This window comes from Oryctolagus cuniculus, chromosome 9 (assembly GCF_964237555.1).
Source record: "Oryctolagus cuniculus chromosome 9, mOryCun1.1, whole genome shotgun sequence".
Classification (NCBI taxonomy): domain Eukaryota; kingdom Metazoa; phylum Chordata; class Mammalia; order Lagomorpha; family Leporidae; genus Oryctolagus; species Oryctolagus cuniculus.
This window is the reverse complement of record NC_091440.1, coordinates 9,728,889-9,977,973: the sequence shown is the minus strand read 5'-3', so window position 1 is coordinate 9,977,973 and position 249,085 is coordinate 9,728,889. Positions and strand designations below refer to the sequence as shown.

Below are 249,085 nucleotides of genomic sequence, written 5' to 3'. Positions count from 1 at the left end.
ACTAGCAAGCAAGCGAGGAGAACATCTGTCCATGAGCAGGGATGCGGTCAGAGGCCTCAGTCACGCACAGGGTGGCTAGGAGCTGCATCAGGAACAGGACATCCGAAAGACTTGCAAGAGAAAAGTAAACCATCACATTTATTGAAAGGGAAAAAAAGGAAATGCACACACTCATTTTTGAAGGTTGGAAACCCCTAGAAGAGAATACAGACCATGAAAAGTAACAGAAAGGGTAGCGATTTAACTTGAGTAGAAAGAAGAACCTGTTTCTGTTTCTTTACTCAACCTTGGTACTCATTTCTCTGCTGACGCTGCTTTTTGTTCTTAACACCAATTTCTTTAGACTTGAGGTTTTTCTCTGGCCCTGTTACAAGGTCATAACTCTTAGGTCTTGTTTTCCATGCCTTATGTGATGGGAGGTGCCCTGGCGCTTTTCCAACTCCATCATCATAATGCTACCTTCCTCCCAGATGGATCCCACTCTAGACTTGCATCTGCATTTCTGTCACTTATTTCCAGCAGGTGTCATCTCCCCTATAAGAAATAGTAAAGGGGTGGGCCCTGCAGGCAGCAGGTAAAGGCACCACCTGTAACCCCGGCATCCCCTACCCTGGCTGCTCCACTTCCAATCCAGCTCCCTGCAAATGTGCCTGGGAAAGCAGCAGAGTATGATTCAAATGCTTGGGCTCCTGCACGCACCTGGGAGACCCACAAGTAGCTCCTGGCTCCTGGTTTCGAATCAGCCCAGCTCTGGCTGTTGTGGCCATTTGGGGAGTGGACCAGCAGACAGAAGATTTCTATCTCGCTGTCTCCTGCTCTTTCTCTATATATAATTCTACCTTTCTTTTCTTTTTTTAGAAGATTTTATTTATTTGAAAGGCAGAGTTACAGAAGCAGAGAGTTCTTCCATCCACTGGTTCACTCCTCAAATGGCCACAATGGCTGGAACTGGGATGATCTGAAGCCAGCAGCCAGGAGGTTCTTCCAGGTCTACCATGTGAGTGCGGGGGTCCAAGGACTTGGGCCATCTTCCACTGCTTTCCCAGGCCGTAGCAGTGAGCTGGATTGGAAGTGGAGCAGCCGGGACTTGAACCGGCGCTCATATGGGAGGCTGGCATTGCTGCAGGCAGTGGCTTTACCCGCTGTGCCACAGCACTGGCCCCAATATACTCTGCCTTTCAAACGAATAAAGAAATCTTAACAACAGCAACAACAAAGAAATCGTAAAAATATCATTGCAATTTGATTTTTAATACCTTGAAAAAACTGTAATGTACATGAATGTGTGTATGTATATATGTGTATGCACAGACATTTCATTCCACAAGGTCTGCAATAAATACAAGGACAAGGAAAAAACGCATTTAAATCTCCCTTTAGCTTATTATTATCTGCAGAAATAAGCCATCCTGTAAATAGCTGCCTTAACAACTAAAGCCGAGCTCTATTGTCCAGAGCTGGGATGAGCTGGATCCAAAGTCCCTAAGGACTGGACTGCAGGCTACATCAGAATTCCCTGGAAGCTCTGAGTACTTAGCCCCTAGGCCTGTCCCTGGAAGTTCTTGTTCTCAGGTTGGAGAAGGGGCCTAGAAGTTGAATTCCCCATCCAAGAATTGTTCCCTGACCCACTGCAGCCCCTGGCACGTCCCGGCAGGGGTTGCCGTCTCTGAGTAGGAGCCTGCGCGTGCCCGGACTCCAGCAGGCCCTGGGAGGGGTTGTGGGGAGGGGACAGGGCAGGGCACATGCGTTGTTTTCAAATAGTTGAAGTGCCAGCCCGGGAAGGGGGATTAGGCCTTCCACAAGGCTCTGGAGGGCATGCTGATGAAGTCAGGCACTGGGAGGCAGGTTTGCCCTCAATAGGAAAGAACTTTCTAACAAGCAGAGCAGTGGAACAATTGATCCCAGGAAGAACAGCATAATGGAAAGTGGGCCATAGCTGGAGGCAGAAGAACAGGGTGGATCAAGGCTAATGCAGGCTCAGTAAATGGGCTGTGTGGTGTGGCCACCCTGCCTCTCTCCATTGTGTAGACCCCAACACTTCCCTGAGCTTTACCTGACTGACCTGGCTGTCTTAGCCACAGCACTCATGGGGCAAGGGGCGGGGGGAGGGTGTTCTCCCTGTCCCCTGGGAGACATGCAGTGAATTGTGGAGGCCTGGTCGGTGGTCACAATGGAGTGGAGTGTTTGGAGGCCAGGAGAGCTGTAAGACACACAACAGTCCCACATCAAAAAATAATTTGGCCCCAAAAGTCCACAGTGCAGGCATTGGGTCAGAGGCGCTGTGCCAGGTACATGCTGATTGCCATCCCATACACACTGTCTGCCAGCTGGTGAGCCTTGGTACATTCCCGGCCTCCTCCCTGTCTCAGGGCCCTCCTCTGAGTTTGGAGGTGGATTAGCATTTATGGAATGATGGACATGTGACCACATCTGAGCACAACTTCCCAGCATGGCGGCAGCTTGCTTATTGAGTCTGGTGTCTCCAAGAAGCAGGCACGAAGACAAGGACTTGAACGACAGTATTTTACTTTGGAAGGATGAGTAACACAGTGAGGAGGACGAGGAAGAAGGGGAGGAAGAAGAGGAGGAGGAAACTTACATAGCAGGTGGCAGCCAGCTGAGAGAGAGCTGTGAAGACAGCCACTGCACTGGGCCATCGAAGACTAAACCCAAGGGGAAGCTGGGAAATGAGGTGAAACACACTCTGCAGGGGCCAACGCTGCGGTGCAGTGGGTTAATGCCCTGGCCTGAAGCACCTGCATCCCATATGGGCGCCGGTTCGAGACCTGGCTGCTCCGCTTCTGATCCAGCTCTCTGCTACGGCCTGGGAAAGCAGTGGAAGATGGCCCAAGTGCTTAGGCTCCTGCATCCATGTGGCAGACCCGGAAGAAGCTCCTGGCTCCTGGCTTCAGATCAACACAGCTCCGGCCATTGCAGCCATCTGGGGAGTGAACCATCGGATGGAAGACCTCTCTCTCTCTCTCTCTCTCTCTCTCTCTCTGCCTTTCCTCTCTCTGTGTAACTCCGACTTTCAAATAAATAAATAAATCTTTAAAAAAAAAGCCACACTCTTCAGGCTCATTCCACTCCAGTTCCAGAGTGCTATAGGGAACTTTTACACCAATTCCTCCAGCAGAGATCAGCAGTCAGAGCCCTTGATGTGACTGACAGTTGTGAGCAGTCCACAATTACATTGGTTACAGCACAGAAGATATCATCCCTCTTCTACAGAATCCTAATGAAGAGGAAATCCTTCAGGTGGCTGATACATTCGTGTCTTGTGTTACTTTATATGACATTCAGCAGAGGAGTGGACCAGCAGGGATCTTGGGAAGATTCTGGGTCACTCACCAAATCTAATGAAAGCGGAGCACTAGGAAACAATGGACCCAGGGCAGCTCCGGTGCCAAGGACCCCAGCAGCAGGAGTTCTTGGACCTTGTCTTTAAGCACAGCAGTTGGAGACCTTTACTGCAGTCACCACCTGCATCCATGGTCAAGATTGAAGGGCTGGTGAAAAGGTTTTTTTTTTTTTTAATTTTTTTTTTTTTTGACAGGCAGAGTGGACAGTGAGAGAGAGAGACAGAGAGAAAGGTCTTCCTTTTGCCGTTGGTTCACCCTCCAATGGCCACCGTGGTCAGCGCGCTGCGGCCGGAGCACCGCACTGATCCGATGGCAGGAGCCAGGTGCTTCTCCTGGTCTCCCATGGGGTGCAGGGCCCAAGCACTTGGGCCATCCTCCACTGCACTCCCTGGCCACAGCAGAGAGTTGGCCTGGAAGAGGGGCAACTGGGACAGAATCCGGCACCCCAACCGGGACTAGAACCCGGTGTGCCGGCGGAGGATTAGCCTAGTGAGCCACGGCGCTGGCTTGAAAAGGTTCTTACTGATCTACCTTGATGCTAAGCTCATCCCCACGGTCAGGGCTAAGCCATGTGAGACAAGTCTATGAGGAGCAAGTAGCAGCTCAAGGAAGGGATGCTGGGCCCATAAAAAGCCCGGGTTTTGTGTGGCCTTTCTGAATCTCTGGCCACCTGGCACATGTACTTTCTTATTTCCATGAACAGAATTTCAAAATGGAGAGCCTGCCCCTCTGCAATGGAAGAAAATCTGAAGTCTCATCTGGTTATGGCAACTGGAAGAAATGGAGCTGCTCTTCTCCGAGTCCACTCCCCTGGGTGACGGTCGTGTCTTCCCTAGTTCCATTGCTCCTTCCTCAGTGGTGTGTGATCCCACGTGGCCGTAGCAATGACCTGATTGGCTGTTTCACACCTCTCACCATGAGCTACAATTCCCCTTCCCATTGCTGAATATGAAAGAGAGGCTCATCTCTTCCACATGATCTTTCCACTGAAGACTGGGTACTGATCAGACAGATATAAGAGATTTTCATCATACTTATTTAGAGGAGACTATGGAGAGATTTCACTCCCAGTGAAAAGAGCGTTTCACCGGAGAACCTGATGCTCTTTAAGAACTTGAAAACCGGCCGGCACCGCGGCTCAGTTGGCTAATCCTCCGCCTGCAGCGCCGGCACCCCGGGTTCTAGTCCTGATTGGGGCACCGGATTCTGTCCTGGTTGCTCTTCTTCCAGTCCAGCTCTCTGCTGTGGCCCGGGAGTGCAGTGGAGGATGGCTCAAGTGCTTGGGCCCTGCACCCACATGGGAGACCAGGAGGAAGCACTTGGTTCCTGGCTTTGGATTGGCACAGCGCGCTGGCCATAGCGGCCATTTGTGGGGTGAGCCAATGGAAGGAAGACCTTTCTCTCTGTCTCTCTCTCTCTCTCTCTCACCATCTAACTCTGCCGGTCAAAAAAAAAAAAAGAAAAGAACTTGAAAACCACTAGAATTTAGCCATATGTGTGACTTTCAGTGTGTTATACAGGAAGTATTTGGTCAAGTGAAATCACACATGTGATAATTTCTGGTCTTTCCATCATCTGGTAACACCATGACACAAAAGTCAGACCCCTCTCTGTCAAATGATTTAGGGCTGCCACAAGAGCCCTCATAGGCCAGACTTTTAGGGGAAGTCCCTAAGAGAGCCAAGGGAAAGAGCCCAGGGTTGCTGCTTTGTGGGGCGTGGGGACTGAGGCCCTCTAGCACCGAAGAAGCCACTGGACATTGAAAGCCTGCACAACAGGATCTTGAGATACAGCTCTTCTTGCCTTGGTTTTGGTTGTGGAATGAAAACAAGGAACTCATTGCACAGCAAAGAGAGAACACCAACAGGGATTTTCTTTAAATGTTTTTTAATTTGAAATTATTTAATTATAATAATAATTTAATAATAATTTAATTATTTAATTTGAAATTATTTCAAATTAAAGAAAATCCCTGTTGGTGTTCTCTCTTTGCTTTGAAATGAGTTCCTCGTTTTCATGCCACAACCAAAACAATTACAAAACCTTAAAGAAAGAAATAGAAGAAGATACCAAGAAATGGAAAAATCTTCCATGCTCATGGATTGGAAGAATCAATATCATCAAAATGTCCATTCTCCCAAAAGCAATTTATACATTCAATGCAATACCAATCAAGATACCAAAGACCTTCTTCTCAGATCTGGAAAAAATGATGCTGAAATTCATATGGAGGCACAGGAGACCTCGAATAGCTAAAGCAATCTTGTACAACAAAAACAAAGCCGGAGGCATCACAATACCAGATTTCAGGACATACTACAGGGCAGTTGTTATCAAAACAGCATGGTACTGGTACAGAAACAGATGGATAGACCAATGGAACAGAATTGAAACACCAGAAATCAATCCAAACATCTACAGCCAACTCATATTTGATCAAGGATCCAAAACCAATCCCTGGAGTAAGGACAGTCTATTCAATAAATGGTGCTGGGAAAATTGGATTTCCACATGCAGAATCATGAAGCAAGACCCCTACCTTTCACCTTACACAAAAATTCACTCAACATGGATTAAAGACTTAAACCTATGACCTGACACCATCAAATTATTAGAGAACACTGGAAAAACCCTGCAAGATATAGGTACCGGCAAAGACTTCTTGGAAAACACCCCAGAAGCACAGGCAGTCAAAGCCAAAATTAACATTTGGGATTGCATCAAATTGAGAAGTTTCTGTACTGCAAAAGAAACAGTCAGGAAAGTGAAGAGGCAACCAACAGAATGGGAAAATATATTTTCAAACTGTGCAACTGATCAAGGGTTGATAACCAGAATCTACAAAGAAATCAAGAAACTCCACAACATCAAAACCAACAACCCACTTAAGAGATGGGCCAAGGACCTCAATAGACATTTTTCAAAAGAGGAAATCCAAAGGGCCAACAGGCACATGAAAAAATGTTCAAGATCACTAGCAATCAGGGAAATGCAAATCAAAACCACAATGAGGTTCCACCTAAGCCCAGTTAGAATGGCTCACATTCAGAAATCTACCAACAACAGATGCTGGCGAGGATGTGGGGAAAAAGGTACACTAACCCACTGTTGGTGGGAATGCAAACTGGTTAAGCCCCTATGGAAGTCAGTCTGGAGATTCCTCAGAAACCTGAATATAACCCTACCATTCAACCCAGCCATCCCACTCCTTGGAATTTACCCAAAGGAAATGAAATTGGCAAACAAAAAAGCTGTCTGCACATTAATTTTTATTGTTATAATGTTTGTTGCAGCTCAATTCACAATAGCTAAGACCTGGAACCAACCTAAATGCCCATCAACAGTAGACTGGATAAAGAAATTATGGGACATGTACTCTATAGAATACTATACAGCAGTCAAAAACAATGAAACCCGGTCATTTGCAACAAGATGGAGGAATTTGGAAAACATCATGCTGAGTGAATTAAGCCAGTCCCAAAGGGACAAATATATATTCTCCCTGATCAGCGACAACTAACTGAGCACCAAAGGGGAAACTTGTTGAAATGAAATGGACACTATGAGAAACAGTGACTTGATCAGCTCTTGTCCTGACGGTTGATGTACAATGTAATACTTTATCCATTTTAGTATTTTTTTTTGTTCTAGTACCGTTGGTTGAACTCTGTAATTAACACACAATTATTCTTAGGTGTTTAAATTTTAACTGAAAAGTGATCCCTGTTAGGAATTTGGAAAACATTATGCTGAGTGAAATAAGCCAATCCCAAAGGGACAAATACCACTTGTTCTCCTTGATAGGTGACAACTAACTGAGCACCAAAAAGGAAACCTGTTAAACTGAAATGAACACTATGAGAAATGGTGACTCGATCAGCCCTCACCCTGACTGTTGATGAGCAGCTTAATATGTTATCCCTCTTAGTATTTTTTTTTTGTTTGTTCTACTTAATACTTTTGGTTGAATACTGTAATCAATACACAATTCTTCTTAAGTGCTGAAACTTAACTGAAAAGTGATTGCCGTTAAATGTAAGAGTGGGAATAAGAGAGGGAAGAGATGTGCAATTCTGGACATGCTCAAGCTGACTTACCTCAAACAGTAGAGTTAGAAACATAGCAGGGGATTCCAATTCAATCCCATCAAGGTGGCATGTACCAATGCCATCTCACTAGTCCCAGTGATCAATTTCTGTTCACAATTGATCATAATGATAGGACTAAGAACCAAAGGGATCACATAACCAAGAATAGTGTCTGCAAATACTAGCTGATAGAATAAAAAAGGTAGAGAACGATCCAACATGGGAAGTGAGATACACAGCAGACCCGTAGAATGGCAGATGTCCTAAACAGCACTCTGGCCTCAGAATCAGCCCTTAAGGCATTCGGATCTGGTTGAAAAGCCCATGAGAGTATTTCAGGCATGGAAAGCCAAGACACTCTGGGGGAAAAAAAAAAACCTAGATGAAAGATCTCCACGAGTGAGATCCCAGTGGAAAGAACGGGTCATCAAAGAAGGAGGTACCTTTCTCTGAAGGGAGGAGAGAACTTCCACTTTGACCATGGCCTTGTCTAAATATGATCAGAGTCAATGAACTCAGGGGGCTTCCATAGCCTTGGCAGCTCATGGCAAGAGCCTAGGGTGATTACTGAGGCCATAAACAAGAATGTCAATTTGTTAAGTCAACAACAGGAGTCACTGTGCACTTACTCCTCATGTAGGATCTTTGTCCTTAGTGTGCTATACATTGAGATTTAATGCTATAACTAGTACTCAAACAGTATTTTTCACTTTATGTTTCTGTGTGGGGGCAAACTGTTGAAATCTTTACTTAATGTATGCTAAACTGATCTTCTGTATATAAAGAGAATAGAAAATGAATCTTGATGTGAATGGAAGGGGAGAGGGAGTGGGAAAGGGGAGGGTTGCAGGTGGGAGGGACGTTATGGGGGGGAAGCCATTGTAATCCATATTCTGTACTTTGGAAATTTATATTCATTAAATAAAAGTTTAAAAAAATTTTTTAATTTGAAAGACACAGAGAAACACAAAGAGCCCCCTTCTCACTGATTCACTCCCCCGCAAGTGCCTGCAACAGCCAGGACTGGGGCTAGGCCATGATGGAGCCAGACATTGGGAACTCAGTTGCTATTTCCCATGTGGGTGGCAGGAACCAATCACTTGAGCCATCAGTGCTGCCGCTCAGGGTCTTCATTGGTAGGAAAAGTGCTCCAGTGGTGGATGTGGACATCTTAACTGCTAGGTTAAACAGCCTCCACCATAATCTTAAAGTTGGTGTTCAAAACCCATTCAGGCAACAATGGAATCCCATGCCTACTTGGATACATACACACACAAATATCAAAAGCGTGAAAGAATAGATTTGCAAAGATCAAACATACCTGTTCAGATAAAGCAGTTTTGTAAACTAGAATTTGTCCAACTTGTGAGCATGGAAGAATTGACTTCTGCCTCTTCCTAGATGCTCTTCATACAATGATAAAGATTACCCACACGGAGGGAAAGAATACAAGTGAGTAACCCAGTAGCGTTGGAAGCAACAAGTGACGTTACAGCCATTTCACTTTCACCGAGCACTTGGGTTTCACACTTGACCACGGGAGGGAATAGAGCTCTCCATCAGTTATCTACTTTATAAAGTAGGGCTGGAAGAAAACCAATGTGTGGACTTGATGAACTTCTACACACAGTGCTGAATAGATGTACTTAGGTGTTGATTTCTATTTTTCATTTTTTTCCCAATCAAGGTCTTAAGATGGGTCTCCCTTCAATGAAATTTCATTGTAAATTTAGAACTATCTCCAGCTGCAACTGTGTGCATATCATAATTGGTGACTGCCAGTTTTCATGTTGTCACTATGAGTGCTTTGGGGCTGAGCGATATGCTGGTGATATCAAATATGTGGAGGAAGCTTTCAGCTGGTACCACAATTTTCCGTAATTCACCAAGACAACACACACACAGGCAAAGAGGAGAGGCACCCAAGCCATGTTCTCCAGGCCTTTAAGAAAACATGGAGTTATTCCTTTGGCCACATACATGTATTTCTACAAGAAAGGTGGGAATTGGTACTGTTCACAAAGGAATGTCCCATGAAGGTTACCATGGCAACACTGGAAAAGTCTACAGAGCTATCCAGCATGCTGTTGGCAGTGCTGGAAGCCAACTAGATTCTTGCAGGAAACAGAGTCTGCCTGGGGCACCGATGCCCTCAGCCCCAGCCAGGCGCACATGCTCCAGCACCGGCCATTCTTTCCACGTTGCCATCAGCTGCTTGGAGGTGGCGCCTTTCAGAGGGGACTTAGTTCAGCTCCTCATGTTCCCCATTTAGCAACAGCATTGACCGCTGTTCAATCATTTTTCCCAACAGATTTTTATTAGGAAAGAATGTGTTTCCCTGGCAGAACTGTTCTGGGATGTGTCACAGTGGGCAATTTTTTTCATTCTTTCCTTCATTCTAGGGCAGACTCAATCTGAGAAACATGCTCTCCTGCAAGGCTGTGCTGCCGTGGTTGGAGGGAATGTGCTGAATTGTTTAAATACCAGTTCAGGGGCAGCTGGCTGTTCCTCCGGAGCTAACCCCTCCTGCTTTCCAACTTACGGCCTCAGCCGAGTCGCTTAGGCTCTGAGCCTGGTTCCTTTATCTGTCAGAGACAACAGCGTCTCATACCTGCTGCACAAGGCTCTGCAAGGAAAACCCCCAGCCAGGCCCGCCTCTCTCCCCTTCCTTGGTGAAAACAGGCAGTGGGTGAGAAACGACAGAGTCGTTCTGTAAACCTGCCCAAGAGCTGCGTCATCTCGCGATGACAGCTGCCCCAAGAGCTGCCCTGCACCCGGCCGGTCTCAGATGATCTGTGGCTTTGTTACACATTGTATGCTTGTAGAGAAATGGCACACCAAATCCAATATAGATGCACAATTATTGTGTGCCAATTAAAATGATACACATGTATATTTCAAAGCCCACTTGTTTAAAGAAAGTCATGTTTTGTTTGGGATACTCACCATATGATTAGCAGTGTTTTTTTGTCTTTGGGAAACAAGACCGAGCAAAATTCAGTCCCTCCTCCCTCACCCACAGCTCATGTTCTAGCTTGGTGGGACAAGGGAAGGACAGGCAGACAATGTTTCAGGTGAGGACCAATGCCATGGAGGGACACTGGGCAGGAGATGATGGGCAGGGGACTTAACAAATGCTGTCATAGATGGGAGGGATTGGAAGGCCCCTCGGAGGAGGTGACACTGCCTAGAAGGAAGGAAGCCACCAGTGAGACCTCAGATCATCTGACAGGAAGTGGGACAGGATGCAGCTATCAAGTGATAAAAGCTCTCTTTCTGGGCTGGTGCTGTGGCCACTAGGTTAATCCTCCACCCGTGGCACCGGCACTCTGGGTTCTAGTCCTGGTTGGGGCGCCAGTTCTGTCCCAGTAGCTCCTTTTCCAGTCCAGCTCTCTGCTGTGGCCCAGGAAGATAGTGGAGGATGGCCCAAGTGCTTGGGCCCTGCACCCACATGGGAGACCAGAAGGAAGCACCTGGCTCCTGGCCAGGTTAGCAGCCATTTGGGGGGTGAACCAATGGAAAGGAAGACCTTTCTCTCTGTCTCTCTCTCTCTCACTGTCTAACTCTGCCTGTCAAAAAAAAAAAAAAAAAAAAAGCTCTTTTTCTGATCTTAACTTAAAGATGTTTAGGAATTTAATATCTGTTAAGATATTTATATGTTAATTGCATTTTTATTAGATAACCTTTGTGTGCAACCTTCAAGGAGGTCATGATGACGTACATTTAACTTAGTGCTTTAAACATAGAGCATATGTGTGCTGTGGTTTGAGTAGGATTTGGTTCCCAAAGTTATAAAGGATCTAAACCCCAAAGTCCTAAGTCCATGGTACCAAGAGATGGGGCCCCTGTGAAGTGATTGAGATTGGAATAAGTCATTGGGGTGGAGCCCCATAATTGAACCCTAGTGTATTTATAAGGAGAGTGTGTGTGTGTGTGTGAGAGAGAGAGAGAGAGAGAGAGAAAGAGAGAGAGAGAGAGAGAGAGAGAGAGAGAGAGAGAGGAACAGATTAACAGAGACATAAACAGACACCTGATTCATTGTCTTGCCATACAGGGCCCTGTGCCACCTCAAGACTCTGCCAAAAGAACACAGTGGGGCCCGCCCTATCCAGGACTGTGAACACCCAAATAGGCCTCTTTCCTTTATAAATTTAGCCTGCCTCAGGTGTTTTGTTATGATGAAAAGCTGGCTAACAGTATGGAAAAAGATTTCTGTTTCACTCTGAAGTGTGAGTATCTGAGCCAGGAGGAGATGTGGTCGTGGCTGGCCACTGCCCATGGCAGAGTATATGGGGCCTCTTTCTAGAACATCCTCCATGGTGCAAAGTCCTGCACAGAGACCAGTGCAGCCTCACTCTCTGGGAAATCCCATAGATAGGAAGCAAGATGATGGCGCCTCCCGCTGGACTGCAGAGGTCCTTTCTCTTTGGAAGTAAGGGTTAGCAATGATAATGGGAGTGGAAGGCCTTGAAATAGCCTCAAACTACAGGAAGGTACTGAAGCGTTCACTTCAACTGACGGTGATGCTTTCCTGGTCCAACGTGGCCAGGACTGTAGCAGCATCACACCAGACACAGGTCCATTCAGCTCCTCCTTTTTACCCAGCCCTTGTTCTTCCACCTCAAATACAGATTGGTATCATTTAACAACAACTACAACCAAACTCTGGAGCAAAGCGCTGAGATGTTGGGGATTTTGTTACTCCACATATTTCCAGTCCAGTCTGACTGATGGGTTATGCATGTGGTTGTGTGCACGCTCTGGTCAGACTATGATTACATGAATGTGAAGAAAGTATGTGTTTTGGGGTCAGCACTGTGGTGTAGTGGGTAAAGCCACCACCTGTAGTGCCAGCATCCCATATAGGTGCCAGTTCAAGTCCCAGCTGCTCCACTTCCAATCCAGTTCCCTGCTATGGCCTGGGAAAACAGTGGAATATGGCCTAAGTCCTTGGGACCCTGCACCCATGTGGAAGACCTGGAAGAAGCTTCAGGCTCTTGGCTTTGAATCGGCCCAGGTTTGACCATTACAGCTAGTTGGGGAATGAACCAGCAGATAGAAGATATCTCCCTCCCTCTCTCTCTCTTTCTCTCTCTCTCTCTCTGCCTCTGTAACTCTTTCAAATAAATAAATCAATCTTTTTTTTTCACCAATCCCAATCTTTTTTTTAAAAAAAAAGCATAATTTTTTGTGAGTTAACAAAGAGGGAATTAGGTGGAAGAAAGAGGGTGATACATTAACAATGATGATGATGATGATAATAATAACAATTGAAGCTAGATTAGAAAATCACTTATGATTCCTCACACGACTAGAAGGTAACTATAATGTTAATGGTAAATGTATCCAGGTGGTCATATTTTTTGTAGTTTTTCTTGCTAATTAATCTGGCTCTTCCAGAGAGGTTTATGTAGCAATGGTGCCAGGGAATGGGAGAGAAACAAGGAAGAAGAGAAAGCTAAGAAAAGGGTGCATTTTCTGGCAGCTCACTGCTCTAGGTCACTGGGACTCAATTCTGTGGGACCTTCAGAGCTTTGTGGGAGGCATCTCAGAACTACTCACCCAGAGGACCAAAGCGGGAAGCAGCTCCTGTTTTCCTGCTTGCTCACGGTCAAGGGGGAGCCCATGAGCATAACTCTGTATTTCTTGGATGCTTTTGCAAAAGAACCAGCAGGCTCCCCAGGGTACCCAAGGCCCTGGCACCAGAGGTGCTTGGCATCAGGATACAGGACAGGTGCAGGAGGTGCTGTCCAGTTGGTTGATGAGGGCCTTGAGGCCTTCATGGGTCAGGCTGACAGGGCTGGAGCAGGGGCAGCAGCATTTAAAGTGCCATAAGAGAGGTGTCTGATATCTATTCATACGTGAGCTCATGTTAAAATAATGGAAAATGTGTGTTATGAAAAAAGCATGCATGGGTTACAAATTTCATGCACCAAAATAGACTTCCTTTTAATTCTATTTTCCATCAACTTTTTGAAGCCCCTCATACTGGCTTCATTTTCTACAAGGAGTGTGTATTACTGAAGTAATCATAAAAAAATCTATCTTCATTGTTGAGAAAAATGTTTAGCCCTGCTGTTCTTCCCATTCACAGATTAGAGAAGAAAAAACTCCTTTTAAAAAATGTGGTACAGGCCAGCACTGCGGCTCACTAGGCTAATCCTCCGCCTGCGGTACTGGCACTCTGGATTCTAGTCCCAGCTGGGGCGCAGGTTCTGTCCCGGTTGCTCCTCTTCCAGTCCAGCTCTCTGCTGTGGCCCAGGAAGGCAGTGGAGGATGGCCCAAGTGCTTGGGCCCTGCACCCCATGGGAGACCAGGAGAAGCATCTGGCTCCTGGCTTCGGATCAGTGCAGCGCACCGGCCGTAGCGGCCATTTGTGGGGTGAACCAACAGAAAAGGAAGACCTTTCTGTCTCTCTCTCTCTCTGTCTCTCTCTCTGTCTAACTTTGCCTGTCAAAAAAAAATGTGGTACAATGAGGTTGGCACTGTGGCACAGTGGATAAAACCACTGCCTAAAGTGCTGGCATCCCATATGGGTGCAAGTTCAAGTCCCAGCTGCTCCACTTCTTATCTTGCTCTTTGCTACGGCCTGGGAAAGCAGTGGAAGATGGACCAAGTGCTTGGGCCCCTGTAACCACATGGGAGACCCAGAAGAAGCTCCTGGCTCCTAGCTTCAGATCAGCCCAGCTCTGGCCATTGCAGCCATTTGGGGAGTGAACCAGCAGATAGATGACCTCTCTCTCTCTCTCTCTCTCTTTCTTTCTCCACCTCTGCCTCTCTCTAACTCTGCCTTTCAAATAAATAAATTTTTTTAAAAAAATGTGGTACCAGTCCACATCATCCATGATTATTTTTAAAAGATTTATTGTATTTATTTGAAAGGCAGAGTTAGAGAAAGACAGAAAGAGAGATCTTCCATTCATTGGTTCACTCCCCAAATGGCCACAACAACCAGGGCTGAGCCAGGCCAAAGTTGGGAGCTTCTTCCAAGTCTCCCTTGTGGGTACAAGGGCCCAAGCACTTGGGCCATCTTCTGCTGCTTTCCCAGGCACATTAGCAGGGAGTTGGATCAGAAATGGAGTAGCTGGGACTTGAACTGGTGCATATATGGGATGCCTGTGCTACAGGCAACAGCTTTTCCTGTTATGCCACAACGCTGTCCCTGCGCATGAAATTTTTAAGGAAACACAAACATGACAAAATGGATCCACTGAAAGCTCACAACACACAATTTAGATGAAAGGAAATAACAAAGACAGGGAAAGACAAAGCTGTCCATTATCACTTTTCCTATTTATCTTTTTCCTGATGGTCTAGAAAGTACAATAAAGACAAAAATGCAATAGGAAATATAATGATTTGAAAAGAAGAAATAAAATTCTCATGCTTGTGGACTGAATGATTTTCTACATAGAATATTCAGCAAGTTCTCTAGACAAACTGTTAGCGCTAATGAAAGAGTCCATCAAAGTTGCAGATCTTGTACAAAGCTAGTGTTCTTATACAGTAAGAACAAAAACTTAGATAGGCTAATTTAAAATGCATCCCAATTTGATATAAAAAATGCCAAGATACCATGGAATAAGTCTATTGAAAGAGGTTAACGAAATGGTCTCTCTTTCTCAACATCTTTCCCTGCAGTTGGTACAGGCAGCTCCAAATACTCCCCGGACAGTGGGGTAGAGGCTACAGGAGCTGTCAGAAACCGCCTGGTTAGGACATTTGCCAGTGACACCTTTCTTCTCACAGGTCATGAGCAGATCTTCAGCAAGGTAAACCAGCAACTTCGGCACTGCACGTGTTGCCTTTCTCCTGCCTCCCTCTCTCCGCTCTTTCCCTACCCTTCCTGCTCTTCCTGCCCCCTTCCCTTTCTATCTTACGTCAACCAGCAGCAGTCATAACAAACCTTCAGGACTCTAGCCACCCTGCGGCCAGGCCTGCAGGCCAGAACACGTCAAACCCCAGGTGCCACCACCCCCGCCCAGGTTACTCTCTGGAGTTTTCTGGTTCTATCTCCATGCTCATCACCTCTCTCTCTCCTTTCTGTTGTCTTCCATATTCTGTTAAAGCTAACGGTGGCTGCATTTAGTTTTATCAAAGGAAAACGTCAAGCAGGAGATGAAAGAAAACAGGGAAAAATTTTTACTGTCAACACTGGGAACAGAGCAAGGAGGGGAGATGTCCCTCCATACGGGTCACCTCTCTGAGGACAGCAGGGTGTTTACAGGACAGCAATCTTCATCGGAATGGAAAGAAAAATAATGACTCAACACACTGCATCCGTGAAAGAAGCAAGGAGCCAGACGTCATTAAAATGCAAACTTCTGTTCTGCAAAAACCATCCTGAGACACACCACAGTTTGGAAGAACACATTTGCAAAAGGCATACCTGATAGAGGATTGTTAGCCAAAATGTACAAGACACTTAAAACTCAGCAAGAAGAAGACAAACAGCTCAATTTTTCTAAAAAAAAAAAAAATGGGCAAAAAGATCTAAAAAAAAGACCTCACCAAAGGAGATATTCAGATGAAAAGTAAGCATATGGAAAGATGTCCAGGAGGTCAGCATTGTAGCATGGGGAGTTAATTGTAGCTGCTGCTTGGGACATCAGCATCCTGTATCAGAGTGCTGGTTCAAGCCCCAGCTGTTCTGCTTCTAATCCAACTCCTGCTAATGTCCCTGGGAAAGCAGTGGAAGATGCCCAAATGCTTGGGCCCCTGCCACCCATCTGGGAGGCCCTAATGGAGTTCCACTCAACTAACTTCAGCTCGGCCCAGTCATGGCCATTGCTTCCATTCGGGGAGTTAACCAGTGAATGGAAGATCTTTCTCTCTTTCTCTCTCTCTCCCTCCCTCCCTCCCTCTCTGATATTCTGTATTTCAAATAAATAATTTTTAAAAACAAGAAAGATGCCCAACATTATATGTCATTAGGGAACTGTAAATTAAAATGAAATTCTACTACAAAACTATCAGAACGGCCAAAATCCACAGCACTGGCAATGCCAAGTCCCAACAAGGAAATGAAGCAATGAGAAGTCACTATCACTGCTGGTGGGAATGCAAAATGGTTCAGCTACTTTGGAAGGCAGCTTGGTGCTTTCTTACACAAGCAAGCATACTCCTATCACATGACCCAGCATGATACCTGGGGGCTTATCCCGATGAGCTGAAAACCTACATCCATGCTAAACCCTGCACATGGATGTTTTAAGCAACTTTATTTATAATTGCTAAAACTTGGAAGCAATCAAGATGCCCCTCAGAAGATGAAGGGATAAATAAACTGACATATACAGACAATGGAATGAGCCACCAAACCATAAAAAGACATGGAGGATTCTTAAGTGCACCCTACTGAGTGAAAGAAGCCTTCTAGAAGGGCTACAGAGTGTACAATTCCAACTATATGACATGCTGGGAAAGGTAAAACTATGGTGACCGAGAAGCCGGGATGGGGGGAGGGGAAGAAAAGGATGAACTGACAGAATCGAGAGGGTTCTTAGTGCAAAATACTCTGTAGGACACTGTGACGACGAACACATTTACCAAAACCCCTGGAATGTAGAACATTATGAGTGAACCCTGAGGTGAACTTCACACTCTGGGTGATGATGCATTCTGTAGGTCCACCAATGTAACAAGAAGGTGGTGTTGGTGGGAGGTGGTGGTGGTGAGGGGGCCTGGGGAGCGAGTGGGACATGGTGCTTGGGGCATACGGAAATTCTCTGCATTTCCCCCTCAATTTTCCTTTGAACCTAAAACTGTCCTAAAAAATAAAGTCAATTTTTTTTAAAGAAATCTGATACATAATAAAAGTAAATGGCAATGAAAATCCTCAAGATTTTTTTTCATTAAGAGACTTTAATTGCACCGATCAGGTAGTTTCCAAGGATTTTTACAAGTCAATATTTTACTAATCCTTTCTCACAATGTTAATAGAAAACTCTGAGTGGAACTCAGAATTCAATCGTCAGGTCGCTGCAAGTTGAAACCCTGAATTGCCGGGTGGCTTAAGTGCTTTACACGTGTGTCAAAGATCAGCTGATTCAGTTACAGCCTTGGTTCCCTCCCAGCACAGCCGTAAGGATGGCATTATCAGTGGCTCCGATGTGGGATCATCTTTCCATTCCAGAGGCATGAATCACTCTAGGTATTAGAACAACACAGCGGCTTCTCCCAAAGGAAAAGGCTGCAGCGTGCTTCAATACCTACACAGTAAGACTGGAAATACTCAGTTACACACGCATGGAGAGCAGGGATCGGATCTTGAGAAGCCTGGATAAACAGGAGAGAGCCCGGGAAGTGTCACATTCCTTTCACTTAAGAGGAGGAGAGTGCGGCCAAATGCGCATTTCATTAAAGCTATCGGTGTCACGTGTCCCAGAATGTGGCCAGTTATCCCAACCACTCAAAACCTTCAGCATTAGCGGATAGCCTGGAAATTGACAGCGACCCAAAGATAGCCTTTCTATTTTTAGCGCTCCTGGCAAGATGGAGAGCTGCCGGATCATACATCACTTATAAATGCTTTAGTGCCACCGAACTTTAATCACTGTATTTAGATTACCACTCATTCCTATAAATATTCCTTATTTATAGTGTCTTTTTCCCCATGTACTTGGCTTAATCATTTTAAATTAAAGTAATTGTAATAATAATGAAAACTTAAGCAAGGCTTTTTGCCCCAGTTATTTTTCTCTATAGTAAATTGTTCCTTCCTCTCTTTACCCAGATAATTCCCTTTTGGGAAAAAAGAATATGTACTTATCTATCAGAAAGGCAGAGTTAGGGGGAGAGGGAGAGAGAGAGAGAGAGAGAGAGAGAGAGAGATCTTCTCATCTGCTGGTTTATTCCCCAAATGCTTACAACAGCTGGAACTGGGCCGGGCCAAGGCAGGAGATTCATCAATGTCTCCCACATAGGTTCAGGGGCCCAAGCATTGAGCTACCTTCTGCTGCTTTCCCAGTCACATTAAAAAAATAAAAAGTTTTTTTTTAAAGATTCACTTATTTATTTGAAAGGCAGAGTTACAGAGAAATAGAAAGAGAAATTTTCTATCCACTGGTTCATTCCTCAAATGGCCACAATGACCAGAGCTGGGCCAATCGAAAGCCAGAAGCCAGCAGCTTCTTCCAGATCTCCCACGTGGGTGCAGGGGCCCAAGCTCTTGGCCCATCTTTTGCTGCTTTCCCAGGCACATTATCAGGGAGCTGGATCAGAAGTGGAGCAGCTGGGACTCGAACTGGATGCTGGTGCTGAAGGTAGCAGCTTTACCTACAGTGCCACAGTGCTGGCCCTCCCAGCCACATTAGCAAAGAGCTCGATCTGGTGCCCACATGGGAGGCCGGCATCACAGGTAGCGTCTTAACCAGCTACACCACAATGCTGGCCCGACCCCGATAATTCATACTTCCTCGCCCACAGTTCAGGCTTAGTCTGTACCGGGTGGACTCCAGATCTCCTTCTCCACTAAAGACCTATATTGTGTTCTCCACTGTGGCCCAGTGGAAGTAACTGAGATTGTGTCTCTTGCTCACTGGACTGTGAGGGACGTAAGGGGTGAGACCTTTCTCCTGGTCTGGTTGTTGGCAAGGAAATTGTGCTCATTAAATGATAAAAGAATAAATGAATGCATGAATGATCATGAAAACTCTTTTTCTCATTTCTTCAACAGAATTCAGACCCAACACAGCAAAAAAGTTATCCTAGATCAATTTCTTTATAAGTCAAGAGGTTGAATGATCAGTACGAGTTCTCAAGCTGTAGTAATCCAAGCGTACTTCAAAAGGTTCATGGAAAATGGAATGAAAAGTTTATTTGGGGACCAAATACTTTTTTTTAAATCCATGTTTTTTCACAATACACATTTTCCATGAATATATTGAAGATCCTTCTTAAACTGATCATTTTTTCACCAAGATCTTTCCTTATTAAATTTAAAATATATAGAAAGTTGCCAATCTAACAGAATTCCCATCCGTTGGAATTTTAACTTGAAATGTTATGTTCCTCCCAATATTGTTTTGATTTTTTTCAGGTGCAGACATCAGTAAGTGTCCCTTCCAGCATGCCGAGTGTCAATCACATTTGCTACCTCTCAGCTTCAATCCACCTGTGCTGTGAAATGGACCTGTGCCCTTCAGCATTTGTCCTCTGTAGGCTGAAACAATGCTGGGCTCCTTCAGCAGAGGGCGCTGGGGAGAAGGTTTTGCCTCCTGGCCCAGGTGCGCCGGCAGCCCAGCAGCCTTTCTCTTTGGAGCTCAAGGTCTCCACAGGAGCCAGCTGCTGCTGGTAACTTCCCTGGTGCTCAGCCCCCCTCAACCTGGTGCCTGCAGCACCCTGAGGGGAAGCCTACCTCTCCCCCAGCACCTCTGGTAGTTTTGTAGCTCAGTGCTTCCCCGGAACGGCTTTTCCTGACACTCTGCAAGGCAGATCTCCAACAAATGTGACGAGGGAAGCACCATGGCCACTCTCCTGCAATCCGGAGATCCTCAGCCCCACTCCCTCCAGACACTGGGTTTCAGCCGTGGGTCTGGGGGCTGAGGAGCTGTCGCCCAGGCGTGGTGGCTGCTGCCTGTGTTAGCTGTTTCCAAGTTGTCTGCACGCCCCTTACTGGTTCTTTCCCATTGTTCCTGTGCCCGTACTTCCTAATTATTTTTTAAAGTATTTTTTAATGTATTTGAAAGGCAGAGTGTAGCAGAGAGGACACACACACACACATGAGAGAGAGAGAGAGAGAGAGAGAGAGAGATCTTCCTCTGCTGGTTCGCTCCCCAAATGTCTGCAACAGCCAGGCTGAAGCCCAGAGCCAGAAACTCCATCCCCATCTCCCATGTGCGTGGCAAGGAGTCAATACTTGGTCTATCATTTTCTACTTTCCAGGTGCATGACCACAGTGCTGGATTGGAGGTGGAGTAGCTGGGACTTGAACTGCTACTCTGATAGCGGCTGTGGGTGTCCCAAGCCACGACTTAACCCACTGTGCCACAATGAGCGACTCAGTTTCCTAGTTCCTTACACCCAACTTGCCCTGTTCAGCTTGCTGGGTAGTTTCTTCCTCCTTGAACCCAAGCAGAAGTAGAAGCATCCCTTACGACAGGTATCTGACACTCATTTTCCTAACAAGGCATCCAGTTAGCACTGTTGCAGCACCTACGTATGGCAGGAATGGACACATTGTGTGCTTGTCTGCCCTCCAGTGAGTGCAGAGGCAATGGTTTGCATCAGGAGATGCCTCCTGGAGAGAATGGGAGTCACAGAATCCTGTGACTAATGACTCTGCCACTTGGAGCCTCTGGCAACGGAAGATAGCGTCCAGACTGGAGTTGCTGGACTTGACACGTCCCTGGTGCAACCACGAGGCACACTCTTATTGGCTAGGACTTGGACTCTGGTCAAAGCCACACCCGTGACCCAGGAGGGCCTTGTGACTCGACAGACAGAAGTTCTCTTCTTGGGGTGGGTCAGCTCAGACTCAGTGACAATGACGTGGGCAAAGGACCAAGAGATCTGGCCTAGAAAATGGAACTCAGCCATGCTAGCCCCAGCAGCATGTTGGCTAGGGCCCTGTCACCTCCCACCGCACCACCTGAAGCCACACTGCAGATGCCTGGAGCCATCAGTGCACAGAGGGCCCCCTGGATGTAGCCTGTGCCTGTCCATGGCTGGGTTGCCTAGACCGAGACCCTGTGACGACCCCTGAGGACTGTGGTTGAGAAGCCCTCCCCCAGTGTCCACGGCTCTGCTCTCATGTCTGGCTGGGAACTCCCCTTGAGGAAACGTGTCTTGTTATAACGTCATCCTTGCACTGAGATTAACAGCTAGATGTTTGCTTTGCCACTTGGAAATTAGACTCCAGATGCATAGCCTGGCAAGGTGGGGGCACAAAGTGTAAAAGCGCTGAGGCCTGGGGAGAGGACCACTGGGGTCACTCACAAGACCTGCACTGGCCAGACTGCGACATTGCTGCCAGGCCCTGTCATCGCGCTGAATGTGGGGGCTCTGCACTCACGCCCACAGCCGGGTGCAGAGTGCAGGGATCTGCGTTATGACGCAGGGGCTTCCAGTGAATGGAGACTTGGAAAACATAGCTATGCAAACTAGGAAAAGACTCTTGCAACTTAAATCTGTAACTAAGGGAGCAGAATTGTGACAGTGGGTTAAGCCCCCAGGTATCACATGCTGGGTCATATGATAGGAGTATGCTTGGTTGTGTAAGAAAGCACCATGCTGCCTTCCAAAGTAGCTGAACCTCTCTATGTAACTCTGCCTTTCAAATAAATAAAATAAATATATCTTTTTTAAAAAAAGTAAGAGGACAGGACTGTAAGATTTCTCTTGAGTGAAATCTGCTATATAGATTTAAAAAAAAAAGATTTATTTTATTTATTTGAAAGAGTTACAGAGAGAGGTAGAGCCAGAGAGAGAGTTCTTTCATCCGCTGGTTCACTCCCCAAATGACCACAATGACCAGAGTTGAGCCGATCCGAAGCCAGGAGCCAGGAGCTTCCTCTGTGTCTTCCCATGTGGGTGCAGGGGCCCAAAGACTTGGGTCATCTTCTACTGCTTTCCCAGGCCACAGCAGAGAGCTGCATCATAAATGGATCAGCAGAGCAGCTTGGACTCGAACCGGTGCCCATATGGGATGCCAGCACTGCAGGCCAGGGCTTTAACTCGCTGTGCCACAGTGCTGGCCCCTGCTATAGAACTTTGATTTTGGAGACAATTCACAAATAAAAGCTTAGAAACCAAAAGCAAACTATCATAAGTGAATCTTAATGTGTATAAAGTTGTGGATGGGCATAAAAGAATTACTTTAAGTGATTTTAAAACATAATATTTTGATTATATATACATTGTTACTGAAATAGACAAATAGTGATGAAAGCAAATATTAAATTTAATTCACTAGTCTAATTTAAACAGATATATTGTTACTAGTGTTTAGAAATTTTTACTTGTGGTAGGATAATAGAAATGAACAATTAGTTTGATGTTAGTAGGCAAAGCTTTCAGTGTGGACAAAAAGAGAAGCAAGTTTAGAATCAAAGGAAAAAGGTGCACAATTTGAGCACTAAGAAGAAAAATATGTTCATTAAATTGGCTATAAGGAAGAGAGAGAGAGAGAGAGAATATGCCCCAGCTCGTTTGAAAGGACTTCCATTTCAATTGGTGAAAAGGAAAAAAATTGGCACTGAGCTTGCCTTTCTGTATAATCAATAGCCCAATTTAAAGGGAGAAAATTATTATCAGAGGATTCTAGCTAAGAAATGAATGGAGAATGATAGAGAATTAAAACTTTGCCACCCCCAATGAAATAATTGTGTCATGTAAGAGTCATCAGAGGATAACACCACTTGACGATTGGTCAGTGGGGAATTATAATGGATGGATCAGTCTGTCACCACCTGCACCCTTTGACCAAACTTAGCGTCCCTAAAAATGGAAACCAGACATTAGGTGCCTTCTGATGAAATACAATATGAAGCACCAACTGTAATGGATTCTTGCCTAAATAAATAAACAAGCAAACCAACAAACCCGAGTCTAACCAAGCCTCTTGGGAAACACTAAGAGATGAAGAAGGAAATTAAACAAAACCGCAAGGAAGCAAAGAAAGTTAGAACGTGGAACGCTGTAGAGGATAGCTGCTCTGGCTTATGGGCCAAGCCAAGAGCAGTTAAACAGGAAGAAGGAGAACCCAGCTCGATTAAGATGCTTAGAAATCACAATCACAAATGCAATGGGTGGGCTTTGATTTTATCCTAAGTTGAATAATCTATATAAGTATTGTTGGGACAATTGGGAGCATTTGAATGTGGTATAGGATGGTTCTGAAGAATTATTGTTAGCTTTGTTAGATGTGATAGTGGCATTGTGGTTAATGAAGGCAATATCCTTACATTTCAGGGACATAGAGGGGAAAGGATACTATCCAGGCTTTTCTTAAAAAAATAACAGGGACCAGCGCTGTGGTGTAGCGGGTAAAGCCATTGCCTGCAGTGCTGGTATCCACACGGGCGCCAGTTCAATTCGTGGCTGCTCCACTTCTGATCCAGCTCTCTGAAATGGCCTGGGAAAGCAGTAGAAAATGGCCTGAGTCCTTGGGCCTCTGCACGCACGTGGGAGACCCAGAAGAAGCTCCTGGCTCCTGGCTTCAGATAGGCTCAGCTCCAGCCATTGCGGCTATCTGGGGAGTAAACCAGTGGATGGAAGACCTCTCTCTCTCTCTTTCTCTGCCTCTGCCTCCCTGTAATTCTGCCTTTCAAAATAAATAAATCTTTAAAAAATTACTTTAACAAAGAAGAAGAAAGAAGAAATGATTTGACAAAACAAATGTGGGAGCTGCATTTGGGTATAGATTTGTTCCTATCCTTTGAGATTTAGCAGGTGCATTTAAGAAGTGCTGAAAAGTGTGGCCAGTGCTGTGGTACAACAAGTGAAGCTGTTGCCTGCAATGCCCTCATCCCATAGTAGAGCGCCAGTTCAAATCCCAGCTGCTCCACTTCCCAACAAGCTCCCTGGGAAAGTAGTAGAAGATGCCCCTACCCACCAATGTGGGACACCAGGATGGAGTTCTGGGCTCCTGGCTTCCATCTGGAATAGCCCTGGCCATTGCAGCCATTAGGGGAGTGAACCAGTGGATAGAACCCTCCCCCCTCTCTCTCTGTCATTCTCCACTTTGAATAAGTAAATATATCTTTAAAAATAAAGTGCTTAAAATGTGGGGGTGGTCTGGGAAAATGGCAGCCTAAATGCATTTGCCGTCCCCCATCCCACCCCAACTACTTTTAGGCAACACAGACTCTCTAGCTTCCGGATTTGGCTATTGGCCTTAAACAACACAAAGAACTTAGGTTCTGCTAGGGACCATGTGGAGAGGCATCTCGCTAGCCTTTTCCTGTCTTGCACTCAGAGGGTGCTGAGTTGGGTTATACACAGAGCTGGCTCATGGAACGACCTTGGCTTGTGAAGACTCACAGATTCGAGAGGCTTTTCTGAGGATTACCTCCCTTTGTCTCTGGTTGCTGAGGACCTGCAGAGAAGAAGGGCAGTTGGGCTGAATCTTCCCTAATCCTGGGGCTGGGAGAGGATTTGCAGCTGAGGATGGCAGGAGACAACTAGCTTCCATATCCCAGTAGGGATTGCCAAACTGCTGTGGGGAAAGAAGCTGGCCTCCTCCAGAGACTTTTAGGACAAGTGCTTATGGCACTTCAGCGCCTGGACTCCTAAGAATGAACAGAGGTACAAATAAGCAAAGAAAATGCCATCAGAGGAATTTGCAGTCCCTGGTGAAAGAGAGCTATTTCTAAAGGGGGCAGCCTGCAACTTGAACATAAGCACATGTTATGGATGGAGCAGGATGTGGCTCCCCAAACTTGTGTAGATGTGTAAACTCTGAAGTCTTACATTGAAGGCTGATGAGTTAACTGTGGAAACTTCATCTAATTATGGTCTCTGGTGGGAGGTGTTTAGGTCTCTAGTGCCTTGCCCTCAGAAGGTAGTTCTCTCAAGAAGGTTGTTATTTAAGCCAAGTTCAGCCTAGCTCTCTCACTCTCTCTCTCTCTCTCCTTCCTGGCTCCCCGTGTGACCATTCCTATGCACCTGCTCCACCATGGCCAGCCTCCACCGGGTACCAGCCTGATGGGGCTGCATGGTCCTGCACCTTCACACTTTAAGCCAAAGTAAACCTTTTCCTTTTTGAGAAGGTCCTGAGTATTTTAAAGTAATAAAAAGCTGACTAACGCACTGCATAACAAATGCACTAAACAAGACTTTGGAGACCACAATACAAAAACAAAAAGTATTTTCAAATTCAATTGTAAATTGAAGGAGATAAAATATTATCATATCAAGTTATGCATAAAAATGGCATAAAAGTATACTATGCCCAAACGTGTCTTATTTCAGGATGGTAAGCATGGCTTAACATAAAAAAACCAGTCAGTGCAATTCTCACATTAACAGGAAGAAAAAAATAAATGTGGAATGATTGTCTCATGGGCACAGAGAGCTCCCATAAAATTTAACATCTCATGACCTGAAACAAACTATCAGAAAATAGCAATAGAATGAAGTGTTCTTAATTTCAACATAAGTATCCACAAAGAATTCACACTGCACATTATACTTCATGATGAAATATTGAAATCCTTCCCTGTACAATTGAAAGTGAGGCAAGAATGCTGGCTGTCATCACTTCTATTCATCATTGTACTAGGGGTGCTGGGAAGAAAAATAAACACAACACCTATAGAATTGAAAAGAAGAATTGAAACTATCATTATTTTCAAATGACATGAGTATGTGGGAAAACAAAGGAATCTACAGGCAAACTATTAGAATTAACCATTGCATTTAATAAGTTTACAGGATTATCAGGTCATGGTATGAAAAACCAATTGTGAACATGCAAATTCAAATCACAAGGCACCACTGCATATTCTTCAGAATTGATAAATTGAAGCACAATTCATATCTAAAGGATTAATGAGGTGGGTGCTTGGCACAACAGTTAAGATACTGCTTGGGATGCCCTCAGTCCTTACTGGAATGTCTGGGTTCATGTCCCCATTCCACTTGTGATCCCAGCTTCCTGCATACCCTGGGAGGAAGCAGGTGATGATTCAAATACTTAGGTCCCTGCCACCCATCTGGGAGACCAGACAGGGTTCTGGGCTCCTGGCTTCAACCAGGCATTTGGGGAGTAAACAAGCAAATGGAAGACCTCTCTGTCTGTGTCTTCCTGCCCTTCAAATAAATAAAATTTTTAAAAAGACCTGTTACTTTTGCACTAGCCTGCTTTATAAAACCAATAATAGAAATAAAATGGTATCAGTGATGTGCAGCAGCAGAATTCTCATTTAATGCTGAGGGACAGTACATTTGTAAAATCATTGTGCTAAACCGTTAAGCAATATCTAATGAAGCTGAACACACAATTCCCAATGAACCAGCAATTGTACTCCTATGTGATGTGCAATAGATATGCACACAAATATGCATACCCTCCAAAAAAACTTGCATAGAAATGCTCCTAGGCCAGTGCCACGGCTCACTAGGCTAATCCTCTGCCTTGCAGAGCCGGCACACCGGGTTCTAGTCCCGGTTGGGGCGCCGGATTCTGTCCCGGTTGCCCCTCTTCCAGGCCAGCTCTCTGCTGTGGCCCGGGAAGGCAGTGGAGGATGGCCCAAGTGCTTGGGCCCTGCACCCGCATGGGAGACCAGGAGAAGCACCTGGCTCCTGCCTTCGGGTCAGCACAGTGCGCCGGCCACAGCGCGCCAGCCGTGGCAGCCATTGGAGAGTGAACCAACGGCAAAAGGAAGACCTTTCTCTCTGTCTCTCTCTCTCACTATCCACTCTGCCTGTAAAAAAAAAAAAAAAAAAAAAAAGAAAAGAAAAGAAAAAGAAAAAAGAAATGCTCCTAACAACATTGCTAGAAATAGCCAAAAACTGGGAACAACTTATTTGTATATCAGTTTAAGAATGGTTAAGTCAATGGTGGTGCAATTATACGTGAGGACAGTATATTCAACAATGAGAATAAGCCACCAAGTTCTACATAGATAAATGTCACAAATAAATGTTGACTGAAATGAGGCACACACAGAAAGTTTGTAGTCTATTATTCTATTTGCATAGAGTCCAAAGATAAAAAGACAAAATCAATCAATGGTGAGGAAGGTTAGAATAGTGACTGTGTTTGGGGGTCATAGAGAGGACTCTGGGGTGCAGATGATTTTGGTGGTCGATAACAAGGTGTCTGTTCCTACTATACTATATCGAGTTGAGTAATTTTGATCTGTACATATTTATGAATGTGGCTTTCCTGAAACAGAAAAATCTTTTGATTCCATTGGCAGAAATGACTCCTTTAAGAAAATGCAGTGGGTCAATTGAAGGACACAATTGTTGACACAAATCTGTAACCTGGGAAATCAAGTGGAAGATAATGTCCAACAGATACAAGTGGCAAGGCGGGAGATGAGAGACTTGGACGGCAGACCTAAAAGACTTTTCTGGAAGATAATAGAAGTTCCAGGAGGGGAAAAGCAATAACTTAACAGATGGACCCTAATTTGTAAATGGAGAGCACTCCTGTTGCTCCAAGGAAAGGCTGTAGAGAACCAGATCCACACATAGCCTGATAAAATGCATTTTGCTCCTAAGCATAAAGACAAAACTGAAAAGATCCTGACTGAAACATAAGAATATAACCAAAGAAAAAGACGTGGGCTGTGGCTGAGGGTCTCATCTGTCAGCCCTGGAAGCCAGGGGACAATTGAGTGACATCTATGAGCTACTGCAAGAAAATGACTGCAGCCCAAGAGTCCCAACCCAGCCCAGGTCCCATTCATCCTGGGAGCACCAAAACACACATGCAGGCAGTGCAACACCCACGTTCTACGTGGTAAACAGCCGAGAAAACTGGAGGTACAACAAACCACAAACGAACTGGAAATCAGACTTAATGATGGAGAAGTATGAAAGGGACAGAAAATATTTTTGAGCCACAATCCTTATGATATATGGTTAAACCTAAATTCTTGGTGATTGCTTAGGTTTCTAAAATTCTGTATAAATGCTGGGTAAAGATTCTTTTGCTAAGTGTTGGTATTGTGGTGCAGCAGATTAAACCATCACTTATGACAACAGCATCCCATATCAGAGAGCCAGTTCAAGTCCTTGATGCTTTTCTTCTGACCCACCTCTCTGTTAATGTGCTTGAGGTAGCAGCAGAAGATGCTTGGCTCCTATCACCCATTTAGAGATCTGAAGGAGTTCCAGGAGCCTGGCTTTGGCCACAATCATCCTGGTTATTGTGATCACTTGGGGAGTGAACCAGAAGATGGAACATTCCCTTCCTTCCTTCCTTCCTTCCTTCCTTCCTTCCTTCCTTCCTTCCTTCCTTCCTTTCCTTCCTTCCTTCTTTCCTTCCTTCCTTCCTTCCTTCCTTTTTCTTTCTTTCTCTCTCTTTCTTTCTTTCTTTCTTTCTCTCTTTCTCTCTCTCTTTCTCTCTCTCTCTTTCTCTTTCTTTCTTTCTTTCTTTCTTTCTTTCTTTCTTTCTTTCTTTCTTTCTTTCTTTCTTTTTCTTTCTTTCTTTCTTTCTCGCTCTCTCTCCTGCCTCCCTCAAAGCCTGCAAGTAAAATATTTACTTATTGTCATGAACTGAATGGTTGTGTCTCCACAGACTCATGCGTAGAAACCTTAACCCCCAACAGGATGGTAGCAGGAGGTGCAGACTTTGGCAGTACTTGGGTCCGTGGGTGGAGCCCTCACAAACGGGGTTAATGCCCTTACAAGACACCCAGAGAGCGTTTTTGCCCTCTTGCTGCCACAGGAGGCTACAGTGGAAAGACAGTAGTCTGAAATACAGGGAGAACCACATTAGAACCCGACCATGTTGGCACCCTGATCTCTGACTGAACTTTCTGTTGTTTCTAAGCCACCCAGTCTATGGTTCTGTTAGAGCAGCCCGAATCCACTAGGACATTTATCTAAATCTGGAAGTTGGGGAAAGGATGGAACTCCTAGGAATAAACATTTCCAAAGAACGTATCTTACAAGAGGAAAATAGAGAGGTAATGGTGAGAATGGATGAAAGCAACATCACAGATTGAGTGCTGCCTTACTCCAAGAGGGTACTCAGCAAGGTGGGTGTGCCTAGCCCACTGCTTGGAACACCCACATCCCACGTCCACTGCCTGGGATCCAGTCCCCCCTCCACTTCCCATCCAGCTTCCTGCTAATGCACCTGGTAGGTAGCACATAATGGCCAAGTACTTGGGTTCCTGCTATCCATGTAGAAGATCCAGAGGGAGTTCTTAGTTGCTAGTTTCAGGCTGGTCCAGACCTGGCTGTTGTGGTCACTTGGGAGAGTTAAACAGCAGATGCAAGAACTCTCTTCTCGCCTCCCCTCCCCTCCCCTCCCCTCCCCTCCCCTCCCCTCCTCTCCTCTCCTCTCCCCTCCCCTTGCCTCCCCTCCCCTCCCCTCCCCTCCCCTTCTCTCCTCTTCTCTCTTCCCCTCTCCTCTCCTCTCTGTCATTCTACTTTTCAATTCAATGTTTTTAAAAAATCTGACACTTAATCTTTAAAGGTGTTGTGAATTGTGTGCTGTGCTCTCAAACAAGGCCTTGGAACTAGATCCAGGGTGGAACTCAAGTACTGTCCTTTAACTGGGTAACTTTGAACCTCGGTTCCTGCATCTGTAAAATGGAAGTAATCATACCAGAACGAGTGTGAGGATTAAATGACATAAAGGCTGTCAAGAGTGGCTTGTGATTAATACATGTTGTCCCCACATATGGGGACAGAACTTCCCTAATGAAGGGGTTACTAATGGTCACTGTAGTCCTGTTGCAAAGTTGCACTTTGTATGAGGAAGGTGTTATTCAATGTTTAGAATGTAGATTGCAACTTACTCTCTTAGAAAATTGATATGCCAGCAACAGCTGGGTTTAGAAGAATTGATTACATGTGAACTTAGAATGGATCTAGAGTCATGCTGAGGCCTGGTACCTTTCCTGGGGAACAGCTCACAATCAGTTGAGATTCTTGGATGAAGGACACACTTTCCTTTCCAGGGTTCCAGTCTATTTTTGTCAGCAGGGAGAGGTGATACGGCTTATTTTGTAATAATTCTTGTAATCCTATGATGAAATCCATAATCTCAGTCTACTGATAAGTTGGACGAGATGTAGTAGTGCTTTGCTTTTCTGTAAAGTTAAGGGGGACATCTGAGTTACTGGAAAAACCATGAGTATGTTTTTATGGTGTGTCAAAGGGAACAGGAAAAAGATGTTTGACAATTTCTTTTAAAGTAAAACCAGCAAGTGTATTAGATCCAAAATGTATATGAATTTTAAAATTAGGAAACATGGTTTCAGTGCTGTATGTTCAGAGTATGTTCTTTCTTCCGGGGATCATGAATTCTAGAGAGAAATAGAATGCCAAATTGTACAGAGCTATCACAGGGCTGCAAAAATTAACCGAACTGCTCTCCCTCAGCTTCTGGGACTGGGTGTAACCTCGAAGAAGGTAAGGGTGAACACACACACACACACACACACACACACACCCCATATGGGTGTGCAGGCAGCCTATAAGGTAGTTTTTCTGGCTCCCTCCTTTACTCTAGTCATCACATCAAATTGGGAGAATTTGTTCAATGATTGACCAAAGTTCCTTTCACTTCAAAAATGAAATGATTCTAACACAACCAATGACTTGTCTCTCTTCCTGTTAGAATGTCAGTTTCAGGATTTTAGCAGGAATCCTCCAAGTATTAGACTATTTAGTCCAAGGACACACTGTCCACCATGCACACAGTGGCCATGGTTCCTGTATTCCCTGTGAATGTGCTGGTCTTAAGATGCCATTGATATCAGGCCTGTACTATGGTATAGGGGGTAAAGCCACCGCCTGCAGTACCGGCATCCCAGAACTAGCCAGTTCTAGTCTCAGCTGTTCCACTTCCAATCCAGTTCCCTGCTATGGCTTGGGAAAGCAGTGGAAGATGGCCCAAGTCCTTGGGCCTCTGCACTCGCGTGGGAGACCCGGAAGAAGCTCCTGGCTCTTGGCTTCAGAATGGCGCAGCTCTGGCCATTCTGGCCATCTGGGGAGTGAATTAATGGATGGAAGACCTCTCTCTCTCTCTCTCTCTCTCTCTCTCTCTCTCCCTCCCTCCCTCCCTCCCTCCCTCTCTGCCTTGCCTCTGCCTCTCTATAACTCTGTCTTTCAAAATAAATAAATAAATCTTTACCAAAAAAAAAAAAAAAAAAAGAAAGATGCCATTGATAAATCAGTCCTTTCGGTAGAAAGAGCAATTTTTCATTGGAGCTTTTGTTTTTGCTGTCCCTTTTTTTTTTTAATGTTTCCAGATTGTAGAACTCACCCATCCCCAGGAAAGAACAAAGGAAGAAAGATAAATTTCCTTTTACAAAAAGATTATTTATTTATTTGAGAGAGCGCGCGCTTTCATCTGCTGGTTCACTTCCCAAGTGGCTGCAACTACCAAGGCAGCACCAGGACAAAGCCAGGAGCCAGGACCTTCTGGGTCTCCCATGTGTGTGGCAGGGGCCCAATTATTTAGGCCATCTTCTGCTGCTTTTCACAAGCCGTTACAGGGAGCTGGGTCAGAAGTGGAGAAACTGAGACTTGAACCTGTGCCCCTGTGGGATGCTGGCATTGCAGGCAGCAGTTCTACCTGCTATGCAACAATACTGGCCCCAAATTTCCTTTTTTGAATCCTAAAGTCCCTAGTTAATTAGCCTGCTTTTATCCACCTTTCAGATTGTACTGACATTTGACATCTCTTGTGCAGGGATGTTAGATATAATTAAAAGAAGAAATATGGTCGGATATGTTAACACCATGTTGTGTGGAACCAGAAGTCATAAAGGCTATGTTTTTACCTGAGCAATGGGAAGGGTGGAGCTACCTTTATCTGAGGTGGAAGAGACTATGGATAGGACGGGTTGTGTGTGAAGATCAGTTCTTCACTTTAGTCATGTTGAGTCTGAAACATCTACTATTCAACCAAGTGGCGATACTGAGTAGGAACTTACCTAAGTCTAGAATTTAGGAGAGCTGTTTAGGCTGATGATATACATTTGGGTGTAATCCAGTGTGTAAAAGGTCTTTAAAACCAGGGCACGGAATGAGATAGCCAGGGTAGAAGAAGGCCAAGAGAAAGAACCAGAAGATGCAACTGAAAAGTGGGAACCAATGATATAAGAGAAAAACTGAAAGACTGTGTTGTCATGGAAACCAATGGAAGAAAATTGTTTCAAGAAAAAGGGAGAAATCATCTTTGTCAAATATTGTTGATCAAAGCTGGTGCTTATGAATTGGATCTAGCACTGAATTTTACAATGTGGGCATTTCTGGGAACTTTGATAAGGAACGTTTAGGAGGGATGGTGGAAGAAATGTGATTGCTGTAGATGTATGAGAAAATGTAAATAGATAAATTGTATAGTGAGTCAAGACAATGCTTTTGAGGACTTATGGTAAAGACAAGAAAATAGATGAGGAAGTAGTTGGCAGGGAAATACCAGTTAAGAGGTTTTTGTTGTTGTTTGCTTTTAAGGATCCACTTATTTGGAAAGTCAAAATTACACAGAGAGAGGGACAGAGCTCTTCCATTGCTGGTTCACTTCCCAGATGGCTAGGCCAAAGCTAGAAACCAGGAGCTTCATCTGGGTCTTCAGATGGGTGGGTGACAGGGGCTCAAGTACTTGGGCCATCTTCCTCTGCTTTTCCCAGACCATAAGCAGGGGGCTGAATCTGAAGCGGAGCAGCCAGGAAACAAACCGATGCCTTTATGAGATGCTGGTGTCACAGGATGTAGCTTTACCCACTACATCACAATGCCAGCTGAAAGAGATTTTTTAATTACATTATTTTATTTGAAAGGCAGACTGACACAGAAGGAAAGAAAGATGAGAGAGAGATCGTCTTTCTGCTGATTCACTCCCTAAATGACCACAATTGCCAAGGTTGGACCAGGTTGAAACCAGGAACCTGCAACCCCAAACAGTTCTCGCACGTGGGTGGCAGGGATCCAGGTACTTGGGCCATCTCCTGCTGCTTTTTCAGGCATGTTAAAAGGGAAATTAATCAGGAGAGAAGCAGCCAGTATTCAGACCAGTACTCTGGGAAGCTGGAGCTGGAAGTGGTAGCTTAAACTTGCTGTGCTCCAATGCTGGCCCCGGGGAGGTGGTTTTTATTTTGTTAATTTTTAGGTGAAGGAAGTGACAATATGTATCTCTTGGACAGGACCCGGTAGAGGGCGAGACAATAAAGTAATGGAGAGAAGAAATGTGGAAGTGATTCCTTGTGTAGGAGAGTGGAATGTTCTGAGTGTTTGCGTCCTTCCAAACTTTGTGTTGAAACTTGAACCCTAGAGCAATAGAACTGGGATGGGAGCTTTAGGAGCTGTTGAGAGATGAGTGCTCTTATAAAAGTGCTCAAAGGAGTCTGTTTGTCCCCTATTGCCCTTCTGCCATGTGAAGTCATAGCAAGAAGATGCCATCTGGAGAGGGTATTTAGCCACATACTTAGGACACTCTCATTGGAGTGGCCTCAATTTCTGGCTTTGTATCCTAACTCCATCTTTCTATTAATACAGCAAGTGATGGCTCAAGTAGTTGAGTTTTTGCCACTCACGTGGGAGACCAGGATTGAATTTCTGTATCTTGCTTCCAGCCCTGGCCACTGCAGGTATTTGGGAAATGAATCAGTGGTAGTGGAAGAGTTCTCTCTCTCTCTCACTCTCTCCCCACTGTGTATGTATGTGTGCCTCTCAAATAAGCAAACTTTTTTAAAAAAGAATATGCTATTTAGGTAGGCAAGAGAGATGTGACTGTGAAGGCTCCCTGCTTCTCAGTGAAGTACAAAGTCACCTGCTCGTGAGACTGGGGTGGACGGTGTTCACGGTTTGAGGAGAGAGGTGAATGTGTGATGTCGGCTAGGAGAGTTAGGGAGAGAAGGGACTGTGGTGGCAGAAAGCAATAAATGCGGGCTTAGGCTCTCACTACTCTCAGTTGTCCCTTGGCCCCAGTCACACCGCACTTCCTTGTCCTATTTTTCTTGAGATCCTGCTCTTGAATGAACTGCAGAAAATAAACCATTGCAACAAATTTAAGGCAGCATTTCCAGAAGGAGCCCAGTGACACGTGGTGTTTTTAAACTGTGAGGAAAACAGCGACATCTGCTGGACACTGCGTGAAAGTCCGGTCCACTGGAGCTCCTATTATTAGAAGGTAGTACATTTCTTACCAGAATGTAATTTATTTGTCAGGCTGGGATTTTACCTACTGCTGAAATAAAGCAATTCCTTTAAAATTGTATTAATATTACTTACTTTTTGATGTATCTTAAATATTTTAATACTACAGTAGTACATAAGCCTTATAAACTTTTTGAGATATTTAAAACCAAAGTTTGACAAAACAAAAACATGTTCACAGCAAAACTGCTACACACAAGCATTTTTAAATTTTAGCTGCCACATATAAGGTAGACCATACGATATTTATCTTTCTGTGTCTAGCTTATTTTGATCTATACTTGAAAGGCAGAGGCAGATAGAGAAGCACACATGCTGAGAGAGAGAGAGAGAGAGAGAGAGAGAGAGAGAGAGAGAGAGATCTTCTATCTACTGGTTCACTCTTCAAATCCCACAACAGGAGCCAGGGAGTCTATCCAAGCTTCCCACATGGGTGGCAGGGACCCAAGTACTGGAGCCAGCATCTGCCTCTCAGGTGTGCATCAGCAGGAAGCTGGAATCAGTGGGGCAAGGACTCAAACCTAGGCACTCAGACATGGGTTGTGGGCATCCTAACCACTCAGTCAAGGTCAAGAATCAGTAAAGAGTTTCCAGTTTGATTCCAGTGTTTGAGGAGTTGCACAGTGCCCAACAAGTGCATTCATCCCACTAAGTAATTGTAGTTATTTGAGAATGAAATAACATTTTTTAAAATTTTTGTGCATTATTTTTTCAAACTACTAAGTTGCTAAGAGAGGGTGAACCAACGGCAAAGGAAGACCTTTCTCTCTCACTGTCCACTCTGCCTGTCAAAAAAAAAAAAAAAAAAGAATTAAGTTGTTGATATCTCAGCTACTACATATATAATTGTATTTATTTATTTTGGCTGAGAGGTGTAATTGAAATTTTGAAACAACAAGGGTACCATAACAGAGGAAGTATGGGCACCTCTGACTTAAGGATGGATGTCGCTCCCCCTCTTCGTGGAGGAGCGACACTAAACCCTGCCTAGGCTTCATATCCGAGTCACGGCACCATTATGTCGCTCCCCCTCTTCGTGGAGGAACGACACTAAACCCTGCCTAGGCTTCATATCCCAGTCACGGCACCATTATGTCGCTCCCCGTCTTCGTGGAGGAACGACACAGGACCCTGCGCTGTTCTTTTGTCTGCTCGGCCCTCCCCGGGTTTGCTGCTGGTTCTTCCCGGGTTGGCTACTATCCCTTCCACCTCCGTGGAAGGGCTGTTCCCCCTGCCACCTTCCCCACTTCCGCGGGGGAGCGGCACACCGCCGGCCGGCTCTCTCGGGGGCTGCACAGGTGTTCCTTCAGATAGATGTTCCCGGTGCATGGTGTCTCTCTCCTCCTTTATAGTCCTCTCCACCAATCCGTGCTCTGCTACCCACATGCTGAGCACGCTGCTCTCCTCCAATCAGGAGCAGCTCCTGCAGCTTGTCAAGTTGGTGAGAGGCAGCTGGGTAGAAGCTGTTTGCTCCTCTCCCAGCACCATATTGTGGGAGAGCAGATGTATAGAATAAGTCTTAATTCCAGTAACAGTATAGTCCGAGTTGCTCCCCACAGATGGAGTCCTGTTACTTTCTCTATTTCTTGCAAGTAGTGAGTTAAGGCCTTTGGAATGGGGGATAGTTGTATACAGCAGAACTAACAGTTCAACCCCAAGTCTAAATCTTGCATGGGTATTAGGACATTCTCTCCAACTCACCCCATAAGAATTATCACTCCATTACCTTAAAACCTGACCCTAAATCTCTCCACAGTTTAATGATATATGGCTCCACCATCATCATCGGTTATTAATTTGCATATTAAAAGCCAAGAGGAAGTATGTGCCTCTAATCTCCTGCAGTCTTGTGTCTCTAAAGGAACCAGACCATGTGGGTTAGCAACAGACATGACTTGGGTGTGCACCTTGTCAACCTCTTCTCCAAATGGGTAGCTTTTGATGGATAACTTAGGTCAAATAATTGTGAGCTCAGAATTGCTTTCTTTAGTGAAGATACCAGTAACATATACACATCTGTTGAAATGAAATGTCACCAGGCTGTGGTATGTGTGTGTGTGTGTGTGTGTGTGTTGTATTATGGGCCTTTCAAGAGACTGTCTGCTTCTCTTTCTTGACCTGACATGGTGAGCTTTTCAAGTCAAGATTGTACTTTGTTAATTTTTGTTAGGCCCAGTACCAGGATAAAACCCAGCACATAAATATTCAATGTAAGAATATGAAAAGTATTAAGTGAATATCATGTTTTTCATAAATAGGTACACTATAAAAGCTAAACAATTTTGAGCTTTAAGGCCTCCCAAAATTGTAAAAGTAACATACTTTTTGCTGCAGATAAAAGTATGATCTCTTTCCACTCTGACTTTCCATCACGAGACTGAAGAGGTGGCAAACATTCTGGGGATTGGACTCAGGGTAAGTTGACTTGGGATTTGTTCAGGCTGGATTTCACGGGTTAAATAGTTCTGTAGTTAACACTCGGTTTGGGGTAGCTATGTTGGCCACCCTGGTGTAGAAACAGCTGCGAGGAAGCCGTCTGCTTACTGTGGAGATCACATCCCAGGTGGTAACAGAAGGGTTCAGGCCAGGGGCTACAGCATGATGTGAAATCTCCCTACAGTGCCCAGGACTGCAGGAATGCTCATAGCGGAGGAGAAATGAGGCTCAAACGGCATGGTACAGGAAACTGGGCCATGGATGAGGCTTCTACTCATCGGGTGTGTAAAATTATAAGCTGATAAATCTTTCACCACAATATCTAGACAAAAAGGATGCCCTATACCAAAAAACAAAGTGTGTATGCTTTATCTCATTTTTTTTTATTTCAAAGGGATTTCATGACAGAGTTCACCAGGACTTTTGTATTTGTAGTGTTCAAACCTATACCACTACCACAAATAGCAAAGACACCTGTGTGTGACATCACAGATGCCTTGCATCCCAATTTGCCAGGTTGTATGTTACCAGAACTGTTAGCTCCTCTTCTGATGGAGTTTGGTGTTTACAGATGAAATGAGATGTGAAATTGCCAGGGTCAGCCAAAGTAACTGAATTTTTCAAGCTGTTGATCAACTATTGGAATATTGAGTTACTTTTGATCTTTATATAAAAACATTTAAAAGCAGTTTACTGAAAGGTGATAAGAGGGATCAGCCATGTGGTGTAGCAGGTAAAGCTTCCACCTGTGACGTCCCTCACAAGCCTCCCTCACGAGCAATGGTTCGTGTCCTGGCTTCTCCACTTCCAATCCAGCTCCCTGCTAATGTGCTTGGGAAAGCAGCAGAAGATGGCCCAAGTGCTTGGGTCCCTGGCATCCATGTTGGAGACCCAGGTAAAGCTTCTGGCTCCTGGCTTTGGCCTGGCCCAGTGCTGCTCATTATGGCCATCTAGAGGATGAACCAGCAGATGGAAAAACCTCTCTCCCAGAACGATCCAACATGGAAAGTGGGATACACAGCAGACTCATAGAATGAAAGATGTCCTAAACAGCACTCTGGCCTCAGAATCAGCCCTTAAGGCATTCGGATCTGGCTGAAGAGCCCATGAGAGTATTTTAGGCGTGGAAAGCCAAGACACCCTGGAAAAAAAAAAACACACCTAAATGATAGATCTCTGCAAGTGAGATCCCAGTGGAAAGAACGGGCCATCAAAGAAGGAGGTACCTTTCTCTGAAGGGAGGAGAGAACTTCCAGTTTGACTATGACCTTGCCTAAATAAGATCGAAGTTGGCAAACTCAAAAGGCTTCCATAGCCTTGGCAACTCATGACTAGAGCCTAGGGAGATTACTGATGCCATAAACAAGAGTGTCAAATTGTTAAGTCAACAACAGGAGTCACTGTGTACTTACTCCTCATGTAGGATCTCTGTCCTTAATGTGTTGTCCAATGTGAAGTAATGCTATAACTAGTACTGAAACAGTATTTTACACTTTGTGTTTCTGTGTGGGTGCCAACTGATGAAATCTTTACTTAATATATACTAAATTGATCTTCTGTATATAAAGATAATTGAAAATGAATCTTGATGTGAATGGAATGGGAGAGGGAGTGGGAGATGGGAGGGGTGCAAGTGGGAGGGAAATTATGGGGGGGGGAACCATTGTAATCCATAAACTGTACTTTGGAAATTTATATTCATTAAATACAAGTTTTAAAAAAATGTAAAACCACTCTTAGCCAATACTGGACATAAGTCATAGTAAAAACTAGAATAAAATTTAGGAAGTAACAAAAAAATAAATAAATAAAAATAGAAATGTATGGTGATTTCTTTTTCTCTAAATAAATACACCCTTTCATATCTAATACATAATAAAATATTTATAGTAAAATATGTCAAGGAATTATTTCAAAGTACTAGTGAAGGAGAACTACATGGAATGTGATAAGGCATGTTTGGCAACAGGTTGCTATTCTGAGGTCTTGGGCCCTATGTTGTAGTATACCAGGTGGGCAGAGCCACTGCCTGCGATGCCAGCATCCCACATGGGCACCAGTGAATGTCCTGGTTGCTCCACTTCCAATCCAGCTACCTGTTAATGTGCCTGGGAAAGCAGCAGAAGATGGCCCAAGTTCTTGGGTCCCTGCACCCATGTGGGAGACCAGGATGAAGCTCCTGGCTCCTGGCTTCGGCCTGGCTATTGCAGCCATTTGGAGAGTGAACCAGCAGATGGAAGATCTCTCTCTCTGTGTCTCTCCCTCTCTGTAACTCTGACTTTCAAATAAATAAATTATTTTTTTTTTTTTGACAGGCAGAGTGGACAGTGAGAGAGAGAGACAGAGAGAGAAAGGTCTTCCTTTTTGCCGTTGGTTCACCCTCCAATGGCCGCCGCTGCAGCCGGCGCACCGCGCTGATCCTGGCAGGAGCCAGGAGCCAGGTGCTTTTTTCCTGGTCTCCCATGGGGTGCAGGGCCCAAGCACCTGGGCCATCCTCCACTGCACTCCCTGGCCATAGCAGAGAGCTGGCCTGGAAGAGGGGCAACCGGGACAGAATCCGGCGCCCCAACCGGGACTCGAACCCGGTGTGCCGGCGCCGCAAGGTGGAGGATTAGCCTATTGAGCCACGGCGCCGGCTCAATAAATTATTTTTTAAAAAACTTTGAAGTCTAGTTAATGGGTACACAGAAGTCCGTCATACACTTCTGTGTGTGTTTGTGTGTGCAGAATCTTCTATAACAAAAAGTATTAAGATAGTCAATCTGGCTGTCAGACCGACCGATGGACAAAACTCAGTTTTTGATATCACAGACTCTTCACTGTTACCTGACTCCAGTTTCTGCACCCCTGTGCTCCTACATCTCTAGATACCCTCAGTCTCACTTACAGGCTACAGATCCTCCCACTCTCCCTTCAGACAGTGATGCAGAGTGGAAAGAAGACTTCTGAGTCTGTGGACTTCCCCTCTCAGGAACAAGAAGAGGATGCATAAACTAAAGGAGAATCAGGCACGGTAGGATCAAAGCTAGCCAACGGCTTCTCCATCTCAGCCTCCCACGACCACTGCCCACGTCTACTGCAGAAACAAAGCCTACCAGCTAAGAAAACACCTCGTGAGGAAACCATTTGCCTTCTCTTGTTTTATTTCTCATAGGATACCATCACAGAGGCCAGCTTCTCACTTCAGGGCACTCTGGAGATGGGAACATCCGCTTTGCTCAGCTGTACTAAAGGAAGGACCCTGTGAGTGACTCCCACAGCTTTTTGGAGGAACTCCATATGTTCCAAGGACTCGAAATCTTTGCCACCATGGGAATTCTGAAGCTTCTCTTCTTTAAGGTTTTGGAGGGGATAGGCCAGCGAATGGTTTTGGGTACAACATCCAGTGAATCTGCTGGTGTACAGACGTAAAAAAACGGCTGGCTCTGTTTTCTTTCAGAATGGAAGCTGGTGTCCCCATGCTGAGGTTTTGCTGCCGATCTCTGTTTGCTCTGGAAATAATCTAATCTTTCTGACTCAGGATCCCTCACTTTCTTCTTTCTTACGTGCTTGTCTTTACTGTGTGTGTAACTGTGATCACAGTCCCAACGAACGTTGTTCCTTCTGCATACATCAAATTTACCTTTCTTTCTGTTTTTGTATTCTGAACGCCTGTGAGGCTTGTCTTGGTTTTGTGCAAGATGTAATTTAATGTTTGCTTCAGTCAGGGAAGCTAAAGAGTAACTTGTTCCGCTCTTTGTTGTGCATGAACTTTTTTCCTCACTGAAGGATAGGGAAGACGAGGTGGACTGAAGTTCCGCAGCCTTTAGTGAACTCCGGCACAACATGTCGGGAGACTGCCCTTTGGAAGATGAACTATGTTTCCTACTTTTCTGCGATTCAGAGGAAGGTGATGTCACAATGAAGGTATGTCTTCTACAGGTACTAATACGATGAAAACCTGAACCCTCCCTGTAAAATGGCTTCAACTGAGTAGTGGTTTCTTTCTTCTTGGAGAGATGTTCCAAAGGAATGCCTTTTTGTAATTCATCTAGAATGTTTTGCGAGTCTTGACTTAAGTAAGAGTTGGCTTCTAAAAACATACATTCCTTACTCTTACTCTCTCGCACTTCAGGAACTGGACATTCCTCCAAACTAGCTGACTTCTCATTAATGGTCTGAATATCAGTAATATCTTTAGAAATCTGAGTTGAACGTGAACCAACTAAACTAGTAACCTTTTCCTGAGTCCCTAAATTAAAAGATTTATAGATACTTGTTTCTTGAAAGCAGACACGATACTGTTTCTCTTTTTCTGGGGTCACACGGGCTTCTAACTCTGTGAGAACTCTAGTATCTTTCTGCCCCGTGCTGTGGAGACTAGTATCTTTCTGCACCGCGCTGTGGAGACTAGTATCTTTCTGCACCCCGCTGTGGAGACCAGGGTCAAAAGCACCCACATGAGTTGGCTCCAGGAATTTTCTGATGAGTGAAGAGTTTTCATGAGGACTCTGCTTTTTGAAAGAGATATGTTGTTCTAACAGTTCTGTATCAATGGAAAGAGTATGACTTTCTCCACTGTCATTTACTTTCTTACATCCTGCAGTTGTGTTTAATTTAAGAATATGCTTGGGAAGAGCATTTGGCTTAGGGAACATACTTTCCACAGGCAGCCCTTGGAGAAAACGAAGATATTTGTATTGTAAATCCAGGTCTATTTGATGAAGAGACTTTTCGTCAAAAAGTAAGAAGATTCTGTTTTTCTGTTTTGGTACTTTCACAGAACGAAGAGAGAGACATAAAGGTTTAGTTCTACCACGAGCACTGGCCATTGCATAAGATTCTCTCACAGGTTTGGGAAATGTTCTCATTTGTACCTCCAATATTTTCATAGAAAAGTGCATGAAAAGTTTGTCTTTGTCTTCTTCTGAGTAGATTTGGAGAACATGGGGCAATGGCATTTCAGCAGCAGGCACTGGAGATTTCCCACGTTGTAGCTTTCCAGTGGTCTTGAACTTTGTAAGGACCCCTTTGCTGTCACTTGAAACATTAGCAATTGGTGTCTTCTTATAGCTGATAGACTGTGCGTCTTTTTGGTATTTGTGGTCCAAATTAAGTTCTTCCTTATCAACCCCTTCTGGAGATACAACACTCATTAATCTAGTAAAGCGATTATCTTTTGAAATAGCCCCGATTGGATAAAAGTTGAACTTTTGTGAGGATTTTTTTGCCACCTCCGGTATCAGATTTTGTTTTATTTCGAGTGCTTTTAACTCCAAATGGTTAGTGAATTTATGTTTTTCTTCAAGAGTAAAATGCCCCAAAAGGGGTTTGTGCTGCAGTTGGGTATACATTGTTGATGATGTGCCTGGACATTCTGGAACAGATCGTGACTTCAACTCATCAGGATTACAGGTTTGAACTTTTCCCAGTTTATCAGAAGCAACATTATCTTGGAACATATTTTTTATCTGAGCTTCAAATACATTTTTAATTACTTCAAAAATAGGGAGTAAATATTTGGCACTTCTGCTAAATGCAACAGTTTTAATCTCACTACTTTTAACTTGAGGTGGTATGGGCACAATTCCTGGAATAGCTTCTTGCTGCTGTTGGAGGACCTTTTGAGTGGTCGTTTCCCATGCTGGCTCACTCTCATCTCTTCCCCTCTGTAGCAAGGCACATTCCACGGGTGCAAACAGCCGAGTCCCACGCTGCAGTTGCTCCACCCCTAGAGGTGCAGTATTAACTCTTACAGTCCTTATCATGTGATTTTCCACCTTTTTCGTTGGATCTTCAAACACAAATGGACACTTTGTTGGTGTCAGAGTGTAGTTTGGTATCTTTCCTTCTTGGTCAGGCACATGCAAGTCAGGTTTTTTAATGATCCTTGAGACATCATGACAAGGAGCAATGCTTTCTTTCATTTGTGGAGGTAAAGTCCTTTTACTTATTTCCCTTCTGAGGTTTGCTTCTGACTTCGGAAGTTTCTGCCTTTGTTGTTCATCTACCACAAAAGGCCGGGAATCTTGTGCAACTGTATCTGTAAAATTATCTTCCCCTTTTACAACTGCTAAGGTGTCTTTCTTAACAATCAGAGTAACATGTGGTGGTTCCTCCTGGAACTTAGAAAGACAGCTTCTCTTTTCTCTTTCTACGTTTGTCTTAGATTCCACTGTTTCTTCAGTGTGAGGCGGACTCATCATGGAAATCGTAAGACTTCTGATCACGATACCTGAGGCACCTTTACTCCAGGAGACGATGTTGTTTGGTCTGTTGGTGCCACACTCTAATTTCCCATGTCCTGTGATGCCTGCATCCTGCGGAATTGGGTGATTTGGGGTTTTCACAGTTAAATATTTGGGCCTCAATTCTTTTTCCAGGCCTGATATTATCACTCTACCTTTCTGGCCTTCAGATTTGGGAGTAAAAGGAATATAGGCATAAAATGAATCCAGAATACTTCTTTGAAGAAATTTTTGTAGTTGAATGATTTGTTCTGAACCAGACACTTCTCGTTTCCTCCTATGCTTTTGCTTGACCATGCAGCTGTTGTCTATATGAGCAATTACCTGATTCATTTGAGATCCAGGCAGGTTGACAGTGCTACTTGGGCCTGCTGTGACTTTCTCCTTCTCTAGATTGACAGCACGCTTCAGCATTCCTGTTTTGTCTTCTTCCAGACCTACGGCCTTACAAGTGTCCATTTTAAATTTGCTTTCTTCCTGAGTCACAACATTGCTGTTTCCCATTTCTAATTTTTTCTGTTCCAGCTTTATAGTGATGTCTGTCTCAGTTTCACCTTCATCCTCCAGATCTCTACGTTGAAGCTGAGCGGTCGAGGGGCAGGGAAGGGAATCCTGGAGTGACCGTACAACATGCTCCTTGTGTTCGGAAGCAAGCAATGTGTGCTCTTTTTGCCCTCTTCTGGCACCAGACTCTGTAACACCCATGTGTGTTCCTGGTAATACTTGTAGGCTGGGGCCCACTGTGGTTTTCCCCGTTCTGCTAAGTTTACTTTTCCTTCGTACATCCTTCTGTGACTTATCAAGTTTACATGAATCCACAGATCCTGGAGATGCTCTTGATGAAGCTCCTGGTTGACGAGTGTCTCTCGCTGGAGCAGAAAACCCTTTTGTACCTACAGAAGTGCCAACTGTGACGTATATTTCCCTGGCTATTTCCACTGGCAATGGAACTGAACCCCTGGGGCTTGCTTCCTGGTTGAAATTAGCCATTATTTCAGTTTCTTTCTTAAGATTTCCAACTTTAGTTGCATCCATTGTGGGGCAGGAAAGAAATGTGGTTAGAGTTTCTTTTTCATATTGCTTTGGCTTAGCCTTTTGCTCTGTAAAGAACCACTCCAGCCCTTTTCCACTTCTTATAGTACCGAATCCTGTAAAATAAATGTTCTGATCTTCTTTGACTCGGGAAGGCTCATTCCTTTGTTGGACACTGATCATGAAGTTCGAAGTCCACGGTTGTTCTGCCTCTTTGGGGGACACGTAATGTTCTGTGTGTTTCGTAATATTTTTACAATCAACTTCAACTGGTTCTTTATTTGCTATTTTCTGGGCATTTGAGGATTCCTGCAGATTTTGCTGTGGACAAGAGGATTCTGTAATTTTTAGTGTGTCTTTGTCTGTTTTGCTCCCTGATTCCAGATAAAAGGGAGGTGCTGATGGTATAGAAAGAAAAGTTTTGGTCAGAACCACACATGATTCACCTTTACCTTCATTCTCTTTTTTCTCTGACATTCTGATATTCAACACAAATGCATTTGAATTAAAGATAGGTGAAATCTGTGAAATTTTTGCCACGTTGTCATGCATCCTTATGCTCAGATCCACCGTCTTCACTTTATACCTCATTTCTTCCTGTAATGTGTATTTGTGTTTTCCTTTTCTTACGTCACTACTCATTGGCTCTGAGTCGGCTATTTTCTCTGCTTCTGACAATGCTGAAAGCATTAGTGGGACAAGAGATAATGTTTTGTTTTCAAGTCTTTCTCCCTGCACTTGTATACCTTTATCCAGTTTAAGGTTAACTAGAGAAGTCTTGGAAGCATAGATTTTTCTTAGAGCCGTACCTTGTGGCTCACCCTGCCCTTCACATTCCTTTTGCTCTTGCCCTCTGATATTCACATGCAGTTCTGTCCTGTGGACTTTACAGGAAGGAGTTGATTTCTTTGATTTCAGAGTGACATCTGTGCCTCTCCTGTCTACCATTTTTTCTCTGTCCCTCTCTTCTTGCTTTCTGTTTTTAATATCTTCCATGGTTTCACCAGCCATTGAATCTTTAGGTGCTGTTTCTCCCATATTTGACATTCTCTGCAAAACAGACCTTACCAGTTTCAGCATTTCCTCGTGTATTTCTTTATCTACTTTGGTGTGAAGTGGAGCTAATAAAGTAGAGGATTTGGTCAAAACCACAGCTGCTTCGTCTTTGCATTCCTGCACCTTCGTTTCTGGATGTCTGGGGAACATTATGATGTTTACTATTTGTACTCCATCCTCTTCCTTCTTTTGTGGCATATCCTGTTTTCCTTTTTGTAGACTGATTGAAATATCACCAGTAGCTGGCTTTATATATATGCCCCCTTCAGAATCTAAGGATTTCTGGAAGTTTTCTGTGGGAAAAGAGGATGTTGTTAACACTGGTGTGCTTTCTTCCTTGATTCCTGTATTCACTCCAAGGTAAAGTGTGCGAGGTCTAGAAGCAGAAGTCTCTGTCAGTGTCACTAGTGGCTTGCTTTGAATTCCCTTGACTTTCTGTTCTGGCTCTCTAGTTTGCCACTGAAGGCCTCCTAAATTGTGTGTATGTAATGTAGGTGATTTCTTTGTTTTTAAATACATGTTAGGATTCACTGTACTACTCATATACAGAACTTGTTCTCTAGCCTTTTCTTTCTGTAGCATGTGTTTTTTAAATTCTTTGACTTCATTTGAAAGTTCTCCAACAATTGCTTCTGGGCATGCTATTCTTCCTGCATCCAATAATTCCCGGAACTGTAATTGTGGGAGGGACAATTTTGTAGCTCTGTTTGTCAGACCTGCAACTAGTTCATTTTGCTCCTCTTCCATCTTTCTCTTTTGTTCTCTAATTTTCCACTGCAACTCTTTGATGCTGAGTACATGTGGAAGTGGTAATTTCCTTACCTTCTGGTCCATACATTCGGGAAGCATTTTGTCTTGCATATCTATTCTGTCTTTCTCTCCTTGTTGTGTAGTAGATTGTATTGGTTCTTTTCTGTAGCTTAGCATACAGCTATCCAATGCTTCAGTATATGGTTTTTTGCCTGAAGTTGACGGATCCTGAATCTTTGGTGTTGGAAGATGGAACTGTGTTCTTTCTGGTGTGCCTTCCCTTTCGTCCGTGCTCCCATCCCATTTCAAGTAAGACAGAAAAGGCAATAAAGCATAGCTTTTCCTCCGAATCATGCCTGGTTCACTCTTCCCCTCCTGAGCCTCTTTCCTTTGCTCTTTAACACTCAGTGGTGCTTTCCTTCTGTTGCACAGATGTGCGGGTGGATTGGTCTCTCCTCTGAAACCCATTTTTCCAGGCAGCATCCTACCTGTTGCATCTTCTGTTTTTCCTCTGCCATTTGCCTCTCTACATGGCACAAATTGCCTTGCTTTTAATATGGCATTATGTGAGCTGATACTTTCATTTGGGTCTGCATGGCTAGTCAGCAAAGTATCTGCTGATGTAGGATGCTTTGACTGTGTGGGAAAGGATCTTTGGTGAGCTGGAGAAGATGTGGAAAGATAAGTTTTTGTCGGAGCCTCTTCAGGATCTGCTGTTCCTTTCTGCTTCTGTCCTACTTTCTCTTCAGTGTGCCACTGTGGTTCCTTTCTCTCACTCAGAGGACTCTGCTCTGTAAATCCATGCACATGTGGAGGTGCTGATGTCTGTGCCTTGAAAACCACCCCATCAGGGTGCATTAAGCTACTTGTGGCTACTGTTTGTACTCTGTCTTCTTTCTGTGGTAGGTTTTGATTTATGCTTTTTATTTGGCTAGCAGTAGACTCTGTAGATGCCATTTGTCCTGAAAGCAATAACTCCTGGGACACAGGATGTAGTACATCACATTTTATTAATTCTGACTCCTCATCCTCTTCTTTTATTGTTTCTAGTTTCAAGTGAGTTGAAGAGGAAATGAAATAGAAATGTCGTTTGCTCAGGGACATGACTGTTTCCTGCACTTGCCGTTTCTTTATTTCGAGCATATGGGAAGAGGGCGATTTCTTTGCCTCCACAGCCCTGTACTTGGGATGCCTTATGCTTTTCTCAGAAATATTTGCTTTATCTTCTTCAACCTGGGTCATGCATTTTGTTCTTTCAAAATCGCTTGAGATATCATTCGAAGGTGACACTGGGTATTTTAATTCCTCTGCACTGGATGATTCCATGTGTTGTGAGGTTGAAAGAAAGGATCTTGCTGCCTCTGGTTTCTCATCCTTGATTTCTAATCCTTTGTCTAATTCATAGTGAGGCATAGCAGGTAATGTCAGAATTTCACTTAGTTCACTTTCTCTTTCCTGCACATTCCCCAGGTTTTCTCTTCCTTTTGTCTGCACCACTGTAGATCTTGAGCCACTATCTCCACTGAGATTGGGTATCTGTGGAAGCGGCAATTGCTCTGCCTTGACAGTCATGCCTTCGGCAGGCATGTTATAGTTCATACTTGCTGCTTCTTCTCTATCCACTTGTTTCTGTGGTTCAGACTCTTGTATTGTGTATACATTATTTGAGATATCATCCCTAGTTGTTATTTTCTCAGCAATAAATGAGTTCTGTGAAATAGCAGGTCTTATTTCTTGTTTCTCTTCTTTTTCTTCTTCTTTTCTTGTGTCCAACTCAGGATGAATTACAGAGGACACAGAAGGTAAATGCAAGAACAGAACGACTTCCTGTTCATTTTCACCTTCTTGATTTGTTTCTCCTTGCTGGCTGCTGTCTTGATCTCTTTTTCCCAGCTCCCTGCCTTTCTGTTCTGTTCTCCCTTTCTCTCTGGTTTCTGAATCTGTGTTTCCTTGCTCTTTGGTTTCTGGATTTGCTTTCCCTACCTCTCTGCCTCCTGGACCCAGGTTCTCTTGCTTCCTGGTTTCTAGACCCAAGTTCCCTTGCTCTCTAGTTTCTGGATCTGCATTCTCTACCTCTCTGCCTTCTGGGTCCATGTTCTTTTGCTTTCTGCTTCCTGGATCCACAGTCCCCTGATCTCTGGTTTCTGGAGCCTCATTCCCTATGTCTCTGCCACCTGGGTCCATATTCACTCGGTCCTTGCCTTCTGGACCCATGTTCCCTTCCTCTCCGGTTTCTGGATTTGCATTCCCTTGCTCTCCAGTTTCTGGGTCTGCATTCCCTTGGTCTCTGCCTTCTGGGTTCCTTTGCTCTCTGGTTTCTGGGTCCACGTTCCCTTCCTCTCTGGTTTCTGGGTCCACATTCCCTTGGTCTCTGCCTTCTACATTCATGCTCCATTGCTCTCTGATCTCCGGACCCACAATGCCTATCTCTCTGTCTTCTGGATCTGGCTTCCCTTGGTCTCTGCCTTTTGGAAACACGTTCCCTTGTTCTCTGGTTTCTGAATGCTTGTTCCCTGCCTCTCTGCCTTCTTGATCCATATTCTCTACTTCTCTACCTTCTGGATCCACAATCCCTACCTCTCTGCTGTCTGGTTCTACATTATCTTGCTCTCTGCCTTCTGGTTCTGCATTCTCTTGCTGTCTGCTTTCTGGATCCACATCCTCTACTTTGCCATCTGGATCCACATTCCCTAACACTCTGCCTTCTGCTTCTGCATTTCCTGGCTCTCTGCCTTCTGGATCCCATTTCTCCTGTTCTTTACCTTCTCCATCTGTGTTTCCTTGCTCTTTCCTCTTAGAATCCGCTTTCATTTCCTCTCTGCCTTCTGGATCCACATTCCCTTGCTCACTTGTTTCTGAATTTACTTTTCCTTTCTCTCTTCCTACTGGACCTGAGGTCTCTTGCTCTCTGGTTTCTGGATCCACATTCCCTTGCCCTGTGGTTTCTGGACCCTTGTTTCCTAGCCCTTTAGTTTCTGGATCCATGTTTCCTTGTTCTCTGCCTCCTAAACTTGCTTCCCCTTGCTCTCTGGTTTCCAGACCTGAATTTCCTAGCTGTATGGTTTCTGGAGCCACATTCTGTGGCTCTCTGATTTCTAGAGCTGCATTCCCTGGCTCTATGCTTTCTGGAACCATGTTCCCTGCTGCTCTGCCTCCTTGACCTGCTTTTCCTTGCTCTCTGGTTTCTGGACCTTCATTTTCTTGTTCTCTGGTTTCTGGAGCTGTTTTACCTTGCTCTCTGATTTCTGGATCTGCGTTCTCATGTTCTCTGGTTTCTAGACCTTCTATCTCTTGCTCTCTGGTTTCTGGGCCTGCTTCTGCTTGTTCTTTGGTTTCTGGAGCTGCTTTTCTTTGCTCTCTGGTTTCTGGACTTTCTTTCTCCTGCTTTCTTGTTTCTGGAGCTGCTTTCCCTTCCTCTCTGATTTCTGGATCTGTGTTCTCATGTTCTCTGGTTTCTAGACCTTCTATCTCTTGCTCTCTGGTTTCTGGACCTGCTTCTGCTTGCTCTCTGGTTTTTGGAGCTGCTTTTTCTTGCTCTCTGGTTTCTGGACTTTCTTTCTCCTGCTTTCTTGTTTCTGGAGCTGCTTTACCTTGCTCTCTGATTTCTGGATCTGCGTTCTCATGTTCTCTGGTTTCTAGACCTTCTATCTCTTGCTCTCTGGTTTCTGGACCTGCTTCTGCTTGCTCTCTGGTTTTTGGAGCTGCTTCTCCTTGCTCTCTGGTTTCTGGACTTTCTTTCTCCTGCTTTCTTGTTTCGGGAGCTGCTTTACCTTGCTCTCTGATTTCTGGATCTGCGTTCTCATGTTCTCTGGTTTCTAGACCTTTTATCTCTTGCTCTCTGGTTTCTGGACCTGCTTCTGCTTGTTCTTTGGTTTCTGGAGCTGCTTCTCCTTGCTCTCTGGTTTCTGGACTTTCTTTCTCCTGCTTTCTTGTTTCGGGAGCTGCTTTACCTTGCTCTCTGATTTCTGGATCTGCGTTCTCATGTTCTCTGGTTTCTAGACCTTCTATCTCTTGCTCTCTGGTTTCTGGACCTACTTCTGCTTGTTCTCTGGTTTCTGGACCTTCATTTTCTTGTTCTTTGGTTTCTGGAGCTGCTTTTTCTTGGTCTGTGGTTTCTGGAGCTGCTTTCCCTTCCTCTCTGGTTTCTGGATCTGGGTTCTCTTGTTCTCTGGTTTCTGGGGCTGCTTTCCCTGGTTTTCTGTTTTCTGGAACTGATTTTCCTTGCTCTGTGGTTTCTGGAGCTTCTTTCTCAAGTTCTCTAGTTTCTAGACCTTCTGTCTCTTGCTCTCTTGTTTCTGGAGCTGCTTTTCCTTGCTGTTTCATTTCTGGAGCTGCTTTACCTTGTTCTCTGGTTTCTGGAGCTGCTTTCCTTTGGTCTCTGGTTTCTGGTCCTGCTTTACCTTGTTCTCTGGTGTCTGGACCTGGTTTCTCTTGCTCGCTGGTTTCTGAACCTTCATTTTCTTGTTCTTTCATTTCTGGAGCTGCTGCTTCTTGTTCTCTGGTTTCTGGACCTGTTTTACCTTGGTCTCCGGTTTCTGGAGCTGCTTTCTCTTGCTCTCTGGTTTCTGGAGCTGCTTTCTCATGTTCTCTAGTTTCTAGATCTTCTATCTCTTGCTCTCTGTTTTCTCGAGCTGCTTTTTCTTGCTCTCTGGTTTCTGGAGCTGCTTTTCCTTGCTGTCTCATTTCTGGAGCTGCTTTACCTTGTTCTCTTGTTTCTGGAGTTGCTTTCCCTGGTTTTCTGGTTTCTGGAACTGCTTTTCCTTGCTCTCTGGTTTCTGGAGATGTTTTCCCTTGCTCTCTGGTTTTTGGACCTTCTTTCTCTTGTTCTGTTTCTGGAGCTGCTTTTCCTTGATCTCTGGTTTTTGAACCCTCTATCTCTTGCCCTCTTGTTTCTAGAGCTGATTTCACTTGCTTTCTGGTGTCTGGAGCTGCTTTCTCTTGTTCCCTTGTTTCTGGAGCTGCTTTTCTTTTTTTCCTGCTTTCTGGAGCTATCGTTCCTCGCTCTTTGGTTTCTGAACCTGCTTTCCCTTGGTCTCTGGTTTCTGGACTTTCTTTCTCTTGCTCTCTGGTTTCTGGACTTTCTTTCTCTTGCTCTCTGGTTTCTGGAGCTGCTTTCTCATGTTCTCTAGTTTCTAGATCTTCTATCTCTTGCTCTCTTGTTTCTCGAGCTGCTTCTTCTTGCTCTCTGGTTTCTGGAGCTGCTTTACCTTGCTCTCTTGTTTCTGGAGCTGCTTTACCTTGCTGTCTCATTTCTGGAGCTGCTTTTCCTTGCTGTCTCATTTCTGGAGCTGCTTTACCTTGTTCTCTTGTTTCTGGAGTTGCTTTCCCTGGTTTTTTGGTTTCTGGAACTGCTTTTCCTTGCTCTCTGGTTTCTGGAGATGTTTTCCCTTGCTCTCTGGTTTTTGGACCTTCTTTCTCTTGTTCTCCTGTTTCTGGAGCTGCTTTTCCTTGATCTCTGGTTTTTGAACCCTCTATCTCTTGCTCTCTTGTTTCTAGAGCTGATTTCACTTGCTTTCTGGTGTCTGGAGCTGCTTTCTCTTGTTCCCTTGTTTCTGGAGCTGCTTTTCTTTTTTTCCTGCTTTCTGGAGCTATCCTTCCTTGCTCTTTGGTTTCTGAACCTGCTTTCCCTTGGTGTCTGGTTTCTGAACCTTCTTTCACTTGCTCTCTGGTTTCCAGAGCTGCCTTCTCTTGCTCCATAGTTTCTAGAGCTTCCTTTTCTTGCTCACTGGTTTCCAGAGCTGCTTTCCTTTGTTTTCTGGTTTCTGGATCTTCTTTCCTTTGGTCTCTGGTTTCTGGACCTGTTTTACCTTGGTCTCCGGTTTCTCGAGCTGCTTTCTCATGTTCTCTAGTTTCTAGATCTTCTATCTCTTGCTCTCTTGTTTCTGGAGCTGCTTTTCCTTGCTGTCTCATTTCTGGAGCTGCTTTACCTTGTTCTCTTGTTTCTGGAGCTGCTTTCCTTTGGTCTCTGGTTTCTGGACCTTCTTTCTCTTGCTCTCTGGTTTCTGGGGCAGCTTTCTCTTGCTCCATAGTTTCTGGAGCTTCCTTTTCTTGCTCACTGGTTTCCAGAGCTGCTTTCCTTTGTTTTCTGATTTCTGGATCTTCTTTCCCTTGGTTTCTGATTTCTGGAGCTGCTTTCTGTTGCTCTCTGGTTTCTGGAGCTGCTTTCCCTTGCTGTCTACCTCCTGGACCCATGCTCACCTGCTCTCTGGTTTCTGGATCCATTTTCCTTTGCTCATTACCTTTTCTACCTGCTTTCAATTGCTCTTTGCCTTCCTGATCCCATTTCCCCTGCTCTTTACCTTCTAGATTCATTTTTCTTTGTTCTTTGTCTTCCCAATCTACTTTTCCTTGCTCTGCAGGATAAGATGATTGGTCCCATGAAAGTTCTTTCTTTCCTTTCAAGTCTTTATCTTTTGAATGCATGTCTGTCTTGGCTAATATTTCTACTTTATCTTCTTCTTTCTGTGGCATCAGTTTTTTTACATTTTGTACTTTACTTGTAATACCTTCATGAGACTCTTTATTTGCTTTTATTGCGATGTCTGATGACTTCTGTAATAATTCTGGAGAAGTGTATATTATTATGTCGCTTACACAGTCTGCCTTTTCAATCCTTGTACCCAATTTTAAATGAGGAGAAGGAATGGGAGTGCTGGTATTGATCAGAACCGCTTTGGATTCACCTTTAATTTTTTCTATCTTTTTCTCTTTGATGTCCAATTTAATTTCCTGTGTAACTGATGATTTCCTTTTCTTCAAAGGCATGACTTTTTCCACTTTTTTTCTCTCCTCTTCTTTCTGTATTAAATGTCCTATAGTGTTTTTTACACTGTTTGAGATATGAACAGAAATAGACTCTTGCGGTGCCATTTTTCCTACATATGATGACTCCTGGAGCTTCAGTTGTAGAAAAGAGAATCTTGTTTTTATTTGCATGGCTTCCTCTCCTTTTATTCTTGTGTCCACTTCAGAGTGTGGTAGAAAAGAGATGGCAGCAGATTTACTGTGAATCTCAACTTGCTTATTTTCATCTTCCTGCATCTTTTTCTCACTTTCTTCAATGTTCAACTGTAATTCCTGGGACACTACAGGTTGCTCTGTTGTAAAAGCTATTCTTCCAGAATGCATTATTTCTTCCAAAGCTATTTCCATCCTGTCTTTCTGTGACATAGGATTTTCTTTTTTTATACTGCTTAAAATATTATCAATTGGATTCTCATATGTTCCTGTTGCCTCCATTAATTCCTGGAGTGTTAATGATGGAAGACAGAATCTCATTATCCCTCGTGTGTATACTTCTCTTATTCTGTGGTCCCATGCCAGGCAAGCTGAAGAAGGAATGACATTCTGGGGTTTACTCTGAACTGTCTTTAGATTACTTTTGTCTCCCTCTATCATTTTTTCTTTTTTTATATAGGTCCACTGTGGTTTTTTTCCATGCAGTGGTTGTTTAAAAGGTGACTTCTTTCCTTGTAAAGTGATACATATGAGGCCCATTATGTCTTTCACATTGACTATATTTTCTCTACTTGTCTTCTTTTTCTGTGGCAAACATTTTGATTCTATTACACTGTTTGAACTACCTCTACTAGTTGACTCTGTAAACAGTATTTTTCTGACATCTGATACCGACTGGAGTTTTGGTGGTGGAAGGCACTTGCTTAGTATTTCTGATTCACTTTTTCCTACTTCTGTTCTTGAATTCAAATTAGGATGGGATAGAGATAGTAAGGAAGTGTTTGAGCTTGTTATGTGCTTAACTGGTTTGCCTTTATCTTTTTGTACCTTACTCTCTGATTTTGTGATGCCCAAAATTGAAGGTACTTCCTTTCCATCAAGTACATTTGACAGTGATGATTTCTTTGCCTTCAAAATAATGTTAGAGCCTTTTGCTGTTTGCATCCTATCCTTCTCTTCCTGAGATATACTCTGTGTTTTTACATTATTTAAGATAACACCATCAATTGTCTCTTTATCTAATTTAGGAAGAGGTAAAGAAGGAATAGGCTCATATATTTTTGCCACAGCCAGATCTGGTTCACTCTTTCTATGTTTCATAGTTATGATATCCTCTTTCATGTTCCACTGCAGGTCTAGTCTCTGGGTTGAGGTACCACAGTCAGTAGTATTGAGTATATGTGAAACTATTGATCTCCTCAATCTCAGAGCTCTTCTATGGGCACATATTATATCTTTCATAAATCCTTGTTTTAAGCTGTCCTTCTGTTCTTTATATGCATTCAAAATAGGCATACATATAGAAAGTGAATGTAAAAATATTCCAGGTAGACATACTTCTTTGTGCACCTTTTTATTTGCCTTATGTGATTCTACTTTCTTACTACTAATTCTTAGCTTGGGTGAGCTTCCATTTGACACTGAATCAGTTATCTGTGCCACATTTGATGATTTCTTTCCTTCTGAAAATAAAAGATTCATATGGTTTATAGTTCTATTGCACAATTCTAAAGGTAGCATTATATTTTGTTTTTTCATTTCCCTTTGAGGAACTGAGGGCACAATCAATTCCTTTTTCCTGTCTGTTACATTACTGACTTCTGATAATGCTTCCTCTCTCTGAGGCAACAAATGTGGCAGGAGGCAGGGATAATCTTGTAGGTAGGATTTATGCTCCAGAAAGCTCTCACAGGAAATTGATTTGTACATCTGCTTTTGCCCTGTGCTGGGCAAGTCCTGCCTTTTCTTACTTTTTTTATTATATCCAACTGTGACATCCATTTGCGTTAATTCTTCTGTAGTTTGAGAAGTTGAGTGGTCACTATGAATCACATCTGTTATTACTTGTTGTGATGAAGTATTAATTTGAAGTAGGTCTGTTCTGGAGTGAGATACAAGTTCTGTAAGAGTGTTACATGCAGTTTTTTCTTGCTGTTCTCCCTTTCTTATAATAAAAAGGTCAATTCCTTCCGTATTTGAAGTATAGTACCTTAGACTATCTTCTGCCTTCTCTGCTTCCTTTACCCATGGCAACTTAATCTGACATACATCCACTGGAGAGTGAGAGATAGATGGTGGAAAAGCCTTATGTGTACTTTCCTGTTGGTGTTCTTTTCTTCTAATATGCAAATTAATTCCTTCTGAACTTGAAGGTTGGTCCATTGGAATACTAACTTCATTTGGTACTTTCTCTACCTTTGGGCTCAATCCTTTTGACCTCGTTCTTTCTTTTGCTAAGACTTCTTTCTTTGATTGTTCAGTGTGAAGTTGATGCAATATGCAAGAGGAAATGGATTCCAAAATATTCTGGTTAAAAATGTTTTGCTGCTTCACTGTCAAGGTTCTTGGAAAGTTTGCCTTCTGTTTATTTAACTTTAATGGACTATCACTTAACTTTAATTGCTCTTTTTCCCATGGATTTCCGTTGCTGCCATTTTCTTTGCTTGGTATAGTCACTGCCTGTTTTAAATGAAGGTCGCTAATAGGGCAAGATACAGAATCCAAAGAACTTTCAGCAACATTACCTTGTTTCATCTGTTCTGCCCACATTTTGTGCTGAACCTCTACATCTGGACAAATAAGTTCTTGTCCTTTGAAACCTAGTAAGATATTAGTTTCCTCTAATCCTCTGCCTGATAGATGGGAAATATTTTTCCTATTAACACACACGTCTCTTTCCTTAGCTACCTTTCCTGTGTTTTCCAAATGAAGGGGTTCTGTAACAGAGTAGTCAACTGGCTCCAGATTTGTCTTGGAATGCCTTGGTTTCCACAATCCTTGCTCCTTGCCAATCTTCTGTTGAGAAATAACCAACTTTGCAAGAATTACATTCTCTCTTTTTGAACTTAACAAAATATTCGTTTTGTTTGATCTTTTTCTCCTCCGTGGAATTGAAACTGAACCTTTGGTGGCAATGTCTACATTTCCCTCCTTTACACTTTGTGCATCGAAGAATTCAAATTCCGTATCTGGTCTAATTCTTGGAGTGTCAAACTTACTGTAATTGATTTCTCTCTTCTGTGAAAATAGAACAGGACGTGGTTTTCTTTCCAAGTCTTCATCAAAGTCGACATGGCCAGGCTCCGGTACATGTTGGCTAATCACTAACTGATCTTCATATTGAGGGAGAATATCCAGTAACACAATTTGTTTTCCTTTTTGCTGGCTAATAGCCTTGCATGGTGTTTTAATAGTGCTTAACATAGCACTCTTATCAATGAGCTGCAAAGTTGGCCTTTTAGTTTTGCTTAGTGGTTTCTTTAGCCTTAGATGTGGAGCAATGTATGTCATCTTTCTTGGTTTGTCTTTTCCCCTTTTGACTTTTATATTCTCTTTACTTTGAGATATAATATAACGAGGATCATAATTAGCTTCCTGAACTAAATCTGTTATGGTTTTACCTTGCTGGTACTCCTGTTTCCTAATGTTACATTTCAATACCTTCTTATTGCTTCGGATTCCATACTCTGTAACATTAAGCAGCTGGAAAACAGGTGCTTTCTTTGCCTTCATTTTTATTCTTTGGGGACACAGGGTGCTTTTCATGAAAGCTGTTCTTCCTTTATCTTTGTGTTTTATAACTTCAGTAGAAATAAGCTCATCTGTATGAACAGAATCTAGGATAAACCCTGGACCATACAGCTTTTGCTGCCTCCATTGTATGGCTGTACTCCCATCCATTTCCTTTCTCTTTCTTTGCTTGAGTATGTTAACATTCTTTTTAGTGTTAATAAATTGTAGTCCAGCTGGTGAATACTTTGGAACTAAATTGGGACTCACTGTTGTTTTCATACCTGCTTCTATTTCGTGTTTTTTATCCTTTCTCTTTTTTTTCCTCCTATTCTCTTGTTCTTTTATAAGCAAAAGTATTCTTTCAATATTTCTTGTACTGTGATCCACATTTGAAATACTTGCTTCGTTTGAGATTTTCTTTACCTGTTGAGATGAACTCTTTAAAATTATGGCTTTTTTGTTAACTTCTTCCTTTGGCTTTTCAGCATGAAACTGATCCAGTATGCAAGTTGAAATGGATTCCAGGAGAGTTTCTTTGAAAGGCTTCTGCTGTTGTGCCATTAGCCCTGGAATAAGCAATTGTTCTTTTGCACCTGGTGGGCTATTAGTTACCTTCAATCCTCTTTTCTTCTGTGGTTTTGATAGCTTTAAATCTTGTTTTGCCGTCAATTCTTCTGTCTTTTTCAAATGAAGAGGTTCCTTCCTGAGTTCCAGATTGGTCTCAGCAATCAATTTGAATTTGCGCGTTGTCTCTTGCACTGGGAAATATTTCTGCTGTTGTGCCTCTTGCCCCTCAGTGTAGACTTTTGGTCCTCTCATACTTCTTGAGATACCAAGCCCAGGGTGGTCAGTTCCTCCTCTCTGTGAAGGTGGCTCAGAACATACCTTTCTTTGCAAATCTTCCAATTTGGCATGATGTTCCTTCATAGGCTGAGACTTAATCTGTACTGGTTGGATAAATTGTTGGGGTATGTCTACTAAAATGCTTTGGTGGTTTTGCTCTTCTTCGCTAATATTTTGTTCCAGTTTTTTAATGATGGTGGGAGTATCAGTATATCCTGGAAATGACACTTGTCTTTCATTTGATGTCTCCAGCTTTGGCTGTGGAAGAAAGCATACCCTCTCCTTTAGCTTGTCTCTCTTCTGTTTTATGTCTGTAAGCTTTTTAATGTGAATTGTAAGGCATTCAGTGTCAAAAGTAGTTTTCAGAACTATACTTCCTGCATGTTTACTTAGCTGTAATGTCCTCTGCTGCTGTGTGTTACCTCTCAGTTCTGTTTTGTTGCTTCTAGGACCATATACAAGCAGCTGGGAAACTGGTGTTTTCTTTCCCTTAAATTTTATCTGTTTGATATGCAGAGCACTTTTTATAACTGTTATTTTTTCCTTATTTTTATGTCTTATGGTTTCAGGATACAGAGGTGTGTAGGCGTACGGCCTCCAGAGAGCTCCTAAAACACAAGGCTGTAGCTGTTTCTTTTGCAGGGCGAGAATCGTGGGATTCACTATTGTTTTCCAGTTTGTAGTTTTAAATTCTTTCTCCTGCTTTTCAATTTGATGTGCACTACAGATAAAAGCAGACTCTGGACTTAAATTCTCTACAGCTTTCATCTTTGCTTCTTGATCTATTATGTCAATTTTTGTTTCCTGAGAAATGGTGTTCACAGGGCATACCGTACTGATGGAAGTTGCTTCTGATTTGCAAGGACCAAGTTCTTTCATTTGGTCTACTCCAAACTCAAATGGTTGGATACACTGTGGAGCTGTTCTCAACAAAACTTTCTGATCATACTCTACTTTTTCCCTATCTTTTGCTTTATTTGGGACATTTAGCTTTTCACATGATTGTTCACATATATCCCAGGTTCTAGGTGATTCCTTTACTTTTATGTGTAGAATAGACATAGAAGGATGCATAAATTTTAGCTGTGAATTTAATATCACTTTATCTCTCTCTACTCCTGTCTTCTGAGCTTTAAAGTGCTGTGTCTCTTCCTTATTAATACTTATAGAAGCTTGATCTAAAGTATTAAGTGATAACTTCAAAGACAGACCTCCGGGATTTGATATACCTGTTATTTTTAGGCTATCATTTTGTTGCCTAATTTCTTCTGAAGTAGGCAAATGCCTGACAGCAGAGTCTAGGGGAATTTCTGTCAAATGGTATGGAGCTTGTTCTTTTAAAACAGAATGGCAAATTTTCTTATATATGTTCAATACAGTAACACCTGTTGGCTCATGCAGTTGTGCACAGATATTTGATTTCTCCATCTCTGGAAGTCCAACTTTCAGACTTGCTTGTATATTTTTGTTTTTTTCTATTTGTATATAATTTTTTGGATTAACTTTGTAAATTTGACTTCTTGGGAAGAAAGATTCTCCTAAAGGTACATTTTCTGATTTGCTAAGGTCAGATTCATTCATGAGATATGTGTTTACAGTGAAGTTTTTTGTATGGACTGGACTAGTTTCAATTGGACGTTCTTGCTTCTGTCTCTCACTTTCTCCATCATGTGGCTTCGTTTCCTTTAAAAAGTTGGAAATACCACTCTTGACAATGGAATTGGAATATCTTGTTATCCCTTCAACCGGTGACTCGACTTGTGTTAGTTGCGCATTACTAAACTTTGATATTTGCATGTCTGTCTCTGTTTTGAATTTGTTTTGCTTTTTCATTTCAGAGGTTTGTGGTGTGAAGTAAATGGTATTTGGAAATGTATCAGTCACATTTTTACCTTGCCAAATGGCTTTCATTTTGGTTCTTAAATTGGATGCAAATACTTTTCTATGTTTTGTGGTAAAGTGTCTACTGCTTTTAAGTATATGTAAGCTTGGTGGTTTCTTCTTCATAGTTAAACATTCGTAATTCAATATGATTTCCTTTTCTGATAATTGTACTGTGTTTATCTGGCTTTTAGAATCAGGCATGAAGAAATCTAAAGACTCTAAGAAAGCTGTAACTAAGTTTTCTTGCAACTCCATCTTTTTCTCTTTAATAAGATCACACAGAATTTTTTGAAGTGCTCTGTTAGATACAGTGCCCTTTGCTATTGTATCAAATAAGAATTTATCCATCATTAATTTGGGAGATGTACTCTTAGCACCCTCAGGGGCACTGAATAAGGCCTCTTCTCCCACCTGTACATAACACTGTGGCTCTCTCATCTTGTACTTAATGTTCTGTTGGTTTTTCTTTCTATGGCCTCTATACTTTCTGATACTAAAAAACTGTGAAATTGGTGGCTGCTTTGCCTTCAAAATCATGTGCTTGGGACTCATTATACTTTTCTTGCCGAATGGGAAGCTCAGGCTTTTAGATTCAGATGACATGAGTCTGGAAAAATCTAGAGGTTTGAGAGTTGTTCTTAGTAAATCCTTTTGCTTCCATGTCTTTTTCTCAAAAATGGTGCTGTCCCATTTCCTTCTGGGATTTTCTTTCCAGGGAGTATTGCATTGCATTGACCCAGTTTCTGAGTTCTTGGCTTTTAGAAATGGAATCTTTGGCCCTATCATACTTTTTATTTCTTCTTGCATACGAGGACTCTTTCTCACTGGTTCAACTTGAAGAAACTTCTTCAAGTGTCTACAAAAAGTCTCCAAAATAGCATTTCTTAGTTGTGTTTCTTCCATCGTATAAGACAAATTATCAGTCCCTCTGACTTCAGAACTCTTCAGCTCAGATTCTGATTTGTGAGGGCCAGGATCTTTCATTTGATGTGCATGGAAATTGAAGTGCTGGCTATAGAATGGAACTGAATCTGATATCGTGTGGATATTTTTTTCTTCTTCATGTTGTATGTGCATTTCTGTTGTATTGCTAGATCTGCTTTGCATATCAGTCAAACTGGCCTTCTGCATTTTCTCATCATATGGTGATTTCTCTGTCTGTGGATGCATATAATTATATATTTGTATTCTAAGTTTGTTCATTTCTGCTTTTGATCTGCTATGTGTTGCTTGATCTTTTATGATAACAGTTGAAACAGGTGTGGGAGACAAAAATGGGTTGACTACACATTTATTTTGTTGCATGTCTTTTATCGCAGATTTTAAATTGTCCTCCTGTTCGCCCCTTTGTTGAAAATTACTATGCTCAGTAATATTAAGCATTTGTAAACAAAGAGGCTTCTTTGCTTTTGTAGTTAAACCTTTCGGATCCATATCTTTACTTTCTGGAAATTTTAACACCATTTTCTGCCTTTTGGAATCTGATAAAGCTGATATCATCTCTACTGTTAGCAAATTTCTTTGTGACTCCTCATGTTTCTTGGTGATATCACTACCTGGATCTCCAAACACTGAGCTCCTGGACTTCATAGGTGGGATATTTAGACCAACGGTGCATTTGATCACTTGTTGTGTATTTAGGTTTTCCTCTATTCCCTTAAGTTGTAGGGAAACTCCGCTGTGAACATCCAGCTTCCTTGTGAGGCTCGCGTCAGATGCAGGGCTATATTCCTTTTCATCAGTTAAAAGATTGTCAAACATTCTTCTCTCTGATTTTGGACATGGAATCTTTTCATCCATTTTATGTGGTATGTCTTTTTGCAGCAGGATGTGCTTCTTCAGATTTTCAACTTGAAATGCAGTTTTTAGAGGAGAACAAATTGACTCTGGTAAGTTTCCTGAACCCAGTGTTTGTGGCTGGACATCCTGCTTTGGAATAAGCACACCTTGAGAATTTCTACCTCCTCTCTTGTCGGGAAATTGCAGATCTGCTTTAAGTGAAACTTCTTTGCCTTCTTTTTCCTCTTCATTTTGTGATCTTCCTTCAAATGTGCTGCTTGAGATATTATATTTATTAGAACAATAGGTATACATTTTTTTCCTTTCATTTTGCTTTCGTTGTATAATACTGCTTGTTTTTCTCAAGGGACTTTTCACTGCTTTTGCTTTTTCATGCATTTTGACACCAGGTGAAACAGGTACAGGTGAAAAATTATTCATTAATATATTTGACATATCTTGGGATGTATCTTTGTGCATATTTTCCAAGATGAATTTTTGTTTCTTTCTGTGGTGAAGGGCACCATACCTAGAGACATTAATTGTCTTAAAAATTGATGACATCTGTTCTTTTTCAGTTATAGACTTAGGGACTTGTGCTGCATTTGTTTGCACTTTAAATTCACATGAGGCAGGCACAGAGAAATCAAAAGATGCTAGAATTCTCGCCTGTAAATCCTTTTGTAACCTTATCTTTCCTGCTGGAACTGAACTGGTAAGTTCTTTTTGAGAGCTTCTTTCAGATGGACTGTAACTCTGTGCTGTAACTGTTAAAAATCTACTAACTGGTTTCCTTAGCTTTAGAGATGAAATATTTGCATTCTCTGTATCTGTTAAATCATTTTGTGTTTCTGTTCTTTTGGGTAGCTTCTCAAGTGGAATTGAATTCAAAATAGAATTTAACATGCTCTGTGTGGCAACTGTGTGTTGCTGCAGCACCTGAGTAAGTGCTTCTGACATTTTTTCACTTGCTGAATTCTTCAGTTTTAGATCTGATTTCACAAAGTTAGGCCCCTTCACTATATGAGCATTGAAATTGAAGTGTTCATAAATCAGTGGGACTGGTTCTCCACCTTGGCCTTTGACCTTTGAGGTTCTGCTCTTATCACTGAGATCTACACACCAGGCTCCTTGTCTATGTGTTGATTGCTCCCGCTCTCCCACTTTGAGACTAACTCTCATTTTCCATGGCATTTCTCTCTCCTTTATTCTGTTGGGCACTTTCATGTCAAGGGACAAAGGGTTGAGAGAAATAGTATTTAAGAAGGTATCTGCCACAGGTTTGCCTTGTTTCTTCATGGTTTTCGAATGGCATTCTGATTGCCTTCTATGGCTTGGGGTACCATGTCCTGTGATACTAAATGTCTGAGAGATTGGCGGTTTCTTTGCCTTCAGAGTTACACATTTGATATTTATTTTATGTTTCTTGTCCACATGTTTTAAATTGTTTCTCTCTCTTTTAGATGCAGGTAAAACAAGCATGGAGAAATCCAAAGACTCCTGCATTGTGCTCGGTAATTTTTGTGCCAATTTTTTCTTCTTATCTGCGATAAGATTGTCCAGTACCACCATACGAAATCCACCAGAAAGGACTCCAGAGTATAAAAACTCAACAAACTGAGATTTAAGGGTTTTTGGAGGTAGATTTTTTAGATAACCACACCGTGGAACATTAAAAATATGTGAAATTGGTGCTTTCCTTGATTTCATAGGTACACATTTGAGACTCATTTCACTTCTTAAGGCTCTACATGTGAATGTCTTCCTCTGTCTGTTGGATTCAGTTAGATCAGGTGAGGAGGCAGTCAAAGATGCCAGAGCTGTTGTTTGTAGATCTTTTTCAAGCTCCGCCTTTCCCTCTTCATCCCAGCTGCACAGTTCCCCTATAAGGTTCCTATCAGTTGGGATACCATGTTTTCTTGTACCAATTGAAACTTCACCAGTTAGTGATTTTTCTGGTTGTAGAAGAGGAAGTGTTGGACCTGGTGTACACATCATGCCATCTTGTGGCTGGAGGTTTTTCTTAAGTTCCTCTCCTTGTATTGCATTTGTATACTGAATTAGCTGTGGGACATTTTGTTCTGTAACAAACAAAATTTTCCTTCTTTCTTGGTTTTTGTGCAAATCAAGATCCTTCCTATGATCTGAACAGAACACAAAATGTTGGCTATACTGTGGAATTACCTCTAATAAAGCCTGCTGTTCATATTCTTCCTCTTCATCTTTAAGATTGGGTTCTTTGATGCCATCTGAAGTAATGCTAATTTCATGTAGTGATATTTCTTGCTTTACTTGTGTATCTTTTTCTGTTTCTATCTTGCTAGTCATATTAATATCAGGTGTAACAGTCATGAAAGAGTACATTTTATCTGCCACTTCTTTTCCTCGATGAACTTCTTTTATTTTATTTGTCAAGTTATATCCCAATTCTTTTCTATGACTTGGACTAGTACCACCCTTGAGATGGAGCATGTGTGAAATTGGTGGTTTCTTTGCCTTTATAATTCCACATCTGTGATTTACTAACATTTTCATGTCTGAAAATTGTTTGAAGTTTCTCTTTTTTCCAGATGTAGATAAATCAGGAATGTCCAAATCAAAAGTCACGGCCTTTTTCTTTATACTGCCATCAGCCCGTTTCTTGTGATGGCTTGCATCAGATAGGATACCATTTTCTCTTCCACAAAATACATAAGCCTTTTTTTCCCCAGACTTTGAATGTGAAAATGTGATATATTTCTCAGGCTTTTCAAGTTGAAACTTATCCAAGATAGGACACAAACTAGAACTTGGAGTAGTCTGTGGAAAATATGTTTGTGGATGTATATGAATATTTATACTTCCTGGTTGGTACAGTTCCTCACCTGACTTGACTAGTTCATTATCTTTCTGAGCCTTTTGATGGGCATTGAATACAAAGTCTTGTCTGTTCTTCAGAGTCTGTGGAACTTCAGGTCCACCTTTTCTTTCCTTTTTCACACTCTTAGAGAAACTACACACATCAATAGCATTTGGGTAATATATTTTTCTTCCATTTTGTGATTTATCCTGCATTAGATGCATACGACCAATTCTTGCTTTTCTCTGTGTATCTATATCCACATTTAAACTTCTCTTCATTTTGATCTTGGGAAGGTTAGGCATGGTAGAGTGAATGATGTCTAAACATGCACCTGTTACCTTTTTCTTCTGCTGTGAATCTTTCATTTTCATTTGAATTTCATTGCTTTGCTGTTCCTTGCTATTCCTGCCATTAGTCACACGTAAAATTAATGGCTTTATTTCCCTCATGGTTCTATGATATAGACTCACTGGTTCTTTCTTCCTTACTAATCTTAATGCTTTTTTGTGTCTTTCAGATTTAGACACAGAGGGTGTCATAATGGAATCAGAAGACTGCTGGATTGTCATTTGTACATCTGGCTTCTCTGATTTATTCCCCGTAGAGTAAGAATCTAGTTCCCTTTTAGGGGTTCCATCAGGTGATAAACCACCCTCTGTCATGTTCAAAATTTCATTTAGTGGTGAGTTTCCTGATTGGGGAGGTGGCGTCTCAGCACTCTTAGTAACCATCATGTCACTTGCTGTTTGGTTTGCTGTCTGTAGTTCTTCAGATTCTGTAGGATCCATTTTGAGGCTAGCCTCCATGGCACTTTCTGTAAAACCCATTTGGTGCTGTATGCTTTGCTTACGTATAGGCAGTTCCTGTGTTAAATGGTCCAGTGACATATCTGTTTTGTTAAGGTGGATCTCCTTCATTTGACATGCATCAGACCACACGTGTTGGCTGTGCTGTAGAGCTGCTTCTCTTATAGGCTTTTGTTCTTTTTCTTCTTTATCTTGTAATTTTTCTTCCAGGTCATAGAATGCACTACTCTTAGCAAAGAAATCAACATAATTTTTCTTTGCTGGTTTGTATGGCTTTAACTGAGTATGACAGAAAATGGTCTGCAACTGGCTGTGAATGGGAGAGCAAAGGGTATTTAGACAGTCGGGGACCAATCTTTCAGTTTGGTTGATCTTTTTAACCACGGTCTTAAAGTTCGAGTCTGATTTCTTTTTTCTGTGGCCTGTGATATTAGATACTTGTGAGTTTGATGGCTTCAATACCTTCATATTTATACATTTGGGGCTCAATAAAGTTTCCATGCTTGCAAATCTTACTCTGTTTTTCTTTCCTTTAGAATAAGACAAAACAGGTGTGGAGCAATTACAAGTCTCAAGGGGAGCTGCTGGTAAATCCTTTGGTAACCCTGCTTTTTCTTCAGCATAACAGGAACCCATTTCACTTGTATCACTTCTATTACTTGGAACATCACTTTCTTCTATTTGGCTTAAAGGGTCTCCACTTAGTGGTTTTCCTGGTATTGGAGGAGGCATCTCTGAATCTGCAGTGCTTCTGAAGTCTGTCTGTGTTGTTAGGCTTTTCTTTATACTCTCAACATGAGATAGATCTATTAGAGGGGAGTCAACAGATTCCACAATGGCTTCTGTTGATGGGATTGGTTGATGCATTTCTTTCTCTGTTTTAATCTCCTTTTCTGCAATTGCATCAAATCTGAGGTTCTGAGTTTCTTTGTCCCTTTTCACCTCATCTTGCAATTTAGTGTCTAGTGTATTTGGAGATTCATTGTCCTTACTAGTGGACTCCGGATACTTTTCTTCCTCTTCAAGTTGAGGTGTCTCTTGAATTGGTCTGATATGACTGGAATTCTCTGCATTTAATCCACTACATCTTCTAGCTTCAGGCAAAACAGATGTGTGAGGGTAAATAGCTTTCACCTCATCTTGCAATTTAGCGTCTAGTGTATTTGGAGATTCACGGTCCTTACTAGTGGACTCCGGATACTTTTCTTCCTCTTCAAGTTGGGGTTTCTCTGGAATTGGTCTGATAAGAGTGCTATTAAAATCAGCTACAATTTTATCTTGTGGCATCTGCTTAATTGTGATTTCAGAATTGTCTCCCAAATTTTTAATATGGCTTGGAATACCCTGTCTATTGATACAAGGCTTTAGTGAGATGGCCATCTTCTTTACTTTCATACTTACATGTTTGACTTTCAGTACATTTTTTGTTCCTGATTTTTTTCTTCTTACATTGAAAGACTCCAGGGCAACTGCAGGTAAATTTCTCTTTGAGTCACCCATTTCTTCTGCATTATCACTATCTACTACATTACTGAGGTTTCCGCGAAATGGGATACCACGCTCTATTGTTTCAATTAAAAGTTCACCAACTGACAGGTTCTCAGGCATTGTAGGTGGATTCATTGAGTCTATAATACTTTCTCTACCTGGAGGTCTTTCTGTGTTTTGCTTTACCTTCTTAACTTGAAATGGATCTATCTTGGGGGGTGAACTTGTCCCCAAAATAGAAAGAGTTTGTGGTTGTACTTTTAGCTCTTTATTTTGAGTTTTTCTACTTTGTAAACTGATCTGTTCTACTCTGAATTTGATATATTTAGGGTTTTGTTTTGGATATACGCTGAAGCTGATATCTTGTGGTGTCAGCTGAGGAATGGCTTTTTCCTCCTCTTGTCCCTCTTGCTCTCTGTCATATTGTTTTGGTTTTTTAAGTACAGAGCTCTTATCAATGTATTTTTCATTCTGTACTCTCTTTTCATCTGGCAGTATTTCAAGCTTCAATGTTGAATGATTGAGCCTTATTATTACTGATGTATTTATCTTAGTTTTTAATCTGCTATGTATTTCCATATCAGGTGTTTCAGTGTGGCTGGCATTATGACATGCATCAGATGTGTTTTTACCTTGAAGAATATATTTTATGTTGCTTTTAGTGTTGCATTCCAGTTCCTCAATTTCCCTTACATTGCCACATTCTGTAATATTAAATATTAATTGTTTCTTTTCCTTCAGATTTACTTGAACTTTTAGGCCTTCAAATTGTTCTCTGTTTTCATGCTTTCTGAGTCCTGGGGAAATGGGCAAATTAGGATTGGACAACTCCAGAACAATTTCCAGAAAGTCTTTTGGGTTCTGTGTATTTTCCTTTGAAAACCGCTTCTGTATTTTTGGCAAACTAGTTAGCAATTCCTCTCCATTTGAAAGCTGAAGATGGGAATTCTCTGTACTTTGTAGGTCCTCCTGTGTTTCCATTCTTCTGTTCAATACCATTTTGGGAGAGGAAACCAGTTTGGGCGAAGGTTCTGATAGAGCTGCTTCTGAAGGTGCCTCGTCCTTTGGAATATGCAGGTCAACTGCTTTTTTGTCCATTGGGGCATGCAATTCTGTAATACTAATTTCTTTTGTCTGTTTAATTGGGTCTTCAGGAGATTGTGTGCTATTCCTGGTTGTTTCTGTTAATAAACAAGGTACTTTTAGTTGATCAGTGTTAACCACGAAAGACTGTTCTAGCTGAGGTGACATTTTTAGCGAAACACCTTCTATTCCCATATTTTCTCTTTCACGCTGCTGTGCACTTTCAGTAATGCCTGAGAGACTTCTCTCCGCAGCAGAACCTATGTGATCAATTTCCTGTGTAGCTGGTAATTCATTCTGCTTCTGCAGAAAATATTTGCATTTTATTAAGCCTTGCATGACTTCCATTAGTTTTTTCCTGGAATACTTTTTAATGTATGGAGGAATAAGCTTGGGAGCAGAAATAAGCTGCAAAGCTACACCTAAGAGGCCTTTCCTTTGATGCGACTCTTTCTTCAGAGAGTTATTCTTACATGCCAGTTCATTCCTGTTTTTTGAAGTGTGAAATACTGTGGTTTGAAATACCCATGAGGTTGTTTTCTTTGTTTTCAGAGATGGAATGTTAAGATTGAGTTTGCTTTTATTGTCAAGTGTTTTTCTTCTGTCTTTCTGCCCTTTCATGGTAGGTGAAAGAGGCATTGAACTATGTAGAGAATACTGGTTTAATTCTGATGAAGCCATCTGTTGCTTGTCTTTTGACTTTACATTCTTTAGTTGTGGCACATCTTCAGTAACTGAATTTGGACTTAGAGTTAGACCCAGAAATTCTGCACTTTTAAAAACAGTATCTTTCCTCTTGATAAAATATTTAATCTTGTTTGACTCTTCAAAAGAAACGGGATACTGGTTTTCACCTAAGTGTATATCAGAACCTTTGCCTATGATAAAATCTTCTTGTGTTTCCACAGTGTATTGGACTGGAATACTGTGGCCTGTATCCATATTGTGGGCCAGGAGAGAGTCTCGTGTGCTGGTGGAAAATGGTTTCTTCATCAAGTCTTGAGGCAGAGCTAAATAACTAGTAGCATTGATATCAGGCTGGTTGTTGATTGATTCTTCATTGTGAATAAACTCTTGGTCTTGACTAGGGAATTGAGTTTCATAAAAACTTTGATTCTGAATAGCATTGTGTCCTGGAGAAGAATCTTGTGCTTGGGCAAGAATAGCCATCCCAACAGAATGTTGGTTCTGAACCAAGGACTCTCTAGATCTCGAGCACAGATAAATAGCTTCACTGTCTAGTGTAGCATTGTGATGTAAAGGAATTTGATTTCTCACGGTTTCTTCCAGAAGTCTAACTTGGTCTCTAGAAAGAAATAAATGGGCAGGAGGGCATGGTGTCACATCTAGATTTTCATTCTCTATAGAGAATTTAGATGCTTTTGAAAAACTAGCATCAGAAGAAAACTCTGAATTTTTATTTTTGTTGGCTTTCATTATTGAAAATAATTTTTTTGAAGAAATTTGTATTGTTTCATATTCATTTTCTGGATGCTGTCTGTTTCTTAGAAAAATTTCCTTTACTTCTGAGTGAAACAATGACAAAGATGAGCTGGTCTCACTTGAAGATGTCACATGACTTCTGCAAACGTGACTTACATGATATTTGCTTTCACTGGTGCCTGCCCGGTTTAGTTCACCTGACAATAAAACTTCATCTTCAAAGTAACCGTCATTTCTTTCAGGTGTAAGTAATGATGTAGTTGTTCTTTCTGAAAAGATGTCATCTCTAAAATATAAGAAAATTGTGCAAATGAACTGTCATATGGGATATATCTCTTACAAGGCTCTTTTTTTTATTTAAGGAAGCAACATAGTAAATGAAAACAGGTCAATATACAGTGGAAAGTAATTATCCACATTATAAAGTAATTCATTATCTAGTTCCTTTCACTTAATGTACTGATCAAAACTAACAAAGTGAAGTTAATAATTTATATATCTTAGAGAATGAGATACATCAACTTCTCTAAAAGACTATTCTTGACAGCAGTGAGTCAAAGTTGCAGAATAAAATTACACTCCTTTATAAGCAATGGAGTTTATTTCTGTTCTTTGTTTGAAAATTTTTATAAGAAAAATTCCTGGGGAAATTTAGTAGGAGTAACAGAAGAATGTCCAATAATATAAACTACAGTTTTCTGTAGATAAATTCAGATGTTCTTAACAGCTGTTTGTGGTGAGCAGAAAAGTCTACATCTTAGGGAAGTGTCTCTAAGCACAATTTTGAGTTAGAGTAATGATCATAGAAGTGAGCTTGCCAATATCCATCCGCCCACCTCCCATGATAAGCTTCAGTCTAATAACTACTCAGGTCAACAGCATCAGCACTCCTGCTGTGATACTTTTTTTTTTTTTAATTTTTGAGGGTGGGGGGGGAGTGGGAAGAAGGGAAAATGGGTGAAAGAGAGAAAGGGAGAGGAAGAGAAAAAGAGAGAGAGAGAGAGAGAGAGAGAGAGAGACTCCCAACTGCTGGATTACTCCCCCTCCCCAAATGCCCTCAAGGGGCAGGACTGGGCCAGGACAAAATTGGGAGTCAGGAACTCTGTACTCCCATGTGGGTGACAGGGACTCAACTACTTGAGCCATCATCTGCTGCCTCCCAGGGTCTCCATGCACAGGAAGTTGGAATCAGAAGCCGGGTGGGAAACCGAACCTATGCACTCCAATACGGCATGTGGGCATCCTAACAGCTAGGCCAAATGCCGGCCCCACAATGATGAACTTTATGTCAGTTTGGGCCATGATGCCCAGAAATGCAGCCAACCATTATCTGGTATGTTTCTGTGAAGATGCTTTTGGATGAAATTAATATTTAAATCAATTAGTTCTGAGTAAAGCAGATTACTTTCCATAATTTGAGTGGGTCTCACCTAGTTAGTTAAAGGTCTAAATAAAACAAAAGTGTGACCACGCCAGAGTAAGGAAATTCTGCCAACAGATAGCTTTTGGATTTAAAATGCACATTTTGGACTTGCTAATCACTATAACTGTATGAGCTAATTCTTTAAAATCTCACTCACTCACTCACTCAATATTTCTTTCACTCAATGATTCTGTTTCTTTGGGAAAATCTAGTATACCCATAAACTTGTTAGAAATTAAATGCAAATTCTCAGGCCACACCCTAACTCCATTAAATCAGAAGCTCTGGGGGTAGGACCCAGAAATTTAAGAGTTCTTTAAAACATTATTTATTTGGAAGGCTGGCATTGTGGCTCAGAGGATTACACCTATTACTGGCTTCCCTTGATGGAGTACCAGTTGGGAGTCCTTGCTGCTCTGTTTCTGAAGATGGCTCAAGTGCTTGGGACCCTGTCAACCACATGGGAGAACTGGATGGAGTTTCTGGCTTTAGCATGGTCCCGAACTGGCCATTGAGGCCATTTGGGGGTGAAACAGTGCATGGAAGATCTCTCTCTCTCTCTCTCTCTCTCTCTCTCTCATTCTGCTTTTCAAATAAATAAGATAAATATCTTAAAAATTATTTATTTTCATCTTATATGAAAGGCAGAGTAACAGGAAAAGACAGAGTGACAAAGAGATAGAGAGAGACAAAGATCTTCCATTTGCTGGTTGACTCCCCAAATGTCTTTAACACCCAGGGCTGGAGCAGGCCAAAACCAGGAGCCCCAAACTCTATTCAGGTCTCCCATGTTGGGGGCAGAGACCCAAGTTCTTGAGCCGTCATGTGCTCTCACAGGACACATTAGCAAAAAACTGGATTAGAAGTGGAGAAGCTGGATTTCAACCAAGAGTTACTCAGATATGGGACTAAGTATCCCAAGCAACACTGTAACCACTGTACTACTCATATGCCAGATGGACCCTGATGCATGATAAGTTTTGAGAATCACTCTTTTTATGGAAGGGATTTTCCAAAATAAAACATTGAAACTCATGTAAACTAGGCAGCTTACTAGCTATCTGTGATAATACAGATTATCTCATACTTTCCTGGAAGTGTGATCTTACATATAAATAACCCTCAGTCAAACACAGTAGTGAAGGTAGTATATGAAATCATCATGATCTAGCCAACCTTGTGTTAAATAAAGACATATTGCAAATCTCCTTAATTTGGATTTGTCTAATTAGAATCTGGAGTGGAGCCAGTGCTGTAGCATAGCGGGTAAAGCCGCTGCCTGCAGTGCCAGCATTTCCTATAGGTGCCAGTTCGAGTCCTGGCTGCTTCACTTCCGACCCCATTCTCTGCTATCGCCTGGGTGAGCAGACAATGCACCTGCATGGGAGACTCAGGATAAGTTCCCAGCTCCTGACTTCAGATCGGCACAGTTCCAGCTACTGTGGCCAACGGGGGAGTGAACCAGAAGAATGGAAGTCCTCTCTCTCTCTATCTCTGTCTCTCCTTCTCTATCTGTGTAACTGTGACTTTCAAATAAATAAATAAATCTTAAAAAAAAGAATATGGGGTATTTTTGAATATACTATGGTTACATTTTTATAGACAACAAAATATTAGGTGAATAAAATTTGCCAGTTTCCAACTTCTCTTGTGAGAGTATTCATTAGCCTTTAAAATAGTCTGTGTCAGAGCCACTAGGCAAAAAAATAAATAAATAAATAAATAAATCAAGGGGATGGGAAAAGAAGAAGTCACATTATCCCTGTTTGCAGATGACATGATCCTATATATGTAGAGAGAGGAACCAAAAGACTCTATTAAGAGACTATTGGACCTCATAAGAGAGTTGGTAAAGTTGCAGGATACAAAATCAACACACAAAAATCAATAGCATTTGAATACACAGGCAATGCTATAAGTGATACCTCGAATAGCTAAAGCAATCTTGTACAACAAAAACAAAGCTGGAGGCATCACAATACCAAATTTCAGGACATACTACAGGGCAGTTGTTATCAAAACAGCATGGTACTGGTACAGAAACAGATGGATAGACCAATGGAACAGAATTGAAACACCAGAAATAAATCCAAACATCTACAGCCAACTCATATTTGATCAAGGATCCAAAACCAATCCCTGGAGTAAGGACAGTCTATTCAATAAATGGTGCTGGGAAAATTGGATTTCCACGTGCAGAAGCATGAAGCAAGAACCCTACCTTTCACCTTACACAAAAATCCACTCCACATGGATTGAAGACTTAAATCTACGACCCGACACCATCAAATTATTAGAGAACATTGGATAAACCCTGCAAGATATAGGTACCAGAAAAGACTTCTTGGAAAAGACCCTGGAAGCACAGGCAGTCAAAGCAAAAATTAATATTTGGGATTGCATCAAATTGAGAAGTTTCTGTACTTCAAAAGAAACAGTCAGGAAAGTCAAGAGGCAACCGACAGAATGGGAAAAAATATTTGCAAACTGGCTGATAACCAGAATCTACAAAGAGATCAAGAAACTCCACAACATCAAAACAAACAACCCACTTAAGAGATGGGCCAAGGACCTCAACAGACATTTTTCAAAAGAGGAAATCCAAAGGGCCAACAGACACATGAAAAAATGTTCAAGATCACTAGCAATCAGGGAAATGCAAATCAAAACCACAATGAAGTTTCACCTCACCCCGGTTAGAATGGCTCACATTCAGAAATCTACCAACAATAGATGCTGGAGAGGATGTGGGGGAAAAGGGACACTAACCCACTGTTGGTGGGAATGCAAACTGGTTAAGCCACTATGGAAGTCAGTCTGGAGATTCCTCAGAAACCTGAATATAACCCTACCATACAACCCAGTCATCCCACTCCCTGGAATTTACCCAAAGGAATTGGCAAACAAAAAAGCTGTCTGCACATTAATATTTATTGCAGCTCAATTCACAATAGCTAAGACCTGGAACCAACCCAAATGCCCCTCAACAGTAGACTGGATAAAGAAATTATGGGACATGTACTCTATAGAATACTATACAGCAGTCAAAAACAATGAAATCCGGTCATTTGCAACAAAATGCAGGAATCTGGAAAACATCATGCTGAGTGAATTAAGCCAGTCCCAAAGGGACAAATATCATATGTTCTCCCTGATCGGCGACAACTAACTGAGCACCAAAGGGGAAACCTGTTGAAGTGAAATGGACACTATGAGAAACAGTGACTTGATCAGCTCTTGTCCTGACTGCTGATGTACAATTTAACACTTTATCCCTTTTAGCATTTTTTTTTTGTTCTAGTACTATTGGTTGAACTCTGTAATGAACACACAATTATTCTTAGGTGTTTAAATTTAACTGAAAAGTGATCCCTGTTAAATATAAGAGTGGGAATAAGAGAGGGAGGTGATGTACAGTTTGAGACATGCTCAATCAGACTTGCCCCAAATGGTGGAGTTAGAAATGTGCCAGGGGATTCCAATACAATCCCATCAAGGTTGCATGTACCAATACCATCTCACTAGTCCAAGTGATCAATTTCAGTTCACAATTGATCACACTGATAGGTCTAAGAGTCAAAGGGATCACACAAACAAGACTAGTGTCTGCCAATACTAACTGATAGAAAACAAAAGGGAGAGAACAATCCAATATGGAAAGTGGGATACACAGCAGACTCATTGAATGGCAGATGTCCTAAACAGCACTCTGGCCTCAGAATCAGCCCCTAAGGCATTCGGATCTGGCTGAAGAGCCCATGAGAGTATTTTAGGCATGGAAAGCCAAGACACTCTGGCAAAAAACAAACAAACAAACAACAAACCCTAAATGAAAGATCTCTGTGAGTGAGATCCCAGTGGAAAGAATGGGGCCATCAAAGAAGGAGGTACCTTTCTCTGAAGGGAGGAGAGAACTTCCACTTTGACTATGACCTTGTCTAAATAAGATCGAAGTTGGCAAACTCAAAAGGCTTCCATAGCCTTGGCAACTCATGACTAGAGCCTAGGGAGATTACTGACACCATAAACAAGAGTGTCAAATTGTTAAGTCAACAACAGGAGTCACTGTGCACTTACTTCTCATGTGGGATCTGTCTTTAGTGTGTTGTCCAATGTGAAGTAATGCTATAACTAGTACTGAAACAGTATTTTACACTTTGTGTTTCTGTGTGGGTGCAAACTGATGAAATCTTTACTTAATATGTACTGAATCGATCTTCTGTATATAAAGATAATTGAAAATGAATCTTCATGTGAATGGAATGGGAGAGGGAGTGGGAGATGGGAGGGGTGCGAGTGGGAGGGAAGTTATGGTGGGGGAAGCCATTGTAATTCATAAACTGTACTTTGGAAATTTATATTTACTAAATAAAAGTTAAAAAAAGAAAGAACTTGTCAAAGAAGTACCATTCAAAATAACTACAAACATTTTAAATACCTTGAGATAAATATAATCAAGGATGTGAAAAATCTCTAGAATGAAAAATTATAAAACATTAAGGAAAGAAATAGAACACACACACAAACATGGAAAAAGCTTCCATGTTTGTGGATTGGAATAATTCACATCAAAAAATGTCCATATTACCTAAAGCAATTTACAGATTCAGTGCTATCCTAATCAAAATACCAAAGACATTCTTCTCAGATCTAGAAAAAAAGATCCTAAAATCCATACAGAAACAAAAGAAACTCTGACTAGCTAAAGCAATATTAAACAATAAAAGCAAAGCCAGAGGCATCACAATACTAGATTTTAAGGCATACTACAGGGCAGTTATAACCAAAGCAGTCTGGAACTGGCACAAAAACAGACACATGGACCAGTGGAACAGAACAGAAATTCCAGAAAACAATCCACACATTTACAAACAACTAATCTTTGACTTCAAGCTGAAATCACTCCCTAGATAAAGGAAAGTCTTTTCAACAAATGGTGTTGGGAAAATTAGATCTTTGCATTCAGAAATATGAAACAAAACCCCTACCTTACACCTCTACAAAATGGATCAATGGATCAAGATGCTAAACCTAACACTTGTAACCATCAAATTACTACAAGAAAACATAGGGAAGCACAGAAGTCATCGAATAGGCAAAGATTTCTTTGATAAGACCTCAGAAGCACAGGCAATAAAAGCAAAAACCAGACAAATGGGATTACATCAGAAGCTTCTGAACTATGGTCTTCCTACTTTTTACTTGTTGAATATTATGGTTAGTGGTGAACTAAGCCTGTGATAATACAGTGGACTGAAATTATGTTTTTTGCAAAAATTATTAAAAAGGAAGAAAGGAGGAAGATTGAGAGAGGGGTAGAACGATTAACTTCTTAGAACTATACTTTGGCCAGCGCCACGGCTCAATAGGCTAATCCTCCACCTAGCGGCGCCAGCACACCGGGTTCTAGTCCTGGTCGGGGCGCCGGATTCTGTCCCGGTTGCCCCTCTTCCAGGCCAGCTCTCTGCTGTGGCCCGGAAAGGCAGTGGAGGATGGCCCAAGTGCTAGGGCCCTGCACCCCATGGGAGACCATTAGAAGCACTTGGCTCCTGCCATTGGATCAGCGCGGTGTGCCAGCCGCGGCGGCCATTGGAGGGTGAACCAACGGCAAAAGGAAGACCTTTCTCTCTGTCTCTCTCTCTCAGTATCCACTCTGCCTGTCAAAAAAAAACAACAACAAAAACAAAACAAAACAAAAACAAAACAAAACAAAAAAACAAACAAAAAACTATACTTTTGAAATACATGAAATCTGCTCTATTTATATTAATAAAAATTTAAAAAGAAGCTTCTTCACAGCAAACACTAAATAAACTGAAAAGAGGCAACCAACAGAATGGGAGAAAACATTTGCAAACTATGCATTTGATAAAGGATTAACATCCAGAATATATGAGGAGCTCAAGAAACTCAATAACAACAAAACAAATAATCCAGTTAAGAAGTAGGCAAAGGACATGGACAAGCACTTTTCAAAGAATGAAATACAAATGGCCAGCAGACGCATGAAAAGATGCTCAGGATCACTAGCCATCAGGAAAATGCAAATAAAAACCACAATGAGGTTTCACCTCATTCCAGTTAGAATGGCTACCATCTAAAAATCAAAAAACAGCAAATGCTACCCACAATGTTGAGAAAAATGTACCCTAATATACTATTGATGGGAATGTAAACTAGTACAACCATTGTGGAAGACAGTATGGAGATTCTGAACATAGATCTATCATATGACCCAGTCATTCCACTCCTAGGAATTTATCCAAAGGAAATGAAATCAGTACATGAGAGTTATCTGTACCCCAAAGTTTATAGCAGCTCAATTTCCAGTATCTAAAATAACGAATCAACCCAGACGGCTGGATGAATTTATCCAGATGACTGGATAAAAAAATGTGGCTTACATGTACATGATAGAATACTACTCAGCTATAAAAAGGAATGAAATCCTATCTTTCCCAACAAAATGGATGCAGCTGGAGACCATATGCTAGTGAAATAAGCCAGACCCCAAAAGACAAATATCATGTATTTTCTCTGATTTGTGGTAGCTAACATATAGAGTACAAAAAAACCCTGAATGGTGGCCTGCATTATGACATAGCTCATTAAGCTGCTGCTGCCTGCAATGCTGGCATCCCATGTGGGTATCAGTTCGAGTCCTGGCTACTCCATGTCCCTTCCAGATCCCTGCTAATGGTGTGAGAAAAGCAGCAGAGGTTGCTTGGGCTCCTACACCCATGTGGGAGACCCAGGAGAAAAGCTCCTGGCTTCTGGCTTCGGCTGGCCAAACCATGGCCATTGTGACCATTTGGGAAGTGAATCAGCAAATCTCTCTCTCTCTTTCTGTCTATCTCTTTCTCCCTCTCTGCTCCTCCCCTTATCTCTCTATAACTCTGCATTTCAAATAAATAAAATAATCTTTTAAAAAATCCACAAACTTGAATGCATAAAAGTGAAAATGACATCCTTGATTATTGTTTATAGCCCTTGTCTATATTTATGTGGAACAGTGGTCTTTCCATTTTTTACTTGTTGAAAACTATATTTAATTGAGCATTAAACCTGTGATTATAAAATAAATTGAACATATATTACCATAAAAATTAAAAGAAAAAAAGGAAGGAAGAAGAGAGGGAAGGAGAAGAGGGAAGTTTCATTAAGTTCTTAGAATTGTGTGTATGAAATACATGAAATCCATTCTCCTTATAATAAAAAAATTATAGGCAGTGTCTGGGCTGAATTGTGTTTGCCTGAAATTCATATCTGGAATTCCTAACCCCCAGGACCTCAGAAATGTGACCATATTTGGACAAAGGGACTTTAAAATGGGTATTAAAGGTTAAATGAGGTCATATGAGTGGGCCCTATTCTATACAACTGTATTGGAAGATAAGGCCTTCAAAGGGTGATTAAGTTAAACTGATAGCTTTAGGATGGAGGTTCCTTTCCAATATGATTAATGCCTTCTAAGAAAAAGAGATGCGCACAAAGAGACATCAGGGACATGCACATACTAAGAAAAGGCCATGTGAGCACACAGTTAGAAAGTGGCCATCTGCAAGTCAAGGAAGGAGGACTCAGGAGAAACCAAACCTGCTGGCACCTTACTCCTGGACTTTGATTCTCCAGAACTATGAGAAAACAAACTTCTGTTGTTTACGCCATTCAGTCTGTGGTCCTGTGCTATGATGGCCGGTTCAAATTAACACACACTGTGTACACATTTTTTTATTGTCTAAGAAGAAAATAAAAAATGGAATGGCATTGCTTTGGGACACTTAAAATGAAGTCAAGAGGCTATGTTAAATCAGGTCTCAGACATGTCCACAGCTCAACTGTTGAACTAGGCTGCTTGAAAGTACCTGGGTGCACATTTACCCTTGATGTGTGCAAACTAGAATTCACTAGCTTTTATTAACCATTTGTAAAAGCCTTCTGTGTCTCCTAAATAACTACAGATTGAGTCAACATCTCATCCCTTTTTTACAAAATGGATTGACTCTTTGTTCGTACCAATAATTTCTGGCAAGCCAACGCTATAGCTACCACCACTTTGCAATTTTAAGCTTAAATTAGCCACCACTTTGTAAAATCTTATAGCATTTTCCAGGCTGCTGGAGTCTGTGTTTTCCCAAGTTGCAATCCTATTATCTCCAAACAAATGTAATCTTTGTTCTTGACTAGGCTGATTCTAGTCTTGGTTAATATTATCTAGCCTTTACTTTGGTAAATCTTTGGTAGCAAGTCTTGTCCTTACAACTGAGACAAAATTTGGGGTAGCAATAATAATCATGTGTATTCCCCAACACCCTATTCTACCTCAGATGATTCGGATTAGTCTAATACAGTAATTCCATTTCCAAGAGATTAGGTTAGGAATGGATGTGATCTAATTCTAGCATAAGGAAACTGGTACAGACCATTCCTTCCAGTTTAATGTAACATCAAGTTTTCTTTGCTCACTGAAATTCTTCCTGGCTAACACGGTTCTCTTATATTTCATGTCACCTACTAATATATATAATTTAGTTATTCTGTCATTATTTATTACAAACCTCCCTTCCCAAACACAAGGCAGAGATATTTGTTTTATTCACTGGTATATCCCAAGGACCTGGAACCATGCTGGGCATAGAGTAGGCACTCAGTAAATATTTGCTGAATTATCATATCCACTTCTGGGTTTCTGATTGCTAAGCTTCATCTTCCAACAAGCTCACCCAGACAAAAACTCAACCCTTTACTCAACTTCAGGGAGGAAAGAAAATTTCTCATACAAGGGCAGGTATTTGGCCTGATAATTAACACACTCATGTCCTCTATATCTGGAGTACTGGGGTTCAATATCTGGTGTTCTTGAATCCAGCTTCCTGCTAATGTGGGCCTTAGAAGACAATGGTTTAAACAAGAGTGTCAATTTGTTAAGTCAACAACAGGAATCACTGTGCACTTACTCCTCATGTAGGATCTTTGTCCTTAGTGCGCTGTACATTGAGATTTAATGCTATAACGAGTACTCAAACAGTACATTTCACTTTGTGTTTCTATGGGGGTGCAAATGATTGAAATCTTTACTTAATGTATACTAAACTGATCTTCTGTAAAAAAAAAAAAAAAAAAAAAAGAAGAAGAAGAAGAAATTATCAATTCCCAACTTGACTCTCACTGGGATTAAACATGACAGTAGGTCTGATCTGATTTCATCATCATTTAAAAAATCATCTATTATTTTTCACTTTATGTTTCTGTGTGGGAGCAAACTGTTGAAATCTTTACTTAATGTATACTAAACTGATCTTCTGTATATCAAGAGAATCAAAAATGAATCTTGATGTGAATGGAAGGGGAGAGGGAGTGAGAAAGGGGAGGGTTGCGGGTGGGAGGGACGGTATGGGGGGGAAGCCATTGTAATCCATAAGCTGTACTTTGGAAATTTATATTCATTAAATAAAAGTTTAAAAAAAAAAAGAAGACAATGGTTAATGACTCAAGTAATTGGATTCTTGCCACTCATGTGGGAAACCTGGATTGAATGCCCAGCTTCCACCTTTGGTCCAGCCTACCCTGACCGGCCATTGTGGGCAAATGATGGGAGCTCTTTTTGTCTTTCTTCTTATCAAATATCTCTTCGCTCATTAAAGTTATTTTATTTTTATTTTTATTTGGGAGTTCTTTCTGTCTTTCTCCTTTTCAAATAAATAAAAATAAAATAATTTTAAATCAGTCAAATACAAACACTCATGAATGGGGTTGAGTTTAGTGAAGTTTGGAGGCAGAAATAGAAGGGAGTTGATTACAGCAAGGCAAACAGCTCCTTCTTAAATACCAGGCATGTTGCCCTATTTGTGAAATATCCTTTGGCCTCTCCATACCAGGGAAGTGAGACTGGCCTCTAAGACTTTAAAAAGAACTACACATGCTCCTAGATTGCTGTGAACAGCTGTGGACTACTGTACATACAGGAAATCATTCTCTGAAATTCAAAAGCAATGCATTTTTTAAAAGAACACAATGAAATATTTCATTTAATTCCAAAATATATCACTTACCTTTCTTCTGAAGATGGATGAATAACTGGATGGTTCCTTAGAGCTAAATGAGAAAAAGTCACACTATCAATGGAAGATCAGGCTGAACAAGTCTTAAATGAAAACATGAAATTATATATATATATATATATTATTTACCATGTTTCATGTGCCTTAGGCTACTGTCTTCATTCTATTTCAAGAGAGAAAACAAAACATTAGAGAAGTAATCCAAATATCAAAGTTCAGAAATTTTACAAATAATTCTCAGGTAAGATTTTGAAAAATAGGGAAGTCAACCATTTCTGCGTACCTTCTTGGTGTAAGAACTACCTTTTTCTGGAAGTGCAGTCTTCTTCTGAACGTATGCATGAATTTTTACAAATATCATCTCAAAAATGATTACTAAGAAAATTATAAAGATGATTGTCATCCAGTAATTTTGAAAAACCCAGGATTCTAGAAGTTCCCATAATGTCAAAAATGTATTATCTTCCAATACATCCCTCACTGCTTTTTTAAAGAAATAATATGGCTTTGACATTTTAATGTAATATATGAACTAGATTGGTGTCTCATTCAGAAGTCCTCTATACAGGACATCCCAAACACAAAAAGTTGGTGTGTGTATCTCATCACCACATGCAATGCTCTGCCAGAAAGCTTCCAGTGCCGCTCAGTGTCTTACCAAGTGCAGAAGTGAAGGCCATGAGCCTAAGTGACTGACATACATGTCATAGTGGCTATTTACCTGAGCTCACATCAACTTTCTTTAGCAATAATGGAAGCTCATTGGTGAGACATGTATAGTAATAAGTTTCAAAAATTAAAATAATTATCCTCCATTAATTTCATATAAAACAATATAATTCTATACATAATCCTTTAGCATAGTCAGATTATCACTGCTGAATAACTCAAGAAACATAGAGTAACTTTGAAATGGTACAAAACCTTTGATAGGATAATTTCTATTACCATCAGCAATCACATATTTTATGCTTATTTGTGATCAGGAAAATAGCACTTTCTTAAAATGAACATAGAGCTGATTAAGCAAATTAAAACAGTGGATGTTCAATTTAATCTGAATTTCAGATACATTCTAAATAATTTTTCAGGTGTAAGTCCCGTTTCCATTGTGTAGGACACATAATAATTTGCCCGTTATGGGCACATTTTTTTTTCTTAAAAAAATGTTTTATATTTCTTTTTTGCTAGCAGGATCTGTTGGCAACTCCCCTTCAACAATATTTATTTGCTGAATAACAAAGTTGGAATTTGGAATACTTTCCAAGTGAATCCTTTTCACCCTATGATGATTCCTAGGAACACCTTGTGATGTCTTTTGCTATGTCAGAATTAAGGGTGGGGCAGAGGCAGCTCTAAGTATTGTTCTATTTCCTTTAAAGTCTAGAGAGGATGGGCATGCAAGTTTACTGAGCAAACACAATTTTAGTCACATGTAGAAAAGATACTCCAGACTAGTAATCAAAAATGTTAAGACTACTTTGGACAGTATTATTCCTTTGAAGATACAATTAATATTCCTTTGTCTTTGACTACTCAAGGTGAATTCAAGAAATATTACATTGCAGTAAACTTTCAGACCTCCTCTGTCACTTAAGTTTAACTGAAGGCAACAAAGATGTACTGAGTGCTTACTTTCCCCAAATATTCAAGAACATGAGATCAATTATACAAGAGGCTCCTACTCTATTGGACCAAAGAAAGGATGGCACTCCTATAGGATATTCATTAGCTGGGGAAGAAACTAGCAACTCCTCTGGATTTTTCCAGCATGTTGATCACTGGTAAAATATTCAATTCCTCTTACTTGATTGCAGATTCTCTAAGTCATTTAGTTAACTACCTTAAAGTAGATTTATTATTTGAACATTTTACTTCCTTAGATCTTTCTAAACTTTTAATGGTGGGGGAGAACAGATTTAAAGATGACTAAATACCAAAACTAGCTTGTCTAGGACAAAGTTTCTCAATATGGGAATCACTCAAATATTGGACAAGATATGTTGTTGTTGCTACCACCCTTGCACTGTAGGGTTTTTAGCAACACCCATTTATGGATGGGATACCAGTAGCTCCCTTACCCCAGCTGTGACAAACTGTTTATAGATATTCCCAAATGTCCTGAGGGATAAAACTCCTGTTGGGAAGCACTGGTCTGAGTGATTGTACTGTAAATTAAGGTCTACCAGAGAGGGTACCAGGATGGCTCTATGACTATAATCTCAAATCTAGAAGAGCTACCTATTTTCTATAAGAACTGGCAAATTTGTGCAGGAAACCAGACAGGATTTTTTATTTTTTATTTATTTGAAAGGCAGAGTTACAGAGAGGCAGAGTCAGAGAGAGAGAGTGAGCTTCCGTCCACTGGTTCACTCCCCAAATGGCAGCACAGCAGGAGCTGGGTCTTTCTGAAGCAAGGAGCTTCTTCTGGGTTTCCCATGAGAATGCAGGGCCCAAGCACTTGGGCCATCTTCTACTGCTTTCCCAAGCCATAGCAGAGAGCTGAATGGAAAGTGGAACAGCCGGGGCTTGATCCAGCACCCATATGGGTTGCCAGCACTGAAGGGGGCTATGCCACAGTGCTGGCCCCATCAATTGTTTTCTGACTATTCATTTCAGTCTTAGATGTTACCACTAGTATCTTTCCCCAACCATCGTTAGGTACACAGTTTTGAAACACAAACTCATTACATTAATAAGGAACAGTAGTGTATAAACAATTTGGGAAAATCAACTTCAAGCAGTATCTTAATGGTTACCCATATAGTAAGCCAACAGCTTAATTTTGCAAACTCAGGTTAGTAACCTTTTAACTGTTTTGTCATCTTACTTTTATATTATGGTGTGTTTTACACTAAGATATTTTATTTTCCTTCCATTAGTTTTATTTCTGGTTTACAGTATTAATATTCCTCAATTGATTTACAGTTAATAGATTATATTTTGAACAGCTCTGGATATTGTTTATCATCTTTTGATACCTTTTTTTCAAAACTTGGTCTATGTCTACAATTTTTTAAATTCTTTATTTCTTTATAGTTTTTTTATATTTATTTTTTAAGGAATACAAATTTCATAAGTATAACTTTAGGAATACAGTTATTCTTCCCACCATACCCACCCACCCTCCCATCCATACTCTCACCCTCCACCTCCTCCCTCTCCCCTTGCCAGTCCCATTCTCTACTAAGATTCATTATCTTTTCTTTTTTTTTGACAGGCAGAATGGACAGTAAGAGAGAGAGAGAGAGAGAGAGAGAAAGGTCTTCCTTTTTCCATTGGTTCACCCCCACATGGCCATTGCGGCTGGCGCACCGCGCTGATCTGAAGCCAGGAGCCAGGTGCTTCTCCTGGTCTCCCATGGGGTGCAGGGCCCAAGCACTTGGGCCATCCTCCACTGCGTTCTTGGGCTACAGCAGAGAGCTGGACTGGAAGAGGAGCAACTGGGACAGAATCCAGCACCCCAATAGGGACTAGAACCCGGTGTGCTGGCGCCACAGATGGAGGATTAGCCAAGTGAGCCACGGCACCAGCCTTAAGATTCATTTTCAATTAACTTTGCACACAGAAGACCAACTCTACACCAAGTTAAGATTTCAACAATTTGTACACACACACAAAAACTGTTTGAGAACTGGTTTTACAGTTAACTCTCAATACAACTCATTGAGAACGGAGGTCCTGTATGTGTAGTGCACAGTGACTCTTGTTGTTAATTTAACAATTAACACTCTTATGTATGATGTCAGTGACCACCTGAGGCTCTTGATATATGCTGCCTAGGCTATGGAAGCCTTTTGAGTTCACAAACTCCGCCAGTGTTTGGACAAGGCCATAAGCAAAGCTGAAGTTCTCTCCTCCCTTTAGAGAAAAATACATCCTTCTTTGATAGCAACTTCTTTCTGCTGGGGTATCACTCAGCCATCCTTCATGTAGAACATATTTTGTCACAGTGTCTTGGCTTTCCATGAATGAAGTGCTCTCATAGGCTTTTCAGCCAGACCAGGAAGCCTTAAGGGCTGATTCTGAAATCAGAGTATTAAACTGATTGTCATTCTATGAATCTGCTTTGTGGTATGTCTACATTTTTAAAAATTCATGTTTTGTTCAAGAAATAATAAAACAGTTAACTCTTGGGGCTGGTGCTGTGGTGTAGTGGGTAAAACCACCGTTTGCAGTGCCAGTATCCCATATGGGTGCCAGTACGAGCCCCGGCTGCTCCACTTCCAATGCAGCTCTCTGCTATGGCCTGACAAAGCAGTAGAAGATGGCCCAAGTCCTCAGGCCCCTGTGCCCATGTGGGAGACCTGGAGGAGGCTCCTGGCTTTGGATCAGTGTAGCTGTGGCCATTGCAGCCAATTGGGGAGTGAATCAATGGATGGAAGACATCTCTCTCCCCCTCTCTCTGCCTCTCATTCTCTGTATAATGCTGACTTTCAGATAAATAATTTTTTTAAAAAGTTAACTATTATACACTAAGTAATACAAATATTTGGGACTTATAGTTGTATATGATTTCATTCCATGGAGTAAATTGTTTATTAGGTTATATTTAGAAAACTAAATAAAAATTAAAACCCACTGACTCTACTAGGGCAGGAGACATGAGGGATCTGAAAAATTTGCCAGCAGCCCAGGCCCCCTACAGCTATCTGAAGGACCGAACACTGAGAGTAGGGAAGCTAGGGAAAGGGTTTTCTTACTATAGAAAAACCACTCCTCACTACAACCTTCAATATGAATTTAATATCAGCTTCATTTTTGTGCACTTTATAGGAAACACACTTTTATAAATTCAGTATCATTCACAATCCAGTTTAAAAGGTATCTGAACTTTGCAAGGCAAAATTAAGTGTCCACAATTCTATCCAGATACAATACAGATGCCAGTGCTACTGTTTAGCCATTATTTAATTCTCCTCTTACTATTTAAAAGGCACCGTTACAGAAAGGGAGAGACAGACAGATCACCCAATTGCTGATTCACTCTCCAAATTACTGCAACGCTGGTCCAGGCCAAAGCCAGGAGCCTGGAACTCCATCCAAGTCTTCCATGTGTGTGACAGGGCCGAGGTCATCTGCTGATTTCCCAGGTACATAAACAGGAAGCTAGATTTAAAGTAGAGCAGCCAGGACTGAAACAGGAATTCTGGTGGAGTCACAAGTAGCAGCATAACCCAACATACAATACCCATCCAATGCCAGTCTCCAGTTCTCCTCTTGATTTCCCACTCTGTTCTAGACTCCAGGTACTTCCTGTTTGCGAACCAGAGTCTTTGCCTATTACAGACTTACAGCAAACATTTCTTGAAATTATTACTTTAAAATGTATTCAGAGTTCTCATATTTGAAATGTGTCTCCATTCTTATCCCTTGAGGTTTATCTTTTAATTGAGGTTCATCTTTTAATAAAGATGAATCTCTTTAAATCTATGAACTTTCTAAAGTTTTGATTTTATTTTTTAAAGACTGCCTCACAAAAATGTCAATATTTTCTCAGTTGTATATGAATAAGACAAAAGCACAGCTGTAACAAAATTCAAACGTTTAATTTTTTCCCAAAACTTTAATTACTATACTAATGAAAATAAATTATATTTAGAACAATTTTAATATTTGTACATCATCTTTATACAACTGTAACAGTGCTTTCAAAAGACATTTCACAATTAAAACGTTTAAGAATGGGAACATTAAAGAACTTTAGTCTAAAATATACCTCAGAATGCTAAGAGGTACACTGCTCTTTATCAAATCAGCTGTACTTGTATTCAAACTAACATGGCTTTTAACTAACAACAATTATTTCTTGTCCATCTCAGTGATTTCTTGGATCCAAAACAAAATCTGTGTATTTATTTCTTTAAAAACATCATTTGTTGATCGTCCTTTCACTGCCATGGAATGATTTGCCTTCTCAATCCAGTAGATTTTACTGGGAGCTTGCATTTTCTGTGCCACTTTCTCCAACAAGTTCTAGAGGGAAAAAGAAGAGATACTAGACTCATGTTCGGTTTTTTTTGTTGTTGTTGTTGTTGTTTTGTTTTTTTGTTTTTGTTTTTTTTGACAGGCAGAGTGGACAGTGAGAGACAGACAGAGAGAAAGGTCTTCCTTTTGCCGTTGGTTCACCCTCCAATGGCTGCCGCCACATCGCGCTGATCCGAAGCCAGGAGCCAGGTGCCTCTTCTGGTCTCCCATGCGGGTGCAGGGCCCAAGCACTTGGGCCATCCTCCACTGCCTTCCTGGGCCACAGCAGAGAGCTGGTCTGGAAGAGGAGCAAACGGGACAAAATCCGGCACCCCGACCGGGACTAGAACCCGGTGTGCTGGCACCGCAGGCGGAGGATTAGCCTATTGAGCCGCGGCGCCAGCCTAGACTCAAGTTTTACTGTTGTTTAAAGGATTCACTCTCACAGCTATACTGGCATCTACTCATCAAGTATTCATTAAATACCTCGAAAGAAAACTTTTTAGACAATGGGATGTGCAAAATAATGTCCACAGAAGTAGCAGACCATTTCTTTCAAATACACCAATACTATAGTCATAGTAAGCAATCACTATTGCTACTACAAGTTTAGTAAGTTGGTGCTCCCTCTTTTCCTTTTTCCAAAAAAATTGATTTCCCAAGGAAATGATATGCTCCAGAAAATGAAGTTGTTTCATAATAATGGGCTAAAATTTAGTAATGCAGAGACACTGCCAACTCTTTCTAGGGGTCAATTTATTACCAATAATCTGCCTTTCATTTGTGTATATCTGTTGAAATGACAAACCAAATGCACAATATTCGATTGTAATATTCGATTCAGATATTCATCCTTCACTTTCTAAATGAGAATTCATCATTGCTTTCGGGAGAGACACATTTTTTCAGTACACTTAGTCCCACTTTTAGGTTCTTCATAGCAACTATGGCACAAAACCAGCATTAGTTAAATTAACATCTTTTTAAAGAGGCTGAATGCTACAAGTAATAGTTTACTCCCAAGATATTTCTATCTTTGGGCCGGCATTGTGGCAGAGTGGCACAGTGAAGTCACTACTTGCTTGCGACAACAACATCCTGTATCGGACTGCCAACTTGAGTTCTGGCTATTCTGATCCAGCTTCCTGCTAATGTGCCTGGGAAGGCAGCAGACGATGGCCCAAACACTTGGGTCCCTGCCATTGCCTTGGGAGACCAGATGGAGTTCCTAACTCCTGGCTTCAGCCTGGCTCAAATCTGGTTGTTGCAGCCATTTAGGGGATGAACCAGCAGATAGAAGATCTCTCTCTGCCTGTCAAACAAATAAACAAATACATGTCTTTTCTGGGGCTGGTGCTGTGGCGTAGCAGGTGAGGCTGCCACCTGCAGTGCCGGCATCCCATTTGGGCACCAGTTCAAGTCCCGGCTGCTCTACTTCTGATCCAGCTCTCTGCTATGGCCTGGGAAGACAGTGGAGGGTGGCTCAGGTCCTTGGGCCCCTGCACCCATGTTGGGAACCCGGAGGATATGGCTCCTGGATTTGGATTGGCGCAGCTCCAGCCATATGGAAGACTTCTCTCTCTCTGTCTCTCCTTCTCTGTGTAACTCTGACTTTCAAATAAATAAATCTTAAAAAAAAAAAACTCTTTTTTTTTTTTTTAAAAAAAGATATTGCTTTCAGTTTTTCTTTAAATTACAGAGTTATAACTCACCTTTTCACACATTTCATCTGCTGACCCTGATACAAACAGTACAGGATCTTTTATACGAAACAGATCTTCATCTCTGAGTTTATTCTGCTGCTTTGGATGGTGCAGTGGATATGAAATACAAATGAGACCTCGAACAAAATCATCAGCATCATCTGGCTCAGTATGACACATTACAGAAGCAGCTGCTCTTGAGCCCATTGAACGACCTAAAAGTAATTAAAATTAACTTCAGTTTGAAACATAAACATTCACATAAGGTAGCAGTGATGTGGCAAATTAGATTTCCTATTTCTTTATCAACAAACAACTCTATCAGGTGGTAATTAGCAAGCAGCAATACCCACTATGCCCACAGGTATGAACACCCACAGCCTTAAGAAGAGCTGAAAACTGATCTTAAAAAAAAAAAAAAAAAAAAAAAAAAAGAATTAACAGCTAGTTTTCTGAAGAACATTTAGAAGAGGACATTCCTTGTAAACGAATCACCTTTTCTAAGAGAGTGATTCAGGGATATAAATAAAAGAAGAGATCCTCAGATAGTAACATATATGAGAATGTATGCAATTTACCTTACTAATACAAACAAAAAACCCTTAACTCTTTGTTGTCAATTAGTCGTTATATCAAAATAAGCAGTTAATAAGTATTCACAAGCATTGCAACTTACCTCCAAGGAAAACACCTGCAAGTTTGTATTCTCCTGAAGTCTTTAAGTAATTCTAAGGAAAAAACAAACAGAAATGATCAATTGCCATAGTATAAAATATTCCACTAGAAAGCCAAGACACATTATTTCTCATTATTTCTGAAATGCATAAAAATATATGCAAAGACAATCACAAAATCTTATGGGATTTTTTTTAAGTGGTAAGCAGTTCTTTCTCTTCTGGTCATCTTTCACCATTAAATCAAATTTTGTGTAATATGGCAAAGACTTGAGGGATAAAAAAGGCAATTTATCTTTATTCAAATATTGAAGAACTAAACTATTTTTAAAGCACAAACCATTAGGGCCCGCGTTGTGGGATAGCAGGTTAAATCTCGACCTGAAACACCGGATCTCATAAGGAGTTCAAGACCTGGCTGTTCCACTTCTAATCCAGCTCCCTGCTAATGTGCCTGGGAAAGTAGCAGAGGATGGCCCAAGTGCTTCAGCCCCTGCACCAACATGGGAGACCCAGAAACAGCTCTGGGCTTCTGGCTTTGGCATGGCCCAGCCCGGCCATTGCAGCCATCTGGGGAGTGAACTTGCTGATGGAATCTCTCTCTGTCTCTCTGCCTCTTTAACTGCCTTTCAAGTAAATAAAAAATATATATCTTAGAAAAAAAAAACTATTAAAGCAAAAGGCCAGTTAAAGGCTTTTAACTAACAGCCACATTTAATAATACTAATATCTAATTTAAAGCTCTGGAAAACTTGGCAAGCTTGAAATAATTCAAATTAAAAGAAATTTTAGACTTGAGTTTTATCCACTGATTTTAAGCAACGTTTCTAAATATACACAAACAACACTATATTTATATGTATATTATGTTAGGTGAAATACTCTAAAATGTCAGTGAGAAAATCCTAAGTTGCTTCCTTGGCACTATCATGGAGAAACAACTACAATATAAGGAAGGTTCATCTCCATGAAAATGATGGCCAAAAAAAAAAAAAAAAAGAAAGAAAAAAGAAATCTGACCACTAAACAACTAGCTTTCATGCACTGTTGAGATTCTAAGAATATTAAAATATTTTTAAAATTAAACCAAATGACTAAACATAATTTTCTTAAGAATTTTAAACAAATCCTATCATAAGAAAATATAAAGAAATTTCTTACCAAAACTGACTTATATGCCTTAATTCTATGTACAATATTAAGGCCTTTACAGGTAAACCTCAGGCAAAAAAACCCATGAGATGCAAGATGGGATGCCAGTGACATCAAATGAGGAAGATTCATATCTCCTGATGCTCCATGTGTAAGAATTATTCCGTATGTTAAGTTCTTGTTGGGTACTAAACAAACAGCATCTAGTAATTTATTTCCAAAAGGTATTTTTAATTTAACCTGGAATTAAGAGAATAAAGGGATCAAAAATCACTTCCTTGACTACTGAGGCCATTGAATAACTGTGTACGTTTGCTTTGGGAGACTTATGATTCAAGTCACAGACAACAAATAAAAACTAATGATGATAATAGTAAATATTTAAAAAGTACTTACTATGTGACCAGTACTATAAGCAATTTATATGTATTAACTCATTTAATCTTCTTACTAATTCTAGAAGGCAAGTACTATTATCTCGATTTTATAGATAAGGTATAGCAAGTAACTTGCCCAAGGTCATAGACTCACTAGCCAGGATTCAAATTCAGGCACTCTGCTCCACAGTTCTTACTCTTAACCACTAATGCTGTAATGCCCCTTATAGTGCAAGGTAAAAATAAGAGAAGCCAAAGTAAAAAGAGAACAGGGGAAGGAGAGCTAACAATGCGGAACATACAAAAATATGTATTACCTCTGTATGATTCATTTTCACTGTTGAATAACAAAGTGCATTACATCTGAGAAGCAAAGGACATCTCCCTGAAAAGAAGATTCTGTTGTGAAAGGTGAGTTGGCAGACGTGGATATGACACAAGAACCGTGAATGAACACATTAGGCAGTTGAAACCAACATTCAGAACTACAATTTCTCTAAGACCTGGAGTCTACATATATATTATTTAAGTAAACATTATTTTAAAGGCTTCTACTGGGCACTCAGAATTGCTTACAGGGCCAATATTATATAAGAGGAAGTAAATGTGGTATTGTGATAAAGAAGCCCTAAGATAATTCATATGAAAGTAGGATGCAGGGCCAGCATTGTGTAGCAGCAGGTTCAGCTGCTGCCTGCAATGCCAGCACCCATGTTGGAGGAAGAACTCCAGTTAGGGTCCTGGCTGCTCAGCTACCATCCAGCTCCCTGCTGGTGTGACTGGGGAAAGCAGCATATAATGGCCCAAGTACTAGGAGCCCTGTTACTCTTGTGGGAAGAGACCCAGATGAATTTCTAGGCTCCTGGCATTGGCCTAGCCCCCAGCTGTTACAGCTATTTGGGGAGTGGACCAGCTGCTGGAAGATCTCTTTCTGTCACTCCCTGTCTCTGTAACTCTTGCCTTTCAAATAAATAAAATCTTAAAAAAAAAAAAAATAGGATGTTGTACCCTGACAAAAATAATATGAAAAGCATACAAGGGTACTTCACAAAGTTTGTAGAAAAAGGAATCAAGTTTATTTTGGTGCCAAAAATTAAATTTATGCATAAAAAGGGCTTCAAAAAGTTTATGGAAAATGCACCCTGTCATGTCATTTTGTACTATCTCCTAATAGGCAAGAATACACATCTTTACCCTTTTGACTTTGGGGTTTGGCTGTGACCTGTCTTAACTAATGGACTATAGAAGTTTCACCATACCGCTTCTCAGCTGAGGCAAGGCTGGTTTTCAAAAGCCCTCCCATTACTTTCACCCTCAGCCATGAAGAAAGCATACACCCAACAGGTTTGCTTTTCTCAGCCTGAGTCCCAGAATGAAGACTTACATAGCAGATATGAACCCAAAACTAAAGTCCAGAGCAGAGTCTAGCCTACTCCAACCAAGATCTAAACCACAGATAATGTGAAGAACCACAGCATTAAATGTGAGTCACTGACATTTTGGGGTGGTTATGCAGCATTACTATAAAGACTTTATTATTCAGGTATTATCTATATCAGCCATCTCCATTTTTCACTCATTTTTCTCCATTAACCTTTATTCATTCATTTATCACTTATTTAATAGGTAGCAACAACAAAGTTCAATGTTTAAAAGGTATTAATATTCAGTGAGAAAAATCTCTCATTCTACTTTTGACATGTCACCCAGATCCCTTCTCCAAAGACAACCAGTATTACCTGCTCCTTGTGTATCTTGCCAGCCAGTACTGTACTCACATTATTTTCACATGTATGTAGGTGTTAAGATAAATTCCCAGGAGAGGAACTGCTGAGTCAAAGTGTCTGTTCATAATTTTTAAAAGAATATTTTTGAGTAGGTAATATATGTGCACGGTACAAATTTTTAACACAAAATTGTAAATAGTGAGCTATCCTAAATCTTCCCCTCAGCTACCAAGTTCCTTTCCCTTTCCAGAAGCTCTTTCCATATCTGTGTATGTCTATGTGCGTAGAATTCTCTCAAGTCTAGAGGACGGCTGTACAAGTTCTGGGACTTGAGTGGGAGAAGGGGGATAAAGGACATCATACTTTAGCATTCCCGTTTTCATAAATGTGTCTTATAACTATGTCTTGGGTTCCCCAGTTTAAATATCCTATTTACTTTCTCAAAAGAATAAATCCATATCCAGTCTTCCAACATAGGGAAAGGCAGTTACACAACAACGTGAAATGAGGAAGGGGATTTACGTATCTAATTGCTTCTCAGAGTTCACCTAACTCACCTTTATTTAAATTCTGCCCCTTCCCCCTCCCCCTCTCCCCAGCCCCCAATCCCAAGCTTCTGTGCATCTTGAAGATACTGGCAGTTTATACAGAATTGTTTCACAGCATTCCCTACTGCTGGTTTAAGATTAAATTAGGGTTTGCTAAGGAATTGCTTTCCAGAGCTCACTATTTGATTGCCTAGTGCTTCCTATCCTATTGTCTCCATTGTTGGTGGGATTATGTCTTTTAAAAATATATCCCTTTCCTATAATATTAATGATATTTCAGGAAGGACTAAAATTAGTCACAATTGTTCAATCACTATCTTAGAATGTTTTACTACTCTCCAGCAACATGGGGTTTTCGTGCTTTTATTTGTTTGGGGAAACTCCATTCCCCATCAGGAGTCAGGACCAACTTTCAGAAACACTGAAATTCTCCCACAGCAACCTGCTCCAGGGTTTTGATCTCTGGCTTTGGATTCAGGTGAGAGCAGGGTTCAAAACCTGGCTCAGCCTCCATGTCTTTCACTAAGAAAATTGGGATGGGAGCTAGGTGGTTGGGGCACCCACATCCCATGTAATAAGAGTATAGGCTTCCTGCTAATGTGCACTCTGGGAGACAAGAGGTGAGATAGTTCTGCTACCCACTTGGAGGCCTGGGATTTAGTTCTAGGCTCCTCCCCTTCCCAGCCCAGCCAAGGCTGTGGCAGGTACTTGGTAGTGGCGGTGGTGGTGACCCACCGGACCCCTCTCTCAAATGAATAAAAAAATAAATAAACGCCACCAACCTTCTAAAGATGCTGTGACAACTAAAATATGTACTGCATTTAGTACCGTGTTCGTCCATATATCCTGGGCATTCAATAGCTGATTTCTATTAGTACTTACATCTAGAACGTAACTGATTACTTCTTAACGCTAAAACGATCAATTTTCAGTTAAAAACCGTTAGTGCGGTATCTGTTACGCCTCCAGCATGACGTTGGCTGTCACGGGGCAAACAAAAACGTTAGGAGTTCGTCTTCCGGGGGTCGGGTCGACTACCCACACTGAACATCACTCGAGCAAAAATCCCACAAGGAGGCCTCCCAGGAGTCAGGGCTTCAACGGCACTTGGGAACGGAGTTTAGTCACTCAACAAACGCGCGTGTTCCCGGGCTGTGCCGTGGGCCACCCGGGGAGGGGGGCGACTCCTCAAACCTGGGGGGCTGCCTCGGACCAGTCACCGGGGCTGGCCCACGGAATCCAGGTTGGCCCCGTCCGCTCTCCCCGTCGGCACCGACCCCCGACTCGGCAGAGCGGACGAAGCCCCCACCGGCCGGCGCCCGCCGACACCCAACTTCGAGCGGACGCCTCGCGGCGCCGACCCACGGCCCCTGACGAGAGTCGTCCGCGAGCCCCGAGCGCGACCGCTCCGGAAAGGCCGCCCCCGGCCTAACGCCGCCAACCGCCACCGCCGCACTTACCCGGGAAGGCACAAGTGGCCTCCAGCACCTAACCCGCCCTCACTCCCCTCAGGGCGCAAAGTCGCACGCTCGAAGCGACCGCCTCGCCTCCCCGCCAGCGCGCTCCGCCACGGCGCACGCGCGCGCAGGCCCCGCCCCCGCGCGGGGCACGCCGGGAGCGGGAGTTTTCCAGAGGCGGCTCGCGTTCCCACCGCAGAGGGGCTCGGGTCAAGGTGTGACCCCCGACTGGTTGCACGCTGGGTCCCCCTCGGTCGCGAGGGCGCCCCTTGCACCTAACGGACTCCAGCCGATCTCGCTTTGCACCGGACGCGGCCGAGCCCCTGCATTGTCCGCGGGGGTCAGTGCAAGTCGCTTGAAGGGTCCCTGGCCGCCAGCCCCGCCTCCCAGCTGTGTCCACACTGCAGCCAGCGGGGCCCTGGGACGCTGCAATCCCGCCTCTGCAGCGGCTGGCGTTTGGCTCCTTGCCCGAGGCCAGAGGCCTCGTCGTGACCTCCGCCGTCGTCCCCCGGCCCCTCTGCCCGGATGTCCTGCCGGCCAGCTCCAGGCGGCCTCCGGCCAGGCAGGCCCACTGCAGGGCTCTGGTCCTGGCTGTGTCCAGCCCTGGCACAGGCCGCGGACATCTCCCCGGAGTCTTCACTCGCCTGTCCGCCCCACGCACATTCGTCTCCCGGGAAACCGCCCGCGCTGCCTGCCCTCTTCCCTGACCACCTCACCTGTCCCTGTTTTGTTTTTAAACCGTGAATCTCCTGCGCATCCGCTAATGCCTGCGACTATTTCCTGAATGCAGGAATCCCTCCAATCCTGCCCTGCTTTTGTCACTGAACATTTAAGGGACCAAATTCCAGAAAGCCACTTAGTGCCATTCATCACAAGTGTTTCTCCAAATTAGTCTTAACACCTAATTGTTCAATTTTGTAGATATATTTTTAAAAACAGCTATATTTACATGCCATGAAATTCACGGATTTAACGTAGAATCAATGATTTTCAGTAATTTCACAATCTGCAACCATCGCCACACTCGAAGGACAGTTCCATCAGCCCCATCAGGCTAGCCTGGATGTCAACAGTGGTCTTTCCTGGATCTCTTAACTGAGGGTCATTTCATTTGAACTACAGAACTTGGACTTATGAGCATCTACCAATGGGTGAACCAATTCCTTAAAATAAGTAGCTCTTTCCATATAGATACTTGATTGGTTCTGTTTCTCTGGAGAACAGTGGCTAATACGCCAATGAAGTCTGAAACTAAGAATGCTTTTTATCATCACAAGTACTCAACATTGCACTAGAAATTTCAAGACAACAAGGATGGAGAATAAATAAAATGATAAATATGTAAAAAAGATGCACTCATTATTTTAAAGTAAGATTGTTTTGGAGAAAAATCAAGTGGATTTTCTTAGATCTGATAAAATAGTTCACTAAGTGGTTGGTTAGAGAACATTCACAAATGTATAGTTCTTTTAAACAAAAATGTAGTTTTTTAAACAAATAATTAAAAACATAAAACAGCAACAAATATAGAAAATATTCAATAAAGATAACATAATACATTTAATATCTGACATGAAAAAACATAATTTTACTTCAGAATCCAAAGAAGACCTGGAACACATGGAGCTATGGATCATTACCTTCTTGGCTGGGAAAACATAATATTGTAAACATGTCAGTTTTCATAAAATATTAAAATTTATGAAATTTCACTTGAAATTTTTATACTTAGTCCTTGACAATGTGATTTTAAAGTGCAACTTGAAGAATATATACAATAAAAATTTAAAAGAACAGTTAGAAGACTGAGTTCTACACTAATGTATCAAAAGATACCAGAATCTTGTATGATCATACTTTAAGAAAAATTGGAAAATTTTAAAAAATTTTTTCTATGTAAGAAGCCACAGAATAAAAGGCTGACAAATCTGACCACATAAAAAAATGAGACTTTTTATGCTGAGGCACTGTAAAAAATGTCAAAGCACCAAAATGATAGACAAAATTTGCAACAAACACATTAGCAAAAGGTTGATGTCTATATCACACAGAGTTGGAACGAATCAATAGAAAGATGTTTTAAATTAACTTGATAAAGTCATCAAAATGCCAAAGAAAATACCAGACATCCAATTTCATAAATAATTAGGGAAACATTAAAAAAAACCTTTTAACTCAATTTGAGAAAAATGAAAAATATAAACAATAGCCAGTGCTGCTGAATACATAGGAAAATGGGTTTTAATACCCCAGAAAAGGGAACGTAGTTTATATAATGTCGTTGTTTTATTTATTTAAATTTAAGTTACCTATAATCTTTGGTTCAATAATTTCACTTTAAGAAAGCTGTCCCACAGTATTACCAAGCAGGCACGCTTCTTTTTGGGAAAGCTAAGAGTTGGAACGCTTCCCACGCAGTGGAAAGAATGAAGAGATGAACTTTCACAGTCCGAGTCCCTGATGTTCCCTCCGTGCCTGTGTGCGTAAAGGTCTGGAAGTCTACCTATTAACAGCAGTTCTATTGGGAAGAGGATAGAAATTGAAAGAATTTTTATTGTTATGTTCATGATGAGCAGGTATTGCTATCGTCATTTATTAAACTCTTAAACTTCCTACTTTGAAATAATTACCTATTTATAGAAAGCTATAAAAGTATATACATGGAGGTCCTTTATACAGATCACTTAGTTTCTCTTGCTGCTTTGGAATAAACCAGTTTAAAGAAGCCTTCCTACTTGAACAACAGGTTTTGTCCAAAGAGTACTCAGTAGGTAATGCACTACAACCTAGCTTGCTGTGTAAGCAAGGACTAACCCAGCACACAGTTGTGTAGCTGAATAATGGGGTGGAATAAGGAGCTCAGCCAATCACAGCAGCTGACCTCTCAGCCAATTCCAGGTTGAAGCCTCCCAGATTGTGCCCCTATTAGGCAAAAACCAGACTGTGCGAATCATATAAAGTCTGTAGAGTACGTCATTTCCTGCATTTGTGATTGTAAAAACAGCTCTCAAGGTCTTGTAAGAGGTAGCATCAGGAACCATGTTTTGGGTGAAATGCTGCCTGGTTCTAGAAAAACTTCATTATATTGATATGGATTTTTTGAATCTCCAGTGGAGACAATCCTGCATAGCTATACATCAAAACCAGAATCTTAAAATTAATGCAATTCCAGAGATCATTCCAATTCCACCAGTTATACATGCACATGTATATAGAGTTTTATGTAGTTTTGTGTAACCACAATCAAAGATATAGGAGTAACCATCACAAGTATTCCTAAAGCTAATCCTTTGTAGCCATGATTATCCCCCATGTAAAACAATTTTAAAAAAACATGCAACAAAAGATGATGTGCTGTTGAGTAAGCTGCAGAAAAAAAGTTTCTGGAGAAGGGAAAAATTTATATACATTTCCACGAGCATATATGGCTCTCACTTCAACTTCTCATAGCCTCATACAAATGTCCAAACGGGAAGTCTCATTCTCTAAACCAGACTTTGACAGATGCTGACAGAAGAGACATGGTAAATTTATCACGTGGCAAATCATACACTCCCCAGGCGATGGCCAATTTAGTCCTTAATCTCCCATTGAACTCTCAATGCTACCCATTCAGACTTAAACCAATTTTAAGACAAAGAGGGATATGTTATGAATTCCTTTTGGCACCGATTTTTTACTTATTTTTCCTACAAGAGGTGGTGTTCCTTGGAGGAATTCCTGCTATGGTAATGGGTTAGCTGGGGTTCAGCAAACATGGGCCATTGCTGGCAGTGCTCTTATGGATTGAAATAGGATCCTTCTCTGGATGAAGAAAAATGAGAAATGCATGTTCTAACCCTTTCATTTGATTATTGTTATAGCCCTTGCCTATTTTCTTCCTGTACTATGGCATTTTTTAAATTTTTACTTCTTGAATTCTTTAGTAGAGCCACTAAGCCTTTGACTATAAGGTAATTTAAAAAATGTTATCTCAAAAAATAATAAAACAATGGGGTCCTCACTATCAAGTAGGAGGTTAAGATGTACCTCCAGTGCTGGCATCCAATATGCATGCTGGTTTACATCTCCAGTGCTCTTCTTCTGAACCAGCTTCCTGCTAATGTGTCTAGGAAAGCTGTGGAGGATGGCCCAGGTCCTTGGGCACCTACACCCACGTGGGAGACCCAGAAGAAGCTCCTGGCTCCGGTCTTCAGCCTGACCCAGCCCTAGTCATAGCAGCCATTTGGCAAGAGAACTAGCAGATGGAAGATCTGTCTCTCCTTCTCTCTCTCTGTAATATAACTCTTTCAAATAAATAAATAAATCCCTAAAAATATTAAGTTAAAACATAAATGTTCTAGAAATTTCTAGAACCCCTATATTTTCCTATGGCTTTATTTATCAGAGTCATTAAATGAAAGAAATAATTCTTTGGCTATTTCACCTGCCAAAATCTATACTATCAATAAAATGCAGAGATAGCCTCTTTGGTGACTAAAAATATTGTTTTGTCTTTTGTCACCAATCTTTTGCATTTGATTTTTGAATGGAATGAGTGCTACTCATACAACTGCTTTTATTCCATATTTGGGTATTCAAGAGTTCCAGCTCCTTTTTCCAACATCTGCAGTTTCCCATCATAAATTGAGTTTCCGTACATACACAAGTTTGTTTATGTATTATTATTCTGGTATTCTATTTTGTTTTCTATCCTTACACCAATGTAACTTAAGCATATACTCATAGTTTTGTTGTATGGTGGGAAAATTCTTCATAATTCATCAACAGTTAAGACTTTTCAGGTATTATATCAACTCTATATACCATGAGGAAAGAGTTGACATCTTATTGACTTTGCAATCCATGAATATAGGATATCTTTCAACTTAGATTTTTCAAAATTTGTTGTGTCCATTTTTGTCCATTTTTATTAATTCCTCAAAGACTTCAACCTCCAAATTTATCATAAATACTACTTTAAGTATTTTTATTTAATTTTCTATTACTAGTTGGTATATTGAAAACTTTTAAAAAAGATTTATTTATTTGAAAGGCAGAGTTACAAAGAGGCAGAGGCAGAGAGAGAGAGAGAGAGAGAGAGAGACAGGTTATCCATCTGCTGGTTCACTCCCCAGTTGGCCATGATGGCTGGAACTGGGCTGATCCAAAGCCAGGAGCCAGGAGCTTCTTGTGGGTCTCACACGGGTGCAGTGGCCCAAGGACATGGCCCATCTTCTACGGCTTTCACAGGCCATAGCAGGGAGCTGGATCAGTAATGGAGCAGACAGGACAGGAACTGGTACCTATATGGGATACCTGCACTGCAGGAAAAAGTTTAACCTGCCATGCCATGACACCAGCCCTTTGATTGAATTTTATATGCTGGTTTTCTCTTTAACAAATGTCCAATTTTTTTGTTAATTGAAAAATTTTATCTGTAAATTTGTTTGGATTTTATGTGTACTAAATTTTCTGCTTTTAGTAATTGTACATGTTATTTTTACTCCTTATATTTCCTATTCTTTTCTAGACTTACTGTGTTAGCATTAGCCTCCAGCACTGAATGTGTGTGATGATAGGAACTCTTATGTTGTTCCTGCTTTCAAAGAAAATGCTTTTACAAGATGTAGTGGGTTGAAGAGTGGTCCCCAAAAGTTGTGGTCCAGTTCTAACCTGGCTATATGTGTGATCTTATTGAAAAATAGAGTCTTTGCAAATATAATTAAAATTCTTGAGGTGAGGTCACCTTCAACTTAGGATGGTGCCTTAGTTCAAAGACAAGTGTCTTTTTTAAGAGACAGATGAGGAGAAAACAAAGACACACAGAGGGGAAGACTATATGATAACACAGGCAGAGACTGGAATGATGTACCCACAAGCCAAGGAATTCCAAGAATTACCAGCGGCTACCAGATCTTGGAAAAGAGGCGTGGAATGGATTTTCTCTCAGAGCCTCTGGAAGGAACCAACACGTTGGACAATTTGATCTCAGACTTCTGTCTCCAGAACTATGAGAGCATAAATTTCTGTTGTTCTAAGTCACCAAGTTTGTAGTTACTTGCTGAGGTGGTCCTAGATTATAGAACAAAGGAGACTGGCTGAGTGAGCTAGGAACAAGGAATTCTTAAATTTGACAGAAAAAAACCCCGCAAGTCTAAAAATACTGCCTGGGGCCCGAGCTGTGGCGTGTGGGGACCCATGAGCCAGCCATGGGCCCACATGCTAAGGCTTAGCTTGCTGACCATTGGCAATAGTTACTGCTGTGTGTATGTTTATGGTTTCTGTTGAGCTGTGATATCGGGATCATTTCATAACCCCAGGCTAGAGTCAAAACAACTATGGCCTTGGGGCTTCCTGTACTTCTTTTCCCACTGACCAAGGCTGAGAAAACACCAGGTAGAAGCTTGTTATTAGCACCCGAGTCGCCTGCTACGTGACCAGGAGCTTGATTGGATGAAGGCGCGTGATCACCTTTATGGTTGGACAAGGAGCACATGGACTGTGCGTGATCAGGCACCCGACTGGAGCACTGCCGCATGGACTAAGCTTGCTTACATGCTTCAACAATGTTATACTATATAAGCTGTTTGTGATATGGTACGGGAGCTTCCCCTTTCTTTCGGAGCTCCCCTTGCTCAAGGGTTTCTTTTTCTACCCTGTTTAAATAAAAGTCTACTGAAGACCGATCAGCTGAAAGCAGTGTCGTTCCTTTGCGGGCAAGGAAGCGACAGTGGCGCAGCAGGTTAAGCCGTAGCTTGCAATGCTGGCATCCATAAGAGTGCTGGTTTGTGTTCTGGCTGCTCTGCTTCCAATTCAGCTTCCTGCTAATGCACCTAGGAAGGCAGCTAAAATGTTCCTGGGCCCCTGCCACTGATGTATAAGATCTATAAAAGGCTCCTGGCTCTTGACAATGGCCTGCCTATTGCATGGGGAGTGAACCAGGGGATGGAAGATCTCTCCGTCTCTTCTCTATCTGTGACTCTGCCTTTCAAATAAATAAATAATGTTTTTAAAAATAATCTTGATGGGGCAGGCATTTGATATAGTGGTTAAGGTGTGGCTTGGGCTGCCCACATCCCATTTCAGAGTGCCTGGTTCCAGTCTCAGCTCTGTTCCCCATTCGTTTCCTGCGAATGTGCACCCTGGGAGACAGCAGAGATCACTCCAGAATTTGGATATCTGTAACTCTTGTGGGAGACCTGGATTGAATTATCAACTCCCGGTTTGGCGTGGCCCAGCCCTGGCTGTTGTGGGCATCTGGAGAGTGAACCTGAGGATAGGAGAGCTCTGTTGCTCTTTCAAATATAATAAATACAAACAAATTTTAAAAAGAAACTGATAGACTCTCTACATTAAACTCACCATTTTCTCAGCACTAAAAGGTCCTGGAATGAGAGTATAAGACATGCCATGAAATAGGAGAAATACAGTATAAATACAATCAAGGGAGTGCTAGCTCCAAAGTCTATTTCTGCATCTCCACGAGGAAGTCAAACAGCTTATTAGGAAAATTAACTAAAAAAAAAAAAAGCAACTGTACAAGAAGGCAATATCAGTGCCTCACAATCATGAAATGATGATCAACCTCCTTACTGAGAAAGGAAAATTAAAATATAATTAGTAATTATTTTGCACCCATGGTACTGGTAAAAATCTTAAAAGTTTGGTAATATCAAATGTCAGCAAGAATGTTAAGCAACTGTAAACCTCCACACTCCTGGAAAGCATAAAGTAGGATCATCAATTTGGAAAGTTGTTTGACATATTATAATAAAGTTGTAAATGAATGGTACTCCATAGTCTAGTAATTCTGCTATAAACCAAATGGGGTCAAAGAACATGAATAAGGATTCACAGTGGCGCTGATGGGAACTGTCCAAAAATAGGTACAACTCAATGTCCACCTACAATGGAATAGTAAAATATAGTCATCTTATTCATATAATCAACCTGTAAAAACAAATGAACTTCCACTATGTACACCAGTAGGCAAATAACAACAATAATACATCTAGTATATTTCCATTTATATAAATTCACAACTGGCAAAATGAAAATATATTGTTTAGGGAAGTATATGTAGATAGCAAAATTATAAAAAGCAAAGGAAAATATTATTGTAATCATCATGATAATGGTTGCCTGCGAGCAAGGGAGGGGGTGTGATAGGGTGAGGCACAAGGGACACTTCTAAGGTACCAGCAATGTTCTACTTCTGAACTCCAGAGAAAAACCAGGGCTGGCCAATAAAGCAATATAAACAGAGGTTATTCAAAACTATTACGATAGGGGAAAAAAGACCTCAGTGTATACAGGGCTCAACTGCAGATACAAGATAATCAGGAGGAAATTTATAGCCACGGACCAGTGTAGAGGTTAGTAGATGGAAAATTACCAAGAGTAAACACCAGGGAAGAGAGATTCTGGTTAAGTAGACCTAACAGCATTCTTGCTAAACACACACCAGGGTAATCAATCATCACCTTGTGGATGGTAAAGGATGAGGAATCCGATTAGATATTGTGACTGACCAGATATGGAAGACAGAGGCTTTTTGTTAAACTGATTTAGCACAGTTCTTGCTAAAATTAGATTACAGAAGGCAGTGAACAGATAGGCTTAGCAGAAAGTTCAGGAGCCTGATGAATATTTGGTCAAGCACAGAACCTGTTAGCAGTTACATGGTTGATGATTATTTTTAGGCTGCTGATGTTTATATTCTTATGTATGTAAATTTCACAATTTACAAATGTATGAAAGATTGTTTAGCTAGAAGATGGATGTAAGAGAAATCAGGTGAGAGATTTGTAGGACATTATATATGGTTTAGTGTTAGGATTTCTAATTCTTTTTAATTCTTTTATGTGCATTCATTTATTCACCCATTTAATATTTATTATCCTTTCTAGCTGCAGGCACCCTAATGGACTCTACGTAGTGGGTCCTAAAGGACTACCCAGTGGATTAGCATGATCTCTATGGTCAAGTTGCTTAAAATTGGATGGGGGAAAGGCAATGGAATGGGACAGGATGTAGTATGGTATGGTAAGTACAATGACACAAGCACACAGAAGGGGAGATTCCAAGGAGGTGTTGTGGATTCCTAAAATGAGTATTGAGAATGTCCAAAACTGATACAGGAGAAGGTCATGGCTTCCAGATCAATGGACAAGTGTGTAACAGGAGAGTAAGACACTAACGTTGACAGAACTGTGAGGGGACTGGTTTCGCTAGATCACAGGCTACACGTTAGGAAAGGGTGAAAGACTTGACTACAGACGCAGGCAGAGGCCATATTATGACAGGCCTTGCATGAAGTATTCAAAATAACCGTGGCTTAAAGGAGCCGGAGGTTTACTTCTTTGTCATTTAACCAAGTTTGTGCTTCTGTAAATCAAAAACCCAGAGCCTCCCTCTTCCTACTACTCCATAGTCCAAACACAGCTAATAATTAGCATAACATAGGTCTTTAAAATAAAGGTGGTTTTATTACAAAATACTAAAAATGTGCTTTTAGTGATAGTCATAGGAATACAGCATAATAGGTAGAAATGTATCTTCATGATCCAAATAATTACACGGCAGATTTTACATTGTCTGTGCAATTAATACTTAAAAACATTCTTCTTTTCAGTTAAGAAGTCTTCAGAGCACCATTACTTGAATGGAAGGTATTTTGCAAATCAGAGTTCATCTTTGGTCTGTAATCAAGAAGCAAAATTAGAGCCATCAAGTTGTACCTGAGTCAAGAAAACCTACATTTACTCAATATTTTTCTTTAAAATGAGAGGATGGAAAAAGTCAAATCCTTGCTTGAGGTTTTTAGCGAGGACGACTATCTGGAAGTACTGGAACCACCAAAGGGTGAAATCACCTTATATCTCACAGGGCTACTGATGGGAAGCAAGCACCCATGGGTCTGTATTACAGTAAAGGCTTTGTGTCATCCACAGTATCAGTGAAAGGCTAGAGTAGATAAGGAGCAAGATATAAACAAGATATAAACATTGTGTCCTTAACTTCTAGAAATCAATGGAAGATACTGATTTGGTACCTACTCTAAATCACTCAGATAATGATAAATATTAGGGGCAGGCAGTGTGGTACAGTGGTTAAGCCACCACTTGGGATACTCACATTCCATACTGAAGTGTCTGGATGGAGTCTGGACTTCTCTGCTGCTGATCAGCTTCCTGCCTGGGAGGCAGCAGATAACGGCCCAAGTACTTGGGTTTCTGCCACCCACGTAGGGGACCCAGATAGAGCTACTGCCTCCTGCCTTCTGCCTGGTCCAGCCCTGGCTATTGTGGGCATTTGTGGAGTGAATAAGTTGATGACAGATCTCTCTTTGTGCCACTCTACCTTTCAAATCAATAAATAAGTCTTAAGAAACAAACCAAAAAATTAAATAAGAATGCAGAAGGGAAGCGGCTCAGTCTCACTTGGAGCCAAGATGAGAAGTGTTCTCATACCAAATCACAAATGTGGCAAGGGGGGGGGGGATACCTTGTGATTTGTCAATTCCTGTTTTGTCATTGGCTGTAACTGATTTTATGGCCTTCCAGCACCAACAGGGGTTAGCACTGATGATCCACTACTTCGAGGGCCAACGAATTAGTGGTAAATCAGTTCTCAAGAAGCAACAGCCAAAATTAGTACGTGCTGATTGAAATGATGTAAATATGTCCAGTGGCTGAGTTCAAGCTACCAAAAACTTAACCAGTGTGGAAAATACCTTACTATGAACTCACATGAGTTGGTTCTGTTACCTCACTGGAGCCAATGGTCACCTTAATCCTTTTAAACCTTCTTGGTAAGTACATATAATAGAAGCCAAATCTGTCATCTCATCTTTGGTTATAGTAACACAAATATGTGTTTTTCCATTCAAATACACGATGATGTTGCTTAAAATAATGTTGTCAGCATATTTTACTACTACACACACACATACACACACACACACACACACCACACATACACCCTAAGGTTCAATTTAAACACCTACAATTAGAACAATACTGCTTGGCCACTCAAGATTTTCCTATACAAACATACACACAGTGTGATAAGTTGCTATAATCTAGCTAGATTATTTTTAAGTAAATTGTTCTTTGGGCTCAGTTTTGTTAACAGTAAAATGAAGGCATTTACTGGACAACGTATGGTCCTTTTTCACCTTTTAAGTCCATAAGTGAGCCTGACTTTTAAAAATGCAACCATTATGCAGTGGTATCAAAATTTTGCGTTTAAGTGAATCACTGCATAACATGAGTAATCATCGGTATGTGTTTTTTTTTTTTTTTTTCCTCTCTAAGTTGGGATGAAGAACTTCACCAAATCTTCCTACAGGGAGGTGAAGCCTCAGTGATGAATGGAAAACATATTTCAGACTATGAGCATCTATTCAAAGGCCAGGCAATCTGAAGTCTCACCTTACAAAAGGCTTCCCTCCATCTGCCAGGGAGCCGCCATGTCTCTTCCCTGAACTGCACTGTAGTACCCTTTCTTGGGCCCTGTCACTTCTGTCTCTCTGACAGAATGCATTTCTTGGGGGCTTCAGGAGGGCGTCGAGTATCTGTTGCTTGACTGAACAACCCAGGGAATGAATGCACACGTGGATTCATCCTAGTTCCTGCGTGGACACTGGGAAAGGCCAGTTCTGCTTACCCTGTGCCTATGGCATGTGCAAGGAAAGAGGTCGTCCTCGGTCTGTGGCTCCACCCTCTTCATGCCCTCTCGGATCTGGGGCTCACTCACGAGTAAGTTGGCATATTCCTGTGAGCAATAATACAGAAACATTCCTTGCACAAAACTTTTGGTACATTCACCAAAGTAGACATTCTGGAATTTCTGAGTCCAAGATCTACTTAACTCATAGTAACACACTGTGATATGCAAAGTCCTCCATCCTCCCTTTACACATCCAGCTGAGCTTCTGAGAAGTGGCTGTCTTTTGAACACTGGCTGCCAGTTCAACAGATCTCTCCTTATTCTATCCTGAGTTTATATAATGTCTGGATTTTTTTAACAGCCCTGCCATATAGTGAAAATAATTTTGCACATATTCTTCCCTAGACTGAGAATCTGAGGACAGAGATCACTTCTGCTTTTCCTGCTATAGCTTAAACAAACCTCAGTGGGCATCTTCATTTATGGGCTGAGCATTCATAACCTGAAAACCCAAACCCAAAGCCTTTGAAATCTAAAACTTCTGCAACATCAATATGGCAGCAAAAATTTTTGGATTTTGGAGCATTTCAGATTTTGGATTTCAGATTTTTTCTTTGGATTAGCGATATTCGACTGGTAAAGTCTATGCAAATATTTCCAAATCCACAAAACTCTAAACTCTGAAACTCTTCTGGTCCTGTGCATGTCTGATAAGGAATACTCAACCTGTATTATGTTCTTACTCTGGCTTAGGCATTGGGCCAAGTACTTACGCTAAGTACTAGCTAAATTAATGTGTAAGTCTTTAGAAATTCAAATAGTAAATCCCCCCAGTTCATTCACTTTATACAGCTCATTCTCTGCATTCCTTCTTCATTTTCCAGGAAAGGTTACAGAATTGGGAGGGGCCAGTAGGAATCAGAAATACAACAAATTTGTTTTGTTAGCAAAGTCTAAGACATGGGATACAAAATCTGTAATTCTGAGATAAAAATCTTTATCTAGGTTAGTGCTATTATTAGAAGATAACTTGTTTATTATTGCAGTTTTAAAAGCGTATTTTAAATAGTCAAATATGCTTTGAGGATAGTCACTAATGTTTAGATCCATGAAATAATTTCTACGAGAAATCATGGCCCATCTGAGTCAGGACAAGAGCTCCCAATATACCCTGCACTTTTTAGATGAAGAAATAATAAGGTAGCAACAATATAATACAAAGAGAAAACAGGAATCCATGCACACTAACTCTGTAGGGTCAGAGAACAATTTCTGAATCATATACCATTAAGTTATAATATGAATACTTGTCATTTGATGTTCAAACATTTTCTATTAATCTTTGGTTTTCAATTATTTTGTATTACCACATAATGAGGGGACATAAAGAAGTTCATGGAAACAAATGTTATTAAAGGTTGTTTGAAATTCATGAACATATATTTTTAATAATATGCATTTCCATGAACTTATTGCAGACCCATCATGTTTGTCTCTGATTTTCTGAGTTTTATTTATTTCTTTGGAAGACAGAGAGAAATGGGAGGAGAAGGACGTGGAGGAAGATGAGAAGAAAAGAGCTTGCCTATTCTGACATTTATCCAGAGAGGTACCTATATCTCCTTACATTAATTACTTTTAGAAACTGTTCAGTGAACTAGTATTTGTTCCTAATATACCAATGACAAGTTATTTGACCATTTTCATGAAAAACACTGACCTGGAAAAGTTTGAAATAATAACAGAATATGTCATCACCCATGAGATTATTTCTTGCAAATTCTTGTCCTGCTTTTGCTATCTTCTTTGCCTATGGGAACAACGATAATAAAAATCCTTTAATGGAACATATCTTTTACCATGCAAAGGAAAGTTGAGCTGCTGAGTCTACATACAGTGAAACAATCGCAGGAAACATATTTTTGGAGGTAGTCTTACACAGTAAAAGCAACATTTAAGGGAGTATGTTTGTTCAAGTCAAAGGGAAAATTTTGACTTTCAAGTTTGAGAAGTTATATTGGACTTCCTAGAATTAAGTGTCTTGTGGACAGAGAATTCCTTTATCAAGAGATTTAGCAGGGACTTTGTAAACTAAATGCAAGATGAAGCTATATTACAGCACTGTTTTTGCAATGTTCAGCAGAAAATTAGCTTGAAGCTTATTCATTTTAATGCTGCTGCCAGAATGGCTCTCTAAATCTCCACATTGCTACTAGAGGCTTAGAGAAACCTTACCGAAGAGAAACCATAATCAGGGTCAAGGCTTAGCTTTTGCTTCACACATGGACAGGACAACCAATCCAACTGCGATGCCTGCTGTTTTCACCCCAAAGGAGCTGTGTTATCTATTGGCAGGAGCTTCCCTTTTCAGGTCAAAGTCTATCCCTCAGCACCCTGAACACTCTCCAGGCATAAGACATTTCCAGTGGACCCATGACATTGGGGTGCAAGTGGAATTAAGCCCCTAGGAGACTGGCCTTACCTCTTCATCGTGATCTTTGGCCCACTGAAGTTTTTCAAGCAGATCACTCAGATTGCTTTTGACTGGAATGTAGTGTTTCCAGGGCTGCAATTCATTGTAGAAGTGTTCATAGTAGATGGAGTCCTGCTTCAGCACAACACTGTCACCAACCAGCAGATATGGCAGGCGATAGGCTGCCACAGTGCCATCGATGTTTATCTGATACTTGTGCTGCAAAATAACAGCAGAGCACGCGAACTTCCATCAAATTCCCTTTTCCCACTTTTTTTTTTCCTCCAACCCTTTCCATACATAAACCCTCACACTGTCAGCTACAAATTAGTGACATTTTGTCCTCTGTCTTCATTACTTAGTAAGTGGTTTATAATACATGCTTTTATATAAATGCTTATTTTGATGTGCTCCTAAATTTCAGAAAGGGGGCAAAGAAAAATCTAAGATTGAAGTAGCCAACAAAACAATAAAACAGTTGTCTAAAGGTTATAATATAAGACAAGATAGATCTATTTGTAATTTTGTAATTATTCTACCACTTTACTGACAGCATATGTGCACTTAACAATGATGGCACATGCAGTGTCATGTTAACTGTACATCTCTGCAAGGTTTTATCTGGGGGCAGGTGTTTTGTGGCACACTAAGTTACGCCTCTGCTGGGGATGCCTATATTCCATATTGCAGTGGCTGGCTCAAGTCTTGGGTAGTCTATGCTTCTAACCTAGCTTCCTGCTAATGCACCTGGGAGGCAGTGAATGATGGCTCAGTACTTGAGTAGCTGCCACCACATGGGAGACCCAGAGGGACTTCCTTTCTTCCAGCTTTGGCCTGGCTCAGCCTCAGCTGTTGAGGGCACTGGAGGCGTAAACCAGTGGATGGACGACCTCCCTCTCTCGCTGTCTCTCCCACTCTGTCGTTCTGCCTTTCAAAAAAATGATATATATATCTGGATCTCTCATGTGGGTGGTAGGGACCCAGATACTTAAGCTATTACTTACTGTCCCCAGTGACGCACATTAGCAAGAAGCTGGAAGAGAAGAGGAGGCGGATTGAACCCAGGCATTCTAATATGGAAAGTGGACAACCCAAGTGGAGTTGGTCCCTCCCTCCAAAGCATGATTCACACATGCACTGGCAAAACAGAAATGGTTGGTCATTTCTCACCTTGAAGAAATCAAAGAATGAAATGTGCTTCACGATGGGACCATACAGGCTTTCATCGTGTTTAAAGAAGAAGAAGTTGGTGAAGGCAGCATCGATGAGATCTGGGTGTTTTCTACTGAGTTTGACCAGCTCCAGCCTCTCTCTGCGGCTGTCTCGACCTCTCCAGACGGCGGTGGAGTTTTTACTTTCCCAGGGGGGACCTGTGTTTGCTTGCACAGACATCATATCCAAACTCACTCTAGAAAGGTAAGACAGTGCAAGAGAATTTCTTCCCAAGTGGTCACATCACAAAGGTCACTGAAAAATAATTCACAAAAGAAAGAAAATTCAGGCTCTGGGTCACCCTGACCCATTTCTCACCGGCCCATGGTTTCTAGGACAGAGTCAGTCAAATCGTAGGTCGGCATCACAATATCCTTAGAATCCATGGAGCCACACCAGGAAAAGATCGGATGGATGTTTGAATTGGACTTCTGTTTTTCCAAAGGCCAGTCTCCCAAATTAACAAAAAACTCCACATCCGGCATCTTCACCTAGGAAGAAGAAAACAGTGTGTTCATATTTTTTACATTGGATAATTCTCACATTCATCAATTAAAATTAGAAATTGCACCAAATGAGGGGGCCAACCTTACAAGCTTCAGGCAGCAATAATTACCATGATTTGAATAATGAGTAACTTTGCAGATATGGTGATATTTATAAGCATTCCAGGTTTCCTTTCTATGGTATCCAAACTGGACAACAGCGTTTACCACAAAAGGGATGAGATGGCAAAGGTGATCTCTGTTCTCAGACTACCCAGAGACCCGATGATTAAAGAGGGAAAGAGAAACACTGGGAAGGAATTTTAAAAACCAGGTCAGCATAGTAACCTCTACACTGTTTCTTCTGATAAATAGCGCAGGCATGTTCAAAGAACCTGCTTCATTTAGCCATGGTACATGCTCAGAGTGCTTGTAAAACAAGAGATGCACATATTTTCAGACAGACAAGGGCTTGCTGCTCAGTTTGAGAAATTGGGAGTCCTGAAGAATATTTTTAATTTTCATGGATTGACACAGATGAGCAAGAAAAATCTGCTAGTACTCTAATGTGTTAGCTCAAAGGAAGCTTAATACTGATGCTATGTAATCATCACATTCAGAATTAAGTGACTACAAATGTTTTACAATCTAGAAAAGAAAAACACTAAGGTTTTCCATGAGTAATTCAATCAACCACGCACAAAGATTAATAAAGAAATCCTATCATAGGCTATAAATAAATGTACAATTGGTAAAAATATGAGTGTGATTTTTCATATCAGCCATTTTTATATCACTGTCTGCATTTTCTATTAGGATCCTATACACAGTATGTCAAGCATCAGAATTCAGTATCAGGTAAATTTTCTTTGGCATCAAATAGGGTGAGTAGGAAAGTAATTTTATTATATGGCATTTTCCTTCCTCTATATGGTATTGTTATGTGGTTGAATTGTGTCCCAGAAAAAGATATGCTTAAGTCCGAAACTCCAGTATCTCAGAGTGACCTTATTTGGAAATCACGTCCTTGAGGTGTTGTTAGCTAACGGATGTCAAACTGGAGGAAGGAGAGGAGGGACTCAGACATGCAGGGAGAAAGCCATGCGATGTCACAGGCAGAGGCCAGAGAGATGCAGCTGCAAGCCAGGAGCACCATAAACCACGGCCGTCACCACAGGCTAGGGGCTGGCAGGAAGAATGTCAGCCAGGTCTCCACGGGAGTGTGACCCTGCTGACATCTTGATTTTGACTTCTGGCTTCCAGAACTGTGCGGACACACACTGCCGTGGTTATGGCCCACCCAGTTCATGGTGCTTTGTTGTACCAGTCTTTGGAAACTAATACAGGCATCCTACATTACTTCAGAATCATATTATAAAAGCTAAGACTAGAACAGCCATGATGTTTTTATTTTGAAAAATTACACTGTTAAACTCAGGCTGAAATTATCTATCGCATCTAAGATAAAATACAGATTTACCTTTCTAGTTAGAGAAAGCAGTATGGCATCCATGAAAATTCTGAAACCTACATGTTCACCATGAGTCTTGATGTAAACCTAAAAGAGAATTGAACACTTACTACGTTAGTCAAAAAGCACTGGCAGACTTCACGAAGGAAAAGCTTGTCACAATGATCCTTATAAAAATGAGTTTAATGAAAGTATTTGCTAATTGTAGCCAACCGGAAAAACAAATTCAGCAAAGCACTAAGACCAGGCCACTTCAATCTTCTGTTGTACCTTATTATCCTTTAAGGTGTAGTGACACAAGCTCTGCCTCTGACCGAATCTTTTTGGGATTTCTGCTGCAATCTTCTCTGGGTCTACAGCAGGAAAATGTGCCAGATCTTTCTGGATCTGAGGTATGGTTGCTGGGCAGTTCATCTCCCGTAGCCAGGCTGCACTGTCTTCCAGGGGACAGTCGCAGTTCTCATGGTAAACCGGTCCTATATATACAAACAAAAAAGTAAGAATTCTTACACAGTGAGAATTTCACTCAGAGGCTGGTGCTGTGCTACACTGAGTTAAACCGCCCGAAACACTGGCATCCCATTACGGGAGTGCTGGTTTGAGTCCTGGATGTTCCGCTTCTGATCCAGTTTCCTCCCAATGTGACTGGGAAGGCAGCAGATGACCCAAGTATACCCACCATGTGGGAGATCTGGATGGAGAACCATGCTCCTGGCGTTGGCCTGGTGTGGTCCAACCCTGGCTGTGGCTGCCACTGGAGGAGTGAACCAGTGAACTGGAGATCTCTGTCTTTCCCTCTGTTACTGTGCCTTTCAAATATATATATAATTTTTTTTAAATTGTCACTCATCAGTTTATTAACAAATATTCATATGGCTTGTGAATTCTGCCTAGATAAGAAGGGTACTGTAGTTGAAAAAATATTTCAAAGGGAGTACCTTTTTTTACATTGGAGCATAGCAAGTAACTTGGCATTCTATTCTGATAAGTCTTCACATGAACCCTTGTGTGATATTTCCATAATTAGGTGTATTTGTATGAGTTCAAAGAAAAGTCAATGGATACTAATTTATGCTCTACAGTGGATACTACAGCACATGATCTTAATGTTTTGTATACTTAAGAATAAACAAATATTGGTAGAAGAGTTTCAGAGAAATACACCTATTTTAATGAAAGACAAAAGGGATAGGATTATTATTTCAATGGCACATAATAAAAACATGTTCTCAAAATGTCTAAGGTACTTTTCTCAATGGTTAAATCATCATCAATAACAACAAAAGTAAGCACACAAAAATGAACTATTACTATGCTTTTTAAAAAAAGTATAAAACATTTACTTATCTATTTTGTGTGGGAGAGGGAGAGAGAGGAAGCATGAGCTCTGCCATCTGCTGGTTCACTCCTCAAATGCCTGCGATGGTTAGAGCTGGGTCAGGGCTGAAGCCTGGATCCTGGAATCCAATCCAAGTCTCCCTTGAGAGTGGCAGGAACCCAACCACTGAGCCATCACCTGCTGCCTCCTGGGGTCTGCATCAGCAGGAACCTGGAGTCAGGTGCCAGAGCTGGGTACTGAACCCAGGCACTCTGATACATGGTACATGTGTGTCTTAACCAGTAGGCTAAACATCCTTCCCAGTATGTACCTTTTTGTACTTTATTTTCATTCATTTGAGAGAGAGATAGGTTATGGGAGAGAGAGAGAGAGAGAGAGAGAGAGAGAGAGAGAGAGAATCTTCCATCTGCTGGTTCATTCACCAAATGCCTGCAACAGCCAGGACTGGGTCAGGCCTAAGCCAGCTGCCAGGAACCATCACCTGCTGACTCCCAGCATGGACATTAGCAGGACCTGCCGTACAAGCACAGCAGGAACTCAAATCCAGCACTCCAGCTTTGAAACTGCACCACCAAACATCGGCCCTACACTATACATTTTTTTTAAACAAATGATAAATAAGTAAAGGCTCAAAAGAGTCCATTTCCTTATTATTATAATGAATTAATTGAACATCTGTGTAGAAGCAATGCTAACATAATTAGCAGCTTTGAACTGAGATTTTCATTGGCATTCCTTTCTGTAATTATTGGGATTCCCTTCTGACCCAGGCAGTAGGAGACAATGCAAGAATCTTTGTAAAGTTTAACAGATTATCTTGCATCATGTGCTCCTGGTGAAACGTGGAAAAGGAGTCCAGACACCTTTAAAACTTGCTACCTTTCTTTCTTGGGGTGGGAGGAAGCACAATTCCTACTGTTGTAGATAGACTGCATCCCACTGTTTGGGGCCCCCTCTCCAATCAGAGATAAGGAGATGATTTTAGACCCTCATTCTACATAAGAAACCATTAGAGAATTTCTCTGGAAAAATGAACAAAGTAAAAAAACAGTCAACAACTCCCCCGCCCCCTAGCCACTTCCCTAGCTTCCAGCCATCTCTTCCTGAAGTGAGGCTGCCAAATTTCAGTAACACTAAGCTGTCAAAATGACTCAATACATAGCTTGATTATTCTTGCTGATGTTGCATCCCCAGGGAGTGAATTCTGTATAAACATAAGGAGTCTTCCACAGTTTGTACAAAATGGTGGATCATGAAAACATTTGGATATAATTTTTGCACCAAAATACACATCTTTCAATTCCAGTTTCCCAGAACCTTTCTGAGGGACACTCATATATTCCTTGTTCTTTAGTGAATTATTATAATTTCTGTTCAAATTTGTCTCTTTTTCACTAGAACTCCTATTTGGTTTTCAAGAAGGAAACACCTCTTTTTTCTTTCAGTGAAAAACAGTGAAGTTGTTTTTGCTGAGAGAATAATATATATCATCTTATTCAAATACAGCTGTTATAAAATTATGTTCCCAATTACCTTTTAAGATATATGGAGATTGCGCCACATGTTGACCTTGGAATTTAACTTCGATCTTCAGATTCCTGTAGCTTGCGTACATCCTGTATCTCACTATGAAGGACCCATCCTTCCTGTCTAACACCTGGACTCCAACTCGCGTGAACTGCTCATCCGGTGCTGAGATTTTCACCTGGAACACCTTTTCACCCGGAGAATAGGTAAAGCTGTGATGGGAAAAGCAACAAAATACGATTGTCAGCACGCTCTTCAGTCTGTAAACCTCTGCTCTCCTCCACACTCTCCCGCTAACATACACTAGCTGGCGCTCCCAGGCTTGTAGCTCCAGAATGAATATGATGAATCGAGATGCTACAGTTTCACTACACAATCGTAAGGGAATACTTTCAGAAAACTAATCTCTGTAAGCATGACCCATGCTGATGTAGTCTCTAGATAAAAGCATTCTCATTAAATTCCTATTTATCTCATGCCCACCACATCTGGAAATCTCTAATCACATGGTGCTTCCGAAGACGATCTTACTTTGAAAAATCTCCCTTAATGATTCTTCAAGATGACAGTATAAGTCATGCTCTGTCAGGGGCAAAAACAAAGGCGGAAATGCTTCTAGCACCGTGGTGACAATGTGTCAAAACACTTTCCCAGTGCTCATGCTCTTTAAGAGGGCATTTCGTTTTTCCAACACGTTGTACAACAAAATCTTCTTTTCTTCGCTTTGGAAAACATTTCATTCCCAAGAGGTTTTCCCTATAAAGTATCCATGGTCAGCATCCACCAATCATGGCAATCATTTCAGAAGCCGGTGAAGTATATAAGTAAGTTTAGGTACAATCAATGCATTGAACTCGTTAGGATGGGATACGTGTGTGGTGCAATCACACAGGAGACAGATGCTTTCCTTCCAAGTTTTAAACAGAAGTTCCTTTTGTGGATGTCCACCTGAAAACTGAGGGACACGTGAAACCGACCAAGTCTCTAACTCCCGGCCTTAAACTCCTTATAACGGAACAGCAGCTGGAAAGGGTAATTCCAGCCAACTGGAGGGGCTTTGTCTTGCCTTGAGAATGCGCGAGCCCCGCTAAAATGGCTAGGAGAAGAGCTGATTATATACGGCGGCACACTGCATACGAACGACTGTTAGAATCCGTAGTCGACCGGGACCGGCAGACCAGCTGTGCGCAGCGGCCGAAGGTACCGGAACGCACACTGCGGAGCGGGAAGGAGCACTTGGGCAGACAAAACGCGATGGGAGAGTCGGTCTCCACCGCAATCCGAAAGGTTAGGGGGCCGCGTCTCTACTTACGGGTTCCCTGACGCGTCCACCGCCTGGATATAGAAATAGCGGGCGGGAAGAACGACCTGTGCGTTTAGCCCGGGCCCCCATACTCGGCTCTGGTCCGGGCTCAGTCGCCTCTCTCCGCCGCTCTCGGCCAGCGCGGGCACCGTCCCCAGAAAGCAGCAGTGAAGCAGCAAAATGCTAAACATTTACAAGACGGACTCTCGGGGAAGATCCACGGGTAAATGACGCGCGAGTCAGGGCCGCAGCGCCCGCGTGGCCAGGGGAGGACGCCCGTCGCTCGGCCGAGCACCGCGCGGCTCCACTTCCCCGGGACGAGGGCGACAGGCTGGGGCCGCGGCCGCCCCGGAGCCCCGCTCGGGGGCGAAGCCGTGTCGGGTTGCAGCCAGGGCACCACGCGCGGCGATTGGCCCGCGCGTCGGGCCGGGCTGAGCGAGGCCTGCGCCGAGTGGGTGGCGCCGTGCGTCCGCGCCGCGCCTGCGCTCCCTGGGATGTGTAGTTTTCCGTGGGTTGACTTTTCGGCCCCCGCGTGCGGGGAACAGAGAGGCATCCCGCGGATGCTCCGTGGAGGGGCGCGCGGCCCTGCAGGCTCCGCTGCGCTGCGGGGTCTTTTTAGTCGCCGCGTCCTCCGCACGCGCCGAGGGCAGGTATAAAACGCGAGCCGAGGCAGGTGTCGCCCATGCTGCCCGACCACCCGTCGCCGGGCACCGCAGACCAAGGCGCGGACCCCGCGCGCTCCCATGGGACCAGCGACGCCAGCCCCAGGGCAGCCGGAGGCGCGGGCGACGCGCTGGAAGCCGTGAGCCAGGTCCGGAGCCGCAGGCCCGAGGTACCCGGGGCGGGCGCACGGCCGGGCCCGCTGCCCTTGGTGCTTTGGACGCAGCTGCCGCCTTTCTGAGGCCTGTCTGCGTCCTAGTGGAAGCCACTGCCTCGGTGCCCATCTTCCTGGGGCGCAAGGCGGTAGAGGAGCACCAGGCGGAGAGGGGCGAGTGCCTTCGCGAACAAAGCTCGGCTTGGAAGTGCCCAGGGGACACCCACGGCCCCGTCTCCACGCCACGTGCGGCGGGGCCTGGGAGTCTAGCAGCATCGAGCGGTCTCCCCTGTGCGCCCGGGGCCACCGCTCCCCGTGCCCCACCGGCCGCGGGGAGCCTCCGGCGCTCCGCCTCGCGGCGACCCCAGTCTTCCGGCCGGGAGCCGTGGAGGAGAGCCCAGGGGCGCCTGCGACCCTCGGCCCGCGCGGGGGACTGGGGACGCCTGGCCCTGGCGAGGTCCGCGGGGCGCTCGGGCGGGGAGGCCCACGGCCTTGGGGGCGCAACCGGGCGCCGCCCCCGCACACACGCACTCTGCAGGGCGGGCAGCGGCCTGCGCGACTGTCGCCCCCGCCTCCGCCTCGGCGACCACCTAGCCTGGCCGCGGAGCGGGCGCTGGGACCTCGGCCGGCCTCCCCCGGAGCCTGGGCCGGAGGCGGGCGTCGCGTCCCGGTATCCTTTCCTAAGCCGGCGGCCTCTGCCCTGGGGAGAAGCAGGGCAGGGGGCCTGGCGGGCGTCGGGGAGGGAGGGAGGCCCGGCTGGACTCTGCTTTCGCCCCTAGGCCCGTAGTGTGCCCTTAGTAAGTCACAGAGCACAGGTCCCATTTGTCATCTGTGGAAGGCTTTGCTGGGGACTTCCGAAGATGTTTAGTTCTCCGAAGAACTCCATACTAAAGAATGCAGGCTTCCAGTAGAGATAATGTGCTAAGGACAGGATCTGGGCGGTGAATACTGGTTTTGCTTATTTTGCAGGACGGTTTGTTGCTGTGGCTTTCAAAAATCGCTGCTTCCACGAGGCCTTTAAAAATTGCATTTTCTGAAAATTGGCTTTGCCGATAATTAATACTTTTGTTACTTGCAATGTGGCTTTATGAATAAACCATTCGGTTAGGCTGGCACTTGTTCTTATGAGTGACTCTGTACAGCAGTGCCTCACTTATATGGATAAGGGGGCTCTCAGTCGATCAGAATGAGGGTTTACCGTAATGCTTGGCGCCATGTAATCGCTATAAAAGTGTTTGTTGACTGAGGCGCTCACAAATGGGGATTCTGTAGTCAGCAGGGCTGATGTGGATCACAGACGTGGAAGTTACACCGTGGTGAGACCTGTGCAAGAAAGATACCAAGTGCGTACAGGGTACTTGGCATAGTTTGGAGGGTGAAATGAGCTTCCTCTAGAAAGTGCTAGTTGAGCAGACATTGGAAAGATGAATGGGAATTAACTAAGGGGAGGAGGGTGGGTGGGAGGCACTGCATGCAGAGAACCAACAAGTAGTCAGCGTGGAAGGAGGAAGAGGGAGTGGGAAGAGGCGGCTGAGCCCTGGGCCTTTTGTTCCAAGAGCAGACGCTTTCAGGCCGGGAGGTGCTGTGCTCATATGTATGTAGTGAACTTTTTCTAGTACCCATGCACAGGTCAGATAGGAGATGTCAGCCTGTGGGCATGGAACTGGGAACGGGTTCTAGAGACAAAAGGGAATCCAAGATGGGAAAAACCATGACGGCTGCAGACTGCAGAGTGGAGGGAGGAACCATGGTCTATCGCTAGTATTTCCTGAGGCTCTCATTACAACGTAATTGGCGTCGGTGATGGCTCTGTAATGACCTGTGCTCAGTTCACTTTAGGAAAACTGGGATCTGAGGAAGGCACGGCGGGCCCAGTGGTAGAAGCCCCCTAGGTGCACAGACTGCAGACATGAACCAGATGATACAAGGGACAATGGACACTAACATTATGGGGGTCATCATGGGTTTTGGATCCGTCATATTCTGGATAATGTTTTTACGCTTGATATTTTTTTCCCTGCAATGACTTGCTTATGTAATAAGATCTATAAATACTACACAAATTTTCAAAGAGAAATTTACATAAACTGAGTCAAAAGCATATTTTGATACTCCTGATTTTTAGTGTCAATCAAGATAAAATCTGTCCTTTTTTTGATCTTTGCTTTGTTTTGCTAAAATGGAGCAAAGAGGTCCTTTTTGTTGAGTGACCATATTTAAAAAGCAAACAGACCCAAAGCACAAACAAAACCAGTCACATATTTTTTCCATTAATGAAATGTGATATGAGGAGTATTCAAAAAGTTCAATATGTTCAGGAAATGCCTATGATGAAAAAACCATGCACAGATTGCAAAAGTTTTTTGCACCAAAATAACCTTGTCTTGCAGTTCTGTTTTTCCATGAACATTCTGAAGTGCCCTGGCATGGCCTTTCGATTCCAGGAAGCTCAGCCCGAATTTATATGCTCACAGTGATTTCTCTGTGATGGTTTTGATCGGAATATTCTGTCTTTATTCTAAATGGGCATGTTTCATGAAGTCGCCTCATTGCTGCACAGAGAGCCAGTCCATAGGCAAAGCTCCATTCACCTTGAGGGAGGAAGCTAAGGCCAAGTGGAAGCCATGCTTCAGATTAGGACCATTTCCATCTCACCACCCCTCCTTCACCACCAGACCATGTCCAGTAATGCTCTACCGTACCGCACCTCCACACCACAAATACACACTGCCTCTGTCCAGCACGCTCGGTCTTAGAGAAAGGCCTGAGGATCCCAGATACGAAGTACAAAATGCTGTGCTAGGATGTCTGCTGAGAGTCAGAGAAACAATCCTCAAAGAAAAGTGGAGTTTGATCTTGTCAGGCCCTGAGCTTCCCCTTGTATCTCCACCACTGTCACCATCACACCAGGATGTGAGGAAGGGGCACAAAGCACAGATGCCTCTGGTCTAGGGATCCACTGCTCCCACTCCCAAGGTGTCTCTACCAGAAATACGGTGAATGTTTTCAAGCTGTAACCATCCTTGGGTGGTGATGCTTCTGCCAAACCCACCTTCTTGCAGTTATAAGCTTCATGAATCACTGAAAATCTACCTGGAGGTATGCACAGAGAGAGCTTTACTTCATGTAAGGAAACTGGAATCCTACCCAGCACCTGTGGAGTTCTGTTCCCTTCAGTTTCATGGAGGCCTTGCAGTGCCTTGACTAGTTCCTCCTCATGGATTAGGAGAATATAGGGGCTGTTAGTGAATCATCCGTTGTTCTTGTAGCCTTAGTCATAGGTTTTGTCATTCAGTATTTGTCAGGTAGATTTGATGTGTTCATTTTCTATAACCTGTGAAAGTTATTTTCATTTCTTTTGTAAAGTAAGCATTAACTGTTAGAAGTCAAACTGATGACCCAGCATGGCCTGAGAAACCACCAGGCTGTGTCCAGCCACCTATGTGGGGCTGTCTCCTGCATTACCAGGATGGTTTGATTCATTAAAGACTTTATTGGTTTAAATAAATCTTCAGCTTCTTTAAGTGTCCTTGGATGTATTTAAACTTTTCTGTGCTTTCTTTTGCAGAGGAATCTGTTTCGACTTGAATTTTCCTGAGACTGATCAGAAGTTAGTGACTCCTGCTTTGGATCTATGTTTTTGTTCAGGTGAAGGCTCCTTTAAAAATAAAATGAAAATTCTGTTTTTTTGTTGTTATTGATTTAAATCTGACCACTATTCATCATGTAACTTTTGTTCCTATATGTAAAGACATTATCTTGCTAATACATTATTTTTATATAGCTTTACTGAGGCATAATTCATGTACCATAAAATTCATACATTAAAGTATGTAATTCAGTGATTTTTATTAGTTCACAAAGTTATAAATTTATCACCAATTATAGCATATTATATTACCATAACTGCAAAAATAAACTCCATCATTCCCAAGCTTCAATCCCTAGACATCTAGTAATCTGCCGTTTGTCTCTATAGATTTGCCCATTCTGAAATTTTATATAAATGAAATCAAATGCTGTCTGGTCCTTTTGTGACTGGCTTCTTTTACTTAGCTTTATGTTTCTAAGATCCATCCATATTCAGTACTTCACATCTTTATATTGCCAAGTAATATTTCCATTGTATGGTTACAACACACTTATTCATCCATTCTTCAATTGATGGCCATTTGGGTTGTTTTCACTTTGTGACTGCCATAAATAAAGGTGCTGTTAATATTGGTGTGGACATATGTTTTCGTTTTTCTTTCGTGTAGACCTAGCAGTGAAATTGCTGGACCATATGGTGACTTTGTGTGTGATTGATGGAGGACTCTTTACCAAAGTGAATGGATCTGTTACATTTCTTTCTTTTTTTTTTTCCCAAAGGATCCATCTTACAGAGTTTCTGTAATTTTAGGAGCCAGAAGACAACTGTGGCACTAGTTTCCCCTCACTCTTTGCTCTTTTATTCTTTAAAAATTTTTTTTTAAAGATCTTATTTATTTATTTGAGTTACAGACAGTGAGAGGGAGAGACGGAAAGAAAGATCTTCCATCTGCTGGTTTACTTTTTTTTTTTAGATTTATTTTATTTTTTTGAAAGAGTTAGAGAGAGAAGGAGAGGCAGAGAAAAAGAGGGAGAGGGAGAGAAAGAGAGAGATCTTCCATCTGCTGGTTCACTGCCCAAATGGCCGCAACAGCTGGAACTGGACCCATCCAAAGCCAAGAACCAGGAACTTCTTCTGGGTCTCCCAAACGGGTTCAGGGACCCAAGGACCTGGGCTATCCTCCACTGCCTTCCCAGGTCATAGCAGAGAGCTGAATTAAAAGTAGAGCAGCTGGGACTCGAACCAGTGCCCATATGGGATTCCGGCACTGCAGGCAGTGGCTTGACCCACTACACCACAGTGCCAGCCCCTGGATCTGTTACAGTTACTAGCAGTGCTTCAATGCTGATTTCTCTGCATCCCTGTCAACACTTGCCACTCTTTTGTTCAGTTATAGTCGTCCTAGTGGGTGTGAGGTTTTATCTCACTGTGATTTTGATGTGCATTTCCATGGTGGCCAGTATGTTGAGCATCTTTTCATGTGCTTTTTGGTGTTTCTGTATTGTCCTTGGGGAGGTAACTGTTAACATAGTTTACCTGTTTTTTAATTGGGCTATTTGTCTTTTTTGTTATTTGAGTGCATTGTTTACAAATTTTAAAATAATGAGATAGATGGCACATGGACTGTGACTGTAAGCATCTAGTAGTGTAAAGTCAGTATTCGATGAATGAAGGCAAATGGAGAATACTTGCTACATGTTTAGAGTTGTTTGTAGTGTCTAGTGGATTGTTGATCAAGCTTTCTCTTCCTTTTCTTAGGAGCTCGATTTTGCAGCTCTCAGGTTTTACTAGAATGCTGTAAACAACGCCTTCTGCTTCTTGACAAACAGTTTCGTCAGAGTTGCAACTTCTTCCCAGTAACAGAAACTTACAGTTGCATTCAATGCCTAACGTTGTAGAAACAGAAAGGTCAAATGATCCTGGAAATGGTGAGCACAGATCTGAGAGGAAGTCTCCTGAAGAGAATCTACAAGGTGCTGTAAAATCTTTCTGCACAAGTGCCTCAGGGGCACCCTTGGGTCCCAAAGGAGATGGTCACTATCCATGGAGTTGTCCAGTGACTCACACACGGGAAAAAATTTATGCCATCTGTTCAGATTATGCCTTTCTCAACCAGGCAACCTCAATCTATAAAACTCCAAATTCAACCCACTCATCTTGCCTTCCTGACAGTACCTCTTTATCTGCTGGAAATAATTCATCAAGATACATTGGCATCCCAACTAGCACTTCGGAAATAATCTATAATGAAGAAAACAGCCTGGAAAACTTATCCAATAGCTTGGGCAAGCTGCCTCTTGCGTGGGAAATTGATAAATCTGAGTTTGATGGAGTGACCACAAATTTGAAACATAAATCGGGTAAGAAAGGAGCCATGACATGTGTGTGTAAAAAAGAGAACAAATACTTTCCTTGTTTATCCTAACATTAAACATGTTTTCCTTTCATGATACTGAACAAGGACCAAAGCTATCACTTTGTCTGTCATTGTAGTTTAAAAAAAAAAAAAAGCAAACTAAGCAAAGCAAAAACCACAACCGTGGACACAGGGTATTTCATTAATGTGTTAGCACTGGAAGTGACAAGCTTAGAATGTTGTAAAATACAGGTATGGTAGACAAGTACATGGTAGCTTAGAAAAGATTGATGGGTTGACTGAAATAGCATACTACTACTTCATATGAATAAATTCATACTTCCTGTCTAAGCATCGAGTTTCTTTCTATATAACATTGTGGCTTTTATTATTCAAAATTTTTTGAGCACCTAGCAAGACCTACATGTGCCACTCAGTAGGTTGTGCACTGCACAGTGGAAGAGAGTGCCATTCACTTAGGGTGCAATGTACAACCTCCACAGTTGTGATGGGATGGTGCTGTGGAAGTTGCAAATGTTTTTCATGTGTCTCTCTCTTTTTAGTTATTTGAAAATCAGGGGGCTGGCACTAACGCCTGGTAGGCTAAGCCTCTACCTACAGCGCCGGCATCCGATATTGGTGTCATTTGTGTCCCAACTGCTCCTCTTCCAATCCAGCTCTCTGCTTATGGCCTAGGAGAGCAGACGAAGATGGCTCAAGTGCCTGGGCCCATGCACCCATGTGGTAGACCTGGAAAAAGCTCCTGGCTCCTGGCTTCAGATCAGCTCCTCTCTGGCCGTTGTGGCCATGTGGGGAGTGAACCAGCAGTTGGAAGGCCTTTCTCTGTGTCTCTCCCTCTCTCTGTCTGTAACTCTACCTCTCAAATAAGTTAAAAAAAAAAAGAAGAAGAAAAGAAAATCAGAGTTACAGAGAGTGGGAGAGACGGAGATATTCCATCTGCTGGTTCACTCCACAAATGGCCACAATATCCAGGGTTGAGCCAGGCTGAAGCCAGGAGCCAGGGGCTTAATCAAATACTCCCATGTGGGTAACAGGGACTCAAACACTTGGGCCATCTTCTGCTTTTCCCAAGCCATTAGCATGGAGCTGGATAGAAGTGGAGCAGCTGGGGCACAAACTGGCATCCATGTGGAATGCTGGCGCTGCGGGTGGCAGCTTTATTCACTACGCCACATCACTGCTCCCTTCCTGTCTCTTTTTAAGTCACAGTAATACATGTGAATTTTATGTGGTATGCACTTGTATCCCCATTTTATATGTGAAGAAATTGAGCTGTAGGATAAATCTCTAACCCAAAATTGCATAGCTGGTGAGGGGTAAAATAGGATTTGTATTTTAGTTCTAGATTTCTCTGATGATTTTATAAAATCTTCATACTTTTGCATGTTCATTTTCAAATAACTTGTTTCACAGAAAATTACGTAAATTTGTAATTCTTGAGAGCGTGAGATAGGTTTCATCTTATGTCTATATGAATCTGTAATTATTTTTGTAATGTCTCTCTCGGGTTTTTGCAGTTAGCACCTTGCAAGTCTCCTTGTGTTGGGAAGTTTTCTTGTTTATTGGAAGCTTTCAGAGGGATATTCTCGAGCTACAATTATGGAGTTAGCTTGTTTCCCATTAATTCATGACAAGTTTTAGGATGTCCGTTTGTCAAATTTGTGGGCATAAAGTTGTTTTTAATCTACTTTCTAATTATCTAATGTATTATTTATAACTTCTTTTTCATTCTTAATACTGATAACATGTTCTTTTTTTTCTTGATCAGTCCAAGTAGGTGATTATCAGGTTTGTTCATCTATGTTTCAAAAAGATTTTATTTATTTGTTTGAAAGTCAGAGTTAGAGAGAGGGAGAGACATACAGAGAGATCTTCCATCCTCTGTTTCACTCCCCAGATGGCTGCTATGGCCAGGACTGGGCCAGGCCAAAGCTAGGAGCCAGGAGCTTCTTCCAGGTCTCCCATGTGGGTGGCAGGGGCCCTAGTACTTGAGCCATCTTCCGCTGCTTTCCCAGGCCATTAGCAGAGAGCTGGATTGGAAATGGAGCAGCCGGGACACAAACCAGTGCCTAAATGGGATGCCAACATTGCAAGCAGTGACTTTACCTGCTATGGTACAATACCAGCCCCTGTTCATCTTTTCAAATAACCACCCTTCAATTTTCTTTATTTTCTCAACTGTTTGCTTTCTATTTCATTGATTTCTGCTGTTAATTTCTTCTTTCTATTTACTTTGCATTTAATTTGTTCTTCACTTTCTGACCTCTTAAATGGAAAGTTAGATCAGATTTGAGACTTTTCTTTCAGTATAGTGCTCTAAACTGCTGTTAACATTCTCCTTAAGTGGCAGCCCACAATTTTTGATAATTATATTCTTATTTAATTGGAATTACTTTCTAGTTTATTATTTTAGGCACATGCTGTTTAATTTCCAGATATTTGGGGTTTCTAATTTAATTTCATTGTAGATAGAGGGAATATGATCTCAGTCTTTCTAAATTTACTGAGACTTGGTTTATGACCCAGTTTATGGTCTCTCTTGTTGAATGTACCATGTATGATTGAAAAAATGTCCAGGTGGGAAGTTAGCCTTGTGGTTAAAACTCTGGTTAAGCTACCTGTGTCTCATATTGGAGTACCTGAGTTCATACTCTGCTCTGGCTCCTGACTCCAGCCTCTTGCTACTGCAGATCTGGAAGGCAGTGGTGATGGCTCAATTAGTTGGGTTCCTGCCACCCACCCACATGGGAGACCTGGATTTGATTCTCTGCTTCCAGTTCTGGGCTGTCCCAGTCTTAGCCATCGTGAGTATAACTAACTGATCAACGCTCTGTCTCTCTGCCTCCTTGCCTCTAAAAAATAATTTCAATAATTAAAATAATTCATTCTGTCTTCATTGGTTGCAGTATTCTGTAAATTAGGCCCAAGTATTTGAAAGTGTTACTCACATTTTCTATGTTTCTTCTTAATTTGTGTCTTGTTCTGTTGGTTGTTGAAAGGGGTGTTAAAAAAATCCAATTCTGATGGTGGAATTGTCTTTTCTCTATTTTATTTCCTTCTTTAACATAATTTTTTATTGTGATAAAATGTGGAAAACATGAAATTTACCATCATGACCATTTTTGAGTGTACATTGTTGCATAATGGTCACCACCATCCATTTCCAGTTCTCTATGATCTTGCAAAACTGATAGGATGCCTGATAAATAATACCTCCCCATTCCCTCTCCCCTTAGCCCTTGATAGCCCCATTTTTTTTCAAAAGATCTATTTATTTATTTTGAAAATCAGAGTTAGAGAGAGAGAGAGAGAGAGTGAGTGAGCTTCTGTCTGCTGGTTCACTCCCCAAATGGCTGTAATAGCCAGGGCTGGGCCAAGCTGAAGCCAAGAGCCAGGAGCTTCATCCAGGTCTTCAATGTGGGTGCAGGGGCCCAAGCATTTGGGCCATCTTCTGATGCTTTCCCAGATGCATTAGCAGGGAACTGGATTGGAAGTGGAGCAGGTGGGACTCTAAGCAGTGCCCATATGGGATGCCTGTGGTGTCACAGGCATTGGCTCAACATGCTTAACCCATTAATGCCACAATGCCGGACCCCATAGCCTGCATGTTACTCTGTTTCTGTATGAGTTTGTCTACTTCAGGGGCTTCATTTAAGGGGAAGCATACAGAATTTGTCTTTTTGACTGACTTATTTATAGCCACCTCTTCTCTCTTATGTTCACTATTTAGTTGGACTATCTTTTTACATCCTTCACTTTCAACCAATTTGCATCTGTAGATAGAAAGCAAATGTCTTGTAGATTGCATATAACTTGGCCAATTTTCTTTGATGAGTTTAATCCATTTATATATATTTAAAAAAATTTTTTTTAAATTTTTTTGAAAGGTAGAGTTACCAACAGTGAGAGATTGAGACAGAGAGAAAGGTCTTTCTTCTGTTTGTTCACCCCCCAAATGGTTGCTATGGCTGGCGTGCTGCGCCAATCTGAAGCCAGGAGCCAGGAGCCAGGTGCTTCCTCCTGGTTTCCCATGCAGGTGCAGGGGCCCAAGCACTTGGGCCATCCTCCACTGCCCTTCTGGGCCACAGCAGAGAGCTGGACTGGAAGAGGAGCAAGGGGCGCCCATATCGGATGCTGGTGCCACCGCAGGCGCCGGCCTGTTAATCCATTTATATTTAAAATTACTGATAAGGAGGGATTCTGTCACTTTGTTATTTGCTTTGAGTATGCCTTAAATCTTTTTTGCCCCTTATTTCCTGTATTACTCTCTTCTTTTGTATTTAGTTGTTTTTACATTGAAATGTTTTAATTTCCTCCTGCTTATAAGTGAATTTAAAAGATTTATTTATCTATTTGAAAGAGTTCCAGGGTTGGGGGGGGGGGAGGGCGGGAAGGAAGAGACAAAGAGAGAATCTTCCACGCACTGGTTCACTCCCCAAATGGCTGCAACAGTCAGGGCTGGGTAAGGCTGAAGCCAGGAGCCAGGAGCCAGGAGCCAGGAGCCAGGAGCCAGGAACTTCTTCTAGGTCTTCCATGCAGGTGGCAGAGGCCCAGATACTTGGGCCATCTGCGGCTGCTTTTCCCAGGTCATTAGCAGGGAGCTGGATCAGAAGTAGAGCATTGGGACACAAATTGGTACCCATATGCAATGCCGTGTCACAGGCATTGGCTCAAGATGCTATACCACAATGCCAGCCCTTATACCTATTTTCTTTGTACTTACCATGGAGATAATATACTAATGTTAAAACACTCTAATTTGAATTTCTACAAGTTTAATTTAAATAACATACGAGAATTGTTCCTATACAGCTTTATCCCTAATCTCTGAGTTACTGATGTTATAGAATTGTATCTTTATACATTGTGTGTCCAAAAACATATATAACTTTTATGAATTAATCTCTTAAATAATTTATAAAATAAATTTGGAGTTAAAAACTAAAGTTGTAATTCCTAAACTAATAATAGTTTAAAAATTATTAATCTTTAAATCATATAAATTGCAAAAAGTTTAGTTGAAAACCGAAGGTAAAAAAATACTAGAGTTTTATAATTTTCTATGTATTTACTTTCAACACCTTCACTTCTTCATATGTCATTGAGTTACTCTCTAGTGTGATTTCATTTCAGCATGCAGGACTCCTTTATTACTTCTCAAGGGAAAGTCTATTGATAAAGAACTCCCTCAGCTTTTGTTTGTCAGGGTGTGTCTTCACTTCTCCTTCACCTTTAAAGGACAGATTTGCAGAAAATATGATACTTATTGACCTTTTGAAGGGTTAAAAAGTTAAAAGCCGCTCCCCCTCCCCTCCTCTGGTGAACTTTCCTGACCTCGTTAGACTTGCTCTGCATAGCCATTCTCTATAAAGTTAGTTAGTAAATTACCCCAATGTAAGGTTAGTTTCACCTAAGTAAGATAGAAGAAGTCACTGTATATCTCTTTGCCTCCTGGAACTCTGACCCCACCATGTGTCCCTTATCGCCATTCGGCTGCATTCCTAGGTATCATCAAGGCAGTTCCTGCAGCCTTGTTGTGTGGCCCTCCCTTTTGGCAATAGGAGGCTTTTTGATATTCCCTGTATAGGCCATATGGTTCTCTGAGGTCTAATCAGGCCCTTACTCGATATCCTGTATTCCCTGTATTCATAAATCAACTGGTTGTAAAATCACTTAACTTGTATCAATTGTTTACTCTATACCACTGTCTGATCTATGCAATGATTGATTTTCTTTGTTTACACGTGTATAAAAACCCCAACCCAAGACTATTTGAGGCCGCTCGCCTGTACTGGGATGGGGGCCCCGATATGTCGGATCATCAATAAACCTTACCCTTTGTTAATTGCATGAGAGAAGGTCTCTTGGAGCGTTTTTGGGGTGGCAGGAGCAATCCAACTCTAACGATTTCTTTTCTTTTATCACTTTGTTTATATAAGCCTTCTATTTCTGTTTGTTCACCCCCCATATGGCTGTCACGGCCGGCACGCTGCGCCAATCCAAAGCCAGAAGCCAGGTGCTTCCTCTTGGTTTCCCATGCAGGTGCAGGGCCCAAGCGCTTGGGCCATCCTCCACTGCACTCCCGGGCCACAGCAGAGAGCTGGACTGGAAGAGGAGCAACCAGGACAGAACCAGTGCCCCAACCGGGACTAGAATCTGGGGTGCCGGTGCTGCAGGTGGAAGATTAGCCTAGTGAGCCACGGCGCTGGCCTGGATTCCAAAGTTTCTAATGAGAATCTTCTGATATTCTTATTGAGGACTCCTTTTATGTGATGAGTCTCTTTTCTCTTTGTCTTTGTCTTTCTCCACTTTGATTATGTGCTTAGTGTAGGTTTTTTGAATTCACTACACTTGGAGTTCATCGAGTTTCTCAAGTGTTTACTCATGTCTTCCATCACAATTTGAGAATTTTTTAGCCTATCATTTTTTGATTACTTATAGCACATGGGTTGCTCTACTTGATGTGTCCCACTGGCTTTTTTTTCCCCCAAGATTTTATTTATTTATTTATTTGAGAGGTAGAGTTATAGAGAGAAGAAGAGATGAGATAAAGGTCTTTCGGACAGGCCGGCGCTGCAGCTCACCAGGCTAATCCTCTGCCTAGCGGCGCCGGCACACCTAGTTCTAGTGCCGGTGGGGGCGCCGGATTCTGTCCCGGTTGCCCCTCTTCCAGGCCAGCTCTCTGCTGTGGCCAGGGAGTGCAGTGGAGGATGGCCCAAGTACTTGGGCCCTGCACCCCATGGGAGACCAGGAGAAGCACCTGGCTCCTGCCTTCGGATCAGTGCGATGCGCTGGCCGCAGCGCACGGGCCACGGCAGCCATTGGAGGGTGAACCAACAGCAAAGGAAGACCTTTCTCTCTGTCTCTCTCTCTCACTGTCTACTCTGCCTGTCAAAAAAAAAAAAAAAAAAAAAAAAAAAAAAAGTCTTCCGATCTTCCATTTGCTGGTTCACTCTCCAAATGGCTGCAGTGGCTGGAGCTGTGCCGATCCAAAGCCAGGGCCAGCAGCTTCTTCTGAGTCTCCTACATGTGTGCAGGGGATCAGGCACTTGGGCCATCCTCCACTGCTTTCCCAGGCCATAAGCAGAGAGCCAGCAGCCAGAGTGGGAACCAGTGCCCCTGTGGGCTGTCAGCATTACAGGTGAAGGCTTTAGCGCACTAGGGCACAGCACTGTCCCCCCCCCCCCAGCTGTTTTTTCTTTTCTTTGACAGCTTTTATTGTTTCTCAGACAGTAATTTCAATTCTCCTATATTCACATTCGCTAGTTCGTTCTGCTTGCTCAAATCTGCCTATGAATCCTTGTAGTGAATTTTTCATTTCAGTGATTATATTTTTCAGTTCAAGAATTTTTTTTTGGGGGGGGAATCTCTGTCCATTGACATTTCTGTTTTGTGCACATGCGTCTTTATTTCTTTGAGTATCTTTAAGACAGTGGTTTTAAGGGTGTTGTCCGGTTTTTCTCAGAGATGGTTTCTGTTTGTTTCCCTTTCAGTGGGCCACACTTTTCTCTCTCTGTTCGAATGCCTTGTGATTTTTTTTTAAATTGAAACTGAACGTTGACTGTAATGTAATAATTTTGTGATTCTGGAAATCAGAGTCTTCTCTCCCCCGGGGTTTTTTGAGTTTTCTTTTCGTTTTCTGATTGCTGTAGGTGGTGTCTGCTGAGGATCAGCCTCAGATCTTTTTTAAAAAGCCCGGGCCATTTCCTGGGTATGCACAGTGACTTCTAAATTTCTGCATATGTGTGGTTGCTTATGGATGTTTTACACTTCAGGTATCTGGTTACAAAAGGAAAAAAAAGAGAAAAAAAATAGGAAAAAAAAAACCATCAAAGTGCTGGCCTGTTAGAGTCTCTGGAAGTTGCTAGAGGAGGCGGGGCTTGCACAGTGGTGTGCAGGGTACAGAATGGCTGCTCCTCCCTCAGTTTCTGGACCTTTAAGATCCAAAGCAGCAAACAGCAGTTAGAACATAGATCTTGTTTTCTAGGACATGGTCCTTTTTGCCCAGCCTGGCTCTGGCAAGCTGCCTGCAAGCTGCAGCAGGAATGTGGGCACAGTTGCCTGTCCCTGGGCTAGGAGATGGGCAGTTTGTTTTTTTTTTTTTTCCCCACTAAGAGCTAAAATTGACGAATACTAACCACAATTTATTGATCAAAGCTTTAGCTGGAAATTGCAGTCCTTTGCAGACTCCTGCGTTCCAAAGGCATTTAACTTTGTTGATTTAAAAAACAATGTAATTTGAAGATCTGTTATTAGGTGCATACAAGTGACAGTTACGCCTTTTTCATGAGTTCCCCCTTTTATTGTTGTGATTCATCATTCCTGGCAGTATTTCCTATTCTGAAAGCTGATTTTAATAAGATTGTTTCAGCTTTTTCTTGATTAATATTATTTTTGGTATATTTTTTACATCCATTTATTTTAATTCTAGAATTTAAATTTCCAAAAATTATGTTTATTCTGTTTATTTGAAAGCAGGAGAGAGAGAGAGAGAGAGAGAGAGAGAGAGAGGTATTTTCTGCTTAATGCCTCTGTTCCCAAGTGCCCACTGTTGCTCCCCGTCCTCGTGGAGGAACGACACAGGACCCTGCGCTGTTCTTTCGTCTGCTCGGCCCTCCCTGGGTTTGCTGCTGGTTCTTCCCGGGTTGGCTACTGTCCCTTCCACCTCCGTGGAAGGGTGGTTCCCCCTGCCACATTCCCCACTTCCGCAGGGGAGCGGCACACCGCCGGCCGGCTCTCTCGGGGGCTGCACAGGTGTTCCTTCAGATAGATGTTCCCCTTAGATGTTCCTGGTGCATGTTGTCTCTCTCCTCCTTTATAGTCCTCCTCCGCCAATCCTAACTCGGCTGCCCACACGCCGAGTACGCTGCTCTCCTCCAATCAGGAGCAGGATCAGCTCCTGGAGGTCATCACTCAAGTTGGCAAGAGGCAGCTGCGTAGAAGCTGTTTTCTCCTCTCCCAGCGCCATATTGTGGGAGAGCAGATGCATAGAATAAGTCTTAATTCCAGTAACTTAGTCTAGTCCGAGTTGCTCCCAGTTGCTCCCCACACCCACAACAACAACTGGGGCAGGGCTGGGCCCAAGCAGGAAGCCAGACCTCCCCAGTGGGTGGTAGGGACTTAACCACTTGAGCCATCATCTGCTGTCTCTCAGGGTGCACATTATCAGGAAGCTGGAATCAGGAGCAGAGATGGGACTTGATCCCAGGCACTCTGATAAAGGATGTGGGCATCCCAAGTGGTGTCCTAATTGCTATGTCAACCCCTGCCCCTAAATTTTTAACAACTTCTGGTTTTCTTCTGATACTTGGTGTGGTTTCATTTTGTAATGAGCATTTTGTCTATCTAGATAGTTATAATACCTATTTTTTAAAGTCCTTGTTTGCAAATCTCAGAATCGGAGTCAACTCAGATGGACTTTATCTGTTTTCTTGAGAACTAGTCCTATATGTTTTTCAGTTTTCTCACATATTCTATAAATTTTGATTATGTGCTAGATAGTGGATCGCTTTGTGTGTTTTCTAAGCATATAACTATGTAATTAGAGTTTATAACTTATGATTAACTCACATAAATAAACTATGAGCTCAGTTAATTTTTATAACAGACTTATTTAATTTAAAATAGAATATGTGTAAAAGATATTAAAGTATTTGAGCATATGTATCTGAAGTGTTCATAGTATCTGATGAAATGATGTATGGAAAATAAATAGCGGTTTTTCACATTCTAATTTGTATGGTTTTAAAAAAAGATGTATTTATGTATGTGAGAGACAGTGTGACAGAGAGACAGACAGATATTCCGTCCTCTGGTTCACTCCTCCAATGGCTGCAACATCCAGTGCTGGGCCAGACCAAAGTCAGGCACCAGGAACTCCATCCAGCTCTCCCATGTGCGTCACAGTGATTCAGGTACTTAAGCTAATATCCTGTGGGTCCCAGGCACATTAGCAGCGAGCTGGATCAGAAATGGAGTAGCTGGAACTCGAACTGGTACTGCTATATGGGATGTGGGTGTCCCAAGCAGTGCCTTAACTGATGCTGCACCACAACAGCTGCCCCTAATTTGTGTATTTTTTTTTGACTGGGTAATACATTAGTGTGCTTCACTAGCAAAAAGCATAAAATCAAGCAGTATACATTATTAATTTCAGGGTGAATATTTGGAACAGTAGTTAAGATGTCACTTGAATGCCTTGCATTGTTCGGAATCTGGGTTTGAGTCTCAGCTCCACTTCCAATTCCAGCTTCCTCCTAATGAGCGCCCCAGAAGGCTGCAGGTGGTGGCTCAAACAGATGGGTCCCTGCCACACATGTGAGAGACCCAGATGACGTTCCAGGCTCTTGGCTTCTGCTTGGCCAAGCTGTGGCTGTTATGGGCACTTGGGGATCCCGTGGATGGGAGATTTATCTTCCTTCTTTTCTTCTTTGTCTCTCTGCCTTTCAAATAAATTAAAATAAACAAGTAAAAATTATAAAGTAATACTTATTCTCCATTTTGTACCTCTTTTGTGTAGTTTCCAATCCTTTATTTCCTTAATAGGTGACCACTGTTGCTTGTATTTGGTATCAATTAATAGGAGAATGTGTGTGTTCATGCAAAAGTATGTACATGTGTTTATGTGTATTTATACATGTATGCATACAGGCACACAGAAACTGCCTTCCGTTATACTTCCTGATGCTAAAATTGCATTTTAATAATGTATACACGTGCATCATTCTTTATCCATTTTGTGGTCTCTGTAGGCCTGGGGATATTTTTAAGTAGCACATCATCATATTATTGGATTCCCTGCTTTTACTTTTTAAACTGATTTGCTTTAACGTGGTTTTATTGTATTGTAAAAGGGTTTCATTTTCTGGAAAGTGGTCTGGATAAATATTTTATTTGTAATTTGATTTTCAAGGTGTGGCTAAGGACTTTGTGATTTGTTCTTTTACCAGATAAGTGACTAGCTTTTGAATTGAAACATAAGATCCAAATAGGAATCAGCATTCATTGTTTTTTTTTAACAGTGTTTTTTAAATTTATATAAGGTGAACAAATTTCATGTATTTCATATATACAGATTTAGGAGCATAGATTTAAGAGCACATTTTCCACCCTACCCTCCCTCCTGGCCATGCTGCCACCCTCCCTTCTCCCTCCTTTGTTATTATTTCTTTTAATGTTTACAATGACATATTTTCACTTATTTTATAATCACAAGATTAATCCTCCACTAAGTAAAGAATTCAACCAAAAGTAAGAAAAAAACCCACTATTCAATACAGTAGAAACAAGTGCTGCAAATAATAATCAATTCTCAACCTGTCCATTTGTCTAATAATACATTTTTTGTACTCTGTTAGGTACCATAGATTGGGAAAACATATGGTATTTGTCTTTTTGGGACTGGCTTATTTCACTAAGTATAATAGTTTCTAGTTGCACCCTTTTTGGTGCAAAAGACAGGATTTCATTTTTTAGGGCCCAGTAATATTCCAAAGTATATAAATACCACATTTCTTTATCCAATCTCAGTTCTTGGGCATCTGGGTTGATTCCATGTTTTAGCTATTGTGCGTGGAGCTGCAATATAAACATGGGGGTATAGATAATTCTTTCATATGCTGATTTCATTTCATTTTGGTAAATTCCCAGGAGTGGGATGCATGAGTCATATGGTAGATCTATTTTCTGCTTTCAAAGGAATCTCCATACTATCTTCCATGATGACTGTGCTAGTTTGCATTCCCACCAGCAGTGGATTCAGGAACCCTTTTCCCCATATCTTCGTCAGCATTTATTGTTTTTTGATTTCTGTATGATAGCTAGGGTACTGGGGTGACATGAAACCTCATTGTGGTTTTGATTTGCGATTCCCTGATGGCTAGTGATCCTGAGCATTTTTTCTTGTATGTTGTCCAATTGAATTTCATCTTTTTAAAAATGCCTGTTCAAGTCCGTTGTCCAGTTCTTAACTGGATTGTTTTGCTGTTGATGAGTTTCTTGAGCTCTTTATAGATTCTGAACGTTAACCCTTCATCAGTTGTGTAGTTTGCAAATATTTTCTCCCATTCTGTCGCTTGCCTCTTTACTTTGCTGTGTTCCTTTTGTAGCGCAAAAGCTTCTCAGTTTGTTGTAATCCCATTTGTCCATTGTGGCTTTGATTGCCTGTGCTTTTGGGGTCTTTTCCAAGAAGTCTTTGCCTATGTTGTACAGTTTCTCCAATGTTCTCCCTTAGACATTGGAAGGTATCAGGTAGTAGATTCAGATCCTTGATCCGTTTTGAGTTGAAGCATTTGTTGATGATTAAATTTGTTTTTATTCTCTTTTTCTCTTTGAGGTAGGGAACTGTCCTTGAAAAGACATGTTTTACTATACTATTTTTTTTTGTAAATATCATGTATAGAACTAGTGCTGGTTGCTTTTTAATTTTGGTATGTAATTAAATTTTGTCATGGCAGTTAAGTTTGTCTTAAGCATTTTGCTTATTTCATACTTTTATATTTTAGGCAATGCAAAGAAACAAATTTCTAAGAAGAAAACTTCAGATAAAAAGGGAAGACATCAGAGGGAGTGTCTTCCTCATTCTCCTCTTGAAGATGTTAAGCAGAGGAAAGTATTAGACCTCAGACGATGGTAATGTTATATCAATTTTTCATTTTAAAATACTTAATAAATTCGTTAATGATTTGTCCTAAAGAAGAGAGAATAGAATCAAAATTTTTAATTTCAGGTTTTTTGAATAAACATTTTGTTCATTTTTTCTTCTAATCTCTTAGACTTTAGATTTAGCCACAAAAATGCACAATCATATTTGAATAATACAGTTGTCCTTTGATATTTCTGGGGGGTTATTCAAGGACCCTGTATGCCAAAATTCATAGATGGTCAAGTCCATATCTGAAGTGGTGTAGTATTAGCATGTAACCTATGCACATCCCTGGTATATTTTAAAACATCCCTGTATTACTCATAAATGTATAGTTGCTATTGTTTGGGGAGTAATAACAAGGAAAAAAGTTTGTACATGTTTAGTATGGATGCAGTTTTTTTCCCAAATATTTTCAATGCACTGTTGATTGTATCCATGGATGTGGAATGTGAGAATATGGAAAGTTGACTCTTAGCTGTGAGGCCATGGAGGCTTGGATAAAGAAAGCAATGGGAGGGATTCCCTGAGAGGGAAAATCAGCACTACTACAAGCCTGTTTCTTGCCGAGGTTAGTAAGATTAGAGTTGGAGTGAAAAGACCTAAAGATACAGTGTTAATAAAAATTATAACTTGATTATAAACAGAGGAAGTGTGAAGTATTTTGAAACCTCCTTCACTTCTCCTCTACCTCTTCTCCCTCTTTCTCCTCCTTTCTTTTCTCATTCTCCTTCTCCTTTTCCTCTTCCTCCTTCACTTTTTCTATGCCCTCCCCTCTTTGTTTCTCCTTCTACTCCTTCCTCTTCCCCTTCCTCCTCTTTATTGCTTTAAGGCAGACTTAGTGTTATAGGAAAGAATGCACACACGCATGGAATAGTTTCTTTGTAAATATACATAAAGATAATTTTTTTACTGTTTTGTTTTAAATTAATTAATTTTTTAATTTAGTTGGATGGATTTCATAAATACAACCTTAGGAACAAAGTAATTCTTCCCACTCTACCCGCCCTCCCATCCACACTCCCACCCACACTCCCTCCTCTCTTCTTCTTCCCTCTCCTGATCTCAGTCTTGTTTTCCACTAAGATCTATTTTCAATTAACATTTTTTAAAAGATCTGTTTATTTATTTGAAAGGCATAGGTACAGAGAAGCAGAGGCAAAGAGAGAGAGAGAAAGGTCTTCCACCCACTGGTTCACTCCCCAGATGGCTGCAATAGCCAGAACTGAGCTGATCCGAAGCTAGGAGCCAGAAGCTTCTTCCAGGTCTCCCATGCGGGTTCAGGGCCCAAGCACCTGGGCCATCTTCTGTTGCTTTTCCAGGCCACAGCAGGGAGCTTGATCAGAAGTAGAGTAGCCAGGACTCAAACCAGCACCCATATGGGATGCCAGAACTGCAGGTGGTGGCTTTACCCAGTACGCCGTAGTGCCGGCCCCTCATTTAACTTTATACACAGAAGATTAACTCTATTCTAGGTAAAGAGTTCAGCACTTTGTGTGAGGAAGGAAAAGAAAAAGAGAAAGAAATAAAACAAAATTAAATAAAACAAAAGACCTAAAAACAAAAAACGTAGCAAGGACAAAGAAGACCGTTCCTCAGCACTCCAGACAAGGACTTTGCATCACTGCATAGTATTGGGCTTGTAAAGTAACTCCCAAGGTTGCACTATGGTAAAAATTTTCACAGCAGAAGAAAAATCAGTGAACGCGTGAGGTCCCTGTGCTCCATTAGGCTGTGAACACCACGGGGAGAAGCAGTGGGTTTTTGTGGAGACCCAGTTTTGCAGAGCAGAAATGCATGAGGGTGGCAGGAGTCACTGACCACCACTCATTTTCTGTCATCTGACTTCCAGCTGAGGACACTGCCTTTCGGGGTTGGTGGGCAGGGTGGTGATTGCAGTGGTGGGAGGGACGCCGGCTACCTGTAGTTTAAAAAGTCAGGACACTATGTAACTCTCGAATGTCAAAACTAGGGGAGGACTCAAATTGACACCAACCTTCCTCACACTGTTTTAGAAAGATGAAGAGGAGGTACATTAATTTTAATTATTTTTATACGGCCAATATTACCCTGATGCTAAAGACATGAAAAAAAATCCCATAAGAAGTGAAAAAATACAGACCAATATTCCTGATTAATATTGTTGGCAAAAATCCTCAACAAAACACTAGCAAACCAAGTCATAGCATATTAGAACATTATACACCCTGATAAAGTTAGACTTTTTTCCTGAAATGCAAGGATGGTCTAACATATAAAAATCAGTGTAATACACTACATTAATGGAATTAGAGGCAAAACCATGTGCTCATTTCAAGTGATATAGGAAAAATATTTGACAAAATTCAGCAGCTTTCATGCCAAAAAACTCTAAACACTAGGGATGGAAGGGAGTCTTTTTAACATAATAAAGATTGTACATGAAAAGGCCATGGGTAATGAACATATACTCAGTGTGAAAAATTGAAAAGTCTTGCTCTAAGATTAGGAACATTGCTAGGATACCTCCCTTGTTACTTCTTTGTAACATGCTGCTAGAAATCCTAATTAGAGCAGTTAGGCAAGAAAAGAAAGAATTTAAAAATATCATGAAATTAATTTGATCATATATATATTTTATGTATATATATATATAACAGCTCAAGGCATCAAAAAGAATAAAATACCTAGGAATAAACTTAAAGGAGAATTGTACACTGTAAACTACAAAATATTGCTAAAGGAAACTAGACACATAGATTAATAGAAGGATATCCTATATTCGTGGATGGAAGACTGAATGTTAAAATGTTGTTAATTGGATTGGAGACAATCTACATATTCAGTGTAATCCCTATAAAAATCCCAAGGGCACATTTTTTGGTAATAAGAAACAACATAAAATTCATATGGAATAAAAAAAATGCTTTGTAACATTGGGTTTGGATTTGACACCAGAAACATAACAAAAGTAGACAAGCTGGGCAGCATCAAATTTTAAAAACTTCTATGCATTAAATGGCACAATCAATAGACTGAAAGGACAATCACAGAATGAGAGGTAATACTTATAAATTGTATATATTATAAAGGGTTAATATCCAGAATATATAGGTAACTGCAACAACTCTACGACAAATAAACAAATTTTCCCAATTAAAAAATTGGCAAAGAACTTGACCATTCTCCAAAGACGATATATATACAGATGGCTAACAAGCAAATGAAAAATGCCCAACATGACTAATAATTAGAGCACTGAAAATCAAAACCACAATGAAATATGATTTCACACCCATAAGGATAGGTACTATCAGAAAAACAGAAATCCGTTTTGGTGGTGTTCCTTGATTTGTAGCTTTAACAGGAGTCCTGTTGCTAGGCCTCTGTCAGAACCATGTTTACCAACTGCTATGACAATGGTTTTAGTGTTTGTAGTAGTTAGGGCAGGAGTGATCATGTTGAGCATGCACTGGAAGCTAATGTTAAGTAAGATTTAGCTGCAGTTCACTTGAAATTGAAAATCCACACTGTGTTCATTACACTAATGAAGGCACAGTCAGAGCTCACAGCTTATCAGAAAAAAGATCCTCAGTGCTGATAACTGTATTGATACCACAGTTTGGGGCTTACCACTAATGCTGACTGCTGTGTAATTTTATGCACCAGTGATGTTTAGATTCCAGATTTGTGTTTGACAGATGACTTCCTGTGTCTCATCTTCTGTCTCTAATGGGAGGTAAGACCTAGCTACTAATACAAAGATGGCTGTAGACCATATGGTGTCCAGCTGCTTATTGCCCTCACATTCACCACACCTGTCCATTTCCTAACAATTTTGAATGCAGAGCTGTGTTCCTTGGAGCCCCTTAATCTGCTAATGCATCAGAAAGACAAATGTCTGAATTTTTGGAGCACAGTTTAAGTGAACTGGTCAAATATGCTTTGTAGTCATTAACACAGACACTTCTTGCAGAGCATGACCCAACTGCAGAGGTTTCCACTGAGATTCTTGGTAAGGACTCGGAGGTATTTTTGTTTTGTTTTGTTTTTTTTTTTTTGTTTTTTTGTTTGACAGAGATATAGACAGTGAGAGAGAGAGACAGAGACAGAGATAAAGGTCTTCCTTCCGTTGGTTCACTCCCCTAATGGCCGCCACAGCCAGCACTGTGGCGATCCGAAGCCAGGAGCCAGGTGCTTCCTCCTGGTCTCCCATGGGGTGCAGGGCCCAAGGACCTGGGCCATCCTCCACTGCCCTCCTGGGCCACAGCAGAGAGCTGGACTGGAAGAGGAGCAACCGAGACTAGTACCCGGCACCCATATGGGATGCTGGTGCCATAGGTGGAGGATTAACCAAGTGAGCCACGGCGCCGGCCCCAGGACTTGGAGTTTGCAGTGTGTGATAATGATGGATTCGATTGTGATGATGATGATATTAAGTGGGTCATTTCCAATCCTGGAAGGTATTGAGGAAAGACCACAGAAAAACTCACCACCTATTCAACCTGCCGATGAACCTATAGAAAATTCTAATGAGTCAATGGAACATCGAGGGAAAAAGTAGTCTCTGTGTATCATCAAATATGTAAGAATATAGGACACATACTGAGAGCAGCAATCTATACCTTAAACCAAAAGATGTGGAGTAATGGAATGGTTACCTTTTAGGAGTCAGCTCAGGTGAGTTTTCTAGGAAGTGTTATAAAATAAGGTACATTCCTTTCCTTGAAAGATTCTTTGTAATTATTTTGTAGAAAGTATAGGTATCTAGACTTATCCTTTTTTTTTTTTTTTTTTTGGAAGAAAACAGTGTCTTTGCAGTTTTAAAGATAACTGTCAAGTAAACAAAACCAGAAAATATCAAGTATTGGTGAGGATGTGGAAAAATTCTAACCCTTTATGCAGCAACCACAGAAAACAGTAGAATAATGAAATTTCCGTATATTACAGCAGTCCAGCTTTTGGGTGTATTTCCAAGAGAATTGAGAGCAGGATCTCAAAGAGATAACTGCATTTATATATTCATTGCAGCACTGTTCACAATAGCTAACAATTAGAAGTACTTTAAGTGCCCCTAAGTGGATGAATGGATAAAGAACATGTGGTATGTACATGTGTATGGTGGAATATTTTTCAGACTTCAAAAAGAAAAAACTCCTGTCATATGTTAAAACATCTGTGAATCTTGAAGACATTATTCTAAGTGAAATAAGCCAGACACAAAAAGACAAATGTAAAGTATATTTCCACTTATATGAAGTGTTTAAACAAGTTAAAGTTATGGAAACAAAGTGGAATGGTGGGTGCCAGGGATGGAGATTGGGGAAAAAGGGAGTTGTTTTTTGGGTACAGGGTTTCAGGTTTGCAAGATAAAAAAGTTTTAGAGATCTGTTGCACAACGGTTGTGAATATAGTTAACACTGTGCACTTAAAATTGGTTAAGATGGTAGATTTTTTTTTTTTTTAATTTTTTGACAGGCAGAGTGGACAGTGAGAGAGAGAGACAGAGAGAAAGGTCTTCCTTTGCCGTTGGTTCACCCTCCAATGGCCGCCGCGGCTGGCGCGCCGTGCTGATCTGATGGCAGGAGCCAGGAGCCAGGTGCTTTTCCTGGTCTCCCATGGGGTGCAGGGCCCAAGCACCTGGGCCATCCTCCACTGCACTCCCTAGCCACAGCAGAGGGCTGGCCTGGAAGAGGGGCAACCGGGACAGAATCCGGCGCCCCGACCGGGGCTAGAACCCGGTGTGCCGGCGCCGCTAGGTGGAGGATTAGCCTAGTGAGCCGCGGCGCCGGCCCTGTATTTTTTTTTTTAACCACAATTAAAGAACAGAACTATAGGGAAGACTTCACAGGTTTGACAGTGTGGTGACAGCAAACCTGAAATCAAAATTCAGACTGTCTCAGTTGATACTTTCAGTGCTGTTGTTGGAACTGCTTTTTAGAGTAACCAGCTCAATTCAAGAATACATAATAAACAGAAAGAAACACCCTGAGACTTGTGTATAAAAACTCTCAACAACCACAGAAAGGATCATCTGCAGAAGCTCATCTTCAGCAGACTTACGCAAGGAAATAAGGTTCAAATCCAGAGAAAGTTCTTTATCTGAAAATGTAATTTATACATTTTCCAAAAATGAGTTCAGAAAAGAGATTTATATGACAATAGCAGGAGAAATACTTGGCAGACTGTTTAAAAGGAAATGGAGGAAAAAATGAAGATCATCACAGAGGTAACAATCACATTAGTAGCTAAGAACAAGACAAAAGGTAAAAAAAAAAAAAAAAAAGAAAACCCATAAGCCTGTGGTGGACAGATGCGAGGAAACCACACAACACCCTGATGGGAAAGAGCGGAGACATAAAAACAGTTACAGAATAGATGAACGTGGATGACAGAGGATCCAAAAGTGAGTGAGTGGTGTTCTGGAGGGCGAGATCAGAAAAGTCAAACAGAAAAAGATATTTAAAGTCACAACTTAAAGGCACATTCCTGAAATCAAGGCTGGCATCAGCAGTAGAAAGGGGAAGACCTATTTCAAGAAAGGAAAATTGTTCCTGACTGCTCAGCACCCAGGTGCTTTCTGGCGGAGTTACTGAACTTCAGACATAAATCGCCATGGGAGTCCAGGCACAAAAACAATTCACACAAAGACAGATTTTCCTTTTGGTCCCAGTGTCAGTCTTCACCATGGTAGCCCCAGCTGTCAGGCTGCAGTGGGATTCTATTTCTCAGGGGGAGGAGCAGTCACCCAGAGATTTTATATTCACATTGTTCTTCAACTGTGTAAGCAACAGACCCAATCGTGCAGTGGTTCAGCGACTAAAGCCTGTGAGCCCTAACATTTCTACATGGACCGTAAACCAACAAACCTGACTGGAAAATTGAAAAAAAGAGAACAGACTGCAAAGAGTAACCGAGAGTGACCTTGAAGTCGATTTGTAGGAAGTTTGTTCATAGAAGAGAATGTTCATTAGAGCTATGACCATACAAATACTTGTGAAAGTTGGTATGAAATATGAGAAGCTATGTAAATCAAACACTTTTTTTTTTTTTTTGACAGGCAGAGTTAGACAGTGAGAGAGAGAGAGATACAGAGAAAGGTCTTCCTTCCATTGGTTCACCCCCAAATGGCCGCTATAGCTGGCGTGCTGCACTGATCTGAAGCCAGGAGCCAGGTGCTTCCTCCTGGTCTCCCATGTGGTTGCAGGGCCCAAGCACTTAGGCCATCCTCCACTGCCTTCCTGGGCCACAGCAGAGAGCTGGACTGGAAGAGGAGCAACCGGGACAGAATCTGGCGCCCCAACTGGGTCTAGAACTTGGGGTGCCGGCACCGCAGGTGGAGGATTAGCCTAGTGAGCCGCAGTGCTGGCAAATCAAACACTTTCTAAAACTAGGGTTGTTTCTATGAGTAGGAATTATTATTTAAACAGTCTTTTAAAGATTTATTTATTTTATTTGAAAGAGTTACAGAGAGGCAGAGAGAGAGAGAAAGGTCTTCCATCTGCTGGTTTGCTCCCCAGCTGGCTGCAACTGCCAGAGCTGTGCTGATCTGAAGCCATGAGCCAGGAGCTTCTTCCGGGTGTCTCATGTGGGTGCAGGGGCCCAAGGACTTTGGCCACCTTCCACGCCTTTACCAGGCCATAGCAGAGAGCTGGATTGGAAGTGGAGCAGCCAGGACTCTAATCGGTGCCCATGTGGAATGCTGACACCTTAGGCGGCGGCTTTACCCACTAGGGCACAGCACTGGCCCCTAAACAGTCTTGAAAATAAATATAAACAAGTCATTCATATTGTAATTTTCCTAGGTGTTAATTAGTGTATTAGATTCTTAGGGCCATTGTAGCAGAGTGCCATGAATTGAGTAGCATAAAATGGCTTGGAACAACAGAAATTTATTGTATCATAGTTCTGGAAGCCAAAAGTTTGAAATCAGCATGTTGGTGGTGTTTTGCTCCTGCTGGCACTTGTAGGAAGGACCCCTCTTTGCTTGTGCCTTTTTTTTTTTTTTTGGTGTTTAGCCAGAAATTGGTGTTCCTGGGCTTCTAGCCTCAGGACTTTAGTACCTGCCTGTAGGGTCACTGATGTCTCCTCTCAGTCTGTCTTCACATAGTGTTCTACTTGTGTGTCTCTTTTTCTCTTCTTACAAGGACACTAATCATACTCCAGGATGACTTCATCTTAACTTGAATGTGTCTACAAAGACCCCACTTCCAAATAAGGTCACATTCACAGATACCAGAGATTAGGACTTGAACATATTTCTTTAGGGAGACTTAGTATATTATATTAAGTGGCCTTATTATCTTTTGTGTCTCACTGTCTTAATGGTCTTTAGATTTGGGGTCTTTGTTGATCTGTGTATATATCAATGTGCACATTATATAAACATGTACAATGATAAACACACATGTTCATGTATATAGTTATATATACATAATATATATATGTTTTTGGTATTTTTTTCCTTGAGTATTTTTTTCAGGCAAGACTAAAATTGGGCTTAATGATGATAGTTCTTGTTTGTCATCATTTTCATCACTTATTAGCACCTTCATTCGAAAGCAGTTGGGAAAAGATAATTCGAAAGCCAACTGATGTCTTCCTTCAAATTGAATAATCTGTTTGAGAAGTTGACATATGGGAGAAAACATTGTTTTCCCAGTATTTTTCTTTTTCTTTTCAGAAATCTTTTAGAGATTTGAAGGAAAAAGATTTATTTATTCATTTTGAAAGAGTTATAAGGAGAGAGGGAAAGACAGAGAGAGAGAGAGAGAGAGAAAGAGATAGAGAAAGAGAGAAAGAGGTCTTCTGTCTGCTGGTTCAGTCCCTAGATGGTTACAATGGCCAGTGCTGGGCCAGGCTCAGGCCAGGAGCCAGGAGCTTCATCCGGGTCTCCCATGTGCCACCTTCCACTGCTTTCCCAGGTCATAGCAGGGAGCTGGATTGGAAGCAGAGAAGCCAGGTTTCAAACTGGCACCCACATAGGTTGCTGGCATTGCAGACAGTGGCATTACTTGCCACACCACCATGCTGGCCCCTCCAGTATTTCTGAAGTTGCATGTAATCATGTGTGCAGCTTACCTGTGTGGTGTGAACTTTGATATCTTAATAGGTGAGATCTAAATTTATGTCATGAATGTTTTCATTGGTTTGGATAGCATCCACTTTAGCAGTCATGCTTAGCTATCTTTCTTAAAATGAGTGATTTATTATTGTTACACATTCATGATGCAGTTGATAGGTGAATACAGACTTTATATTGATCTAAATTATCAAAAGTTTTCATTATTTTAATACTTCTGGTTCATATGTGTTAATAATATATAATATATGCATATATATAATAGAATATTATAACAATATAATATATAATATAATAATATATAATAATATTACACATTTGTAATGTTTACATTTATATTATGCATAATTTGTATTCATTCAACTGATGAAAGCAATCTTTTGTTTTCTTAGGTACTGTATAAGCCGACCACAGTATAAGACTTCTTGTGGTATCTCTTCATTAATTTCTTGTTGGAATTTCTTATATAGCACAATGGGAGCTGGAAAGTAAGTATGTCAGTTTATCAGTATTCCTGATTCCAAATTTGTAAGTAATTTGGTATTGCTTTTTCTATAGTAGAAGGTTTTTAAGAAGACATTTTTCATAAATTAAGAAAAAACATCTGTATTTTATTATAAGTCTTGAAGCTCAGATTACATGTATGTCTTATTTTGAATAAGCTAAAAATGAGAAATACTACTGAAATTGTTTGTAACAGACATTAATATTGAGATAGGTTATATTTGCATATGACTGGAATTATAAAATAAAAGGCATTTTTGTTTTAATTTTTATAGTCTTCCACCTATTACCCAAGAAGAGGCTTTACATATTTTGGGTTTTCAACCTCCATTTGAAGATATTAGGTTTGGTCCTTTCACTGGAAATACAACACTTATGAGGTATGAAGATTTGCTTAGAGGCAAAACCTAGTTTCTAGTTCTGTACAATAATAATGTTGACTGTAAACCATGCATCCACCAGCTGGGCCCCATCCACTCATAGATATGCCAAACTTAGGCTGTGCTAGAATTTCTCTAGAATTGGAATAATGCCGTTTACAAAAAATATTTATATGAAAGGCAGAGATAGAGAGAGGGAGAGAGATCTACCATCCACTGGTTTATTGTCCAAATGGCCCAACAGCTGGGGCTGGGCCAGCACAAGGGTAGGAGCATGCAATTCATCCAGGTTTCTCATGTGGGTGGGAGGGGTCCAAGTACTTGGGTCATCATCTGCTGGTTTCGCAGATGCACCCATGGGAAGCTGGAACCGAAGTGGAGCAGCCACTTGAACTGGCACTTATGGGTTGACAACTATGATTCTGATGTCGCAGGCAACAGTTTAATTTGCTGAGATGACACAGACTTTCATGTTGCCACTTTTGATGTAGAACTGTTTGTGAGCAAATCTTTTTGTTTTTTTTCAGATGGTTTAGACAAATTAATGACCATTTCCATGTAAAAGGATGCTCTTATGTTCTGTATAAGCCTCATGGGAAGAACAAAACAGCTGGAGAAACTGGTAAGCACACGTATAGAAGGTTTGTACACACACACACCTACACACACACACACACATACCTACACACACACTTCAGGGTCCATCTCAAAGACTGACCATTTTGATCAATGGGACAAAACCCTCAACTCAGTCTTTTTCTTTTTGTATTTCTTCATCCAAGTGGGAAATCATAATAATCTGTAGGAAACTTTCCAATATATAGTTTAATATTTATTGAATATATATTCTATATATATTATTTTAATATATGTAGAATAATATATATTGCCTCTTCTGTTCTTTGCATGTAGAAGTTTTTGAACTTTAAGACAGTGCTAACACATTGGATTGTCTGGATCCATGGTATGTGTGTGTGTGTGTGTGTGCATGATAAAAAAAAACCTCTTTAATGAAAAAGCATGGTATCTCTGTTCCTTTCCCTAAAAGAGAGTATAAAGATTTGAGTTAGACTGCATGATAACTTATAATGACAGGATAATAGACTGTGAAGGTGATGAAGTTCTATTATAAAACACTCCTAATTATAAGAGGGATATTAATGGAGTTGATCCTAAGGGTTATTTTAGTTATGTGTTAATTAAATAGTTTTATTATATAACGATTTACATTTTAATATTTTGGCTTTATAAATGAGAAAATTATAATACCTTACTAGAGAAAAAACTATGCTGACATTTGTAATGATGATGAGGAAAATATTATTCAAGACTTCTGCAAAAGAGTATGAGAATGTGTCTTCATCTTCTCAGTTGTGACTCGCATCCACCTGCAAGGACATCTGGTTGATTTTAATGAAGATAATTCAGGGTTGAGTCACGTTCTTCCATGGAGATAGGTGCTAGCCTCAGAGTACTTCTCTGCAGCCAATCTCCTTTGATATCTGGTCACCTTGGGCTTCATGAAATACAGGTCAGCTTGGGTCCCGCCCTACTTGTGGAATGGCTGCTGAGGACTGTGAGAAATGGGGAATTTCCCACTTTGGTGGATACCTGTTCTTTTGTCTATCCTAGACTTAAGTAGGGAGAAATTTTCTCCTGCTTGCCTGGCAGCAATAAATCCCTCCCATGCTGGGTTATCATAGCACCTGGGTGTGCCTATGGTAGAACTTTCATTTCATTGCTAGGTGGTTCTTGGCATACTGAATTGGATGATTTTTTTTCCAGAAAATATCTGAGCCACCTTCTTTGAGGACTAGGCATGAGTTCTTATTCATTTATGTATTACAATGCCTGATATTTCGGTGTTCAGTAGGGATTAATTTAATGAGTCCTAGGATTGAGGAGAGGAGGCAGGAGGAATTCAGAAGATTGGAGTTAGTAGATTTCTGGAAGAGAATTTTGTTTTTCTCGGACCAAAGAGCTGAAATTGTTCCTTTGGAAGTGCTCTCTGTCTTAACATTGAAAGGAAAATATTTATGTTACTCTTTCTTTCTCTCACTTTCCTGCAGGTTCCTACCTGCTCTCTCCCTCCCCACACCACCAAAACCTTCTTTATCCACACTTGTGTACACCTTCCCTACTTTCCATCTTAATGTATGGCATCATCTTTCCATGTCTAGAAGTGTCTGAATCGGCCATTCTTCAGATTTCTGGGTGTTATGTGTTCCTAATGACAGGAGAGTTCTATCTTAGTAGTGTCTTGATTGCCCTCTTCATTCTAAGTGTTCAATATAAAACTAAGCACATCTCAGACTCATTTCTTAACTGATCTGTGGGATTTATTTATATCTCTTTTAATGGAATATGAGGCATAATACATGTCTGGGGTATAGAAATGATCAATGGAGATGTCAAATATGTGTAGGATACAACAGAAGGCCCCTAAAGCAGTTTTTAGGTTTGTGTCCCAAGGTTGCATTATGACTGGGGCCCTGGGAGACACCAGAGCACTTGCTTGTCTTTGTGGTCATTGGAGGAGTTCCTCAGTGTAGCTTGTGTTTTGCTGTATTAATATCAGCAGCATCTAGATGGGGTAGTTGGATAGTTGAAGAGATAGGTCAGTGAAATTAAAGTAAATCAGATGAAGATTCAGAAACTAGAATATAAAAAACCCATGATAGCAAAGAAACTGTGGGTATGGAGTAAACATCGGCTACATAAACCCAATTGAATTCACAAAGTAAGAAAATGTAATTTTTTTATTAATGGAATGTAATAAAATACCAAAAAAGGCTCCAGAGATAGTTGATTTAGGGAGCACAATTCTGAAATTTAAATTTTTTTTTTTTTTTTTTTGGACAGGCAGAGTGGACAGTGAGAGAGAGAGAGACAGAGAGAAAGGTCTTCCCTTTTCCGTTGGTTCACCCCTCAATGGCTGCTGCGGCCGGTGCACCGCACTGATCCGAAGCCAGTAGCCAGGTGCTTTTCCTGGTCTCCCATGCAGGTGCGGGGCCCAAGGACTTGGGCCATCCTCCACTGCACTCCCGGGTCACAGCAGAGAGCTGGACAGGAAGAGGAGCGACCGGGACAGAATCCGGCGCCCTGACCGGGACTAGAACCCGGTGTGCCATGCCACAGGTGGAGGATTAGCCTATTGAGCCAGGGCGCCGGCTCAGAATTTTAAAATATTTTTAATCAAATGTTGTGTACAACTTCTCAGTAGCATAACTGTATTCGATATGCTCCTTTGTAGATCTTTTGAGGATCTGTACTTTGTTCTATTTCCCAGTATTATAGTCTGGTATATCCTATGTTCTTCATGATTTGTTTAGATGTAATGATTTGATGGGCTTGTTTACCAGTCACCATAAATAATCTAGGATGTGTGGCACTTAGTCCTGCTGACATTTTCACCTGTACGTTTAAATGTCCTCTAATGTTTAGTCTTTGTCCTTTGAGGAATGGGAAAAGTACCCCTCTTCCCCCCTCTCCTTTTTTGGCGTGGGAATGGATGGTTTCTGCAAATATGTTTTAGTAATTTATTTTCCCAGTTTTGTTCACTTTTTCATTTTCCTTTTGGAATTCTTGAATTCTCACTGAAACACAACTTGTCTGCTTATGCCTTGGTGTTTTCTTGTCTTCCTCTTCACTGATCAGCCATTCCACTCAAGCCCTGCTCCATCTCTGAAGCATTCTGTGGCCCCTGTACCCCTGGATTCCTCTTAATTGCTCTAGTACTGATTATTGGCAGCTACCATTTGCCATTGGTATAGCATATCTTATATTGTATTTTATCTTTTGGATGTGGATGTTCAGCTCCTTGTCCATGGGGACTGTCCTGAGCAGCCCATTTATTCCATGGGGGACGCCATATCCTCACATGTGTTGCTCTGTAATTTCTGATGGTATGCAGGGTAGGGGTGGTGTGAAGGTGTAAGACAGACATATTTTCTGTTCTCTCTCATTGTGAAAGGAAGAGCTAAAGGGAGGCTTTTCTCATTTGTCCCTGGAATATTCATTAATGAAAACTATTGTCAGTTGGCGCTATTTATTAAAACATACTCTGAAATGTATCTTCTCTTTTGGTGTAAGTTATTTTTAAGGATTGATAGGGCTATTCTCTCTGATGGGGGAAATGGTTTCTTCCCAGGGGCTTTGCCTCTTTGGCTTAGTCTCTCCCCAGTGTTTGCTGGCAGGTGCATTTCCAACAGCCTCTCCTGTAACTGAGCTCGCTCCTGGAGTGAAAAGTCCACGGATTTTGATAAAATTTAACTACTAATGTAATTTGAAATACTTTTTAAATGATAGTTAGTTATGATGAAAGCTTGTGCTAGAAATTGCCAACATTAGCTGTCTATTCAGACAATTTCAGAGTGTTGGTTCACTTACCTACCAACATTTGGGCCATGGAAGTCTAGATCACTTTTTTTTTTTTTTTTTTAACAGGCAGAGTGGACAGTGAGAGAGAGAGACAGAGAGAAAGGTCTTCCTTTTGCCGTTGGTTCACCCTCCAATGGCCACCGCGGCCGGCGCACCACGCTGATCCGATGGCAGGAGCCAGGAGCCAGGTGCTTTTCCTGGTCTCCCATGGGGTGCAGGGCCCAAGCACCTGGGCCATCCTCCACTGCACTCCCTGGCCACAGCAGAGAGCTGGCCTGGAAGAGGGGCAACCGGGACAGAATCCGGCGCCCCAACCGGGACTAGAACCCGGTGTGCCGGCGCCGCTAGGCGGAGGATTAGCCTATTGAGCCGCGGCGCCTGCCGATCACTTTTCTTATTTGCTATCTTGGAAATATTACTTATGTCCCTGTATGTAATTTGTGTTCTTCTAGTGGGTATTATAGTTCATTACTTTCGTGTGACAGACAGTATCATCTTCTGCTTCATTCCTTTATGTATTCCCTCACCATGACCATTGTACCAACTCACTGTAGTGTCTCAGCACATCTCAGGTAGACAATGCATTGACATTCTGTTTACTCAATCACTGGCTTTCTCTAATTCCTATTAGAAGCAGGCCAGATCAATCTGTTTGACATTTAATGCTCATATACCCCTTTCCTTTTTAGGGGCTTGTAGTGCTTGCTTAAATCACAGACTCCTTAGTATCATTCAAAGCTAACCTAGGCTGGCCTTCTGCTGCTGCCCTACATACACCAATTGTGTTGAAAGATGTCAGGGGGAAGGGCCTTGCAGAAGGTTGTTAAGTTGCTGATTCTCTATCATCGTTTAGAAACTGCTCTTGTCTTCGAAGGAATAAAAATACATTCTAATAAATTCTTAGAGGGTTCTTCTTTAGATCAGCCTCTATAGGGCAAGCTCATACTAAACAAACTCAAAGAATGTCAGAATGTTAATGGACTCATATTAAGTTAATGTGAGAAATATAATATCAAGTTTATTACTCAGGATTACTATTCCTCTCAACAGTGTTGTAGGCCTGCCAGTTCCTGTAGGTTTATTCTCCTTTCTCTAGACCATACAGATCATGGCTCTGCTCTTGGTAGAGGCTGTTTGGTTACTTAAGTTTTTTAGATATACTCAAGTGTAGACCGAACTTTGTTCTGAATTTAGCTTCCATCAGTAACACATTTATGTGTTTTAGTATAAACAGAATTACTTTCTAAGATGACCACTTTAATGTATTAAATGCTATATTTACTGTCTTTTATTTCAGAGGGTGATCTTTTTCTGATTTTCCTGAAATTGTGGGGGTGCTCCACGGTAGGCTTCTCTGTGCTGTTGTACCCTATATTCTAAACTAGGCAACTTGCCGTTTCCTGAATATAGTCTTTCCTCCCCAGTGGTTTGTTTTCTCCTCATACTCTCCTCTGTCTGGATTGTGGAAATCCCACCACACGTTGAGTTCATCTTGAATGCCACCCCTTCTTGATTCCTCAAACCTGATGTATTCTTTCCCTTTGAATTCTGTACCCCTTTTGTGGCACTGTTTTATTCCACCTTCTATTAAAGTTACTTGTTTTCATCTTCCCTGCTAGAACAGCTTGTGGTACTGTTATTACTTGCCTTTAGTTTCTCTACAGTATTGGATATAGTTACTAGCTGCTCATGAATTCACTTAAATTAAATGTGCCTCATAACTTGGAACCAATGGTCCTTGGACTGACATCAGCATCACCTAATCACTTGTTAGAAATTCAAGTTCTTGGTCTCCCACCCTTAGACCTATTGGCCAGCCACTCAAGGTGGGTACCAGCAATCTGTCATTTAAAAAGCCTTTCATGCTCAAGTTTGAAAATTATTGCTGTAGTCTTTCTCAAGAGGTAGTAGCCAACGTTTTTTAAAATTTTCTAAAGAACTTGGTTTTCCCAATGTGCAGTTGTATTCAGTTATGTCCCAGGGAGCTATAGCAGCTCTCCTTTGATCCTTTTTATGGTCAAGCCTGTTATATAAATTTGCTTTGCCAAACATGTCCATATCAAAAAATATTTGAAATTATATGGTCTAAATTAAAATTTTGCAAACTATAGCCCATGAATCAGGGGCTGGTTTTGTAAATAAAGTGCTATTAGAACACAGCTGTATCCATTTGCTTACATAGCTCCCTGTATCCCACAATAGCAGAGTTCAGTAGTATGTGGACTGACTGACCCATGAGCCTAAAATACTTACCTCTGGCCCTTAAAGGGAGAATTTGCAGATGCTAATCTAATTCAGCCAGAATGTTATTATGAAGTGTGGTACTTCAGAATATCCTTGATATTATAAGTCCATAAACATTATATATAGTATCTTAGTACATATATCCTGTAGAGATCTGTATTATACTTATACAGTATGTAGTGATAATAAATTATAAGCCTATGAACATTGCTCTCTAGAAGAAGCAATACTCGTGTCTTTTAGAAAAGGACACAGTGGCCGGCGCCGTGGCTCACTTGGCTAATCCTCCACCTGCGGTGCTGGCACCTCGGGTTCTAGTCCCAGTCGAGGCGCCGGATTCTGTCCCGGTTGCTCCTCTTCCAGTCCAGCTCTCTGCTGTGGCCTGGGAGGGCAGTGGAGGATGGCCGAAGTGCTTGGGTCCCTGCACCCGCATGGGAGACCAGGAGGAAGCACCTGGCTCTTGGCTTTGGATTGGCGCATCGCCCACCATCGTGGCCATTTGGGGAGTGAACCATCGGATGGAAGACCTCTCTCTCTCTGTCTCTCTCTCTCACTGTCTATAACTCTACCTGTCTTAAAAAGAAAATTTTTTTTAAAATAAGAAAAGGACATAGTAAGAATATTGCCAACAGACAAAATGATGTGAATATCAATGAGAATAGACTTTCTTACCTATCTCATTTGCCCCTGAAATTCTAAATATATTCTTGGACATTAAAGTATTTACTATTAATAGTCACACTAAAGAAGTTTTATATTATACTTAAGAAAATAGGAAAGTGTGAAATTCTTGAGATTTTTATTAAAACATTATAATAAAGGTTACTGGTAAAACCTTTATTTTGTATTTTCACAGTATTAAAAAATTCAAGAATTTTGCTAAAACAATTGTGTATATAAATACCTTTCATATTTACTGAATTTATGATGATTTAAGTCCATCCATTTATATTTGTTCACTATCTTGTTACCTGTCTGTAGTCCAATTCAATTATGAAAATGAAATATTGACTATCTTCTGAGTTTTGGTTCTTGTATTTCTTCATTGAGAGCTGCCCTGAGCTGTCAGTTTTTAAATTATGAGGGGAAGTAAACCAAAAACTGCAGAAAGACTTATTATTTGTCATTATGAAATAAAGATTTTAGTAGAAAAGATTCTGTTGCTGAGTAAGGATGCTCTGGTGATTGTACATGAAATAAAAATCTGTGCAGGTCTAGATGAAATCTAGAGAGTTTAAGCCAGAAATATTACTGTCTTCCTGGGCATGAAAAATTGTGTGTGTGTGAGTGTGTGTGTATAAGAGTGAGAGAGAATGAGAGCGAGAGAGATGGAGAGATGAATGCGGGCTGTATGTCCTTGCTCTCTGCTGCAGTTATTGACCTGCTGTTATTTATGGTCTTCAGCTATTTCAGTGGCCAGAGAATCAATTGTTGAAACTGACTTGCAGGCTTTTATCCACTATTTTTAGGATTTCCAGTTTTAATGGGTGATTTCTTTATGAATATTTTAGTTTCTTCCAGGAGATGCAAGTTAGTGAAACTTCTGTTGATGACTTTAAGTACCAAGTGCTGATAAAAAAAAAGTTGCTTCTTAAAGTAATATTTCTGATATTGGCAATGATTATGGTTATGGGAAATAGAGAAGGAGGAGGAACTTTGTAAGAGGTTTTTGTGGTACTAGTGCCTGTCTCTGTAGAGATGTTACTGCATCACTTGGCTTGGGAAAGTTGCTCCTCTAGTGTGTGTAATTTTTATAGAAAGATTAACGTTTTAGTGAGGGGGAGGCACAGACAGTCAAAGCCAAAATCAACTATTGGGATTGCATCAAATTGAGAAGTTTCTGTACTGCAAAAGAAACAGTCAGGAGAGTGAAGAGACAACCGACAGAATGGGAAAAAATATTTGCAAACTATGCAACAGATAAAGGGTTAATAACCAGAATCTACAAAGAGATCAAGAAACTCCACAAAAACAAAACCAACAACCCACTTAAGAGATGGGCCAAGGACTTCAATAGACATTTTTCAAAAGAGGAAATCCAAATGGCCAACAGGCACATGAAAAAATGTTCAAGGTCACTAGCAATCAGGGAAATGCAAATCAAAACCACAATGAGGTTTCACCTCACCCCGGTTAGAATAGCTCACATACAGAAATCTACCAACATCAGATGCTGGCGAGGATGTGGGGAAAAAGGGACACTAACCCACTGTTGGTGGGAATGCAAACTGGTCAAGCCACTATGGAAATCAGTCTGGAGATTCCTCAGAAACCTGAATATAACCCTACCGTTCGACCCAGCCATCCCACTCCTTGGAATTTACCCAAAGGAGTTTAAATTGATAAACAAAAAAGCGGTCTGCACCCTAATGTTTATTGCAGCACAATTCACAATAGCCAAGACCTGGAACCAACCTAAATGCCCATCAACGGTAGACTGGATAAAGAAATTATGGGATATGTATTCTTTAGAGTACTATACCGCAGTAAGAAACAACGAAATCCAGTCATTTGCAACAAAATGGAGGAATCTGGAACACATCATGCTGAGTGAAGTAAGCCAGTCCCAAAGGGACAAATACCATATGTTCTCCCTGATCGGTGACAACTGACTCAACACCAAAAAGGAAACCTCCTGAAGTGAAATGGACACTATGAGAAAGGGTGACTTGATCAGCATAGCCCTGACTGCTAATGGACAACTTAATACATTATCCCTCATAGTATTTTTTTTTTGTCTGTTCTACTTAATATGACTGGTTTAATTCTGTAATTATCACACAGTTATTCTTAAGTGTTGAAAATTAACTGAAATGTGATCCCTGTTAAACATAAGAGTGGGAATAAGAGAGGGAAGAGATGTATAATTTGGGGCATGCTCGGGCTGACTTGCCCCAATTGGTAGAGTTGGAAACATACCAGGGGATTCCAATTCAATCCCATCAAGGTGGCATGTGCCAATGCCATCTCACTACTCCAAGTGATCAATTTCAGTTCACAATTGATCATAATGAAAGGACTAAGAGTCAAAGGGAGCACATAAACAAGTCTAGTATCTGCTAACACCAACCGATAGAATAAATAAAGGGGAGAGTGATCCAACATGGGAAGTGAGATACTCAGCAGACTCATAGAATGGCGGATGTCCTAAATAGCACTCTGGCCTCAGAATCAGCCCTAAAGGCACTCGGATCTGGCTGAAAAGCCCATGAGAGTATTTCAGGCATGGAAAGCCAAGACACTCTGGCAAAAAAGATCTCTGTGAGTGAGATCCCAGTGGAAAGAACAGGTCTTCAAAGAGGGAGGTGCCTTTCTCTGAAGGGAGGAGAGAACCTCCACTTTGACTATGACCGTGTCTAAACAAGATAAGAGTCGGAGAACTCAAGGGGCTTCCATAGCCTTGGAAACTCATAACTGGTGCATAGGGAGATTACTGATGCCATAAACAGGAGTGTCAATTGGTAAAGTCAACAACAGGAGTCACTGTGCACTTACTCCTCATGTAGGATCTCTGTCCTTAACGTGCTGTACACTGAGGCTTAATGCTATAACGAGTACTCAAACAGTATATTTCACTTTGTGTTTCTATGGGGGTGCAAACGACTGAAATCTTTACTTAATGTACACTAAACTGATCTTCTGTAAAAAAAAAAAAAAAAAAAAAAAAAAAGAAAGAAATTATCAATTCCCAACTTGACTCTCACTGGGATTAAACATGACAATAGGTCTGATCTGATTTCATCATCATTTAAAAAAAATCATCTATTATTTTTCACTTTATGTTTTTGTGTGGGAGCAAACTGTTGAAATACTTACTTAAGGTATACTAAGCTGATCTTCTGTATATTAAGATAATCGAAAATGAATCTTGATGTGAATGGAAGGGGAGAGGGAGTGGGAAAGGGGAGGGTTGTGGGTGGGAGGGACGGTATGGGGGGGGAAGCCATTGTAACACATGAGTCGTACTTTGGAAATTTATATTCATTAAATAAAAGATTAAAAAAAAAAAAGTTTTAGTGAGGAAAGTTTGTTGTTGATCCATATACATATGTCAGTGTTCTTTAAATTAGGATGTATGTACTATATATTAGTTAGAATGTTTGTTTTTATCTAATTTAAAATTTCTTTTTTATATCCTTTATAAGGACACAACAGTACTGTATGGTGTGTGTAGAGTTTTAAGCAGATGTTCTTAAATTGGGCATGCTTATTCAGAAATTTTTAGGGACTGTTGTGTACAACCAGAAATGTTAAGATCATTCCTACATACACTAGGTACTAGATTTTATAGAATAATTAGATTTCATAGGCAACTATGTATATAAGGTTTTCATAAGGAAAGATATATTTAACTTCTTTAGTCTGAGTTTGAATCTCAGTCCAAATGGTGAAACTGAAAATAACCTCATAATTTTTTGTATGTATCTGTAGCTTCTTCTCATTTCCCCCTCACAGTGTTAGTGTGTTCCAGGTAATGTCTTTCCTGTCTTTAGAAAGTCCTTTGTGTGACATTTAAACAGCGCTTCATGGACCCTCAGTGTGCTTTGTTTTGTTTTGTCCTTGCAGCTTCAGGGGCCTTGTCAAAGTTAATGCATGGATTGAAGGATGAATCTCTGGCTTATATCTATCATTGCCAGAATCATTATTTTTGTCCAATTGGCTTTGAAGCAACTCCTGTTAAACCTAGTAAAGCATTCAGGTAAGCATTTATATATTTTATGTGGATTCTTTACCAGGAAGGTGTGTGGTAGAAAGTGTTTTAAGAAATACACTAAGCCTTTAAGAAATGGGAAGACAGTGATATACTTTCCTTATTTAAGGCTACATTTTAAATATTACAGCTTATTCTTTTGCAGAATTGCATTTAGTTCATTGTTCTTTACTCATTACAAGAGCACACAGTTTGAAAAGTCACTTTTATGTTTATTACAGGAGAGTTGCAAATGACTTTACATATATGTCTGTGTCTTCATCCCATGCTACCCATGAGCAGTGTCAGGAAGATTGCTACGACTGAGTAACTTACAAAGCATCTTACTTTAATGTAGTGGGAAACATGGGATTTAATGGGGTTCCCCCTTTGTCCTGGTTGCAAGGAAGCTCAGAACCAACTTTTATTTCTAATGTCTGGAACAATATTATCTTCATAGTTATATTTGTTTCTTCCTAATCCAGAGTTTCTATTTTATTAACTATATATCTTTACATGCAGGTAAACTTGTATCTGTTTGACAGAGACGGTCCCTAAAACACAGAGGGTGGCTGAGTTTTAATACTTTTTTTTTTCTCCTTAGCAAGTTTTCTTCATGATGGGCTGAGCTAATGCTAAGGTAATTACAAGCAAAGGGAGAAGTGTTCTAGTTAAGAATCGGTGAAAACAGAAGCCATGAACATGAGGTACCTCAAACAGTTCATGGAAAAATGGAATTAAAAGAAAGATTTGCTTCAAAACAATTTTTTTAAATTCACATTATAGTTTTTCCATACCATGTGCTTTCCATGATCTCTTTGAACACTCCTTTGAGTAAAGATATTGGCAGCCATGGCCACCTCACCCAGGTGAGATGGTGACTGAGAGGAAGAAGAGACAATGTGACCCACTTTAAAGGAGAGCTGAAGGTTGGGCAGGAAGAACATGGCTTGGTCATTAGAGTAGGATGGGTTTTTTTGGGCCAGAGGCCTTATGGAGATTACTCCATGTACTAAAGATATAAACTGTCATATATCTTCTACTAATATGCAGTTGAAGCAGTCTACTCAAGGGAGTGAGTGACTTACTAAGCTTACTGTGATGTGTGTTATATTTAGCAGGGGTCCTCTCTCATCACAAGAAGTGGAGTACTGGATTTTAATTGGAGAATCAAGTAGAAAACATCCTGCCATTCACTGTAAAAAGTATGTTTAATTCTCCTTTTTTGAAATGTAGATTATAATTGTATAATTAGATGAGTTTTGATAAATGTATACACTGTTTAATCACCACCCCACTCAATGCATGGTACCTTCTTATGATCATATCAAGCACCCTCGTTTTCTATTTCTGTTAATACCCATAGACAAACTCCATTTTGATTTCTATCACCATAGGTTTCCTTTGCTTGTTCTTGAATTCTATCCAAATGCGATTATACAATATTATTTTGTGCTTGCTTATTCATTGAGGTAGCATTTTTATTTCTCCATTGTCCCATGTATATCAGTGGTTTATTCCTATATCAGTGAGTATTGTTCTTTATATGGGTATGCCACAGTTTGTTTTCCTTTTGCTGGTTGATGGATGTTTGGATTGTTTTGAGTAGTGGTTTATTGTGAATGAAGCTGTTAGGAACATTAATGTGCATTTCTTTTTTTAAAAAATATTTATTTGAAAGGCAGAATTACGAAGCAGAGGCTGAGATCGAGAGGTCTTCCATCTGCTGGTTCACTCCCCAAATGGCTACAGAGGATATAGCTGGGCTGATCCGAAACCAGGAGCCTGGAGCTTTTTCCAGGTCTCCCACATGGCTACAGGGGCCCAAGGACTTATACCATTTTCTACTGCTTTCCCAAGCCATAACAGAGAGCTGGATTGGAAGTAGATGAGCCAGGACTCAAACTAGCACCCATATGGGCAGCTTTACCCACTATACCACAGTGCTGGTCCTGTACAATTCTTAAAGAAAATTATATACTTACTTTGTTGTAATATAATTCATATATCATGAATTCCATTTTTTAAAAATGTACACTTCATTGTATTTTAGCATAGTCATAGAGTTGTGTACCAATCAGCACTATCTAATCTAGAACATTTTCATTCCCCCTGAAGAAAACACATACCCATTAGCACTCACTTCCCATTGCTCCAGACTGGCAACCGCTAGTCTACTTTCTGCTTGTATGGATTTGCCTGTTCTCCACATTTCATATAAATGGACTCATGTAATATGTAGCATTTCATGCCTGGCTTCTTTCACTTAATGTAACATTTTCAGGGCTCATCCATCTTGTTTTTTGGCTCAGAATGTCATTCCTTTATATAGACAAATAATTTTCCATTACATGGATATACTATATTTTGTTGTACAGTCCTTTTTAAGTATTAATGTTCTATTTCTTCCTGGTAGATTTATAGGCATGGAATTGCTAGATTTATAGGATAGCTGTGTTTTTAAAAAATGATGAGGGGTCGGTGCTGTGGCATAGTGGGCAAAGCCACCACGTGCAGTGCCAGCATCCCATATGGGTGCCGGTTCGAGCCCCAGCTGCTCCACTTCTGATCCAGCTATCTGCTGTGGCCTGGGAAAGCAGCAGCAGATGGCACAAGTCATTGGGGCCCTGTACCTGTGTCAGAGACTTGGAAGAAGCTCCTGGCTTCTGGCTTCGGATCGGTGCAGCTCCAGCTGTTGTGGCCATTTGGGGAGTGAACCAGTAGAGGGAAGACTTATCTCTCTCTGCCTCTGCCTCTTTGTAACTCTGCCTTTCAAATAAATAATAAATATGAAAAATGATGAAAAATATCTCTAAGGTGGATTTACCCTTCTGATTAAGAAAAGTTCTTAATTTCAATTGTCATGTTTATCCATTTTATTCTTTTGATTAGTAGTATTTTGTGCCTCTTTAAGAAATTTTTGTCTACTCCAAGAGCTCAAAGATAGTGTTTCCTTCTAGAAGCTTTATAGTTGTGTTTTTGATGTTTTGATTTGTGATGTTAATGTTTGGGCATGGTTTTGAGGTAGAGGCCAATTTTGATTTCCAGGCCCCTGGCCCCCGAGGTTTATGCAGCTACATTTGTTTACAGAAATTTTCCTTTCCTTATATAATTTCTCTGGTGCCTCTGCAGAAAACCAATTGACCATATATGAGATCTTCAAAATTCATGCAAAAAGTCTATTGTGAAAAACTATGTATGACTTTTGATTGTTTTTTTGCATCAAAATAAAGTTAGATTTTAATTCACGCTTTCCATGAAATTTTGAAGTACCCATGTCTGTGTTGTCTGGACTCTGTTCTACTGATCTAGTTGTCTGTCCATACACCAATACAACACTAAATTGCTGTATGTTATACCAAGTCTTGAAAGTAGGTGGTGTGAGTCCTGTGAGTTCTTCTTCTTCAGGATTTTTTTGGCCCTTCTAGAAACTCCTTTTTCAGAAAAATTTTAGAATTTGTCAATTTCGGCTAAAATACCTGTTGAGATTCTAATTAGGATAGAATTTAATGTTTAGTTTGGGGAGAGTTAACATCAGAATGATATATAATCTTCCAATCTGTGAACATGAACTGTATTTCTACTTGGAGCTTTAATTTCTTTTAGCATCACTTTTTATTTTTCAATATAGAGTCTTACATATCTTTTATTAAGATTTTTCCTATGTGTGTTGTAATTTTATGTTTTAAATATTTAATTTTTCAGTTATTTTTTCTATATAAATATGTAATTGATATTTCTATATAGACTTTGACTCATACATCATTTTAAAATTAATTAATTAATTTGGAAGTCAGAGAGACAGAAACAGAAACAGAGAAATATAGTCTATCCACTGGTTCATTCCCCAAAAGCGTACAACAGTTGGGGCTGGGCCAGGCTGAAGTCAGAAGCATGGAAATTAATCAGGGTCTCACACATGGATGTCAGCATCCCAAGTACTTGAACCATCACCTGCTGCTTCAAAGGGTATGCATTTATAGGAAGCTGGAATGGAAAGCAAAACCGCGAATCAAACCAGGCACTCCTATATGGGATGTGGGCATCCCAAATAACATCTTATCTGCAGTACCTAACACCTGCCTCCAACTCATATACCTCTACTAAATGTACTTATTAATTTCAGTAGTTGTTTGTAATCCCCTTGTATTTTCTGCACAATCATTTTATCTATTAATGAAGTTGTGTTAGTGTTTAATTACTTTAAGAATTCTTTTAACTGCCATAAAATCAAGAAGTTATTAGATTAGTAGATGGTACAGTGCTGAGGAATGAGAATTATTGCCAATTATTGTTATAATAATATGGTAGCAGTTGGCTCATATGATCAGTTCTACTAGAGTGGTACTTTGGATCTAAAGGAAATTGTGCTTTATCTTCTTAATCGTACAGATGGGCAGATATTGTTACTGATCTAAACACTCAAAATCCAGAATACCTAGATATCCGGCACCTAGAGAGAGGGCTGCAGTACCGAAAAACAAAGAAGGTAAGAACACGATTGTATATGAAGGCATTTTCCAATTAACCAAACTGCAGTATTCAGCACTCTTTAGGTTGTAAATAATAAAAATCTAGTATAGATCATCTTAGAAAAGTGAAAATTTTTATTTTTAAAAGTTTCTATTTGGCCGGTGCCGCGGCTCACTAGGCTAATCCTCCGCCTAGCGGCGCCGGCACACCGGGTTCTAGTCCCGGTCGGGGCGCCGGATTCTGTCCCAGTTGCCCCTCTTCCAGGCCAGCTCTCTGCTGTGGCCAGGGAGTGCAGTGGAGGATGGCCCAAGTGCTTGGGCCCTGCACCCCATGGGAGACCAGGAAAAGCACCTGGCTCCTGGCTCCTGCCATCGGATCAGTGCGGTGCGCCGGCCGCAGCGCGCCTGCCGCAGCGGCCATTGGAGGGTGAACCAACGGCAAAAGGAAGACCTTTCTCTCTGTCTCTCTCACTGTCCACTCTGCCTGTCAAAAAAAAAAAAGTTTCTATTTTATTTATTTGAAAGGCAGATTGACAGAAATTGAGGGAGGGAGGAAGGGAGAGAGAGAGGGAGAGAGGAAGAGAGAGAGAGAGAATCTTTCATTTGATTCGTTCCTCAAATAGCTGTTTCAATGGCTGGGGCTGGGGCTGGGTCAGGTCAAAGCCAGGAGCCTGAAGCTCTATCCAGGTCTCCCAACATGAATGGCAGGGGCCCAACTACTTGGGCCATTTTCCTTCTACCACTTTCCCAGTGCATTATCAGGGAGCTGGATTGGACACAGCAGCCAGGAGAACTGGCACTCTGATATGGGATACTGAGATTGCAAGTGACAGCCTAACCCATTGTGCTGTAACACTGGTCCTATGAAAATTATTTTCACAATTCAAGGGTATCTTTTTTCAAAAATTTGAGACAGAGAAATGAGGGATAAAAGGGGCGGGGGAGAGAGAGAGACAGAAATATGAGAGAATACTTCCACCTGCTTATTCACAAATGTGCACAATGGCTGGGACTGAAGCAGGAACCAGAAACTCAGGCTAGGTCTTCCATTTGGGTAACAGAAATCCAATTACTTGAGCCGTCACTGCTGTCTCCCAGGGTCTGCATTAGTAAGAAGTTGGAGTCAGGAGCCTGAGCCAGGAATTGAACTCAGGCACTCCAGTGTGGGTTGTGCGTATCTTAATTGGTGTCTTAACTGCTAGGTCAAATGCCTGCCTCCAGATGTATGTTTAAAACTCAAGGGAATGGTATTGAGTACTGGAATGACAGCAGCACCCACACAGTTATCAACATCTCTCACTCTTTGGGAGCTCTATGTTCTTAGCTGTCCTTTTGTTTACTTCTTGACAATCTTTTTTTTAAAAAAGATCTATTTACTTTGAAAGTCAGAGTTACACAGAGAGAGGAGAGGCAGAGAGAGGGAAGGGAGGGAGTGAGGGGGAGGGGAAAGGGGAAAGGAAAGGGAAGGAAAGGGAAAGGAAGCGAGAAGTCTTCTGTCCACTGGTTCACTCCCCAATTGGCCGCAATGACTGGAGCTGCGCAGATCCGAAGCGAGGAGCCTGGAGCTTCTCTCAGGTCTCCCACGCAGGTGCAGAGGCCCAAGGGCTTGAGCCATCTTATCATGCTTTCCCAGGCCATAGCAGAGAGCTTGATCGGAAGTAGAGCAGCCAGGTCTCAAATTGGTGCCCATATGGGATGCTGGCACTGCAGGTGGCAGCTTTACCCACTGTGCCACAACATCGGCCCCAGACAATCATCAATTTATGTCTCCCTTTCAGTTTAGATTGAGAATGACTTGCTTCAGGTCCACTTTCATAGTCACGACCCAGCTTGGGTGAAATTAATTGTGGCTGTGAAGCAAAGCCTTGTGTACAAATAAGGCTGTAGGGACTTGCTCTCCAGAGAAAACTAGATATATATTGTAGATTTAGTAGATGTCCCATTGTCATAATCCTATTAAATGTAAGTGAAGAATAGGCAATAGAGAAATGCGTATGACCTTAGTGTTTGAATGAGGCATATGGAAAGATTACAGGGTGTGTTTAGAGTGACTGGGACCCAGCAATCATGGCTTGGCCAGACTGAAGTCAGGAGCCTGGAACTCCATCCAGGTCCTCTACGTGGGTGGTGGTGACCCACGTACTTGAGCCATCACCTGCATATTGGCAGAAATGCTGGCAGGAAGTGGAGTAGCATGGACTCAAACTGGACATCCAGTGTGAGATGCAGGCATCCAGAGCAGCAATTTAATTTCTGTGCCACATGTCTGCCCTTAGAAGGAAGCTGTCCAACCCAGCTTCGATGGGTTGCCTCTACCCATTTTTGGAAGGAGTATACATTCTTATCAGGACATCTCAAATCTCCTCTAGACTGACTAATCACTTCATCAGTCAGCAGAGGCACAAGTATGAACCAAGCTTCCCATCATCTGTAAGATCCATAGATCTGTTTCCCCTGCATCTCCTGGGAAGCCACAGCATGAAACACTGGTTATGGTCCCTCACCTACTATAATTTTTGCTTCTGTGGACTGTTTGCAGGTCCCTGATATAACAGAGAACTGGAAGGGCTTGTGAGTACAGTGTGGACATGGGTGTTCTTGTTCATAATCCAGATGGCCTTGGTATTGGCCTGTTTATGCTCTAGGAATCTCACTTTCATCACTTAGGAAATAAAGTGTTGGACAACAGGAAGGTAAAGGCAAAAAGGACTTTCACTTTACTTCATGTGACTCAATTCAGTTACTCTCATTTCCCTTTTCTTCTTTTCTAGATGAGCATGTGCTAACTTCTAAATAAAAAACAGAAAAAAAAAAAAATGGAGTGGGACCAGTGTTATGGCACAATGGGTTAAGCCGCCACTTGGCAATCTCAGTATCCCATATCAGAGTGCCAATTCTCCTGGCTGCTCTGCTTCCAATCCAGCTTCCTGATAATGCACTGGGAAAGTGGTAGAGTGAGTGGTAGAGGGGCATATATTTGGGGAGGTGTTTTCTTCTTTGGACATTATTATATTTGTAAAGATGGAAAGATGCAAGATAATGTGCTCTTGATGATGTTTGAAAGGAAAAGTAGTTTTTATGCAAGTGAAGACAATCCATAGGATCCTACAAATTGCTATAACTTCCCTTTTTTACTTTATGCAACTTTTTTCTTAGGTCGGGGGGAATTTGCATTGCATCATAGCATTCCAGAGACTTAATTGGCAAAGATTTGGCCTCTGGAGCTTTCCATTTGGAAATTTAAGACAAGAATCACAACCTCCAACACATGCCCAGGGAATTGCTAAATCTGAGAGTGAAGACAATATCTCCAAGAAGCAACATGGGCGTCTGGGCCGATCCTTCAGTGCTAGTTTCCATCAGGACTCTACATGGAAAAAGATGTCAAGTATCCATGAGAGAAGGAACAGTGGCTACCAGGGCTACAGTGATTATGATGGGAATGAATGACTGTGCTGGGTACTGAACAACTGGTGTTGTACATGTAACTGTTATATACAGGACTGTATTAAGACAGTAGATTTTATTGTTTATATTAAATAGAAACAGATCTTGTGGTATAAAACCTAATCTTGTAGTTCTCCAGTAAATAATCTTGTATTTGATTGTGCTGGGCAATTTCAGATACATAAGTAGATAAGCACAGATTATTGTCCTTTTAAAGTTTAATAATATATGAACAATCTGGATATTTCACAAAATCCAACAAAATTATAACTGCTGTGTAAACAAATCAAACAAAATTAACAGCATAAAATTTGCATACTTAAGCATGAAGTGATTTCTTATAACTTGATCCCTAAACATTTGTTAAAGACAGTTTTATTCTTAGGATCAAGGTGTAAGTTGCCATCCACCCATAAAAATTGGGGACTGTCAATTTCTAGTTTTTGCTGATGGTTAAAACTCATTTAAAATTAGTGAGTCTAGTAGTTCATTTGCTTATATCAGTATCTTGCCTGCCTCATTTATTTCCTGATTAATTTTCTCAGGATTTTTGATAGAGGGGCAAAACAAAAAACATTCAAGAAACTGATTTTTTTTTTCCTACTGGTGCAAGTGGATAACTTAGTTCATTGATTCAGATATTCTTGACTTGATATGTTGTTATCAAATACAGACAGAAATTGTAGGTCTTGAAAGACATCTCAAGTCTAAAATTAACTTTTGTTTTAGAGATAGAGTAAAACAAGTAACATCTGTAGTTTTTATATCCAATGTAACCTGTGAAACAAGATCTTTTGATACTTGATTGGTCCTTCAATATGGAGTCATACGTTGAAAACCGCATTGAAGATGCATTAGGAATGCAGAAAGAGGACACTACCCATACTCCAAATCTGAGCTGTTTCTTTTTTCATAGCATATAGATGATTAGCTGTTTGAAATGAGTATTAAATATCTCAAAAGTGTGGCTTTCATATATTTGAGCTCTCTAGCTGCTGTTTTTCTTCTGCTGCCAGCTGTGACTCAAAAATAATTAGAATCTGTTCTTTCCTTTCAGGATCTTGTTTGAGGACTCAAATCAGTAACTTGTTGATTACAAGGTGCTGAACATGTTGGTAACCATATCGCAATACACCTCAAGGAGAGGGTTCAGATTTTTATTTTTAAAATATTTTGTTTTCTCTTGAATTTTATATCCATTTATCCACTCATACATACCTAGCCTACAGAAGGGAATATATATGTGAAATGGTCATTTTTTCTGAAGAGACTATTTTGCTTGCAGTGCAAATGATTGAAAGATATTTGTAGGTTGTCAATTTTGTTACTTCATACTGGAACTTTTAAAACGTTTTCATCTAATAAAGTTTTGTTTTCTACTTTTAATCATGTGAGTTTTTTTCTTTTTTCTTTTTTTATTTAAAGTTTTTATTTAATGAATGCATTTTTCATAGGTACAACTTTAGGAATATAGTGGTTCTCTCCTCCACACCCGCCCTCCCACCCTGACTCCCACCTCCCTTTCCCGTCCCCTTCTTCATTATGGTTCATTTTTAGTTTGATTTTATATCCAGAGGACCAACTTCATGTTAAGCACTCCCCTACATGGGGAGTAAGTGCACAGTGACTTTTGTTGTTCCTTTAACAATTAACACTCATTTATGACGTCAGTGACACTCAAGGCTCTTGACATGGGCTGCCAAGGCTATGGAAGCCTTTTGTAACCAGATTCCATCAGTATTTGGACAAGACCATAAGCAAAGAGGATGTTTTCTCCTCCCTTCAGAGAAAAGTACATCCTTCTTTGATGGCCCCTATGTGAATGTTTTTGCACATTTATTTTAGGTAGGGAGTACCCACATAACTTTGAAGTACATGGTAACTTTTCACTTCTGTCCAACTAGTGTTACAAGAAATCACCTTGAATCTTACTTTTATAATCAATGAAACAATACACAGACTATAATTTTATATTCTTATGTTACTTTATAATAGGAAACAATATTTGATTCTTTTTCTTTTTATTTGAGAGGTACAGTTACAGAGAGAGGGTGAGACAGAGAGAGGTCTTCCCTCCACTAGTTCACTCCCTACATGGCCACAACAGCTCGAGCTGGGCCATTCTGAGGCCATGAGCTTCACCCAGGTCTCCCACATACGTGCCAGTGCCCAAGCACTTGGGCCATCTTCTACTGCTTTCCCAGGCCATAGCAGAGAGCTGGACTGGAAGAGAAGCCAGGACTTGAACTGGTGCTCATATGGGATGCTGGCACTGCAGGCAAAGGCTTAACCTACTACTACACAGTGCTGGCCCCAAATATTTGATTCTTAACAGAATAAGGTGAAGTTATTATATTTTTAAATCAAACATAGTAGAAAGGTGAAAGGTACAACATAAGAAATTAAAGAATAGGATGATACCTAGGAAGACAGGATAAGTTTATTCACACTGCTTATTGATAAATATTTTTATAAAATTCTTGATATATGTGATCACTTAGTAACTTGGCATACAAATCTGGCAGTTATTAGGCACTGAGGTTTAGGTTTAGTGAGATCATTTTTCCAAATACAGTAAGCAAGAGTTACCACATACTTCTCTTTGAAAGTTAGTAATGGGGCTGGTGTTTGGAACAGTGGGTTAAGCTGCTGTTTGCGGTGCCAGTGAGTGCCTGTTTGAGTTCTGGCTGCTCTGCTTTCTATTCAGCTCCCTGCTAATGTGCCTGAGAAGGCAGCAGATGATGGCTTCTGGCACCCATGTGGGAAACCCAGATACAGTTCTTGGCTCCTGGCCCAGCCCGGGCAGTTGCAGCCTTTTTGGGGAGTGACCCAGCAGACAAAAAATCTTTTTCTCTCTCTTTCTTTCTCTCACTGTCACTCTGCCTTTCCAATAGATAAATCTTAAAAAAAAAAAAAAGAAAAAAAAGTAACACTCCAGTAACATTTGATTTCTTGGTATTGTTTCATAGTCTCCACAGGTGAACTTAAAGTTCAAATCTCAGCTCTGCACTTAACTAGCTGTATCACCTAGGGAAAGTTAAGATTAATTTTTCTGTGATTTTTTCTCATTGGTAAAATGGTTTTGAAAAATAAGCTATTACATGTAGTTTAGATGTCTCTTATAGATAGTGCTATTTATGTGCTTACTAATACTCCTTTAGATTTTTTATTCTTTAGATTCTTTATAATGAGCTCTTTAATCAGCTTCTAAAGGAGATAATACCTTTTAAATCAAACATACAGTCCTTAGTTGCTCTTCCTTCAAAAGTATTTCATATTTAAGAAATGTTGCTGTGGTTTTAAAAGGATGTAGAGGCCAGCGCCGTGGCTCAATAGGCTAAGCCTCCACCTGCGGCACCGGCACCCCGGGTTCTAGTCCCGGTCGGGGCACCGGATTCTGTCCAGGTTGCCCCTCTTCCAGGCCAGCTCTCTGCTGTGGCCCAGGAGTGCAGTGGAGGATGGCCCAAGTCCTTGGGCCCTGCACCCACATGGGAGACCAGGAGAAGCACCTGGCTCCTGGCTTCAGATCAGCGCGATGCTCCAGCTGTAGTGCGCCGGCTATTGGAGGGTGAACCAACGGCAAAAGGAAGACCTTTCTTTCTGTCCACTCTGCCTGTCAAAAAAAAAAAAAAAAAAAAAAAAAAGGTAGAATACTCACAGATAAAGAAACTTCCTAGGATCACAAGGTGACTTAGTTTGATAGTACTGCTGTAACAAAATGCCATATATTGTGTGGCTTCCACAAATGTATTTTGTCACAGTTCTGGATGCTAGCAATCCAAGATCAAGGTCTTGGCAGGCATGTTTTGATTCCTCTCTCCTTGGCTCACGTCTGGCCGCCTTCTTAATGTATCCTCATGCAGGTTTTTCTGTGTGTAGGCATCCCTGGTCTGTCCCCAACTGTACAAATTTTCTCCTCTTATAAAACACCAGACAGGATTAGAGCCCACACTAATGCCCTCATTTTAGCTTAATTACCTAACTTCAAATACAGTCACACTCTGAGGTATTAAGTTAGTAAAGCTTCCACTTAAAAATTTTGGAGGATGAAATTCAAGCTACAAGACAAGGTTATTTGATGGCTCAGATGAGAACTGAAGTAACATTTGCCAAAAGTAGATTCTTTTGGCAGAGTACACTGAAGAGCTTTATTTGTATTTATCTGAAAGGGAGAGTGATGGAGGGAGGGAGAAAGAATGAGATTTTCAAACCACTGGTTTACTCCCAAATACCTGCAACACCAGAGGTAGGCCTGGTTGAAGCCAGAAGCCAGGAATTCCATCTGGCATCTCCTACATGGTTGGTAGGAACCTATTTGAGCCATCATGTACTGCCTCCCAGGGTGCACATAGCAGAAAGCTAGATCAGAAGTGGAGGTGGAACTCAATCCCAGGCCCTCTGATATGAGATGTAGGTGTCCCAAGTGGTGGCCTAACCTGCTGCGCCACAACACCTGATCCTGGAGTGCTTTAGACTGGAGACCTGCCTCAATTTATGGACAGTATTTATGGAACTCCTGTTTAGCGTCAGAAGTGGAGGAAATAACAGTCAAGCTGGCTCTTGGTTTGAGTAGGTTTAGTTTGCTGTGAGGCAAAGACTGAATAGGCAATAATATTACTATTATGGTTTGAAAATGATTTGCTTCCAGAACTTATGCAGGACTTTAAGTCCCAAAGCCCCATGTTAATGGTAAGAGAATGGAAACATAATTCAATTATGGTACTTAGAAGGTGGGCCTCATAGGAGATCCTAAGGTATTTGGGGGCGTGCCCCTGAAAGGTAGTTCTGGTTTGAGGATTGGTTATAAAAGCCTGAGTTGGGCCCAGCCACTCCATTATTCTGTTCTCTGGTTCACCAAGCAATTCTTTACTGCTCCCCCACTGCAACACTCATTAGAGACTAAACCAGTGTTGAACAGGGTCACTCAGTCTTGGATGTGAATTTTCAAAACTGTTAGCTAAGCATATCTTTTCTGTTTTAGAAAGTTAGTTACAATAGGCCTGCACCGCGGCTCAGTAGGCTAATCCTCCGCCTTGCGGCGCCGGCACACCGGGTTCTAGTCCCGATTGGGGTGCCGGATTCTGTCTTGGTTGCCCCTCTTCCAGGCCAGCTCTCTGCTGTGGCCAGGGAGTGCAGTGGAGGATGGCCCAGGTGCTTGGGCCCTGCACCCCATGGGAGACCAGAAGCACCTGGCTCCTGCCTTTGGATCAGCGCGGTGCGCCCGTCGCAGCGCGCTGGTCGTGGCGGCCATTGGAGGGTGAACCAACGGCAAAGGAAAACCTTTCTCTCTGTCTCTCTCTCTCACTGTCCACTCTGCCTGTCAAATAAATAAATAAATAAAAGAAAGTTAGTTACAATAACAAAAAGCTGACCAATGGTAAATACAACAGTGTTCTAGGGATTATTTTACACATGGAGAAAATGCACAATGTACTTTGTCAGAATTATTCCTGATAGAAAACTGATTTTGACTACATTGATTAAACAGGCCTACCATTAACCAACCATTTCTGTTTTACTAAAAACCTTACTTTTGATAGTCTCATTACATGATTCCTTAAAAATACAACCTGCTCCTTTAAAGCAATCTTTCTGAGTTTGGATCCAGTTTCAACACTATAGTTCAAGTGTGAATAAGCAGCGATCTAGTTTCAGTACTGCAGTTCCCAGGTGAATATGTGAGCTAACAGTAACATTTATGAAGTCGCTACTGAACAAAGGGATCAGCACCTATCACTTCTAATCCTCATTAAAATAGACTTGTTGGACGCCCTCTGTACAGATAAAGCCAGACACTCTAAGGTTGGTTATTCGAATCTTGGCCTGAGCGTCCTGGAGCCGATGACTTTCTGGAGTTAATGTGGGAATTTCATATCCTTTCTTACGCACAAGCCACTGAATTCTAACTTTCAGATCCTGGAGAAAACTATATCTCAAAAATTAAGGCTTTAATCTGTATTACTAATTGCCACACGCTATCCTACAAATAACTATTAGTTTAAAAACACTCAATGCAGACCACCTTTCAGTTGTCGCTTCACCTATAAAAAACAACCCGTTGGTATCACTTCACAACCGGCGGCGCAATGAAGCAGAGGCTGACCCAGAAAGCCGCGCGGTCAACCCTCACCTCGGTAAGGCGGCACGGGGCATGGAGCTCCCGTTCACTTCCGGCGCGCCGCGGGCGCAGCGAATGTACGTCAGAGCGCGGCGCCAGGCTTCCGCTCCTGTCGTCGCAACAGACGGAAGCCGAGTGGCCCATTTCTGGTGGGTTTGCGGACCCACCTGAGCAGGCGGGCGGTACCCGCGGTGTCCGTGCGCTCACCCCAGCTTTCCCTCAGGAGTGCGGACACTGGCGCTGAGGCCCCGGGTCGGACAGAGTCCGCTCCTTCCCGCAGGCGGCCATGCCCTGGTCTCGCCCTTGTTCCGGGAGGCGGTGTCTGCCTCGCTATCCCTGATGCCGGTTGCCCCTGGCAAACCTCGGGCTCTGCGTTGCTTTCCATCATCCCCGGGGCCCCGCGCGGCGGCGTAGCCTGTTGCAGGAAGACTCGAGTCGAGGGTCTCCGCCGGCGGCCTCATGGGGGTCCAGGGGCTGTGGAAGCTGCTGGAGTGCTCCGGGCGGCAGGTCAGCCCCGAGACGCTGGAAGGCAAGATCCTGGCTGTCGGTATCCTAACGCCGCGTGGGCGCGTGGGTGCGGGTGCGGGGCTCGGGGCTCCCCGGGCGGGGGACACCGGGACCGTGCGGGGTGTGGGGTGCGGGGCTCCGTCCCCGGCTCTGCCTTCCAGCGCGGGGACCGGTCCGGGTCCGTGCCCGCCGCCCCGCTGCGTGATTCTCTGCGAAAGCGGCGGTGATAAGAGAAGCGACACGCGGGGTCGGTGTGGGGCCCATCAGTATTTCCTGCTGTGCTGGGCTTGCTCCGTTGACGGTTCTTTTAATTGACAGCTTCTATTAAATTACGGTTTTGGAAATTCATATTGTACGTCACTGGAAATATTTCAAAAGTGTAGAGTTATTTTCTTCTTACCCCTGGAATTGACTTTTTTGGTGCACATATTTGGCTGATTTGCTTGTGTCGTTGGAATTCAATTTTTTAAAAAATTATTAATTATTAAAATGTTAGTGTTTTTTGAGAATTTTTGTTCAAGTAAAACACTTTTTTGACTGACCCTGCTATGCCAGGTACCTTACACCAGTTTCCAAAATGGGGACCAGTTATGTAAACAATAGAAGGACCAGGGGAGGAGCGACGTGATTGACATCTCAGGAATCTGCGAATTCAGCAAAGAAGTTAGTTCTTCAGTATATAAACAACTTAGAAATAATGGGACACTGGTAATTTTTAAGGTATCATGAGATTATTTTTTGCCAGGTGAATAATTTTCAGATCTATCTGTAATGAAATTTTGACTTGAAGGTTTTTATGCAGGGTACTTTGAGTTGGGGAAAAGAGAAAGATTTTTTAGACTGTGCACTGTTGTTGCCATCTAGTGGTCTGAGGGTGTCATCACACCCTAAAGATTTCCCTAGATCTATGGGTGGGTGAGTTTTGGACACAGTAACACTAAAAACTTGAGCAAAGATTTGGGTCGTTTTATGTTGCAGCTCTTTTTTTTTATTTTTATTTTTTGACAGGCAGAGTGGATAGTGAGAGAGACAGAGAGAAAGGTCTTCCTTTGCCGTTGGTTTACCCTCTAATGGCTGCCACGGCTGGCGCACCGCGCTGATCCAATGGCAGGAGCCAGGTGCTTCTCCTGGTTTCCCATGGGGTGCAGGGCCCAAGCACTTGGGCCATCCTCCACTGCACTCCCTGGCCACAGCAGAGAGCTGGCCTGGAAGAGGGGCAACCGGGACAGAATCCGGCGCCCCGACTGGGACTAGAACCCGGTGTGCTGGCACCGCAAGGTGGAGGATTAGCCTAGTGATCCGCGGCGCCGGCCTTATGTTGCAGCTCTTATGAGGAATTAAGAATTTGTGAAATCGAGATGACACATGAAGTTCAGTATTCAAACTATTTAAGGCATTGTCTAAGGAAAGGTAAAAACATTTCACATAGGATATTTGTTGATGGCTCAAAGAGATATTTGGAACATGAAACCACTCTTAAGAGGTTAAACAGGACTATGAAAGATACTCTGGTTACAGTGATAATCTCATATGTACTGTGTAGTGTGCTCTGTCTACAGTTGGCTTTCTTTCTTCTTCTTCTTCTTTTTTTTTTTTTTAAATTTTTTATTTGAAAGGCAGGGTAGTGGTGGTGGTAGAGATCTTCCATCTGCTGATTCTCTCCTTGAATTCCCACCACATCTGGGGCTGGGCCGGACTGAAACCAGGAATTTGGAGCTCCATCTGTGTCTCCCACATGGGTTGTAGGGACCCGAGCACTGGGGCCCTCATCTGCTGCCTCCCAGAATGCATTAGTGGGAAGCTGAGTCAGAATTGGAGTAGCTGGGACTCCACCTAGCACTCCGATGTGACATGTAGGTCCCCAGGCTGTGGCTCAGTCTGCTGCACCAGATCACCCTGCTCCCTTTGCTCTCTTTCCATGGAGATTCAGACATCTGAAATATATTTAGATTTTGTTTGTTTGTTTGTTAAAGAAGAACTTACCAATGACTGTACCAGCTGCATAATTTACTGTTGGATCCCTAAAATAAATTGATCTTTTACTATCTGTATAGGTGAGTGTCCTGTTTGTTGATATAATCTCAATGTCTGTGTCAAATAATATAGAAGTAACAGTTTAACTTTTGTTTCTTATGGACCTTAGCATTTGTAAAATGCATGTAAGTGTGTTATTATACCTTTATGTTATGCATAATAATGGCAAATTTAGAGTTTCCTAACTATAGGATTAAAAAAATTCTTCAGAATGTTACCATTCTGTTGAGTCTTCTCACGAAAGTGATTTCTGGCATTGTTCCAGATTTTAGCTTTTCCAGCCCTGGGAGAAATTTAATTTTATCTCCTAAAAGTGTTGAAATTAGTCAAGTTGAATTATGCAGCTTTTTTTAAGTTTGTCTAATTTTACATGTTTATTACTTTTCTAAGAATTTTAAGCTAGAACCTCTGCTGAAAATTGGCACTACTTAGATTGATTAAAAAAAAAAAAAAGACCCACTTCAATTAGAATATGCCTAAGCTTAGGCAATTTAGCTGTATATATGTTTCAAAACTTTAAATCCTGTTCTAATTGGTAGTAGGGTTGAGAGCCCCAGATGTGGAATTCATGGGCCCTGTAGAGACTTACTTAATTCTACATGATAGTGTAGCAAGCAGAAACACTCCCAACAGAAACTTGTATCCAGTACCTTACAGATTCAAGTCTATACCGAGTTCTACTTCTCAGAGGGCTCCTTCTTGTGGTCTGAACCACCAGTATGCACTTTAACTTGGGCCATTGTAACTAGCTCTTTTAAAAAGCTGGTTTCTGCATAATTATTCCACACATCCACCAAGGTGATCCTTACATCACTTTCTGAAAACCTAATGGCATCTACATCAGCTCTTGCAGTTACCTCTTCCACCATCTAGCTGGTCCTCTCTCCCTGTGGTTTATCCCCCAGCTCCTTTTAGTCATTCAGGTCTTGGTTGCCTCTTAGGTAGGCCTTCCCCAACTAAACAGCCCTCAACTCCCATTTGTTCTTTTTTCTTTTTTTTTTTTGACAGGCAGAGTTAGTGAGAGAGAGAGAGAGAGAGAGAGAAAGGTCTTCCTTTTCCGTTGGTTCACCCCCAAAATGGCCACTAGGGATCCGAAGCCAGGAGCCAGGTGCCTCCTCCTGGTCTCCCATGCGGGTGCAGGGCCCAAGCACCTGGGCCAACTTCCACTGCCTTCCTGGGCCACAGCAGAGAGCTAGACTGGAATGCTCTATTTTTTTTTTCTTACTGCTCAACTACAGCTTAATGTATTATTTTTAAATTGTCTTTCCTGTTAAAATGCAAGCTTTTTTGGCATGGGCATCATATGTTTTGTACATGACTATATTCAGTTCATATATTTGGGGTTGGATATGCTTGGCTCATGATAGCATTTAACTATGATAGGTCTAAATATTATGACAGCTTGCTTTCCACTGAGCTCCATAATGGCCCAAGCACTTTGTGGTGTTCAGTGTTATATCCCTAGTGCATTAAAAAATTCCTGCTTCATAACAAACAACATGTTTTTGAATAATAATGTGTAACCAGAGGTCTTTATCTAGGCCAAGGAAGTGACCGGTAGACTGAGACCTCAGAGTAGGAGGTAACTGGATTGAGAGAGGGAGAAAGGATTTTGGGCAGAGGAAGGGCATGTGGGAAAACCCTGAAGGCAGGAAGTGATATCCAGGTTAGAGTAAAGCCCAATGGCTTGAAGTGAGATGGGAAAAAAGAAGAGGCCAGAACACTCTGAACTTTGCAGGCCATGGAAGAGTTTTAGATCTCCTAAAGGCTCCAGAAGTTTGAAAACGTTTTCTCTAATGATATATTGATAAAAGCTAAAATATGCCTTCCAAATTAGGAAGTAGAATTGGAAGACCTTGTAATGTGGGGAATTGTGTGACAACACCCAGAGCTGTGGCTTGATGGATGAGAGTGACACTGCGATGGGGCTTGAGCGCCGAGTGGAGGAGACATGGACTCAGTTTTGATGTCTGTGAGGTACCATGTAGAGATGTCAACTTTAGGAGCAAGCTTTGGGCCATACGTGTACAGACAGGATGTGTGTGGGAGTGGATGTGGTGTGGGGTGAAGTTAGTCTCACTAGATCATGTAGACAGGAGGGAAGAAGAGGGCCTAACAAAGTTCATTGAGAAACAGTTTCATGGCAAGTTAGAGGAGCTGGCAGAGTACTGGGTCATTCTAATGGACAAACATAAAGTACGTTTTTAAAGAAGCATTTTTTTAAAGATGGGCATCGCAGAGCAACAGATTAAGCCAGTTTGTGACACCCACATCTGCCATCTGAGAGCCTGCATTTTAGTCTCCAGCTTTCTGCTAATGTGCACCTTGGGAGACAGCAGATAATGGCTTACATACTTCAATCCCTGCCACCCATGTGGGACACCCAGGTGGAGTTTCTGACTCCTGGTTTTGGCCTGGCCCAAATCTAGCTGTTATGGGCATTTGGAAGAACTAGCAGCTGGGAGATTCTCTTCTCTCTCTCTCTTTCTCTCTGTCTCTGTCTCTGTCTCCCTGCCTTTCAAATAAAATAAACTTGGAAACATTTCTTAGAAAAGCCTAAAAATCTAAGAAAATTCCAGAAGAAAACAAACTACCTTTAACCTTAGCAGAAATAACTATTCATAATATTTTGGGTGTGAACTTCTAGTTTTTATATTTAACATAACAGATAATATGAATGGAAGTATATTTTATGCTTCCTTTTTGTGACTATTTTATCACTAGCTACACTTCTGGAACTTTCATTTTTAGAGACTTCTTGATATTCTAGCAAAGAAATATATCATAATTTCATTTTCAAAAAAGACTTGTTGGAAATGTTTTAAAATTCCTCATCTTTTCATTGTTAGAAACAAGCATTCCTTTTTTAAAAATTTTTAAATTTTTTTATTTTTTGACAGGCAGAGTGGACAGTGAGAGAGAGAGACAGAGAGAAAGGTCTTCCTTTGCCATTGGTTCACCCTCCAATGGCCGCCGCGGCCGGCGCGCTGCGGCCGGCGCACTGCGCTGATCCAATGGCAGGAGCCAGATACTTCTCCTGGTCTCCCATGGGGTGCAGGGCCCAAGCACTTGGGCCATCCTCCACTGCACTCCCTGGCCACAGCAGAGAGCTGGCCTGGAAGAGGAGCAACCGGGACAGAATCCGGCGCCCCGACTGGGTCTAGAACCCGGTGTGCCGGCACCACAAGGTGGAGGATTAGCCTAGTGAGCCGCGGCGCCGCATTCTTGTAAATAAATCTTATTAAAATCCGTGATCATTTCTTGCTGTAGAATTCTTAGATAAAATAGGATGCAAGTTTTTAAGTCTTTTGCTGTGAATTGCCAAATTATCCTCAGGAAAATGTGTGCTACTTTACTAAGATTCTTTATAGATCACCAAATTTGAAAGAAGGAATTCTTTGCAATTAGATTGTTTGAAGAACATGTCTGTTGGTTTTAAAAAATTCAGTATGCAAATAGTATTAACAGAGGTTTGAATCGGTCCACTGACTCCATCAGCACCAAACATTTCAAATGAATGGTGATGCATGCTTTGTGTTCCACCTTTGGCTGATACCTGTTTTTAGGAAACTAAAGTTATAAAGATGAGGGAAGAGATTCCAAAATGTTTTCCATTAACAATTCTCCCAGATATTAGTATTTGGTTAAACCAGGCACTTAAAGGAGTCCGAGATCGCCATGGGAACGCCATAGAAAATGCTCATCTTCTCACTTTGTTTCATCGCCTCTGCAAACTCTTATTTTTTCGAATTCGTCCTATTTTTGTGTTTGATGGGGATGCTCCACTACTGAAGAAACAGACTTTGGTAAGTACCATCTAATTTTTTTTTTCTTCTGCAGCCTTGGAAAGAAAGAGAAGTTTAAATAAAATTGTATTGTCTCTCTAGCCAAATTTTTCAAACCAGAATTTATTTTGACACATAACAAATTCAATTTCAACTACTTGTGAAATTCATCTTGAACAAATAAACAAGATAAACACAAATGGTTTTTTCTTTTATAAATGGTTGATTTGTGAGAATGCATAATGCGTGTGATGATAAAATTTCACTTGTGGCTAAAACGCTTAGCATTCTTAAAATTCAGTTTTTCCTCCAGAGTATATAGACGTTCTGCATTGATTCCAGCTTAGCTGCCTTTGATCAGAACATTATGGAAATTCTGTTTGCAGAATGCCCACTGCATATGCAGTCACATACTTGAGGGATTGCAAGGCTTCTTCTAAAGAAGATTGGATTTGGGAGTGAGCAGTGTTCTGTGCTGCCAAGTGGTGACTAAAGTATATTATCCTGGAAGGAAATTGGACTTGATATAAAAGAATGACTATAAACTAATTTAATATGGAAGTAGTGTAAGAAATGTTTGAAAATGCAAATTTCAGCACTCATTTGTATTTATGGAACTTATGACTTTTATACTAGGATATTTAAGAACGTTCATGAAAAATAGAATTAAAAAGTAAAGGTTTTTGTTTTTGTTTTTGACAGGCAGAGTTAGACAGTGAGAGAGAAAGACAGAGAGAAAGGTCTTCCTTCCATTGGTTCACCCCACAAATGGCTGTTACGGCCAGCGCGCTGCACTGATCCAAAGCCAGTAGCCAGGTGCTTCCTCTTGGTCTCCCATGCGGGTGCAGGGCCCAAGCACTTGAGCCATCCTCCACTGCCTTCTCGGGCCACAGCAGAGAGCTGGCCTGGAAGTGGGGCAACCGGGACAGAATCCGGTGCCCTAACTGGGACTAGAACCCGGGGTGCCAGCACTGCAGGAGGAGGATTAGCCTAGTGAGCCGTGGCACTGGCCTAAGTGCAGAAAGTTTTGATATCCATGCATATGGACCTCAAAAAGTTCATGGAAAATGTATTATGAAATCAGTATGATGTGTTGATTACAAAAGCAGCAAAGTAAACATCTTTTAATTTTATGAAGTTTTGGAAGTACCATACATTGAAAATACAAGTTCAACAATTTATAATTGTCCAGGTGGCTATTGCCTAATTAAGTGAGCACGTAGGACATTGATTGCTCCAGTGAAAGTGTTTAGATGTGAATGTTTCAGTTTGCAATGATCCAGAGCCTATGTTATTGAATACTTGTTAGAAGGATGAGGAAGGAAAATGGAAGACTGTGGTTACTTTCATCTGCCATGAGCACAGGGGCTATTTCATTTATCCCTCCTTGGATATTTTTTACAAGGTGTTTTGACACATAGTAAGTTTCTCATGGCAATCTTGAATGTTGAGAGCCAGAATTACATAAATGTTTGAATGGAAATCAATATTTAAAATTATGACCTTTTAAAGAAAAATATTGGTCAATTAAGATAATTCTTTCTGGGAAGCATTTGCTTGAATATGTATCATTATGTTTTTGACTTCTTTGGAATATTAAAGGACATTTAAGAGAAATTAAAAGTTTACAAGCGTGTATGAGAGCTATCCCATTAAGAAATAGTTTAGATGGAAACTCTGGGTGTCCTGTATATAGCATAATCCTGAAGGTATTGTTAGAACATTTAGGAAGAAATACTAAAACACAAAACTGAGACAAACTAAACTGCATGGGGGCAAAAAAACTCACAGGAATGTTTTTAATAGAATAATACCCTGAGATAAAATCTTTTATTCTCTGTTTTCATAGGCTAAGAGGAGGCAGAGAAAGGATTTAGCATCTACTGATTCCAGGAAAACTACAGAAAAGCTTCTGAAAACATTTTTGAAAAGACAAGCTCTCAAAACTGCTTTCAAAAGCAAGAGGTAAGAGGAATTACATTAATATTAGAGATTTAAAAATTGTTTATTTTTGTGTGAGAGCCCTGTGGTTCTCTTCCTCTAATGTTAACTCTCACCCGAAAATGAGGAGTGGAGAGAGGAGTAGGCAGGGATGGTATTTGACATGGTGGTCAGAAGCTAACAAAAGTTCTCTGCTCTGTGATGTGGGCTTTGTTAATGAGGTAGAGAAGCTGGAGGGATGCGCGAATTACACTTCGTACTTTCAGAATGTTCTTCTTCAAGACCGTGGTTGAGGCTGTGGCTGAGGCTCAGGAGCCCTAGCATGTTTCTTTTTTGCTTGTACACCGTACTTTGACTTTTCCCAGCAGTAGCCCAGGGACAGCCAGGTCAGGAGGGGGAAGTCCATTGCCCATGTGTTTTCTCCTGTTCGCCTCCTGAGCAAGGCTTTTGTAGTCAGTAAGGGAGGATTATTGGCTCACAATGCTACTAGTCAAAGGCGCGTGTATTTTTCAGAAATGAAGCACTCCCGAGTCTCACTCAAGTTCAAAGAGAAGATGACATCTACGTTTTACCACCTTTGAAAGAGGAAGAAAAACACAGGTAAATGTTTTAACAGTATTATTTTAGGGATGGGCATTGTGTCGTGGTGGGTTCCAGATCAGAGTGCCTGGGAGCCCCACCTCTGCTTCTGACCCAGCTTCCTGCTAATGCTCACCCTAGGAGGCAGCAGATGATAGTTTCAGTCCTTGGGTCCCTGCCACACATGCAGCTGACCCAGGTGGAGTTCCTGGTTCCTGGCTTCAGCCTGGCCTAGGTCTGGCTGTTCTGGGCATTTGGGGACTGAACTAGCAGATGAAAGGTCTTTTCTCTCTTTCTCTCTCTGTTACTCTGCCCCTTTCACATAAATAAAAGTAAATAAAATTGAAAAATATTATTTCATCCATGGGTATATTCAGACAGATTTAAATCCTTTTATACCTGATGAGGCATGTGGGAATTTACTCATGCATTTGAAATATGCATTCTCTATACCATTTTGAATATTTTTCAAAAATTACATTTTTAATTTGCTAACTTTGTGTTTTGATGAGTTTTGGTTCATTATTCTCTTTCATTCTGAACACTACTAGCACCATGGGTATAAAATTCATGAAGACTCTCCTTTTAGTTTTTCTTATCTTTTGCTTACTGATTCTCATCCCACTGTTGCCTCGCACCACCATGCTGAATTACCCTGATGACATCTGTCCTTGTTGCGCAGTGCAGTAGATACCTTGCATTTCTCGGTGTCCTCATCTTCACCCCATTAACACCATGTCCTGCTGTCCTGTTCTCTTGGCACAGAGTCTCCGTCCAGTCCTCCTTAGCTCCTCTGTGTTCCCCTTCCTCTGACAGCCTGTCATCTGCAGCAGTTTCTGTGTTTGAAGGAGGTAGAGGAGTGGAAGCCTAGACAGTTTGTCTTCCTTTCCTGTCTTCCTCATTCCTTTTCCATGAGCTCCCAAGAGACACTAGCTTTTGAATAAGTCCAGTTCTCTTTATCTCCCTTGCCACCACCACCACCACCACCACCACCACCACCACCTTTCTCCAGGAACAGCTTCCAGACTTCTTTCTGTCTTTGTCTTTGATCTAACCCCTTTTGCGGTAACTCCTCCTTGCCAAGCTCAGTCTCTGCTTCATATTATAAAATCTGCTTAAAACTCAAGCCTGATAGTTTCCTTACCTAAAACAGTTCTAAGCTTCTTGTTTCTTTTTGATTAAACTTTCAACAACTTAATCACCCCTGCTCTCCTCACACTGTTCCCAGGCAGGCTTTCTTTTCCACCTGGGTAGAGAATTTATTTCTTCCTGCTGGAACAGTTTCCTCACATCCTGCAGCTGGAGCCCACACTCATTCATGGCTGACTGCAAGCAGCATGGTTGCTGCAGTTTCCAGAAACCTCTCAAGATCCCGCAGTGTGGGGGTGAGGTGGCTGTTTGTTGCGCCTTTAGCAGCCTGCTCTTCCCTGAGGTGGAAGTTACTGTATCATATTATATTGGCTTACTCACGTGTTCCCCTCCAGACAAGGAGACTTATGATGGCACAGATCTTGCCATCTTATTTACCACTGTAGCCCCTGTAACCAGCACAGCTTGCACTCAAGAAATGATTTTATTAGTCACTGAAAATCAAAGATACTTCATCTTTGTGCTTGATTTTCAGCTCAGAAGAGGAAGATGAAAAAGAATGGCAAGAAAGAATGAGTCAAAAACAAGCATTACAGGTATTTAAATAAGTTATGACTTTAGAATGTGTTGTGTCATTTGATATGAATGACATGAAAATGAGTAATATTAATGAGATAGTATGAATTTATGAACGTTCATGATAAAAAGTAATGTATATGTTTATGTGTATGTATAAATATATAAACTATCTACCTATATTTGAGTAGATATATATAGAATTTGCTATTATACATGCCCAAATAAACCATTTTTCTTTTGTAGCCCACCAACAAAATAAATAATAATTCATACATTTATAGAAAATATGGAAAACATTAATACCTGTAAACAACTTACATAAATGTTGCCATTTTGGATACTCTAGATTATTTTTTGTACAGTTGTTACAGTCGAATACCTGTGTGTTTATGAGTATATGGCATGTGTATGTGTACCACATATACCTGTACATATATATGTATGTATGTGCACATGTTCTTGGAATTTTTTTTTTAGATTTTATTTATTTCCTTGAGAGGTAGAGTTATAGACAGAGAGGGAAGGACATAGAGAAAGGTCTTCCATCCACTGGTTCACTCCTTAAATGGCTGCAGTGGCTGGAGCTGGGCCATTGAAGCCAGGAGCTTCTTCTGGGTCTTCCACGCTGGTGCAGGGCCCAAGCAACTCCACTGTTTCCCCAGGCCATAGCAGAGAGCTGGATCGGAAGAGGAGGAGCTGGGACTAGAACTGGCACCCATACGAGATGCTGGCACCGCAGGCCCACAGCTACAGCTCTGGCCCCATTCTAGGAATTTATTGCTGTGTAACTTTGTGATGTAGAAATGGTCACTTATTACACTTATTATCAGATGTGCCGCAGTGCTGGGAGTCGATCAGCTCAAAGGCTGTTCTGTCTGGGAACTCCCCTGTAGATGCAGTCAGGCTGAAACTGGGCGTCAGCAGCTTCCTCCCTTGCATGGCAGTTGACACTGGAAGTCAGACTTCTGTGTGCATGTGGCCTCATGTGGCCTGGGGCCTGTTCACAGCAGGAGCTCCCTTCCAAGGACAGGCTCCAAGAGGAAGTTCCCTGCAGAAACGAGCAGCCTCCTTTCCTCTGTCCTTCCTCCATCCTGGATGTTCTATCAGGATCTAGCTGCCAAGACTATCTTATAATTAAGGGGGAGAGAATTTGACAGAAAAAAATAGCAAGAATTGGATATGTGTTAAAACCATCACCACACATATTTTACTGAGTAGCATTTTTACAAGTTCAGGTTGTACCAAATATACAAGTAAAACAAGCATTTTTTAAGTTTCTTAGTGTAGCAGATAGCATTATTTGATTCCCAGATTCGCTGTTTCTTTTTTGTTTAGACTGCTTTGGTATGTCTGGTGGAAGGCTTTCACTTGTAGAAGCTCTGGATGGTTAATGCAGTGAATGGTAGCTGTCTTGGTTAAGACCCTAGATCTTGTGCTCAGAAAGACCTGCATTTCAGTTTAGGCTTCACTATTTACGAGCAGTGTGATCTTAGATTCATTAATTTCGCTAGGCTTTATTTCCTTTCTTTTTTGGTAAGAGGAGAAGATCTGGATGCCTTCCTCAGGGAGGTGTTGGGAGCACTGGTGAGCAGAGTACAGGACACCATGCAGAGTGATGGGGCTGTGTTGAGTGCTCAGTGGATGTACGTGTGCACATCACCACATAGCAGACAAATAGGACAGCAGTTGTGTCTTTTTATTAATGAAATTTTGAACAAAGGTTGTCTGTTTTAATAGTCTGCTTGAATGGCAGTGATAAAGGGAGAGAGAGATCTCCCATCTTCTGGTTCAGTTCCCAAACACCCACATCAGTGGGGGCTGTGCCAGGCTGAAGCCAGGAGCCCAGTACTCCACTGGGATCTCCCATGTGGCAGGAGCCCAAGCACTTGAGCTGTCATATGCTGCCTCCCAGGATGCAGTAGTAGGAAGCTGGATCGGAAGCAGAGGAGCTGGCACTCAGACCCGCACACCGGTGTGGAACATTAGTGTCCCAAGTGGCAGTTTGACTCACTCTACCACAGTGTCCACCCTGATGAGGAGTTTTAAAGTACTTTTTATTTAAATTTTAGTTAACATTTAGGAAAATTTTATACTTTTCCAAGTCTGTGAATTTCTCATTTTTAATTTCATTTTTGATTTTAGGTCAAGAGCAAAATAATTGAGGGAATTACAAATACTGCTCAAATGTATCAGGCTCATTTATACCCTAGGGCCTTTGCACTTGCTCTTACTTCAGCCTGGAGTCCCTGATTCAGTACTTAGCTGTGTTTTGAGTTCCTGCTCACAGATCCTAAAAAATGGAGTCTTCTCTATCAGACAAATCTGTTTTTCTTCCTCTTCTCTTATTCACTGTCTTATCAGGTTAATCTGTTTTCTTACTGTTAGCTGGTTTGTTGTATGCCTTCCTGCACTCTTCAGAGTAGGGATCTCTTATCTGGCATGATCTCCATGGTACCCTAACACCTAGAACAGTCCTTGTTGCCTTAGAGGGATCTTAGAGAGTATTTCTGCATTTGAATGAAAAGATACATTCTCTAATCTACCTGTTCACTTCAATGCCTATTGCAAATTATGTGCTACTGTGTTCAGGCTGTTGTAGATGATGTGAAACTGTGTTTATGACGTCAGCACAGTAAATATCTGTAGTGACGAATTGTATTACCTGTGTGAAGTGTAAATTTCCTGTTATTACATCTTATTCTTCACAGGAAGAATTCTTTCATAACCCTCATGCGATAGATATTGAATCTGAGGACTTCAGCAGTCTGCCACCTGAAGTAAAGCATGAGATCTTGACTGATATGAAAGAATTTACCAAACGAAGAAGAACATTATTTGAAGCAATGCCAGAGGTGAATTGTTGAACAGTGGGGTAATACTTAGAGTTTAGAGCTAGAGTAAAATTTCTCCTTAGAAAGAGGAAAATCATAAGAAGCAGTACTTACACAGTGTTTGTTCAGTAAATAGCAAGTGTATACAAAGAGCCTCTGAACTTCATGTATTTATAAGCTTGACTTTATAAGCTGTTATTTGAAGATTTCCTGACCTCCTGCCCAAGACTAGGTCTTTTCTCCTACTGTGTTTTCATAGAGTCCTGGAATGTGCCTGTCATGTACCCCTATACAGCACCTAGCTCAGCAGGACATAGAAAGTGTCCAGTTTATACTTAGTGACTCAATTCTTAGATTAGTTCATGAAAGTTATTTTAAAACATGTACATATGTATATGTGTATGTATGTGTATAGATAGATAGAGAGATATAGTCTGTGAAAACTAATAGTAATATAGAGTCTAATTACTATGCAGAAATATGCTCTGGCTTGAAATTCCAGGTGAGTTATCCTCTACCACAGCACAGCGTTGTTCGATCTCTATTCCCTGCTTCCTCCTGGACACTTGTTAGCCACAGAACACTGGGTGGGAATGGTGTGTTGGGTTGTGTTGGGTGTTGCTGAGCATGTCTTCTGATCATGCTACATTAATTAATTAATGCTGCTATTAATTACTGGCTCTCTTGTTGCTACTGAATGAGTTCTGTTTCCTTTTCTATTGCCATCTATTTTTTAAATTAACTTATGTATTTTGAAAAAGTTACAGAGAGAGAGGTAGATACAGAGAGATCTTCCATCCATTGGTTCACTCCCCAGATGGCTACAATAGCCAGTGCTGGAGTAGGCTGAAGCCAGGAGCCAGGAGCTTCCTCCAGGTCTCCCACATGGGTGGCAGGGGCCTAGACACTTGGGCCATCTTCCACTGCTTTTCTCAGCCAATAACAGGGAGCTGGATCAGAAGTGGAGCAGCCGGGACTTGAACTGTCACCCATATGGGATGCTGGGTTTACATTTGACAGCTTTACCCACTGGGCCACAACACCGGCCCCTACTGCTGTTATTTCTAACATAGTTCTCCTTTAGCCCACTGTAGGATAGAATATGAATTTTACAGCATTTTTTCCATAGTGAATTAATGTAGTATTTATTTTTTTTACTTTCTATAGGCTTTTAAACACTTAAATTGATATCAGAAATATGAAAAAGAATAAGTTTCTTTTCCCACTATTCCCTTCTGTTTTTCCACATAGAATGTGAAAATAGGAAAACATTAAGGCTCACAGAAATGATATTCTCAGGTCTTTGGATATACAGAAATGAATTTACTTTCATCTCAGGGGAAATATCCAGGCTCTGCCTGTCTATCAGATATTTTATTTCTTGAGTTTGAAAGGATCTCTGTGTAGTACTTGAGAAAATAGGATTTGGGTTATGCAAACAATAGTGAGAAGGAGTGGGAGAGAGACAGTCCTTAATAATTTGCTCTTCTTTATTTTCTTTCCACAACCTCAGAATCTCTGGGATTGGTAGACTGTAGGGTAGCTTGGAGTAGCAGCTCTTTGGATCTGTAGTTTTGATAGAGACTAGAAGTTTTAAGTCATCCAGGTGGGACCACTATATCATCTGTACATTCTACAAATGTAGTATTGATAACAGTAGTAATGATAAGTGATAATAGTAATAGTAATGATTGTAATAGTAATAGAACCAAGTATAATCAGTCAGACTGCTTTTGATCCCAGACCTACCACTTATCAGCCATGTGACTCTTGGGAAATATTGTAGTATTTGTATTAAATATGAAACAATTTTCTTTGTTCTGCCTTTAGGAGTCCAATGATTTTTCACAATACCAACTCAAAGGCTTGCTTAAAAAAAACTACCTAAACCAGCACATAGAAAATGTCCAAAAGGAAATGAACCAGCAACACTCAGGGCAAATCCAAAAGCAATATGAAGAGGAAGGGGGCTTTTTGAGGGAGGTAGAGTCCAGGAGAGTGGTCTCTGAAGACACCTCACATTACATCTTGATAAAAGGTATTGGGTACCATCATTTATTTAAGGGCTAAAAACCAAAAACATGGATTTGTTCTGAATTCTATGAACTACCACCCTTGGATAATATAAGTGAAATCCTACTTAGATACTGACAGCTGTGTATAATAGTAATTAGCGGGTTAACAACTACAGTGTCAACTCTTTAAAATTAACCAATGAATTAATTCTTAGTTTCTGATTGAATATAATTTATACTTTAATTATGAGAACTAGTAGTGTCCTCATCTGACTGATAGTGCATTGTCACACTTTGAAACTTCATAGTGAGAAATGTTTTAATTTTTCTTAAGGCATTCAAGCTAAGAAAGTTGCAGAAGTGGATTCAGAGTCTCTGCCTTCTTCCAGCAAAGTGCACAGTGTGTCTCTTGACATGAAGTCATCTCCGTGTGAAAAGCTGAAGCCAGAGAAGGAGCCTGATGCCACCCCTCCCTCTCCAAGGACTCTGCTGGCTCTGCAGGCTGCCATGCTGGGAAGTAGCTCAGATGAGGAGCTGGAGAGTGGAAGTCTCAGCCAGCACCGGGAGAGGAAGGTGTCTGCCGCTGGCGACGATGGCTCCATATCTCCACGCACTCTGTCAGCTATTCAGAGAGCCCTTGATGAGGATGAAGACGTGAAAATGTGTGCTGGGGACAGTGTGCAGGGAGCAGGACCAGGAGTGACAAAACTGCCTGTAAAGAGCTCAAAAGAGGAAAAGGACGAAGGTCTTGAAGTGAGAGATGAAAAAGGAGTGCTGTGTACCGCTGTCCAGCCTTCAGCCAGTGTGACCTTTGTAGAGGAGTGCGTAGCCAGCACTGAAAGTGAGCGAGAGCTGCCAGGCTCAGCTCATTTGTCAACTGCTGTCTGTTCTGAAGGCAGCGAGTCTGATGCTCCAAAAGAACAAAAATCATTCATTCCTGTGGTGAACGAGGCTTTTCAGACAAGTGATGGGTCTGCAGTTAAGGATAGAAGAGATCCACTTCCTTCAGAGAACACAGTGGTTCTGCCCAGTGATGCGCCTGGGCTCCCGACCCTGGTGGCTCCAGCAAGCACAGGATCTGTATCCAGGAATGGGACACCTGCCAAAGAACTGGAGCTGCAGAAAGATCTCTCCCCATCTGAGAGGAAATTTGATTCCTCTGTTCTTTCTAGTGATGAAGAAACAAAATGTGAACAAAATCCTGTGTCTGAAGTCATTGGCGCTGTCAGTTCACCAGGAGCGAGTGACCTAATAAGTGTGCCTTCAGAGGTGATAGGTAACTCAAAAGATGCAGAATCACTTAATGCAGAAGAGAATGACAATTTCCTAAAAATCCTCCAACAACAGGAGACAGTTGGATCTCCAGGCCCGGGTTCCATTTCGTTCCCCAAGTCCGTGGAACCAGTGGCTATCGACTCTGACGAGAGTGAATCTGATGGTAGGTGCTGTGCTCTTTCAGAAATATGGAGTGGTGGTAGGACTTCACATCTGTAGGAGCTGAGAGACCTTTTGGAGTAGTCGTCTTCCCACTTTTTACAGATGAGAACTAGAGACTCGGAAAGAAAGGTGAAATGAGTTTTCCAGGGACACACAGCTGGAACTGGAACCTTGACCCTTCCTGCTTGGCTATGTTTTTGGTTGTTAATGTTGTTTTATTTTTGTAAATTTATTTTTTATTTATTGAAAGGCAGATAGAAACCTTCATGCCTCAGATGCCCATAATATCTAAGGCTGAGCCAGACCGAAGCCAGGAGTCAGGAACTCAATCCCACTCTCCCACATGGATGGCAGGGGCCCAAATACTTGAACCAGCCGGTGCCTCCCAGGTTGTGCAATAGCAGGGAGCTGGAGTCAGAAGAGGGCCTTGGGACCTGAACCCAGGCACTTTGATGTGGGGTGCAGGCTTCTCAAGTAGCATCTTAAATGCTGCTCCAAGCTCTTGCATCTGTTGTTTTTAAAGGGAGGCAATGCCCAAGATTCCTACTAGATTTTTCTTCAAGTTTTTATTTGGAATAATCATAAACTTGACAAAGTTGAAAGGATGTTACAAAACATTCTGATTCTTTCATCCAGTATCTTGGGGGGCTGGCATTTTTACCATACTTGCTTTAATCTCTCTTTTCTCTTCTTGTCACTGTCACTCTTTGTATGTGTATTAAATATTGATAAATTTATAAATTTCTGTATTTAAACAAATGTGTACACCATTAATCTTCATTATTTTTAGATTCCATATTTGGACAGTTGCCTACTCATTAAATTGTTTCTGCAACCCCGGAATCAGTACTCACTCTGTTGTCTTTGTGGTCATTTGTGGACGTTTGCAGAATGGGAACTAATTCGAGTTGCCATCCCAGGCTGAGCTTGAGCGAGGCAATATTCTGTCTTGCTCAGTGCTGCCATGGAAATGCACAGGGAATGGAGGCAGGGACAGTGCAGTGTAGACCTCAGCCGCTTGGACCAAGTTTGAATCCAAACTCTGGCACCTGTTTAATGGGGTCACCTCAGTAAATTCACTTAACACTTCTGAACCATGTTCAGAAAAATAAAGAATATACAGTCTGCTGAGATGGATTATTTTAGGATTCATATGATTATATATTAATATATAACAATATATTATATAAATATATAATAAATATATATATATATAAGTATATTCTAGGAGCAATGACTCAGTATTGAGTAATTTAGAGTTTACAGTGACTTTATAGAACATTAACTTCTGTAAATAATAGAAATCAGCCATATACAAACACAGTTTAATCCCTGGTATCTGCCAGGTTTCTCCACTTTAAAAACTTAATATTTCTCTTTAGTAATTAATCAATATATTTTTAAAATATTTGCTTATTTGAATTGAAAGGCAGAGTTACAGAGAGAGAAGGATCTTCATCCACTGGTTCACTCCCCAGATGGCTATAACCATCAGGTTGGGCCAGGTGGAAGCCAGCAGCCAGGAAGTCCATCAGGGGCTCCCACGTGCCTGCAGGGGCCCAAGCACATGGGTCATCTTCTGCTTTCCTAGGCACATTACGTGAAGCTGGATTGGAAGTGGAGCAGCCAGGACGCAAACCGGCATCCATATGAAATGCTGGCATCATGGAAAGAGGCTTAACTGGCTAAGTTACAACTCTGGCCCCTGAATCAGAAGATTGAGGGCAGGAATATTTGGGGCTAGGTAAATTTATTTTCCTGAACATACATACATATTTTAGTATCCATTGATGGTTTTCATCTGAATAAATTGTTACTATGATGGTGCCAAATGATGGTTTTCTAACTCCATTATTCCTTACGAATTTATTAGTTGGCATCCAACTCTAAGGAAGATCTCTCTCTTCTCCTCCACTTAGACTTTTAACCACTGTGGACTCCGGAATGCCTGTTTTGTTTAGTGAGTTGTAATCCAAAGCTATCATGATTGACTTTGCCCTTGATTTGTCTCAGCTTTGGCCCCTGGAGAGCCCTTCAAGCTGACTCCTGTCTGAACAATTCACCTGTGATATTTGGAACATTTCCTTACTGTAAGGCCCAGATATTCCAGACTTCATCTTGTACTCCCTCAGCCCTGGTCATGGAACCAGCCTTTTTTCTCCAAGAAGCGCTGGTTCCTTTCAGTGGAGCCTGCTTAGAAACCACAGGCTGGGTGCTGAGTGTGCGCACTGTCCCTGGGTGTGGGGGGGTGTCATTGTTTCAGGCCTTCTCCATGATAGTAGGAATGTTTCTGTACACACATGAGCATGCGCACATGTACACTGTGCATGTGTGTACAGATCTGTTTCATTTTTTTAAAAATTGATTCATTTGAAAAGCAGAGTTACAGAGAGAGGTAGAGAGAGACAGATTTTCCATCTGCAAGTCCACTCCCCAAATGGTTGCAACAGCCGGGACTGGGCCAGGCTGATGCTAGGGCTCCCACATGGGTGCAGGGGCCCAAGGACCTGGGCCATTCTTCATTGCCTTCCCAGGCACATCAGCAGGAAGCTGGATTGGATGTATAGCAGCTGGGACTGGAACTGGAGCCTATATAGGATGCTGGCATTGCAGCAGCAGCTTTATCTGCTATGCCACAATGCCGGCCCCACAAATTATATTTCTGTGTAGTTATCTTCTATTAAAATTCACAAGTTCACATAGACATTTTTTTAAAGATTTATTTGAAAGTTACAGAGCGACACAAAGACAGAGGGGGATCTTCAGCCTGGCCCAGGAGTTTCATCTGAGTCTCCATGTGGGTGCAGGGGCCCACACGCTTTGGCCATCTTCTGCTGCTTTTCTGAGGCTATTAGCAGGGAGCTGGATTGGAAGCAGAGCGGCTGGTACTCTAACCTGTGCCCATGTGGGATGCTGGCTTTGCAGGTGTCAGCTTTACCTACTACACACTGATACCTTTCATTTCAATCCACCACCACAGGATTCATGCATGCCCTCTGCTTAACTCCCCTGACAGTGAGAAACTTGGCTCCTGTTGTCTTCAGCATATTTACTTACCTTGTCCACGTAGCTGCCTCTCACCACGCTGGCCTCCTCCTTGTCCCAGCTGGTGGCTCCAGTGCAGGGCCCCAGAACCCTGAGAGTTCCAGCCACCACCTCTGTCCTGCTTGTCTTGCCCAACCCAGCTGGACAGGCCACGCCAGCCTCCCTCACCCGAAAGAAAGGAAGGGAGCCCCAGTAAGTATTTGTAAGGAACAGATGACGGGAGAGGGGCAAGGAAAGCAGATGAGGAAGAACTGTCTCTCCTGGGAGCTTATCTGGGACTCTTGCTGCTGTCAGGGCGTTGGCTGTGTGCATAGTGAAAGAGCCTAAAAACACACCGCCTCCCTAATTGTGTATCTACTTTAGTAATTGTCCTTTTTGAAGTTTTAGAAACAGTACTAATTGACATAGAACATATTTTTATAAAGCTAACACATAAATCTTGGGTTTGGTTCCCAGAATTTTAAAAAAAGATGTATTCATTTATTTTGAAAGAGTTACAGAGGGAAAGGGAGAGACAGCAAGCTGTAGAGACACTCCCTACAGGGCCTGAGGGCCGCAGAGGCCAGTGCTGGGCCAGGCTAAAGCCAGGAGCTAGGAGCTTCATCCAGATCTCCCCGCTGTGTGGCAGGGGCCCCAACACTTGGGCCATTTCCGTTGCTTTTCCCAGGCTGTTAGCAGGGAGCTGGATCAGAAGTGAAGCTGCTGGGACATGGACTGGCATATGCAATGCTGGCATTGCTGGTGGCGGCTTTACCTGCTATGCCATGCCACCAGCCCCTTTGTTCCTACTTTCAAAGATGGTACCAGTTCAATTGATTTACAGACATTTAAGTTCATTTCATAGTAATGTTAGCATTATATGCTTTTAATTTATCCAATTATTTCTCTTTTTGGGGTATTCCATTTTTCAGGACTTCATAAAGTTCTTGGTGGTTTCAGGGTGATTTCAGGTGTGGTTGAAATGACTTCATTATTTTGCTACAGGAAGTTTCATTGAAGTGCAGGGTGGGATCAGTGAGGACGAAGTTCAAACTGAATCGAATGAAGCTTCCAGGCCTCCCTCTGAACAAGGGGACATGGTGCCAATGGGAGCTAAGGATGAAGAAACCACTGGGGATACCGAGAGCCTCCCAAGGGACCACTCTGAAAGCAAGGACTTGGATATTGAGCCACATGAAGAACATGAAAAGGATACAGAAGATTCCTTCAATGAATGGCAAGATATTGATTTGGTAATAATGCTACATTGTGTTTTATTGCTAGGGAAGCCAAGCTAAGTAGCTTTTGAATTAATAAGGAGGTGCTAGATTAATAGTGTTAGCCATTTGCAGTACATCTTCCTGTTCCTGATTGCCCTTTTTTTATGTGGGTTACTGTCCTGGGTGCAGCCTGTTTTTCCTGTGATTTAGTGAGGGAGCTCAAGAAGATGCAAGTATTACAGAATCTTGCTCAGGAGTCCGAGTGGTATGCTTTATTACAAGAAAAGGTTTGTTGGTAATTTCGGTCAGACTAAATGCAGACTTCTGCAGCCAACTTAAATTGGATTATTAATATAATTACCTACAAGGGAAAAATTACTTCCTAGGAAGAGCTGGAAACTCTGGAGAACGACCTCTTAGCGCAGCAGAATTCACTGAAGGCTCAGAAGCAGCAGCAAGAACGGGTCGCTGCCACTGTCACAGGACAGATGTTTCTGGAAAGCCAGGTGAGGGGCTCACCCCAGGCTTTCAACAGCCCCTTGCTCAGACTCCCCAGGGAGCGCCCAGCACGCGGCGCCCCCTTGTGGTGAGCGCCCACCCGCCGTGTGTGCATTGCAGGAACTCCTGCGCCTGTTTGGCATTCCCTACGTGGAGGCGCCCATGGAGGCCGAGGCACAGTGCGCCATCCTGGACCTCACGGACCAGACTTCCGGAACCATCACCGACGACAGTGATATCTGGCTGTTCGGAGCGCGGCACGTCTACAAAAACTTTTTTAATAAAAACAAGTTTGTAGAATATTACCAGTATGTGGACTTCCACAACCAATTAGGTAAGACGCCAGAAATATAATTTGTGGGGCCTGGACTTGCTGGGATTCCCCTTCCGAATTCCTTCCCAGGAGGTACTTTGGGACAAGAATGGAAACGATAGAGGTGTGATTAACACAGGTTTCCATAGAGGTGACCTTTGGTTTATAGAGAGGAATAGAATTGTTAAAAATGAGAACTAAGACATTAAAATCCACGTAGAGTTAGGCTTTTCTCTGGTGTTTGCTAACAATCCGATGCGGTTGGACTTTGAGTAGTTACCTGAGCTCTCCAGAGTGAACCCCGGGTGCTGGAGTGGGGGAAGCAGGTGGGAGGCCTCCTGCTCATGGGGTGGTGTGGGTGTTGCAGGCGCTGACGTCTTACAGGTATGCCGCTCGGAAAATCACCTGGTTTCAAATAGAGAGATTTTTAGCTGTTGTAAGAGGATATATGAAACATTCGTGGAAAATGTGTATTATGATGGATTTCAAAACATTTTTCCGCCAAAATAAACTTACCTTTTAATTTCATGTTTGCCATGATCTTTTTGAGGTACCCCCGTAACGTGTACATGTAGGTTCGCATAGAATGCTTCTAAATGTTAGGCAATGCGTTTTTGTTAAACAATTTTTAAGGATAATTGTTACTTTTATAGGATTGGACCGGAACAAATTAATAAATTTGGCCTATTTGCTTGGGAGTGATTACACGGAAGGGATACCAACTGTGGGTTGTGTAACAGCCATGGAAATTCTCAATGAATTCCCTGGGCATGGCCTGGAACCTCTTGTCAAATTTTCGTAAGTTCTCTATTTCTTTCATTTCGATATTTATATACATACCCAAATTATTAAATAAAATGGTGACTTACATCATAAACTATCACAAACCGAGTTTCACTGAGAAAAAGCAGGAGGTTTCAGTAGGGGTTACTAAAATTTTAGAGTTCTAAGGAAATAAGAATGAATCGCTTGTTTTAGTGATGCCCATCAGCGGTTCGACAGAGTCAGCCCTGTGAGTCCTGCAGGAGTATGGAAGCTGTCATGTCATTGTTCAGACATTTATCGAGGGGCTGCTATGTGCCAGGCTCTGTGCTAGCCCTGTGGATATGAAAGATGAGGAAGTCATGGGCAGCACCCTTAAGGGGGCCCCTTGCTGTTGTGAGTGACGGGGCAGCAAACGTAATGGAACATCTGTGTGTGCAGTGTTGCGAGGGAGGTCAGCCAGAAAGGGACGTGGGCGTACAATGCCAGGACCTTCACAGCCAGGCTGGCTGTTCTCACCTGGCGAGCTCTGGGATGTGTTCAGTGGAGGAGTCTTGTTCCATCCCGAATCCCGAGGCCTGCAGTACTTGGGGTACGTTGTTTGGATTTTGGAGAATCTGAGTTGATAGAAGTTGGGAGTATGTCTATGAAAGTAGTTCCTTCTCAAGGGTTGCCCTCAATGGCAGTTTGGAAGAAACATTGAAATTTAATTCAATGCCTTAAAATTCATAGTTTTACAGTGTGCAGTTCAGTGGGTTTTGGTATAGTCACAGGTTGTGATGGCATCTTTCAGCTCTCACATGCAGCTTTTTGATGGGAGTTGATTTAATGATCCTTTAGACTTCTCTCCAGTTACATCTCCTGTGTCTGAAAAATAGGAATGTTCTTGGCTGAGGTATCAGTGGTCAGAAACACTGAAATAAAGTACAGACTTGTTAGGAGTACAATTAACATTCTGCTGTATGTAATGTTAGACTTCTCTGTGCATAGGTACACTCATATACGTGTGAGTGTGTGTGTTACACTTTCTTACAAGATTGAGTGATGCTGTATACTTTTTATGTTACCTGCAACTTGTTTGGTGATAGGACAAGGCATATTATCAAAAATGTATAGATTTATGATATTCTTTTAATGACTCCAAGTAGTCTTTTGTGGGTCTTTCGTGATTAATTTGACCGAGTGCCTATTTTTTCTTTTTTTAAAAAGAGTATAACAGATTTGAGTATCCTTACATGTCTATCTTTGTGTTCTTGCCTAAATATTATTTCAGGGTGAGTGGCAGTGGCCTCTGACTTTTCAGTTGGTTGCCTAATTACTAGTGAAAATGAATTTTTCACATTGATTGACAATTTGCCCTTCTTGTTTAGTGAATGGCCTGATTACACCTTCTTTGTTAAAGAGTTTAGCTCAGTTCTTGCTGTTTACATTTTTTAGGCAGCTTTGGTGGTTTCTGCCTTTGGTTTAGGACCACAGCAGTAAAATGCAGGAAGAGTGATGGGAAGCCAGTGACCTTGGGAGTGCTGGATCACCCTCTTTTCTGCACCCATCTTCTCTGGCTCATCGCTCCGTTAGAGTGGAGCTACTTGGGTCCTGGCCCACACAGTGTGCTCTTCTCTAGAGCTTTACTTTGGAATTGGCTACCAGCATTTAAATCTGGAGAGATTTCAAGTAAAACTTTGGATTCTCTTGAGGAAAGAGAATATCTTACAAAACTGGCTCCAAATTTCCAAGTAACCCTAAAATGACTGGTACAGAGTAGCAGTGATTCCCTGCCGCCTCCCTTCTGCCTGGACCTGAGCCTGAATCCTTCACGTTCATCACAGATGCAACCTCTCCCATACAGCTGAGATGGTGGACCGGTGCTGTCCTTTCATGTGGTTGTTAAATGCCTGAGTCTCTTGCTGTAAGCCTTCGGCCTTGGCTAGCTCATGGTGAGCCGTGCTGATTCTCCCAGCTGGCAATCATGATTACTATTTCAAAGACAAAGATTCAAAAGTAAAGTGGGAGAGAATTGTAGGTATCCCTCGGGGTACTCTTGGAAGAAAAAGTTAAAGATTATTGTTGTATTTTAATACAAGGAAGGCTGCAATTAGTCTTTAGGAACACTAGATGGCACTCCTGCACTGGTGTGGTGAAACAGCAGGTGGGTGCTGCCGGAGAACAGGAGGTGCAGGTGTTTCTTGTTCCTTAAGGTTCTATCGAGTGTGTGGATTGATGAGGATAATGTTTATATTTTTAATTTTTATGCCATTTATTTTTTTCCTAGTTGAATAAGTTTTTCTGATTACCTGTTGCTGCATTACAACTACCCTAAACCTCAGTGGCTTCAAATAGCAACAGTCATTGATTTTGCCCATAAATCTGAAGTTTAGGTCGGGCTGCTGGGCGGGTCTCATTTCTGTTCCACTCATCTGAGCCGGACGATTCCTGTAAGAGAGCTTAGCACACGGGTGGCGCGTGGTGGTGTCAGCTGGGAGCTCAGCTGGACTGTGGGCCACGGGCTTTGGGTCCTCTGCACGGGTTTGGGCCTCCTCGGGGTCAGCTGGAAGAGACAGGACGTGGAAGGGACCATCTTGTGGGCGTGGCGCAGTACCACCTCCTTCCTGTCAGTCCCACTGCCCACCTGACTCCAGGGGAGGAGTGTCCAAGCGTGTGGGGCTGTCGTTAACCTGCCGTCATAACTTAATCTCAGAGTGGAAAATATTGGAAAAAGGATATAAAGAAGAAAACAACAGCTATCTTTATTCTCCTTCAGAATATTGCCTAGTACAAAGGAAAATAATAGTATTTACGCTTTTAAGTATTCTCTTTTCCTTTTGCCTTCTCCACCCTCTCCCGACCCCCAAATTGGAGGTCATGCTTTATGTGGAGTCAGGTTCTGCATTTTTAAAATGTAGCATGCTCAGGACGTTTTTACGTTTTATTAAGCAGTCTTGGGTCCAGTCTTGGATTTGGGGTGAATCCAGTCTTGGATTTGGGGTGAATAATAGAGAATTCGGTTTCGCTGCTGAGAAGTGAGCAGAGAAGTCGTGAGCCTTGTGGTATCATAATTATGAGCGTGGGCTCCGCAGGCAGATCGTCAGGGTCTGGTGTCCCGTTCCAGCTGTGAAATCTTCAGCACAGGTTCTTCATGTGTGAGGTGAGGGGAGTGACGGGACCCCCCTGCTGTGGGGCATGTAAAATATTTTGTCAGTCTCCCAATAGGATTGCAGTGTTTTTACCTTTCCTGTACATCTAGGTACTTTATAATTAATGCAGTAAAATTAAAATTCTCTACATCATATGATTTATTTCAGAGTTAGGACTTGACTTTACAGTTCCCAGCTTTGACTCTTTATCTACAGTGCACGGACTACTTACTGCTTTGGAAATAATCGTTTCCTTTGCCTTATAGAGAGTGGTGGCAGGAGGCTCAAAAAAATCAGAAGATAAGGCCTAACCCCCATGACACCAAAGTGAAAAAAAAGTTACGGAAGTTGCAACTCGCCCCTGGTTTTCCGAACCCTGCTGTGGCGGAAGCTTACCTGAAACCTGTGGTGGATGACTCCAAGGGAGCCTTCCTGTGGGGGAAGCCTGATCCGGACAAGATTCGGGAATATCCTTTTAGTTCTTCTTCTTCTTCTTCTTCTTCTTTTTTTTTTTTTTTTAAGATTTATTTATTTATTTGAAAGTCAGAGTTACAGAGAGAGAGAAAGAGAGGTCTTCCGTCCGCTGGTTTACTCCCCAATTGGCCGCAACAGCCAGAGCTGTGCTGATCCGAAGCCAGGAGCCAGGAGCTTCTTCCAGATCTCCCATGCAGGTGGAGAGGCCCAAAGACTTGGGCCATCTTCCACTGCTTCCCCAGGCCGTAGCAGAGAGCTGGATTGGAAGTGGAGCAGCTGGGACTAGAACCGGTGCCCATATGGGATGCTGGCACTGCAGGCGGCAGCCTTACCTGCTACGCCACAGCGCTGACCCCATCCTTTTACTTCTAAAAACAAGAAACATTGAGCCAAATATGAGTTAGGTGTAGAATTTACACAACAGGAACTTGGATCATTTTTTTAAATCCCATTTATCCAAGACTCTTTAGTGTTCTTTCCCCTCTTCTTAGTCTAAAAAGAGGATCTTTGAAAGAAACTGTGGTTGCACTCATATAGAACCACGTAGTATTCCGAAAGAATTGGAGAAGATGATTAATTTTGACCCTCTCTTTTTTTTACTGGTTTTCCTTTCTGTGCATTTATATAATGGTTTGGATAGAAATTTATAAACATGCATTAGAATTAGTCTAATTTTTTTCTCTTAAAGAATTATATAGGATATCTGAAGTTTGTTTTTGTTGTAGGTTAACATTTTTCCAGATCTTTGATGTCCTAAAATGAGAACTGAGTTTGTTTTAGAGAACTGAAAAGAACATAGTGCTAGATAGTTGTGCTGGAAGGTGTGTTCTGATCTTTATAAATTTGAAGATTTTTGCAGATGTGGGGAATGAAAGCAAAGGTGGGTTCCTGGGACCTTCCTATTCATCATCACTTGCTTAAATCTTTTTAGAAGTGTTTCAAACTTTGTCAGTCTTAACTGCCTGCAGATTCTGCCAGCGGTACTTCGGTTGGAACAGGAGTAAGACGGATGAATCTCTGCTTCCGGTTTTAAAGCAACTGAATGTCCAGCAGGTAATCGCAGAGGGCTGGTCCCTCACGCGGGATGAAGAGTCAACTTCAGAAGGCTGTGGCTGGCAGCTGCCAAAGCCCGACGAGATCCTTAGAAATTAGGGCACGTTAGGTAACAGAACACAGGAAAATAGAAAAAGAGAAAAATTGGACTTTGTTTTCATTTTCTAACATCACTTTTAGGGCTGCACTTGGGTGTACCTTTTCATTGTGACTTAGAAAAAATAAGATCTAATAATTGATTCCATACTAGGGTGTTTCTGATTAAATATATTACTCCTTCAGAGTTATTTCCTCAAAGCTTAGGAAGTGTCCACGTCAAAACAGTTCTGAGCATTGAAGTCTCTCCAGGTGCTTTCGCACTTTTAAATTTTGTATTGAATCTTTAAAGGTAGAAGTTTAGTCATTGTTGGGTATCAGTAGGAGAAATTTTTCAGGAGAAAAAAGGCCTCTCTTATGGCCCTCAGTTGCCCTGTATTAAGTAATTATGCCTTGCTCTGTCTGCTGATGTTCCTACTTAAAAACAACAAGCGTTTTCCCACCTCAGAAGCAATTCACAAAACACTGATATATAGAAACTATCTAGCAGAAATGAGACCGTATCTTTTAGATCAAACACTTTTGAACCACAACAAAATTTTTTTGAAAATCTGTTTGAGAGGCAGAGAGGGAAGGAGCGCTCATCGTTGGCTCACTTCCGATGACTGGGGAGGGGCTGAAGCCAGGAGTGGGATCTCCATCTTCGTCTTCCACAGGGAGGCAGTCTCTGGGCCACCATCTCTGCCTCCAGGAGCGACATGAGCTGGAAGCCACAGTCAGGAACTGGAGCAGGGTCAAACCCGGGTGCTCCACTGTGGGCTGTGTGTTTCAGCGAGAGTCTTAACTGCTAGGTTAAATGCCCACCCAAGAGCGTCTCTTGTAGGATGATTAAGTTAGTTTTGTTTAGGTTTGGTTAATTTCTCCTTGTCTGATGACCTTATCTATTGGAAACCTTATAAGCCTGCTGAGAAAGAAAACTATGTGGCATAGTAACTGGTTAATCTGTAATTTCAGATAAGTTTTATTATACACTTTTCTTCCTTTTCATGATAGAACTCATTCTCAGTTTATTTCTCCAAAACTGGAAAGTGAAGAAAATAAATTAAAACTACTCATTGTCTCCTCTAACACAGACATTAATGTTAGGTTTATTTTATTTTTCTCACATGTTCTTGTTACCATGTACATATAGCGCCTGATAAATCTAAAATCCCCTCTGGTTAGTAGCATAAGGTTTTTTTTATTGCATACTTTTTATAATTTCAGATGATCAGATTCTTTGATTTTATGTAATTTCATCAAAGAGTTTTAAATTACTTAGTTCACTGCACTTGCTTGATCTTTGATTTTCAGGTTTTTATAAATAATGCTGTGAAGAGTATTAGGCATATAACTCTTCTCATATATAACTAATTCTTACGAGTATCTTTCTCAACGTGTACTTGGTGAACAAAAGGCATGAGTAGGTCTTACTGTTCCTAATATGTACTCTGAACCTCCCTCCTGAAAATAATGGTTTTGAAAGAAGACCACAGTATGACTTAGAAACAGACCTCATGAAATTGTGCTGTTCCAAAACAACATATCTGTCTACAGAAAAGTATTTAATACTCTTTGAAGTACCTGTGAAAAGATGATATATGTGAGATGGAAATTGAGGATTGAGCTGACAGAGCTGGTGCAAGTAATGTTTTAAGTATGATTTAGATTCCTTCCAGTGAGTCGTTGGGAGATGATAATAACTTAGTATTGTCTGAAGTAGCAATCCACTGTGTTTGTTGGATTTACAAACTTTATTTACTTGTTTGATTTATTTTACTTTATTTTTTAGACACAGCTGCGAATCGACTCTTTCTTTAGATTAGCCCAACAGGAGAAGCAAGAAGCCAAACGTATTAAGAGCCAGAGATTAAACAGAGCTGTGACGTGTATGCTGCGGAAAGAAAGGGAAGAAGTAGCCAGTGAGCTAGAAGCAGTCTCTGTTGCTATGGAGAAAGAATTTGAGATGCTTGATAAGGCAGAAGGAGCAAGCCAGAAGAGAAGCACAGCGAGGAAACTGGAGGAGCCGTCAAGCCTGAAAAGAAAGAGGCTTTCAGCTTCTGCCCACGAGAGTCAGGCTGGTGGATTTCTGGGGGATGCCTACCTCTCAGAGTCCTCTGACACCTGTTCCGGTGAGGACGCGGAGCGTTTATCTCCAGTCAGCACACAAAGGAAAACAGCAAAGGAGTCCACATGCAGCCCTTCAGCGTGGCAGAGCTCGGCCAGAGATGTGCGTGCCCGGGACGGAGGTGCCACGACCTGCAGCTCCAGCGATGGGGATGGAGAGGAGGCCGGGACCGTCCTGGTGACAGCCAGGCCTGTGTTTGGGAAGAAGAGGAGGAGGCTGAGAAGCGCGCGGGGGAGGAAAAGGAAAACCTAATTTCACATACGTGTTCTCGAGGGGGATAACATTTTGTAATGAATTTGTTGTGAGGGCATCATGAAATTAAATGCCATTGCAATCGGTCTTGGTGTTTAGTGTGTGTTTTTTAAAAACAGACATTGTCCTGACAGTTATGTGTTTCTCTAGTGTTTTCTGAGCTTGTCTTTGTGTTCACAGACTTCGTCTCTCACTCCATTGCCTTATCACCTGTGCTGCTTTCTGCCTACGTGGCAAAGAAGAACGGGTTCATGTTGGTCGGTACTCACCCTCCACCTGCCTTCCCTAGACAGCCCACAGCACTGGCTGTGCGGGCATCTCCAGCCCTGCTCCCCACTGCCTCCTGGTTTCCCTCAGGGTCTACTCAAAAGGATAGCGGGGGTGGCGGTGGGGGGCCTTACTACTGGAACATATTTCGATAATGTAACCATAATTGGGAATCCTAAATAAGAGGCATCTTCCTACCTGTGATCTTTACCTGAGTATGAACCTCTGTACCATGCTGTTTGGCCTTAAAGCTACTTCGTCTGTCTTCAGAAGCTGACTTCTGAGTAAAGTGGCCTTGGAGGCTCAGGGCCTCAGGTGCAGGTGGGACCATTGTAGGAGCGGCCTGCTGGGGTTATTGTTGCTGACAGCTGGGTGTTCAGGGCACAGGAAGGTTGCTCCTGCCCAGACCTCACTAGAGTGAGTCCCAAGCTCCTGGTTACTTAGGACTAAAAACAATCTGAGCAGAGGGTTGCTTCCAGTTACTTTGAGCTTGGGGTCTTCTGCCTTCAAAAGTACCTTCTGTGTCTTCACTTCAAAAAGTCCTTGGAAAATTTGAATTAAAAGACAAGTTTATTTTGATGCAAAACTAGTTTGAAATCCAGGCATAGTTCTTTCACAATACACCCTTCTGATGACCATTCTGAATATGCATGGATTTTCAAGATTGTTTTGCTGCAAAGTAAGCTTATTTTATAATTCCATGTTCCATGAACTTTTTGAAGTACCCTTATATTTCCGTCTTTTTGGATTTTTCATCCCCAGCCTTCAAATTGAAATTTTCACCAAAGAAAACAACTACAAAGAGATACTTTGCAGCATCTTTGAAGGCCTCCTAGCTGTGTTTTCTGGGCTTGCATTTATATTTATTTTTTAACCAAGTGCCTCACAGACCCAGACCCCAGCTGCTGCTTTGTATGCTCAGTATTTCTTCCTCATTTCCAATCCGTCTCTGCTTCTCTGTCCTCTGTAGCAGCTTTCTTCTAAAGTCAATAGCAACTGCCACATAAATTAACTCAGATCTTTGCTTAATACTCCTTTTCTCTGCAGATATTTGAAGCACAATATTTTTGGAGGTGGTGGTGGTGGTGGTGGTGGTGTGTGTAAGAACAAATGTTTTTTTCATGTTATTGCCATTACTCAATGTAAGTGGTAATTGGGAGTTTTCTGCATAGATATTTTGTAGTTAAGGTAAACAGTTTTGCAGGGCCAGCGCTGTGGTGTAGTGGGTAAAGCTGCCACCTGCAGTGCTGGCATCCCATATGGGTGCCAGGTTGAGCCCCGGCTGTTCCACTTCCTATTCAGCTCTCTGCTATGGCCTGGGAAAGCAGTGGAAGATGGCCCAAGTCTTTGGGCCCCTGCACCCGCGTGCGAGACCCGGAAGAAGCTCCTGGCTTTGGATTGGCTCAGCTCCGGCCATTGCGGCCACTTGGGGAGTGAACCAGCAGGTGGAAGACCTCTCTCTCTCTGCCTCTGCCTCTCTGTAACTCTGCCTTTCAAATAAATAAATAACTCTTTTTAAAAAAGATAACAGTTTTGTTAAACTGCTTAATTTTGTCATCTTTAGTAAGGTAATTTGCACTCGTTTTGCTCAGTGCTAGCTGGGGTAATGGCTAACCTGCTGCAACAAAGAGATGTTCAAATACACTGATTCTGTGTTTCTCTGCAGGCTGACCGCTCTGAGCACGTGAAGATGTGTGGACGATGGAGTTATTCCGAGTCCCAGGTGCAGCCTGCTTGAGTGGTCTATATGGAGTGACTACCACATCTGCATTTCAACCTTCTAGAAAGGGCAGGAGGCAAAGTCCAGGCCCAGCAGGATGTGTTATGTTGAGGTTGACTGTAAAAATTGCCTCTCTCATCTTGTTGGCCTGAACTGAGCATTTGAATACTCCTAGACATGTTTCAGAAATTAATTTCCAGTTGGTCTGTGTGCCTAGGAAGATAATCAAGAGCATTAGAAAAGTATGCCATAAGTATGACATTTATGGAACAACATGGCATTTTATCCTCTTTTTCCCTTAGCTCCATGCCCAAAATATAATCCTTTTAGAAGGGAAGAGACAGGTTTAGAGACATTAACCGACTTTACCAAATTTTTCTACCTAGTGACTTGAACCCAGATCTTCTAAATCAAAATTACAAAACAGGTTGCCTGTTTAAAATAATCAGCAGCAAAAAATATCCTTCAAAGCAAGTAGGTGTACCTATAGCTGATTTAGATGAAGACCTTTTTCTGTAAAACTATGTTCTTGCTCATTCATCTTTTTTAATCTACATTTGCTGTTAAACTCATATACTGAGCTCTTTATTTCATTTATTGTTATTTTCCAGTTCTAGTTGGCTCATTTTTGTATATTCCATGTCTCTGGTGTAATTCCTGCCATCTACTTTTTGAACATCTTAGTAAGAGTTGTTTTACAATCTGTGCTGAATAATGTCTGAGTCACCTATGAGATTATTTCTGTTGTCTGTTTCTTGGTCTATCTGCTAAATTTTGACTGGATGCTGGACATTGCATGTGAGAAGCTGGAGATGCTATGAGTACCCCACAAACAGCATGTGACTTTAATATCCTTGTTTTATAGAAGAGGAAATAGAAAAACATTTATAAATGGCCTAAAATCATAAACTATGTATTGACTCCTAGTCCTGTCTAGTATATTAAAGAGAGTTTATTTCAGCTTTGTTTGCACTGTGGGGTATGTGGGTAAAGTCTTTCTTAGAAGCTGTCCTCACACATAATGGTCTTGTTAACTCGAGTACCTTCATATTAAGGATGTGTTCAGTGACAAGAGTAATTTATATGCAACTAAGACTCACACCTGTGTTGTACCTGCAGTTGCACAGATGGACATATCCTTCAGCCTTCCCATTCAAGTCTGGTTAGGAAGGAGTCATGGTAATTTGATCCCTGGGTGCAGAGTAATGCTGCCCACATTCTGGTGTAGTTGTTGGATTCTGAAAACTGTTCACACCCAGACATGTGATACTAAGGTATGCAGCCTTCACTTCATAGGACGTCCTATAGCCGTAGAGTCTTAGAATAACTCTTGGCATTGAAGTTAGAAAAAAAAAAAAAAAAATGGATGACTTCCTCCAGATAGTCCTCACTGACCCGCAGAGTGGTTTGTATTCAGCTGTTAGCTCTGGAGCTGTTCATGGGACACACGGAGTACTGCCACAGCTCTTCAGCCCTCGTCATCACTGTGAAGCCAGAGGCACGGGAGCCGCAGCTGTCGGGATCCTAATTCCTCTGCGAGGAGTCGTTGCCAGTGTGTACAGTAATCAACTGTGCGTGCTGGTGCCATTCTTTTCCTACCAGCGTCTCAGCAGCAAAACACAAGTTGTGGATGATACTGTTTAACCTCCTAGAAATTCAAGCTAACTTTAGGTATGTCCAGGGTTAATATTTAGTAAATAGTGGTCTCCAGGCAAATCTGTTTAATGAAGATGGCGTTCTTTAATGGAAGAGATCCTAAATTGGGAATAAAACTTTTTCTATTGTTTTAGCTATGTGACATCAGTGATGTAATTTAAACTTTGGTTTTCGTCATTTGTAAACTGTAGAGGAAATAATTTATGTTCTAATTTACTGAAGCATGTTGTGAAGAAAAGTGTATTGTCTGTGAATGATATATGGGGATCCTAGGAAGGAGGGGATGCTATATTCATTCATGGTAGCACAGTGGTTATTTATTTTATGACCCAAAATTAAGAAGCCAAGCATCCAATCATTTTTTTAAAGTTTAAATAGCAGCTCATTTAAGCTTATTCAGATTATCTGCTCTGTTTGAGAGGTCTAAAATCTGTAATTTCTGTAGTTTTAAGTATGTTTGCTGGGATTATAGGAATACTCTAAGGTAGAAGCTATTCAAAGCCATCTGGTGGTTAATCTGTTTGACATTGCAGTCACTGCTAATGACGCACTGGTGAAAATGAGTGAATTGCATCCATTACTGGGAAGATTTACTTTAGATTAATATTATGGTTTTTACTATACTAAACAAAACCCATTTCCTTCCATTGTTGTAATTACCTACTAAATTTTAGGATTGCTATGTCGCTAGTCAGTGTGAAGATGATGCTTGCCTTGGTGAGCCAGGAACACTCTGGTGAAAGATATGTCTGCTTTCTCTAGTAGCTTCTAAAATTTCTGATTTGAAGCCTTTATTCTAATTTTGATATGTAGAAGATAGTGTTTGGATGGTATTTCTTAAATCCTGCTTTGTTAATAGATGATATTTTAATATAATTTCCTCCACTATATTTGAAGTTAAGTATTATTAAATATAAAACCATTCAATACATATTCAAATAGATTTTTAGCATTACATTTTTAATGTATTATTTGCCTGGTTTTCAAGAAATGATCAAGAAAACATCAGTATATCGTCGCTCACTAGTTCATCACTCTATGGATCCAGGAGCTCGAGAAGGTAAATCATTTTCTGTTCCTTTATGGAATCGCACCAATTCTAAGAAGACAACTGATAGAATATTACATCTTTTGTAGCGTTCATTGATGTCTTTAAGGGGGCTAGGACTTTTTTATCCATTGAATATTACACCTTGGCTTGTGTTTGCTGACCTACAAGTGTCTCAAATAATGTTTAATGTCAACCACTATAATATCCACTGTCCTGATGGCACAGAGATAATTTTGATAGACACTATATATTGTATTTAGACCTATTAAGTATTTAGACTTTTTTCATTTCCAAAAATGGAGTAATTTTTCCCAAGTACTGTATACTAAGAGCATGTTTGCCATTTCTATATTATTTCATTTAAGATAATAAGCTTGCAAGAAATATAAAAATGGCCTTATATAAAAACTAAAAATTTTCACTAGTGCTTGGGTGGAAGATGAATTTAAACTATAAAAAAATCCATATGCTATGTGTTGGTCTCTTTCTATTAGAGGCAAACATAATGTAATTTGACCTAGAGATGTAAGGAGAATATAAGTAAGAAATGTATATAATATATATGTAAGTACTTATACACACAGTGTATGTGTGTATATAAGTAAAAAGAATATAAGAATATAAGTAAGGAGATATAAGGAGAATATGTCTAAATTGTGCTAGCAATGTGATTATTTGAAATTGATTCATGACTTTTACAGTCTTAAATATCAAGTGTGACTTTGCATGGATTGTGTAATTCAGCTATCCCCATTGACTTGAGATCAAAAGTGTGGCTGTATAGTCTTGATATCAACTAGAAGAATTAGTATGTTTTTGTAGAGCAGTTATAATAAGGATATAATTATTTTGGTTTCTTCATTTCTCTCTGTCCTTATCTGTACCCACTGTAGATATTTTCTCAGAGCTGTGGTCTGGTATACTGCCACCCTCCAACCCTCCCGCCTGGTCACACCAGGTGGCTTCTGCCTAGATGAACATATCTCTGGGTGGAGAGAGCTGGGTAAATGCCCAGGGTTGGCAGCCTATGTGACAAACACCAATGATTATACTGCAGCAATTCTTGCAAATTTTAACTTATATCACTTAGAGAATCCAGCCAATTAGATGATGTCAGTGAAGATACAATTTCTGTGTGGTTTATGAATAAAACCACATCATGACCATTACCACTAGAAACAATTCTTGGTTCTAGCTGTGCACACAATAATTTGGCAAATTACAAAGGAAATATAAGAATTCAAGGTAAGTTCAAAACAAATAGTACTAAAATACTTTACAACCCAAACAAACAGACCTTACAGTCATCTATCCCATCAGTCAAAGCCTTGAAGTACATTCAGAGCACAGGGCAAAGGGGATTCTGTGTGCTGCTGGAGCTGGTTGGGAGGATACTTTGTTGGACCTGGTTCCACCAAGTAGAGGAACACTCAGTTCCCAAGTACTGAAAGATGTTGACTTTTCCTGTCCTAACTTTTATACTTAGTATCTTGTGCTTGGAAAGGACAGAGCTAACCCAAAGCTCAGTTCTCACATTTCAACATTGGCGAGAAGGTTCAAGAATTATAGGATGTCACCTATTTATATACAGGTTAAAATTAGGACTATGGTGGTGCTAAAAATTCATCTCTATGATTCTAATGCTACATTATTCCCTCATGTATCTAAAAACTCATCCATGTGAACTATTCCAAGTATCCTATGTTGCCAACTCCCTGCCAACAGCCCCTCTCCAGCTGTTAACACATAGAGCAATATTTTATAAAATAGTTAGGTCTCCTCACTGTCTGAAGCTTGGAACAGACTCATCCTCAGGGATTCAAGCACATAGTGATTCCCAAGCCCATTGCTCTGCTTTCTTGCCATTCTACCTACTGCGTTGTGTCTGTGGGTCCTTTAAGAAGTGGATGCCAAAACTGGATTAAATATGCAAGGGATGTATTAGGGTAGATGTTTGCTGAGGATAAAGAATAAAAGAACAGAAATGGGCAGGGGGAGTCTTCAGATCATGACAGGTGAGCAGGAAGAGCCCCCGACTTGGACAGTTCTGAGAGTCTTGGGTAGACTAGCGGGGAGTCCCTGAGCAAAAGTTGTCCACCAGAACACTGACTTGTATGGAATAGGAACTGGCTAGCATTAGTAGGTACCCCCAAGGGGAAACATGGCATCCTAGCAGGCAAAGGTACAACAACTGTCACTGTTGGCCAACTGTGCTTAAAACAGGTTCCCATGGTCTGAGTGACTGGCCCATAAGCCACAGATTATTAGGCATTCAAAATAAATTTCCTGATCTGGCTTTGCAGAGCAGTTGGTTAAGCTGGCATCCCATATTGGAGCCCTGATTCAAGTCCCAGCTGCTCCACTTCTGATCCAGCTTCCTGGTAATATGCTTGGGAAGGCAGCAGGTAATGGTCCAAGTACCTGGGCTCCTGCCACCCATGTGGGAGACTAGTATGAAGTTCCTGGCTCCTGGCTTCAGCCTGTCCTAGCCATGGTTGTTGTGACCATTTGTGGAGTAAACTAGCATATGGATAATCTCTCTCTCTCTCTCATCCCCAACCACACCACTCTACCTTTCAAATAAATAGATAAATCTTAATTTTTTTCCTTTGCAAATTTTCCCTCAACCTATATTTTGTATCTCAATTTATGACAACATCATTTTTTCAGCTATACGGAAGCCTTCAATCACCCTTGCCTCTCCCTTTCCTTGGAACCTCTCGTCACACTCCATTGATTTTACCTTACTAATATGTTTCCCTACCCCTCCTCCTGTTTCTATCCCCAATAGCCTTGATTTGGGTCTTTATTTATCCTCTTGGCTGCTGATAAATGCCTTCTAATTGGCTGGCTAACTCCCCTCATTTTCATTCTGTAGCTCTCTGCCACACTGTAGACTGCATAATCTTATTAAAATTCAAGTCTTGTCACATTTGTCTTCTGCTTAAGTTCTTCAGTGCCTCCTTGATTCTTAGAGGATAGTATCAAAATTTCTTGGCATAAAGTGTTTTGTCTCATATCTCTTCCCCCTGCTTATCTTATATTTTAATTCTCAGAGTTTCCCAAGTTGCAAAATTGGTCGAGAGACTTTTTCCAGTGAGGTTTTGTATTTGCTGTATCTTGCGTGTGGCATGTCTTCCTTTCTCTTCTTTGACAGAGTCAACCATCAAGGCTTGGCTAGTTCTTTGCTGAACTCTGAGATGTGGAACTTCCCTTACTATTTTTGAATCATCTAGGTGAGATTTTGTTATCACATTTGTGTGTTGGTCTGCCTTTATGTTCATAGTGCACAGGAGCTCAACAAATGAGTGAATGAATTAGCTTTTTTTTTTTTTTTTAAGATTTATTTATTTATTTGAGAGTCAGAGAAGGAGAGGCACAGAGAGAGTTCTTCCATCTGCTGGTTCCCTCCCTAATAGGCTGCAATGGCCAGAGCTGTGCCATTCCAAAGCCAGCAGCCAGGAACTTCTTCTGGGTCTCCCACGCAGGTGCAGGGGCCCAAGGACTTTGGCCATCTTCTACTGCTTTCCCAGGCCATAGCAGAGAGCTGGATCAGAAGTGGAACAGCCAGGTCTCGAACTGGTGCCCATATGGTATGCCTGCACTGTAGGCGGTGGCTTAACCCGCTGCGCCACAGTGCTGGCCCCATGAATTAGCTTTAAGTTACTCCATTTGAGTGATAACCTTCCTAAGTATTTAGACTTTTTCTATTTCCAAAAATGGAGTAATTCTTCCCAAGTGCTATATACTAAGAGCATGTTTGCCATTTCTATATGGCATCCCTTCAGGATGTGCTATAGTATTCTACACAGGGTGTCACATGGAAATATTTCAGATTTCATAAATCATTAAAGATGGGGTTAGTGGGTAACAGTTTTTATAAATAATATTGTCTTAATATAAAGAAAACAAAGTTTGAGTATTTTCATCACTAAGAAACCTATGAGATGATGATCTGAGGCAGTGTATTTAATATTACTTGTTGGAGAACTATAGCTCATATAATTATTGTTGTGAGAATAATTCAGTAACACACTTTAAATCTTACAAAGTAACCTGAAAAAGTATCTGCTAAATCAGACTAATGTGCTTTCTACATGTTGAATAAAAATGACTCCTAAGTATACAGTCTGCCTCAGATGTCTTCAAAACAGGTCTGAATGTCAGTTGCCCCCAGGTGAGGCATACCCTGCTCAGGATCACATAAATTCAAACTTAGCTTCTTGACCCAAAGCCACTGCCTTCATTTAGATTCTTGTCTTTCGTCTGGATTATTGCAACAGCCTTCTAATTACCTTCCAACATCACCAGTTCTTCACTTACCCCTGCCAGATACAGTTCTTAAATATCAAATCTGATCACGTCAATTCCTGTCTTAACATCTCTACTGGCTCTTCTTCACCTTACAGAACAAAGGTCAACATTGCACAGAAGTCTGATGTTGACCGACTTCTTTTTTTTAAAGATTTATTTTATTTATTTGAAAGAGTTACAGACAGAGGTAGAGACAGAGAGAGACGTCTTCCATTCACTGGATCACTCCCCAGGTGGCCGCAATGGCTAGGAAGCCAGGAGCCAGGAGCCAGGAGCTTCTTCCTGGTCTCCCACGTGGGTGCAGGGGCCCAAGGACTTGGGCCGTCTTCTACTGCCTTCCCAGGTCATAGCAGAGAGCTGGATCGGAAGAGGAGCAGCCCATATGGGATGCTGGCGCTTCAGGCCAGGGCTTTAACTTGCTGCGCTACAGCGCCTGCCCCCACTGACCCCCCCCCCCTTTTTTTAAAGATTTATTTTCTCAGGCTTATTTCCTACAGTGCCCCAACATGCACCTGTGTGCTACCTCCATGGATCTTCTAATGGCTCCCAAGCTCAAATGTCTCCCCCTTCAGGACGCTTCTTACTCAGCAAGCCATATTGCATTCCATAGCACTTTAGGAATATCTCTTTTATAGCACCTACCCACCTGCCTTGGCATTTGTTTAGCTGTCTGTCCCTTCCATGATCCTGGAAGCAAATTTTGAGTACAAAAGCTTGTATTTTAGTTTGTTTTCCGAGTTGCATCCTGAGTAGTATCAATAAAAGGTTGATTTTCTTTCTTTTGTATAGATATACAATGGAGTGTTGTTTGGTCTACTTCATTAGAGTTGCAGTCTCTACATTCTTTGAACTTAGAGCAGGGGACAGAAAATACTTGTGGAAACTTCTCCGGATGCTTCAACACAAGGGCCCCGGATCTTGTCATTGCTGAGGTGTTCAGAATTGTGTGTTTCAGGTTAGCCTGTGACTATTTACTAATCTGAAAACATCTTTAACACTTTTTAAAAATCTGTAGGCATTTCTAAGAAGTGCATGACATTCATCTTTGAAAAGAAGATCCAGTTGAGTGACAGTTTCTTTCATTTGGTATCGAGGTTTTCACTTTAAATTTGGCTGACAGGTTTTCATGACAACCCTCAAATGGAATTCACTTGTCATAGCTATGAAAGAGGCTTTTTTGTTTTTTGGGGTGTGTGTGTGTGTGTGTGTGTCTGTGAACTGACCCTTACATTTCTTATTGTTGTTACGACCTTAAAAGCATAGGAGAGGAGAAAGCAGACAGCCTGTAGTTTTGAAGGCTTGCTGCAAGCCAGTGTGGAAGGCAATTCACTGTTGAACTTTCCTCTTAAGAAAATTGTCTTCATAATGTGGCAGAATCTTGCTAATTTTCACTTCATCCTTGAAACCCCTTTAATTCTCAGGAGAAAAAGTGCACCAGGTAGCTTTTGATTCACTATCAGAAAAAATATAATAGCAGGAAAATGGTGTTAAGACTTTTTCTGGTACCAAAAGCATTAAAATAGATGAGCCCAATATAGTAGCATAATTGTAATACTATGTCTTAATTATGCATTATGTATAATATATTTTAATATTTGTTTGAATATGAAATACTTTAGGAAAGCCATATTGCAAGATTATATTAGATAGCTTTTTATATAGAGGTACAGACATCAGACATTTTCTTCTCTTCATATGAGGAAGCCAAGATATAGTATTTGTAAGATATTATATATTTTTAATTATTTCCCAGGGGCCTCAGGGCAGATAACAAGGAGATAGTATGTAAAGAATAATTTTTTTTAATTTTTTATTTTTTTTTATTATTATTATTTTTTTTGTGACAGGCAGAGTGGACAGTGAGAGAGAGAGACAGAGAGAAAGGTTTTCCTTTGCCGTTGGTTCACCCTCCAATGGCCGCCGCGGAGGCGCGCTGCGGCCGGCACCCCGCGCTGATCCGGTGGCAGGAGCCAGGAGCCAGGTGCTTTTCCTGGTCTCCCATGGGGTGCAGGGCCCAAGCACCTGGGCCATCCTCCACTGCACTCCCTGGCCACAGCAGAGAGCTGGCCTGGAAGAAGGGCAACCGGGACAGAATCTGGTGCCCCAACCGGGACTAGAACCTGGTGTGCCGGCGCCGCTAGGCGGAGGATTAGCCTAGTGAGCCGCGGCGCCGGCTCTAAAGAATAATTATTTAAAAATACTAGATTAAATGTTACTATCTTATGAGGAAATTTCTCTTCAAATCTCTATTTTCATTTATTTATTTATATTCATTTGAAAGGGAGAGGGAGAAACTAATTCACTCCTCAAATGCCCGAAATAGCTCTAGGTGGGCCAGGCCAAAGCCGGGAGCGTGGAATGCAATCTGGGTCTCCCACTTGGGTGGGGGTGGCAGTACTTGATCCGTTTGCTGCCTTCCGGGGTCTGCATCAGCAGGAAGCTGGAGTCAGCGGAAGAGCTGGGACTTGCACCCAGGCGTTCTAATGCAGGCTGTGGGAGTCTGAAGTGGTATCCTACTGCTGTGCCAAATGCTCACCTTGCTTTTCAAATCTTACAGACTAAAGACTACTACTAATCCATTCATCTTTTTAATAATCCAATCCTGTATTCCTCTTGCAGTTTGAGGGACATGTTCTTTGTAAATTATGTTTGCAGCATGAATTCCTCCGATTTATTACGACAAAGCCTCCCTAGGGATGTCTTTGTAAGTTTCAGTCCTTTCCATTAGATTCCAGTTTAGAGATTCTTGTCATTAACCTTGAAATGGGTGATGGTATTGCTAGAACTTAATATTAAACAAGTCTTTTGATATAAATAAATAATTGCTGTTAACATATTACTTCAAAATATTTAAGTAGAAGTTCATGATGGAAAATATGAGTCTTTTTTGTTTTTGTTTTTGTTTTTTTGTTCAAAGATTTATTTATTTATTTATTTGAAAGGCAGAGTTACACAGAGAGAGGAGAGGGAGAGGGAGAGGGAGAGGGAGAGGGAGAGGGAGAGGGAGAGGGAGAGGGAGAGAGAGAAAGTCTTCCATCCAATGGTTCACTCCCCAGATGGCCACAACGGCCAGAGCTGCACTGATCCAAAGCTGGGAGCCAGGAGTCTCCTCTGGATCTCCCATGCGGGTGCAGGGGCCCAAGGACTTGGGCCATCTTCTACTGCTCTCCCAGGCCATAGCAGAGAGCCAGATCAGAAGAGGAGCAGCTGGGACTAGAACCGGCGCCCATATGGGATGTGGGCGCTTCAGGCCAGAGTGATAACCTGCTGAGCCACAGCACCGGCCCCACATCATTGTTTTAAGATGGAAATAATTGTGTGTCTGTATGTTTGCTTTTAAAATTCTATATATTACATCTATATAAATTATTTTCCTTGCCTTAAGTAAATTTTGTTTTAATCTTCAATAGTTATTCCCAAAGAAACTTGATCAGGCTGGTGTTTGGCGTAGTGGGTAAAACCACCACCTGTGACACTGATATCCTATATGGACACCAGGTTCATGTCCCATCTGTTCCACTTCCAATCCAGCTCCCTGCTAATGCACCTGGGAAAACAGCAGATGATGGCTGAAGTCCTTGGGGCCCTGCCACCCACATGGGAGACTTGGATAAAGCTCTTGGCTCCTGGCTCCTGGCTTTGGCCTGTCCCAGCCCCAGCCATTATTGCCATTTGTGAAGTGAACCAACAGATGGAAGATCTCTGTTTCTCTTTCAAATAAATAATTCTTTTTTTTTTTTAAAAAAGAGACAATCATTTTATCAGTATAGGCCTTACAAGGAGCATGTTCCTTTTCAGAAAAATTATTTTAAGTAGCCAATTTTTATCTTTTCACTCAAAGTATGCCAATTTTATGAGAGTCCTTTCTTGTGGAATGCCTATAGCGTTCATAGAGTATTTTAATGCAAAAGAGAACATTGGTATTAAGCATTGCAATTAAATTTTACTCAACCCAATAATGCTTTCTGTATGATACATGTTCATCCTGGATGTGTAGATAATTTTGAATTTCCATATGTGATAGATAGTTGTTTCATGAAATCTTTTTACAGGTCCTTTATTTGAGGAACATAAGTAATTTTCAATTATAATAATATATTCATATGTATTTTAAAAACCTAATTAACCTTTGAAGGTAAAGACATTCTTAAAAAAAAAATACCCAGTTCTGTTTGTTCAGAAAGAGTCAAAAGTCAGGAATTCATTTGCTGTCACCCTGTAGTTGTTAGGACAGCAGCACTAATCCGGCCAACTAACCTTTAAAAGAACTTGCAATGTCAGAGATGTCAGACTGTACCAGTAAATATTCACTGCAAAGTTTTTATATCAAAGACCAGAACTTTGGGAGGTGCTCCTGGGATTTGGTGTACTCTAACATCTATTAATCTCTGACACCTTGGGTGACTTGTCAAAGAAGTGCCACATTTACAAGGAGTGTGCAAGGAGGCCCAAGAGGACAAATTCAGATAAAGGTCAAGGAAGCAATTAATGTTCTCTCCTTCTCCCTAAAGAACTTCCACAGCAAACATTGCCCTCCCCGCAGTCTTAGTAAGGCAGGCGCATGTAGTGAAATGAAAAAGTTCAGGTAAAGCATGCCACCACTATGGTTCGGTTCTTAGAGCTCTTCTTGAATGCTAGTGGGTGCCGTTGTTCCAGAAGTCAGTGGAGAGGATCAGAAGGGATGGCTCCTGCTGCAGAATATCAATTTTCATCTCTGTTTCCTCTGCATCTCTGCCAAAGGTTGAGGTCAATGGTAATGCAGTGTGGGGTGATGTCTGAGCCCTTCCTGTAGGGGCATAGTTAAGCTACAGCTGTTTGTGGGACTACGTAATTCTGTCTGGATTCTACGTGGGACACATGCACACACGTGCTCAGGCTCATGCACACATCCGTGCGTGGAAATGTACCCCTAATGTCTTCTGTTTCTTCGTCCTTCAATAACGTTGTGAAAATTCGTGTTTTCCCTCAGCCTTTTCTTCTTTATGATGAGCACGTTTATCTCCCCAAACTGTCCTTCTATGGCTGAGTTTCAAGATTTCCCATCTCCCTGTTGCTGGAGTTTTCTCGTTGTCCCTCTCATGTGGTACTTCCCCAAGTGATCAGGAGGCTACAGAGAAGCCTGAAGGAGAACAGAGCGTTCCTCCCCCTCACTTTGGAGATTCCATTGTTAGCATGCCCTGGGTGTACTAGTTTTTTTATAGTTTAAACTTTTGACTCAGATTGAGATTGTGGCCAATTAAATCTGTGTAAGTGGTCTTTACACTTCTCTTTATGCAATTTCATTTTGTTAAGTAAAAGCCTCTTGTTATAGCTCATCAATACCATTTTACATCACATTTAGTTGTCTAACATGGTAACTGTCCTCATCAAATCTGTATCATCTGTAAATATGATCATATTCCTTTTATTTTTAAAGACTTTATTTGTTTGTTTGTTTGTTTGAAAGGCAGAGTTACAGAGAAACAGAGACAGAAAGAGAGACAGATCTTCCATCCACTGGTTCATTCTCAAAATGACTGCAATAGCAAGGGCTGGGCCAGGTTAGAGCCAGGAGTCTGGTGCTTCATCTGGGTCTCCCAAGTACTTGGACCATCTTCCACTGCTTCCCCAAGTGCATCAACAGGGAGCTGGGTTGGAAGTGGAGCAGCCAGGACATGAATCAGCGCACATATGTGATTCCGGGATAGCAGCTGGCAGCTTAACCCACTAGTGCCATAACACCAGCTCCATGATCATACTCTTAATGCCATCAGCTAGTGAAGACATTGACAAACGTGATCATCAGGGAAAAGTTGAGGACACACCATTTATTAGGAATATCCATCCCAGGGGGGCATTGAAACCAAGCGTTTTGGGAGGTACTGTGGAAAAATCAATTCCAATCCAATATGTCTTCATGGGAGACCATGAGATACCACATATAGCGCTGAATTTCAGATAAATTGCATCCATGCTTTTCTAGTTCTTCCAAGGACGGGGATGATGTCTATCTGTCCGACTACCATATTCCCATCACCCAGCACTGTGCTTCGCATACAATACGGGTTTGTTCTATGAGTAAATGGGATAACCGAGCAAGCAACAAAGGTTATTCTGACTTTAGTTTTTAAAATAAATCTTTCCTACCTCGTCTTCTCCTGTTTAAGAAATGAAAAAGTTGTTTTCTTTTTTGTTTTGTTATAACACTGTCTCCTTATACTCATAGATGGTCTGTATTTTCCATCTTCTCTTCCAGGGAGAATAAAGCCTGGATTCATTAGTGCTGGGGGTAGGGAAGAAACACAGAACTCTAGCCAGAATTGAGACGGCAGAGACACGCCTCGAAAGATCAATGGATTTTAAGGATTGGTGTGAAAAAGAAACAGCTTCTGTATCAGTGAAAATAACATATTGGATTATATACTTATTTACACAGATATAGTAATGTACTACAAGTTAAAGCTAAGACAAAGCTTTTTTGAATTTTTAAAATTATTTTTTATTTGAGAGAGAAAATAGCTGGAGAGAGGGAAAGAGGTCGAGAGAACGTGGGCAAACACTCCATCCTCTAGTTCACTTCCGAAATGCCTGCAATGGCAGGGACTGTGCTGGTCCTGACCTGAAGCTGAGCAGAAGCTGGGAACACATGGGTGTCAGGAACCCAATTACTTGAAGCATCACTGTTGCCTCCCAGGCATTGCTCTGGTGGGAAGGTGTATCTCCTGGCTAGAGCCAGCAATTAAACAGTGATACCTTAACCACTACACCAAACACAGTTCACGACAAAATTTCTTTATGAAGCCATACTTAAGTAACCTTAGCCACAGGTGGTTTTTCCCCTTCCTTGTTTAACAACTGAATTTTCAAGTCTGTGTAACATAATCTAATATTGATTTATCTGGTGATTTTTCTATTCCATTTTATGATCAAAACACTACTAATAACAATTAAAATAATAATTTATTGAATTCCATGTAACTGTATTTAGATTATATGATGATATTCATCTTTTACTTTATGATCAAAACAATAATAATAATAACTACACAATCATTTATTGAGCCCATGTAACAATGTGCTAAGTGCTTTGTATATATTTTCTTTTTAAGTCCTCCAAAAGCATTTAGTTCAGGTTTTCCTATCTTTCACATTTTACATAATTAGAGAATTCTTGGAGACAATTAGCTTTTAAGGAACTACATCATAGCTTGATAATACCTTTTGAACAACCAATAAAGGGGCTCAAATTTTGGCTTATTCATTTATACCTTGCACAAGCTTAGCTAAGTTAATATAGTTTTCTGAGTTTTAGTCTTGTTACTTGTGAAGGTGAAAATAATAATGGCTACCTTACTAGCTTCTTATAAAACTTAAATGAACTACCATTACAATATATCTCACGTGATCTAGTGTCTTAAGGAGGTGTTCAGTAACTGGTAGTTAATATTACTAACTTTGTGTAATGTTGTGGATATTAAGATGCCATGATTTGCCCCAAAATTACTAATATAAAAATAAATAATTATAAAACACATAAGGGTATAAATCTTTTTTGAATCTTTTTTGTCTAGATAGAACCAGATTGCAAAGGAAACACTACTATGCATTGCTGAAATAACTAGGATTGTGCTCTGTAGCCAATATGAATAATTAAGATCTTACATTCCCATGACCAGTCTTTCTCTTATTTACTGACTGGTGGCCCTGAAAAAGTACTGCTCTAAAAATAATTTTATTTACTTCATTTAGCACTGTAGAAATGCAGAGCGGTAATTTCCGCTTCAGTATAATTCAGAAAGATGTTTCTACCCGAATGTATGACATGGTGACTTATATAATGAGTAATTTTCAAATAGTTTGCCTTACTTGTTTTATTTCATCTAAAGTCAAGAATATTCAAAAGTAACTTAGACTAAGTAGAAATATTTCATTTCCACTAGGTTCTCCTTTTTTCACGGATTTACTAACGCAACCATGGCCTTTTTCTTCTCCTCTTAGAGACCAGAGAAGACTATGACGACAAGCAGGTGGTCTCAGAGATCATGGCAAGATGTTTTATTCCAACTCGGATAACAACCTCTTCCTGGGAAGGCTTTCGTTTTGTTGGTCATGAGATTCGGATTACTGAAGCCATGGATTGTTATGGTGCTGTTGTTTGGCCATCGGTATAATTTCATACATAATTTTCTATATTCCAGCTGTTTTCCAGCCATTCTCGTTCATGATTATGTTCTATTTGGAATGAGACAACAGGTCTACTTTGACTCAAGAGTCACTCAAATTTATCAGTAATGTATTTGGTAAACTGTTGCCATCAATGCATGCTACTGCTGACTAAGCAAGGTACTTCAAAAAGTTTGTGAATAATGAGATTAAAAGATGATTTTCTATTGGTGCAAAAATTGAAATTTATGAATGTAAAGGGTCTTGAAAAAGTTCTTGAAAAACATGTATTATGAATAAAATATGCATGGATTTAAAAATTTTTTGTACCAATATTAAATCATCTTTTAATTGCATTTTTCTATAAACTTTTTGAAGTGTTCTTGTATAAAATTTTTAGGATAGTTAAAAATGTTATTTACTCTTTTAGTTTTTTATGACTATAAGAATCTACAACAGTAGATATTTTTATTTCTTATTTTACTGGCTCTACTTGAGTTAAATGATTATTATGAAATCTGCATGAGACTCATGTGAAGAGTAGAAGGAGAGGGAGGGAGGGAGGAGGGAATACCATTATATTCTTAGAATTGTGCCTATGCACTATATTGAATCTGTTAAAAAGCTAAGTGAACATTTTTAAAATAAAATAAATAAAGAATAATATTCCAAGAGTCCTCCCAAACCTTTACCAATGGTTCCAGAAGGGGCTGACGCCATCACCATTGCCTGCCCTAGTCCTCTATCTGCTACTTGGAAGTTTTACTAGAAGTTGTTCCCTTTAAAAGTGATCAAACGAGTGAGCTCTATATTTTGAGTTGTTCCTCTTTTTCCTGCTGACCATCCCCATAGGCATTTTCTAGCCTAAATGGGTACCTCTAAGAGGCCACACTTCTGCTGATGAGTTTCTGGAGTGATCCAGAAGTACACCCACAAATACACTCACTTATCTGTACATATCACTCACTTATCTGATACATATCACAACACTAGTGGTGTGTTTATCTAGTAGAGTTTAATTTTACTTCCTGTTATTAGTTGCTAAGCATACCTTTTTTCTTTCTTTAAACTAGGCCCTTGTTCTATGCTATTTCCTGGAAACTAACGCAAAACAGTATAATATGGTTGACAAAAATGTGATTGAAATTGGAGCTGGCACAGGGCTAGTCTCTATCGTGGCAAGTTTACTTGGTACGTAGGTATCTTTGAATGAGGGGCCAGAGGATTTACTGTTCAAATATTTTTAGTTATTTTTACCATCCAGTGTACCATGACCTTGGGTCTTCTTTGTTAACTACTTAATTGTTTAAACGGGCTTCATCGAGAAACTACAAGTTTTACCATCTCCTCACTGGTTTCTTTCAGAATTTTCTGTGTAAACTGTGTTAATTCTTTCATGTATTGCTAAGTCACAGGCCTTAGATGGAACCTTCTGAATGGGAGGTGCATTTAGAAGTCCTGGTTGCTAGGGGAGATGCAGGCAATGCCAGGCTTAGGCAGAATCTATCGCTGCTGAATCTCTTGTACTTGCGATTTCAGGGCTATTTCAATGCCCCATATAGCTGTAGATTCCTTTTAGTTTCTGAAGTCCTGTGCTTTTCTGAAAAAAGGAAGTAAATCACATTTGCTTCTATTTTCAGGTATTTGTCCTTGAGTTTATTTTCTCAGTTCATTTCCATTCTTTCGTTACCTCTAGTTCTCTCACAAGCATTTTTTCATGTAAATGTGTGATAATCTCTATGTATGTCTAAGCCTCTTTCAGTTCAATCATTTTTGTTGTTATCTATTTCATTGCCTTAATTTAGCTGCCTTCTCTGATGTATGCTACCCAAATCTCTCTTGATTTCTTTGATCTTCAGAATTGCACACCTGCCACTCGTAAATCTCGAGAGGAATTAAAGATTTAGCAATTTACAACTTTCTAAACACTGGAGAGATAGAAGACACTTGAAGTCTTTCCCAAAATTTTTGTTTTAAAAATATCTCTGTCCTGCAAATCGTTTTCCAAAGTCACTATCCCGTTTAGCAGGGGAATGAGTCAGAGACTGTGGGGAGCAACTCGGACTAGACTAAGTTACTGGAATTAAGACTTATTCTATGCATCTGCTCTCCCACAATATGGCGCTGGGAGAGGAGAAAACAGCTTCTACACAGCTGCCTCCAGTTCAGCCAATAAACTGTAGGACTTGCTCCTGATTGGAGGAGAGCAGCGTACTCGGCGTGTGGGCAGCCGAGTTGGGATTGGCAGAGGAGGACTATAAAGGAGGAGAGAGACGGCATGCACCAGGAACATCTAAGGGGAACGCCTGTGCAGCCCCCGAGAGAGCCGGCCAGCGGTGTGCCGCTCCCCTGCGGAAGTGGGGAATGTGGCAGGGGGAACCGCCCTTCCACGGAGGTGGAAGGGACAGTAGCCAACCCGGGAAGAACCAGCAGCAAACCCGGGGAGGGCCGAGCAGACGAAAGAACAGCGCAGGGTCCTGTGTCGTTCCTCCACGAAGAGGGGGAGCGACATAATGGTGCCGTGACTCGGATATGAAGCCTAGGCAGGGTCTAGTGTCGTTCCTCCATGAAGAGGGGGAGCGACAGAGACAGTGTTTGGTTTATAACTGTAAGCCTCCTGATCCAGGAGCAGAATTTGTGTTTTGAAGTGTTATGTGTTTCATTAAAACGAATTGATCTCTTCAGTATGCTTGTGTAACTTGAAACAACTATCAAAAGATGGAAGCTTTGTTTTAGTCAGTGTTTTCACGGGGGTGGTGTTTACAAATGTATGAGTAGAATGGTTTACATTCTGCATGGGCAGAGGTAGAGTCTTCATCTGCATTTTAAGGAGTTTTGTTGAAAATGGTAGATCAATCACATTAAAATGTGGAGGTGCATATTTCTGTGATTCAGTCAATGACATTCACCTTTTCTTCTTGTTTTAGTGTTTTCACAGAATATAAGCAATGGCAAGGGAAACTTGACAGAGAGGCTAAGAAATGGGCTCTAATTTGGTCTGAGTTGGGCTTGACTTCTCTTCAAATTCTGCTTTACCATGAGTTTGTTTTTAAGACTTATTTATTTATTTGAAAGTCAGAGTTATACAGAGAAAGGAGAGGCAGAGGGAGAGAGGTCATCCATCCGATGGTTCACTCCCCAATTGGTTGCTACGGCCGGAGCTGTGCCGATCTGAAGCCAGGAGCCAGGAGCCTCCTCCAGTTCTCCCACGTGGGTGCAGGGGCCCAAGGACTTGGACTATCTTCTACTGCTTTCCCAGGCCACAGCAGAGAGCTGGATTGGAAGAGGAGCAGCCGGGTCTCAAACCGGTGCCCATATGGGATGCTGCTGTTTCAGGCCAGGGCGTTAACCCACTGTGCCACAGCGCTGGCCCCCATTCTTTTTTTTTAAGATTTATTTATTTGTTTGAAAGGCGAGAGAGAGAGAGAGAGAGAGTCAGAGACAGAGACAGAGACAGAACGATATCTTCCATTATCTGTTGGTTCGCTCCCCAAATGGCCACAATAGCCTGGGCTGGGCCTGGTTGATGCTAGGAGCCTAAAACTCCATTCTGTCTCCCACCGCGGTGCAGGAGCCCAAGGACCTGGAGCATCTTCTGCTGCTTTCCCAGGTGCATTTCCCAGGCACATCAGCAGGGAGCTTGTTCAGAAGCAGAGCAGCAGGGACTCAAGCCCATGTAGGATGCCAGGACTCAAATGCCGATATAGTATAGGATGCTGGCATTGCACGAGTGGCTTAACCCACTGTGTCACATTGCTGGCCTCTGCTTTACCATTCTTTATCTCAATCTGTGTTTGTGTAATGCTATGGAATTGGCCAGTTCTATGTTTATTCATAGATTATTTTATTGCTCTGGTATTGCTTGATGTTTATTATAAGGACCAAATTTTCACAAATTTGCTTCTTCCAAACTTCCTCTTGAAAATGATTTCACCATTCACCTTTGACACTGAGATTGTTCCTGTCTTCTTCAGCTAACCATCCTGTCCTGCATCTATAATCTGTGGCCTTTTGAGCACTATACATATGATATGAATAGATTTTAAGCATCTTTTGGGGGATTTACACTTAGGATACAGGCAGGTTGAGAACTTGGGTCTAAATATCATGTCATGATATTTTCCATGTAGCCATTGTAGCATCTTTCCTCCCTCCGTTCCTTACGAGCACAGGTACCTGATGTTACAAGCACTCATTTGGTGTCCCAGCACTAAGTGTCAGACCTCTCCAGGAGAAGCACCTGTTCAGCTTTCCGGTTATTCTAATGAGGATGCCAAAGATTGTGAATTTCCCTTTCTGTATATTATTTTTCTCCTAGCTTGTGTTAGATGAATATAAAGCAACAATAGCAGCCAAACAAAGTACAACCAACTGAACAAAAAACCCAAGGAGAACAGAAAAATACAATGGTGTACAAAAAGTACCATGGGATTCTATCTTTTTTAAGGGGAGTCAGATGACTGCCTTAGCATCTATTTAAAAAGATTTCTCTTTCTATGAACAACAGCCAGTCTTATTTTCGGGACTAGCAACTGTCGTGTCGCTGTGCATGTTGACTTGGAACTTGATTAACGGTATTTATCCCCTGAGGGTCACTTTTTTTCTATCATCCTTTGTTTCACAGGTGCTCATGTTACTGCCACAGATTTACCTGAATTACTTGGAAACCTGCAATATAATATTTCCCGAAACACCAAAACGAAATGCAAGCATTTGCCTCAGGTTAAAGAGCTCTCCTGGGGAGTTGCATTAGATAAAAACTTCCCCAAGTCTTCCAATAATTTTGACTACATCCTGGCAGCGGATGTTGTCTATGCTCATCCCTTCCTGGAAGAACTCCTCGTTACCTTCGACCACCTGTGTAAAGAAACCACCACCATCCTCTGGGTCATGAGATTCAGGTTGGAGAAAGAGAATAAGTTTGTAGATAGATTTAAGGAGTTGTTTGACCTGGAGGAAATTTCCAGTTTCCCTAGTCTGAATATTAAGTTGTATAAAGCTGTGAGGAAAAGTCGGAGGAGTGCATGATGTCTTCGATCGAGGATGTGCAAATGCAAAGCAAATTCTGGTAGATTATTAGTTTTTGGATTAGCTTTCCCAAAGGGGAACACACACACGCACACACACACATATCCCACTATGAGACTAGAAGATATTTCTCCAAATCCTAGATTTCCTGAACACCATACCTGAGTTTATAGTATTGGGGGAAATTTGCTCCAAGTCAGACTCCATCAGCACTCAGGCCACCTTCTAATTTTGACAATGGGAATTTTTGGCAAAGTTATACTATGTGGTCATTGAATATGAAAATATCTACTCTCCTTATTCTTCTATAGGACCATAATATTATCATTTTTAATAAATGATGCAATTATTTTTAATGTGTAATTGTAAAATGTTGGTTCTTAATAATGACATCTCTAAAAGGAACATTGTCATTAATTCTTTAAAACATTGGCATATCTGATTCTCTCTTTAAAAATATAGTAATTGGCTATAGTGAAATCTGCAAATAAATCTGAAAAGGCAGATACATTCTGTAATGGTAAATGTTAGACTTTTGTGGTTCCCTTTACTGCAGCTTTTTGGTGGTCTGTCATTTCTATGTGGCAGGGTGTGCCTTCAGTTTAACCTCTGAAATCAGCCAAGCGTATGGATTTGAGGTTATGGCAAGGGCATTTCAATCAACTAAATGAAAAATGAATGGGAGCAAACAAAAATTAGTTGAGATTTTGAAGGAATTACTGTTACATTTTTTCACCAGGTCCAGTTATTTTATATCACAGAATCAAAAATAAATATAAAAACTTTGAGTTGAAAATTCACATAAAAAGGTTTTGGCGTCTAATCTCAAATAACCAGACATTTGGCTGGTGTTACAGTTAAATGCTGTTCTGATGAACATATATAGACCTGGATATTTGAAATCCTATGTGATTGTTTTTCATGTGGGCCTTAGAGTTTAGAATAAAGTCTGAAGAATTTAAAGTCAGGGTAGAAAAGAGAAAAGAAATAGGGTTTTGTGTGTAACTGCGTAGACTGCATTGGTTGGCGACGACCCCAGCAATGACTGCTAGGCTGCGACAGTGCCCTGTCACATGCTCTCCCAGGGTCAGTTCTCTGAGCCTTGTTGACAATCGTCGGTCCACTTGGGGTTGAACACAGCTGGAGAGATTAAACCAGAATGGAAACACACGCAAGTGCATTGTTTGGTGTGTGTGGTTTATAGGATCGTGTTTCAGTAGCTCCTGATATTTACAGGGATCACAGTTTGTTACTTACAGAAAAGCCACTTAATATTCATAATCATTCTAAAAAGAATAAATAATGCTATTATCCCTACTTCACAGATAAAGAAATTGAGGCTGAGAGCCCCAGGCCACACATTCGCAGAGTGGCAGTGCTGGGACACGCAAGCCCAAGTCTGCTTGCACCCTAAGGCTGTGTTTTTAACCTCTGTACTATCTTTAGATATTTAAAACAGTCATGTTCATACAAGTGATGTCTTCAAAATGAAATATGTATACCCAGAAAAACAAAAAGTTACATTAAAAAGTGAGAGCTGTTTCTCCTTAAAACTTTATTTTCCACTTGGGCAGGTCAGGTAGACTTGTTTGGAAGTGATATTTGAAGGGAATTGAGGGAAGCAGGAGTGCAGACATCTGGGGACACGTGTTTCTGGCAGAAGGCGCAGCCATGCAGACACCTTCAGGGCAGAGCCCGCCAATCCTAAGGCCGTGTGCCAGCAACAGTCTGAAGAGAGATTGGCGAGACTCAATCAGAGATTCTCCGAGGCAGCTGGGCCATGCAGAGCCTTCGTGCAGGCTGGGTCCTCCCGACGGACTCTGACGTGGAGTCTGGGTTGTACGTCATTTGTCGGGGAATGCTGCTGGAAGGAAGACTGTAGAAAGGGGTGGAGGCTGAACAGCAATGCAGACCCAGTCACAGCCTTTGCCCAGCCCTGCATGGAAGACCTCCCAGAGTAGTCCAGTGGGGGTGAGACATTTGGGCCGGTGACCCCATGTAGCTATCATCGCATATGGCTGCCCTGGGAAGACCTTGTGACCTTGTGTGAGGCCACTGGTCAGCAGAAGGAGTCCCTGAAGTTGCAGAGAGCTGTGGGTAGTCTGCCAAAACACCTCCAATGGTGGGGTATTAAGTTATCCTGAAGAGGATCTGGACAGGCCTCCCAGTGTCCACCATGACTTTTGGCTTTTTGTCCGGTGAAATGGAGGATCATTGGATGATTTCAAGTAGAGGAGTGAAATAACATTGCTTCATGTAAGGACCACTATGGCTGACCTTTGAGAATAGAGTGAGTGCGGGGGCCACGAGACCTGTAGGCAGGCAGAGGCAGCTGGGGGCAGGGAATGAGCACAGGGCTGAGAATCTAGGCAGTGGTTGGCTGTAGATCTATTTGAATGCCAGAGCCAGCTGGCCTTCCCACCCAAGAGAGGCTCGGAGACAGGGGAAGAAAGTCAGGGCTGACTGCAAAGCTCTGGTGCTGCTGGGCATACGTGTGGAGTTGTCAGCTTAGGAGGCTTTGTGAAGCTCCTTCAGGGCACAGGAGTTTACAGACAGAGAATGAAACCAGCTCTGAGCCCGGAGGCAGCCACACGAGGCTCACACACACATGTGTTTTGAAATATTTTTTTTCCCGAGGTTCTGGCTCTGTTCTCAACTATTGGCTCTGAAAAACAGGAATTTAATGCCATGGTGGTTTTTTAAACTGGTCAGTAGAGTTCCAAGTTTCCCTCAGAGGCTTTTGTCTGTGGAGTGTTGTGGGGGCACCTGCAGGAAACTTAGGGTAACAAGTGAAAAAGATGGCTCCTCTGCCAAGAAAAGTTTGGGTACCACTAGGAAGTTAGCTTCAGCAGAACAGATAAAGTGTCATTTCAAAGACAAACTGAGGACCAGCCATGGGGTTCTTTACAGCTCCTCTTTGTCTACGTGTCAATCTGTCAAACACAACATCCCACACCCATTGTTTTATTCTGTTTATAGCATCACTTGCAAATTTTAACACCCACCCACCAGGCCTCTGTTATTTCACTTCACTCTGTACTTTTCTACTCTTATCTTTTTCCTTCAGTTGCTCCCTGCTTTTCTAGATTCAATTTTCACAATACTTTAATTTCAAAAGATGTAACTTGAGTAGGCTTTTTCTATCTTGCAATTTTGTTTTATGACTAGGGATTGATTTGTTAACTGTGGGAGTACAGTGAATTTTTGCCCCTTGGTAACTGGCGTTTTGGCAAGTTAGGCTATGTTATTAAAAACCTCAGTCCAATTCTTGCAATAACTTTCTGGATATCCTGAAGAATGAACATACTGATTGTCAAGGTTTTAATCAAGGTTATCACAGAACAGCTATTGCTCCACAACAAACCAGCCTGCGAGTGATGAGATGCAGCTTAAATCATACACAGTGGCTGAGAGTTTTGTGCCCGATTGCATCAGTGGACTTTAGAAAATGAAGTACTGCACTAGCACCTTCTGTCTTAGAATTTGATGATAGTCCTTCTGTCATTTATACTCATGTTTCTCTCCCAGAACGTTAGAGAAAATGCTTTTTTTCATTCCATATTTGTGTCTGCTCTGTTTCTGGATAAAGAACTGGTGGCATTGGGTGGCTTCCTAACAGATTTGCAGCCAATGTTGTACACTCCTTATTATGGGAAAAAAAAATGAAGAAACATAATGGAGCAGAATATTCTTTATTTAAGGTCTCAGATTTCAGGACCTTGATGTTCTCTGTGAATGCCTCATCTTCACACACAGAGACCGGTCTAATTTGTTTTAAGTAGTGCCATTTGCTTATATGCAGATAAATAATTTCTGATTATCCTTTGGAAGGAGAACATTCTCAGTGAGTTGGATTTGGATACAAGAAGAGATTTGCATGTACCAGCTCTGAAAACAAGCTGGAGACCTTGGGTTTTAGATATAAAGACATTAAAATCAGCCTTAAATAAATCGGATAAGCTAATTGATAAAAATAAATAAAATTAATATACTGTGCTTCTTTCTACTTCACCTTAATTTAGTGTCCATGGGCATCTGTATATGCAGAAAATAAAAACTGTCAAGTATGTACTTTTTGAAAAGATTTATTTATTTGAAAGTGAGATTAACAGAGAAACACACATACACACACACAGAGAGAGACAGGTCTTCCATCCACTGGTTCACTCCCCAGATGGTTGTGGTGGCCTGCGATGGGCCTGGCCAAAACTGGGAGCTCCTTCTGGGTCACCATGTGGGTGGCAGGGGCCCAAACACTTGGACTATCTTCTGCTACTTTTTCTAGACCATTAGCAGGGAGCTGTATTGAAGTGGAGTAACCTGGACACGTTCCAGTGTCCATATGGGATGCTGGTGTCACAGATGGCGACTTTACCCATTATACCACATCGACAGCGCCTAAATATGTATATTTTTAAAACTAAGTTATAAGACAATATTTAGCAACAAAATTGGGAATGGACCAGGTATATACAAAGGTGTAGGGGCAAATGGGCAAAGCAAAATTTAAAAACAGTAGGCATTCTGGTGTGTTCTAATTCTTCCTATCTTGTTTATTGTGGGGAGCAACCGAGACTAGACTAAATTACTGGAACTGCTAAGACTAATTCTATGCATCTGATCTCCCATAATATGGCGCTGAGAGAGAGCAAACAACTTCTACTCAGCTGCCTCACCAATTCAACTAACAAGCTGCAGGAGCTGATCCTGCTCCTGATTGGAGGAGAGCAGTGTGCTCGGCGTGTGGGCAGCAGAGCACGGATTGGTGGAAGAGGACTATAAAGGAAAAGAGAGACAATATGCACCAGGGACATCTGAGGAACATCTGAGAGAGCCGGCCGGTGGTGTGCTGCTCCTCCTGGAAGCGGGGAAAGTGGTGGGGGTACCGCCCCTCCGCGGAGGTGGGGGGCCGGCAGCTAACCCGGGACGGCGTCGTTCCTCTGCGAGTGAGGGAACGGCAGCAAACCCGGGAAGGACCAGCAGCAAACCCAGGAAGGGCCGGGCAAAGAGAACAGCGCAGGGTCCAGTGTCGTTCCTCTGCGAGTGGGGGAGCGACAGTTTATGAAGTCTGAAAGTGACTGGCAAATACATTCCACACCCAAATTTTGTCATGTTTGAGTTTGTGATGTGAAATTAAGCCTAGCATATTACCTGCAAGCCCAGTGTCAATATTTGCTCTGCTTCCAAGTTCCACAAAAATCAAAGACAGTGTTCCATGTAATTATATGGCAGCATTAATGGGGCAGTGGTGTTGTAGGTGGTCTTGGTGCCAGTTAGTTCTGAGGTCCTGCAAACTCCTTTTATTAAGGATTCCTAGGTGGACATTAGTGTTTACTCAAATTGTGTGCAGATGCATTGCATTTAGATTGCTGGACATACGCTATTGACTGCTTATTCTGCTGAACTAATCTTTGGTCTCTGTCAAAGTGCTTTTATTGGGCAAGCTCAAAGACGGGATTTTTTTCAATTCTCTCAACTTCTTTGTTTCTAAGGCAATTGCTTTTCTCTGAAATCCAGTCAAGTTTTAGAACTGGCACTCACCATCAAGGAATTTTAAGAATCACTAAAAATGAAATAAGGTGTCTGGGTCAATCCTGTGATAAATGGCATTAATAGAAAAAAAAACCAGAAAAGTATTGGATATCTATTGCAAAACACTAATGCTGTACCATACCAAAATATATTGTTTGTTTTTTCAAAACACCCACAATCAGAATAAGATTAAAACATGCCACTAAAAATGTTTTAATAGCCAGGCATTATTTCATGGTGTCACAGATGCAAGACACAGGCTTCCAAAAATCACTTATATGGCAAATGGTAGATTTTGTAGTTTATGTTTTGAAAATATTTTCTTTGTCTGAAGCCTGTAATACCTATGTTCCTCTTTGTTTTCATTTTAAATTATGAGTCAGCCCTTTACCTTCACTGGATTTCTTTTAGTGTCATGATTTAATTTGGGTTTTCTTATCTAGTGCCATGATTTCATTTGGGTTTCTTATCTCTTCCTGTGTTTCCTTTGTTGGTGGAGTATAAATTCTAATGACAAAGGTTGTCTGTTTGTCACAAACCATCATAAATAATCCCAAAGGACAGGCCATAAAAATACAAGAAATTCTTAGATTAAAAAAATGAGTAATGTTTCTATCCACCTGGTGTTGAGGTAAAAGTACAGTCTGCCACTAGTAAATTATTAACATTTTTTTCCTACCAAGGAGTTCCTCCTTTCTTCAGCTCTCTGGAACTAATAGGTAGTCAACTTAAGGATCAGAGGAATATCAAACATGCTAAATAAATTTTATAATCAGGTAGTAGATGGAAGAATTGCAAAATAATTGCGTGATAAATGCATTCTTTGGGCTAGAAGTATGAAGTGCTGGGCTCTTGGGAGCAGGTTTCATACTGTGTTGAAGAAATAATTCAAGGAGGCTTAGAGGCAATTATAAGAATGCAAAATAATTAATAAAACCATGTTTTATTTTCTATGGATTTGGATTTTTTAGGAAGTCATCTAATGGTTGCATCCATTCATTCAGTAATTATTGAAAACCCACAGTGTGCCAACCAAAGGCTGTGTTTGCTACGGTGAACAAGGTAGTCAGGGCCAGCCATCATGGAGACCTTCAGTTCTGTGCGAATGGGCAGAGGAGAGACATGAATGACATGGTAGGGGAAATACAAAGGAACCTCAAAACAGGGAAAAATAGAATCTTTTAATTATTTCAGGGATTGGCACTGTGGCATGGCAGATTAAGCTGCCGCCTGCAATTCTAGCATCCTACGTAAGTGCTGATTCTACTCCTGGCTGCTCCACTTCCGATCCAGCTGCCTGCTAATGCATCTGGGAAAGTAGTAGAGGATGGCCCAAATATCTTGGTCCCTGCCACCCATGCAGGAGACCAGGACGGAGTTCCAGGCTCCTGGCTTCTGCCTAGCCCAGCCCTGGCTGTTGCAACCATATGGAGAGTGACTGAGTAGATAGAAGAGCTAGTGGTCTCCCCCAACCCCTACCACTGTGTGTGTGAATGTTAAGCAGATAAATAAATCCTTTAAAAACGATTATTTTGGTGCAAACACAATTGGAATACAGTCAAAGAGGGGTATCGAAAAGTTCGTGGAAAATGCCTATTATGAAAAAAATTAGGTGTAGATTTCAAATTCTTTGCACCAAAATAACATTGTCTTTTAATTCCATTTCCACAAACATTTCAACGTGTGTGCAAACAAAGCAGTGACCGATGTCCTGAGGGGAGCCTGGTCCTCAGCTCTGGGACAGTGAGGCTTCGTGGAGAAGTGACTGTGGCTGGCAAAGGTGGGAAGGAGGAGGGCAGGGAGGAGAGAGGGGCTGGGAAAACAGCGTGATCTGTGGGAACTGCTCACAGGGCGGGTCCTGGCTTCTCATAGTTCTTGCAGAAGTATCAGCCGCATCCATGGAACACTCACTGCTTGGGCTCTGTTTTAGAGATTTCCTGAGTCTCCTGGTACTTCAAGAGGCAAGAGCCCACAATTCACACATGAAGAGATGCAGCTCAGTGGGATTAAGAACATCCCTAAGTTACACACACAAGTCAGGAGGGAAACCTCAATCTTTACGGCAACCAAATCTTGCACTCTTTTTGGGGGTATTAATGTGTGTATTTTTCTACTCTGATCCTTCTAAGAAAATCCTGAATTTGCATTATATTCTAGATAATTTGGAGCTATCCAAGTCAGTGAAAATTGTCTTTGTTTGCCTCCTGAGCACAAAAGTTAGCTTACGTGGGATGCTCTTGAGATGTGCCCGGGAAGATAACTCCTTTTCATGCACTCCTTGATGAGTGTGGCTTTGTGACTTAAATAAATTGTTCTTTGTGAGGAATATTGGACACGCTAGAATAAAGATACATGGCGATCTTAAAACAGCCAGCGTCGGAAACACAGAAGACCCTCTTGTAATAAAAGAGGTGTCCAGGTGGAGGCCGAAGCTGTTCCTTGTTTGAAGGATGGCTCAGGAAGAACAAAGTGAATGAAGTGCAGATGTCCTCAGGCGACCTGTCAGCAGAGAAGGCCAAGGGGTGGAGCTGAACTTTAGAATATCATCCGATATGTTTGTGCCGGGGCCCTGTGAATGATGCTGATGTTTGTAGGCCTGTTACTGGGTGGTAATGCTCAGTGCATCAGCAGAGAGTTAATCCTTGGGGTGAAATGAGGGCACCAGTTCCTGGAAACCAACTTTCAGCAGTCTTTCAAGTCAAGAGCGTTTATTGGCCCAGGTAGCACAGCCTTCTAAAGCAAAGGGGTAAAGGGGCAAAGAGGCTCTGCACAGGAAGCTGCCAGGCCACAGCATCTCCCAAGGACTAAGTGCTCGTCTCAGCAGAAATGGCCGTTGGCATCCACAAGCCTGAGACTGACGCGATGACAGGCACCTGGCTTCAGGGACGTTGCTACTGCAGAGTGAGCCTCACTCTCTGGCTGAAGTGCTTGGCAGGCGACAGACAGCTGATGCAGGACCAGGCGGCTCACGTGCTCCTGTGACGTTAGAGGTCCAGAGGACAGTGCTGGCTGCCCCTGGGGAGCGATGGTGAGGCCGAGCGGCCAGGGAATGTTCCAGAATTGAGAAGACGAAAGAGAAAGTACTTTAAACATCTGGTGAGAAATAGCTGCTCTGGCTCGTCACAGCTTCAGAGGCAGAAAGGCAAGAAAGGCAACCCTAGCTGTCTGATCTTATCTCATACATCCTGGTGGACCAACAAAACCCAAAGGCTGCCCGCGGTTCTCTCTACCGTGCAAGTACTGATATGGAGTTTCAAAAATGCAAGAAGTCGAAGGGAGCATCTGAGGACAAGTGAGCTCGCATGCATATAATCCCTCTGGGATAAGACGCTCGCTTTCATTCTGCCTTATGCGTCTGTCAACTAGGTGAGCGTCTACAGGAGTGGGTGTCATTGCTGCAGAGCTCCCAGAGTTAAAATCCAAGTCTGAAATTCCATACTGTGCCACTGGGAGGCCCCAGCAAGCTGCAGAGTGACTGTTCCCAATAAACAACTGAAAATAAAAGAAATAATTTGAACAGGTGACTGGAATTAGGAAAGGTGATATCGAGATGCATCAGAAGCCGCAAGGGGTAAATACACAGCAGTGTACCGTGATAAATGTGAGGCGCCATCCTCCTTAATTAGGGATTGTTGAAATTCCACCCTCGCCTCAGCACTGTGCGTGCATTACCAAAGAAACTCCCTGAGAAAGCGAAAAATAAGGGCTGGTTTCCAGTTCTTTGAACTCTCTGCAGGCGTTCATTTGGGTGCCTGTGAATGAGGGTGCCTGAGCCTGTGTGTGCACAGGAGACAGGCGTGCACAGGAGACAGCACTGGAATGGGAGGAGAGGTTTGATTCTTACTGAAAATCTGGTCAGACCAGTCAGGCTTCAATGTCTTGAAATGTAGTGGTTTGCAAACTTGAGTGTGCATCAGTTTCACCCGGCAGTTTTGCTAAACCATGAGCTGCTGAGGCCTGATTAAGTAGGTCCAGGATAGCGCCCAAGGATTTGTCTTGCCCCAGACTCCCAGGTGGTGCTAATCCTGGCCTGGGGCCCACAGTTGGAGACCTACTGTTGTTGTAGGTCACACCTCAACCTTCAGAGCCCCTCATGTGGGACTGGGGCATTTTGATGTGTAAGGGAGAAGCCTCCATGTTATCCTACTGAGTCCTCTGCTCATTTCGTCAGCTGCATTTGAGTATTCAAGCTTTAAAATGCCCCTGCCTCCTGGAAGGAGCACGCTTCCCCAGAAGGCCTTCCAAGAACCACCACCTAGGTAAATTCCTGTGGGCTCCATCATTCTGGGTTTCTGGGAGGATAATTTTGTAAAAAAAAAACGTTATTTAAGAGGTAGAGGGACAGAGGGAGAGAGGGAGTGGGGGAGAGAGACAGAGACAGAGAGACACACACAGAATCTTCCATCCACTGGTGCACTCTGCAAAAGGCCATCACAGCCAGGACTAGGCCAGGCCAAAGCCAGGAGCCAGGAATGCTATCCTGTTCTCTCATGTGGGTGGCAGGGGTCCAAGCACTTGGGCCATTTTCCACTGCTGTCCCAGGCCCAAAAACAGGAAGCGGGATTGGAAGTAGAGCAGCCTGGACTCAAACTGGCACTCCGATATGGGATGCTGCTGTTGGAAATGGTGGCTTAACCCACTGTGCCGCAATACTGTCCCCAGAAGACTATTTTACTCAATGTGGCATGATACAAGCTAGTTTTTCCTTGCATGTTAAGCATGGTTATACGTAGTCTATGAAGTGAGGATGAAGTGAGAAAAATGGTGCAGAGATTATTCTAGAGTCAAAGACTTAGGGAATATTCCTTGGAATTCTCACTTGAGGACCCTGACTAGGAAGTGCTTGTACATTATTAAAGAATAGAAAGAGGTAAAGTTTGGTTTTATTGTTACAGAATTTAACAGCTCAATATTCTGACAGGCTCTCAATTAAAACCATGTGTCGATGCTTCTAGTATTGGAGACTTGACCTCTAACCTCCATAGGGTCTTTGGAGGGAAGGTTTTTATATACACAAATAGCTACAGTGTTGGGGGTAGGATTTGTGGTGGTACAAAGGAGTTTGTCATGGCTGGGGTGTAGGTGTGGGGGAGTTCAGCCAGCAGTTCTTGGTTTTGTTGCTGTAGAGGTGTCCCCTGGGCAAGTGCTCTGTGTGTCACCCCCCTTTGCCACCTGCTGGCTGAGCTGAAAGATGGCTGGCATTGCTGAGTTGTTTGTTGCTGCTGTTACTGTGGCAGTGGGGTCTGGTGATTTTTTTTTTTTCAAACTTGTGATGAATTAGAGTCATATTCTTTCATGAGGTTGGCATCACAATACTTCCCATTAGATTATTTTGACAAAGTAACTTGAAAAGCTGGAACCCATCACCATAATTGAATTAAATAATTTTAAAATAAATTAGGAAGTTCTGGAAGTGAGAGTGAAGGGAAGTGAGAGTGAAGGGAAGTGTTCATTTTCTCCCTAATATGAGCACATAATCATCAGAGTGGAATATGCTGGTTTACTTACTTGAAAGGAGGAGAGGGGGAGAGGGGGAGAGGGGGAGAAGTGGAGAGAGAGAGAGAGAGAGAGAGAGAGAGAGAGAGAGACTCTCTCAGGGAGAGTTCATTGCCCAAATGGCTGCATCAGCCCAGCTGAGCTTGGCTGAAGCTGAAAGTCCAGAACTTACTCCAACGTGTGTAGCAAGAAATCCAGTAGTTGGGCCAGCATTTGCTATCTCCAAGGGTGTGCATTAGCAGGAGGCTATAATCAGGAGTGGAGCGGGGACTTGCATTCAGGCACTCTGATATGGGGTGGGAGTATCCCAAGTGGGGTCTTACCCACTACTCCAAACACCACCCTCACTCCCAAACATGCTGTGTTAGCGTGGTGCTTCTCATCTCTGCTCTCAAACATAACATCCTGTGAAACATGGTAGAACACCTTTTCCTGGTCCTGCCTAATTCATTGAATTAAAACTGTGAGAGGCTAGTATGGGTACCTTTTTGTGCAGAAATCAGTGTTTTTAAAGTTCCCCCACAAGATTCTATGGGATGGCTGTTTGGGAGGAAATACTGGTTTAATGTATGGGACTGATCTCGTCAGCCTTTCTCTTTGTGGTTCTCACTGCACTTTTCGTGGCTTGTGATTTAGAGAAACACTTATGAATACCAAGTTTCCTCATTGCATGTAATGGCTAAATAGAGAATGTTCCACGTGAAAGACTACAACCGTACTGAAACCGACCTCAGCCACATCCTAGAACACAATTCCCTGGGTGCTCATTCACTACATTTGTTTTTGGGGGAAAGAAAACACTGCTCACCCTGGCACGAAAGTATTAATCTGATAAGAATCACAGTATTACCACATTAAGCACAAACTATGTCCTTTGCCCAATGAGCTACAACATCACTGTTTTCCAAGAACCCAAGAAGTTCAGCCTCTCAGAACAGGAGTTCGCCTGTCACAGAGCAGTGGTCAGAATCTGCTTAGGAAGTTGGTGGGAGTGAAAGCATGTCAAGGAAACCCGGGAGAGTAGTTGCACAGGTCTGCAGCAACGACATACTCCAGGTTCTTGCTGTTTGCACAGCGTTTATTTTCATTTCTGTCCTCATCAAGAAACTGGATGGAGGACAAAATCCAACAACAAAGCTCAATGATGTAAGAAAAGAGCTCTGTACAGAAAGGCACGTGGCAAGGTTCTCCTGTTATTTCTTTTATTTTTATTTATTTATTTATTTTTTGACAGGCAGAGTGGACAGTGAGAGAGAGAGACGGACAGAGAGAAAGGTCTTCCTTTTTTGCCGTTGGTTCACCCTCCAATGGCCGCCGCGGCCGGCGCGCTGTGGCCGGTGCACCGCGCTGATCCGATAGCAGGAGCCAGGTGCTTCTCCTGGTCTCCCATGGGGTGCAGGGCCCAAGCACTTGAGCCATCCTCCACTGCACTCCCGGGCCACAGCAGAGAGCTGGCCTGGAGGAGGGGCAACCGGGACAGAATCCGGCGCCCCGACCGGGACTAGAACCTGGTGTGCCGGCGCCGCCAGGTGGAGGATTAGCCTAGTGAGCCGCAGCGCCGGCCCTCCTGTTATTTCTTAACACTACACGTGAATCTACAGTTACCTCAAAATGCAAAGTAAAAAAAAAAGTTGTGGGTGTGCAGGTGTTCAGACACAGTTGATTGCGTGTGATGCACCCAGAGCTTCATATTCTTCGCCTCTCCAAGCCGCCCTCTATCTCTGTGTATGTCTAGAGTGCATAAAGAAAGTATTCCGACAGAGAAGGGACAGGCTCATTCGCAGCCCAGGCAGTTGGGCTATTGTGTGACCTGACACATTTGTGATCACAGCTGCCTTGCACTGAGGAGTTTCTTTGAGCCCGGGGCCATTGTTGAGCGGCTGATCTTCATTATCCCATTATTACAACAATCTTGTGAGCGAAATAACGTTATTCTACTTTACAGATTAAGCAATTAAATGTTAGTGAGGTTAAAAGATTTGCCTAAGCCTAAGCCTAACATTGAGACTCATGCTCTCATGGTTTCATGGGCAACCCACTCTGTAAAGTAATGGAAATTGTGTAGACGGGCTCCAAATCAGGTGTTTTTGATTTACTTGCAACAGTGTTGTAGAGTTGATCATGGCCAAGATAGAGTGCGTTCTTTCTGAACATGCATGACCACCTTAGTGATGGAACACAGGCACTGCATAGACACTGTGGCAACCAAGAAGTGCTCTTCCTAGGTGTCTGACTTTAGTTGGTCCATAGGAAAGCAGTATTGGAATGCATCGACGTCATTGTCTGGGTCTATCAAGTGTGGGATTTCCTGTGGAAATTCCTGCCCTCTGTAAACTCAGTTATTTGCTTTGCAAGGTCAGAGTCCAATGTTTCCCTCTTAGTAAATGGTGAAATTACTCAAGCTACCCAAGGACTGAGTGATAGGTAACAGGAAATAGTCATCCAAAAGGAGCTGGGAAATTTCAGGTTAAAGGTCAGGAAGGGGATGCAAGCTTTATATTTGGCATTAGGCATTTTCCTGTGTATGTAGAGTCATTTAGGGAATTAGAGGACCACATTCAGTGTTTTCTTAAAATCACTTATTATTTTTTCCCCAGAAAGTTCAAGTTAAGTCACAGTAATAAACATGCTTTGGAACATTCCTTCTTGAAAGAAATCTTACTTGCCACTCACAGCCTGATCATTTCAAAATAATACAGAACCAAAGACAGCCATATTGACCTTTAGAGCTGGCACTTTTCATTTGAGTTGAATTTCCTAGCTCTGTGTATATTTCACTATTGAAATAAATATGAAAGTAGTGTAAAAATATTACACTTGTCTCTCCCCCCCCCCCCCCTTTAGGAACAAATTGGCATGCTCCAGTCTCCCTAGAGAGCAGAAGATTGTTAGTCCTTTGGGTTCTACTCTGGATTGATGGGAACTCCAGAGGCTTGCTTGGTCTTACAGAAAATGTTGGAGGACTCCTCCTGGACAGTTGGCACTGTTCCTATTGGGTGGGTAGTGTTCTTTCACTATGTGTAGGTCCTTATTCCTTGCAGACTGCAGAGATGATTGACTCTCATTGGGAGCCACAGGAGCCCTTGCCACTGTTCTCAGAGTCTGTGCCCAGAGTCCATATCCCTGCAGATACCCATGAGAGACACATTTATATTGGCAATGTAGCTTCTAAACAGATCATAGCACCCCTACCCCACCAAAGTGTCCCCGAGGAAGGACTTTTATTTCTTAGAAAGGTTTTTATTTATTTTTATTGATTTGAGAGACAAATTGAGATTCCATCCTCTGGTTTGCTTTCCAAATGCCTGCAAAAGCAGGGGCTAGGTCCCAGGACCCACGACCCAGGAACACAATCCAGATCTCCCACATGGGCAACAGGGGCCCAACTGCTTGAACCAACACTGCTCCTTCCCAGGATCTGCACTGGAGGTAGAGCTGTCAATCAAACCCTGATATGAGATGTGGGCATCTTAACCACTATGCTATATATCTGTACATCAACACAGCACCCCCATACCCCCAAGATTTTGATTTTTTAACTCCTTTCAGAAGTTACTTCTTTTGGTCTATCAGCTTGCCATACTCTCGTTTCAAGCTGTTTCAAGGCCTTTGTGGGAATTAGCACATGCGGGTGAGACCTTAAGTTTACTTGTTTTTGTTCTCACTATCCTAAAGTCAATCAAATAAAAATGGCCACTTGGTAAAAAATGTTTAAGAGACATAGTTTCTCTCCTTTGTTGACTGATATCTGCACACATGCCATTTTTTTTAATTTTAATTTTTATTAGGAGCAAGATTTTTGCTACATTGAATGGCATCCATATTTTTCTTTTCTCTTTCCTTTGATAGCAATTTAAAGACAAATTCCCTAGGTTTTTGTGCCTTATCATTTTGATGATTTCCAGCTTTGAACTGGCTTAAACAGGGAGTTCTGTTGGCATTCTTGTTTTATTTACTGAAGAAATACATAAAGACACTAATAAGCTGATTTGTAATTTGAAAGCCCATCAGCAAAATAACCAGACTGTGATTAGATGTCAAGAAATCTGTTGCCTTGGGAGTTAGATCCTTAAAATGGCTTGTGCAGGGCTCAAGAAGAGGAGATTGTTTACAGCTAACAAATCTCGTCCAGACAGAAAGGAGTTGGAGGCGGCATTGTCTTCTGTTCAGAAAGGCGCTCTGCATGACTCTCGGTTCCGTGTGTCTCTTTTCTGTTTTCTTCAAAGCCTTTCTGTTTGCAAGAGGGCTCATTGGAATAAAAGCCTTCTTGAAAGTTAAGGCAAAATACAAATGCCAGGGCTAATTCACGGGGAATTCAGGTTTGCTTGTTCTTCCTGCTGTTTTTTGTTTCCGATGATAAATCGAAGAGAGACAAAAACCAAAACCTAGTTTTTGTGGACGTGGTGGAGATTATGGTCTATTTGATTAGCTGTCCTGAGAGGTGTCACCAGGAAATACAGTAAGAAAAATCATGGTCTTCACTGTGTGTTACACATGTACATGATTTAGTAATTCAGTTTGGGTTACACATTCAAGTCAACAAAAGCAAAAATGAAGGTACTCTTCGTAAATAAAATTTACAGAGATAGACCCTCAATATTTGGAAAACAAGACCAGAATATATGGTTCTTGCATGAGAACAGCATGAATGAATTAAAATGAGAACCTCATTAAAATGTTTCCTGACTTCCCTGTGTTGACATTTGTAACATAAACATTGTTAATGCACATTTTATCCTTAATTTCCTGGAATTTGTGAGAGAAAAGAGAAAGTAAGGACATAGCATAAAACCTTTGCTAGAATCAGTTAGGAAGTAGTAAAGGTTTTACTGTTTAGTTTTTGATACAGATTAAAAACCAAATGAACTAGCTTATTGTGCAAAAACCACATTTAACTTATAACTTTTTAAAAATACTTTCTCCTTTTGGAATTGAGTAAAACTCCTGCATAATACAGTGCTGGTGAGTTCCGTGTAAAATTGAAAAATTTACCTGGTTTTGAGTATTTAAAGTGCCCGAGGGGAAGCTTGGGAAAATGTGATTTTCAGGTACATTTTGCAAGGGAAGTGACTATTAGCATAGCTATGTCCATCCATCTGTCCATGCATTTGAAAGTCTGTGCACTGGGAGCCAAAGGCAAAATGAATAATGTACAGGCCTGGATCCCACAGCCTGAGGCCGTAGAAGCCAAAGTCTTCAAGGCCAAGGCAGTGGGAGGGGCTGGCTCTTGGCCCAGAGGAGCCATCTCACGTTCCCATGGAAGGCGGTTGGTTCACCTTTCTATTACTGTTCATTGTTTCTGGACCTTGAGTAATTGCACAGGCACTGGAGTTCAAAGTGTAATAGGGAAACCATTAGGTGAGATGACATTGAGTTTGCATTGAAGGTTGGGAAGTTAAGAGTGAATGAAAGTGGGGTTTGAGCACTGAAATGCATTTTCCTCCTTAATCCCAATGTAGCAAAGACACAGGAAACACAAACTTCACCTTTGTGGAACTGCGATGTATTTTGTAACATTTGTTTGAAATATTTATTTGAAAGGCAGAGTTACAGAGAGGCAGAGGCAGAGAGAGGTCTTCCATCCACTGGTTCACTCTCCAAATGCTGAGCTGGTCGGAATCCAGGAGCCTGGAGCCTCCTCCAGGTCTCCCACATGGGTGCTGGGGCCCAAGAACTTGAGCCATCTTCTGATGCTTTCCTAGGCCATAGCAGAAAGCTGGATTGGAAGTGGAGCCACTTAGTTCTCGAACTGGCGCCCACATGGGATGCTGACACCGCAGGCAGTGGCTTTACCAGCTATGCCACAGCGCCGGCCCCTGAAATTGCGATGTTTTAAGGGGATACTTTCCTTGATTTCTGTGTGACTCTTCTGGATTAAAGTATTTCTTGGCATTCTCTGATGCAGTTAGGAAACACGCAGCTTGCTTGTGCCTTTCAGTGATAGGAGTTCAACATAGTGATGAAGATATTCAGGCTATTTTGAGCACCAAGTGTCTTTTTTTCTGGAGTTAGAAATAGAGGGCTAGTGTTTTTCCCATAGCCATTTCATCACCCACTGGGCTGTACCAGCCTGAATCCTCCCAGTTATCTTCCTGGTCATCTTCCCTCCAGACGTTCAGATCATCTCTTCATCAGGGTTAATTTCATCTCCTAAACACTTTTCTTAAAATAGCCGTCAAACACTTTCCCTGACTTTATATTTTGTTTATTCCAACTCATTTTTCCACACTGCTATTTTTAATTAAAAACTTAATTTAAAACATTTTTAAAAAATTGACAATTAAAAATTATATATTTATCATGTGTGACATGTTATTTTGAAATATGTATACATTATGAAATAGCTAAATTTAATTAACATGCACTACCATGCATGCTTGTTTTCGTGTATAGTAAGAATATTTAAAATCTCTCAGCAATTTTCAAGAAATTGTTATTAGCTATAGTTACTATGTACAATATATCTCTTGACCCTATTCCTTCTAACTGAAATTTTGTGTCCTTTGACCAACATCTCTATAACCACTGTTTTTGTTTGAAAAATAAACCTTATCCTGTTTGTCTGGAAGCATTCGTCCATACAAAGCTTCTAGGAGCACACTCAAGGAGTGAATAAGGCAGGCAGGCAACACTGCTTTGCTGATCAGATCAAATTGTCCTCCCAAACCATCTGATGGACTCACTCCCCTTCTCGAAGCTCACTCGTGGCCCCTGGGCCTGCTGGCTAGCATCCAAACTAATATTCTGGGTGGAACACGGGCCCTGGTCAGCCTATCTTACACATGTTTTCTCAGTCCGCATTTCTCTTCTTTCTCTGTCCTTCCACCCTTTCTGCCTCTTGTCTTCTCTACATTCCTTTCCCTTATCAACCTGACACTCAGCTACTTACTCTTTGTCCAGCGCATCCTGTTCTCTCATGGCCCACTGTCTGTCGTGCTTTCTACTCTCATCCTGGAATGCCGTGAAAAGACATTCTGTCTCCCACCTTGGTTCCCTGCTCAACCTATGAAGACACGGCTCCAATGACCCCCACTTCAAGGACTCCCTAGAGCAGCAACCACCTCCCTGTTTTACCGGGGTACAGCCTGGCATGGCTGTTTCATGCTGCTCTCTTTTTGTTCTGATCTCAGCCCTTTCAGCTAAACTGAACTCTCTTGGAAGCAGAGGTCTGGTTTATTTTTTATTTTTTTATTGTTGTGCTCAAGTGCTGAGCACAGGGTCTGGCATACCATAAGTGTCAATAATTGTTTGTCAACTGAATAAATGATAGTGTGTCATTTCTCCAGGTGGTATTATATATTTTTTCCATTTTGCTCCAGGTACATTAACCTTGGACTTTAACAAAGAGCATCCATTTGCCTTAATGAAATGAACTTGGTTAGTTGCTGTACAGTCTACTTTTCTAGCCTTTAGATGATCACCTCCAGTCATTTATCAACTCTTTTTATATAACAAGCAGTTGCTGAGCATTTTTAACGTTAGATATTGCACTAACCATTGAGAATAAAAAATTTGCGTGGGCCAGAGAACCTCAGCAGCTCATCTAGGAACCCTTCTTGGAAGGGAAAAGAAGACTAAAGAGAATGTATTTGTCTTCTATGGCAGCTGTCTCTTCAGGCATTTTGTTTCTGGGTTACTCTTTCAATTTCTACAAAAACTTGCGTGAGTTGAGGGCAGGACCGCCTGACATATCGATCTAGTTATAAATGGTCCTAAAAGGTCCCTCTTGGCTTTGGCTAATGTCTGGTCTTAGGCATCTCTGCAAGGCTGCATTTCTGGGTCAACCATTTCTAGGTTATTTTCTCCCACGGGAATGTTTTAAAAACCCAGAAAAGAGGCATTCTGAAGGAATGCAAAGGTGGAAAGTGGTTTTTGTTTAATTTTAAACTCATTGTTCTTCTTGGGAACTCCCAGAGTGCAGACTGATCTCCTGATAACTATTGTTTATCTGTCGGGATTTTGTTAACCCATTGGTCACCCCCTTTCGTATCCCTCTCTGCTCAGACTTCAGAAAAGGATTGGCATCTGAGTTCAGCGAAAGGCAGGAGTGCGTTTTGTCAGGTGGCAGAATGCCAACATCCCTCAGCCTTCTGTCGTCTTGTGAGTGACGCCAAGTCATCTGGCGGCTACTTGTGGCAGAGGGAAGGATTATTAACGGTTCCCTGGTAATTCTCCCAAGGATTTTTTCAAACTCATGCCTTAAAGTAACTATGATAAAGATATAAGAATCACAAACACAAGGGCACTTAGCAGAATTAATATTCTGCAAAGACCAAAGTTTTGCACAGGTCTTATTTCATGTATTTTCACACTGCTCCCTCGTGAGTTGTGAGGTAGGCAGGATGGATTTATGGAGAGGCGAGGCAAAGACAAATGATAACATCTTTCCACAGCCACTGGGCAGCCCAGGATGCACAGTAATGAGTATGAGCAGTGTGCACTCTGAGGCAAAGGAGAGCAAAATGCTGACCGGGCATTTGTCTTGATTGGATTTATAATATTACAGGGAGAGCTTGAAAGTGGGAGAGCATGATGGGAAGAGGTGGGGTAATAACGGGTGAGGATGGGGAGACCTATTTATGGCTGTTCTGTGGTCATAACTCAGCTGCTGAGCTGACCTGCCTCAATACTCCAGTTTGACAGCCTGGGAGAATCAATTCTTCCTTAATCCACCTTCTAGGCCCAGCTGAGGTGGCAGGAACAGAGCAGCTCCACGCAGAACCAATAAGTTCATGTCCAGAGGCGAAAGGGTAATTCGTTCTGCCTGTTCACTCCATCACTGATCTTGCCGTTCGACCCGTGCCCGGGGTACCAATTAGTGCTAATTGCTGCCGATGGTGGTGAAAGATTCTGGTGATGGGTCTCCGCTAAGAAGGAGGCCGAGACCCCTAACTCATTTCATGTAGAGTATGCCCATGAGATGAGGTACTTTGGGATAAGACAACACTTCACTGGAAAAAAGACCATCATTACCAAGAGCGCAGGCTGGTCTCATTACAGTCAACTAACAGCTACTGCAAAGCTCACTGTGATTAATTTTCCCAGAAAGAGGAATTTTGCCATTGCTTCTCCAGATCTTAACTTTGATGTGGAAGGATCCAAGAGTATATCCCCAAAGTAAGAGTCAATCTAATTATATCTGGGGTAAAAACTCACTGTTTCAATTCCATCTAGCAAAGCAGCAGGAGATCTTTATGCCCTGTGAAATAAATTTTTAACAGATGTGCTATAATGTGTCAAAGTTTCCTGAACGAAGTTGAGTGAGTAAGCATTGCTTTTAAGATCTTTCAATTGGATGGACGAGAAAATATCAGCGTAGAGAAGTAGGTCTCCTTATATCATTGCAATTAGCAATGTGATTGTGAGTAGAAAAATCCTCTCAAAGGAGATTGGTGGTCCTGGTGTCATATATTAAAATTAATATAAAAAGAGCTGCTTTGTAGGAGGCAAGAGAAAGTTGGGAGTTTTCTAATTTGAACATTATACTCTTGAAAGAGGCAGTAGGTTTCAGAGACGTATCTAAAGTAGCCAGAGCTAGCTTCCACAATTGCCAACTGCCAGTTATAAATAGCTTTCCCCTTTGAAACACAGCCTCATCTTTCAAATTGCTACTTTCTTAAGAAAAGAAAAATCCTGAATGTCTTTCAGCACTCACCAGCTGTTCCAGATGTTATGATTACACATCTAGTACCACACTCCGAACTAGAAATATATACAGGAGCTTGACTTCTAACCTCTTTAGTAAAGTAACATCATAAATCGTCTTATTTACTCCTTAGTTATGTTCTAGAAGTGCTTTTAAGTGGTTTTAAAGGGGATGCATAACTTGATACTCATTTTTCCATGAAACCTAGTATGACTAATAGTAAACTTCAATCTCAAGACTGTAACCTAGTCCATTAGAACTTATTCCAGACTTTTTACTTGTATTTACTTATATTGAAAAAATCATAAGCTACACCATTGTTCTCCTATTTTTAAAAACAAAGAGAAAATAAATAAATTAAATGGCAAGTATATTTTAAAGTGGGACTTGAAAGAACTTGATTAGAGACAGATTTGGGGGATATTCTGGAAAGATCTGAGTGTTTTCAGACTGAAAGATCAAACAGTTCCTGTCCTGGGCACCAGATGGCGCTATGAGATCAGAACTTGGTGTGGAGACCCATAGTCGTGGTGACGGCTGTGGCAGCAGCAGTAGTTTCTGGGTCGATGGAGAAATCGGGCAGAAAGTGTGTAGATGCTCAGCTTGCTGCATGTCTCCAAACAATTTTCCATCTCAAGCATTCATCAGCCAGTGTGATGGCTTAAAAATTCAACTTCAGTGATGACATTTCTTGCTCATAACTCTGTATGATGGCTTTCCAGCACGTGTAGAATCAACTTCAGTCTCCTGGTGACAAAGCCCTTCAGGGTCTGGTGCAAATCGACTCGTCTGACCCTGTTTCAGACCACCTTCCTCCCATCCCCAACCTGCTACATTGCAGTCAAACAGCCTCTTGGTACTTCTTGAAAGAGCAAAGCTTGCTCCCTCGGAGCCGTTGCAGTAATTATCCCATTTACCTGAAGCTGTTACTCATGCTTTCAAGGGGTGCAAATCTCATCCTTCAGACCTCAGCTCAGCATCACTGTGGAGGAAGCCTCTTGGTTGCTTGGTCTCCATTGTGTCACTTTAATTTTCCAACCAAGGTTTACTCATGATTGCTCTCTCTCCCTTTTGTCTGTCTGTCTATCCATCTATCCATCCATCCATCCATCTCTCAAGCTTTCATCTATCTATATGAGAGGTGATCTGTCTGTTGTCAGTTCCTCTGCACTTGAGTGCAAACCACACGAGAACAGAACTTTTTAGCGTTCGTTGTCATTCATGTCGTCACCAGGACAGTGGCTATTGGATATAGAATGAACGAATGGGTATTTGAGATATTCATAAGTTAGGCATTTGTAGCCCATAGAATACCAATGCTTGAAATATTGTTGTAATAAAACTTGCCATAATTTATTTAAGGTTTTTTATTTACCGGACTTTCACTGAACAGCCACTAAGCACCAGGCATTGTGATGGATACTAGAAATAATCCAGAATGAATGCTGGAAACGAAAGTTATGTTTTGGGAGCTGAGTCTTTTTAAGGGCTTTTAACATATTATCTGATTTAGTACTTATAACAGTGTTTTGAGCAAGTGATTTCATGTCTAATTCTGTTATACAAACTAGAAATATGAATTTAGGGGCTGTTTTTTTTTTTTAAAGTTTTATTTACTTGAGAGAAAGAGATTCAAAGGGAGGGAGAGACAGGTCTTCCATCTGCTAGTCCACTCCCCAAGTGGCTGCAATGGCTAGAGCTGGGTTGATCTGAAGCCAGGAGCCAGAAGCTTCTTCTAGGCCTCCCATGGGGAGCAGTGGCTCAAGCACTTCAGCCATCTTCCACTGCTTGCCCAGCTAAAAGCCACAGCGCTATCCCCCAAGGGCTGGCATTTTGACGTAGTGGATAAAGCTGCTGCCTGTGAAGCTGGCGTCCCATAGGGTGCCAGTTTGGGTCCTGGCTGCTCCACTTCCAATTCAGATCTTTGCTAATGGCCTGGGAAGAACAGGAGGTCTCTCATGTGGGAGACCTGGGTGAAGCTCCTGGCTTCTGGTTTTGGGCTGGATCAACTCCAGCTGTTGGGGTCATTTGGGGAGTGAACTAGCGGTATTTCATGAAGAAGGAAATCAAACTCAGAAAAAAGCAATGCCTGTAAGAAAAAAGGGTATACATATACACTAAACAAGGGTATACATATATACTAAACAACATATATACATATATACTAAACAACAATGATGACAATGGCTTTGAAGGGTGGTTAAATCAGGATGGAACTAAGTTGCTGCTGCGGTAGGTAGGTGCTTAGCATAGCAGGTAAGATGCCACTTGGGACAACCACATCCCACATGAGTGCCTGGGTTGTCTTGGCTCTGCTCTCAATTCCAGCTTCCTGCTAATGTATACTCTGGGAGGTGAGATGGCTCAAGAAGTTGGGTCCCTGATACCTGCATGGGAAACCTGGATTGAGTTTCTGGTTCCTGGTTTCAGCCTGGCTCAGCCCAGCTGTTGTGGGCATTTAGTGAGTGACTCAGCAGATGGGATATTTGTCTATCCGTCTCTTAGTCTGTCTCTCTGACACACAAATAAATAGATTAAAAAATAAATTACTGCACAGTCATAATATATATTATATGAAGGGATACCTAAACTTAAATCACTCTAAAGTCATCTGAGGTTAGAAATTTTAATTATTTTTGTACTTTAAATATTCTTTGCTGACATGGCAAACCCCGAAATTTCAGAGTGGCTGTGTTTAAAAAGATGACTTAGCAGTCCAGGCTTCTTCTATTTTATGACACCTCTGCCTCTAACACATGGCTGCTTTGTGCACTGCTAGTGGGATAGAGAGCCAGGAAGATCAGCATGTGATGCCAGGCTTGGTTGTGGAGGACATCATTTGTGCCCTCATCCTTTGCTTAGTACCATTCCTACCATTCCAACCTCAGCGTCTATTTTTGTGTCTTAAAATGAGGAAAGTTTATTAAAACACTAAAACACGAAACACTAAATGAATAGAAATAGGATTTATAGCTTCCAAAAGCGTATAGAAAAGGAGAACTTGATGAAACCAATAGGAAGCCAAAAGGGAGAAAAAAAGAATTGAAAAAGAATGAAAAGGAAGCATTAAATACAATAGCAGAAGTAAGCACAATAAATACAGTTACATTAAATTTACCACGTATATTCAGACGGTACCAGAATGCATGAAAATTTCTTTATGGTCAAATAGCAAAAAAGAAAAAAAAATGGGCAAACAGTTGAGGCATGGGTTGGGATACCTGCATCCCATAGCAGAGTGCTTGGGTTTGCATTTTGGATCTTCCTGCTTTTGCACACTCTTGGAAGCAAGGATGAAATGAATGATAATAGCTATCATATTTGTTCTTTTATTTAGAATTTTCAAAAGCTACTCACCTTTTTTGGAATTAGCACCTACAGATTCTAAAGAGGCTCTGAAGTGGTTTCGGTTCCTTTCGGTCTCTGGGCCTTAGTCCTTGCTCTTCCCTCAGTTTCACATTTTCTCTCCTAAATCCCACTTTCCAGACTCATTCTGTCTCTCAAGACTTCCTCTGGGAAGGCAGCTCTTGACTTGCCCCAGTCAGATAGAATCACGTTTAGTCTTCTTGCTTAAACCGTATGATCCTGAAGCACGAGACAGCATTTCTCACTCTCTAAGAAAACACTATGTAGCACTTTGCACAGTGTCTGGCATAAGAGGAAACTAATACACACTTTATTTTGTAAAATATGACGTGAGTAAATATCAGTAGAAAGTATGTAATTCTTATAAGTCTTTTCACCCCCAAGATTTCTGAAAATGCATACGTAAAAATGAGTGAATGACGGAAGGAAGAATGAATGACAGCTTCAGCGTATGAGAGATTTGGTTGTGTTGCTATTGAGAGGACAGTCTTGAGATGCTGCGTGAGTTTTTGAAACAGTTTTGAAAACAGTTCCCACCAGACCACACAGCATCTCTTGTGCTGGCTTCACATTTTTGTTTCTGGATAAGACCTGAACACAGAAAACTCTTGTTTGCAACAGAGAATCCGCTTGCCATTCACTCACATTGGCTCATCAAATGGTTATTGAATAGTTCATTGAGGGCCTGTTAGGTGTGAGACACAGCTCTCTGCATTCAGAACTATAGAACAAAACAGGGAAGAAACATCCCTTTTCTCACCAAGTTTACATTCTACTGCAAGGAGACCAAATAGGAAACGTAAATACAGTAAATGCTACATGTTGTGAAAAAAAAAAAAAAAAAGAGCAAGCTCAGGAGCTCTGGGGTTCTGGGGAAGAGCGGTGTGCTTTGCTTTCAAATAGGGTGGGCAAACGAGGTTCCTCTGAGAAGGTAGTGATGGTGGGAAGATGGAGGGCAAGCTAGCCATGAAGACCCCTGGGAGAAGAGCCTTGTGAGCAGGGGGAGAGTTGCGATAAAGGACCCCAAGCGACCAGTGGGGCTGGGGCTGAGAGGAAGCGGGGAGAATAACAGGGCATGACTTGGTGGGGATTATGGTGAGGGCAGATCCTGTAGGACTTGTTAAGCCATTTTGAAGATTTTAGCTTTTCTTCTGGGTGGAGGAAGCAGAGGAAGGAAGTCACTTGGCTCAGCAATTTTAAAGCCCCTCTGGCTGACGTGTTGAGGATGGAGCAGGGGCCAGCAATGGTGGTGGGAAGAGGTGGGAGAGACTGCAGTGAGCCAGTGGCAGGTGGAGGGGGCCACAGTGGGGCAATGAGAAATGGCCTGACATAGAAATTATCCCCAGGCCTGGCTCAGAAGCTATGGTTAATGGTGCTTTTGAACTAATCCTGGTCAAATGTGACCTTAAACTCCTAAGTTTAAACTCAGGAATGTTTTTAAAGTGCATCCATAAAGTATTAACAATAATGACAATTTGTAAGGTTTTGGGACCACAATAAGGCATATATTCCATTTAGGTTAATAACTTGATTTTTAAGTGAGAGTCTTCTTCCTGTAAGAATTGCTGTTGATTTACTATCCATACCATAAACATAAGGTCATTTTGCTTGTATTGTATCAACCATGTGGAGGGAAAAATTCCTGGATTTGATTGAGAAGCACTGTATCTAACTAATTTATTGAGGAATTTGAAGGAGTAATGTGTTAGGGATAATCCTTAAACTTTCGGAATAGTTCTAGACAATTTTCTGTACTATAAGCTAATCAAAAACGAATATCTTGGGGTAGGAAATATTTTAAAAATAGAAACAGTAGGATAAATGAAATTTTTTCTAAGTTGAGGAATCCCAAGTATAGTGATTTTCATGAATTGTATGGTAAAGGATAATTTCTAGGAAAAATAGGAAAGCACTTTTCATGCGGGTAATAAGCTGACAGGACTCATTAACTAAAAAGCTTATGTCTATGGAAAATATTAGGGAGATAATTTTTTTTGTGGATGATAACTTCTTAGTTTGGCATAAAAGATGAAGATACTTGGATACTTTTGAGATTGAACATTAAGGAAGACCAAAAAGTTTCTGCTTGGTTAACTCACAAATTCAAATTCGCTTGTTCTCCCTTTGTGCTCCTTATCTTGGAGAAGTACCTCATCTTTCACCCACTGTCCAATCAAAGGATGAGTACTTGGGTAGCCACTGCAGCTAGCCAGGCCCTTTGGGCTAATTTCTCATCCTTTCTACCCTTTCTTTAGTATTACCACTCCCACCTTCCTAGCGGCCACTTCTCTTCTGAAAAGTTTCTGAGCCTCCTGCCACATTTCACTGCCTCCAATCTAGCCCCAGCTTCGGCTGTCTTTCTCCCTGTCACCAGAATAAGAGTTCTTAACTACAAATATGATTATGCCAATTTCCTCTTAATATCTCTCAGAGCTTCCATTGCCTTTCATATAGAAGTCAAGAGCCGTCACATGTCACTGGAAGTCTCTGTTATCTGGTTCATGTCTACCTCGTTCTCCACCTCTTTCTTACCACTCCTTTCTTTGAACTACATTCCCTCATCCAAGGACTAACGCACAGTTCCCGTGTGTCCCAGAGCAATCACAACGCCTTTGTGCCTGCCACAATTTCCCCTTCATGCTCATTACGTGCTCAGACCGTTCCCACTCATTTCCGGCATTCCAGCCTGGATGTCACAGCCTCTGGGAAGCCTTCCTTGACTCCTTCTGCCTTAAGTACCATTTCTGTATGTTTCCATAGCATTGTGTGTTTATTGTTCTCATCACAAGAAATTGCATTGTTACTGTAGGAAAAATTGTTTTAGTCTTTCAATTCCCTATTCCCTTAAACTTTAGTAAGTCTCTGGTACACAAAACATGTCTAATAAATGTTTCATTTAAGAATAAATTCAGATCTTCCATAACACATCCCTGCGTATCATTATTGGACATGTCTTTTTTTTTTTAAGATTCATTTATTTGAAAATCAGAGTTAGAGAGGGAGAGACAGAGATCTTCCATCCACTGGTTCACACCCCAAATGGCTACAACAACCCAGGCTGTGCCAGACTGAAGCCAGGAGCCAGGAGCTTTCTGCAGGACTCCAATGTAGGTGCAGGGGCCCAAGCACTTTGGCCATCTTCTGCTTTCCCAGGAAAATTAGCAGGGATCTGGATGGGAAGTGGAGCAGCTGGGACTCTAACTGGCTCTCATACGGGATGCCAGTGTCACAGATGGCTATTTAACCTGGCATGTCACAACATGGGTCCCTGTTGGACACATCTTTATTCTCGGTACAGTAGGTTGAATCTACTTGTGGAAATGCTATTTTTATGTGATAGTATTTTACACAGGTGGCTGAATAGACCAAAGTCCCCCTCAGTGCTTACATTACATTCTACTGAATGCCATTAACATTTCCACATTTTTTTTTGCTTTCATCTTCATTCAGAATGTAAATATTTTATAAAAAGATTATAATAC

At 41.7% G+C, this 249,085-nt stretch overlaps 6 protein-coding genes and 1 pseudogene across 46 annotated transcripts; 4 read left to right on the top strand and 3 right to left on the bottom strand.

Annotated features, from left to right (window-relative positions):
* Nucleotides 1–39,777: 39,777 nt before the first annotated feature.
* Nucleotides 39,778–80,515, bottom strand: CCDC168 (coiled-coil domain containing 168). The gene is made up of 4 exons (XM_070048596.1): nt 80,150–80,515; nt 79,996–80,029; nt 79,858–79,900; nt 39,778–68,668 (listed from the first exon to the last, which is right to left on the bottom strand). The coding sequence occupies exons 1-4, from the start codon at nt 80,378–80,380 to the stop codon at nt 39,907–39,909; spliced, it is 29,070 nt and encodes a 9,689-aa protein (XP_069904697.1). The 5' UTR covers nt 80,381–80,515; the 3' UTR covers nt 39,778–39,906.
* A 4,879-nt stretch (nt 80,516–85,394) lies between these two features.
* Nucleotides 85,395–93,609, bottom strand: TEX30 (testis expressed 30). Of its 22 annotated transcripts, none has more exons than XM_070048613.1 (8): nt 93,475–93,609; nt 92,797–92,994; nt 91,479–91,583; nt 90,057–90,138; nt 89,372–89,602; nt 88,213–88,264; nt 87,546–87,751; nt 85,395–85,842 (listed from the first exon to the last, which is right to left on the bottom strand). In XM_070048613.1, the coding sequence occupies exons 4-8, from the start codon at nt 90,069–90,071 to the stop codon at nt 85,669–85,671; spliced, it is 678 nt and encodes a 225-aa protein (XP_069904714.1). In that variant the 5' UTR covers nt 90,072–90,138; nt 91,479–91,583; nt 92,797–92,994; nt 93,475–93,609; the 3' UTR covers nt 85,395–85,668. The 22 variants fall into 22 exon arrangements, with proteins under 22 accessions (XP_069904714.1, XP_069904711.1, XP_069904705.1 ...); XM_070048610.1 differs by having other exon boundaries at nt 90,057–90,124; XM_070048604.1 differs by having other exon boundaries at nt 85,395–86,131; nt 90,057–90,124; nt 92,897–92,994.
* Nucleotides 93,610–102,921: 9,312 nt separating this feature from the next.
* Nucleotides 102,922–115,352, bottom strand: POGLUT2 (protein O-glucosyltransferase 2). Of its 7 annotated transcripts, XM_070048593.1 has the most exons (13): nt 114,946–115,298; nt 113,640–113,845; nt 112,417–112,619; nt 111,706–112,300; nt 111,447–111,576; nt 111,038–111,243; nt 110,777–110,854; nt 109,130–109,302; nt 108,770–109,007; nt 107,609–107,818; nt 106,847–106,936; nt 105,124–105,231; nt 102,922–103,154 (listed from the first exon to the last, which is right to left on the bottom strand). In XM_070048593.1, the coding sequence occupies exons 5-13, from the start codon at nt 111,472–111,474 to the stop codon at nt 103,137–103,139; spliced, it is 1,149 nt and encodes a 382-aa protein (XP_069904694.1). In that variant the 5' UTR covers nt 111,475–111,576; nt 111,706–112,300; nt 112,417–112,619; nt 113,640–113,845; nt 114,946–115,298; the 3' UTR covers nt 102,922–103,136. The 7 variants fall into 7 exon arrangements, with proteins under 7 accessions (XP_069904694.1, XP_069904696.1, XP_069904692.1 ...); XM_070048595.1 differs by having other exon boundaries at nt 111,447–112,300; nt 114,165–115,286; XM_070048591.1 differs by having other exon boundaries at nt 111,447–112,300; nt 114,946–115,286.
* Nucleotides 114,831–164,926, top strand: BIVM (basic, immunoglobulin-like variable motif containing). 14 transcript variants are annotated; one of them, XM_070048584.1, is made up of 12 exons: nt 115,449–115,586; nt 119,319–119,398; nt 121,101–121,702; nt 124,410–124,523; nt 134,223–134,349; nt 143,816–143,911; nt 144,203–144,307; nt 144,835–144,929; nt 155,498–155,630; nt 156,743–156,826; nt 160,014–160,110; nt 163,250–164,926. In XM_070048584.1, exons 3-12 carry the CDS (start codon nt 121,225–121,227, stop codon nt 163,541–163,543), a joined length of 1,623 nt encoding a protein of 540 aa, XP_069904685.1. In that variant the 5' UTR covers nt 115,449–115,586; nt 119,319–119,398; nt 121,101–121,224; the 3' UTR covers nt 163,544–164,926. The 14 variants fall into 14 exon arrangements, with proteins under 14 accessions (XP_069904691.1, XP_069904688.1, XP_069904687.1 ...); XM_051850458.2 differs by having other exon boundaries at nt 156,740–156,826; XM_070048583.1 differs by lacking the exon at nt 115,449–115,586 and adding an exon at nt 115,608–115,747.
* Nucleotides 137,751–138,551, top strand: LOC138843752 (proteasome subunit alpha type-1 pseudogene; annotated as a pseudogene).
* Nucleotides 164,927–169,737: 4,811 nt separating the features above from the next.
* Nucleotides 169,738–199,471, top strand: ERCC5 (ERCC excision repair 5, endonuclease). Its single transcript, XM_051850455.2, has 15 exons — nt 169,738–170,205; nt 175,830–176,005; nt 177,834–177,949; nt 178,439–178,525; nt 180,129–180,189; nt 182,881–183,024; nt 184,834–185,041; nt 185,353–186,456; nt 190,485–190,732; nt 191,086–191,205; nt 191,318–191,531; nt 192,164–192,308; nt 195,670–195,872; nt 196,848–196,930; nt 198,798–199,471. Exons 1-15 carry the CDS (start codon nt 170,118–170,120, stop codon nt 199,383–199,385), a joined length of 3,585 nt encoding a protein of 1,194 aa, XP_051706415.2. The 5' UTR covers nt 169,738–170,117; the 3' UTR covers nt 199,386–199,471.
* Nucleotides 199,472–202,728: 3,257 nt separating this feature from the next.
* On the top strand, nt 202,729–225,645 carry LOC100338815 (putative methyltransferase-like protein 21E). Its single transcript, XM_008260168.4, has 5 exons — nt 202,729–203,043; nt 204,017–204,088; nt 216,371–216,537; nt 217,609–217,726; nt 221,160–225,645. The coding sequence occupies exons 2-5, from the start codon at nt 204,019–204,021 to the stop codon at nt 221,561–221,563; spliced, it is 759 nt and encodes a 252-aa protein (XP_008258390.2). The 5' UTR covers nt 202,729–203,043; nt 204,017–204,018; the 3' UTR covers nt 221,564–225,645.
* Nucleotides 225,646–249,085: the final 23,440 nt, after the last annotated feature.

Coding starts and splice junctions, on each gene's coding strand:
- POGLUT2 (XM_002713017.5), bottom strand. CDS start 115,127: ATGTTTAGCATTTTGCTGCTTCACTGCTGCTTTCTGGGGACGGTGCCC. Junction 109,008..109,129: donor GTCCTAGAAACCATGGGCCG/GTGAGAAATGGG, acceptor TTACCTTTCTAG/AGTGAGTTTGGATATGATGT. Junction 106,937..107,608: donor CCAAAGATCACGATGAAGAG/GTAAGGCCAGTC, acceptor TTGTTCCCATAG/GCAAAGAAGATAGCAAAAGC.
- ERCC5 (XM_051850455.2), top strand. CDS start 170,118: ATGGGGGTCCAGGGGCTGTGGAAGCTGCTGGAGTGCTCCGGGCGGCAG. Junction 176,006..177,833: donor TACTGAAGAAACAGACTTTG/GTAAGTACCATC, acceptor CTGTTTTCATAG/GCTAAGAGGAGGCAGAGAAA. Junction 195,873..196,847: donor TCCGGACAAGATTCGGGAAT/ATCCTTTTAGTT, acceptor CTGCCTGCAGAT/TCTGCCAGCGGTACTTCGGT.
- CCDC168 (XM_070048596.1), bottom strand. CDS start 80,380: ATGTCAAAGCCATATTATTTCTTTAAAAAAGCAGTGAGGGATGTATTG. Junction 79,901..79,995: donor CCTAAGGCACATGAAACATG/GTAAATAATATA, acceptor TTTCTCATTTAG/CTCTAAGGAACCATCCAGTT. Junction 68,669..79,857: donor CATCCATCTTCAGAAGAAAG/GTAAGTGATATA, acceptor CTTATATTTTAG/AGATGACATCTTTTCAGAAA.
- BIVM (XM_051850458.2), top strand. CDS start 121,225: ATGCCTAACGTTGTAGAAACAGAAAGGTCAAATGATCCTGGAAATGGT. Junction 121,703..124,409: donor AAATTTGAAACATAAATCGG/GTAAGAAAGGAG, acceptor TTGCTACTGCAG/ATCTGGAAGGCAGTGGTGAT. Junction 144,308..144,834: donor GGAAATACAACACTTATGAG/GTATGAAGATTT, acceptor GTTTTTTTTCAG/ATGGTTTAGACAAATTAATG.
- TEX30 (XM_070048602.1), bottom strand. Junction 87,752..88,212: donor TGCAGGTGTTTTCCTTGGAG/GTAAGTTGCAAT, acceptor AATTACTTTTAG/GTCGTTCAATGGGCTCAAGA. Junction 86,132..87,545: donor CAGATGAAATGTGTGAAAAG/GTGAGTTATAAC, acceptor CTCCTCTTCCAG/ACCAGCTCTCTGCTGTGGCC.
- LOC100338815 (XM_008260168.4), top strand. CDS start 204,019: ATGATCAAGAAAACATCAGTATATCGTCGCTCACTAGTTCATCACTCT. Junction 204,089..216,370: donor GGATCCAGGAGCTCGAGAAG/GTAAATCATTTT, acceptor TTCTCCTCTTAG/AGACCAGAGAAGACTATGAC. Junction 217,727..221,159: donor TATCGTGGCAAGTTTACTTG/GTACGTAGGTAT, acceptor TTTGTTTCACAG/GTGCTCATGTTACTGCCACA.